The following is a 225,697-nucleotide window of genomic DNA, read 5'->3' as shown; positions in this document are numbered from 1 at the left end:
CTTCTGATTTCAAATCATCCACAATGCTTTCATCATCTACGTGTAGTCCTTCTTCTTCCTGCACTTGTGGTAGGGGCGGCGGATTTCCTGAAGGCTTCCCCAATGCCTTGATGTAAGGAATTGTAAACTGCATTGCGTCTGAAAAATAGTGGACACACAATTTTGTATTCCTAAAATTAGAATAAAGAAAATACTGGAAACTCAAATTACTAGGACTCAAAGAGAAGTGACAAAGTAAACTGGTAATTCGCATCACTGATCAGTTCCTTTTCACTAACTCCGTGTGCCAACGACCTTAGACTCTATTTTATTCAAAGCAGGAATTTCTTGATTGGTAGTATATGTATAGTTTAATGTTATTATGTTTTATTTTTAAAGTCCAAGTGATTGATATAAATGTTATTAAAATCATAGATTTATGGTTTAATCCTATTTTGTATTCTATGTGTTTGAAACACCTGTATTGTATGCTTTTAAGAAAATTAGTTATTTTTTGCTAATAATCTAAAGACTAGGGTAAACGTGTCATTATTTTAGCATCCGCTTCTAAAGAATCGGTGAAAGAACGGTATAATTTAGGTGGAACGACGCGTCGTCGCCGACGCCGCCGGTGCTATAACCAATTTCAAGAGGAATTTAATTTTTTTATTCGTCGGCTTTGGAAGTCCGGACGACCGATTAGGAGGGCTTAGCCTGGTCGCTTTGTATTTTCCCCGTGTACACGGAATCTCCCTCCAAAGCGACCGTCCATCCGCTCGATTTTTTTTTACTTTTTACCTCGTTTTAATTAAGTTTTTTAGGTAAGTCTTCCATAACGAGTAGTCAGGTCGATCGTACAAGTTTTTAAAACATTTTTGTCTTATTACTTAAATCCAGCGTTATATTTTCAAAAGAAAATAAAATTTATTCAGCCAACTCGTGTTACATAATATGTTACCCTACATTTTCACTTCGTCATGTAAAATTGCTTCCATATTTCAGGTTGTCAACGACTTATGAAATAGTAACGGTGTGTGGTGTTAACTTTTCACTTTTTATTTTTCCACTAAATTTGTTTTTGTTGATTTAAATAATTTAATCAGGATACCGACAAAAAGTTCGGTGCAAAAATTGTTTTTATGTATAAAATTAAAATGATTTTTGCTATCAAAACTGATTAGATGTCCTTGGCGAGAATGATAAATGGACATCAACAAGGAATTTTTTGGTTCCGTCGACCTAGAATCGGCTTTATTCTATTAATTCATTACGCTGTCAGGTGGTATCAGCGACGTCCTCTAAACTGTCTACCCTGTCTACACTAACACCCGCCGTTCACTGAAACTGACGTCGATGTTTGACTGAAATCCTGTAGCCACGAGTGCGAACGTTCCTAAATTGAATCTCCGCTCTCCGATAAAAAATTTTATCCCATCGCAAAACGGACAATGAATCTGTCATTTACAGTTAGCCACTAAAAGGTAGTATTAACACACAACAAGAAATTGTTTTGAAATTTTTTATTAAAAACAGACAGAAATGAACATGAAACATTTTTCTCTTTGAATTGAATCTGTCACAAAACCTCTTATTAGATCTTGTTTATTAGTTTCCTCTTAATATGTAATCCTTAAATACATCAATATTTATACATCATAAAAACGGCCACGTTCGTTTTTTTTTCTCGCTTAAATGCAACTTTCTTGTATTCGGTTTGATGTTGTGACAACTTCAGGACCTCTGTACTTGTGCGTGAGGGTGTGCGATCCTGGAATCGTTGCCACTACAGGGACCCTCGTCGTCCTTTGCAGACTTCGGTACACCTAAACAAGCAAGAGGGTGGGATTTCAAGGCTATTGAAACAACACACTTAAGGGTTTAGGCCGCAGGGGAGCAAAAACAACGTTAAATTGTAGTTTTTTAAACTTGCCGTTTGATTAGGTATATGAGATTCTTTGGTTACATGTCGAAAATCGTATTCATCCGCTTCATCTTCGTTGTCTTCATCTAATCTTGTGTGAGCGGGTTCGTATGTTTTCATATATCCTCCTTGGATTGTTCTTCTTTCTGTAAATATATAACAAAGTTTCAATCTTGTAGGAAAAATTAATGTTTTGGTTATGTTTACCATATTGATTTTTTATAATATCGGGATCAGATGGTTCTTGTGAAGGGCCATTCCTCAAGGGTTGTGTTAATGTTGCATCGCAAATCGAAGGACTTCTAAGCCCTGTAACGGAACCATCCCGAATCAAATCATCCGCTGGAATTACCTCCAAGGGGACGTGTTTGTTTCCATTATCGGGGCGGTGACACGGTCTTTGGTAATGGCGTCTGCAAAGGGCTGCTAACACTAAACAGACAGTTGCACCCAAGACACCCGCAGTTCCCAAAAGACCAAGAATTAGTGGGCTAACAGGCATACTGGCAGTTGTACCTAAAAAGAGCGTTACAACATTAGTTATATTTACTAAAATAAAATTAACGATTAAAGCATAACACTTGAGCTAATACAAACAAGAAATTTTGGTGCTATTAAGATTATATCTAAAATTCGTGAGTTCTATAGGCATAGATGTTAGATTCGGAGATAAATGCAAATAAGCACATCAAACGTTTATACAATTTCGATACGTACTATCTGAGCTCTGCCAATTGTGAACTGGAAAATATAAGAATGAATTACTACCATATCACTAACACCTATGCGAAGTTAGCCCCCAATTTATCTAGTCCCTATTAGAGAGTATTGCGCCATGTCTAGTATTTTGATTATAACAAAATAACCTTTCAAACGATTTTCATGAACAACACCTTATTCGAAAGCTTAATCTTTGGCCAATACAAAAGTAGAAATGTCCGATTCGAATTGGCGAAATAAAACGTCAAAATATTGCCAAAGTACACAAAATGACCGTTTTAGGTGGTCATAACTCGTAAACCAGCATGTACTCGATTATCAACATCTATACGTAATTCCATTCGTCATAGTTACTTCTATCGAAGTTATAAAATACTCGATCTCAACTCTTTTCCGTTATATTTGTGTCAGCCATCAAAATGGGAAATTCATCTAATTTTGACCTATTTGAAGTTTTCTCGATATTTATGCAACTGAGGGCTAAAATGTAAAAGAGCAATATTGTTAGGAATAAAATTTATTACGTTATTATTATGTATAATAATTACGTATTATTAAGTAAATTAAGTTGAGCGTATAAACACCGAACACGGTGTCATTTTGAGGGTTGTACAAGGTTTAGGGGAAAGAATGGAGACCGTACATTTAATCATTTCGATAGACGAAACTATTTCGATATAGATCTTGATAGTGGAGTACATAATTTACGAGTTATGACCACCTAAAGAACGTAATTTTTGTGTCACTTTCGTGTATTCTCATAATATTTTGGCATTTTAGCGGAAATTAAAAGAGATTTCGAATCCCACTTTCGTATACGCCAAGGATTAAGCTTTCGAATGAGATATTGTTAGTCAAAATCGGGTGAGAGTTTCTATTGTTACAATCAAAATACTGTACATGTAAAATCCTATCTAATTGGGGGCTAACTTCGTATAGGTATGTTTTTTGACACAAAACAAACTTCAATCAATCAATAAATTCATTAATTTTAATTAGTAGTGTATTGTTTTATAAACATAAACGTAAAATATTGACATAATCTAATTAAAATTTATTGGATATGATGTTCGACGATAGACGAAGAAGTAGCGTTTATGATCGTAGAAAAACAGAGCCGATGATAACGTTTCACCCAGACAATTCAGAACCAACAGACGGCGAATTCAATGATATCTTCGACTACAACAATAAGTCAACTCCGTGGTTCATCCTAATGCTTTTCTTAAGCTCGTTGCCCACGTTTTGTTTGGAAGCAGAAAGAGCAGCCCAGTTGATTTCAAAAAACATCGAAGGAAATTGTATGTTTCCCAAACTATTGGCGAATAATTGGACCATGCAAATGATCGCGAACTTTACCTTACCACGGAACGCAAAGTTTTGTATGTATCTTGATTTTGATTATGATAATATCAGCGAACAGAGCTATATTGAAGCGATGGAAATGAAAAAGAAACTGAAGAAATTGCCACAAATTAAATATTGTGCTCTGAATTTAACTCATGATTTGGGTTGGAAGAGAACTAATTTTTTGAGAACTTGTGCCAGCCTGAAGTTTAAGACTTCTGCAATGACATATCGTATAATTGGAGAAATAATTAGTTTTTTTATTGGAGCTATTGTTAGCGATTTGTGGGGTCGCAAAACTGGGTTATATCTTTTTTATCCTGCATTAATAATCGGGTTAATTTTGGTATTAATTGCAAAGCATTACTACGTTTTATGCATAGGATATTTTTTGGAAGGATGTGGTTATGCATCTTGGTCATTATTAACTTATATTTTATTCGTCGAATTGTGTAATCCCGCCGTTAGAGGAATTTGTTTGTTATATTTATCAAGTTTTGGAATACTAGGAAAAGTGTATGGATATTATATAAAATATTATACGACCAGCTACTTTAGCGCCAATCTATTTTGTTCCCTTCCAAGCATCAGTTTGATTTTTTATTTATATTATGTCCCCGAATCACCACGATGGTTACTGAGCTACGGTAGAAAGAGGAAAGCGTGGAAATTTCTGGAGAATTTACACGTTGATATATCAGAATATTCGTTTTTACAACGTATATCATTGTCGAAAATGACGATTATTATTGATAATATGCAATTATTATTTCAAACAAAAAAGTATCTTCGTGCTATTCTTGGTATTGGGTTATTATTTTGTATTGAAACCGTGCTGTTAGAGGAGAAAACGTCGTACATTCGCGTAAAGCAACTGCGAATACCTTCCTATCGAATGATGATCCTATTGGGTGATATATTTAGCTTTTTCAACACGTTACCACCGTTTATATTATTTGGACGATACGTCGCAATTTTCGCAATGCATTGCACTGCGATTATATACTTGTTAACCAGTATTTTAATTAGTGAAGTTGAAACTTGGTTTGTTCTGAACCTTTTAACCGTTGTTGCATTATCATCTATACATTTTGTAATTCATCTTTATTGTTGCGAACTCATGCCTACATGCGCTAGAGCCACTGCTGTAGGATTAACATGGATTATTGGGGGTATAACACGTTATCTGCTGCGATTTATTTTTGAAGCTATTGTTGGCGATGAGTTACTATCAGCGAATAATATGAATGCACATAATTATACCCTTTTTGCTATAGGTCTTTTGGGTCTCGCGGTCATTTTCATCGTGCCATATTATCGGGTGTATCATTTACCTGACTTTAAACGATACAGAAATATTGTCGAAACTTAGATATTTTTAATATATTTTAGCTCAATCAATAATTTGTATATTAGAAAAATAAAATGTAATAGCAACAGCAATACTTATTATAAATGAGGTTGTAAATTCTAAAGCACTTAAATAAAGACAACTTAAATAATCTAAACAGTAAAGCTTTATTATAATCGTTTTCAATAATAATCGATTTGATTTCATGGTTTTCTTCTTAAAAAAACAGCAGATATGTAAAATTTCGCATTTTTGATTTATAAATTTGAGAATTTTTTACTTAACAACTTTTTCCTGAAAATTTCAATATCTGATAGTTTTTATATCACATGAGAAACTAGGATCTTTAAGCTTCAACTTAACATACATATCACATTCTTAAAAGTACAATCAACGTGATGTGTTGAATATTTCGTATTACTTTTGATTTATAAATTTGAGAATTACTTCTTCAATAATTTTTTTCTGGAAATTTTAATAATATTACCTTATAGTTTTTATATCGTTCATTACCTATACATCATGGTGGCGCTTTTTGTTTTAGAAAAGCCCGGTTTCCTGAATTAAATGAGTACTTTAATGAAATCGAACTCATCAGAACTCGCTGAAACGTCGCTGTTCCAATTTTTTATAACTATGTACTGCTATACGTGAATTTGTAACTTTAAAACGCAAAGCTATCAAGGGTTTTCCTACTTGGTTTTCATATAATACCATTAAGGTAATTCGAGAGAAAAGGAAGGCGCACTGTAAATGTAAACGTTTTGGCAACCGACTTTCAGTGATACAATAAAGTCTACATACAGCCCGGAAAATGATAATATCTCAGCTCCCCGAAACGTAATTCAATGAAATTTTTTAACAAAACATGTAAGAAGTCCATATTATTTCCATATTTTACATAAAAACTGTATAAGTTATTATTAATCAAGGGGAACACAAAACATAATCATATCTTTAACTCAAAAAAGTCTACATACAGTCCTAAAAAAAGTGGCCGTTATAGCTCAATAAAAATATACAACTATCTAGCGCTGAATATCAAATAAAACTAGACTAACACTAGCGCTAGACTTAGAACTAAAAACATTCCGTTTAGCCGTGCGTCTCGTAAAACGGCTAAATCTGAATGTTCTTATTTTTAGGTGTAATGTTAGATCTAGAGACAGTGGTAAGTAGCGTAGTTAGCATAAGATATTATTATGTTGCATATTTTTATTGAACTAAAACTAGAACTAACACTAGACTTTCTAGATTTAACTAGATACTTTCTAGTTCTAGGGTTAGTTCTAGTTTTACACTATCACTAGAACTAACACAAGACCTAGAACTAGAATAATTCGGGTTTAGCAGTCTTGAGAGACGTGCGGCTAAGCCCGAATGTTTCTAGTTCTCGGTCTAGTGTTAGTTCTAGTTTTGCACTAGTACTATCACTAGAACTAACACAAGGCCTAGAACTAGAATAATTCGGGTTTAGCAGTCTTGAGAGGCGTGCGGCTAAGCCCGTATGTTTCTAGTTCTAGGTCTAATGTTAGTTCTAGTTTTGCACTAGCACTATCACCAGAACTAACACAAGGCCTAGAACTAGAATAATTCGGGTTTAGCAGTCTTGAGAGACGTGCGGCTAAACCCGAATGTTTCTAGTTCTAGGTCTAGTGTTAGTTCTAGTTTTACACTAGCACTATCACTAGAGCTAACACAAGACCTAGAACTAGAATAATTCGGGTTTAGCCGTCTTGAGAGACGTGCAGCTAAACCCGAATGTTTCTAGTTCTCGGTCTAGTGTTAGTTCTAGTTTTGCACTAACACTATCACTAGAACTAATAATAATTCGGGTTTAGCCGTCTTGAGAGACGTGCGGCTAAACCCGAATGTTTCTAGTTCTAGGTCTAATGTTAGTTCTAGAGACAGTGGTAAGTAGCGCTAGTTAGCATAAGATATCACTATGTTGTATATTTTTATTGAATTAAAACTAGAACTATCACTACAGCTAACACAAGACCTAGAACTAGAATAATTTGGGTTTAGCCGTCTTAAGAGACGTGCGGCTAAACCCGAATGTTTCTAGTTCTAGATTTAGTGTTAGTTCTAGTTTTGCACTGTCACTAGAACTAACACAAGACCTAGAACTAGAATAATTCGGGTTTAGCCGTCTTGAGAGACGTGCGACTAAATCTACTGCTGTAGCCTTCACTTCGTAGCTCAAGTCGAACTGTTTCGACTTTGTATTAAAGTAATATAGATTTCTAATATCCTTCGTTTAAAAAATTCATTGAATTACATTTCAGGAGGTGAGATATTATCATTTTCTGGGGTGTATGTAGACTTTATTGTATCACTGTAACTACCTCACCATCGTAATTACATGGAGTATGTTAGAAGAGCTGACCTAAGGTATTTTGGGCTTTTACTGAGTCTAAGAAGCGTGAGGATGTTATTCCTTCTACGATGTGATGGAATGGAATTGTTGTCGGTGACGGTGTCGGAGTATGCTCATTGTTCGCTGTTTCGCAGTTTGACAGAATTGAGGTTGAGGAGGCCCTGCTGGGCATCAGGGTTACAGATAGTATTGGTACTGATGGTATTCCATCAATTTTAATCAAGGAATGTTCACGCTCTCTGTTCCTTCCTTTAACTATTTTATTTAATGCTTCATTAATAATGGGTGTCTTTAATTGTGTCTTTAATAATAGAAGTGGGCTTTTATTCTTCCCATTTGTAAATCTGGGTGTTATATCTGATTACCGCCCCATATCTATTTTGATAGTATTTGGGAGTGTTTGAGAAAGTACTTCATGCAAGTCAATTCTTTACCCTTAAGTCTAAACTCAATGGTAAACAACATGGTTGTTATGGCTAACTTGCTTGAATATACCCAGTATATTTTATCTTCTCCGGATGATTCTTGTCAAGTTGATTCAGTTTATACGGATTTTAGTAAAGCTTTCGACCGGGTGGATCACAACTTACTTATGTTTAAACTAATGAAGTTTGGTGTTTAGGGGAAACTTCTGCAATGGCTTGCTTCCTATCTGAAGGAGAGATGCCAGATTGTTTCGGTTAATGGTTTCTTTTTCTAATCTTGTGTCAGTTCCTTCTGCTGTTCCCCAGGGTAGCCATCTGGGTCCTTTACTGTTAATAATAATATTTATGTTAACGACATATTTGATGTCGTTAATTATGCCCCATGTTTATTTCTTGATTGTTTTAGACTGCATCTGACTTAAATAATCTACATGTTTTTTGATTAAATAATCGCCTTTCATAAAACTTATCAAAATGTAATATTATTTTCTTTTCTAGGAGGGTGAACACAATCCATTAACCGAAACAATCTGGCATCTCTCCTTCAGAGATATTCACGGTAGCTTTTTCTAACATTGATGCACACTTAACTTTTGCAGCGTCGTTTGGAATCCTCAGTATCACTCGTATAAATCTAGGATTGAGCGTATACAAACTAAATGTCTAAAATACCTTTGTTTTAATTTTTCGTTTAATACATTGATTACGAATCAACTTGCACTTCTTTTCGTATGTTAACCCTCAGCCAGCGTCGCTTTTGTGGGGATACGTTATATTTTTATAAACTTTTGAACAAGTGTTCAATGTTCATGTTCCTCCGAGATTACTTCGCTTTGACTTTCAATTTATGACACCTACTCCTAGAACCAATGCCCGTCAACTATCCTTTATTGAGAATGGCAAGATCCGTAAGTCGTGTTAACATAGATCTGTTTCAGTATTCTTTCTATGCATTTAAAAAACTGCTTTTTGCTGCAGTTGGTGTGTTGCCTCGAGCGTTCATTTGATATGTGATATATTTATAGGACCTACACTTAGTTTTAAGTTTTTCCTTTCCACATTTGTAGCATTAATTATTGTTATTGCAATTTGTTTGATTGTTTGTGGTACAGTGTTATTGGGTTCTACCTGTTTCTGTACCCACATGAGATAAATAAAAGTAAAAAAAAGAAAAATTAAATCAAATATCATAACATAAACTGCAATCTTTAGGCTTCCATTTAACATACATATCATATCATGATTCATAAAAACACAGTCGATATGATTTTATCATCATATACATACATATCAGTTTTTCAGTGGTATATTGTCAAACATCCGACGAACAAAAACTGTTCGTCGGATGACGAACTGATTTTTTTAATTTACTAAATGTTGAAGGAGCTTCGTAGTGCCATTTAAGTAATTCAATGTTACTCCTTTAACACTCTCCTTATTGATACTACTGCAGTTGACATTGCAGCTGCTCACTTTTCATACAACACCAAGCTTGTTTCTGTACTGAAGTCTGTAATCAGATGATTTTCGTTTCCGTTTTCATCGAATGATTTCCTAAAAGTATGCGGTTTTGTCCAGTTAATAAAACAGTTCTGTAGATTCGCGCTTTTTAAAAATTTCATGAAAAATTCATAAAGAGGTCTTACAGAAATTAATTCATAGAGCAAGATATAAGAAAGTTTATAATGATATCTAATAATCGTTGGAATGTAATCAGTTTTAATTAAATTTTGATTAGCCGTACATATTAAATTATACATTTCCTAATATGAAGCTTTTAAATGATTTTAGAATGTTGGTTAAACTAACTATAAAATAAGTCGAGTTTTGTTTAATTCAGTAAATTTTAATATCATCCATTATGAACGTATATAAAAAAAGTGGCGTGTACCCCCCAACTGGATTACCATATATTCCGATTGGCTCTTCATGTAAAATTCATCTTTGAAAATGGAAAAGCTCGCTTCTAAAGCTAGCGTCGGAACAGTAATTTTTTGTCGAGCTTCCAGAAATGGCGATTGGGTTAATAATAAGCGGCGAAATCGGGTAGGTAAAAAGGAAAAAGGAACAAAGACTTGCAATCAGCACGTCGGTAACCGGCTCGTCGCCCGTTCACGGAAAATAGTGGAAAATTTCCATTGAACGATTCTCGGAATTGACCATAGGCGATTGCGTATTGTCGACTGTGAATTTGGTCGACAAAATCGGGTAACTTTTACCGTTTCGGTATTTCGAACTCATCAATAAAAAAAAAGTGTTGTAAACGCGATTTCGGAAAATCCAAATATTAAATAATCTATAAGATAAAGTTTCTTTAATATCTTTAATTTCTGAAATTTCCTGTAGGGTACACGGTGGGTTTATAGTTTACGATGACGCATAAAAGATTCATCTCACAGGGGAGCTTAGGGACTAATTCATTACGGCAGTAAAAGGTCTTTATCATATCCTTACCTGTATACTTGGCGACACCCTTGAAAGTTACGGCATCTAAGATGGCGGGATCACTCCTGCCTTTTGCGTTTACGGAATATAGCATTATCCTGTAGCTTGCTCCAGGTTCTAACCCATCTGCGTAAAAGTGCGGTGGTGTTCTATCTGTAGTCACGTTCAAACTGGAACGTAGCGAGGGTAATTCCAGAACTTCCATCAAGAATCCCTGGGGAAGACCTCCATCGAAGTTTTCTGTGCATTCTACTTGAAGGGAATCGGAGGTTTGGTTCATCATAGAGCAGTTTAACAGTGGAAATGGTTTTCCTTAAAAAAAAGGTAAACGTAAGTTTTCTCGGCGTGTAAATGTAATGCTGCTATAGGTTAAAATGTCATTAAAAGTCAGAATGAGCTATGAAGTTTCTTTTAAGTATTTGTGCTTGCTTCCGTCGGTGCTATCATTACGGGTCTATTGTCGGATTCCGCAACCGCTGGCGCAGTAAAATTATTCGTATTCTCCTACAGCTTCGGTTCCTCGTTCCTGAAACCGCAGAGAGAATTGCAGCGGTTTTGTGTTCCCAATGGATTCAAGATGGTAGAACGTTATCATATTAGATTAAGGCATTTGACAGAAATTTTAAAACTGAATTCGTATTTTATTACACTTTATTGTGTAGATTCTACACAATGCTCTACACTGTAGAGCATGTAGTTTCATATGTCGTAAGAGCAATTTTGCGTGGAAAAAAGCAGTCACATATGGTTGGTGGCCCACTAAAGTGGGGTTGAAGTCATCGAACTTTCAGTTTACCACAACTGATGATAAATGTGGCGCACGTGAGCAAAGCGTTCGATACTTTAATAAGAAAAATAGAACAAGTCGTTGCCGCAATGTCACACGTCGTTTCGAAATTTGCAGTTACCTGCAATAATTACGTCCTAGTACTGTATTTAGAACATCGTTCTATTGCACCAATTTTATTTAACTTATGTGAAATCGATTACAAAATTACGTATACCTAAATTTCTCACGCTATATCAGGAATCCCGCATGAATAATGTACTTTGGACGACCACGTCACACACGGTCGAAAGCGATTAAAATTTAAACTGCAAACGACGGCACCATTAGTCTAACGTACTATAATAAACAACCCTCAGTAAAACATCGAACACTTAACGTTAAATTTTCCGCACGATCTCGTTAAATGATGCGCTTATCGGCACAGTTTCTATACACTCCTTGTTTGCTTCACTTTTCGGCCAATTTCCTCCAAACCTAACCGAAGGCGTGGGCGTTATTTGTCAATAAGTGAGCAAACTCTCAAACATTTCGAAGCTATTTTATATTATATCGATCGATATACCCAAATGTAGTTAAGGGTAATAAAGCGTCATCCAAAGTTTTATATTGAACTTTTGCACGAAAAGACAGAGTGCCCATTATGTATGGAATATAGTATACATCTCGATAACTAATCGATTTTATAAACAGCATTCAATTGTTTTTATTTTAGAAAACAAATGAGCAACGAATAAAACTTGAATTTTTTAAATAGCGATCGTCAAGTACTTCGAATTATTACAGTAAATTAAATCTAAATTCTGAGTGATCTGGAAGAAATTGATGCAGCTTTTATTTTGTATGTAGATTTAATGTATGGTAATACTTCGAGTTAATTAACGATCTCGGATATCTAGATTAATGTTATTTGTGCAAATACACAAAAGAGATTTACGTCATACTAAGATTTTACGTTATCGAAATGACAAAAAAAGTCTCTATCAAATGAGCATAGCGAAATGGTACATTGCTAATTAAAAAAATTCAAGTGTTATTCGTTACTCATTTGTTTTCTGAAATAAAAACAATTGAATGCTGTCTTCTTATGACAAATAAAATGTTAAACAACTTTTATATAAAAAGTTTTTTTATAAAGTCGATAGTTATCGAAATGTGTACTATATTCCATACATAACGGGCACCTGTATTATAATGTTTGGAAGTACATTTCATGTCTATATTTTAATATTCAAAGTGTTTTTTTCTTCAAACGTCATTAAATGACAACTTTGTTGTCGTGTTTACTCGCGGTAGAAGTAAGTCATTGTTGCATAACGACGGTTGGTAAGATCAACATAGCAAAAAAGTACTTCAGCGTTATGGCGCTAAAGTAAATTTCACTTTAGCGCCATAGCGCTGAAGCACATGTCACTTTAGCGCCGTATTGGAAACTATTTTCTATTACCTTCTTCGCGATATCGTTAATTTCGGACGACATTTTGTACAAAATAAATTTAACTAACAGTTAAAAGTTAAAATTCGCGCAAAACTGTTTACTTTTTTTTATTGGTTGTCAAATTTACGTCGTCGTTGCTAACGTTATTTTGTCATGACGTCCTTCGATTTCTCATTAATACATAATAAGTTAATTGTCATTTTATTAAATTTATTAAAATTTATATTGCAATTATTTGCAACGTTTGAAGAAAAAATACTATGTTTTATTCGGAAGAGAAGCAGATTCGTTTGTGGCTGGTCCGTCATTGCCGGACGAACGAAGTGAGTCCGGCAAACTGTCGGACACGCCACAATTTTAACGGCTCATCTGTCATTAGCGACTCACTGCGTTCGTCGCTAAAGGCGCGTTTTCCTCCACGGTCGCTAGTCGCTGGCGACTACGACTGAGTAGCTACGACTCATTCGCTATTACTCATACAATGCTTATCAATATGTTTGTTTTCCTAGCGACGACTCGGTCGCTAGTCGCCGGCGACTGCCGCCGACGGTTGAGTAGCTACGACTTATTCGCTGACGAATTTCTGTTTATTGTGTGTTTTCCTAGACTCACGACAAGACGTGTAAAAATGAACGTATGTCAAAGAAATTTAATAAAAATGTTGTTAAATTATCAAGAAGAAGAGGAAAATTTACTCCTTTCTTTAGTTTTCGAAAGTGAAAAGAAAAGGAAAAAGATATTACCCATGTTTAAAAACCGAAGATTAGAAGGATATCAATCAATATTAGTGAAAAATCATTTAATAGACAACGAACTAAAGTTTAAAGAATTTTTTCGTATAACTCGTAATCAATTTAGTTATATATTGGAGCTCATCCAAGACGATATTACAATGAAACCTTACAACCGCGTCAAGCATCCAATATCACCAGGGGAAAAATTGGCATTAACACTAAGGTAAAATAAATTTTCTTTATTCCAGAACAAAATATTTTATTAACTATGTGAAAAAGAATTAAACAAATTTGCTATGTCAGCATTGGGCTGCGTATCCTGACACTGGTCCACATTATGTACATTTTGCTGCTCCCAATTTGAAGGAGACGGCAACGGTGTTGTACTGGTGCTAGAGTACTCATATGGGCTATCACAGCTCAGCTGTGGTGGTAGTGACCGCAGTAAATCCACTTCTGCGTCCGATACTATTTGATATAGTTTTCTTTTTATTTGTGCTCTTAGCAGAGGCGGAAATTGTTTTACAGTCAAGGCCAAGCTTTTAAAGAAGGTGTCAGTTTCATCGTCAGGTGTAGCTTGAGCCATATTCATCTGCGATATTATTGCAGCTCTTTCCAACCGGTTTTTTTTTAATGCTGATAACACCTCGCCTGCAAAAGTTGGCTTTCTTTTTTTTTGCTTAGGCTCACTGCATCCTGACGATATTGTTTCGTTTAAAGCTGGCGTAGGCCTTTCGTCACACAAATTTTCTATATCTACTTCATCATTATCATTATCATCATTCTTATCATTTTCTGTTGTATTTAATACCATAACAGTTTCTTCGGTGCCACCACTTTGCATGTCGTTATTTGATGTTTGCACACTGTTATTTGTTAACCCCCTACAACAGTAAAGATTAATTATTTTGTTTTCATAATCTATATCAGTCAAAAGTAAAAGCTATACAATATAAAAGTGTGTAATGTAAGTGTACGTGATGCACAGTATGTGAGAGTTTAGTATTGATCTTTTTGAATATTTGTTCAGTACGACGTATGGTTACCTTCTTTGGCGTTTGACACTATCTAAAAATGATAGTTGTTCCAAAATGGGATTTCGTTTCTTGCTTTTAGAAGCAGCACTGCCTGTTGGCATTTTTGTATTTTTTTTGTGTTTGAAATAATTATCTCGAAGATTCTTCCATCTCTTCTTACAAGATGCAACTTAAAAAAAAGTTAATATTTCATTACAATTTAACAATTTTGTTTTTTACAGGTTTCTTGCAACAGGGGAATCTTACAGATCCTTATCATTTGCATATCGAATATCCCACAGCTACATTAGCGTGTTTATACCAATCGTCTTACAAACTTTATGTAAGAAACTAATGCCAATTTTACTTCCACCACCTTCAGAAATGGATTTGAAACAAAAGGCAGAAGAGTTTTGGAATCGTTGGAACTTTCCCAACGTTATAGCTGGCATTGACGGAAAACATGTGCGAGTTATGGCTCCAGATAACAGCGGCTCACTTTTTTTTAATTATAAAAACTATTTTTCCATAGTGCTGTTGGCTCTTGTTGATGCTAATTACAAGTTCCTATACGTAGACATTGGATCATATGGAAAAGAAGGTGACGCAGGAATTTTTGCCAAATCTAAGATTGGGAAACAAATTTACGGCGATAAGTTCAATTTCCCCTTACCTGCGTTACTTCCCCGTTCCAAAAACACTATTCTACCGTATGTGATTCTTGGAGATGATGCATTTAAGTTAGACAAACATGTAATGAAACCTTACCCAAAAAAGCAAATTTTCGAGGATCCAAAGAAAACAATTTTTAATTACCGACTGTCTCGGGCTAGAAGGGTCACAGAAAATGCTTTTGGTATACTTTGTCATGTATTTAGAATATTCTTTTCTCCTATAAATGTGAAACCCAATACTGTTGATCTGATTGTTCTTACCTGTTGTTGTCTACATAACATGTTGCGTACCGAATACATACTAAATAATCCAAAAAAAACAAATTTAGAAGAAAACCTTTTTTCTCTTCCGACTGACAATATGATTCCTCTGAAAGGAACAGGGGGATTTGCTTGTGCAGAGGGGTTTCAAGTACGAAGTAGATTTACAGATTACTTTACAGGAGAAGGTGCTGTAAGCTGGCAGGACAGATAATTTTTATAATTTGTAATAGTCGACATTTCAATAGCAAAAAATATATTACTTTTAAAATACTTACCACTTTTATTTAATTGTTTCGCAATTTCCTGCCAAATAAATTCTTTTTTAGTCGTGTTAATATAATTTTTATTCTTCGCATCAAATATCTCAGCATGCTGAGATACTAAATGAACAAATTGTTCGTCTTCAACACTTGAAAAATCGTCCATGTTTTAAATTTTTCAAAAAAACACTACAGTAATTTTTTTTAATTCGCTGCGAAAGGGTCGCTTGTCTGCTCTCGAAGCAGTCACGCTACTGGTCGTCAATTCGCTTGCGAATGAGTTTTGGTAGTTACGACCGAGTCGTCGCTAGGAAAACAAATCATCATGATTCATAGCATCATGAGTCGTAGCTACTCGGTCGTAGTCGCCGGCGACTAGTGACCGTGGAGGAAAACGCGCCTTTAGCGAATGAGTCGTAGCTACTCGGTCGTAGTCGCCGGCGACTAGCGACCGTGGAGGAAAACGCGCCTTAAGCGACAGACCACGCCATAAAAAGCACTGCTTCTCTTCCATATAAAACAATATACTATTGTCAATAGCGAAGTCAAGCGACTTCGGCTCAATTGGAAAAAATCCATATAATTATAATTAATTAGACGAAATCTTCGATACTTCGCTCACAATGTAGCTGTGTTCGGTTGCAGGGAATCGTAATCACAAGCGACTCAGTTACACTCTCTTCATCGGTGTAGATTTAGCGTCTCGGCCGAAAGTCACCTCGGCAACTATCTCTTTAACGAAGTTAATTGTAGTATCTCGGCTACTTTTTCGATCAAAATCTAAAATATAATGGCTGGCCAAGAGATATCGGTTTATTTAGACAAAATGCTTGGCTGTGTTCGATTGCAGCCGAGGTGCTGCAATGTGTATTGTAGTATATTGTACTGCGATTGTAGTGCCTCGGCCGTAAATGACCTCGGTTCAACTCTCTTTAACGGTGTAGATGCAGACTTAACCCTTAACTGGTCCGGCTAAGTCAGGCGTAGTCTCAAGAACTATTTAATTTAATAGGTCAACAAAAATATACCTATGCAAATAAACCTAATATGTTATTCAGCACATACTATACACATTATGAATCCAAAAATATTATGGAAATGAACGTAATTAAAACACAACATAAAAAATGCTGTAAAAAAATTAACAATTTTCGCTTATATTATTAGTTATGTTCGTCTGGTGTAAGGTATGATTAATTGTATGTAGAAATAAATGTTATCGTGTTATCAGCAGGGTACGAGTAAGAAGGCTATTTAATAAGGTTACCATAACAAACAAACGAAGGGTTGTTGTTGCTAGGTTAGCATTAAGGTTACTATAAGAATAGCGTAACTAATTGTAATAAGAGACGCTGTAACGTCTTCATGACGTTATAGTAAATATAATCGTTAATTATTAAAACTTTTCTTTAGGATATCTTCCTAAAAAATTCAATAATAACATAAGTTATTATACAGGTATTAAACGAAGAGCAAATTAAAGGTAAATTAAAATTTGACGAAAATATCGTATTCCACCATTAGTCAAAATTGCTTACTTTTGACCGCAGTTATTGCAGACTGGCTTTGTGCACTGTAGACAAGTGGGCTTCTTGCAGGAAAGACACAAGTATTTCGTTATTCTTTTCTTTTTTGAAGGACATAAGTGGAGAATTTTTCGTTTTTGCAAAATTAGACTATCTCTGTTGGCTTCTTTTTATGTGTCTGTAACTCTAAGTATTCTCTGAATAACAGTGCGTAAGTCACATGGAATAACAGTTATCATCAAACGCCATCTCATATGATCTTCCACTAATTGCTTAACTAACTGCATTCTAAAAAGACTTTTCTCTGTTATTTTTGGATAGTTTTTATAACATTGATGTATTTTACATATAAATTTACCACGGAGATATCCAGTAAGCAAAAAAAGGAGGACCACCTTGAAGTGGGGCAACTCGAGGTGCTTTTGGAACATTTTTCATCGGGGGAGTCTACTCCGCCTTTATTTTCATTATAGTAGGAAATGATTTCTGGTTTTCCTATATTGGGATCATTGAAACGTCTGTTATGCATGGATGGTTCTAGTATTGTAGCTTTTCCAACTTTTCCACCATAAGATATTAGAGTGCAATGTTCCCTAAATCCATAGAGTGTTGAGTTTTCAGCTCTTTGCTTATTAGGTTGAAAAGTTGGTGGTATATCTGCTTCTTTTTTACTGTACCAACATACGTCAAATTATTTTTCCGCAAGACACCCACTAGTTGTATTGAAGAATACCAGTTATGAGCTGTAATATTGGGATTGCTGTTAAACAGCGGTTTAGCTAAACGCAAAACAGCATGAGTAGGCTTTAGCAACGTTTTCTCGTCATCATTGAGACCAAAACTATCAGAGTCTTTTCCAGTGTAGATGTATGCGTTATATAGATAAGTATTTCGTGCATCCGTAAGGCACTGTATTTTGAGGCCGTATTTTGCCGGTTTGTTGGGCATATACATTTTAAATCGGCATTTTCCTCGGAAACTCACAAGCGTTTCATCTATCGAAGCGGATTGACGAAGTCCATAAACACTTTGACAACTTTCTATGAAATTGTTGACAATAATCGAAATTGCTGCAGCTGGATTGTATGGCGACCAAAAGAACAGCAAATCTCTTCTTGCTTATAACTGCTTTAAATATTTCTCTACCAGTTCCGTCAGTTGCGAATAAACAATCTAAATGTTGATGACTGGAATTAAATATTGCCGTATATACCAGACGGCCTAGATATGCTTTCAGCTCAGTGATGTTAGTGTTCTGACTCGATGTTGTGGACTTCCCGCACGTCGTCGATATCACTATCGTCACTGTCCATTGCCTCTTCGTACCATTTTAAAAGAGTTGTATAAAAATCAGAATCGCCAAAAAGCACTTGTTTTAACGGTCCGGCCATATTTTTTAAAATCTGTCACGCGCTAAAATGTTACAAAAAGGGTCCTGCGAAGTCTGGGAGACTACCGCTGCAGTTTCTTCCATATAACTATATGATAACTTTTAAATCTATATGACAATCAGGCTACAATTTCTTCTCTGGGCGGTACCAGTAACCAATAGGAAGCAACTAAGAAACAAACGTAGTCTGCTAGACGACACCGGACCAGTTAAAAGTTAATTAAGCACAAACATATATTTCCAACATAATCATACGAAATCGTTGAAATCGAAATCGATCCATAGTTTAAGTGTAGATTGAATGCATATAAGCTTTTTAAATACATTATACATTCTTCTTTAAATTCGTTCAAACAGCTCTCAATTAATAATGTTTGTAAGTACATTTTATGTGTACATTTTAATATTCAAAGCGTTTTTCGTCAATAGATTAGTAAAGCAAGCGATATAATGAAATTTAAACAACAATTAAAAAGTCCCTGAATGATTGTATGCAACGTTTCCGAAAAAGTGTTGCTTTCATTAATCAACTAGTACCACCCGTTGAACAGACCATGCAATTTGAATGCGAAGCTGCTTCCCACTTCCAAAACGAACAAACTGTTTTGCTCTATTAAGTGGAAATTCTCTGTGGAGAGGCGAGGGTATCCTTCAGTCAACGTTGTAATTAACCAAACTCGTTTATCTCCCAATTTCTCATTGTAACGCTAATGATTACTGCGGACGGTAAGTGCATTACGAAAACTTCTGGGTGTAACGAGAAATTAAGTTTCTTCGGATATTAGCAGTCTCGAGAAGTGAAAACACTTTGTAAGGTAGCGAAAAAATTCCTGCTCATAGATTTCTATTTCTTCTATTTTAAGCACCATTTCTTGAATCGTAATTCAAACCGAAACCTATAGTTGTACATTCAAAAGCGGGCCATAAATTTAGATAACACTCCGCTATCGGCGATTTTATAGAATTGGTGCGATCGTCGTCGTTCGAATAAAAATTCAAAATAAGCGGTTTTTCTCGAAGCCAACTGAGCACGCCGTCGTCTACAGGACGGGCTTTAGACATAAATAAACCGTCAAATTACCCCCGCCGAAACGCTTTACTGCCTGAAGGGAGTTTTATTAGTTTCAGGGTATTCTCTCCTACTGCGGTTGATATATGCGGGTGACCGTTGTCACTTGCACACTGTCTCTTGCTTGCGTAGCCAGCAGGGAAGCTCTGTTCCCAGGAAGTAAGTGGAAATGTAATGCTATCGCAAAGCCCCATCCTATTCCCTTGTAGATACATCATAATTAGAAGTTAAATTGGTGGTAGAAATATTATTTTCATTTAGTTGAATATGTTAAAGACTAATATCATTATTATGGGATACTACTCACTCATTTTTAAATCATGTACACATCAATTTAGAAAATATAAATAGCTAGAGAAGTTTTTAAGAAATTCAAAGTTAAGAAGCTCTCTTTCTATAACAGAAAAATGCATACTCTATCTAAATACGTAGCAAGAATTATAACAATAATAAATCTCCTTAGCTGAAACCAATATTGAAAAGTCAATTGTGTCCATGATCCGAGTTATCCTGAAAATTGTTACTGTTATTGTTCTATGATATAGATAAAAATTGGGGCCGAAAGGAGAAAGCGACTGGTCAGAGGTGTGGATACTGGAAAGGGTTGATGGGATGACTGATAATTGAAGAATAAGACTGAAGATGGCGCGGAAAAAAATAGATTTGGCAGAAGGAAGGTAAACTGGCAGAAGACTGGCAGAAATAAACAAAACTGTTACTGTACAGAACATAATAGAATATAGGGATCAAATAAAGACTGCAAAATGACAAAAGTAATGCGCAGATTGAAGAATGTTTGCACAAGTAGACTAGAAACAGATTGATTACAGAAGAAAGGTACAGAGAATTAGAAGACAGGATAGGAATTAGGCAAACAGTGGAAAGAGAATCTATACGCAAAGAACAGACTAGAGAGAGAACTAGTACAGAGATTGACTGGAAAATCGAGACTGAGTTTGGAAAGAGAAGTATCTAATTGAGCGGAGACTGGAAAAACAAGAAGGATACTAGTAATAGAAAAAAAAACGCTGAAAAGAGTCTGGAAAGTATAAAAGTGTAGACAGGGAGAAGGAAGACTAGCAAGAGACTGCAAATAGAAGAAAGAGATTGAACAGAGATTGGAAATGGAAAATGGAGACTGTCGATAGAAGAAAGGCATTCTATAGAAGTTGAAAAGAGAAGAAAGAGATTGATAATGGAAGAAATAGATTGCATAATTGATTGGTAATAGATACTGGAAGAAACTGAGTCAACAAACACTGAAAAAGCAAAAAGAAAACTAGTAATAGAAGACTACAGACAGAACAGAAATTGAGAAATAGAAGAAAGAAACTGTACAGATATTTTAAAAGTAAGCAGGAGACCAGTAATAGAAGAAGGAAACTGGACATAGACTCGATAGGGAGAAAGAGTCTAAACAGACACTGAAACGATAAGGAGACTGGTAATCAAAGAAACAGACTGAGCAGAGACTTAAAGCAAAATACAAAATTGGACAGAGATTATTGAGACTGGAAAAGGAGGGATAATAAAAGAATTTGAAAAGAAAGAAAGAAACTGAAAAGATAAAGACAAGAACGAGCTCTCTCTTTTAGCACTACACATTTCGCAATATTGCAACTATTTTGCACAATTTCTTGAAGAAGTTGCCTTTAACCAGCAATATGTATGATGTAATAAGAACGTTCTAGGCTTCTAAGCTGTTAAAATGTAAACGTGTTCTGTACTTAATTTATTTTATTTTATAACTTCAACAGTTTATAATTATGTAAAGTTTATATACATATACAACAAAATTTGATATCTTAATCTACTTCACGACTTTATAAAATTAGTCTCTGAAGATGGCACATAGCCAAAACTAGTAAGATTCATATTTTTGTTTAATTAAAGACCAGTTTAAAAATAGCTACCACCACATATTGCGAGATGTTTTCTATGTTAACGGTGGGCATAAAGTCGCACATAGCAGTAAGTTGCAGTGAAGTCGGTTGTAATCACTGATTGTTTCTACATAATATACTTTGTTCGTAAAGTCATGGTGCACTATTGACCGTATGATGTACAATGGTGATCGTAAGTCGAAATGCTGTCAATCCGCCGGATAGGCCCAAACAAAACCAGTGGAGTATTCCTTTTACTTGGTAAAGATTTAACATTTTTGCTTTGTTGTTTTGCTCTGACCGGTCAAAATTGCAACATAACTTTACGAACACATTGTACATCTGAACAGCGTCATTTTCGGCATGTTTCTTGTATGTTTTTTTATGCCCAAGCGGCAATTTTTAATTGTTCTTCTACAAGATTTATAGCGAAATTGTAGTAATAGCAATCAATTTGTTATTTGTCAGTAAATTCAAGGTCGGTGTTTGAATTCGTTTCTCGACTTTTGTACTCTATACTAAGAGTCTGATTTCAATGATTCCTCATTTTGATAAAGTAATATTTTTTCATTAATGCTCTTACTATTTCGGTTGCTATTTCCTTATGGGAGTAATACAGCAATTAATGTCATATGAATCTAGAAGTAGTTATCACATTGGCCACATTACACCTCACTGTCAATTGATCTCGGGAAATTTCTCTTCAATACTGTAGATTGTAACGCCTCGATTTTGGCTTACTTGGACTAAATCATATATTTCCAACATAATCAGGCGAAATCATAGATTATCCGCCCACTTTTAGTCCATGTTCAGTTGCGGCCGAAGCGCTGCAATGTGTTCATTACTTCTGGGTTGATATAATATTAATTATAGAGCCTCTGCCGCAAGCGACCTCGGCTAAACTCTCTTCAACAGTGTAAATATAGCACCTCGGCCGCAAGTGACCTCGGCTAATCTCTCTCCAACGATGTAGATGTTGCGCTTGGGCTGCAAGCGCCCTCGGCTTTATTAAGCAAAATCACATATTTCCAACATAATCAAAGGAAGTCGTAGATTCTCCGCCCACGGCTCAGCAGTGTTCGGTTGTGGAGAGAAATTATAGAAAAGTAGGCGTTTTCTCAATGCTTTATTTTGCTCTTTCAAGAGCAACTTTTCATGATCTATGTGTCTTTAGCCATCAATTATTTGCAATTTGAGCTTAGTTTGTATACCTAGAACTATTCTTCTTTAAGTTAGCTCAAGCAATTTCAATAGTGATGCACGTCTTCATGCCGAAATGTTTGGTTCTGCTTACAGTTTTCCAGAACATGCTTGCATTTTTATTTGCAGAACTACAACAAGCTTTTTCAGGCTTTACATCACCTTATGCACCATTTTATAAAAATGCGTTGGGTAAACATCACGTTATTTCTGAATAAAGACTCTAAAGGTAAGAGAAAAATACATAGTGGAAGATTGGAAGAAGAATAGGACTGAGCAAAGTCTGGAAAGGCTAGAGGGAGATTGGTGATAAAGACATTCAACATACACAAGAAACACCTTAAAAGGAATAGAGATGGGAATGATAAAACGGGATTGGGTGGAAGATATATTGGAAAGGCGATGAAGTTATTACACAAAGAAGAATGATTGAATAAAAAATGAGATTTTTTTTTGTATTTAGCAAGTGTAATTAATTAACATTAATAAAATTGTAATTCATAAACTATTATCATAAAAAGATTAACGAAGTTAAGGATATAAACTACTTTGTTTATAATTCCTATTGGGTGTGGAGGGCCTTGGATGTATCCTTAACTTAATTCCACCGTGATTTGATAAAATGAAAGTCGCTAATTTAAACTTTTATTTCGCTTTTATTAGCGTCTCTATTTTCTCTCTCATGGACGTAAATGTTCGTTTCAACAACAATACCTATTCCTTCAAAAATAAGTTGTTTTTAGTAAAGACACCAATTACTTAGAACTACTTATGTATCAGCACGACCAAAATATTTTTTGTGTAACATCTGTCACGCGTAACTGACATTCATGCGTGGATCCCTTCACTTAAGTGATCGCCACAATTCAATTCCTGCGTCTGCCACTTCGCGGGATGGATGTGGGATTGATCCCTCTCCGTCGAAATTAATCAATGTCTACCCATTTCTCCCGCAAGCTAGGCGATATTTCAACGGGAGTTATTAACATATTCATAATCTGCGGAAATCGAACGCCATCACAACCGAGACGGTATTTATCGTCTTGGCAGTGATGTTCTTTGAAACCCTTGTTATTTGACGATCACGGTCGTTAATCTGACATCGGGTGATAGTAATAAATGAGAAAGTTGACCTACCTGCCGCCACCACTTGGAAGACACAGGGAGCTTTCTGCTGACCGACTTCGTTGCGACCCCAGCAGGACAGCGTCCCATAATCCATTTCCGAAACGGGGGTGTAATTGAGCCTCGACGTGGAAAGTTCGTTGGTAAATCTGGACACCGGAACCTCGGTTAGGTCACCAGAATTATTGAAGGTCCAGTGGAAGGTGACCAAAGCAGGATTAGCATCTACCTGGCACTTTAAGGTAACCGTTTCTTGTTTCAGGGCTCCGTAGAGTTCATCTTTCTCTTGAATACAAACTGGCGCGTCTAAAAAATTATGTTTTTATTATACTTTGTACTTAATTAACCAAGAAGATAAAAATGTATTTTTTTTTAATATAGATCCCGCTTCATTTCTTTTTGTAGTATTAAAGTCTGTTATCCAAGGCATAATTAGTTATTGATTAAATAGAATCGTGAAGTAAAAATGGTTTTAATTAACGGATTTTGAGCAAGAAGGAGGAAACTGTTCAGAGTTGCGGAAGCAGAAAATGTTTTAAAATGACGTTGAATTTTAATGCGACCCGGTAGAATACCCCTTTGTCCAGGCGCCGAAGTTTTGTATGAATTAAAACAAACACGGAACGAAAAAGTTTTCAATTAAAACGAAAACGCCGTAACGTCAACACTTTGTTGCAATTTCGTTTACTGTCCGTGTTCCGAGCAGTGCGGTTGAAATAACAGCAGAATGTTTTCTCAGGCGGCGGTGCGATGTTATCAATCGCTAAATAAATATTCATACAGCGAGCACATTCGATCCTATTGCGACGATATGGTGTCCACATCGCGATGTCGGTTTCGTATTGTCGAATAATTCGATTAATGTTTATACGCGAATACCATTCCAGACATTTTATTCACGTTTCATCCTGGGAAACTTCCACGCTTCAATTCGAAGCCCAAAAATGATCGGCCAATGTCCAACCATAATTGTTCGATTGTTCATTTATTAGGGTGCATCAATCAATACGTCCGCCGACTACTCACTAAATACAAAGCCCCGTGGAAAATAAGTGATTCAATTTATTAACCCAGCAAAAACGGGGAACGTGCAAAAAATTTGAACAGCGCTCGATCGATCATTGTATTGTGGATCAGCCCTATATTTAATTATCGAATCAGATGACCCTATCGTAATTTTCACGAATAAAAAAAAAGGAATCTTTTGTTCTCGGATTATCTGCTTTGAAATTTAGAAATTCGTAGTACTGACAAAGCAAAAACCATTATATGTAAATTACTACAGTGATACTACTCCTAAATCCAATGTTATAAGCTTTTTAAATTGAACTAAAACAAAGTCACGTATGTAAAGACGTACAGTGTGTTAATAAATTATCGTACTCGACGTCAGCATTGCAAATATGCAACCAATATCACAGTATGTATGTCACACTATGCGTATTACAATACCAATGAACACATGATACAAAAATACTAAGGTGAAGTTTAAAATACGAAATTCAATAAACGACATGACCTTTCTTGCATTAGCGTTGCCTATTTCATTTATTCCACTTCAGGTCGAGACCGAAACCACGATGTTGGGCGCTGAACGGGAGTTTTAAATTTAGTTTTGCAAGTTAATTTGATTTTAAATGAAGTACACTGAGAACCCTTCGCCCGGATCAGCGCTATTTGTTAAGCGCTTTAATTACGCTTATGCAGCCTTGTCCGCTGAAATATTTATAACCGGATTATATCGGGAATGGGGTTTAGGGAAATTTATGTTTTATGCTCAGGCGTACGCGGTGACCCCTTCCGACCCATTGTGTATCCAGATTGACCCCAGCCCAATAATTTAATGATATAGTATTCTATAAATGCCTGTTGAATTATTTCGAATTATTTCGCAATTCAACTCTCGTAATATCGGTTGAAATCCCGGGGAAGAATCTCATTTCCTCACTTTTATTTTCTTAGTTCGATACGGTTAACAAAAAAACTTTTCCGATTTAATCTAAATCTAAAGTATTCGAAACTACGTCGATGCGAACAGATACTAGTTCGAATTTGAAATCTTTTAAGGAAAATATAATATAAATCGACAACTTTATATTTCATTAATTAGGGTACACGTAAATGTAATGTAGTCACCAATACAAAAAGTGATTTTGACATAATTATATTGGGTAAGAATTAAGAAGTAAAGAAAATAAGAAATTAAGTCTGAACAGAATGATGAATAAATTCAAAAACTTCTTGTGAAATAATTCAATAAGCCACGTCTTTACGTTTATGATAAGATATAGAAATGGAGAACAGCTTCTTATTTTTAAGTAAAAGGTGTAACAATGGGGCCATTACCCTCAATCGAATAGAAAGACCATCTCTCAAAAAAATCGATAAACTATGTAAAAATAGAAGGATTGGTAACATTTTCAGATCCTGAAATTGTTTAATTTTTGCAATAATTAATATTAAAATTCAAAACGAAAAAGCTTTGCTGACGTTTACGAATTTTTGGCGTAAGATCAAGAAGACACAAACGTGCATTGTTCGGATCTCTTCTTCTAGCGCATAAGATTCTCGTGGCATCTCGCTCATGCACCTTTTATTGATTTTTATTTCAACCAATCGCGCGCGAAACGATGGTGAGGTCTCCAAAGTTTTTTCAAACTTTCATTATTTTATTTGGAAAAACTAAAGTCCAGTTTGAAAAATAAAAAATTATGGAAGTCTTCAATTTTGCTTAACTATCGAATATGCCAATAAAACAAAGTGTAACGGCCCCATTATAAAAGGACTAACAATAATCTTGGGACTATATAGCCGTAATATATAAATTGTTATTAAAATTTTAAATTAAAAATTGTTGAGCAGCAATGAATATACGAATAAAGCGCATAAGGAAGAGTTCAACTTTTGATTGTAAGATTGCCAAATTTGGAGCAACAGAAGTAAAGACCCTTTCTGAATTGTCACAAAGTTGCTATTTTGGCCATTAAGAAATAGGCACACAAAAATCAACTTCGAATTTTAAAATCTTTCTTGTATTTAAGTATCAAGACAGAATTATGTGCAAAACTTGTTGATCAATTAACTTGCTGAAAGCAACTTCCATAGGAATAAAAACATCAAGCACAAAGGCTCATGTTGATGGACGGAACTTTGAACATCAGCTTTCCATACGGTACATTTTTTAATTATTTCGTCCATGAATATAATGAAAAGTGTTGGGGTTAGAGTATTCTCTTGTCTTATTACTTCTATTGTTTTAAATGGCTCCGATTTCATGTTATTGGTAATTTCAGTGTTTACGTTGTTTTCATTTATCATTTGAATTAAACGTATGAGATTACTACTAATTTTTCTTTCTTCTATTTGCCACAGCTATTCTTTTGGTGTTCTATCGAAAACTTTCTCTAATCCCATTTTAGATACAACAATGTACTGATCGTTGCCGATTTCTCGTATTTTACCCTTGTATCTCTCTGAGACCCTTGTACACCCTTGTATCTTTGACATTTATCATATTTTCTTTTTACATTAGCACATAATTACTGACTTTTCGCTTACCATTTCTCTTGTGTGGTTTTAACGTAAAGTCTTTCTTTACCGAACACATATCGGTAAATATCCACCTTTCCGAGTATAATAATTAGAGTTTTAAGATTAGAATTTTTTGGTGGAGGAGCCTGCACGTGATTTGAGCTCTCCTTTGAGCTTAAAGTGTAGTTGTTTCTCTCCAATCGTCTTACCTTATTTAACTTTTATTTAGCATGCTTTAATTTAGCTGATTGCAAACATTCAAAATCTCACTAGTTTAGCACTGCCACAAATGAAAGAGTTGCGCCCGATATAAATGTTAATTGAATTAAATTAGAAGGAAAATGTCTGATTTTATTTTTAGAAGAACTATTCAACTTATTATTAGGGGATTCTTCCATCAGTTTTATGCAAGGTAAGACGTTCCAGGCCCTTCAGTACAACCTCCTGATGTGGACCATGATAAAAGGGATCAAAGGGACTCAAAGATTATTGATATCAAGAGCTGTCGGAGCGTCTCTGCTGGAGAGTAAAATTGCATTTTACTGTGAATATTTTATCTAATTCAACAAACTGTGTACCTTTTACCATTTAAAAGTTTCCCTCATGATTCTGACTTTTAGCGGTTCATATTTAATTTAATTTTAATTTCAGCCGTCAGCGAGTACTATCGGTAATAAATTTCTTACGATAAAGGTTAAGGTATGGTGAGAGTATAAGGTCTTAACTTAAAGTCGCAGCCACAAACGTCTTCCACCACTATTGTTTATGGTTTATCTTTAATAAGCGAAATATATAGTAACCAAGATCGTTTGTGGCCACGTTGCTTCAATGGAGACTCTCAACCATAAAACGCTATTAAACTACTATTTAGTTTTGGAATAAAAGTGTATCTAATGATTAATATCATCAAGAGAAACCGAGTGTAGTAGGTCATAAATATCGGATTGGTGTGATAACAGCTTGAACTTGAACTAAAATATACAATGTCCACCAAAAGTCTGTAATACGCTATTTGTTCAGTTCTTTTTCATCAACATTTCTGAAATTTTGATATTCATAATACAGTTTCGGTGCTTCGGGAGTAGATCGCAAAATCGTAATTTTAAAAGTAATGCCTTGGAGCCGTAAATTCCGTAATGCCGCAAATTCTTGTGCGGCCTTTATAAAAAGCTAACTCGAACGCTTGAAAATTAATAAAGAACGATACGATTATAAGTTTCAATAAATAAATTTCAAATGTTGTACTATTTTGTGTAACATACTTGCAGGCTTAGTCAATGGGGGCGCTACATTTTTTTTTATTGGCTTATTCCATTGTTTATCAAAATTGAAGACTGCTATAATTTTTTAGTATCCATACTGGTCAAAAAAAAAAAATAATGTAAATTTGAAAAAACTTTGGAGACGCCACCGTCGCGTCGTGTCGCACGCTGTTGGTTGAAATAAAAATCAATGAAAGGTGCATGAGCGAAATGCTACGAGAATCTTATGCGCTAGAAGAAGAGATGCGAACGTTGCACGCTTGTGTCTTCTTGATCTTACGCAAAAGCATCGTAAACGTCACCAAAGCTTTTATAGAGGGGATTTTGAATTTTAATATTAATTATTGCAAAAGTTAAACAATTTGAGGATATGAAAATGTCGAAAATACCTATTTTTACATAGTCGATTTCTTGAAAGACGGGCTTTCTATTCGATTGAGGGTAACGGCCTCATTCTGCAATATACTGGTTGATTTTTATTTCTTATATTGTAACAAATTTGATTGAAGGTCTTTGGTAATCTGAAGTTTAAGTATTGTCGTGGACAGAAAAACTAGAGCAGTATTCTCTTTCTGCTATTGAGAAAATGCAATACGTTATCGCGAATTTGGGAGAAGCTAACTCTAGACGAGGAAACGTACAGTGTTGATAAAAGTTTTAGCTTTACGACGACAAATATTAAAGATTAAAGATTATTAAACATTGCATTTTTGTCTGATATCATGACAAAGCAAAACAATTTAAATATTTACCTGCAATATACAACGAAACATATATATGAAATATGGCAAAAGATGCAAGCATTTGGAAAAAATATTACAGCTCAACATTGCTTTCTCGCTTCGATATATCTGCAGAACATTCTTCAAAATTAGCAAAAGTGGTGAACGAGCAGAGATGTGAACATAAAATATTTGTTTTATATGTAGCTGTTCTAGATTCTTTAACCCTCCGTCTACGAGATGGGGTATCATGCACCCCAACGATTAAAAACTAAAAATAATTCAAAAACAAAAAGGCGTGTGAGATCGTTTTCTATGTAGTATTTTATAGAAGTAGCATTTTATTTTCGGGTATATCGAACTCCAACTAGTATGGAAGAAGAATATAATACGTCTATTTGTAAAAGTGGTTACAGCCATATTTTATCAAAATTCTACTAACAGTAGCAAAGTACACTGTAAAGTATGCTTCGTGATATGGTAAAGTCAGTTCGTTCAAAAACTGCTACATCCCATTTGGAAGTGCATTTGAATATGCTAGTATGTTGGAAAAACAACCACATCCATAATTTGGTTTTGCGAATGCTCTCTACTGCGTGATATCTTGATTTTCGGCAGGGACAGCTGTTGTGGCAGTTAAAAGCAAGTGTTGCTATTGTTTATTGAAAACAGCATTAAAAATGGAGAAGTTCCGAAGAAGTTCCCTGAGGCAAAGCACGGAAAAAAGATAGTAATCCTAGCGAATGGAAAAAAAGACAGGAAAAAAAGACAAGAAAAAAAGCGTAGGTGCGTGCTTAGTTATAAGTTAATTAGTATTATTCTTAGTTTATCTTGAATAGTAACTTAATATTATTTTGTTTCGCCATAGATATATGTCGATTTTGGGGCCTGTAATACTTAAATGTAGATATAGCACAAAGAATGAGTCATACAAATATTCGGAGCTGATTGACATCGAAGTAAAATAATTTTTATGCCATACAACAAAACCTGAGCAGGACGGATATATTTTAAAATGTATTTCGAATGTTGCTGTAAAAAGATGTACTTCTATTAGCGCTGTTCGTGAAAATCCTATAACTACTTTAAAATATTTTGTCAAAGTGCACTCCAAATCAGTTCGCGTTTGTAGAAATGCATTTTTAGAAATATAAAATCTGAAATAGCATCGTGTACAAGGTATTGCCTAAAGGTTTCTTTCTATAGGAGTTCTTCCAAAAGAACATCGTAGTGGGGATCATCGTACGAAATTATATGACGATAAAAGGACCTCCATTATAAACTTCATTAAAATATTTTAGTGCATCGAATCACACTATTGTCGATCGAAGTCCTCTGTACGCGTTTATTTAAATTATTTTATTATGTTTATTTAAAAAAGTAGTGATTTAAATATTCAGATAATGCACTGTTTGTATAACAATTCTTGTGGTAAGTCATTGAAAGTCAAATCTGCTTATTTTAGAAAAAGATTGAACACAAGATTCAACATAGATTTTGGTATACCTCGTACTGATGTATGCCCAAAATGCTTTGAATTAACAGAAAAAAAGCTATATTATACTGAAAGATTTTCAGATTTTGACGAACACACTCCTGCTATGAAACTAGTATTTGAACCACATTTAATGGATATAATCGAAGCTCCTAAGAAACTGCAAATGGAATTATTTGAGTTGCGGGAAGATAGTATACTCAAATCCCCTTTTGACGCTAAAGAGAATCTCATAGAAATCTAGAAAAATGCTGTTGAATATCTATACCTATGAGGTCATGCACGATATTTACTCCAATAACAGATGCACATTTAGAGGATCAATTAAAGCTGCGCGTTACGAAGCTTGAGCCTTCGCTTAAATATTCAATTACTTGCAAGTTAGAAAGAACTGCAAATATCTCACTAATGCGGCCTCCCTTATTACTGCCTAATTTAAAAGTGGTCTGTAATGGTAAAAAGGTTCCTCACCTCTGTTATAGATCTTCTGATAGATTAAGCCGAGGTCGTTTACTGCCGATGCTTAACGATAAATACGATATCAATCTGAAACTGGTCTTAATATTGTGGCGCCTCGGCAGCAAACAGCCTCGGCTTTATCAGGTGAGGTTGTAGATCTTTTGATTAATAAATCGAGGTTTTTAATTGAGATTATATCAATCGAAATATGGTCATCGACTTATGACGACTAGGCTGCAAGCGATCTCGGCTTCATCAGGTAAAGTTGTACATCTTTTGACTGATTAAGCCCAGGTCGCTTGCGGCTGATACTAAGTGATGTTAAATAACATTAAAATTGTTATTTAATCTATTAATTTAATGTTAAAGTGTTTATTGTAAATTAAATACAATATAAAAAAATCAAAAATGTAAATGTTTGCGTATAAAACTAATATTAGTTTGCAACACTGAACAGATCTTTATGTCAATTTTTTTGAGCGGTGGAATTTTCAGGATACACGATAGCATAAATTTACTCGGCTCTAATATTTTAGCTAGAAATTACAGCCAGCGGGCAAAGCGATGACAGCGTATGCTATTCAGCAGCCCGGAGCAAAAATATCAGCCGGTCAGTTTATTCGCGTTTTCGTTTCCAACTGTGTAATTAAACTGAGGAGTCGTTTTTCATTGTCTGGGCGAGTTATGAACTGCACGCTTCTAACTGCGGACGGTCGCGCCAAAAACCGACCAAGTTTCTACGGGAATTATTTCTAATTAGAACGAGTTTAATATTGCGAATACGTAATTGCAATTTGAATAATTGCTGTTTGCGAATCGTACAATGAAAACGAAAATTTGTTATGCCTGGCTTCCGACTCTATTAATTAAGAACTGCATAATTGTTTATCCAACTCGTAACTATTACGACATTTTATGTCTTCTCAAATATTTCTCGAAGCTCAGATCAATAATTTTAATCATAATTTGACTGAAATAAAATTTTATTATTACGTAATTGACCATGATCTTTGCGTTATATATATATTTATTAATCATCAGTGTTATAAAGGTTACTATAATTAGTGTTATAAAAGTTTGTAAAATACATAAAATCTATTAATATGCTTTTAATATGATTATTATTATTAGTTTTATAGTGTTAATAGTAATTGAAGAATTTTATGAATGGAAATATATTTCAATTAATCACATTGAACAAACATTATCAACGCAAATTATCCTCATAACAAGTTAAAACACTGAATTGGGGCATGTGTGATTCACGTCAACGTTTTCCATTAGAACTGTTTGCAGTTACACGTAACACTAATGATATTTCGGTGGGGCCGGTCATCACAAGTTTTCCCCCAAATGGCCGAGCCCGAAAATCAAATAACGGTACGTGAAAAAGTAATGGACGGTCCATTAAAAGTTAAACGCGTCGACGTTAGTCCGCCAACGCCGGCTATGCATAGTGCGATTTTTTACACCATTCCCCCTTCTTTTTTTTTCAAAAACCGCATGCAACTTTGCACTTACACCTCACTGTAAGGGTCACGGGGTTGCTGCTGCCTTTTCCTTCCACGTTCGTCGCAATGCAAGTGAAGTCGCCAGCTGTTGCTCTCGTAACGCTCTGCAGAACTAAACTTTGGTCGCTGAGGATAACTCCAACTGACACGTTGTGGTGAATCTCATTACCCTATTATCAGAGCGAATCGTGGCCATTATGATTACGCTAATTATCAGGGAGAAGGGGTGTACTTACGTTATGGTACCAAGAAAGCTTGTAGGCCTTGGGATTCGCTCTGATATTGCATTCGAAGTAAACGTCGTCTCCTTCCTTAATATCTTCCGGATTAAGACTAGATCCCATTTTCAAAGTTACAATTGGCACATCTGAAACAACGATTAAGGCGATAATTAGAACTGGTCGGGAAAAGTGCGACACATTTCACGTTAAATCCGATTTCGTTAAATTTAAACTAATCATTTCTTATTTCCGTTACCGAACAAGGACACTTCCATCAAGTTTTTCTAAACGGTTCCTTTTTCTCATTGCACTCCAGATAAATCGCTTAGACACAGGTGTGACATCCTTCTTTTTGTTAAAGGAAAACGAGCATCCCCACCTGCTCCATTCTCTTCGACCCCTAGCAGAAACCACACTCTGCAACGTCAGAAGATTATTCAAGCGCTGGGGCATTAACTGAGGCTCACTCCGCAAATGCGGTTTTGCGGCCTTCTCGCCGTATCTCGTCTACGCTGATTCGCTAATGCTACAGTTCAGTGACTTAATAACTTATCGCAATTTATCATCAACTTCTAATCTAAGTTGGTAGGTCATCATACGAATGAATCGATCTCATAAATTACATATATCTATAAATGAGCCTTACACTTTAAATGTCGTGTAAAGAAATAGCTATTTATATTACAAGTGGGCTAGAAACATAATTACTGTACGAGTGTGGAGAATTGCACGACGAGGTCGTAGACCGAGTCATGTAATCACACGAGTATTGTAACTATGCTCTAGCCCACGTGTGATATACAGCATTTTATCTACGACTGTTAAAAATTACTAAAAAATCAATTTCTTTAAAAAAGTCTATTTGACATTTATAAAAATATTTTGAAATGATTGTTGACAATTTTGAATTGTCAGTTTCAACAACATGTTTACTCATCTGGAATAAGTGTTTCGAAATGTAAAAACATAACAATTAATGTTTATAATAAATAGTATTGTTTCTCTGTAAGTAGATAGCACTTTTTCTTCTGTATTGTTGCTCGTTTTAATAAATTAAGTCTGTTCTGATTAGGCTAAAAATGCGTTACGTAATGAAACCAGTGCGGTAATGAACTTCATTACGTAACTCAAATCACCTCAAATGAGTGCGGTAATGATGACTTATCAAAGCAGTCGTAGATAAAGTTTATTACTTTATTTGTTTTTTCCCACATTAAATATTTCTGTTACTGCGTCAAGTAATATCGAAAGATATGCGTATCATCTTAAAACTTTGTTTAACAAATTATAGTTACTGGAGTAATTTTCATGCATATCAATGTACAAACCCGATAAAATCGTAATGAAAGTTTATAGATACCTAAAAATCGGAAATTGATGTTTCTATTGGAAAAAATTTTCTGGTTAAGAGACAAATTATAAAATCGAACTTACAGTGGACATTGAGTCTCCACTTATCCTCTAGGGCACTATCAGGAATGGACGGGTTCTCTGCTCTGCAGGTCAAGTACTTGCCGTCGTCCTCCACCACCGGCTCGAACGTCAAGATGCTCAAGCTCTGGTTGTTCTGTTCCGAGAACTGCAATAAATAAAGTGCACTCGTTAGTCTCTTAACCTGTGTAACACAATTTTCGTTGACGTTGGCAAATCTAGCAACGAACATGAATTGGAATTTAAAAAGACATCAAGTACAAATTAATACTAGAATTTAAGCACCAATAAAAAATCAAAAAGAGAACACTTAATGTTAACAAGTTTATGGCTACCTCCTTTCACGTATTTTAAGTAAATGAAGGCCGCAAACTTAAATTTAACCGTTTAAAACCACGGCTGAACGAGGTGATAAAATTTCATTTAACAAATGCTCGAGCACGACTTGGCGGTAAAATATCTTTTCAATAAAACGCGAACATAACTCTCACGTAGATCGTCCTAATGTCTGCTGGAACTACATTTAAACTGCTCAGGTCTTCATTTGAATGCGAACGGTTCAATCGATACAGTATTTGCTGAACAGATTTGCCGCGCATGGAAACTCTAATAAATATTAAGGTCAAATGAAAGAAAACTAAGTTTCAAGACAATTTAAAAATAAGTAGAAAAAATAATTTTTTCACTCCAGAACTTAATTGGAAAATCTACAAAGATCTATAAAGTTGGTGTGGTCATGTTTTGTGACCATTTGAATGAAAAATCGTGTTCTTTCATATATCAACCTGAAGTTGGTCATCATATTGTGGCGTTTCTACCGCAAGTGGCTTCGACTTTATCAGGTGAAGTTGGAGATCTTTTGATTAACTAAGCCGAGGTCGCTTGCGTTCGTTTCTGTGATTAACATTATATCAACCTTAACAATTTAGAGGCCAAGTTATGAAAATGTTTTTATTGCTTAAATTTTCACAAATCGTTTTATACACCTATCTAAGCAATTATCCACTAAAAAGAGAAAAAAATCGATTAAGATTTTCAAAATACCATATTCGCATTTTGAGAACGTTGGTAGCTTTAGTAGACCAGTACGGAATAATTGGTTACTAGAAAGCAATGAAAGTAGTGCAAATATATATTAGTTGTTTGTAGGTTAATTATTCATTGTACAGATTTTTGTACAATCTACTGCAACCCTACAATCTACTAAACAATGTATCGTATATAGTTATACGAAAACTCTGATCTACGAGCATAAATGTTGATTCAACCATTGCTTCATCAATGCTCCAGTGTTTGTGAACAATTCGAAACTGTAGTACATTCTTGGTCAACATATTATATATAGGTATCACTTTAGCAACTGTATAAATTTCTAAGTTATTGTTATCCGCTACGCTTTATTCGTCTGAGCGATCCTCTACTCATCGTTTTGGAAGAATATGGTCCGTTCAGCTCATTTGGTGTTGCTTAATAATCAAAAACAATCCAAGAAATTGAGAAATAATAATAATTGAGCCAAATAGACAACAAAATAAGAATAAATCAAGAAATATACAATTCACAATTCAAGCTCAATGGGTGCAAGAGCAGAAAAGGCAAAAGTGCCACTGATTTAACTTGCACCCTATAAGGTCGGCAAATATCGAAAGACCGCAGTAATAACCGTTATAAAAATAACTAAAGTAAATAATATATAAACTGTTATAATGAAAAAAAAAATAATTAAACAAAATAAAATAAAAAGAAACATTCCAATTAAATAGAACAAAAATAAAATTGCGCATTACAAAAATATATCAAACACCCTCTCGCGTAAAACAATGAGTTTGAACGCACGAGCCGAGCCAGCACACCTCACATAACCAGCAATCAAATTCCAAAAACGAGCAACTTGGCACGAAAATGAACACTTGAATTTTGAAGACCTATGCGAAGGAATGTTTAAACAAAATCTGTGCAGGAGATTCAGGTTATGAACATCCGTCCTGAACGTAATTTTACGACTCAGATAAGGCGGCTTGCCGGATGTAATAAGACCATAGATGAAAGACAAGTAGTGAACCACAACCCTCTGTCGCATATTCAGCCAATCACTAGATAACAAAACTTGCGATACATGATCATCTCTTCGAAGATTATACATAAAACGAAGACACGAATTCTGCACAACCTGAACCCTCCTTAAACTCTCCTGGGATAAACATGAACCAAATACAATATCACAATAATTAAAGTGAGACAATACAAGAGAATCACAAAGGAGTCGTTTCACACCCTGCGATAAAAACATCTTACTACAGTAGAGCCTTCTTAGGGAACCATAAGCACGCCTACATAATAAATTAATAAGCTCACCAAACGCAAGTTGATCATCAATAATAAGACCTAAACTCTTAACCGAATTGGTCAGTTCTAACTGCACTCCAAGCATCCTAATATTAATATCATCCTTATTAACAAATAAACTACCCTTTTTAGTAAATAAAATGCATTGAGTCTTGTCAGGGTTGATCAAAAGAGCATGTCTCTTAATTTCCATACATAAGTGATTTAAATCCTCCGTTACTTTATCACAAGCTTCCGATCGCTCACCAGGCAGGAAATCTAGATACAGTTGGGAATCATCAGCATAAAGATGATAAGAACAATACTTTAACTTTGAGAATAAATTGCTGGTATAAATTGTAAATAAGATAGGACCAAGGATAGATCCTTGCGGAACACCAGCAACCAATTCAATAGAGTCAGAACACTGTGACCCCACCCTAACCGCCTGCGTTCTATCAAACAGATAACTCTTAAACAAAGAAACAGCACACTCAGACAAACCAACAAATTTAAGAATAGCCAACAAAAGGTCGTGATTCAAGATATCAAATGCCTTACTAAAGTCAAGCAACACAAGCACAGTAGATCTATCAGCATCAAGAGCTCTATATATATCATCAGTCAAATCAAGAAGCGCTGTGGCACAGCTATACTGACTCCTAAAACCAGATTGTTTATCTGGTAGTATATTATAAGTATCTAAAAAGGATCTTAGTTGCTCCGCCATAATTTTCTCTAATACTTTAGACAAAACCGGAAGGATAGTAATAGGCCTCAAATCTTTAAGCTGTTTAACTGGTTTCATTTTAGGAACAGGAGTCACCAGACCACATTTCCATGCCTTAGGATAAACCGACATTATCAGACAAAAGTTGAAAATATGACAGAGAACATTCAAAATACGAGGACAACACAACCTAACCATATCCAGAGAAATATCATCCGAGCCAACACTAGTAGACATCAACAAAAGCAAATACCGCTCAATAGAATCCACAGACACTTTCTTGAAGGTAAAAGGAGTACAGTCAGGACTTAATTGGCTGGTTGATAGAAAGTTAATAACTCCGAGTCAGGCTTAATAACAACATCAGCAACAGATTTAGAAAAAAAGAAATCTCTTCTTCAGAGACTTTGAAATTGTGTTGATTTTGATCCCTTGTTGCGTCAAGATTCGTATGATTTGTTATGTGAAAAAGAATCTCTTCTGTGCAAAACAATCTAAAAATTTATATTTTGATTGTCCAGCGTGCTCAATTCTGAGCTTTTCCGGTTCAACTGCATTAGTAGGGATAGCTACATCTTCATTTTTTCTCCACTGTAATTGTCTTTTTTCTTCCTCACTAGTATTACTTACATGTAACTCGAACTACGGCTACTTCTTGTGGTAAACTCTCTATCTCGAAATTTTCATCGTCAATTTCTTCCCCATCGCTTTGAATTCGTTGATCAGCTGAATCAGGTGGAAGTAGCACAAAATCTCGCAAATTATTGGATGTAGACCCATCCACTACATTCTAGGCATCTTTCAAAAAACGAAACGATGTAATTGTACACCCTTTACATAAAAATCGAAAAAACTATTATAGATTCAGAGAACAATAAAAATCATACCCAGAAAGTTTCCTAGTATCCATAATGCATGATAAAAAACACGGTAAATAAAAAAAAACAACCGAGAGGCCACCGTTCCCGAAAGTTGTTTGAAAGGGTTGGTGAGTACTAAGTAGGTAATATCTCTAAATGATTACTTATACTTTTAGTAACATGTAAAAGGCAAACCACGCAAAAGTCGACAGAAAAAACCAAGTAATAAAAAAAATAATGTGCAATCAAAGGCAACAAAAATCTCAAAAACGATTACCTTTACAATGTTACAAATAGAGTATTGTTTTAATAGAATTGTGCTATAAATGAATTTCTATAAGGTTCTCTTACAAAAACATTAGCGATTGAAAAAAATTGGCTAAGTGTTACATTACATAGATTACATATCGGGTAGGAGGACCAACCAACCTTGCACCGCGACCCTAAGAATCTATTATACCCCGATAGATAACGTTATCAAAGTTCACCGTGCAGTCCAATGCTCTTAACGAACATTAATACCTTGCTCGGTGAAAAGTCATTCAAATCTTTTGGGGAGATAAACTGCGACCCAAAAATCAACAATCAGATACGATTAACAGCAGGGCAGTGGCATAAAACATTCTCAACCGTCTCCTCGTCGTCCGCACATAGTCGGCATTCAACATCATCGGCTAGACCCAACAAGTTGAAGTGTCAAAAGGACACCTCAACCTTAATCAGCAGTACCGAGTAAAGACACCCATTAGAACTTTAATACTGCTACGAGCAAATCCTAAAATTCTCGGGTATGACAGTAGCGATGTTAATAAACACCATAGCATGTCTCATTCCAGAGGACTGGTCCACTGTAGGCGACGTCTCTCTCTTGGCCCTCTTGTGCTACCTCATCCGAGCATTAATCACTGATAGCGATCCCGTCAAATCTGACTGGCTAAGTGTTAAATTGGAACTAAAAAACAATTTAAATAATGTTTCCATCATATTGTAGCTCATGAGTGACTCCACCGCTAGTTAATAGAGGTACACAGTAAGAATCTGAGTCATGTCTGCGTGACAGTCCATAAAAAGTATCACCATTATTTTTATCCGTAATTGTTAAACTAAATTACATTTAACGCAGAAACATTTTTCTCTTGATTCGAATCCATTTTGCAAACCTCAGTAATTAACCTAATTATTACCACTTAATCAATATTTTCACTCCATTCACACTTCTCTTTTCATTTTAATTATAACAATAATAATAAGCTTCTCGAGTTTATAAGTTGGATAAAACTTAAATCTTTGATAAACATTCGATTATTAAAATATATATCGTGTCTTATATTTCATGAAGTAAAGCTGATAAGAAATCTATTTTAAGAAGGGTTTATAGTTCCAAGAACGCAAAATAACGAACCCTTTAGCAATTGCCACGGAGAAAATTTACCAAGAAAAACGAACACACATGCTCAAACGTGCAATGTTCGAGTTGAAACTTCGAGAACAGTTAAACAGTAGTCAAATAGCGAGGATAATTTACGACTGTGTCCGGTTCTTTCAAAGTTAACGACTTTTGGAGTTTCATTCACAGTCACAGAAAGTCGCAAAAGCGGAAGGTTATCGCGATAGGAGGGATCCTTGGAGGTAAGGTGCAGAGCTTGAAGGATCCTTTTCAGACGTGCCATTTATGCTTATTGTAGAGAATTCTACTTGTTTTAGATCGTCTTTTTGTTTGTCAAAGGATTTGCAGTTTTGGTCTAAGATGTGCATGAGTTATTTTTATGCTTACTCCTACAAGTACCGTATATGTGTATTTTACCGTTTCCATTTAAAGTTTTCTTGTGGACCGGTAGAGTGGCGTACGGGTCAGGAATAAGAGGGTAAAAGTTCCAGGAAAAGCTCGCTTTCCGTAGGGCGCTGAGGCAAGCTGCCGAACATATTTTGTTTATGTTAACGGGCAACTTGTGCTCGCCATTCTTCCCTCAAAATAAAGCTGAAGTGTGCTTGTCTGTTTTGCTCGCTTAGGGGTGGATTGCAGCGTCGAACTTTTTCCACGGAACGTGTAATATAAATGAATTTCCAACTTCTAGCAACTTTTGTACGGCTTGCTTCAAGTAGCGAGAGGTTTTTAGGTACGCAAACAATCCCCGAAGTCTACAACATTTCATTATTATACTGGCTATGGTATAAATTAAGATCATTACTCCAACGTAATTCTATTACTCGTATTTCCCCAAAAATTAAGTTGGAAACTTTAATACACCATCGATATCAAAAATAAATAACGTAATAATACTATAATGGAATTTATTATGTATTCTAAAAATTCTTTATACGCATAAAATACAACAATATCAACAATTATATATCCTTGTTGAGAATAAATTAAATTTCTACCGACTATTAATAATTCGTTTTCCATTAAACAGAAATGATAATTGCGCAAGTTATATACGTGTTCATATTATTTATTAAAAATCAATATTGGCGTGGAATTTTGTAACCGCAAATGTAGCAATTATTAAAAATGCACAAACTGGCCTAATAATTTTCATTAAAATGACAAGCATCCGTTCCATTTGGACGCTTATGAAACTGATAAATTACACGTAAAATTTAATTTCCACGATTTTTAATTAAGCGCAACAAATGCGCCAGCTAAAACATGACGCGCTTCCGTACGCACAGCATGTTATGTGAACTTTATGTAAATCCTGTAGTGCACCTAATTAAAGTTGCAACTGTTTGAAAGTAAATTACGCAAACCGATTAATATGCAAAATTTAAGTTGGCTTTATAATCTATATGAAGTTTTAAGGTGATAAACAAAATAAAATTACTTACATTTTTTGCTAGTTTTTTTACTGGCCGGCTTCCCTTCCACCATGTTATGATAGCTTCCGGACGTGATCCGGATGTTCTGCATTCGACTTCATATCTTTTGTCAGCTGATACATGTTTCTCTTTGGTTAAAATGTCCACGGTTTGGGGTTTCACTAAGACATAAAAAGAAGGTCAGAATAAAACGGAGAGTAACCACAATTGGTCGTGGAAAGGAAAGATCCCTCGCTTCTCTAACGGGAAGGTAACACACCGTTGGGGTTAAACGAATCGCGGATAGAATTCACAATGTTTCAGAAACCAGCAAGGTGAAGCTGAACGAGGCCGGAAATTTAAAATAATAAATTCCAAAAGTAGCCTATCCCGAATCTTCGGTTGTTTTATTCATACCGAAATCGTCGTTTTCCAATGGTCACGATTTTGTAAACTTTCTCAAAATGAATATAACTTTTCTTATTTGCATATAAATTTAATAATTTCACGTAATTTTTTGTAATAATGATTTCGTTTTAACCCTTCATACACAAAACGTATTTATCAAGATTTGATTTATAAAGGGGTGATATAACGTTCTTATTTCGAATTCTCCGTTTCAATTTTCATAGATTATTCGTCCTCTCTTGCTGAAACTAGGAAAAAGGGGGCTCAAGCGTGCGATCACTTCCAGTTTTCAACTTTTATAACATTCGGTCCTCCCTATAATACGACGTATGTAGGACGTTGAGTGGTCAATAAGACACACGTTACGACCTCAACGCTCCATGCTGAAATGGTATATTGGATATGGCATTCCTACAGTTCTCTGATTTGTACGGGGTTACGCTTCTTTTGAATTTTTGACGAGATAACCTTTTCGAAAGATGTATGGGATATATTATGATGTGTGAAATGCCATTTTTTTCTGGAAATATATTGATTTTGAACAAACTTCTATCGTTACAATTATTACGGGTTTAAACTTAGGATACTCCTCTGTATATCAGTGAAGATAGAGATTACGTTTGATGTAGACGGAAATTAAAAAAATTAAGATATGGTGCGACAAAAATCATTTCTTAGTATCTATTAACATCGATGATATGAGTTTTTGAATACAACTTTGCATGGCAAGAAATAGGAATATACTTTTTAAAAGAATGTAAATTAAAAAAATTGTATCTTAGGAGTTACTTAGGATAATGAAGTATGAACCACTTATTAGCAAATTTAATCAAGGTATAACGTGAGGTAAATCATTTCTTGTTTCCTATCATTTCCTTTAAACTTAGTTGTTATAATTCTTTAAATAATCCTCTACAAATCAGTAAAAATAGATGTAGACAGAAATTAAAAAAATCGTATCTCATAAACCAAATTTAATGAAGATATACAGGTGTTTTTAAATTGATACGAAAGATTCAAGAGGTGATTTTTCTGCGAAAATTAAAGGGTGTGTTTCATATAGCTTTTTATTCAAAATCCCTTCTCCTCCAAGTTACAGCCCTCTAAAGTTAGGGGAAAAAATTGTTTTTATTTAATAAATCCACTATGGAGGAATTTAGAAGAATGAAATTTAGCAGATAACTACTGTTGCTCATAAAATGACAATTTTTGAAGATTTTTATAATCATAAATGTTATTATAAGGGGGTGAAAAAATCAACCTCTATAATATTTTGCATATTCCGAACTTTTTAATGCGTCTATATTTTTCTATTTAAAAACTTTAAATAGTGGGATTCAAAACGCAACTTTTGTGTCTCTTAACATTTTCTAAAATCGTTAGTTTGTCCATAAAAAATAAAATAATACTCAGACCTATTTGACATAAATTTACAGATTGGTTATTATTTATTTAAAAATGTCAAGTAGGCTGGTGTTATAATGACAAATATTTTCATTATTGTGATTTTGTCCGTGTTATTTTTTTATCTCCTGCTCTCTTGGTTTATATAGATTCAATCTGCAACTTTTTTGACTCTTAACATTTTTTCCTAAAATTGTTAATTTGATCACAAAAAAATGTCTACACAGTTTTAAACGTATGGACTGAAAACATTCTGCACAACTAAATAAGATTTTATTGAAAGAATGGCATTCTCTATTTACTTGAAGAATAGTACTTACTTATTGTAAATTAGGAAATATCACAATAACGTTCGCATTGAACAATAATGTGGGGTTGAAAAAACCATTCCCTATAATAGTTTGCAGTAGAAGTTGTGAATGTGTCTACATTCTTTTTTTTTTAAACTTGATTTAAAAAAACGGATTCAATTTCCAACTTTATTATCTTTTGACATTTTCTCATAAAATTGTTAGTTTGATCACAAAAAAGTAATATACAGATACATACATGGCATAAATTCAAACTAATTATTAAAATGTTTAGAGTTTTATACGAATGGACTGAAAACATTTTGGACAACTGAATGAAGTCTTATTGAAAGAATGGCATTTACTATTTACTTGAAAAAATATGTAAATTAAGAAATATCACAATAATAATTGTAGTACTAATAACAATTAACAAAACTACAAAAACAAATCATAAAAACGTTAACAAAATATCAATATGAAGTCATAACAAACGTTGAAAATGCCGCCCCTCAGCAGCAACGCACATTCTTCCCTTCATCTCACTGAATTTCATATTCTTTCAAACAGTCCTGGTGTATTCCTAATAGTTTCACATGATGCGATGATACGATTCCGTAAATCATTGATATTTTCAACAGGAGTTGACCAACGTTGTACCAACGTTTTAAGAAAACCCCAAATACAAAAATCTAATAGATTTTTCTAATGGATTAATCTAATGGCCAGCCAGATCTCTTCTGGAGATTCTGAAGAACTCTAAGGACCACCGCGGCCTATCCAACGATTTTTATAAACTTCGTCTAAGTAGCGAGGAGCGTTAATACCAAAAATTCTCTCCTGATTTGTATCGAAACATCATCGAGAAGCTGGGACAACTCCTTTTCGAAGAAATGACAATATGCGTCTCCATTTAATCTCATTGGAAGAAAATATGATCCAATTAAATCATTGTCAATGACACCAAGCCACATATTTAATGAAAATTGGTGTTGAAACTTGGATTCAACAATTTTATGTAGATTTTCTTCAGCCCATATGTGATTTTTATGGAAATTTGTAATGGATTCTTTTCAAAAATTCGCCTCATCAGTAAACAAAATACGACATAACAGCTGCGGTGTTTGTGTAACCATTTGAAGAATCCATTGGCAAAAAATTAAACGAGGTAAAAATTCTGCGATAAGAGCGCTTGAACTCGTTGTAAATGATAAGGATACAACGGTTGTACTTTTAAAATCCAAAATACGCTGAAAAGCTTACGTTTAATTCATGAACAATTTTTCTTGCACTAGTTCCGGGAGAGTCTTCAATTAAATCAAGAACTTCTTCCTCTATTGCCGCAGTTCATACTTCATTTCCATTAGCACGACTATAGACAAAATGCATGTCTGCCATTTCGGCATTTATGTAGTTTGCCATTGCATTTACTTAAGTAATAATTGTTTTTAGTTCACAAGCGATAGAAAAATAACACGGACAAAATCACAACAATGAAAATATTTGTCATTATGACACCAGCTTACTTGATATTTTTAAATAAATAATCAATCTGTGAATTTATGTCAAATAGGTCGGAGTATTATTTTACCTTTTATGGACAAACTAACGATTTTAGGAAAAAATGTTAAGAGACAAAAAAGTTGCATATTGAATCCCACTTTTTAAAGTTTTTAAATAGAAAAATGTAGACGCATTAAAACGTTCTGATGCAAAGTATTATAGGGGTGGATTTTTTCTCCCCCTTGTAATAACATTTTAGGATTATAAAAATCGTCAAAAGGTGTCATTTTACTAGTAATAGTTATCTGCCAAATTTCATTCTTCTATCTATGTTCCATAGTGCATTTATTAAATAAAAACAATGTTTTCCTCTAACTTTAGAGGGCTGTAACTCGGTGGAAAAAGGGTTTTGCCGCCCCCTTAATTTTTGTTGAAAAATCATCCCTTGAAATCTTTCGCATCAATTTAGAAACAGCCTGTAGTCAAGAATCATTTTTTCCTGTCTATTAATCTCCTTGATATTATTTTTTTATACAACTCTGCTTAACAAAAAACAGAAAGGATGTTTCTGAAAAGAATGGAAATTAAAAAAATCGTATCTTAAGAATTAATTGAGATATCAAAATGAAATAGGAATCGTTTTAAAGCAAATTTAATCAAAATATAAGGTGAGATAAATCATTTCTTGATTCGTTTAAACTTAGTTCTTGTGAGTTTTTGAACACACCTCTGCATATTTATAACAATAGCGGTTTATTTTGATGACGAAAATTAAAAAAGACGTATCTCATAAACTAAATATGATATCAAAATGAAATAAACACTGTTTCGCAACAAATTTACGGTAGATACGATACAACAAGAATTATTTCTTAGTAGCTATTAACCTCTATGATATGAATACAACATTTCAACTACTCTTTTTTAATACTTTGTTGTCATTACCAAAAAACTTTGCATAATCCAACATTTCCTATTAATGTTTTTAATTCATATAAATATTCGTGTATAGGTAAACTTGAAAGTACTTAAGTCACTCAACGGCTTATAAGTGGCTCAATAGCAATCAGCGATCGTTTCTAACTGATAACAACACGAAAACTATAAATCAACTCTTATCCGGGGAGACTTAATGTCGGTAATTATGCCGAGATAGTATCGAATAATCCACAAGTTTTAACTAATTTTAATTGTTACGTGTTTGTTCTAATTAGAGTAAAACGAGACTCGAGCTGCACCCTTATAGTAGAAATTTATTCTGGTTTTCCCTGTAGGTAGGTACTCCAGTTGCTAATTTACTAACTGGATTCCATGAAAGCTTTCGGCGAACCGCATCGCCAGGTGTTTTGTTCCTTTTCAGGGGTGCGTTGTTTACATAAATATTAAACCGAATCCGATCAATGAAATCATAATATATTGAGATGATATGTATTATTATGTTTATTTTATAGACACTTTACACGTTGGTTTATTTCATCGCGGCCTAAATCTATCTAATTATATTTATAATAGTTTATGCCTCCGTGTGATTTATTATTGCCAGCTGCAATTAAATGCAATCTATCATGATAATATTTAGTGCAGGGATTCATATAGCAAACAGGCAGAATGCATCAGTCTTGTTTGTAATGCGTTCGGTTGCGTTTCGCACGGCTCGTTGCTATAGTGCAAACAAACAGATGTTACTTATCTGTTTAGATTCAACCAGCATACCGGAAATTACGTAGGCGTATACATTAATTTGGGCAACTATCACGTACTGATAAATTTCAACCTAAAAAATGATAGTCATCCGACGATCGCTATAAATAAGGTCCGGCTGATCCGGTTTAAAAGGCATATCTGTGTTGGCCAAACCAAGTCCCTTTCCTGGCCCTTGTCGGCGGTAATGCTGAGATTCGCATTGTCACAGATTCTCTCACTTTGATTTATGCGGTCTGGAAGGCGTTACGGGTTGCACGAAGACTTAAACCTCGGAACGTAGCATGTCTCAGACAGAGCACGCGAACTTTCAAGATTACCGACCCGATATTTTACCGTGAGCTTAAATATTACGGGACCCACCGCTCGAAAATAAATTTTGTAATTTGTGAAAGACTAATATTTGGAATTTCGAATTTATAGCTCATAAATCAATATAGAATATTCAATTTCTAGTCTAAATGTGTTTAAAATGTGTCCACCAATAATTGATTAATTTAGTATTGTAATTATTTCCAAAATTTATTGCCAAAAAATCTGTAGAAACTACTTTACTGTGTATTTCTTAAAAAAATATATATAATTCGAAGAGATCCGCTCTCGTTGGAAGTTCCAATTCAACTAACTCTTGTTTTTTTTAACAACCTAAATTTTCTTTTGTTTTTTAATCTCATTGGAAACTGTTTTGGCAATGTATTGCACGCCATCTCTTGACAATATCTAAAAATCTAAAACTAATTATTCTGGATGGTATTTTAATTGAATTGAAACAATTCTTTTATAAGCCAAATCGCTGCATCAACAGAAAAACTAAAAGTTTTCAAGGATAAGAAGGTGTTTAGTTTTTGTAATAATGTAGCGTCTCGTTCGCAAGCGACCTCGGCTTAATTGAACCATGCATTATACCTCACTATTGTATCACAACACCAAGCCTAATTACGCCAAGGTCACTTGCAGTCGAGGCATAACATTGTTATGATATCAATACAAAACCTGACTACTTTTCAAAGTTGGGAAGTTAGTGAAGCCAGAAAGCAGACCATCACAGCGTTTCAAAATACAACTATGTTATTAAGAAGCCAAGGCTGCAATGCAGTCGAGGTAGTCGTATGTGCATGAATACAGAACGAGTATATCAAATAGTAGAAGTAGAACCGAATATCGCCGATGCAGCTACGCTGCCATGTCAATGGCTTAAGTATTTAAAATGTAGTAAGCAAAGGTTTCTTTTTGCAGCATTTGATGTCAATCAGATGCCGTGCTGCCGAGGCTGTAGAATATATTTCATTCCAAAAGCAGATACTTTTAGAATTTCCAAATACGATTATGTTACTAAGAAGACGAAGTGGTGTTTGCATTAATAGAGAACGAGACATTATCACATATTTCTAATTCCAATGTGTTACTAGTCGTCGAGGCAATGGATTATGTTTGATTTTACAATCAATATAAGCACATCATAAACGCATAAATGTTTCTAAAAAGGCTGCCATGTTGCTAAGAATCTGTTATTAAGAAACTGATGGATCAGAACTTACTGAATGCTACAAAGCAAAAATTCCCAAAATCTCCATATGACCTATATTTGTCACTTAAATTCGGAATAACTCAAGAACTAAAACAGATACAGAAAAGTGGCAAGGATCAAAATAGTTAAGAATGAACCCATAAAAACATATCACAATCAATCAATTCTAGCTGTGATAATTTTCTAGGTACTAAATAATTACTGCTAAAATATTAAGAAAGGCGATTTTTTTATAATAATTATATCAAAACAATATCCATAACCACCTCAAATCTAATTCTTACATTTTCCGCGATAGAAAGCAAAAAGCCACAAAATCTTCATATGGGATATATTTGTCACTGAAATCTAAAATAAGTCAAGAACTAAAGCAATTAAAGATAAGTGGCATGGATGAAAATGGTTCGCTGTGATAATTTTCTAGGTACTAGGTACTAAACTAAATTAAAAATTAATATCGATAGAAAAATACGGTTTATATGAAAAATATCTGTAATATATCAAATAACATAAATCATGACCACCTCAACCCTATCTCTTGCCATATTATAACAACGATACAACATACCCCAAAATCTTAAAAGGAAAATTAAATGCAATAAAGAATCTTATGTTCACGTTTGGATTTATTATACAGGGTGTCCATTATGTATGGAATATAGTATATACAGTACAAGCTCGTTAATCCGGTATTCACTAATCCGACACGTCCAGTAATCCGTTATTTTGAAACTCTTATAATCAACTCCATAATCCGGCACTCATAAAATTCTACGTACTATAATCCGGCACGTTTATTATTTCATCACAAGGTTAGAATAGTCAGTAATAGGGGATTCTCACGAGTTTCTGTTATTGTGTGTGCGTTACATGATTTTTATGCACCCATATCAATATGGAAGGTAAAACACGAAAACGAAAGCACGAAACGTTAACTCTAGTTCAAAAATTGGAAATTTTAAGAAAAAAAATTTAGCTTCAAGAGATGGTCTAATACAAACAATTTTTTTAACTCAAAATTTAAGCATTGATGAAATTAAAAAATTTATAGTGCGAGCAGCAGTGGACTTAAAAGAGGACGATGTTGAAAGCTAGGGAGGAAAATAACCTATGAAAGTGAAGTACAAAAAAACGTTAAGCAAACTAAACATTATGGAACAAAAGTTGAGTTAGAACTACTAAGATATTTAGATGATAAACGTACAAATTTAAACATTATTCATGATTACCCAACATTAAAAAAACTGTTTCCAAAATACAATACCGCATTACCGGCACCTGTCGAAAGGTTATTCTCATTGGCCAACATGGTCCTAACTCCAAGACGCCAAGCGCAATCAGACAACAACTTTGGAATGTTAACATTATTGAATGCTAACAAACATTTATTAGACTTTAATTTATTATACATAATATAATATATCACGTAAATAGTAAAATATACAATATAAGAAAATATTTTTTGAAGTATGTAGTACAACCCAATTATTATTTTTATTTACAAGTTGTTGCTCATTTTTAACACAATCGTAACTTTTTTTGAAATACCCGTACCCGAGTAACCGCTAACAGTACCCGGGTACTGTACTCGAGTACTTTAAATTGTGAAAAGTACTTGCAAAAAGTATCCGATACCCGAATAGTATTAAAGTACCCGTACCCGTTACCCGGGTACTTTCATTCAGTACACGTGCCCACCTTTGGTTTCAACCTATGGACCAGAATGTGATCTAAATGATTAAGACTAATTACAAAAAAAATCCTGTCAATGATGTTGCTAAAACGTTAAAAAATATGAATTTAAAAGATGCCGTATTCACCGTGACTGAGGCTTGGAATAGTGTACCTGACAGAATAATACAGTCATCTTTGAAGAAGTTGTGACCATCATTAAATAACAATGAAGTAGAAGGTGAATGCGATTTAGAAGACTTACATTAATAAATGAAGTGATCAGTAATGAAGCAGACGACAATGGTAATGTAGATGAGGTTGCCTCCAAACTTCAAGTGAACTCTGTGAAATCTGAGGACGCATTAAAGGCAATTGATCTCAATATCCTTTGAGCCGAAGACAATAAACAATCTGCAGATATTTTACTAACACTGAGGAAATTGAGAGAAAATATACACAATAAAATCTATTATTGTAAAAAACAGTCAACAATTGACAAATTCCTTAATACGTCATTAACAAATAACATGTGAATAACATAATCATTTTTTTTATAAGTATTTTACGTTTACTTTCCAATAATAAACGATTTAATACAGTATTGATCATTATTTTGTTTGTTTTCTCTTATAGTAAAACTTATTTCTCGATAATATGCAGTAGTCCGGCACATTCAGTAATCCGTCAGTGTGAAAAATTTTATTTTGCCGGATTATCGAGCTTGTACTGTATCTTGGTAAATGTTGACTTTATAAAAAAAGATTTTATACAAAAGTTGTTTAATATTTTATTTGAATTTAATAATATTTGAAATAAATTTATTTGATTTAACACTTGAATTTTTTTAAATGGTAGTGTAACCTTTCGTTAGGCTCATTTGATAGAGATTACTATATACATTACTATATTACTATATTGACTTTTCTCTTGACGATGACGTAAAATTTTTGAGCCCTTACATCAGAACATTTCTGAAAAAAATGTATAAAACTATTTATTAATAAAAATTAATCAATAACATTAATCTAGATATCCGAGATCATCGAATTATTACCGTAAATTAAATTTACATACAAAATAATACAAATAAACGAAAAATTAGTGTACATCTCCAATAATTCGAGGTACTTCAAGGTCTCTTCACGATCTCGAATATCTAGATTAATGTTATTAGTTAACTTTTCTTAATAAATAATTTCAAAATTTTTTTCAAAAATTTTCAGATCTTAGGGTACTAAAATTTTACGTCATCGTAAATAAAAAAAATCTCTATCAAATGAGCCTTACGAAAGGGTACATTGCCATTTAAAAAACTTTAAGTGTTATTCGTTGCTAATTTGTTTTTTGAAATAAAAGCAATTGAATGCTGTCCTATTGTGGCATATAAAATATTAAACAACTTTTGTTTAAAATGGCTTTTTATAAAGTTGATACCTACCTAGATATATACTATATTCCATACATAATGGGCATCCTGTATTAAATTTGTGAAGAAAGAAGTTTCATCAGCAAAATTAATTAATTATGCTGATGAAACTATAACATCTCAGTTGATAAATCAAAATTTCAACAGCATCCTAAATCTTTAACAGCAATACTAAAGTTGCTTATTTAAAAGCATTTTCGTGAGTGATTCATTTACCACAATTCACATCATAAAACGATAAGAATCGCTCCAGTAAAATAATAGCGTAGCGAATAATGAGTATTCAGTTGATCCTAGATACTATTTAAACTCTAAATGAAGTACTAGAAATTATTTATGAAAATATGAAACTCAACGTTGAAAAGAATGAATCGGTTAAAAGGTTGTTGGATATTTAGAGACACGCATAAGGATTACAGTTACACCTGTTGTGACATCAACAGTACTTGTGTTACACGCAATAATCCGGTATTACCGACAGAAATTACATGGACGCAGTTTAAACTGTTAATTTACGATGTTTTGAAGATCAGATCGTTTACAAACGCGCTTGCGTATAAAGTATCGGGCGAAAAGTTTACTGTCAACTTCAGTAAAGGTCGTGGGCGATTTTGTAATAATCCCAAGATTTAGTAGAGCATTGGGACGGCTTGTTATTAGTAATCTGCCACGGATTAAAGGTGGTCGGGCAATAACTCTTTGTTCCAAATCCAAATGCAACGATGACGCCCCGAAGCTTATAAAATCAATACCTCTTTCGGTCGGTATTTCAAATCAGTATCTGACCCCGGAAAATTCTGGGTGCTCTCACTGGTCGCTGTCTGTTACACGCGCGAGAAGGTTGGGACACGTTAAGAATGCATAGTAGCATAGCCCATCTGTTTACCCGAAGGAACTTTATCGAAGCATGTTTCCTTTTCTGAGTGGAAAGGGTCCATTGTCACGCGACGGACCGCCGACCGACACTTACTCTGTCACGGCGGAAAAAGCGTTAGGGACCCCTTTACCCAAACAAGACACGTCTAGAACATTTGTATTTTCTGGCCAGGTTCCTCACTGATTTCCCACCCGTTAGAGTAGATAAGAAAGTGTCAAAACCTATCCCTAGGTTTTTTACTTACGGTTTATGTTAAGTACTACTAGTTTTGTCGCTGGGGGAACCAGGTTTGTGTTACTGGCCTGGCAAATCAGTCTTTCATTTAGATGCTGCCTTCCTACGTTTGGGAACGTTAGATGGTTAACCACAACCCCATCTGGCCTCATCTCATACGAATCATCTATAACACGATTTTCTAAGAACCAGAGTACTCTCGGTCGGGGACGTCCTAAAAAATTGAAAAAGAAATTTTATTACACATAGTTTGAAGGGGAACACTTTTATTTGATGGACTGAGGAATTTAAAGGATGTCGAATACTGTAGTCCTAAGGGAAAGAACGAGGGGAAACCGATCGGCGTTCATTGGGTAAAGAGAAGATGGACAGACGGGCGCACCTTATTAAAACTTTCTTACCTCCGCTAACTTCGCAAATTAAGTTGACGTCACTGCCTTCATTATAAGGTTCTAATAATGTAGTCCTGTCTCTTCTCTTGCCGTCGTAAATTACTGGCCTTTCCGGAGGTACTGCAACACGAAACAGGCATTAAAGGCTGCGTTGCATTAAGGCGTAATTACTCTCTCTTTCTCGCCATAATCAGGTGTTTAAAAAATAACAGAGTAAGTAAAAGAGTTTTAAGTTAATTATATTTTAATTAGGTAGTACCATTTCACCGCAAAACAATCTTATCCTTAGTATTCTTTAAAAGGATTTGTAGGAGGTAAAGTGAAACTGAAATGTGAACTTTAATCCGACATGAACTTTAAGATATAAATAAGGATATCTTCCGTCGCCTAAAGTCTAAAGTTTGTAAAACATAAAATGGAATGAACTCTAAAACTAATTCAAGAACTTTCAATATCTCCTCCATATATTTTTTTCATCCGACAACCAGGTTACAGTGTTCAATTTCCCTTCGCTTGCTCAGGAACAAAAGTAGAAGAAAGTCGAGTCCGCGTTTGGCAGGACGAATGATGACACTGGAAATTGCGGTTAAAGGGAACGGTATTGCGACCGAAGCCGCAAGGGAAAACGGGCCGATAAAGAAGTAGATTGGCCTGCGCGAGTTCCGACAAAGTTTGGTTTTAAACTCCCGATCCTCTCCGTTCATCTTCAACGGTTCTACGATGAATTGTGGTAGCAATTCTTATCGTAGCTCCACGGGGAAGCAGCTGTTGATTTTTCGAACGTATTAAATCTGTTCGAGATGTGTAATGGGTTTTGTCGGTGACGCGGCTGTTGTTGCTTTGAGATATTTTATTGCCCGTTTAATCTAAATGCTAATATCAAGGGCACCATTCGCGGTGGTCCCATTTAAAATTCGGGGGGATGTGTTAGATTTCGCAATAATTAAACGTCTTTCAACCTCCTGTGTTACTTTTGGGCGCTCCGTTTTTCCAGGACCGGTTCTTTGCATAATCACCAGGGATTCATTGTTTACCCTGTATAATACAATCAAATCGTCTAAATTTATTTTCTAGTTTACTCTGCCGAATAAAGCATGCGCCAAGTTTTTATTCGCCGGCGAGGAAAGCTCGGAGAGAATATTTAATAAACGACGTCGATTATAATGTAATTTTTCATTGAAAATTGTTCTCATCCTGATGCGCCAACTGGGCCAAAATTTGTTATGCAAAGTGTTCTATAAAATTAATTAATTACTGGTGTCAGCCATCCAACGCTAACACAACTGAATGTGTTACAGCAGTTTTTGTATAAATACTAGTTATTACTCTATATATAAACACATCTCTAAAAAACTTTACTTGTACTAATTAATTACGGAACATTTATATGATGTCGACAATATTCTATAGCGTAATAATGTATTTTATACATGTCAATCATTTCGAAAAATTGTAATATTTTGAAGAACAACACTAATCAGGCAAAGACTAAAAAACAAAGTTCTAGACGGGGTAGCTATAATTACCCACTTCAAAGGACTTACGGCATAAAGGAATTGAAAAGCTCGTGCTGCGCCTTCTCTTCCGCTAATTGGACGCCGCAAGTCCTTAATGATATTTTAACGACGATGAAAAATTACTCCTACCTTCTCCATTAATTACATCGTGAACGGTTTTTGTTGAAAATCATACCTTCCCGTATATTTGCCAAATCCGCGCTGAAGTGTTTATCTAGAAAGTATTACCTGACCAAGCGTTAATAAACTCGGGCTCCCGGAGATAAGACCTGCATTGCGGCTGTTCCCGAAACATGTAACAGAGAGCTCGCCTTCAGGGCTACCGGGATACGGGGGAAACCTCCCGGGATACATAGCAGTGCAACAGAAACCGCGTCAGATTAGCTGCTGTAATAGCCACGTTGACAAGCGTGTCTTCATCGCGCCCCACTCTATTATGTAAACTGGTAGATATGGCCCTTTGGGCGGTTTATTTCGGATTAACAACGACTTAGATACCCTACACTAACGCCAGGATATTAAATTCTTCGCTATTGACCTATAGCACGGTAGTGATATTTGGTGTTGGCAATTTAATTGAGTAATAAAAGATGAAACAATTCATTACCAAGTTAATATTAATTAATTAATCGAAATAAATAAAAGATAAGTTTTTGCAAAACTATATGCTTGTTTTGCTTGAAAAATTGATAATATCACATAATGTTGTTTATGATAGATGAGCGATTTTATTCTTACTCAGTTTCAAAATGTAATAAATATGACATTGATGTCATAGTCATAGAAGAGAAAGATGTTTGTTGTGCAGGGTGAGAAACATTGAGCAGGAATCAAAATCATAACATAAAACTTCAACAAGTACAATCACTGAATATATTTTAGTAGATAGGTGGATCGAGAGAAAAAACTTTACTTTTCAAATATCCCCTGAAAAAGAAGTCGGGATGAGCCTCTGGTCACTGAGCCTCGGCCAAAAGGCTAAATAAAACCCCATAAAGTCGACGCCACTTGCGGCAGAAGCGCTACAATATGATGACCAGTTTCAGCTTTTTGACGCATTCCTAGATATAAGCTTCATGGAGACATGACTTGGCACATAGTTGACTTACTAGAAACTTGACGAAGGTTTGGTGCAGAATTGATTGAACAGACTTTATACGAAGCTGCTTCGATGCAGAATTGATTAAGACTTGATGCTGTCATGGTAGGGGTTTGAAGTAGAGTAATAGAGATTTACTGCAGCTACCAAGTCATGAGACATAACGAAGATTTGACGCCAATATCTGAATATATCTCCACTTATATCTCTAAGTAGAATATTTAATCTAGATGAATGCCGTTTTTATAGGTGCCAAGGTAATACCTTCTATTTAACAAAAAAAAAGTGGAGTACAATTTTATTATGAGCATCTAGTGAAATCGCGTCTTCTTGACTATTTGTACAAGGAAGATGTTTTCAGTAAGCATCAATATGGCTATGTAAGGAAATCTTCCACAATTAAAGCTCTAATTGATCTACATCAGCAAATCATTGATGATTTTAATGGGTCAAAAAAAATGTCGGCACTAATGTTGAACCTTCCAAAGGCATTTGGTTGTGTGAATCATAAGATATTGTTAGAGAAACTGGAATATTATGCCATCAGGCATTCAAGTAAGTGTTTCAATCGTACCTAGAAAATCGAAGACAGGTGGTCCAAGTTGGTAATAATAGATAGACCATAAGAAGGGTGGAAATCGCAGGGATCCATCTTGGGTCCAATTTTATTCCTTTTATATGTGAACGATCTTCCGGAAACTTTGAACACGTGTAAGACGATAATGTATGCAGATGACACAAAATTGTTAAATACATCTAGTACAATTGACGAGCTACACGAAAATAAAGGTCTCAGACAAAAGGTTGCATCAGATTGGTTTAAAACGAATAAACTTAAACTGAATGAAAATAAGACACAAAAAATTGATTTTAGTACTAAAACAAATAATAACGCCCGGCAGTTAAGTTACTGGGGCTGCAGTTTGAAAACTTTTTGAAATAGAATCTACAGGTGAACGTAATAGGAAAGAAACTTAGCTCAGTAGTTTACTTAGAACACTTATAAGCCTAACAGATCTGCAAACAGTGATGGTGGTATATTACTAGAATTTCCAGAGTGTGACGTCATATAGCATTCTGTTTTGCGGAAGTTCACCAGGAATCGAGCGGATACTCTTAATTCAGAAAAAAGCAGTAAGAATGCTATTCAAAGCTAATGAACTAAAAATTTGTAGGCCACTTTTTATAAAATCAAAAATAATGTCCGTTTACTCGTTGTACATTTATAAATGATTGATGTTCGTAAAAGAAAATCTGAATGGTATATTATGCCGAGAGGAGTTACATAACTACAGTACGTGAAATCAAAGATTATTACAAATCCCTTACCATAGGGTGTCGACATGCCAACAATCTGTTAACTACCAAGGAATAAGATTTTATAATAAATTGCGGGACGACACAAAATCCCTTTCACCAGAACAATTTAAACATGTCCTAAAATTACATTTTAGCAGCAACCCGTACTATTCCATACATGAATAATTCACGGATACGCCATACATTTTGTAATTGTCATTTATTGAAATTGTAAACATATTCTTGACGACCTGTAACTTTATGTTTTTTTGGGAATAAAATTTGTTTGACAAATTAATGATTTTTCTACTGTCTTATTCTACCAGTATTCGTAGAATATCTTATACAACGGGAATTCCTGAAACCAACATATGGAGAATTCTGCACTATGATGGACTTTATCACTATCATTTACAAAAAGTCTAGCATTTACTTCCTCAAGATTTAGAAAATCGAGTCCGGTATTGCCAGTGGTTACAAAATAATTGAGAAGTTATTTCACACACACTTTTTACGGACGAGGCCCAGTTTACAAGGAATGGTATTAACAACACACGTAAGTCTCACATCTGGACGGATCAAAACCCACACAAAACAATCGTTGTTAACCATTATAATCTTTTTTCCGTCAACGTGTGTTAAATAATCATCTTATTGAGCCTCATTTTTTTGAAGGACGTCTTAATGCAGAAACTTACATTCATTTTTTGGAAAAAGAATTGTCGAATTACATGGAAGATATTCCTCTAGAAGCTCGCTGTGGCATGTGGTTCCAGCAAGATGGGGTACCACCAGATTTTGGGAGACAGGTGACGGTATTTCTTAATGAAAATCTTAAGAAAAGGTAGATAGGACGAGGTGGAAATGTACATTGGCCAGCTCGGTCACCTAACTTGTCACCTCTAGATTTTTTTTCTGTGGCATAGCCTCAAATCTCGTGTGTATAGTAGTAATCGTAAACGAGATACACGTGAAGAGTTGATTACTAAATAGTTGAAGCTACTAATTCGCTAAAGAATTAATTGGCGGTAATTAATTGGCAACATTCTATGACACGAAGGATAACTGCATGTTTAGAAAATGGCGGTTCTCATTTTGAACAGCTGCTGTAATTTTGTGTTAATTAGCTACCCATTTGTAAATAAATAAGTGAATAAATTTTCTTTTATCATCTTTATTTTTTTTTTTTGTTTTCTTTTAGTTTTATTTCGATATCTCCGAAACAAAAAGGAATTCACCTATAGGTGATATACCATTTTTTGATCGTAATGACCCCCGGAATATATGGTATAAGTTTGTCGGTCGAGTCACGGAACACCCTGTAGGATTTACTGTACTATGATCATGTTCAGTTCCAAGAGAATATTCCTTTGGTGTCTAGTTTAATTTAGGATTCTGCGTGGACAAATAAGAACCTGGATTCTGTCATCCAAAAAACGTTTTTTTAAAACAAACCTTACGAGAAGCAACACAAAATTTCTTAGCTATTGTTGGAAAGAACTGATCTTTCCACAGAAAAAAAAACATATAACTTATAGTCCTTTTATCAAAATCAAATCTTTTTGTAGTCCATACTTAGAAACAAGAAAATTGAGAAGACAGCTTTACTAACTTCTGTAGGCAATGGCCTTATATAAAGGACCATTGGTTACATAAGATATATCTACCCAGACAATTATGGAATATATTTGTTAAAAATACTCATCACCAGAAGTTTTGCTAACATACAAGAAACGACCAAAACGGAAAATGTCTTATCTTAATCATATCAAACCAGAAAATTGCACTTGTGATGATACCATTTTTTGACCTTAAACTATTTCTATTACATATACTAAAGTTGGACTATGTCAGATACGAAATATAACCAGGCGGTTATAAGTTAGTCAATAATGTTTCAAAGCAATGATTCTAGTTGAGAAAACTAAATGAAGTCCATGTTAATCTTGCCATCGTATTTCAGCGACTATTTCATTCATAACGTTAACAGCCAATAAGAATTCGTGGTTTTCCGTCAATTGCGAGTATTTCAGCGGTTATTTGGCCGTAACCATGGAGAACGATAATACGAACCTTTGTATTATCGCTGTAATACGAACCTTTGTATTATCACTTGTTTGACATTTAATTAATTTCGTGACATCCATGAATGTTTCCATAATAATTAATGTGATTTTTTTAAAAAATATTAAAATTCTAAAAATATGTATATTTTTTATTCATGAAATAGTCTAGCCATATACAACACGACAATCGAAAATACTCGAATCTCGACGTATTGCCTTAAAAAACACCACTCGACCTTCGGTCTCGTGGTGTTTCAGGCAATACGTCTCGTATTATCGAGTATTTTTGATCGTCTTGTTGTATAATATATGATAATTTCACTCCACGAAATTATATTCAGTGATCCCTCGACCTTATGGACGTAATTGTTGCAGAAAGCTTAACTGAAGAAATTTAATCGATAAATGAGATCAAGATCTTTAAGAATTGTTCAATAATAATCGAAATATTTAAAAGTAAAAAATAGTTACAAATGGAGCTGAGGTTAATGTAGTAGCAGAAGTGAACAATAATTTATGTAAAATTGTAGTAATTAAGAATATTGGCATATTTACAGTAATTAAATGAATATTTTATTTTAAAATATGTATTTTATAAATATAATTATATGAGTCAGCTGATAAATTAACGAAATTTATTACGAAAAACCAAACACCAGTAAATAATCAGACAAAATCTGATATCATTAACGGAAACTTTACAATAATATTAAATATCATTCCAACAACACTTCTGCTATTAAATTATTAAAAATAAATGCGTAATATTGTCTAGGGCAATCACTTTTGCGTGAATAAAAAGATTATTCATCGTGTTTATTGATTAAAATTTGATACTGAAAACCCAATAAATCGTAGTGATCCTAACACAATCGATAGATTTGATGACTTCCGTAACAAAATGGATTTTATAAATCTAATAAAAGGGATTTATATCCCATCTACATCTTGCAAAGAGTAGCAAGAGAAACAAGGCATAATTCGCTAATATCTGCGCTATATTAGATAGATAATCAATTAGAAGTAGAATTGAGGACCAAATCTCTTACATTAGAATATTCTCTACAAATGTAATTAAATTTGTGCTTACAAAAGTATCAAAAGTTTAGCTCAACCTATTTAATTTAATGAAATGGTCCAAACTATATTGATTAGTTGTAAGTAAAAGTTCGTACGTGCACAGTTAATCTTCTAAGATCGTAACGAGAACCCTTTTAGTAAAATCGGAAAATCCTCTCTGAAGGGAAATCGGAATCGACAGTGATCTTTTTCCACGTAGAAAATGCGGCAAAATGTAAATACTTGGAGAAGATGCGTCCGCAAATTCCGCCTGAAAGTACTCGTCTCCCGTGGAGCTTTGATACGCTTGCGATAAATAACGAGCTTTCGTTACGGCGATTACTTCATCAAGTTTATTGTGCACCTAGATGCGGAGTACCTTCGGAAACATAATGCAAAGCACGTTAACGCGATTACTACGAGAAGAGACGATTGCGGCAAAAGGAGGGTGGAAAATGGCGTTCGCGCCCTTAATTCGATTTGCGACGTGGCGTCGGTAGAAGAGCGACAACGTCGCACAGTTTACAATAAATTGCAGGTTAAACATCTTGAATTCTAGGAGGGAGCGGCGAGGTAAAGGGTATCTTATTTGCATATCTAATTTACATGATTGCCGACCTAGGTCGCCATCAGACGAATGAATTGAGGTCTTGAGGAGAGGCTCCAAATAAAGTTGTCCGTTTTCTTTTATTTATTTTATACAGCTTTATATATTAATTTTTAAATAAATAAATGAATGTATTATGCATGTTAAAACGTTTGCTCTAAGCTTTCATCTGCTTTAATGTATTCTTTCGAGACTTGCTAATATTTGCTTTGTGTGTTTGCTACAAGGAATACGAAGAGAGAAAATGTGAATACAGCACTCAAATTCACGGTCTATCACGCTTACTTTAACCTAGGTTGGATAACATTTAAGTAAATATGTTAAGCCGACTATGTATACAATCAAATAACGGAAAATGAATCTTCCTTCAAGGTAATTAATAGTAAATTTCGTCAAAATAATCAACTGTAATATCAACCAAAGTTGGTTTTATGATTCAAGGCATAAAAACAGGATTTAAAGGTCGCATTCATTTAATAGTCGTGCGCTTTGTTAAGCGCACTCATCGTGGTTAGTAGCAAAGAACAATATAATGACCTCGGTTAAAACCAGGATGAGATCACAAAAGAATGAAATTAGAAGTTTGGAAAGCTTCTACAGTGCCTTCCGAACAAGGCACATCGCCTGCAAGTGATCATCTTGTTAAAAATACAAAGTTTCTGATAACAAGATATTTACCCTCAAATCGCCGAGGTCACTTATGAGCAAGGCAATGAATTTGATACATCAATACGAAATCGTCAACTTTGAAGACTTCTAGCGCCTACCCCGCAAGCGACTTCAGCAATTTGACTCGAGTCTTATATATTTTGGTAAAGATACAAAGTCTCTTATAAGAAAACACTTACCCTCAAACCGCCGAGGTCACTTGCGAACGAGGGATTTGATACATCGATATAAAATCATCAGGTTTAGAGGAACATAGCGCTTCGCCCGCTAACGACCTCGGCGATTTGAGGCGAAATCGTCCCTTATATACCTTTGCACAAAGTTTCTTATAAGAAAAAATATACTTTATACATTAATTTTTTGGTAGAAACGTGTACATCATTAAATGTGTTATGAATCTTAAAACGTTTCATTTACTTTAATGTATTCTTTGAAAACTTGCTAATATTTATTTTGTGTGTTTACTATGGGAATACGAAGAGAGAAAATGTGAATATAGAACTTACATACACGGTCTATTGTGCTTAGTTTTACCTAGGTTTGTTAACATTAAAGTAAATATTTTAAGCCGACTGTGTATATAATCAAATACCGGAAAATGAATCTTCCTTCCCGGTAAGTAGTAGTAAATTTCGTCGAAATAGTCAACTGTAATATCAACCGGAGTTGGTTTTATGATTCGGAGCACAAAAACCGGAGTTAAAGGATGCATTTATTTAATAGTCTTGCGCTTTGTTCCTTCCAAGGTTTATTTGTCTTTTCGCTTTATTGTTCGTCGTTTTATTTCGGATGTTGTTTCGTGGCTAAATAGTGTTTAATGAAACGCGCTTTTTGGGTGACGATGAAATGGGTGACTTTTCCCTTATCTTTATTTCTTATAGAGGACCCCTGTCTCGACGATAACCATCCGTCAAGTTTGGAGGTCCAATGTCCTAAAATAAAGTAGGGCTCGAAATTGGAGTGCAGCCATATTTTTCGAGGTAGCATCTAGCTTTTGGGCTCTTGGGATGGCTGAATTTTACGGGAGTTACTGTAATACGGTGTAACAACGCTTCGAACTCCGAAGGGGATTGAAAATCGGTTGGTAAGATCTCCAGAAAATGTCGCCGTTTTGGACGGTAAAAAAACTTTCGAAGAAGTTTTATTCGACATAGCAAACTCGCTCGTCCTAACTTTGGATTGTTATAAAATTATTGTGATTTCGGTACTTGAAAAATTTTAAATTTCACGCATCAAAAAGTTAACTTAATTAATAAAATTAATTAAGTAAAAATGTAGTCTTACCGATTACTGTAAAGTTCACTTTGCTATTCCTTGTTGGCGAGTTCTTAAAATCCACTCGACACCTATAGATTCCTTCATCTGTGAGTTGAATGTTATCAATAGCCAGGGAAGCAGGACTCGTTGTTGCACGGAAGAACGCTCGATTACCAAAAATATTAGGTGCTGACCATAATTTGGCTTGATTGAATTGACGACCTCGAACATCGAAACTAAAAATAATTATAAAAAAATTAATTTAAACTAATATATATTTATATAAGTATTAGATTTCTTATAATTTATAATAACAGAATAACCTTGAAACAGGTCGATATTAAAGCAGCTTGACACCGGAAGTTCGTAATCAAAGGGTCTTTATTAAAAGTGAAGGGCTGTCATTCCAAAGCTGGCTCGACGTTCTTGCCATGCTCTAGCTCCGAGAGCTCGACTTTTAATAAGTTGTTACAAGTTTTAATTAAAGCCGTCCAGTACGATCTGGCGCTCCGCCGGTCCGTTCTTCAGTCTGGCACGACGAAGTAAACTCGGAACTACACGGAGAAATTCAAACAACGCGGTAATTCCTTTATCCTGGTGGAGAAGAAGGAGGTCGGCCAATTCGGAATTAAACAGTTCTTGATTAAGGACGCGCGTTACCTCTTCTTTCCACGTTAATTTATACGCCCCGTTCACACACTGGCGATAATTAAATAGTACTTTGTGAAAATTCATTACCAAAATTGCTAGGAGGCAAGGAACAAGTTGTAAGGACACCACGTAGGCGTGTACCCTCCGGCCTCCCATACTTCATCGTTCCATAATTCATAGCCGCCAACGCCGCTGAAGAAGCGTTCCTCCAATGAATCGCACGACGGAGCCGGTGGGAGATTAACGATGGGATGGTAGTCAAACTTAACAGTTAAATCTCTTGTCTCCTAACTTGATTTAAGTCCTAGTTCGCCATTACAGTCACTACCTGAGGCTCCCCTACTACGCCCGATCCACCATCTCGTTGAAAATTCAAGATCGGCTTTTATAACGAAGATGAATATTCATTACTTTAAGCGTCTTATGAGACCAATAGAATGGGTTAGTAGGTTAGCATCTACGGTTTCAAAATAGATAAGAGTTACGCCATTTTCACTTTACACGAATAAATAAATAAGTAGATTTTAGAGAACAATAACTGACTTAACCGTACTATACCAAATTACAGTATAAAATTTTTTAGATCCGGCGCCTCCACCACAATTATATTAATAATAATATATCTCTTTAGTATCCAATAGGAAGACCCAATTACAGGATAATGCATAACAAAGAAAAGGTGTAGTAAGATGTGAATCGCACAAAACAAAAATTAAGTGAAGGTGAGTCGGTCCAATTGACGATGTTCAATAAAAATTTTCTACTAGCTTGTTCTCTACGATTGCACAAAGATGAAAAGTTAAATCCTTCCAATAACGCAACGTAGTCAACACCTCGCTCCGGATACTCACCAAGTGTTTTAAAACATAAGTGTTTTAAGAACCTCTTCTGCACTCTCTCGAGCATGAGCTGGTGAGAAGTATAACAACTGGTCATCGAATAAGACACCCAGATCTCGAATAGCGCATTCTCCGCGTATTGCTTCAATTCCCACACAGTAGTTAAACGTTATTGGATTATTACACATAGTGTATGACACGACAACGAATTTTGCTATATTAAGATCAGTTCCATTCTGTACAGACCAGGAACTGATAATGTTCAGATTGCGCTGTAAGATAACACAGTCTTCAGGGGATTTTACACGAGGGAATATCTTTAAGTCATCGGCGTAACCAAGCACATTACAATCAAGTCGTCGTAATAGATCATTCAGATAAACATTGAAAAGAAAGGGTCCCAGGATGGAACCCTGTGGAACACCAGACCCTGCAGTGAACGTATCAGATTTAAAACCGTTGGAACTCACATGGCAAAGTCTATTGAAGAGATAAGATGAAATCAAATCCACGAAATCATTGGTAAATCCAAGAGTGCAGAGTTTAGAAAGAAGTATTCCATGATCTAATCTACCAAATGCCTTTGTAAAACCTGTGTAAACTATATCAACTTGCCGTTTATCCATGTGCTCGCTGATGAACTGCGTAACCTCTGCTAAATTAGTCATAGTTGAACGACCAGTCATAAATCCGTGCTGATGATCAGATATATATGGGCGAACACAGTAGGTCATTCTGGAGTATAGCAACATCTCGGAGACCTTTGAGCAATTGTTCAAACTGCTAATAGTCGGTAATTTTCAATACTAAATCTGTCTCCCTTTTTAAAAACCGGTATTGTCCGAGTTTTTGTTGACATATTGCAGGAAAAGTTTTAGTTTTTAAGCATAAATTAAATATAAAGGTTAACGGTCTGCTGAGGAAGGGTGCACAATCTTTAATAATAAATAAAACTTAGGAGACCGTCGTCGCTAGCGGTAAAGTCATTTTTCTATCGTTTCATACAGATTTCTACCTCCTCGACAGAAAATGGAGTAATGTAGAAGGACCCAGGACAGTTGATATGCTGGTTACAGTTATTGATTGTTGTAGGTCCAGGATTGAAGGCTTCGGAAAAGAAGACAGAGAAGGCCTACACTATTCCCAGGGGATCAGCGATCTCAAAGCCAACAAAGATCACACAGCCTGGAATACGCGACTTGTTTCTGATTCACGTAACGCCAGAAATGTTTGGGGTCGGTGGATATATAATTTTCGGTATTCACGAGATAAAACTGATAATCATTACATCCTTGCATAAACGGCGCAACCTAACATATTCATCGTAGTATGATAGTTGTTTGGATCTCTTTCACTTCTTAATGTAGTGCCCCTTGACTTTCAATAGACGTTTAGTACTTCCAGTAAACCATAGAGGAAATTTCGACAGCAATAAAGAATATTTGGGTACATGTTTTTCAATAACGTTAGAGATATTATAGTAAAATTTTTCCACTGCAATATTAACATCCGAGCACATCAATATATCAAACCAAACAACGTGACCAATATCGTCATACAATCCACGAAAGTCCGCTTTACGGAAGTTAAAACAAAGGTTATTTGATGGAAACACTAGAGGTTCATCAATATTCTGAGATTTATACAAGATGTTCAGTGCAGGATGACTAAAGTTTTCTGTAAGTAAGGGTGAAACGTCACGTTCTGCAGTCACTTCGCACTTAAAGTTAGTAAAGATTAAGGCGACTATCGTATCTCTAGAGTTGTAGATATGGTTATGTTGACACCATATATACTAGATTAAGTACCAACAAAGTTCTTGAAAAGGAAAGATTTGCGATCGAGGCTATTCTCGGACATCACAAAGCGGAAGCAGTTAAAGTCGCCACAAATTATAATATTTTTCCCAATCAAGCTGATACTAAGCGAATCAAGAAACAGTTCCAAATCATCCAGCGGAGCATCAGGAGGTATGTATAGTGTAATAATAAATAAGCTGATCGAGAAATAAAAATATTTACCAACAACTACATCAATCAGCGGGGCAAGATTTAAAATCTCGGACACATCACAGTTGAACAATTTGATTTGCTGACTGCAGGCAATAAGCATTTCTAATTACATTAAATATAGTAGGCAGCAACTCAGAGTTGGTGATGTCCGGAAAAAGCCATGTTTCGGTAAGCAAAATTATATAAAAATCGGCAGAATTTGTAGCGGTATAATTGGTGAGTTTTTGTTCGAAGTCCTTGCACATTTTGATAAAATAAACGAAGTGTGTGGGTCTTCCTGTTGGATCCTAATAGTTTTCCCGTTGGATAGTTCGGTCATTGGCAGTTGATACTATGATAGGTGCCCATTCACACGGGTATCAAGCTGTGTTTTGAGAGATTTGTAGAGAGAATTTTGCAGCGGTGTTTTGTCTGTTGTTAGAATAACAGCTTTGAACTTATCAGATTTTAGTAATGTCTTAATGTTCCTAAGAACATTGTGAACTACATCATAGGAGTAAAAAGGGATTTTCAATGGGCGCTTACGATTCAAGATCGACGGATTTACCCAATTGCTTTACAGTAAAATCAGGTGCTTGGATTATCGAATAGTTAAGTATCTTATTTATAGATCTAACATCATCATTTTGCTAGTCAACTTTACTACCATCCGGAAGCTCAGGCAAGTTGAATGCTACTAGATTATTCTTACGTTTTTCCCGGTCTGAAATCTCTTGAACTATGTTTTCAACATTTGACTGGTCCAGAGCCGGCCCCGTAGTAACGGTGGAGCCGGTAGAAGAACGTTCAGTTCTAAGGATTTCCAGGTCCTTCTGCACAGTTACAACAAGGCTTGTTACTTCGTGTTGGACAATAAAAAGTCAGTTTACGATTTTTAGATTTTAGTAGCTGAGATTCGTTTCTCGACAGACCAAATAAACCAATGTATGAACTGTGATTAAAAGTACGACATAGGTCGCAAGAAATCTTCAACTCGAAATCGTCAACTTTGAAGGATTACTAAGTGGAAGTTACTAAGAATAAAGGTTGAATAAGGCGTGTTAAACTTTTAAGTGTTGAGTGTTACTCCTATTGTGAATAAAGATAAAACGTTATGGACTCCTTATATTTTACAAGCGGTATAAATGAATTAACACACCATATCTTTTTATGATTCAGAACAAAATAGTGTGATAAACCTTCGTTAAAACTCCAGAATAAATTTGTAAACGTTAATAAACCGTACGAGAAAGTTTTAAAACGCAATAACATAGTTTGGCTAGTTACGGAATTGTATTAACGATCAAAAAGCGAGATGCGACGTGAAATTGCAAAAGGTAAATTGTAACGTTCTGGCTATTGTAACGAAAGAGTTTCCATTTCGTAGGCAAACGGGATTGAAACCGAGCCTCTGGATCTGAATAATATTAGAAAAGTTGAAATCCCCGCTGGATTATAGCTGACACCGAGTACTTTTGGTTCCCATTAAACACACACAGGACTCTCATTTTACAAGTTATAATGTTCCACTTTAACGGGAACTCCCGCTTGGTGCCATCTCCTTCTAAATCATTGTCTTCATAAAGTATAGTGTTTCACTTAATATTAACAGATAATTAGATAATCGTGCATTAATTACCTGTACAACGGTTCCAATATCGTTTCCTTAAACCATAAAACCATGGCAACTGCATCATCTCTGTCCCTGGGGGTTATGTCACATGGTAATCCTTTCTTCTTCCCCAATACTCCTTGAACATCTTCCATGGGTACTGAAACAAAATTTTGCTGTGTTATTGATCCTAAAAAATTATGTATACAACTATAAAATTATAAGATAATTAATCTTTCTTAATGTAGACATTAATATTGAGCGAATATTAAACTGACGAGGATTTAATTGAAGTCGATTGAAGTTTTACGATCCAAAGCTAAAAATAAGCGCCTATCTGTAAAAGTGCTTGAATATTAATGCGATGGTTTCATGGTGGACCGCTTTCAGTTATCGATCTACTTAGCGCCATAAAGTTAGCTTAAATGTAAGCCAGTTATACGGTGAACGTTCCGGAAGAGTATGGAGTCATAAACCGCGTATACGTTAGGTTAAAATGGGCTTTGGAATTATTAATTGAAACGACCCGATTGGCCGAAAAGCTCTGAATTTGAATTTAGTAATTATTAAATTTAATACGAGGAAAGAGGAATGCCGGCAACACCTAACCTTTATATCGATCGGCAAACAGATTATCTAAATTGCTTACTTTGTAAACATTGTAATTGGAAAAGTTTATCCTTCCTCTTTCACAATGGCGACGGTACTCGAGACGGAGACGATCGTTCGACTCAAACCTTTCCATTCGGTAGAGCCAGCGGCTATTCAGATAATGGAGATTATGGAAATAATGAACGGTGGTCTACTAGACGATAAGAATATTACTCCTCTTCTGAGACGAATAAGAACTAATGGGTTCACCAACAAAGAACTCTTCTCCTCCCATTATGTCTTGTAATGAGTAATCAGTAATTAGCGATAAAAACAGCTTAAAGACTATATAGATATTCAACAACATTTCCATTCCACGAAGTACTTCTATAACGCAAACCTTTCCGTTCTAACTCATTCGGACTTCAGCGGAACGGTTATCTTATTGCCATCTACGATATTATCCCCTTTTATTTCCAACTCTTCGGACTGGTTGGAGAAAGCATTACGTTTTAATGGAGACACATCCTTGACATACTGAACTATCTCCACAGGGATCTTTAAAACACCCCGGCTGGATGAAATGAGAGGACGGATAGACTTCCGTTGCATCTAGCGAGTTTTATAGGAACAATCGGTCGCGAAAGTCTGAAAACTCAATTGTTTCCTAGGAAAAGTTTCTACTCTGCAGGATGCAAAAATAACGGAATTTATTCTTGAAAACTGTTTCCTGCTAGTTAAACAAAATTCAGACTATAAGGTAAACTATAACGTATTGAATTTAATTCAATTAGAAAAAAAAAAGTTCAATAATATACAAAAATTCTAAATTCAATCTAGACACAGCAAACGATTGGAAATGAATAAGCGAATTTGAAGTGAGTGACAATTTTCAAACTAGCATTGATACACATTAAAGCAAAAATCGGCCTCCAACAAACGGTTAATTGACACATGCCAATCTGCCTGCATAATATCGCCTCTACTATTTGAACGATAGTAATTGTGTCGTCGTAATATAATTGCTTTAACAAGGTAAATCACCGCAGTTTATAACAAATGTGAATAATAAATGTGATAAATATGGCGTGATAATTGATTTATATCATTATTAATTCGAAACATCAACGTATTATTGGTCGTTATTTGAAATAATAATTCTACTTTTACACAGATATACAAACGAATTTCTTTTTAAAACACATATTCTGTGTATTCTTAAATCTATTAATGTGTTTAAAACGAGGTTTTTCAATGTGAATCTTGTCAATGTGGTTATTTCTAAATCATCTAATGTTTGGTTATTTAGTATATCAATTAATTTTATTCATTTCATATTATTGACAGAAGATTGGTTGCGCTCATAGACTTCGGTACTGCTTATGGAAGACTATGTACTGCTTGCAAGAGAATGATTGTAGAAGACTACATAATAATGTTATTAGTTATGTTAGATATAATGTTGTGTAGAAGACTGTCATAGAAGCAGTCATAGACGTAGGTACTGCTATGGAAGACTATGTATTGCTTGCAAGAGAATGCTGGCAGAAGACCAAATACTGCTGACAGGAGATTAGAACCTACTGGCAGAACAATAGATATTGCTGACAGAGGACTAGATACTGCCAATTAAAGATTAGATCATGCTAATGGAAGTTGGTGAAGTAATGTTGTATACTACAGCAAGAATGCTGTAATATATATATATATATATTCATATGAAAATATGAGGTAATTTTCTTTAGGGCAAACAGAAAAAGTTATGCAACTTTGATCAAATGCTGCTGGAGAAATCCCACCCTAATACTTTAACCACCGTTCTCGGATAACAAGAAACATATTTGATATGTGGTTTAAAAATAAATTTATTCCTCACGTAAAAACGTATAGGATAGCAAAAGCCTTCTTCAAAAAAGCAATATTGCTTCTTGATAACGTACCACCTCAAAAGCGTGTCAACTGAGAACGGAATCACTGATTTGTATCTTCCGCCTAATACTACTCTCCTGATACAACCCAAGGATCATCTAAATATTGACTCAAAGGTTTTGGTTTATGGACACATAACCAATTATTATCTAGTTGTGCAGCCAATGCTTTTCAAATCGATCAACTCACATTTCAAAGTTAAATGGTTTTCTGCCATGACTAAATCGCTTTTGCTTGTCGGCGGTGTTCAAGTCGAAGTTTGCACTTACCCCTACAAAAAGCACTGTTTCCGAGGTCGCTTGCAGCTGAGACACTTCAATCGAGAGTCCTAAAGGTAACACGAGCGAGGATATAACTCGGCCGCAAGCAACCTCGGCTTCGTCCTCTCAATGGATGAAAATAGAACATGGGGATATTGCCATACAACTAACTGGTGTGTATAAGACAGCTAAGACACAGTTTTGCTCTTCATCAAGCACTTAGCCTAGCTTGCTTGCTGCAAAGACGTTTAATCCAAACTCTTAAAGGCAAGGTGATTGAGGAAATGCCTCAATCAAAACGCGCAAGTCACCTCAGCTTTATTCTCTCAATTTTTGACTTTCTGCTGGTCATTAAACCATTTACCGAGGTCACTTGCAGCTGAGGCGCTATAATCTTGACTTGTAAAGGCAACACAATCGAAGAAAAAGCCTCGTCAACAAGCTTTATTCTCTCAATTAACAAACCTTTAACGTGAAAAAATATTGACGAAATTAAAAAGAAATTATTAATATTTCTTTCACCAACTAATTTTTTAATACAATGTTATGTTATAATCAAACAAATAAAATAAAATAGTCTACAAACACCAAAACTAATTATTGAAACGCAAATTGAATCAGATGCGATTTAATCTTTCTACCACGAAGTTTATTAAAAATTCAATTAAAACACTGTTACATAAAATTACTACTTTCTTAAGCTAAATGTGAGAACAAAGCGCAATATAATTGAAAACAAATTCAACTTCATATTGTAGAAAATATAATTTCATCGAAATCCGTATGTATAAACTTATGCCGTTGAAATTAAATGATAAATCGTACCGTAAATTTAATTATTAAGTTTTTTACAAAGCAGGTTTTAAAATAACCATGTTACATCCAATAGTATATAAATATATTCCACTCATTTCCTTGTATTTAACTTGAATTCATACTCTTTATTTCATACCAACGACACGACTTTGGTTTTACACGATGCAGATAACGCATCTTCAATGTGAAAGCTTCAAGCTTTGCTTACACCGCCAGATTTTTTACTTTTAATTCGGAAACAGTTACTATTCTTTATATTTCAGGCTTTTTAAATGAGACAATATAAGTGCACGAAACAGAAGGAGGATATTGCAATAACGTTTCCAACTCGTTATTGAAAGGAATGCTTCACATGGACGTAACCTGAATATTGGATCGAACTTACAGGTGTCGTGAAAAGGAATTACGTGATTTGGAACGTGATTTTGGCGGACCAGCTCAGCGCAGCTAGACACCCACGCTGCCGTCAGCCGTAGTGCAAACTGTCCGGAAAAGCTCACGGAGTGATCGATTGCAATTTAAACTGAGCCGCACCACTTGCCTGGATGAATTAGGAGAGGTTTGCCCGTTTACAAAGCCGGCACCGGGGATCGTAACTTTAACCAGTAATGGCTTATGAAAAGGCTGGAAGGCCGATCCCAACCACGCATACGCTTCAAATTTAACTTCCTCATAAAAGGTGATCACCCTCTTCAGGAATTTGCTTCCGGAAGGAAAGATGAATAATAAAATAACTGTGTCGCCGAAAGTGCAACATTATGTAGATGAAATTTCTGGTTGTTCGTCACGGGAACGTGTGTTCGTCGGAGTTGAAAAGTAAGACCCGTTCCATGGGGTTTTACGAAACCCCCACTGGATAACTTCAGTTTCATTACCTCCGACCTAGACGAGCCAACTAAATCGGCGAAGACAAATTCTGCCGTCCCTGAGGCAAGATTAAATCGTCTCCCTCAAGAAATTCGGATCTACGATGATGCCGTCCGCGAAGGTACTTTTCACGTAGTTAAGACGGAGTTAATTGTTGAATTTCACCTGAAGGGACGACTAATTAAGTCGATCCACTTGGCACTTCATTTGTTTCGTTAATTATATTCTACCAAACTATTAATCTCAATTTAAGTGGCACTTAAAAAATATAAGATTTAAATTTAAGGTATAATATTGTATGATTGTATTAAAAGAACTGAAGGTATCTTTTGAATTGGTACGATATCGAGCCAACGGGCGGATTTATTGTTGAGATACCGTCATCATTTACTTTCCCCTAAGGTATATATTTTTCGGCCCCTTATCTTAATTTGGCCATTTCCCAGTATTGTGTTTTATTATAAAAGGAAACGAAAGAGAGGGTTCGTGTCCCTTCCCTCATTTAAGTGATTAAAATTTCTCACCATTCAAGTGAACGCTTCTTCGAAACGTATCTTTAAAGTAATACGTCGTACACGTTAAGCGCAAGCACGAAAACAGGAAAAGTTTGCGATAAAATGCATTACAGCAATCGAACCTACGCGGCTTCGCTTGGGGAGGCGACTTTGCCCAGCCGCGAAATTGGTTTTCTTCTGTTTCATTACGACCAAACAAATATTCCCTTAGCCAATATGAACACGGCAGTTTCAGCTGCCGAGCCTCAGAAACTCCGCGGAAAACTACCAAGGGAGTTTATTGTACATCTAATAAGATGTGGAAATTCAGAAACTTTTTGAAAAAAAATTGTATTGTACCCGACCACGTCGTTGTTAACGAATCGAATTCTCAAGTTCTTTGATGTGCCCCAAGAGACCACAAAATCAAAAATCTCTCCAAAAGGGACATTGCCGTTTAAGTTAATTTGGAGTTAACGAAGTTAAGTCGTTATGTGACGTGTCCCCCTTTTCCCCATTTCGGTTCCCAACGGATTACAGTCATTCGTTTTGTGCCACAGGCAAATTCGAACAACCAGATAAAGGAATAATTGGTTAATGAGATTCAGTTGATGTTGGGCGAGCGTCGAAAATAAAGGCCTCTCCAGAGACTTCTCACAGAAATATCAAGTTTTTGTCTTTTCGCAATTCAAACAGTGTTATTCGAGAGTCCAAAGAACTGACAGGTATATTTTCTCGTTTATGATTGATCACTATATACGCTATCTAACCCAAACATCGCTCCTCTTCTCTATGCATCCTATATCATGGTAGATGAAGTAATAAGTTTTACATTGAATCTCGGTCTATCGATTTACCTATGACCGAAGCAAACGAGTCAATATATTGAGATGTCAAAGACAATCGAACCGTCCCCAGAAATTTAGTGCTTCCAATCATGCAATACCATACGTATTTCTGCGTTCGAACTCACGCAGTACATCTACAAATACTAACATAACTGTCTTTGTCACTCCAGTATCAAAGGTGAGGTCATAGCCTCTCTTCGGTAATTAATACACAATTCCATACATCTCCCATTTCAATTATAATATCTGCTGATACGCACACTTACATAAATTTCTAATTGTCCTGCTTTTGTTGGTGTAACCCATACACCCGAAATATTTAACCATTCTTTTCGTCTTGACAGACCTCCTTCACCTTTGTTCCGTTCGTGAGTTGGAAAAAAATTTTCGAGAGCACTTTGACACATCAAAGCTAAAGTAAAAGCCTGCAAAAGCAATGGGGACCTTTATGTGTTTTTTCTCTAGTAGAAACCGCAAAAGTGAAACAACCCAGCTACTTCAAACTTCCAAATAAAATCATCGTCCAGCTGCTTGCTACTTCAACAGTCTACTTTTAGATTCTGGGATTTTTGCGTACTTCAATCGAAAATCATATTAACGTTTCTATATGAACTGTTAACTTAAATAAATTTAGGTGATGGCGAATCACATTATAATAACATTTAAATACATTAAAAGGCTTATATTCTCAATTTTGTTTTTGGACTGTAAATATTTCTTTCGATTATTACGGGGAAGGGACTGTCCGTTATAGCAAAAAGGTTATATAAAAATTTTTAATTTGCACTTCAAACTGTTTGCTGCATCACGGGAACAGGTGCACACTTCGAAGGCCCGTTCGTGGCGTCACGCATAGATAAGCAACTACTATTTCACACCTTGAATTAGCAAATATTTAATTTATTCTATTCGTGTTTTGTAATGTTGTTAGTTTGAGACTTAAGGATCATAATATAAAATAAAGATCTTGATGGAGTTTAGCCGTGCGCCTCTTAAGACTGCTAAACCCGAATGTTTCTTGTTCTATGTTTAACGTTAGTTCTACTTTTAGTTCAATAAAAATATACAACAATCTAATGCTGAATAACAACTAAAACTAGAACTACCGTCCTTGATTTATATATCGTATAGACAACTCGGGGAATACCCCCAGTATATCTATGAACATGGAATATTGCAACTTGATTAGTTCAAAATCCTTTACCTTAAAGAATTCTGTTGTGCTGAGACAAACATAGGTGCGATATATTGTCCAGCAAGTCACAAAATGACGCAACAACTACACAAAGACTTGTTCGCAAAATTAGGCTCAAGGTTCATCATTGGAGGAGACACCAAATACACAGCGTGTTTCATGTTGCTTACATGTTGCTATTAATATCGCAAACTAGCAACATGTATTATTAGCAGCAATTATAGCAGCATGTAAGCAGCATGAAAGCCCTGTAAATTAACATCTAATCACATGTCAATTTTATTAATCGTTAGTCATAACAAAAGCAAGCTGATTTAAAATAAAAATGATTTTGAAGCTCAGGCTTAAAATCTTATTGAATAAATTGGAGCAGCTGCAACTGGTAATTGAAATGAAAAACAGTGCCAAAAACTAAACATTACTGAAAAAGAAAAAACAAAAGGTCGTGGAATAGTTGTCATAAACAACTATTCCTAAACAAAATATTTGATAAGGTCAACCCGCTGCCGTCACCTGCCAAGCCATCAAGTGCTCCTTAAGTTTAGGCCTGAAACGCTGCTCACTCCCTTACTTAAATTCATTGAATTATATACACTAGACACAACATAAGAGTACGTTCTTTTAAAAATTTCTAGACGATGTTTAGGTATTGTTAAAGTATGCCTGTGTTTAATGTTAAGGTTATGGACATCGGTTCTAAACGTAATTTTATTATAAAGATAAGGAGGAGATTTATCCATAATAATTCTATGAAATAAGCATGCAGAATGTAACTCCCTACGTCGCCACATACTCAACCAACCATGCCACCCCAAATGCGATATCCTCTTATACCTTCTGATGCCAAATATGAAACGAAGACACGCATTTTGAACCCGCTGAATTCGGCGAATATCATCAGCATCAATGCATGAATTATAAAGAACATCGCCAAAAGTGAAACCAGAGAGCACAAGTGGGCTTCACATACGTCGGCTTTAAGTCGGCAGTGTAGCATATGTCGATTGTTATAAACTAGCTTCAGAGTGCAATGTGCCGAGTTAACAAAGCTACTAATATGTTTTTTAAAACTCAGACGAGAGTCCATAATAACACCAAGATTGCAAGTTTCAGAGGAAGTCGGTAGTCCAGCGTCTTGCAGAACCAGATGAAAATTGTCTGACAAATGTAAGTCATCTATCAATCTGCCACCACAGGGCCTAAAAATAACCACTGAGGATTTGGAATGATTAACCGTTAGATATACCTGAGAAGCATATACTACTAAATTGTCCAAGTCAGTATTTGTCCTATTCACTGCCATATTTAGTTCATCAGATTTAAAGCTATAATATATTTGAGTATCGTCAGCGTACATATGATAATCACAATATTTTAAGCAGGCGCAAAGCTGAAATGTATAAATCAGGTACAATAAAGGCCCGAGGACAGAACCCTGAGGTACACCCAACACAACACTAAAAAATCTGAGTATTATTCGATTTCAGTGGGTTATCCGTACTGAAATAGATTACAAAGGTAACATTTGAGCAAAGGGATGGCTGAATCAGATAACCCTATATAATCTAAGATCAAAAATAAAGTTTTGTAATGCAACGTGTCGAATGCTTTAGTCCAATGAGACAAATACAGTGAGACATCCATCGTCTACTCTCCTCAATATGTCGTCAGTGACATCCAGAAGTGCAGTGGTGCAAGTGTAACCAGGGCGGAACCAAGACTGTTTAGGTGGGAAAGTATTATTTTCGGTGACAAAAGCTCTTAACCTCTCGGCAATAAGCTTTTCTAAGATTTTTAATAGAATGGGTAAGATACTGATGGGCCTAATATATTTCAGACCTGAAGGGTTTTTAGTTTTTGGGATAGGCATTATCAAAGCAATCTTCGATTGGTCAGAAAATTATTAACTAAGCAATCTCCTCTTGTAATATCAAGGTAAAATTTAGAGATGTAGTGACAGACAACATTGGATGATTATTATAAAAATCTTGCAAATCACGATCACCCGAGAAATTAACCTGTGTCGATTGACCATAACAATTCGTTTGATTAGGTCTACCCAAAGTGTCCGAAATGTTTTGACGTCTGATAGGAGTAGCACCCAGGGATTTAATAGGACTCCATAGTGTAAGAAATGCGTGCTTTTCGCGAAGCACGGACGAGTTGGTAATATTTCTCAGAGATTTATAATAATCGAAATGATGTGGATTTTTAGTTTTTTTTTTAATTTAAGTACGCTTTATCTCGAAGTCTTATTAACATTCTGACATTATCATTTGAATCCGCAATGAATGAATTCATACAGAGTAGACGTGTGGCATCGCTCTCCCTGATATAATTTACAAATCTCTTTAAAATGTACGGTACCAGAGGTAAAACCGGTGGTTCTATAGTGGATGAAGAAAGTATTGTGGACAAGATAATTAACAAATTATTTTTATCGGACGAATTTTTCGAAAAAATTTCGCAAGAAGTAAGTGAAAAAGTTGTCCATAAGCTACAAAGTCAACTCAATGAAGCAAATCGGGAAATAAAATGCCTTAAAAAGCAGAGGTTAATTCTAAAGTCGAGGAGCTTGAACAATATACAAGAAAGGATAATCTTCGTATTTATGGTTTAACTGAAATGGAGGCGGAGAAAACCGATGAGTTGATTATCAACTTGTTTCGTTAAAAGAAGCCACAAAAACGTTGGGTACCAAAGTTGCCTGGACAAGTAATTGTCGTATTTTTACAAAATTCAAAAATAGGAAGACTGAGATCTGTTCTCTGGATGACATAGCAAGGATCAAGGGAGCGGATGGCGTTTAGTCACAGAAGAGAGTACGCATAGTGGTGAATTTTGTTTAGTTTTCATTATTATTATTACTTTTATTTTGTTACATTTTACTTTGTTTTTATTTTTTTTTTGATTTGTAGTTATTCTTTTTTTCTGTATATTAGTATTATTCTATTTTAATTGATTATTACTTCATTAATTTAATTTGAGGGTCTATGTAAATTGCTTCGCATTGTTGTGATGTCAGGACTGCTTATCGGGCATTTAAATATTCGTTCACTACTTACAAAATTAAATAGTGTATCTCAAATTTAATATGATATGAAATATGATATATTTTGTGTTTTTGAAACTTGGTTATCTTCAACTACATCTGATGACATGATAAACATTGATGGTTTTAAATCTTTCAGGAGGGATACAGTTGGGCGTGGAGGTGGCGTGGCTATGAACATACGCCAGCATTTGCAGAGTGATCTCATGAATTCTATAGCTGATTATGAGCAGGTATGGGTCTCTGTCAGGACCAAATTGAGTATAATAGCGATTGGTTGTGTTTACAATTCCCCTGGTTTAAATAATGTTCTTTTTAACATTCAACTGGAATGCCAGTTGGTTGATCTTAAAATGTCTTATGAGTATGTGTTGTGTCTTGGTGATCTAAACATAGATTTATTGAATTTGCATAGTGCGGACACCATGAGATTAATGTCTGTTTTTGAATCACTGGACTTAGTACAATTGATTCAGAGTGTAGTGGTAAAATAAGTTAATATTAAGTATTGATAGTGTAAGATATTGCAATTAATGCAAACTCAGGTGTTTTCGACGCTTCGTATTGCGAATTGAACGTCGTTGCACCGAAGGTTAATAAACGTTTGAATTGCAGAATAAATAATTAATTGTCGTCCGAACGTTAAACGAACATCATGTAATTAACCACAATAAATTCGTTGTTCACACTGTCAAAAGGAACTTTATTTTAAATCCCGACATTACAAGAGTCCTACAAGGATCACTGCTATTCTTCTACGTTGCTGGATATAGTTGCTGTGTCTGCTGCGCTTGTTGTTCTGGATCATGGTGTTCAGGACAATGAAGCATCTAACCATGAAATTGTATATTGTCACATTGTGTCCACCCATCCACCGGTTAAGCCATTTTGTTATACATATAGAGATATATTCTTCTTCTTTCCCATAAGATTTTACAAATGATTTAAATAACGCTCCGTTCGACTGTATTTTTAATATGGATGTTGAACATAACGTAAGCTTTTTTAACCAAACAGTCTTAGATTTGTTTAATTTACATGCACCGGTAAAGACGGCACTGATTAGATATAGGCCGAGGATGCCGTGGTTGACAGATAATATCAGATTATTACAGAATTTGAGGAATAAAGCTAAGGCGAGGTTTAGAAGAACTAAAATTGCTGCTCATAGGGATTATTACAAACAATTAAGGAATTATACAACACTTGCGTTACGTAATGAAAAGAAGGCCTATTTTGAATATCTGCACTCTCAGACCAGTGGTGGTAAATTGTGGAGTGCCATTCGATCTATTAATGCTGTGCGAAATAATAAAATTCAAATACCAATCACATTAATGAATGCTTTTGAAATTAATGACGCTTTTCTTGACGGTGTCCCCGTCATAAATAATGATGAGTAATACCGTATTTGACAATATAGGTATGAACTTTCGGCTGGCATTCGTTGATGAAGACACGGTACGAAAAATAATACTAGGTATAAAAGCAAATCTGTTGGGTCGGATGGCATTTCCATTGACATGATTGGGACGATGATTTCTCGTATACTTCCTTACATCACACATATAACGAACAGTTGCATAGAGTTTAATTACTATGCTGAATAGTGTAGATCGGCTATCGTGCTTCCACTACTAAAAAATTCTTCACCAAGAGCTTATAAAGACCTGCTCTCAGTAAAATATTGGAAATGATTATATGTGGTCAGTTGAGAGAACATTTGAACCTTAATAATATTCTGCCTGATTGTCAATCAGGGTTCGTCCCTGGCCGAAGCTGTACAACTGCTTTATTACATGTTACGGATGACCTTATAAGAGCAAAAGATGACAATGATCTCAGCATATTGGTTCTTTTGGACTTTAGCAAAGCGTTTGATACTGTCAACCATCGTATATTGTTGGCAGTTCTTCGACATGTTGGTTGTGATGAGTCGTTTATTCATCTCAATATATATTGTTACTTAACCAATCGTAGACAATGTGTGAAGTTGAATGGTGAGTATTGTATTAGGACCATTACTTTTTTGTCTCTATACGTTCTTGCTACCAAAATATTTGAAATTTTCTGATGTTCACCAATACGCCGATGATACTAAAGTATACCTTAGTTTTCCTAAAGGCCACTTAGGCACAGCAATAGCTAGTATTAACGAGGATCTGCTTCGTCTGTCAGATTACGCAACAAAGCATTCATTAATTTTGAATCCAGAAAAAAAGTTTGCTTGGTAAAGATAGTGTAGTAGAATCTGTGAGTCGCAATGTTGATATTACACTTGGTGGTATGAGTATCCCGATTGCGTCGCAGGCCAAAAACTTGGGTTTAATTATTGACAATTCCTTCAGATACCACAATTATATTTCTAAAATAATTGCTATAGCTTATCAAAATTTAAAATTGTTGTACTGTTTTAAAGACATTTTTAGTGTTAAATTGAAAACAACTCTATGTGAGACTGTGGTACTTTCGTTGTTTAACTACTGTAATCCGGTTTACGGGTCATGTCTTGATGCGGTTGATATTGGTAGGGTGCAAAGGGTGCAGAACGCTTGCATGCGATTTATTTTTAATATACGAAAATTTGACCATATTTCCCATAAATTGAAGGAATTGAAATGGTTTAGCATGCGTGATCGGGTCGTTTTGCAGTCCTTAACATTGTTTCACAGAGTAGTAGTTACCGGCAATCCTCCATATTTGTCCCGTAAGGTGACATTTAGAAGCGACATTTATAATATTAACATTCGTAGAAAAAATCTCATCACATTGCCCATAATACGCTTTATAGCTTTATTTAGGAGATCGTTTACATATAATATATATATTCCATGTGCAACTCTCTCCCTCAAGATGTTAAGAATGAAAATAGTGAAAGATTTAAGGGTATCTTATACAGATATATTTTTAACAACAATGCGATTGTTGGGATAGGTAGAAAAGGCATTCAAATTTGTTTGTATTCTAACATGATTTATGGGTTCGGTTTAAAAGCAGGGAATGTCTTACGGGATATTCATCTGAACCGCCCCTTGAGGTTCTCCAAATACATAACTGTACTGTAACTAGTATTAATATTCTAGTAAATCCATAATCACTGAGGTGTATGATTTAAAATGAGGTAAAAATTAAAAGAGCTCTTTCTCAGTTTTCTAATAAATATACTTAGTACCGATTTCGATAATTACTTATCATCATCAGCTAAATCTACAAGCGAAATTATAACAAAGGCATATAGAAATAAATAAAATAAATAAATAAAATAAGTGAACTTACAGTCAAATAAAAATAAAAGTCACAATATAAAATGATTTAAAAACTAAAATAACGAGAAATAAAGATGTAAAGTGGACGACACTGAACAACACTACAGGTTAAAATGGAGTAATCACAAAGGAATAAAACAAGTTTCGCGGATATATTAAAAACTAGAATTTTAAGTGTGAGTATAGAGGTTTGTAAATGGAACAAAGCTGATCATTCATTAATTTCAGACTTTTATGCTTGTGTTTATCTATCTCGAGTTGTTCTAAAAGGTCTAATTTTTTACCCTTCTTACAGTTGTGTAGGAGAGACACATTGTTATAATCGATGTCATGATTAAATTCCATTTTATGTTGGTAGACATTTGAAGAAGAAGTATTTTTATGTTCCTTAATTCTTTTTGCGAGTTTTCTACCTGTTTGGCCAATGTATAATGCCTCACAATCGTTACATTTAATAGAATAAACACCATTTTTATTTAACATATGTTCTTTGCTTTTGAAGTTAGACAATATATCTATAAGTTTGTAGTTATTTTTAAAACCAATATTGATATTGTTTTAGAATACTTTTAATTTTATAATTTATTGTCATTATAAGGTAAAGAAATAATGGGTCTAATTTTATTATGACATTATATAGTATTTTATTAATTATATTTCGGGGATAGTTATTTTCTATGGCAAGTTTATTTATGAAATTAAATTCGTTTTGTATAGAAGTTGCATTAATAGAATATCTTAGCATTCTGTAGATGTACGATTGGAATACAGAAAATTTATGATTGTTAGGATGGTAAGAGTCATAAGGTATAATTGTGTTTAAGTTTGTTGATTTCCTATATATGTCATAATTTAGATCTAAGTCATTTCTATTTATAGTTAAGTCAAGAAAGTTAATTTTTCTATCTTTTTCAATTTCTAAAGTGAATTTCAACTTCTCATGAATATTATCTATATAACTTAACATTGCTATAAGTTCATCGTTGGTACCTTCCCATAGACAGAAAACATCATCCACATATCTAATCCATTTTTTTTGATGTTGTTAGAATAAGGATTAAGTTTGTTTATAATATAATTATTCTCTGTATAGTCTAGATATAAGTCGGCGATAAATCCAGATATAGATAGACCCATACGTAAACCGTTCTCAAGTTTATAAAACTTTTCGTTAAATTTGCAATAATTCTGCTGAATAATAAATTTGACAAGTGATGTGATATCAGAAGCTATATTTGTGTCTTTATAATGTTCCTCAAATAATTTATAAATAATGTCAATAGTAAAATCAGTATCAACATTTGTGTAAAGATTAGTTACATCAAATGAGATCATAATATTGTTGTTAGGGTTTATGTGTTTTATTTTATTAATAAAGTCTAGTGAATTTTTTATTGTGAATTGAGGATTAAAATTTAATTTTGTAAAAATATCATAAATAATATCAGTAATTTTTGATGTAGGTGATTCGTAACAAGCAGTAATGGGTCTTATAGGTAAATCGGACTTGTGAAGTTTTATCGTGGAGTATAATTGTGGGATAAATGAATTCATTGAGACTAAATTATAAGTGTTTATTCCAAGTTTAACTAGCGTATCTTTGAGTTCTTTGATTATATTTTTAGTTTTAGTAAGGATTGAATTTAAAGGGTCTTTGGGTATTTCAATATATAAGTTGTGTTTTAGAAATTCCAGCGTTTTTGAGGTATAATCATTTTTGTATATTATAACACAACCAGCATTCTTGTCAGTTTTAACGAAAAGAGCATTACTATTTTCAAGTTTTTGTTTTATAGATTTTATAGTTTTTATTTGTGGTGAGGGATGTTTAGGATAATTATTATTAAGTTTTTCACACTTTTTTAAAATAGGAATTATTTCATTTTTGATATCATTTTAAGTAGGTAATTTATTGATAATACAATCTATTTCTATGGCGTTTAGATGTAAATTCGTTGGTGGTTTTAAGGCAAATTTATGACCTTTGTTTAGTAAGTTGATTTCGTTATTATTGAAATGTATATTGGTTAAATTAGCAACATATTTTAATTTAACCGGTACTAAGTATATTTATTAGAAAACTGAGAAAGAGCTCTTTTAATTTTTACCTTATTTTATATAGTATTAATATGTTATTTGTTGTGTAATACGTTATGTTGGGGTATAAAGACATTTATTATTATTATTATTATCAGTAACACCAGGACAGTAATGTTTACGGATAGTAGCTGTACGAAAGGGGGCATGTATATTAAAGATATTGAGAATCTGATTATTAAAAAATTCTACTTTGGCATTGATTTTTTCAAGGTAAACAAGTTCCGACCACGGTATTGCTTTACCGCGTAAAGTTCTTGTAATCCCGATATGTAATTATTATACGTTGTGTAGCTTGAGGAGTAAAGTCAAGAATAAGATATATTAGACACTGATCAGAAATGTCATGTATGGTAACCTGAGTCAATCACCGGGGCATTAATATTTGTAACAATATAATCGATTAGCATAGCGGATGTTGCCGTAATTCTTGTAGGAGTTGTTATAACTCGTTGCAAGTCAAATTGCTCAAAAATGCGGACAAACCGATTACCGTATGTACCATTAATGTCAAGACAGGGACCTAACATTTAAATCGCCAAATTTCATGTCACTTTATACCGTCGGCCGGTCCGTCGCGCTGTTCATAACTCGTTTCTCACGTGTACTCACCAATAGATTCGACACGGAAAGAGAAATAAACTTTTCTGTAAATCGCTATTGAACGACTTTAAACTTAAACAGTTCCCGTACGGTTACTACAAACATTTCGAAATATTTTTATTAGAAAAATCACACATTTAATTAAATGCAAATACAGTTACTGCCAATCTAAAAATAACAATATATTTCAACGAAAATCTTAAATTTAGCAATAAAAGAAAACACAAAAAAAGGAAGATTTATTTACTTAAACTACTGAATCACAATTAGACAAGAACTTACACTGATAAGCATCCATAAAGGCATCCATTGGGGTCTTTTTCAAATGTTTCAGACTAAGATAATCTTATCTTAATCTTTCGTGTGGAAAACAATTTGATCGGGTTGAACCATACATAAATTGCTGATGATTTTGAAATATAAAGCTCTTGGGTTAATACAACGAAGTGCGGTTAGAATAATTTTATTCAATTAGGAGACAAATTTGAGTCCGTATTAAATAATAAATTTCACTCCTTTGTTTGTAATAATACTTAAGTTAGTTTGATTTTACAACGAAGTAAGACTATATTACATCGTAACAGGTTTAAATTATAAACCACAATATGTACTCATCCTTGTGGGTATATTAAACTGCGAAACAGTTCTCTGTGCAGAGAGTGTTGTAGTAACATTTCAAGATAACACCCTGGGGATGTATAATTTGAGCCAACCATGACGGCTAATTCGATACTTACGTGTTTAATAAGAAAAAGTGTGTTTATTGTTAAATTCTTAATGCTTATCGAACGTTTGTGTTACACAGACGTGTTCGAATCGTCCTTAACAATAAATCTGCCACGCGGAACGCGGGCGTTTACAAATTAAAACCACTGGTCGATCTATTTACTGGCGCACGGTCGAACAGACGGTTGGTTTGAAAAAGAAATAAACTCTAAGTGGACGTCGTTTTGTGCCGTTCGCGTATATGTGTGCGCGAGCACTGGAGCGTAAAAAGCAATTACCATGAAATATTCACACGGATTCGCAATTAACGAGTCGGGTGGGCCGTAAACCGTCCTGCAATATTCAGGCGCGGCGCAGGGGCAGTTTATTAGTGGTGTCGAGAGCGGCACGGAGCGTAAAACTTCGGAAATGTGTATTTTTGTCGCGATGCCGACGTCGCCGCCGCAAATAGTACCCATTGTTTCGACGAGAAACTTTTCTCCGGAACAGGGAGAATCGAGTTACGGTTGCCCTCTGTTAAGGAAGTAAGTTAATTCGATTACGTCTTGATTTCTGGGCGAAGAGTACCAGGTATAAACTTTTTAAAAGTTCTTGTTTTATTCGAACTGTTTCTGTTGCCAATAATTGAAATAATTACAATCTATACAGTTCTTAATAATTTTAATTTAAAAGCACTGTTATTGAACTAAACCATAATTATAACCACCACTTGAATAACGAGATTACGTCGACAAGAGCAAATGAGAATTTTCTGCATAATATTTATTGCCCTACTTATCTCAACACATCTCCGACGTTCTCGTGGAACAAATCCCTCTGCACAAGACAGGACCGGTCTTGTCGCGTCGCCGCCAACGCGGTACGCCAGGATAAATTCCCCAACTTTTCGAGATTTATGCCCGTTGCAACATTTCGCTCTTGCCGGTAGTATCAACGTCCGGAATAGACACTTTAAGATGTTAGAGTATCAAAATTATGTATCAGGAAGTTTTCCGTATGTGTTTCAGGAATTTTTCAAAACTAGCAATTCAACAAGATAAATAGAATAAAGAAGCATAAAACTTCCAAATTGTATGTTTCTTCTAATATTCTAAATCGCCTATATATCATAAGCAAACAATATGAAACCTGCGCATTAGCTAATTAATCGATTTAATACCCAATAATGCTATTAATTATGCTATAGTACGCTTATGTTGATTCCTTAATTGGCACAAACCTTGCGATACCAATTACATATCGATTCAGAATAAACCTGTTACTACCACCAATAAGCAATGTCCTATATTGCACGAATATTAATCACAAAGATTAGTTCTGAAACGACATTGTAAACTTCGATATTGTCTTAAAAGCGATTCTAAATTATTCATCCGGAATAAAGAGGGTTTGATTTTTTTTGCAAGTAAAGAACAAATAGGGTAAAAAGATTTATCAGCATAAATACAATGCTTTGAAAAGATAATAAAAGACAAGCTATAAATATTTTTTGTGGTAAATGGTGCAGGAAATTGATATGGTCTGGTTTAAAAGGCATCGTTAGAGGAAACGGCACCCTGTAGATCACATGATTGAAACCATCTCCGTCTCCGGGATATTTATATACGATATTACATCGCTACTAAAAATCTTCAATAATCCGAAAGAAATGAGAAAAAATAAGCGGTACGGAAAAAATGATCACCGTTTTTGGTTTACTATTGATCTCTATTCGCTCTACATATTTGACAAACGTTTCGACTATAAAACGAGATGAGATTCGTATCAAACACTGTGTTCTATTTCCAATTAATATTCAATTACTAGTTGGTGACTCATTGTCTGTTGGTCATTGCTGCAAGCGATGCTACCACCAAAATTGCCTGTAATGGTTTTGCATTTAGAGGGGTATTATTCATTTTATGTAAAACATTAGATTACGAACTACAATTATTCGATATTGATTTATTATATTGTTGTATATGGTATTGGATATTATTTTATAAATAATTTAAAAAAAAAATTTGTTAATGCAAGATAAATATAGGTACTAATGATGGAACGGATAGTGATTTTGCGAAAAGCCGGATACCGGATATTCGGCATCCTCTTTGGCCAGATATCCGATGATCCGGCATATATATCCGGCCATTATGGTTATAATTTCTGGTGCATTTCTGAAGTGATTGCCACATTATTGTGATATATGAACAAAAATGAAGTTAATAAGAAAGCTGATAAGATACGTCAACTTATTTGGATCCAAGATACAAAATGATTTTTGATGCAGATTTAATAAACGATAAAGAATAATTAAAACAAGATTAAATTATCATGCCAATATTTTGCGCTAATGCATGCGTATAAAAATAACCTTTATTTGAACTTTTACTTAAAATCTAAATTTACCCATAACACATCGAACTAAAGAGTAAAACGCGAAACAGTGGGAATTACAAAAAAAAACTAACAAAACTACTAAATAATAAATCTAGGAAAACGGAGCTAGTTACATTTATGTTTCTTATACATTGCAAAAATTAAGGAGTAAATGCTACTCAACGACTGAATATCTGTTTTAAACCTTTTTCGGTAATCAGTTTCTTTTTCAAGAATTCTTACATCATTGAAAGCACAACCCCTCGTGTTGGTTTTTATATCACATTTGTGTTTCCTAAGACGTTTCTTGAGCCATTGGTTAGTCTGTCCCTCATAACACCCTTCACATACTCGACATGGCACACAATAAATGACACTAGATTGATAATCCTTATTTATTTTGTCTTTCAACAATGTAGAGTAAGATTCCAGCTTAAAAGGGCAGTGTTCTACTATCTTTATATTGGCTAAAATATCATACTCCTGAAAAATCGTGATTAATTTTTCTGTAACCACAGGAACAAAGATAAGTTTTCTATACTTAAAAGAGGCAGTAGATTGATCGAGATTGTCATTCACTTGAGGGGAGACATTGAAAATTAATTTACTGAGTAACTTGCTAGGGTAATTGTTTTCCAGAAAAAGGATGCAATTATGGAAGGATGCAAAGTGAATACCAGTCAAATGTAACCATATTTTCAACATTTCTGATGACTTTAGTGTCCAGAAAAGGCACATAACCATCTTTTTCAATTTTTATGGTAAATTGTATGTTTGTTGAACGAATTAAACACTTTTAGGCACCTTTCTGTAGAATCACATTAAATATATTCGAAATATTGGCATGATAAATTAATCTTGTTTTAATTAATCGATCCTATTCCTGGAAGTAAAAGACTACATTTGTGATTTAATAAACGAACCAACTGAAACTGATAACAGCGACACTTCTGTGAGTAATGCATGTGATGATGAATTACAAACGAAGAGAAGAAACTAGACGAAACTGCAACAAGAGATTTTATATATCATGTTGTGGGATTGTTGCCATGAGATTGTTAATGACAAACCTGATATAAATAAATTTGTATTAAGTGAAGAAAGTCCTATTGGGTTTAACTTGATTATTATCTGCAGTGTCCAACACCTAAAAGTGATACTACTCCCTGTGAATGGTGGAGTACTAAATAATAGGTTTTTAATATCCGGCCAAAGCCGATATTTAAGTATCCGGTACCAGGAGTTCAAAATTCTCAATATTTACATGATGATGAAGTTACTCTTCACTAGTACCACTTCAGCAAAATTTTATAACGTAGAGAGAGTGTGGAAGTACTACCAATCAGTCAGTACATTTTCTGTATTTTATGTTCAGCTCGCTTATGTTGAAGCTATTGTCCTGATAGATGATAGTTCTACGTCAGGGGTTCACCGCTGCTTACGCGAGCCTTGGGTTATTTCCCATCCTTATGGCAGAAACCATTGTCCTATCCTTAGCTTTCTTGTCCAAACCTATAATTTCTTTGCCAATATGCCTTACCCATTTCCAACCCGCATGGCCATCGTGGAAGAATATGGCCAAATACTCCACAAGTGGAGAATTTTGAAAACTAAGGATATGGTCCTCATGTAGGCCACTCCCAACCCTCCACAAACAGCTGCTAATTGGACGTGTGGGATTCAAAATTCGCTACTTAGACCACAACACAACTTATATATAGCTTCCTATAATACCAGAACTCTACTAGCGGATCGAAAACTACTAGGAAATAAATAAGAGCTCCGAAACATAAAATGGGACATCGTGGATCTCAGCCTGAGCGAGGTGCAATGCAAGTCAATTAACGCCAAAGTCAGGACACTTATGCCTTCTACCGGATATTGCGGCTAAATTCCAGATATAATCTAAAGGTTATACAGACTTACGCTCGTATGATACATCATCTTTCAATCTCTAAAAACTCTAATCTGGAAATCGATCGAATACAAAAAAACCGTTAGAGTAGTTGTTCGTCGAATACGAAAAGGCAATCGATAACATCAACAAGCAGGAAATGTTGAAATTCCTAGTTGACTCTAGTATAGATTATCCATCATACACTTACATGAGAACACTACAGCTCGTGCTAGGCTTCATGAAGATACTAACAACTTCAACATAGAAAAAGGTATTCGTTAAGGCAAAATTATTTAACAATTTGCTTCAGTGGGACAACTTCAGTAGGTATAAACATAAATAACGAAAATCTGAACCAATTCCGAATTACAAACGACATTGTTTTCACGCTGCATGAAAAAGCCCAGGCAAAGAGTTGTTGCAAAGCTTAAACATGGCCTCTGAACGAATGGGATTGAAAAGCGACATCTCAAAAACTCAAGTGATGACAAACCTTTCAGTAGTAATCGGCGGTGAAATATATAAGTACCTTTGTCGCGAAATACGTATAAGCCGCGACAACCGAGTCGCATATAGAAGACTTAAATGCGTTTTCAAAAGTGCACTTCCGATATGTTTGAAAAGAAAAACATTCAATCACCGTGTACTTGTTTTGACGTATGGTGGAGAGACCATTTAATATTGATGAAGAATACAGCGAACAAAATTAGAATCTCATAAAGAGTAATAGAAAGATCAATGTTGGGGTTATCTCGGAGAGACAAAGTGCTGAATGCCGAAGTACGAGACAGAAGAAAAGTCACGGATGCCATAGAAAGAATAACTACTTTGAAGTGGAAGGCTAAACGATGATCGATGGATCAAGGAAATTATGGAATGGAGACTATGAAAAGAATTTGCTTATAGGAACAGAGACCACCTTCTAACCGAAGAGCATGGCGATTTAAGACGTATTCACACTAACTGTATGTAAATTTTTCAGGATAGGGAGTTATGGAAGCAACCAAGAAAGGTCTACGACCTGCAGTGGACTTTAGAGCAGTGGTGCCCAACCTTTTTTTGTACGCGGGCCACATTGGTTCAAGGTATATATTGCGCGGGCCAAAATCTATATTCTACTAGTACATGAGCTACAGGTCCCGCGGGTCACATAAGATGTTCTCGCGGGCCGTAGGTTGGACAACCCTGCTTTAAAGGCTTCGTGATGTTCAGCTCTTCTCTAGATAAGGGAAATAATATAAGTATAACAGCGTAGATTCGAAAAGAAATTGGGTTAAGAGTCTCTAACCCAATTTCTGAGAGATGATAAAGTGAGAGAAGACTAGTATAATATGACTTAATTTGGAGTGATACTAAAATATATATAAATATGAAACAATGTTTGATTACCTTCTCTCTGTTTTATCTTAAAATTTATCTGCGTTACTAAAAATAATAAAATAATAAGCAGAAATAACAGAAAAGTAGTTCGATTACTATTTTCTTCTAGTTTCTACTAGAATAGAAATTATTCATACAATTCGAAATTGTAATATACACGAACAATGTTTGCAAACTAATTTGTTATTTAAGTTTTCAGGTGGTGGATAGAGTTCGTTAATCTATTACGTTTCACAAACGGGCAATTGTAGAACAAATACTTCGTAAATTGTAATCCAGGTCTTTGTGGTTGTTAGATGTACCGCATGTGGGTCACCGTGTAATAAAATTTTAGTCCGTGCATCTGAGAATTTCAATGGCCCGCAATAGCTCACGTGTCGGTATGCCAACGAAGTATCCCATTCCACGTTCTTGTCCACTAAAGCTTCGTCTGCGAGATCTCTCGTCCAGAATACAAAGCACCTGCACCAGGCCACCCTCTTCCTCACGTTCACTTCTCAGTCTATTCCAAGCTAACTACAAATCTAATTGCGTCGAGTTAATAAGATGAAAATCTTTTTGTGTACATTAGTTTACTTTATTTAGAGAACAAATTTGAATAAAAAGTTTTAGTTGCAAATTTCCGATATGTACAATATCTCGGCATGGATCCAGATTCAATATCTTGAATTTCGTGCGCAAGCAAAAATGTTACTTCCTCGTATAGGGTATACAACCGGATGGGCAATAAGAGAGTCGTAACATTGTATTGGAGTTCAATTTTTATTTGTTAGTCCCAATACTATTTAAAGTTAGATTTTATAAAATCTCAATATTCCGATGAAAATAATGGATTAAATGTCTATACCTTAAAGGTCGTATTATACTAATCATTCAGATCAAACTCAGCCCATCTTAATTACGGTGACACTTGAATCTTGCAAAGTAACTGATTTGGTCGTTCGTTTCAATCCGTTGAGAATCAATCAAGTGGTCCAAATAAATGGAAGTCCGTGAGGAAACGGAACTTCGCCTGATTAAAGCACCCCTCGGTAATTAAAATAAAAGACACTGGGAGGCACAATAGGTGGGCAATTTATCGGGAGTTGCGAGGGACCGTTGATCACCCCTTTTCAACTTCGGGGTCTTAGCGCCTGTCGCTTTTATCTCCTGACATGAAATTTTGAAATCTTTGGAGACTATAATGGTGTATAACGAATCTGAACAGCACCGTAATTGGATAATTGTTTGTGAAACAAACGCCCTGCGGTTCTTCACACGTTATAACTGCGTTCTTGTCACAGTGATTGAACATGTATAGTCTATTCAGTACACCGTGAGTAATAAAATACCATTGTAATGGTTGTTTGTAGCGTTGTGTATCGTGGAATATCGTTGAAAATTAATTAAGCATCGAATCGGCTAGTAACGTCACAAACTCTGCCGCCTCCTACGTCATTACTAGCGACGATTGCTTTCATCAATTAAACGCTTATTAATTACAGGGTTCGGTCGACCCTGTAACGTACGAACCGTACAGCTCTCGCTATATCTGTTTGTAAAATCGGACATTCTGCGTGGTTTCGATCGTGTAAATTGCTGCTACGCTGCGGCCGCAAATTGCAGACGGTCACTTGTCAGCAACTATCGTAATGGAGGACACAATTGCCGGCGTATTGGGGTGCTCATCCATAAGTGTTTTGTATCAACTGTCACTGATAAATTGATTCTATCAATTCGGCGTAACAAGAGAACAATTTTAAGCAAAGTACTCCACTTTTAATTTAAGTTTAGGTCATTTCCAATGAAAGGGCTGAAAACGAGATGGGTATAACATGCCGTGAAGTCGTTAATATTGGTTATTTAGCCCATCCCTCTCCTATGTGCCTCTCATTTGCCTGGTTGATGTCGAGAGGTGACGCCACACGGCAAAGCCAACGGATGGCGACAATAAACGTGCCCATATATCAGGCGGCGCGTGTGAGATACGGTTCCACATTCGACTCCATATGGTCCTCGTGCAGCCCTCGCTTACTAAGTCGGAAGTGGACCCAGCGGTTTAATGTGTCCTGTCAACTGTATTCCTACTCATCCTCTACTACCAGTAACTAAGGAGGTTTCATCTTATAAAAGATGCCATGATAAATTTGTTAATACAGTTTATTTAATTCATATACAGATGCACGAATTCAACATGTTTGATTCATATAGATATGAAATATACACTGTGTTAATTAATTATCGTAACCCACGTGACCTGTGTAATATTGGCTGCCTATCTCAATATGTAGTTGGATAATTTTAAATTAGTAACCAAATGTTGACAGCTGATCGAACGTTATTGTTGTGATTGTCGTACACTTTGTAAGTTAATATATTTTCTTTGTTTTTTCACCGTTTTTTGCTACCTTTATATTCTTCGAAACAGTTCTTTTTAAAACTCTCGTTGTTTCTAGCGCTTGCTTTAAGCGGTAGGTTAATAAGCAAATCAAAATATCGAAAACGTTCAGTGAGAATTTCTTTTAGATTGGCCACCGAAAACAAAAATCATTTTGTGGAAACGAATCTGCATCTAATAAAGGTTGGCATTCGTATACAATGTCAAGACCACGAATTATTGGACCAATCTTTTTCTATGATTCTATTAACGGGGCATGATACCGAGAATTTTTTCACCAAAACCATACAGTATTTATCGGAGTACCATAAGGACAAATCTATGGCCACCGTGGTCACCAGATCTAACTCAGCTTGATTTCTACTTGTTTGGAAATTTAAAAAATAAAGTTTATAAAAATAGACCTCAGAATCTGCACCATTTAGAAGCAACTCTACATGTTTGATTGTTATAAAAATAAAATATAAATTTTAGAAAATCGTATCTTAAAAAGGAATGGAGATATCATCATGAAATAAACAACAATTTAAAACTTAAAACAAATTTACTTAGTATTTAATATTTTGAATATGGTTGAATAATTAAGACTAACTTGATAATGATATTTTAAAGCCTTTGATCAAACAGTATCTTTCAACACAAACAAATTACATTTTCTCAGAAGGTTAACGTAAATTTCAATTGTAAGAAACGGTCTATTTCGGGTGTAGACTATACATGGTTGATTTTCACGAAATAAACACGTTGTCCGTCGTGTGGTAACCCTCAAATTGTTGTTTTAAGTCTGAAATGAAACCGAAACCGCGTAAACCGCCTTTATTCTCTCGAAAAGCTGAGTAAACCTCGTTTCGTAAACAATTTCGTATAACACAGATGTTCTCTGTAATCAACAATAAACAATATCAAATATAACCACCGCAAGTTCCTTGTTTTAGGAAGTGTTATAGTGCAATTCGTATACAGATAGTTATTCGAATTCTTACTTTTAGCGTAACGATTTGTCGGTAGTAATTGACATAAATGTTATTTACTCAAGCGATAATGTATATTTAAGTGTAGTTAAGGGTCTGTTTTATCGAGGAAAACGTCGATTATAAGATATATACGCGTTTAATGTGACCTGAGGTCGTTACTCAAACTACGAGTCTTAAAATTAGGGCAAACTAGGCAAAACCATATGGAAGAGCAATATCGTGGGCAGTTTACGCGTAGAACCGTTTGGATATTACAAAAGTTGTAGCCGACGGCATTCCCTTCTTGTTGGCAAGTTTCATCCCTGAGGGCTTACCGCCCCGTGCACAAAACATCGAACATTAGTGGTCCCCAGAGTTTCTGCTGGCTTTAGAAAGCTCCGTTGTATTCTGTCCAACTAATGACAATTCGACCAAAGATGCTTTATACTTCAACAAGACAAAAGCGGTATTGTTGAAATTATTTTTTTTGTATTATATATTTAATTTATTGTAATAATAAAAAATTCCATCAAAAGTTTTCGTTATGAATTTATTAAACGCGAAGTCTTCAAATTCATTCCGTGTCATTTGACCCATAAATATCTGCCGAATCTATCACAAAAGCACCGATGAAACTTAGGAAAGTTCCCGCGCATGAATATATATTGAGGCTAAAGAAGCGTTTGGGGCGTGAATCTCTCATACCTGCTTATGACAGATTTAAAATTAGCATAAAACTTCATGCCCTGACGACAACAGCAAAAAGAAGATAAATGGGTGTAGCTCCCGCCAGGGAAAAGGGGACAAAGAGAAACGTTTTTATTGCGTTGATTGAATTGGGGACGACGGAAAAACCGAGAGTAGTTTTTATATTATGTCTGGCGCCTATGGAAGTGACGTTTCTCTACGTACACAAGTCTTTTTTAATTCAGCAGAGTTGAAATTCAATTTTAAATTTAAGCCTTCAATTAAAAATCACATGGATAAAATGATTTCTCTAACTTAACAACTCACATAACCCGTAATTGCCGAATTCTCATCAAAAAGTCGCTTCTAATTCGGTTTTAGTGCACCTCGTTCGTCCATTTCTTCTCAGGCAGAAGTAGTTTTATTGTTGGACCTGTAAAAACCTTAGGTTCGAAAACTACCCGTTGGGGCCGTGGATACCGGAAGTGGCTCGTTAATTTATCTATCGCAGCACCATCTTCGGTTTACGAGTTCGTCGGGAATGCGAAAAAGAAAACCTAAACCTTGAGTCTTGAGGGGTTAATATTTCAATCCCGGCGGTTTTCTGAATCTGTGAGTTACTTTAACAGTTTTGTACCTATGTTATCGATCGGGGTGCGGTTCGATCAAATCTCAAAACTAACTAGTAAATTGCAAATGTAAATTGGAATGTGTACTCTGCACGGAGCACACGTATATGTAAATGTGGTACATCAAGAAATAAGACCATGCCGACCGGTCTGCGGTGTTCTTAGAGGGAGAATATTCCTAACTCCCATCGCCCTACTCAAGGAACGAGCGTTCCATTGCCTTTATTACGGCATCGCGTAAATACATGAAATGAATGTTGCAGTAAATCTCGTTTGCAGCTAAAATGCCACCCCATAAATTATTCAATTTCATATTGCGGATCTATGCAGTTTTCGAAGATCGCGGCTTCTCTCATGTTCTCTTTTAACCGTTGTCCGTTTCTTGTCCGTTGCTTTTCCGCGCTACCGTCTTTTTGCCGCGCCAGGATTCACTTTTACGATTCCGTAAATAAAATTACACGAGTTCCGAGCGCAATATAAAATGCATTTTGAAGTCTGTCGTAAGAGGGAGTAAAATTAAACGTCCACTCGTTCGCTTTCTTTACCAATTTGTATCCGTCGTCTTGCCATGGAGTACACAAAAGTGAAGCTTTAGACCTGTGATTACTTACTCTCCCTTCTTGAGTTGCCGAGATTTCATTAAAACAGATAATAAAGTATAATATTAATTTTATACTAAAAAAAGTACGAGAAAACTCTGTATGATCGTATATATTTATATTATTGAGCTTTGTATCAATTCTGAAGAATCCTTGTTATTTGCGTGTCCTATTTGTACTATATATAACTCAGAATGTGGATATTGTATATCGTAACTCGCTGTTACTACACTGAAAATCAATAAAAGTATCAGAAATATGTATTATATTTCCTGAGAAACTTCACCCTTAGGAAATTATTGTGTTACTGCTTGAGCAGCGTGCCAACATGACGACATATATAGAGGATCCCACAAATGTATACCAAAGCTGTACCAATTATTGTTCATCTGTTTGATGAATGCTCCACATGTCTCCAGAGGAGTATGGTGGAAAACGAATTCCCCAGAGGACTAATTGCAGTAATCCGAAACTCGACGATTTTGCATTCGATGGAAAAAATAGGAGAACCGCATTTCGTGAAACGACAATTATTTAACAGTAAAATTAATTAATTTTAATATTATTTAAAAATATTATTTAATTTAAATATTTTCTTGTAATGAAATTGATTTAAGTGAAATTAAATATTGGATCTTAAAGTATTGGTTTGCAAGTTTCGATTGCTTCCGAAACTTCCGATCAATATTAAATTCACACTGATAGTTTAATGTTGTAGGTGTTAGAATTGAGTTTGTATCAGCGAGGATTATTTCGTTTTTCACCTGTCTGACAGGTTTTGGTTGTCCTAGAAATTTGTTGTTAACCGTATGGAGATTTCGCACGTATATAATATGCAGTTTCTTTTCATCCACAAACTTCAATATAAATGGTTCTCCAATATAAATATAACGTCAAAGCATCAGTAACGGTTAACTATAGTGGATAAATTCGAGTCGAAGCATTCACTATTGGGTGTTACTGTGCTAGTAAGACAACGCATCGGTTCAAGTACCGAAAATATCGTAGCTGTAGGTGTTTCAGTTCAAAATGAGCCAAATCACTCGATTTTACGTCGTTTACACGAAATGGAAACCTCTCAAACCACATTAAAGGAAATTTTGTCTAAAGATTGTGGGATAAAACTGAGTATTGTTTAATACATTCCAAAGCCTCGGCCGGAAGCGACCTCTGCTAAGTTAATGGATGATATCGGCTCATCCATTATCAATGGAAGAATACGGGACGACCAAGGGTTAGTGAAGAAAGTGTTGAGCGAGTGAGAGCGTCTTTAACGCGTAGTCCGACGAAATCCGTTCGAAAGTCTAGTCGTGAATTAACAATTTCCGTGACGACTGTTTGGAAAGTTTTACGGAAACGCTTACAACTACGTCCGTATCGTTTTCACTTATTACAGGCTGTAAAGCTTACAGATCATGATTTACGTGCCAACTTTGCACATGAAATGTTGTTGCATGATGATTTTCTGGATCAAGTTGGTTTCAGTGATGAATCCACATTTCATATCAGTGGACATGTGAACACGCATAATGTGATTGTCGAATTGCAACGAGACTCCCCTAAATTGAATGCTTTTTGTGCCATATCTCGGCGGAATGTATATGGGTCTTTTTTCTTTAAATGGATAAGCATTAACTTCACCACATAAAGCTTCATATTTGTAAGTCTCTTAGAAAAATATAAAAATGTAGACCTAAATCAAATCAAGATTGTATAGCAACAGGGTGCCAGCAATAAAACATTAGCGAACTCGTTTAGTGTCACTTCAAAGTTTTTTTAATGGGTGCACAGATTTACAGGTACCACAAACAAATCTTTTCAAACGAAATGATATATTATTACGGATTATTTTGAACGATTCACACAAAACCAGATTAAATGAATACTATATATTATATACAGATGAATAGAGGACAAAATATACACAATTTCCACGAAAGCATAACAGTTGAATTTTGTCTTTGCTGCCATCGTGTACAACATCGCTGTTCTCACGAAATAATCCACTTAATACCCTCACTAAATGCACTTGCTAGCAGCAGATTATGGTTTACGTTTAGCTTTTCTTGTATCCATCCCAGTAATTCTTGTCAGAGAATTATTTGACCGCACCTTTAATTATTACAAAGTATTAACGTAGTACGGCAAAAGGTATACCACACGATTACGTATAAATTCCTTTCTATAACGAAAAATATCGGAGGAACTGTTAGAAACGCTTGACTTGATCGATTGACATCAAAAGCTTATTTAGAAGTGGGAGTTCAAAGCTCAGCGACATTTCAAGTCGGGTAGCCGTGAACCCGTGAACCGTTTCCGTCGATGTCAAAGTAACAAGCTCGTCTCGGTCTTCGGACGAAACTGTGAAACGTCTGGTAATTACCTAAGGGAAGTGAAGCGAACCAATGACCTGGACGTGTCCTTCAGAAAGTTTATTCGCACCTCTATCCAAAAAGGTTCTCTTGGTCGACTTGTGACGTTTGGAATGCCAAACCTCCTTCTAGCAATGACAAATAAGCCCCGCAAGAGAGAAAACGCAAAGGGCATTTAGGACACTCCCGCGCATAAATTAGTCGTAAACGAATTGCCCGGGCAGCAGTTTAAACTTCAAACTCGCCTCGAGGGCTGTCGTAACTGTCGCAATTCCCCCGTTTTGTAAGATGGTTCTCGATTAGGGCGACTGCTGTGTTTCAAGTAGCGGAACGCGGGCTGATCCATTTTAATAATGGAGCCATCGTAAAGCGCAATTGCGATGGCGAAACATAGACACCGTGCACACATCGAAAATTCTCTTACGGCTCAGGAACTGTTATTTCCCTTTACAAAGACCTTTGTCCCAGCTCGAATGGGCGGGATACCAAAGCGTTATTTGAATTTTATCCCTGACAAGACAAGTGGAAAAATCTAGTAGCCTTCGATATCCATGATACTTCTCCGAGAATGTTCTTGATATATACTTACACCTTACATATTATAGTAAAAGAGGGAAAGTTAATGAAAGGAATATAATTGAGAATGAAAATTTCCTTGGTATTGCCTTTCATTGATGAGAAATATTATACAAAGTAAACGAAATAAATTAGAAAGGTTAAACAAACAAATCTTCCGCAACGACAGAACGGAAAAATATTTTCCTTTGTATGATACATTCGCTACCGGATGTTCACGCGGTCTGATCGATCCAATCGGGCGTGTGAACACGTGCGCTGCCTCTTCGCCCGTGGCTTTTGTTCGCCGGGTTTCGCAAAAGTACAATTTACATTTTTATCTTCGAAAACTGAGGGGTGCACGCCCTGTTCACTGACGTCTGGGTTTTGATTTATTCTTCGAAAACAATCGCAATGAGGTCAAAATGTCGGTGCCGTTTCGCACTGTTTTTTTACGTCACCCTCGTATAACGTATTCTCATCTCGTAGATAAAGCAATATTTTTTTGCAAATATCCCAAACATTAAAAATCTAGTGAAAGGTTACTACGACTTCATCTCGTACTCTCCAATTATATGGCAGAGACGACTGGAACAAAATAGACACAATAACTATGAAGATGGACGAACGTGAATTCCAAAGAAGTCGTGACAAACACGAAATACTGTTCCTAAGAACGTGCCAACTCATAACCTTGGAGTAGGGCTACAGGTTAAATAAAACCTGACTAATCTAGGTCCAACAAAACTTTCATATCACCCTTTAAGTTGGAGACGCAAACACGTTTACATTTATTTTACTTACCACATCATCAGTTGTTCTAGGGATGAGTGAATGGGGAGTAGGATAAGACAAATAACTCTTGCGTTGCAGGACTGATTGTGAGTTGAAAAAAACGTAATCCATAAGAACGGCTATATACTAAGGGATATCCAGCGAGCCACCAAATAAGTAAGCAGATGGAAGACTTGGTAACTACTGCATCAGACGGATTTATCTTTATTTATTCATTTATTTAATGTATACAGTTGAGCACGGAAACGGGACGAACCCAAGGCACCGTGCCTCAAAGATAACAACAGAATAAAATATATCGATCAAAAGATATAGATTTTACTTACATAAACTAATTATTAAGATCAGCTTTACACGCCGTAATGATTCTCAACATGGCAGAGTTCTGAAAGATATTCGTACGTGGGGTAGGCATCTAAAATAAATAATCAAGTCGAAGACACCGAGGAGGAACACGAAAATTAACGACCTGAAGAAGGCTAGGAGAATCAATACTACCATTAATGATTTTATGGAATGTTAAAGCATCACCACATGAACGACGCTGACGGAGCGATAAGAAGTTGAAGGAGGCACAGGCAGATACGTAATCAATGTAAGCGATGTTGCTAAAACATAAATACTTTAGGAATTTCTTTTAATCCTTTCGATTCTGGATATATATGTTTGATATTGGGGATTCCAAACGGAGCTGCAGAAGCTTAAAACGCTATGCACATACGCAAAATACAATGTTCTTATAGCATAAGTATTTGGAAAATTTTGTGTGACTCTCATAACGAAGCCAAGCATGCGACAAGCCTTAGCAACAGCTCCATCAACGTGGCCCTCAAACGTTAGTTTGACATCAAATGTGATGCCTAAATCCCTGATCTGAGTCACCCTAGGTTTGGTATCATCACCTAGGCTATAATCGTATCTGATCGTGCCTGCCTTCCTTGTAAAAGAAATAACATTACATTTTTTTGGGTTCAGTGTCAAGAAATTTGAGCTGCAATAAATACGTAGCGCATCAATGTCGCGCTGTAGGCTCGAACAATGCAAAGGTGAAGAAACTCGTGTAAACATTTTTAAATCGTCAGCATACAGCAAGGAACGAGTGTGTTTAATTATTGAAAAAATATCATTGATATAAATATTAAATAGAAGAGGTACTAAGTGACTCCCTTGCGGTACACTGGAGGTAACAATCATGCTGTCCGAAAAATGACCATTGATATTCACCTTCCACGTGTATAAAGAAGCAAATCATGATCGACTCGATCTAAAGCCTTACTAAAATCAATATAAATGGAGTCAACTTGAAAGGAATCATCCATAGAGTTTAAAATCATCCAACAAGTTGCTGTCGCACGAGCGGACTGCAAAAAAGCCGTGCTATCTATAGTCGATTTTACTTTTCGCAATAAAAATAAGTCTTCTATAAATAATCTTTTCAAGTATTTTACTAAATACTTGCAATAACGAAATAGGTCTATAATTAGATACCTCACCTGCAGATCGAATCGACCGGTTATATATAACAGTTAAAGGAAAAGAAAGTGACTCACAACAACTTTTAATTATGATGGCAGGAATACCGTCCGCTCCTGGTCCCTTCGATGGATCAATTCCTCTCAAAGCCTCCTCAACCTCCTAACGTTCAAAGCATATCGCGCAATCTCGATCTAGATTAAGGTGGTTGATAGATACAACACCAGTCTGAGTAGGCATAAAGGCAAAGTAAAAGTAAGAGGCAAATAGCGAACAAACAGACCGAGCATCGGTGGCAACAACACCGTTGTGAGTGACAGTGGCAGGAATATCATTCCCCCTTTTCGATGCTTAACGAATGACCAAAAAAACCTTGGATTTGAAACCATCTTTGTCCCAGCGTTCAGAGTATAATTCTTGTAATCTCGATCAATAAGAAATTTTGCCCGACCTCTTAGATGGGAAAAGGTGAGATAATCAATGCGGTCGGCCTAGCGCTTCCACCTCCTATGCGCCTTCTTTTTCTGTTCAATCATCTGCCTAGTTCCAGATGAAAACTACATTGGACAACCTCACATCTGTTTTTGAACTTTTGGAACGAATTTATCAATAGCTTCATGTACATGGATATAATATAACTCTAAATAACTGTCCACATCATCAACACCCAACAGCGCCTCCCAATCAATCACCGCAAGTTGAGTATTACGAGAATCAAAATCACCCCTGCGGTAATTGTAAGAGACAGAAGAGTTATATTCGAAACTAGGCGACGTGGCAACCGCACAGGAGAACTCAAGTGTAGTATGAGCAATATCTTCACAAACCAACGGGTTATCGCTTAAAGTCACGTTACTTATATAATAGAAATTAGTAATTATTAAATACATGGTATTCTGAGAGGCACCAATGTGGTGATTGAATTGAATCAGGCTACACAGAGACAGAGCGTCAAGAAAATCAAAAGTTCTACTAGTATTAATAACCATTAACTACACGCGCTGGTGTACTTTATACACCACGCGCAGCAAAACACGTATAGAAACCTGTTAAGTTGACAACAGTGACATCATGCGCCCTCTATCCTCTTACTATAGTATCTAGATTAGCCAACAATAGTTACAGTCAGATACATGCGAGGTAGGTGAACAGGTTGATCGTATTTTCGTGGAAAAACCTCGTGGTGAACAAAATACACCGCGCGTGTAGCCATGTGAGTATATCTTCGAAAATTATTTTATTATCAAATATAACATTTCACTGGTTTTTTTTTCAATGTATTTTCAAATTCAATGCATTTTTTTAAAAGTTGTTAGGTACTTGTTTTTTTAGGGATCGAGTCAAAATTAAGGACCCAAAACGCCTCACACAAGAAGAGCTAGAGACTCTAGCACAAGTTATTTGGGATGATGTTTCGGAAGAAGAAGTGGGAGGCAATGAAGAGACATCAGAAGAGGAAGTTATAAGCGAAAGCGATTACAGCTCTGATTCAGAGCAGGAATCTGACGATCAAATTGCCGCCTTCACAGACAGTGTGGTGAGGGACATTGAAGAAGAAGAGGAAGAGAAATACTTTTTAGGAAAGGATAAAGTGACACAATGGAGCAAACGCTCACTTGCATCTAAATTTAATAAAATTGGTAAGAAAAATATAATTAGAATCTTTCCTGGGCCAAAGCAATGCTCTCGAGACATAACTTCTGAAAAAAGCGCGTTTGAAAAAATTTTTACCGACGATATTATTGAAAAAATTCTTGTGTACACCAATATAGAAATAGAAAAAAAGCGAGCAAATTTCGAAAGAGCTCGAGATGCAAAAAAAATTTCAAAAAACGAATTCTTGGCGTTTATAGGATTGTTATATTTGACTGTATAAGAAAGGAAAATCATACTCACTTTCTGGAGTTGTGGGCGAAAGATGGGACCGGATGTGAAATATTAATACGTGAAGCGACACAATGACGAGAATTGACATCGAGAGACCATCTCAGCTCCGGTAGGTTAATCCAGCTCGATAAACCAATCGAAACGTCCAATGACTAAGTACGCCGAAGATACGCCGATCAACACGGCCCCACCCAACATATTATTAAATGCGTTATTAGGTCTGTCGGAGCTAAATACATTGTACGAACCCAGAAAAACCTCTGCCGAATGTATCCCAGGATGCAGCCAAGTCTTCGTCAGACAAATAACGTCGAGATCAGAGTTTAACACGTTATTGAATAATGTATCTAACTTAATTCTAAGGTCGCGTACATTTTGGTAATAAAATGTAATGGCAGACATTGTAAATTATACAACATGGTAAATAATACTTGCATGACAATAGACCTATCTACATCGTGCCCACATCGGCATCACTTTGAATGTGGATAGGGCGTCCTGGTCCAAACATACTTATAAAATTTTTCTTTGGCGACACTTCTTGCTTTATCAAAAAGGATTTTGTTGGCTGGCGTAAAATGTTCATTAATAAAGCAACAATCAGTAACACCCTAGATCGACAGTCCTGGTGAAGACCCAGCAACCGCCGATTTCCTCTTTAATTTCACAGCAGCAAGAATTTTATCACGCACAAGACGACTGCAGAAACGCACAACAACAACCTTTGAAGCACTTCGACGACATTTCGACCCATGACCATTACCGGTTAGGTCGTGAGGAACGCGATGGACAGTATCCACATCAGCAGCCGAAATCGAACATCAAGTAAAAGTACCCACAGTCTCGACCATCACAACCAAGTTCTGATTGTCCCTCTCAGGAACTCCTCGGATCTCAAGGTTGCTAAGGCGGGAATATTGCTCTAAATCCGCCACGCGCCCCGATAGCTCACTAACCTGCTTCTTCAGAAAAGCATTCTCGGCATTCAGTCTATCGATCATCTTCAGCTGCTCCTGCACTTCCTTCATGGATGCCTCGAAATCAGAGACCCTTTGGCTGCAAAACTGGACCGAGTCTACCAAAGTATCGTAGCTTGCGCTCATATTACGCATCTCCGATCGCAGCTCCCTCACAATATTGAAAACAGCCTCAAGAGTAATAGGGCTGCGCTTGGCCGCAGAAGAGGTTGATGGAACGGGGAAAATGCGCTACATACGGCGGTTGGACGGCGAGCGACATCTAAAACATCTCCACGACGCCCCCGCCACCTTGAGGGCAGCAATTAACGTCTCGGTGACCTAGACATATTTGGCATGAAACCACTCGACACACGATTCGCACTGAATTCATATAGTCTTCCTCCACACCTCACGCTTGCACCACCCACACGACTTGTTTTCCGGCATCACGACCAGATCGCGAGAGAGTAGAACAAAAAGTCGAATCCACACCGCCGAGTAAAATAAAACTTAAACAACGATTTATAGCGAAACCAATTAAGAAAATTGAAAACCCTTTATGCACCAGTATCAATCATCGAACGCACTGAACTATTAGCGAAAAACGTTTCCAAAAATGACGAGAATTTTCAACAAAATCTTAGAAAAAAAGGACCGCGTTGCGAACACGTACATCGATCATGAACCTACTTTCTTATCTTTCAGTTGTGAAACTGTCCTTTTCTATATCCCTAAACATCATCCCATCAATATCGTCCTTGGCATTTTTAACATAATAACAAACATCTTTTAAATTGTGTTGACCTCAATCCACATCATCTTCATCAATATCGTTCTTGATATCTCCAAATAACATTCCCGTCATCTATAAACATCATCATTAATGTTAATAACATTGTCCCTGAGTACAACATCCCAAATCAACACTGGATGAGTCTTTTTCAAAAAGGACCCAACAGTCGTTAGTTCTAGGTCTAGTGATAGATAATAAGTAGATAAAGTTAAAGATGATTAAATGTTATGTTGGTTTTTATTGATATATAGATAGATTATTTTTTTATATATGTATTATAGCGAGATATGAAGGAACATAAACTACGGTGAATAAATTTGCGGAAATCTATACTTCCGTTCGAGGTTCAATATCAATTTCCATGTATATGTACATGCGGGGTCCTGCGGCGTATAGAATCCAATCTCGTAAAATTTAGAGGAGGCAAGGCGAGGAGCGCACTCGTGTTAAGATAACCGGATATAATTTTTCACAGCGCCCCTTTGTTCCTTCCACCGGCAATGTCCGAGATTTGTGTGAGGTTTTGTTAAGAAATTTTTACAACTACACCGGTGTACCTCTTTTGGAGGCGGAGTTGCGGAACAAATTGTGGCAAGACCGTGGGCCTAGCTGAAAGCGAGTTTTTAAAATTTGCATAAACCACCAAAGCCGGCCGCAGCGTGCTCTTTATTTTGCACTTCCCGTTCTTTACTTTCTTAAGAAAGTATCTGCAACGCTTTGTTGCGACTACCTGAACAGAGTTCGTAAAGTGTTTATAGTGCGCATCGACTTTATCTTTTCAATTCAATTAAATCACTTCCGGGATTGTACATACGAACACAAAACGAATGGAAATAAAAGATAGGGAGCGAATATTTGCGCCCTTTTTTACTTTTGTGTCGCCGAATTGTTTCCGCTTGCGTTGTTCGCGAAAACATTTCTGCTCTTTCATGTATGCATTATCGTCGGCGACCCAGATACGGCGCATCGCACCAAGCATTCCGTTTCCAAGTATCCGGAAATTCCGTTTCCGGTCTCATTAAACCTCGTAAGGTCATACGGCGAATAGGGCGTATAGAGATAACAATCGCTTACTTAGAACTCGTTTACACTTGAAGAAAGAAGATACTCGTTGAACATCTATTTTTGTGGGTTGCGGATTTTTGAATAAAACCAAGATTGATAGTGCGGCATGTCGGGGTGCGCGATATTTACACTTCCGACCTCCCACCAAAGGATAATAAATTTCCTGTATGTACCTAATAACATCTTAAAAAGACGAGGTCGAATTTGATTTATTCTACATTTTTCAAACGTCGTTTTCAAACCGACCTAGTTTTCTTTAACCAGTTTTCTATAGGAAACCACTTAGTATCTCATCACGATATCTATCAAAAGCAACGCGAACGGCAGCGTCGCACGCTACCATGAACTCGGTACACTTGAATAGGAATCACAATATTATTTAGTATCAAGAATCGAATCACAATAGTTATAAAAATAATAATAACATCATTTTTCAGTTAAGAGTGATAACAGATATAACCAATTGTAGCAGTGTAACTGCGCACGATTTGATCAGATTATCGTAGGGAACATGGTAATGTTCTGTATTTAAAGTACCGCGTTGTAAAATCGGGATGCAGGCGAGTGTAAATGATGACGCCATTTCCGAAGTTAATTCGTTCATGTTCGGCATTGTGTGTCTAGTTGATTTCCCCGGTAATGATTTAACGTGCACATCGAGCTCGCTGTAACCGAATCAAATACGGATTAAATTGTAATAATGCCCACCGATCGAACACGAGATATCAATGTTCAACCGACTTTACGTTCGCCAATACATTCATTTAAGACTTTGATGACAGCATAAGCAAACGATTAAAGTCATTATTGATGTTGTTATACGAACGTTCGAGACTTCGATTAACATTAGCAAATATTCCGAACTGCAGGAAGCTCAAACGTGCTCAGAGATTTGCTCATAGTTTTGAAACGAGACAAAGTAAGCCAGTTTCATGCTTACTAATCGCGGTCTATTATCTGCAGGAAGTTAATACATTTCTAACTGCAAATTCCCCCGCTACCAGATATCTTTTGTTAAACAATTCGACAATCCGGCTCAGGCATACCCCACTTTATCCTTGTCTGCCCCTCTCTATTCAGATAGCTTTATCGGCGGTTTCTAGATGTCCCCTGAAATTGTGGTACGACATCTAGAACGGGCTTATGAAGGCGCATGCCCTAGAGACCTGAAAACAAACCTCGCTTGATTGCCTGCAGGCGGACAACGGTCGACGTGAAACACGGCTTATTGGAGTTATTAAACTTGGCGGTACAAGCTTAACAAGTTATATCAATATCTCTTAGCCCATTGTGAAACAAAAGATTCTTACATAACATTGAAAAATACTCATTTAATATTTTACAAATGTTAAACTGGATTATACATATAATAATTCAGGAATACAATTTAAATGAAAATAATATTTAAAGTTATTTTTAATTTTTTGTTTAGCTAAAAATGTAAATTTTAACATAATTAGGGTAGACTCTTTCTATCATCGGTACACAGCGTTGAACCACATTCACACCAATTCACAGCTACTTTTTCGGCCAAGAAGGGGCCTCTTTTTTAAAAAGCACATAGCCAATTACTCACACAGAGTATCGGTGATTCAGAGGTTTTACGGAAACCTGAAACAAGGATGGAATGAAAAGGCGATAAAAAGGTTAAGAATTGGAATGTGAATAATTATGGAGATGAAAAATAGCGAATAGGAATACTTGGTATCAGCAAGACCAAGAAGAGAAAGTAGGGCTATAAAAATCTACATAAAAGTTATACGTTAAGATACGCAGGTATTCTGTAAGGCCAAAGAAGAAGTAGTAGGAATAATAACGAATGCGGAGACAAAAAGCAAAATAGTAACCTGGACAACTATAGATTCCAGAATTATTACCATAAACCTAGATTTGGAGGCAAAAGTAGGGCTAATACAGATATGTGCTCCAATAGAAGACGCAGATGTGAGAGATAAAGGCAGAGTTTACTAGTAATGACAAAAAGGAACAAAATTGAACGAACAAGAAATGATGCAAACAGTACATAGATATGAAGACAAAAAGGATGATGCAGAGAAGGAAACACAAAATGTGAAAGTTTAGCAGAAAACGAAATAAAAGTAGAAGAAATAGAACAAGCTCTAAAGACGATGAGAAATGGAAACAGAATGGACAGCAGGAGTAGATAATATAGCACCGGAACTACAGAACAAAGGAGGGATAAGTTAAAGTTGGAAAATAGAAAAATTTAAAACAAAAACAAGACCCCCCACAATAGGCTATTACAGACTAATACAGTTGAAGAGTTGCGATTTAGTCTTTACAGATAATATAATGTTGATCATAGGTACAAAAACAGAACTACAAAGAACAATTAACATCTGGAAAGCCTGCTTAAAACTATTTTCTGCTAAACAAAACAGAATCCAAAATGTAAATAATCAAATCAACAACATCTAATTAGAATACAAGATGAGAGAATTCCCAGAAAACTTAGGCAGGACTAAGATAACATGGGTTGTTAGTGTAGAAGTGATACCGCACAAGAGACGAAGAAATATACAAGAAGAAAGAAACATGGCTAGGTACAGAAACTATTTTAGAAGATGGATAGAGAATCTAAACAACACTCCAACCCAATAAAAAACGAAGACGTAAAGTTGTGTTTAGAACAGCTGCAGTTTCAAATTGGTAAAATTTAGTCAAGAAGAAGAACATCCTAAGAGGAAAAAATAGATTTCATCCAAAGAGATACAAAATAGCATGGTGATTGCAAAATTTCATTGTCTTTCAGAGAATCTATCGAAATTGAAGAGGAGTTCAAAGTCGTTCAGAAGAAAAGGAGCAGACGTAGTGCAACTTTCTCATAACATTGCACTCTCTACATTGGTTGAAAGGCCAATTTTGGTTTTAACGATCCTTTAGCATTAGTTTTAATGCTTGAAGTACGACAATGTTGTTGAAATTGTTGAAAAAATCTTCAGCAATTTCTCGTCTTTATCAAGGTGGAGCAATTTCTTTAAAAATTGAAAAAAAGACAACATTGTAACCGTTTTCCATATTCTATTTTTATGTTTTTAAATTGGGAGTTCGTAGGATTCCTTATCTCTGTCAACGAAACTTTAATTAAGATTATGTCGAATCCTCAAATTCAATTTAATTAATTCATCTTGATTAAGGCACACGTTATTGGGCGCATTCGTGCAAATACAATAACCATTTTTAGGGAATCTATTATTGTATAATTTAGTTATTTTGATATACTGCGGCGAAGAAATTAACTGATAATATTACAGTAGTATAGGAATTTACGCCTCAGAAACAGTCTGAAATATATTCGTCCTAGGTTCCATCAGGTAGGTACCTGTACGTGTATAGGCGCTCGTTCGAATTCAATTTGCGAAATACCATCAATTTCTATCCCCTCCGAAAAGGAACCACTAAGGGAAAGGGATCTCTATATCCTACAATCCAAGTATTTGCATACTCGTTCCACGGTCGAGCTAAAGACGAGGACGGTTCTCGTGAGATTCTTATAGAAATCGTATCGTCTCATCCTCGACTTATGTCCCTCGACAAAACCTTCGATCTTTTTCTGTTAATTACATAGTATTGTATTTCGAAATGCATGCCGCTTATACAATAACGCATGTAAATGAGAACAAGATGTAGATAGTAGCACGGTAACTAATTTCAAGAGCTCTTTGTAGCTGTCATTCGTAATTAACGCTGGTGAACCAGATTAACATGCGCTTTGAAACTCACAAAGCGTGTTATGCACGGTGAAATATAAAAATTGCCCATCGTTCCGCGTGAAAATAAAGAGCTCTCTTCGTCGCCTATACCGACGCCTCTACAAAATCCATATCGCGTGCCAATTAAAAGGCCCGCTGGAACGTTGTTAAAACAATATATCGAATTTCATAGTCATTACGACCCTTTTAATAATCGACGATGCGTTATAAAATTGCTATATATTGCAACGCGCCGTCGGCGCATGCTCTAGGGTACGTGGTTACACGTTATCATTTTTATCAGTGCAATATCTACACCGTTTTGCGTGTAATTAATATGGCAGGTGTGCATTAAAAACACCATTTAATCATTTGTACGGAAAATACGTGTCAAAAAGATGAAATACGGGAAGCTATATCGATTTGGTGTAAACAACTCGCCCGTCGTAACGACCTGTCTTCCATTAAGCTACCATAACTCATCCGTACGCGGACGCACATAAGTCTATAATACACTCCTGTCAGTGATCTGGGTAAGCCACGTGTACACGGACGTCGCGTAAGCTGATGTAAATCCTATTCTCTCCTTCAACTATCCATCGTGTTTATGGTGCTCAGTGCGGTTACAATTTCCAAATATCCCCTTAATCACAGCACGGTATAGCATTTAAACCTATATATTTCCTTAAGGGAAGAGCTCTTCTTATTTCCAAGAATTGTTAAACCCAACCAAAAAGTTTTAATAACGTAGTTTTACTTGAAGGGTGTTAAAAGCATTTGTAAATAATTTTCCAGGATTTTATATTAGAGTATATTCGTATTACGAGAAAATGTCTTATTGTGTTTAAAAATTAATGTCGTAACTAACACGTATTTGGAAAATTTACCAAAAAGATGAGTAAGACTATAATGTTTAAAAATGAACATCTCAAAATTTATTTTGAAAATCCGTTTCATTCACTGGAAAGCTTATAATTTGTATAACAAATGCTAATAATTTCGTAATGGAACTAACGCTAGAGCTAACACTTGTACAAACAAGAGGAACTGACACTAGAACTAGCAGTAGAACTGGTTAGGTTTTGTGTTGATATTTTATCGATAGTACATCAGCCGCAAACGACTTCGGCTTAATTAGTCTTAATATCGTTGTGAATTGGTTAATTTTTGCATGCAATATAGTATCAATTTAGTGCTTCGGCCGCAAGCGCTCTCGGCTTAGTTAGTCCTGATATCTTGTGAACTGATCAGTTTCTGCTTGTGATATGGTATCAATAGCGTAACTCGGCCGCAAGCGACCTCGGCTTAATTACTCTTGATATCGTTGTAAACTGGTTAGTTTTTGGATGTTAGAATTCATGTTGCGAGTTTATTTGAAATATTAGAAAAAATTAAAATAGATCAACTTCTCTCACTCGCTTGTTTTTATTTGCTCGGAACTAGTTTCGGTTTATAAAGCCATCATCAGCCGAATAGTCAAGTTAAAATCTTGTTAAAACGTAAAATGTCATATAAATGTTTATAAAACTAGTATAAGTTATAACTTATAACATATATACAGTATCACTAAATTATAAAAACAGTTAAACGAACATATAGATAATGCACTGTTAAAAATTTTAGGAGTGATTTAACTATTTCGGTATAAGGTGAAATATTACCGCGAAAAAGTGGTAAAATTAACTAAATTCTAGTAGATAGCAACACTTTTCAGAGTCAAAATAACTTTGTTAAGAGATGTTAAAAATACAGTGTTAATCTGTTTATTCGTCACAGTGTAACTTTACAACTCTGTATTATGATTAAAAGTAGAATACAAATAATTCGGTGTAAACTAACTAAATTTAAAATTCTATTTATCCCGCTATGTAGATTTCGTTGTGATCACATGATCTATCACGTGATTCTTCTACAGTATTGGCAAGTTTTAGTCGAAGCAAGTCGCAGTGTGCACAAATGTTATTAAATCGTGTAATTTTTATATATATATTTTTTCTATATTTTTATTAAAATGTATGATTGGTGCATTTGCATAAAATACGACCGAAAGCAGAGGGTTAAGTTAAGTGGGCAAGAATTGGCTAAACAATTGATTAATGAAGCGGATTTTGTTTATTTGTACAAATTATTATTTTATAAATACTCTACCTATTAGATAGAATTGCTCGATAAATTCATACTATTTGCATTATTACTGTAAGTTTTACATAATATAATTAAATATATATTTTATTTAATTAAATGTTGGTGCCTAAACATCGCTCCACTGGCCCGTAATTCGTTGGCGCCACCTCTGGTTTGAATATTAAGCACATGTGGCTTGAGAGTTGGTGGTTCAAGAATTGATCTTACATAGATCTTACGCATTTGACGTACCGACGCGCTAAAAAAGAGTTAGCTACTAATTATTTTGTGAAATGGATTGACGAAATTCTTACTTTTCTGTTAAAGTATTTATCGAGGTTGCTTTCGAAAAATAATAATTATTGTTCTAAATTCACTCACCACAAAATTAACCGGACATTTGAATTTTTCAAATCATTTTTTTTATATTGCTTCAAAAAGAACCATCGAAAGGACTAATAACAAATGAACTATTTATGTGTTCTGTAAATGTTATTTTTCAGGTTCAGATAAGGGTATAAATACGATTTTAACATTATTTCACTTATTACCACCTAGCGCAAGGGGAAGAAGATGGGCGAAAAAGGTATCAATTACTGAGGCTCAAAAATTAATGTTTTCATAATGTAAGTTTTTACTATACAAATTTGGTTTCTTATTAACACAACTGCCTAATTTATTATTGAATTTTTAATTATTTAAAACCTTAGATGAAGCTATTCATGGAAAGAAGACTGATCAACCGTTTCTTGTAGCTGTTGGTAAATCAAAATTAAATATACAAGACTATTATCAATTATATATTAGCAATCGATGGTATTATGTTACCAGTGGAAGCTAAATGTTCTTTAGGGTGAAACTTCAAATTTACAGTAAGTTGCAGTTAAGTATAACTTTGGGTTTTTATAATTATCCCATTGTGTTTTCAGGTAGAATTCAACATGTATAAATGTTTTAAGCGCAGAAAAAAATTCCAAATTATTGTTGTTAAGCACATTATATTTCTACAAAATATGAATTAAGTTCTTATGTTTATTAATAGATTATTAAAACACAAACAAATCTGTTCTGATTTTGATGCCGCCCTGTTCAAGAATCCTTAAAACCTAAGTGTGATACTGAAATAAAACTCCCCTAAGAGTTTTTTAACAAAAAATTTAACTAAAAAATAATAGTTGAAGTTATCCGGTTAGGTGTTACATTTATCTCCTTCAAGGATACCTTTAACTAGAAAAAAGATTAATTTAACTACAAAGAAACAGATAATTTATCCGGTAGTGTTATATTTACCTCCTTCGAGGATATTTTTAACTAAAACAAGATTAGTTTAACTATGTATAAAGAGTTCAGAATATCCGTAAAGGTGTCATTTCAACAATATAGAATCAGTTAATTAACAATTATCATTAGTTGCATTCCTTCACCTTATGTATAACCTATAACTACTTTTTAGGGAGAATTTAACTACTCTTGGCAATTTATATTTGTTAAATGTCTAACTCCGTAAAATTTGTCTCCGAAACGGATGGTCGCGAGGGATCTTCCAGATTTAGTTGAAAACGAGTTAAATTTAGGTCCGTATTTTTAACAGTGTGGAAACGTAAAATTAACACGTGTGGTTAGTTTTTGTTTGTAATATGGTATCAACATTATGCCTCGGCCGCTAGCAACCTCGGTTAAATTAATCTTGATATCGTTTTCAACTGGTTAGTTTTTGCATGTGATATGGTATTAACATAGTGCCTCGACCGCAAGCGACCTCGGCTACATTAATCTTGATATCGCTGTGAACTGGTTAGTTTTTGTGTCGGTATGGTATCGATGCTATGCCTCGGCCGCTAGCGACCTCGGTTAAATTAATCTTGATATTGTTTTGAACTGGTCAGTTTTTGCATGTGATATGGTATCAACATAGTGCCTCGACCGCAAGCGACCTTGGCTAAATTAATTTTGATATTGTTGTAAACTGGTTAGATTTTGTGTGGATATGATATCCATGTTATGCCTCGGTGGCAAGCGACCTCGGCTAAAGTAATTTTGATATCGTTGTGAACTAGTTAGTTTTTGTGTTGATATGATATCGATGATATACTTCGGCCGCAAACGACGTCGGTTAAATTAATCTTGATATCGTTGTGAACTAGTTAGTTTTTGCATGTGACATAGTATTAACATAGTGCTTCGGCCACAAGCACCCTCGGCTTAGTTAGTCTTGATATCTTGTCGACTGGTTAGTTTTTGTTTGTAATGTGGTATCAATATTGTGCCTCTGCCGCAAGCAACCTCGGCTTAATTACTCTTGATATCGTTGTAAACTGGTTAGTTTTTGTTTGTAATATGGTATCAACATTGTGCCTCTACCGCAAGCGACCTCGGCTAAATTAATCTTGATATGGTTGTGAACTGGTTAGATTTTGTGTGAATATACTATCGATGCTATGCGTCGGCCGCAAGCGACCTCGGCTTAATTACTCTTGATATCGTTGTAAATTTGTTGTATAAGGTGCTTTGGGGTCAACTGTCAAACTGTCGATTTGTAGCTTTCATTCGCATTCCGGGTATGGCTCCGAAACATCTGATTAGTAAGTTGTTTTCAGATAGATATTCATAAATTCGCAATGCATGTTTCAATATATCTAGAGAGGAGGGATGCTTCATTAAATGATCTAATCCAGTTGATTTTGCGAAATACGCGCACCATAGAAAGCGATTGTTACACCATACGTATTTACAATTTCATTTTAATATTTTACCATTACATTCTTAAAACGGTTAAAAACATTTTTATGAAAAAAAATTATTTTCAATTATTTGATAGTTCTAAATGTATTTTCCCCCTTAATTAAATCATAATTAAACCCATATAAAGTAAATCATTCTATATGCGAATGCATAAAAGAATACTTTTTAGAAACAGCCGCATAATTTATATAAATTATGACTGCTTATCGCCAGTTCCTTTGCGTTTCTGATTTAACAAAAACTAGAATACTGAACAATGACAGTGGCACGCGAAGAAAAGTGCAAAAGAGCAAATATTTGCATTTTGCTTCTTTGAGGGGGGAGCGGTATGGAACGGAGCGACCTGTATTGCAAACAGAATTAATTCAAATTTATACCTCATACCGCTACGGCCTCCCAAACAAGAGCAACGGGCGCTTCCGCAAGAAGAATTCGTGGTGGACGTATTTTCGCATATGATGAATTGATATTAATGATCCCGCCGGAAATAAAACATTAATGTGTTCCAGATATAAACTCGCGATCGATCGTTTCATTCGAAATTATAACCGTCTCCTTGACAGCATTTGACGTCTGCTTCGAACCCATGCAGAAAGAAAACTGCTAAAACGAACCGTCGAAGAATACAACTGGCGCGCACACGTTTTCGCTTGATCGCTCTCGCCATAATTGAGTTACGAAGGCGAAACTGTAAGGTACCGACCTCATCTATCAATGCCAATCAAGGCCCTCGGCTGAATTTTAATTTTCGAGAGAACCGAACGTTTTGCGCAACATCGCTACAACGAAAACATTTGACGTTAGTAATCGATTATGTTTTTTTTTCTTTCTCTACCTATATTGAAATTTCTTGTATACCATGAATTTAAAATTAATCATTTACTTTCATACCACGAAAGTTATATTTCATCTTCTTACTTTCTTATAATATTCACAAGACGTTTCTTTAATTTACATTGTCAATTCTCAGAACAAAGACGACTATAATTTCACCAGAGTTGTTTGAGGAACGAAACTTTCTCGGCAGAAACTTCTCTCATAAATTAAGATAAGGCCAGCTGGAAACGATCAAATCAAAACGTGAGCGCATAACCTGCCTTGAATTTATTTGGTTCTAACGTTTCATTTATCTAATTGTTCATTCGCTGTCCGTCGGGGTACCTAAAACAAAATTTAATTTGTTTCTTACTAAGCAAGTAATATTTATGCTCGAGCGCATTCCTCTCTTCACAGCAGCATCTCGTGGATCATCCGATTGCATTACTCGACTTCCACAGCGATGAAACGATAAGCTTCTGCCTTTTCATTGTTACAAATTAATTAAATTATTTTTGTTGAAAAATTCAACTAAGAATTACAAATTTGCACGATTTTAATGCCAACAGTAACAATTTACTACCGCTAACGACGCAAGCTTGGAGTGGACGTAAAATATTTCGCACGACTGCGGATACTGCAACACAATCGATGCAGGACGGCTTCGTGAAAAGCGGAAAAGTGGTGCGGCGCGTATGCGACATTCAAACGCAAAAAGAAGACGTTTCTTGACACACACATCCGGCTACGGAAATCGCGGCAAGTTCGACTCTAGGGATCGGGCAACCACAGCTTCCGTAATGAAAAATAGGTCAGAGGGCATACGTTACTCGGACGTTCTTCCTAACTTAAATTTTACGTTATTAATGATGCATTGCGAAATGAGATTGCATGTTACAACGTTGTTCTTTTAAAAATTATTTTCGCTTCAGAGGTGAGAAATTTCAAAATGATTTTTTTTTGTTTATTGATCGAATGAGTTGTAATAATTAAATGAAGAGTTAATTATTTCACGATAATGTGTTTTTATTACATTAAAATGTGAAAACGAGATGCCAGAGGGAAATAATATATATTGCTATAGTAAACCCATTAATAAAATAAAGGGTAGTATAAATTATTGAATTAAAGATTTATTATTTGTGGCTCAGTTGTGCATGTATTACATAAATTAAACCGTTATTTTGCCTCGTTGCACATTGGGAAATATTGAATTATATGTGATAAAAATTCGATGTTATTTGGGTTAATACCGTTATTCGACCACACTATTTATACCACCCAAAAATCATATAATGCAATATTATTATGAATTTGTGGTATAAAACGCATAATTAATTCAAAACAACAGATACGATAAATTTATGTACTTCATTTGATATTCTCGATAGATCACCAAAGCTTAACATTATTAGTGGAACTGATTAGCAACAGTTTGGTGCTGAAGGCCAACTTTGTTAATCAAGTTAGTACTTGTTATCTCATTTTCAAAACAAATCATGTAAAACGAACCTATGCAAAGTTAGCCCCCAATTAGATAGGATTTTACATGTATAGTATTTTGATTATAACAAGAGAACCAGTCAACCGATTTCGATAAACAATGTCTCACTCGAAAGCTTAATCCATGGTCAATACGGAACTGGAAATGCCCGACTCGAAATCTCTTTCAAATTCCGCTAAAACGCCAAAATAATGCGAAGATACACGAAAATAACACAAAAATGACTTTTTTTAAGTGTCGATACAATATGCGCATCTCACACCATTGGAAACGCCCATCATCGCAAAAGCAGAATTCACATAAATCAATACATCCCATCCCGAAGACTCATCTATATCCTACCCACTTGGAATGTGGGCAGCTGATGCATCACCGTTTCTTCCTGGCAATGGTATGGTAGTTTTTCATCCAAGTGTATGTATGTATGTAGTTTCACGTGGGGATGTGTTTCTTCACAGCACTTAGGTTCCAGCAGACCCTTTGTACATCCCCACAAGTAACAGTTCATTCAAGGGTCAGAAAACCAGCCCAATGTTTTCATGAACGTTAATATAAAACAGAAATGGTCCTTTCATCCGAAATTTGGGGCCATGGTACTTCAAGAGGGGATTCCCTTAAGTACGCGAGGTTGGGACAGTAACTAACAATATGACTTACCGTCTGATTTTCCATTTCACACCCTCTATAGAGTATGTATTCGCCAGCATCATGTAGAACAAATCCTTACGTAACCTGCAATGCCCGGTCAGGAAGTGGGTGAGGAACTTCAAGTCACGTTTTGATTTTCCTAGGCAGGAAAAGAAGATGCACTCAGTGATCTCTTTCGGTCAGGGTAGAGCAGAGTTTCCTTTGCAAAGATACCTACTGCTGTGTCATCCCATCTATTGCAAAAAAGTGGGTGGGAAGTGGAGTTTATCAGCTTTGATGCTGTATTTACAGCTAGTGGTACAAGCGGTTTAAGGGAGATCATGTCCCTTAATTTGGCTTGAGCAGTCGTGCAATACGACCCTAGCGAAGTGGAAAGGTGCAGCTGGAGATTTCGCGAGAAAATTCCCGCTCAGGAGTCTCCAGCCTTCTTTGATCCAGGAGTGTAGATGGTCAGCGTTTTGCCCGAGCTTAGGTTGCTCTGGGGTATCGTTTCAATGCCAAAGTGTGCCTTGCCTAAGAAAGTAGGTATGATGTAGTCTATGCGATCTTTAAGGAGGGGTTGTTTACGAACAGCCTCACTCCAGAACTCGCTCCGGATTATTCCCATTTTAACAACCTGCTTATCATTTACTGATCGCAATCGTAGCAGCGTCATCACGGCCACCTCACTGATAAAAGTATCTAGGGGCAGCACGTTCAGCATAGTCTCCATCGCGATCGTAGGTGCAGATCTCATGGCGCCCGTGATTAACAGGTAGGCCAGTCGTTGCAATTGATGCAGCAATTTAGCTTTATATGCATGTTTTAGTGCTAAGCACTAAACTGTGACTCCGTAAGCTACCATGAGTCTTATCACAGAAGTGTAGATCCACATTGTAACTCTCGGATTTAATCCCCAAGTATTCCTAATAGCCCTTCGACACTGTGTCAGTACAATCGTTGCTTTTTTGGTTTTGCAACTAATGTGTGATTTTCAAGTTAGTCGTTTGTCCAAGATAACACCAAGATATTTCATTTCACCTCTGGAGCAAAGGTTAATGGATTATTGCAGAAATTGGGTGGTGTTAAGTGTCCCAGTTTTTTCTGTTTAGTGAAGAGAACAATCTCAGTCTTTTTAGGATTAACAGAATTACATCTCTAACTTTACGAAATAGAGTATTGTTAACCGGTGTTTGGTTACTATTAGAAGTCTATCATGGTTAAGATTGTTGCAGATGGGCAGAACAATTGATTGCCCTTAATGCCTTTCAATACACGAACTTTTGGATCGTGAGGAACGCGATGAACAGTTTCTTTCTCAAGATTACTCTGATCTTAACATTACCGTAATTAGATTATATCCACCAAATACAGCTTCAAATTGACATCGTTATTCAGAGTATTCATAACAAATTTTTATGTATACTCGAAGTTGGAGAACTAAATCGAGTCAAGACATGATAATTCGCACTCATCAAACCCATCTCAAACTCTAACTTTTCCATCGTATCAAAGATAATTTCAAGTGTGATAGGATTGCGATCACATTTGGAGGAAGAACAATACCGGAATATGGAAATCGGGAGTTGAACGACATCCAAAATATCACCTTTTCTGGCAACGCAATAACAAATCAATCATCAAAAACGTGAAAAGAACATATTTTAGTCATCACCGAGCTTGAAATATATTATAACGATTTAATCCAATGTCCAATGTATTCATTAATAATCACATTATTATAATCACATTTATCCTCATAATTTTAATTACAAACAAAATAATAATAATTTGTAAACTCGACATGACAACGACTATAGTTGAAGTGAATATTTTGGCTGTATAACTACATATACGCGATACAATAAAATTCGACGCAAATGGAAGGTTTTTGTGGATCTATTTTTGGTGTACAAAAGCTTAAATTTTAACAATTTAAAATTTTAGTTCAAATTCGTGCTTTCTATTGTCCTTTTTCATCCGACAGTCGGATTTGCATTGTAGCGTTCTCGCTTTTCGTCCTGTTTAATTAAATTCTTACGGAACAAATAATAAAATGACGATACGTGCAACGTCCGCGTGCAATTTTGTTTTGTTATCGCTCGTGGAGAGCGGGCCGGTCGCTAAAACCCGGCGGATTGCGCGTGTTGCTCTGGAACTGCTGCATCCACAAATGGAAAATATTCATGCCCCACCCTTCGTGTCCAGCATCTGTCGTTAAACGCCCTGCACGGTTTAGTAATTTTTCTGTAGTACAGAGAGAGCGCTTTGAATAATTGTACGTAGGGCCGAGATTGCTTTCAGCAATGTGTTTGATTGCTTCCATACGAATGGGCTTGACTGCTAAAAAATCCTTCCATATCGCTTGCCATTGGAACTTTATGATGTTCAGCGATTTTTTTTTATCGAAAGAAAAGATAAACCAAAACATCATTAAGTAATGAATCGCAAAACCATAAATTTCAAACGTATAAAAATTATTGGTTTGTTTCGCGAAGGTTAAGTACACATAAAAGGAACGTTGTCTTGATGTACTCAAGCTAATTAATAATAATAAGTGTTTTATTGTTTTTTTAATTTACAAATTTTCTCTTTACAGCACAGTACAATAAAATATATATTTATATACCTCGAGACCCTCTACCCTTCTCCCCCATCTCCACGCATTCGGCTCCTCGCCCCAATCACCTCCCTTATCCATCTTTTGCCCTCGCCCCCCTCTCACAAAATCTGCTTCCTGTCCATCGCCTCCTCCCTTAGCTCACTACACCTTCTCAGCATGTATTCCAGCGTCTCCCAATTCTCTCCACACAGCTAACATCACCTCTCCACATCGTCTGCCCAGTACCTATTGCGTTTCTCCTCATTGTCATAGCGGAATCTGGCCATCAATCTCTTCCCTTCATCATCCCCCTCCATCAACAAATGCTTTGGCAGTTCCTCTGTCACTATCTCTACATACCTTTCATTATATCTCCCTTCTCGTAACTGTGATGTTCTTTCCTGCCTCTGTATGTCCCTGTCCCGATCTGTCAGTGCTCCACTCTTCTGTTTTCGATCCCAGTTAGTGAATATCCCACTCTCCTGCAATATCCTTCCCTATCTCTCTGCCCATATATCAGCCACCTCTCCTTAATTTCCCTCCAGTACTTTCCCAGGATCCTGCAATGCGGTCTTCCTTTTATCATTTCCTCGTACTTCACTGCTCTTCTCCCAGCCTCCACCCTTACTGCATCCACCTTAACCTCCTCCCCATACCTTGGAGTCTCCCTTGCCAACCCTGGTACCCATCACCAATACCTTGTTTGTACATCCTCCAGCAATCCCTGTTCTCTCCATCCCCATATTTCTGCGTCGTACATCATTATGCTCCTCACCACATAACCTTTCTTTTTCCCACATCCCTCCCAAAAGTTCTTTACCCCCATCCCAAAACCTGAGATTGCTTTAAGCAATGTGTTTGATTGCTTCCATACGAATGGGCTTGAATGCTAAAAAAATCCTTCAATATCGATTGCCATCGGAACTTTATGATGTTCAGCGATTTTGTTTTTATCGAAAGGATATACATATAAACCGAAACATCATTAAGTAATGAATCGCAAAACCATAAATTTCAAACGTATAAAAATTATTGGCTTGTTTCGCGAAGGTTAAGTACACATAAAAGGAACATTGTCTTGATGTACTCAAGCTAATTACGGCATAGTATCACGTACACCACTACAGCAAACTCCAATGCGTTCATGGAGTGTAATTACTTTGGAAGTAATTACATTATACACATACCGGCCAATTTCGCACTCGATTTCAAAATTCATGCGGTCACGTTTCTTTTGAAAGGCGCTCTTGTTAGCTTTAGTAAATTTGGTTGGGTATCTCAAAGACGCTAAAGCCAACAAATACTCCGATATAGTTCCAATGCCAAACGGACCCGTTCCCTTTATTTTGCTGACCTCCGAACTGGAAAATTACCACGAGCAACGGGAGGTAATTATAAAACAAGCGAGCATGTCATTTAAACCGGCGATGGGGTTTACTCTGAACTCACATATTTGACCCAAATCGACGAGTTTCAAAGGGTTCGTATCAAATGAGCGAGACATTTGAAATTTACTTCGATCCGTTGTCTCGTTTTGCTTCGGTTGTAGTTTTAAGCGCACGAACATTATAAATCAGAATCAGTCCGTTTCTTATAAGAACACCGACACCCGTGCCACTACAAAATCTTGTTAGTGATACCACCTGATTACTGTAACGATCGCGAAACATGCGAAAATGCAATCCTGAATATACGGACCGCTTACTAAAATAACTATTCAAATACAGCTCTTCACTTCCATACTAGGTGCAATTAATTAATCTTTGTGCTATGAAATCCCCACACAATCATTATTATATACGTTTCTACATTATAAACATTGCATGAATAATGCTATTGACATCATTATCGAAATAATAACCCGCTTCATTTCCAATTTACAGCCTTACTAAGCTAATTAACCCAACAGCTCTTGTATAATAATTGGGCTCAATTAATTTTTCGGTAATAGTTGAAATTATAATCGTATCTAATTATCCACGTTCACATGACATCACAACTAAATTTTGCTGCAATTAAGGGTTTATTATAGATAAAATATTTTTAATTTGATAATATTGTAACATACTGCAACAAAGGAAACACGTATTATTATAAATTATATGGTAGTATTTTCATAGTGAACACAATGGACATACTACCTTTAAGAAGGTGAAGATGGTAAAAAGGAATACCCTTTATAGCTTTTCAAAAACCAGCAATTTTGCGATTGTAGCAACTGAACTTTATAGCGTTCCAAGCAGTCTGGTATTCTAAGATGTATCAAGGTAAAAACACAAAAATTTGTACAATATTGCCCGATGAGGACTACGTCCACAACATTTTGTTAATTAAGACACTACATCGAGTAAATACACTATCTGAATATACATTGTGCGGAAAGCAGAGAGGTCTTAGCACCTTCTTACTCACACGCAATCTTAACACACAATTCCAAACAATCAAAAGTAAGATAGACTGTCATATCATAAACAAATCTTCATAGGTGAAATTATAAATTTGCAGGTTTTGATTTAGAGTACATCAGAATCATTTAGGATTCGTGTATTTCATAAAGAACATTGCCATGTTGGTTTAGAAAAATTAACTGGATGGTTGCAAACCAAAATCTCTACCAAGTCGTGGTTGAATTTATTTGCAAACCAAAATCTATGTGAGAAAATTAGAGAAGACGTCTACACGGAAAGGAAAACTTATAATTGATATATAATTGATAATTTGCAATGAGAGTAATCGATAATGGTACGAAACGCACTCCGAATTAAAAAAAATCCAATATCTTTTTACCCTAAATTAACATTTTCAAGTAAGACATTCATCAACATTTCTCTATGTCTAGGGCAGTGTTCAGAAATGTGCAATGTTGTTCGTGATAACTATGCATGTAATATAGTTGAACTCTATAATAATAATGAATAAAATCTCAGTATATACATAGGAAGCATGAAAGAAACTCTTTCCATAAAAATCGCCTTAGAGATTTAATCTACAAGAGAATGGTCGCAGATATCTTTATATTTCCATAGAAATTGTTTTACAGACGTAAAGTTTTTACTTTTAAACTTGTTTCTGAAGATAGTTGTAACATTTTTAGTTTTGGTTTTATTTGTAATAATACCAGCCGTGAAATCCTATGTACATATACTGCATAATCATTTTTTGGCATGATGTCAGAAAGCAGTATTTTCATGATTTCTTCTGAATCTTATTGGAAATACTTCACAATCCTATTTCATTACAATTGCAGAAAGCAGTATTTCAACAGGAAGCTCCTGCCTTCATTGGATTTCTAATAATTACAAATCCGTATTTCTAAAATATTGTACGTTGTCTAAATGGATTCGAAGGATTGGATGAAGGTAATGGTTAAAAGATTATTGAAAACCAGTTACTCCGTCATATTACTAGGATGCTTGATGCCAAGTCGCTACATTGATACAAAAATTAAACAGTTTTCCAGGAAACCATACAATTTAGGTTGATTAACACATCGATACAAAAACTGAATCCAAGAATGCACAGCAAAATGTATAGCTTTTTTTGTACAGCAAATACACAATCTAATCTGATTAAGCCGAGGTTGCTTGCGGCCGAGGCGCTTCTTTGATACTACATCTATGTAGTATAGAACAATATTGCTCGCAATGCCGAAACATTTTTATTATCCTTAATTGAGCCAATGTCGCTTGCGGCCGAAGCTCTACGATTAAACCGGCCCCTTACACGATCAATAGTATTGACAATATCAGTAGTGACAATATAACCATCAATCCTCGTAGTAATTAGTCTCAATACTTCACTACTTTACACGATCAATATTATTGTCAATAAGTTTGCTCAATAACTTACCTCGAACAGGGTGAATCTACGTAATTTTACTCGGTTATTTACAGGTTTTCCCTTCCAAATACGGTTATCCATCCGAACAAAAGCTTGCGTAGGCGAGACAGGATAGCAAACAGCAAAATGAGAGAATGCATAAGTGTTAGGGGGGAAAGATTAGCCTTAACCCTAAGGTATTTGGCCACAGGAAGAAATTTTGAAGACTTGAAGTTTTCTGTCATAATGTTCCCAGCAACTACTAGCAAAGCTGTAATAGAAATCTGTGAAACTTTTATATACAATGAAATTCCCCTAACTCGAATCACTAAGGGATCGGAAGAAAACTTCGTGTTATGGAGAATTCGTGTTAGAGAAAAATTAGTAGAATTTCAGAAAAAAAAATGAAATGTACTTTTCTAATACGTATATTTAAAACAGAAACCTTAATACTATCGTAAGTAGAAAATTAATCAAGTTTTTTAAAGTAATCCGTAATTTTCTTTTGGCTTAAAGTAGACAACCGCTCTTTGTCGAAAAAATCTTCTATGAAATGCAAAGAATTATGAATATTATGTGGAACATTCTGTATTGATAATGCAAGCTTTCTAAGAGAGGATTAAGCGATAAGTATTTCATTTTCAAGATTATCATCACCCTCATCTGATTCTGAAACAATAAGAACATTAGGTTTGTTTTGGTTCAAGAGTCTGTAGTTTCTGAGCCTGAGTCTATGTGGTTTGATTCTGTAGTTAAAATTACTTACAGAACTGATTCGAATATTTTATTCTTTGGTAAATTCGACTTATAAAAGTAAAAGTTGAAGACATTCCATAATAGTTCAGTTCGAGTTACAGAAAATTTCGAGTTAGTGAAATTCGACTTAGAGAGATAAAAACACATTTGAAACCTAGTCAAACGCTTGAGCTTACGAAAATTATTCGACTTAGAGGATAATTCGAGATATAGAAGTTCGAGTTAGGGAAATTTCACTGTATGTCTGAACTGAACTGAGTGTACTGTAGAAAATAAGCATTAAACCTGTTTTCAAATCATCTGGGTTAAAATAATATATGTTTTTTCAGTGTGTTGATAGACATGTTTTGTTATTGTTACAATTAAATAAAAGCATTTAATTTTGAATGTTGAGTTTATTACCCGGAGTATTGATGGAAATATTGGCGCGAAGCCTACACGGCCAATAGTATTATCAATAACCCCTCCAATTTTCAGTATTGATGCCCAAAAATCAGATAATCCGGATTTTTATCAATACTCCATTAATATGTACCGTCAATAAAATTTTTCACCTTACACAGTCAATATTATTGTCAATATGCTGAGGTATTGTCAATATTGCTGATCGTGTAAAAGCAATAATAATAAGGGCCGCTTAATACTATACTGATATAATAATTGATAACGAAAGTTATAACACTTCGGCCGCTTCACTCAAAACGAAATACATGTGACTTTTTCAGATTATGCCGAGATCGCATATTGCGGCCGAGGATAGAATATTTGATAACAGAAATTGAAATACCTCGGCCGCAAGCGACCTCGGTTTTACTTGAAACGAAGAACATGTGATTTTTTCAGATTTAGCCGAGGTCGCTTGCTGCCAAAGCGCTACAATTGATACTATATCGATACAAAAAGTGAGTCGTTTCAAAAAATATTTTACTAAGTATTTGACTGCATTGCAATAAAAATGATATGACCTTTAATTTAAGTTTTAAATTAACGATTAAGTCGAAACCGCTTGTAAGGTGCTACATTGATAACAACAGCTGTAAATATTAACAATAAATTTGATATCTTTGTCAATTATGAATATGTAATTTCTGACTTACTGACTTCTTTACTCTAACTTCTTGACTTACTGATTGGAAAAAGTTATATGATTATATGGAACGAAACTATTGCGTCCAGGAGGTAGGCTCATGCTTAATACAATTTATTCAAAGTCTTCTTCAAAATTTGTTTACCTTATTGGATCCCATTCCGCCGTTTAATCATAACTTTTATAAAAGTATAAAGAGAATCCCCGACGAGATGATGCTATTGTTTGATAGTGTCAGTGGAACGACTTCCCAACTCGTTATGATCATCATAATGGCATCTCTAACTACAAATATAATTAAAGGTATGTAAATAAAAATTATAATAGTATATTAAAAAACAAGTTTCGTAAGACACGTTTGAAATGCACGAATTCAAGTTGAAATGTTTTAATGAATGAGTGCTTTAAGTCTTATGAAACGTGTTTTTTATGCTATTTTTTGTAATTCGCGTTTTTATTCTTTTTTTTTCTCAAAAATAAAATAAATTTTGACAATGTAGGGAAATAGGTATGTACTAGTTGGTAATACCGTAACACTTGAAAATAGAAATTTGAATTACAATTAGAAACTGTCAAAACACAAAATGTATTCACCTGACAAAAATGTTTCATGTACATCTCCCAAAATAAGAGAAATTGCTCAGAGTTCAATGTCCTCATCATTGTGGTGTATTCGATGCTAAGAACGTGTTTAAAAATCCATAGACAAATATTGTCACATTGACAACTAGAAAAATTAATGACCCAATGTCACCAACTTGAACTGGTTCCATAAAATGTTACTAAAATCTCATTACAGCATCGGATGCTGTAAGGAGTCTCATTACAGCACCCGTTTGAGTACTGTTATAGCTTTCATTACCGTCGCGAATTACAAAAAAATCGTTATTGAATTATTCATCCATTGTCCGTTTCAATTACGTTGCGTGCTATATAATTACAAACAAATTTCCAAGCATATATCAACAAATCATTTCAAGTATATCGTAATTGCAAATGATTCATTCCTCGTGTCATGTCATTATTCATTTGTCAAGTGAATAACAATGAGTTTTATCACCCTCAATCTAAGAATGCTGTACAAATTCTCAATCTTTTGTCGGAATCAACTCAATCGAAATAACGAGTTGATACAGTGATCAAGGTTATGTACGGCGACAGAGGTATTATCGATTTCTTTGTCCATGTTACACCAATGTAGGAAATTGCTCAATCGTGAAAGTAGAGCTTACACTAGAACTCATGCATTCGCTTGAACCACGTAGTTTTGATCTTTACGTTTGATGTAAGCTTAGGTAACGTGTACAAACGACTGTTTAGTAACGTTCAGTACTTCGCAATCAAACGCTAAAGTCCATATAATTCGTATACACCGTCGTTATTATGCAGTTTGTGCTCTGACTAATATCCAACCTTTTGTCATTTTAACGTCTACATTTATTGCATTCGATAACACGGAATAAAACGAAAATAAAACGCCCCGAGTACATGTAACGGTATTATCGCGTGAATTATAGTATGAAACTTACTGTGAAGTAGGTGAAGTTTGTATCATAAAGTCAAACTTTACTATAACTCTTTACCACTGTAGTCGTTTAAAATAAACGCTAGTTTCGTGTTTAAAAAAGACAGTAAAGACGAACAGTATTAATAAATAAATGATGAGTTCTTCCAGTTAAACGCACTAATTAATTCACAATTCAATTAGGATGATGAATTACGGTGAATGGGTTATTGTTATATAATAGTTAACAGCTTATATAGTGCGCATATAATTGTAAGACGTGTAAACATTTACACTTAAATGAATGATTATTCTTGCAATCGAGTCTTTCCTGGATGTAGAAACATTTTAATGCGGTAACGCAGAGTTTCGTAACTTTGTATACAGATGCGTGTTAAGATGGATGTATCTTAATGGCATTCCTCTAAAATCCTGTTAAGAATTGATAGCAGATGCAAAGAATTAAGTAGAACGAAACCCACCTCTTGTAGTTTTACGATTTGTTTATCTTGAGTTGGTGTAAGTTTTGTTTGCGGTATCTATAGAAGCCGATAAGAATGTTCCTAGTAAATAAAGTCTTCGAAGGTTAGAGCACGTGTAGCCCTCAAAAAAAGTGCAGGTTCGTTTATTTACCTGACTCTCATTTATGGGAACGAGCGGCACCTTTGTTGATTATGCGGTTTCATCACGAGTTTGACCCAAATATCGTAACTATGTCGATTGTTCGATTTTAATCTATGAAGTTAGGATTGGTATTTCGTTTTAAAATGATGGTGATGATCAATCATCGAATAATGCTCGGCGAGGAGCATTTATACCGAATATTTACGACGACATTTTTGTAATCAAAACTTCGTAGTGTTTAAAGCTCATTTAATAGTATTTTTATAGCTGAACTTCCTGCCCATAAAGCTACTTAGTCATAAATATGTGGTTGGTTGGTTGGTTGGCGCGTTGAAGAGTTAATGGAAAGAAACTAAAGAGCATCATTTTATATACTTAATACGTTTTAATTACATGATTTAGTATTTACACAGCTATAAACGGCATTATCGATTTGTTCCATCGAATGCTCATTAGCTGTACTACATAGTACAAAAATAGCGTTAGAGAAGCGGTATCTGAAAAATCTCAACCGATTGGTGTGTAATATAAACATTTGTCCTGGTTAACCGAACCGGTTCACAATAGGTTCGAACGACCAAATCCTATGGGATTACTCGATAAATTCCCGAAGGAAACGCTGTGAGCGAATGAGATTTTTCACTGGAGGCTTTGCACACCAACACATACGAAAACGACGCAGAACCGTTTAATTCTTGCAATGAGTTGATATCGAAAATCGGTTTAAACCACGACAATGAGAAAGTTTAAACCTGATGAAAATAATTTACGTCTATACAGTGGCCGACCTGGTCGATAAATTAATATATTCTCCACGTCATGGAATAAATTAGGCTGACGGGGATTAAATGTATGGATATAAATATAGCCGTTATTAAAATGCAATATGTATTACGGCTTTGCTTGGATCAAGATTTGAAAAGCTTCGACTTTACAAAGAACGATTTAATTTGATTTTCAATACCCTGGCTTAACTTTATATTAACGCATATATCCGGTATTAGGTTTTTCTGTTTGATATAGTATCCAATATCCATCATATACAGCCGGTAAGTACCATAAATGACGAAATTTGTGATATAAATACACCCTCGTTGAACCACTTATAAAACAACCTAGTTTAAGTAAGTATAATTTGCATGCAATATAGGATAAAAACTTTAATAACACAAATTAAAGAGGCAAAAGAAAAAATTATAGTTAAGCCCACGGTGGTTCTGAAAGAAACAGATGGGAATTTTATTGACATTTTACTCGGGCTTTCCCATTGCCACTACTAGCCAAGAGGGTGGTTGGACAGCTGAATTTTATTTTTATTGCCACTAATAACGAACACTCGCTGAGTCTGTTAAATCAACCGACCGAAGACATATTGGGAACGTTCGAAAACAATCCATTATTTGAGGTGGCGGCGCTCCGCACCGGAACCCCAATATTTACTGCTCTGCCATGCACCCTTCTTTTAGATTTAGTGGGCCATTAAGAGAAATTAATAATCTAGGTGGTCCTCAACATCATCAATTTTTTATATGAGTTTGTTAATAATACAAAATTTAAATTTCATTTCAGTCATCAATTTTAGATCGCATTTTAAAACTAATCTACACGTAGGGAAATAGCTGTGAAATATTCTGGAATTCTCTTTGCTTGCGAACGGGAAGCTGCTATACACCCAACTCCCTGTATGCAAAATTTGCGGGCTTTGCCAAGGGCTTCCCGAAACTATCGTAACGCTTGAATTCAATTACCGCCTTCGGTGAAGATGGGGATGGGGAAGAAGAGCGAGATGTTCTCGAAGAGGGTACCCGAGAAGGGGAACTTTTTGACTTGTCCTTCGATGCAGGAGCTGTTGGGTTCGGTTAATTGAATGCAACGTCGCCGGCGGACTAATCCGTAGTGCTCTTAAGGTGACCACGGCTCTGTCGAGTGGCTTTAGTAAAGTCCACCGTTCCGCCTCCGCGAGTAATCTTAAGTACCTCCCCCAATAGTGTTTGCGCGGGATAAGCCGGGAACTGTACACTTGTAACTCGAGGGGGCCGTTAGTTATTAATTGTATTAGTGGGAAGGCAAATTGAGCACAAATCGCTGGCTATCCACGCGCCAACTTCGAGGAGTATTAAATGGATGTTGTAAACTAAGAAAATGACCTCACATCCTTCCTAACTTTGAATACTCAATAAGATTGTCTGTTTACCTCAAAACACCATTATGACGCAAATGGTTCTTAAATCAAAGCTGCCGTTTCTAGTTTTTGAATTCTCAGTAGCTTGTAGCTTACAAGTTTCTTTAAACACCTGGATTGAAAATTTCTTTCTCTGATTTGTCACAACAAATTTCGTATTGGCATATGATATGTTACAAACGCTTTTGTAATTGTTTGTGCTTCGTTATTTTCCTCTAGAAAATAAGGATCGATATACATTTACTAATTTACGGGACGCAGAGGCAACAGTAATTTTAGCATAATTAAAAGACTTGGTGAAATCAGGGTAATGCTGGGCAAATTTGCAATGTGTTGGCACAGTAATTGAGTTTTTTAAGCAGACCTAATTGGCAGCGCCCAGCAGTGATCGGTTTCCCAATTCGGTTGTGGAATTTAACGAATTTGAATTTTGATTCTGGGTATTAACGACAAAGTGCTGACTATTTAAATTGTTCGCATTCCATCGCTCGTTGTTGTAACGTCTTTTGCAATACTCATCTTATTGTATGATCTTGTTTATAGCAATACCGACATTGCAACAGATATATTTCTAAAGCTAAGTTCTTGCTTAACGTGGGTAATATTATTATTATTATTCAAACTTAAATAACACAGAAAACATTTGTTGTTATTTCCATAATAAGTAATAAAAAACCTTGGCTTTATCAGGTGAAGTTGTACATCTTTTGATTAATTAAGCCGAGGTTACTTGCGACAGAGGCTCGCTCAGTGATTAATATTGTATAAACCTGCAATTGGTCTTTATATTCCAACGCCTCGGTTTTATCAAGTGTAGTTAAAGATCTTTTGACTGCATATGCCAAAGTGGCTTCCGGAGAGGATTATAAATTATGATTGTATCAAACTGACTTTAGGCATCATATTGTAACCCCTTGGTCGCGAACAGCTTTCACTTGATATACACGAATCATTGAGATCGACATTTTCCTTTGTTGGACTTGGATTTTCTTGAAATGGCTCTGGTTTTTGAAATGGACTTTTCTGACTTTAGTTTGAACGGAATTGAGTCTTGATTGATTTGCTGGTTTATGTGTTCTCCTAATTTTCATCGAACATTGTATACAGCTTCCTAAATAATGTTGGTATTTTCTTTCTATTTGCTCTGATGAATACAGTAAGCTTTTAGCTGGTAAAGAAACTGGATTTCCTTGCCACCCATAGATTTTTGGTAATCACTATAGTGTTTACGGAGAATTTGGAATAAATTCTCTGAACCTAAACGCTGGAAGCACTGATCAGTTTATGCAGAAGATTTTTCAAACGGGATCCTCTTTCAATTCTATCATCAAACAAAGTTACAGGTGTTTTGAAATATTCCTATTACGTAAGGAAAGCAGCAACCGAATCCTGTAACAGACAACAATCCAAAAATCTAACCCATCTGCTTTGATGCACTTATTAAACAGCAACATGTCATACAACAAACAAAAGTAAACCTTACGATCACATTCATGGCCATAGAAATAGGAAGCAAATCGCAAAATGTACCTCAATGTCATAATTGTCAAGGATGACATCTAGAGGAGGACATGGAGAACATGTGGAGGTAATCACAATCATATTAACTGCAAAAACACAAAAACTTGAATCTCTAAAAAGTCTAAAATGTAATAGAGGTCCTGATTATCCAACTATTTATTGATACTGCAAAATACAGAACAAACATCCATTATCACTCGAAACCCCAAATCTCAATTTTAAACTGAAAACCAATCACATTATTACTGGAATCTTTTACTTCCTTATGCACCTATGATGTCACTATTATGTCATTATGTGATCACAAAGAAGAAGGGCACTAGATGATGAGTGACGATGTTCACAGGTAATATGTTGATTGAGAACCACCAAGAGGAGTGTTAAACTTGTAGGAACAAGTGCTACTTCTGCAGATAGTCCTCTGCTTAGTGTATGACAAGTACAATTTATCTGGGCACTTCAAAACCATTAATTTAGCAATTTAGTAAATTCAAAAGCAATCCAATAAGCAACAAAATATCGAAAGAATAAAATGAATACTTAATTATATTTTAGTTCGACTATTTGCCAACCAGATAATCGAGGTTATAGTGTATTATTTGATTAATTATTAGTTTATTTTCATTTCACTTTATTTTACTTTGAATTTATGTTATAAGAAAAGTTGTACATTATGTTTGAGTGCTTTCCCTCAGTGCTAAAAAATCATTGAAATAAATTATGAACGTCGAAGAGCTTTATTATATCTTGATGGCGTTTGCAGCATCACTACAACAGCTTAATGCATCCCGTAACGATGCATTAACCCGGTGGTTATGGGCTGATAGCTTGCATATTGGTCATGTGGTACATTATCGATTAACGACCTAGGGAAATTTTGAGCGTGATTTATAAAAAAAATTGTATAAAAAAATTCCCAAATTTGTTCTTGCAAAGCAATTACTTCGTCTTGAAATTAACACTGGCTTCAACCAGGTAATAATTCGAAAGTAGAGGGTTTCGTCGTTGCCCTAAAATTTGGGACACCCAAGTGGGTTACAGAGAAAAGGACAGCGGCATAATGAATGTACTTACACGGGGAGCAGTTTTAATCAAGTGCTTTTCACTTCGGCGCGCCGCCGTCGCGGCTTCCTAAATACTTCTCCAAGATTGGGGACACGCTAATGGCTGGATCTCGTGTTGGGGGCCCCCAACGTACACCGTCAATTTCCACCGCGCACACGAAAGTCTAAATTGCGTCATATATCCACCGTTGGTGATATAGCATCAACCCCCAGACCCAGTTTTAACGGAATCTTCCTTAATTTGTTGGGATGGAATTTAATTGGCATAGACCTATGTCTCTCTGTGACCAAAACCATGAATAAAAATAAAATTATATCACATAATTTGTTAATATTAATTTAGACTTTGTCTTATTTGATCATTGACCTTAATTATTGAATAGCATGTTCTTTTATTATTCTACTCACTTTATTTACGAGCCTCATTTAAGGTGATAGAGATTAAATAAGTAGGTAGGTTTGCATAACGCCAAAGAAATTATTGTACTTTTATTACCAAAAATTGTTAAATGCCCAAAATGCACCTGGGATTTTTAAATTTTGTATAACCTCTCATGTGCACCATCAAGCGAACGACCCAGAAACAAATTACCAAACCCGTACAACCAATAAATTTCAGGCGGTCGGATATTGCTGGGCCAAGTTCGTTGTGTGAAATGAATGCTCTAGAGCATTCACGTGCCTGTACATGGAAACCTGATTTTTGATTACCATTTGTTGTTCTTCCTCTCAGGCTGTGTTTCAGCGTCCCAGATAGGTTGTTTACCCCTTTAATTACCGTTGTAATTTATGATATTGGGCCGGACTTTTCCCTCCGGTGATATTCTACACGAAAGGGTTGGCCGCATTTTTAAACTTTATTGTATGCTCTCCTATACAAGTATCCATCAGTGTGATTAAAACAGAAAAATTATATGAAATAAGGGCACGTAAAAAATAAAAAGATAAAAAGTTGTCTTGTTTTCTGATATCCTCGTTAACGCACAATAAAACTGTTGACAATAATGTGCTCAAACTCGAGTGCTGAACATATATCGTCCGTACGCTTTCCAACAACCCTTTAGTTGCGATTCGCAAAGTATGCCAACGCGTAGCTTAAAACAAGCAGGTGAAGTAGTTACTCTTCAGCGGTTCAACGTTTTGTTTGTTCATGCTTCAAAAAAAGTAATGGCGTAATTAGTGATTTGCCAAATACGATAAAATGCTACTTTAAAAATGACTTTGTTAGAGAAAAAACCTTTCTTTTTCCCTTTCGATTTATCCCCTAGTCCTGATAAATGACAACTTTCGTTTCGGGGCCAAGTGTACATTTGTCCGACGTATCCCTTCGATTTCCAATCCTTAAATATTCCTTAGTGCCCTGTAAATATATCAACCGGTTTTCGAATCGTGTGTTTTGACTGAAGGGAATAAAGTGATCGATTGGATGAACAATTGACGACTACACTTTAGTCTGGTCGAATTTACGAGGAAAGACACTACTACCCTATAACAAAGGTAAACAAAGCCGTGTATACGTTGCAGGAATACGCACTGGAGAAATGGTGTTTGACCACATGCATTAGAGTGCTGCATAGAGGTCGAAATGGTGCCAGCTACCTTAATTGTTTGCCTTACGTTCGGCACCAGCTGTCTAAAGTCAACACCGTCTGCCTAATATACAGCGGAAGCTCCGGCGAGATTATACCGAATTGGCAACAGTGTATACCGTATGATGTTCGGTTGTTATCCTACGTTGGCACTACTGCAGATTGAACGTGCTATGATAATATATGCACTTCACGTACAAAGTTTAACGAATTGTCTAGGTACACTTATTAAGTTAAATCAAAAAAATATTAATTTAATTCAATTATTTCAGTGAAGTGTAAACATCAAAATGAAAAAAATAAAATTAAATTATTATATTGAATAATATAATAATAATAATTGGTAGTGAAATTCTAACCAGCTTGAAATGATATAAAACAATTACTTCAATTTTTTCTCATACAGTAAGTGATGATACTTTTTTAAGATCATTGAGAATTGTAAAGGAGCAAATCGCCATTAATTCTTTTTGTAAAGCCTTAAGAAATCTCGATGTTCGAATGATCGTTAAAGCTCGCCATTGTGCTAGTTTAAAAGAGGCAAAAGATGAAAGCTCTCAAGATCAAACGTATTTTATTATAATAATCGTGGATATTCATCTAATAAATTCCAGCAGATATCTGACTTTTTTATATAACCTCAATATGTCTTGTTATATTTTATATTAACAAGACAAATAATCAATTTACATCTAATAATTCGTATTCGCTTCCATTCTTTGCATGGTCGTCTAAATGGATAATCTGGTATACATGGCATCGCGCAACCTTGACGTGCGTTGTCACGTGAAGTGTGTCTCTAATATCAAGAAAATGTCATTTTTTTTAGTTTTAGGAAGATTTCAACTTATCCATTCTATTTATCACCTGGCGCATCATGTGCATGACTGACACTTCATTATATTGCAGTAGAGCAATTTGTTGATTGGTGTCAGTGCATTATGTCTGTCTATATTTTAACAAAGAATCTAATTCTTCATAACAGCCCCCAAAATTCTTCACACTATTTTCATTCAAAAGGGTTTAGTTTCTCTTTGTTTCTTTATATCAAAGTCTCAGACTCGCATCCGAACAAGACAATTGGGGAGATAGTTGTCCTGTAGGTTTTCATTTTGAATACTTTTAGATTTAAAAATATATCTCAGCTAGAAACATGCTCTGTTTAGTTTTATTCACGTTGATGTCAACACAGACTATTTTCGCGATCTTTTCAGTTTGGCATATATGTCTTCTGCCGCTCGTTTCGTTCTTCTGATGATATTAATGTCATTGGCCTTGTTTCAGGCTTTGTGCTATTTTAAATGAGTCGGTTACTTGTCGCTGTATTTGTACGCAAGCTTCCGAGTTGGTAATACTGTTGCTTTGTTAATCTAATGAGTTTATCAAAAATTTCCATTTTATACATGATCTTATAAAGCTGCTCTCTGTGTATGTTTGTTGTATGCCTGACAAAAATCAACAAAGATGTTGTGAACACCTATATTGTATTCCCAGGCTTTTCTTGGTATTTGTTCCATCGTAAAGATTGGGGCCAATCAAGGTCTCTATGAAGGGTTTTAGGTTGTTGTTGAGGATCCATGTTAGGACCATGTATCCCGCACACAATAGTGATATCGCGCGATAGTTAGAACACCTCAAGTGTGCAATTGTATTTGGCATATTACGCTTTTTTTCATTCGTCTGAAATCATCTCTTGCTTCTACAGGGTGGGAGCATCTACAGCCAGATCGTTTTCTGTTTGCTGTCTTCCAATTCTCAGATCTTGGTGTTCATAAGTCTTTAAAAAAATTTGCAGATGCTCTTCATTTCTTCTTGATCGCTTAAAATTTGTCCCGATTCGTTTCTACACAGGTTTCTGTTTGGTTTGTATTCCTGCCTCAGTTGCTTCAGATATTTATACGCTATCTTCCCATAGTACCTTTCAAAATCCTCTTCCATTTCGAAGAGTAGGTTATTTTTGTAGTATCTTAAGAGCATGTTAAAAGGGTAAATCTGTGGATAGCGGCCTACACATGGTAGTGGGGCGCATCGAGCAAGCACTTCATTCGAAAGAGTCTATTCTGGGAACTTGTCTTGACATAAAGGGAGCATTTGACAAAACCACCTTTAGTAGCATTAACCTGGCACTGGAATCTCGAAGAGTGCCATTGGTCATCGTGGGGTGGATAAAAACAATGGTAGCAAGCAGAGTTGTTCAGGCTTTACTAAACAAAAGAAACTTAACGCCACCCAATTTCTGTAATATTTCATTAACCTTTGCTCCAGAGGTGGAATGAAATATCTTGGTGTTATGTTGGACAAAGGACTGGAAATCACACATTAGTTGCAAAACCAAAAAAGCAACAATTGTACTGACCCAGTGTCGAAGGGCTATTGGGAATACTTGGGGATTAAATCCGAGGGTTACAATCTGGATCTACACTTCTGTGATAAGACCCATGGTAGCTCACGGAGCCATAGTTTGGTGCTCAGCACTAAAACATGCATATAAAGCTAAATTGCTGCATCAATTGCAACGACTGGCCTGCCTGCTAATCACAGGCGCTATGAGATCTACACCTACGATTACGATGGTGACTATGCTGAACGTGCTGCCCCTAGATATTTTTATCAGGGACGTGGCCGTGATGGCGTTGCTTCGATTGCGTTCAGTAAATAATAAGCAGGTTGTTAAAATGAGAATAGTCCGGAGCAAGTTCTGGAGCGAGGCTGTTCGTAAACAACCCCTCCTTAAAGCTCGCACAGACTACATTACACCTACTTTCTTAGGCAAGCCACACTTTAGCATGGAAACGATACCCCAGAGCAATTCAAACTCGGGCAAAACGTTGATCATCTACACTGATGGATTAAAGAAGGCTAGAGGTTCCGGAGCGGGAATTTTCTCGCGAAATTTCCAGCTGCACCTTTCCACTTCGTTAGGATCGTATTGCACGACAGCTCAAGCCGAATTAACTGCTATAAACGTAGCAGCCGATGCGATCATCGACTCCAAAAAAGAAACGTTGTAATCTGCACTGATAGCAGACAGGCTAACGTCACGATAAAGGGGCGAAAAGGACACATCGGAATTAAAGGACATGATCATGTGGACAGGCTAGCGAAACGGACGGCTAACAAGGCACCGATTTCCCCTAAACAGTTTGTACCACTAGCTGTAAATACAGCATCAAAGCTGATAAACTCCATTTCCCATCGAGCTTTTTGCGACAGATGGGATGGGACAGCAGCAGGTGTCTTTGCTAAGAAAACTCTGCTCTACCCTGACCGGAAGAGATCTACTCAGTTTCTGGGAAAATCAAAAAGTGACTTGAGGCTTCTCACCCACTTCCTGACCAGACACTGCAAGTTACGTAAGCTCATGTTTTACATGAAGCTGGTGAGTACACCCCTCTGTAGAGGGTGTGAAATGGAAGACGAGATGGTAAGTCATATTGTTTGTGACTGTCCCAACCTTGCGTACTTAAGGGAATCCATTTTTGGAGTACCATGGCTCCAAATTTCGGATATAAGGAACATATCTTTCTGTTCTATATTAACGTTCATGAAAAGATTGGCTGGTTTTCTGACCTTTGAATGAACAGTAATTGTGGTGACGTACAAAAGGCCCGTGGGGGTGTGAAGAAACTCACCCCCACCTGAAACTACATACATACGAGACCCTTATGACAATCTCAGGAACGATGAGATGGAACAAAATTAAGAAGTCCGACATCAGAGATTAATATTCAATATATTGTGATATTTTAGAACAAACACATCAGCTCAGATTATTAGTTCAGGAATAATATCGGCAGAGGTCAGAACGTTCAATTGCATTATATAAAAGTTTTCAGTGAAGGGTAAAGGTGGGTAAAATAGTAAAATTCGACGACGTTTACGAAGTGGAAGGCTAACTATGATTATTACCGCCAAATGAATTTCAAAGAATAAGAGCAAATTTGTGTAAAATATTGGTGAACTTTCTTGAACAATTTAGTACAACTCATCTTGCCACATTGAATGCAATACAATTTTGAAATTAAATTTTTCATCTTCTTCTACAGCTCTAAAAAGTGTCTCATCGCCGAAACCCTATTGCAGATCTCTTTAATATCGGCAGGTAATAATATTTGACCGTTCTTATTCTTTTTAAATTTGGGTTGATCCAACAAAATTATACATTTCTTTATTAATTATATAATTACAAAAATATATATTGGATAGATAATCCTTGAAATAATTATTAAAGAAATAAACAAGTGTAAAGCAAAGAATAGGACCGCCATTTGCTTCAATACATCGATAACTCCATTATATTATGGTGTATGCAATAATGATTAATTATCCCAGCGGACTTCCTGTGTTCAACGGACTTGTGGTAGGGCCGGTTATTAATGACAAACTTGGGAAATTGTCCTCCATTCATCTATTATTTTACAACGGACAATAGAATTACTATGAACATTAGGATTACAATCGTGGAGATTTAGAATGTTATAGAGTGAATTATTTTTAATTGGGATTAATTCTTTCATAAATATGAAATAAAAGTGTTTGTTGGAGCATTTTTTGTTTTTAATTGCAGCTTGATATCGTGGTGAAATTATCCAGTATGCGTGACGACCGCACTAAAATTTTAATTACAGAAATTAATATTCATCACCGGGTGTGTGCTCGTGACATTATTTGTTCGTTTGTTTTACTACGCAACAAGAACGGTATGCCTTCGTGTTGGAAAACTCGGCGCCTCCACCATATCTCGTTGACGCGAGAAAAATATTTGAGGCCATAAACAACAGTGAGGATGTATACATACCTTGAAAGTAGAACACCGCAGGACTTTAAACCATCCTTGAACGTTCGAAACTTCGATAAACGCGAAATTTATCGGCACATTTGCAACTATAATTGCGTCGTAACTCGATTGGGGCGTTTCTCAAGTTATTGGGAACCTCTCGACAAAAGAAAGCGAATATCTCGTAATAGATAAGAAGGGGCGGAGGTCGTCGACGTTCAATGGTTTGCCTCAGGATCCCATGTAAATATTGCCGTAGGTTCGCCCGGGGTAATTCTTATCGGTCGCGCTAAATGAAATTCCTGCGAGCTCTCACACACACACACACATACACTCTGTCGCCCTTCTCTGGATGAAATACGGTTGTTGAATTTATAGCGGTAGGCGGAAACCGTCGCCCGATCAAATAAACACTGTCCGGAGAATCGAGGACACCAAAGCGGCTTCTTGCGTCCATTGTTGATGGAAAAGATGGCGACGGTTTTCTCTTGCCATATTACATCGAGAGACACACGAAAAGTCACTCCGTGCCGTAATAAGTTTAACGGTTATTGTTGGCCGTAAGAGCGTCCTTGTTGTTTGGTTCGCAACGCGTTGGAATGTTTCATATCTGTCAAATTGGGCTCTTATACCGCCTTCTCTATCGCACTCTGAAGTATTATCCTAGTTTGTCGCTATGCAATAAACTACACTGCAATGCGGATAAAAGTTCAAATTATATCATTAACAGATAGTAATCGTAGAAAATTTAGTAAAATGTATTCTAAAACTTTTACCATTGCTTGGTTCGCAGTTTATATTTTTTTTATAGTCCCAAGTTTTACATGAAAAAGGCGAACTTTATGCATTTGAAGGGTAAATCTCCGAAAATCATTTACATAAGCAATAAACGTTATCAGAACGATTCTTTCTTTCGCTTTCTCAAAACGACGCGTTTACCCCCACAACTCACTCGAGTTTGAAAGAATTTATAAACGTACATTTATTTTAACCATCAATTCTAACAAAAGAAATCGTTTTTATATTATTTTAGAAGTATTGAAAAACTTTTTCATTATAGAAGTATTTAAATAAATTTCCCTGATGGCAATTTCGTATCGATCCATGGAAAGCAGGAACACGGAGTAGGATTAATCATTGACAAGGATGTAAGACTGTAAGAGACGGCAATCCTGCAATTGAATAAGTTTCCAGTAACCACTAATCTAATATCACTCACTAATATTCACTCTCAGATTGAAAATCTAACAAAGAATCTTCCTAAAGAGGAACTCGTTATCTTGATAACTTCAGTAGCAAGATAGGCAAGAGAAGTGCTCTTTGGGCCTCATGGATTGGGTGTTAGAAATGAAAGGGGGGAACTCTTAGTATGTTTGCAGCCAAGCTTGACTAGGTGAAAATACTATAACAGAAGATAGTCCATAAGTTTACGTTTAAACCAAGGGAAAGCGGATTCAGCGATAAGGATGGAAAGCTACTCACAGTATTGAGTGCCGGATGAGTGGCAAAAAGAACTGATCATACATATACATAAAAAAGGTGATAAGCTAAATAGCGACAAGTACCGAAGCATTACGAGAAATGCTGCGAGCTCAACATAGACACACATACACTTTTTATAGACATTAAGCAGACGTTCAACAAGGTTAACATAAACAACTTTTTCGCAAGTTTGGTATTGATGGGTGTTCCAGCAAAGCCCATTAACCTCGTTAAGATGACGTTAGAAGGAACTAAATCCGCAGTAGTAATACATGGTCGCCAGACCAAATACGTCCAGATCAATGAAAACGTACAACAAGGAGATGCTATCTCCTCTATCCTGTTCAATCTGGTCCTACAGGCAGCCGTCAGCAAAGCGAATATTAAAGGGGCCATAAACACTAAAACAAAGTAGGAATTGCTGTGCACAGAATTGAACCAAAAGACAACGGGATCAACAACTACTAAAACAACAGGAGCGCAGTTACATGACGGTTAACCTACTTGGCGACACTATTAAACGACAGAAGCCAAACGCTGGAGGAAGATGGTAGCTTGAGAATCAAGATGAACCACGTGCTGGTTGGGGCGCGAGGATATAGTTCATTTTACAAAGGTACAGCGCCTACGATAGCTGGGGCATGCACACACTGAATGGAAATCAACAAAGAAGAGAAGACGAGGGAGATCATGAAGATCATGGAAGATGGCAGCAAAGATGAAATTACTCTCGTAATACTAATTTAAGTTGGCACAAAACTGGTCATGATTGACCAAAAATATATTATTTTAGAAAATCGAGAAATTGTTACATTAAATTATACATTTCGATATAAAGATTTATTTCTTTGTGCTTGAAGGACAAATTACCCGTTATAACAAATCGCTGTCCGCAAGTGGTTCGGTAACAGCCGTCCTCAATCATCCCTCCACCTCTGCTTTAATTAATACCTCTGATTTTTTTTAATTGCTGTGTCGTTACGAGAACGGAGCAGATTTTCCCGGGTACGACATTTTCCTGGTCGTTTAGATAATTTACTTCGATATTTCCGCCGCTAGGCTCTGCGAGTCGTTACTCGCCACCACAAAATCTCCGAGTAAACATATTTCTGATAAGAGCGAACTGAAGTCGGTTGGCCTGTATTTGAACTCAGGTGGAAGAGATATTTTTTCCCGTGTCGCAGCGTTACACTCTATCTATGTAAATTTTTCCGTCGTTTATTCAACAGACATCTGACGGCTACCAAAGCAATAAGAATATTTAATAACACGAACTTGGTGCTTTTAATACAAGGAAGTAATTTATATTGACAATCAACCTTTTTTATCTATTGATTTTTCAATTAAGTAACATCTGGTTAAAACAGCAAAAAGAATTTTTTAATAATATTCTCCAAACCTTGCTTTTCTCTTACTTTAAGATTGAGGTGTTTTCAACCTCAATTTGAAAACGAAGCGTTGAATTATTAACATCTTTTAGGGTTTTACCCTCTCTCGTTGCCGATAAATGTGTTAGTGAAAACTTTTTTGAAATAATTTGATATAAAACCGAAATGAAAGTAATGTAATTTAAAATTTACATTAAAAATATACACTATGAATATATACTATAAATCATGAAATAAATTCTGCAACAAAAGCTGAACGAAACAAAAAATTGTTTCATTTCGTTCGACATGAAGTTAAATATAGTATATATAGGGTTTTAATAATTTATAGATTCCACTATTTACTTGTCTTTTCAATTTCAAATAACTCTACGTAATTTATACAGTTACCGTTTTTGAAAAAAATTCAAAACTTTCTTCGTTCTCCGCAAACTCCTCTGAAGCTATCTCTAGAGATTGTAATTTCCATGAAAACCTTCAAAAGAAAATCTTGGTCTAAAAAATCAGCTTCGTACTTCTAATTGTCTATCCTATTGCTTGACCCTATTCATTTTCGATTTGACTGTCGTTTTTCGCTAGTAATCTATTTCAGTTTCTGAAAATCGTGATCATAAACAATTAAAGATCCTAATTTTAAACCTGAAAAATGAAATAAATCATGAAAACAAAGAAAATGATATAAATGAAAGTGTAGAGACAAGAAAAACAGTCCAACCCAAAGAATGGAAAAAGAACTTCTATGCGAAAAAAGTCTGTTCATGTAAAAGAAATGAAACCAAAGAATAACAAAAAAATGTCTTCTGAAATGTAGCTTGAACATCAAGAAAGAAGAAAAGAAACGTATTTTTAAATCTTTTAGGAAAGCTAAGATCGCGAAATACAAATCCAGTACAAGACAATAAAAGCAAGTAAGCGCACTACATTTAAAGATTTTCAAAGATTAAAAATAAAGGTAGTTTTTAATGATAGAAAATAGAAGGAGTCAACTATGCGAAAGATTCTTTTTGACTACATTGTGTGTATCAGAGCATTAGTTGAGAGGTGAAGTAAGCAAGAAAAATATTCTAAAAATACATATTATGAAAATATGTATGCCCCTTTTCCTGTGGCGACAAATTTATTCCTAGTGTAAGATGAGGATTATTGATTTATGACAATATCCAGATAATTCAGAGATGACGAATTATATGAAGCAAGCAATCGCATTAAAATGGGAAGAGGTATACGATAGGGGGATATTATGTCGCTCAAAATATTTATAACCGTTTTGGAATAGGCCTTTAACAAACTTAACTGGGATGCAAAAGGAATATAGATGGCCATAGACTAAGCCACCTCCGTTTTGGAGATATCATCTTAATAGCTGATAATCCAGGTGAGTTAAAAGATATACTCCAGGAATTAGCGGACGTATGCAGCGTGGAATTAAAAGTGAAACTTAAGCAGGAGATTTTGTTCAATCCTGTTAATAACTCGAACGTTAAATTTAATTTCCAGGATAGGATTGAGCACTATTGAAACAGCAATTCTTTTTTTACATGCCAATACAAATATCCTGAGATAATCAGACTTGTGAGTTACACAGAAGGATCAATCTTTTATAGAAAGCTGAAATATGTCTTCAAAAAGCGATTTTCCAGTTTGTCATAAAAGAAAAGTGTTTAACCAATGCATACCAAGTACGTGTACGCAGAAATGGAGTAGAAACCCTGATTTTAAGAACGACATCTGCAAAAAGACCGAAAGTCAATCGACTTAAAATAGAGAGGTGCGATCAATGCTGTGATTGAGTTTAAAAGACCATGTTACAAATCAGGATCTAAGGCAAAAAAGCGGAGTGGCTGATATTAGCCATCAAATAAACATATTGAAATGGAGTTGAGTCGGACATGCGGCTAAAATGATAGGGGGACAAAAAAATTTACCACAAAAAACCATGCACTGATAAGCGTCTGATAAGGTCGACGGCTTAAAAAGAGTGGCTTCAATTTGGATTCAGGAAGCTCAAAATATTGAAAAGTGGAAGGCCTATGATCAATAATGGACGAAAAACATTTAGGGAGAGAGAATACGGTTAAATGAACTCGTCGTTTCAATAAAAAAATACAACAATTGTCGTTTTAATAACAATACTTTGTGTATCTAATATTGAAGTAGTCGCTACAACACACAAATTAATATTTAAATACGTATTGGTAATAAAATAGACGTTGCCGACTGCGAAATATTATTTTTTCATTACAATCCCAATCATGTGTCGATATTAATGTTAGAGAAGGTATGACCCAATTTAACAAAAAATATTCGAGTCTGCACCACACATTTCACAATTTATCATTGACGTAAATTGGTTACGCACATTAAACATTGAATAATGTACACATTGTACGTTGCCGGGCCGCAGTTACAATTATAATGTTATATTTGCGAATTTTAAAACGGCTCCACCGTTAATTACGAGAATTTATTAGTAGTTGGTCCATAACCAATCATGCATACCGTTGTCTAGTTTTACATGCAGAATCTTTCGATGTTCGCAACGCCCTATTAATTCATGCCCTGTTGTTGATGATAAGCAGATTCAATTTCGGTAAATAAAGCTCGCAATTAATTCGGTCCGCATTACATTAAATCGCCAGTCAACCCAGTTACTGATTATAATACTTGTATGTACAATTATTCATTTTGATTGGATTACACTTGAAATAAACAAGCCTATTTATTACATTTTTTTAATCATTTTTACGTTAGATAAAATAAGTAGAGTTTTAAATCTCACATTTCACGGTTAACATCCTCGTAACCGTTATTAGTAAAAACCCTATATTTCATCATAGTGAATGTAATCCAAGCGCGTTATAAAACACGCTAATTACGCTTAATCTGGGCGAAGTTTTTCGCAGGGCGAGAACTACGAGGTTCGGCGTTAGATGGCGCAGGCCTCGTTTTAACTCGAGCGGGATGGTAATTAACAACTCGGACAGTAAATTTTTATATAATTGTAATTGGATTGTGAGGGTCTCGGACCAGGCGGTATTAATCAGCTACGAATCGAACTGGCGCTGCCCTCTGCGAGGATTAGGTTAGGTTTTTCGGCACCAGCGGGGATTACGCAAGATTTACGCACGGGATTTTGTTGAAATTAATTAACTGCTCTCATCGAATTTATGGTTGAGTGCGTTTTTAGTAGCTTGTATACTGAGGGGGTTTTTCGATATGCAAATACACCCAGAAGAAGGATTAAATACTAATCTAAGTACGCCGTACTTAGTTCTTTTTTTGAAAAATGATCATATTGAAGATAATCTTTTCCCGCATGAGAAGTAATATTTTTAATTAATAAATAACACTAGTTTACAAATTTTAATCAATTTTCAGCATATTTTTTATTTTGAATAATGTGCTTCTGTAGCTATATGGACATGAAAGTAGAGATCCAGACGAACATTTTGAGATATTGATGGCATAAATCTCTCCGTTATTTTGCTACAGCCCAAAACAACGCAACAACATCAAATTTTTTGAACAATTTATGAACAAAAAGGTTAGCTATTCTATCCAGTAGAACATTTAATTCTCTAAATATTGAAGCATTACATCGGAACATATTTTACCGAAGATATCGTTAATTTACGAGAATCGTGCAAAATTTAATTTTTTTTCCGTTTTAACTGCATTGTGGAAACATTATTAACAATTTTTATTAATAAACTGATTTTTTCTGCAAACGAGATTCTCATTGTTAAAAAACAATCACTTTCTGGGAAAAAGTGTTTTTTAATAATTTCACTTATTTTTTTTACGTATTAGAACCTTGTTCTGCTAAACAGTCTTTTTTTTAATATTTTGTGGTATAAAAGGAGAATATATTGTCATAATGTCCTGTTCTTCTTGAGACACCTCGGTGATCTTTCGTTTAAGAAAATAACAAAGTGTTGTAATTGTTTTATTGATAATGGCTAGCAGCAGCAGATGTTTTGGATGCAAGAACAGTCCTGATTTGTTCTGTTTTATTTGCAGACAATACATTATCGGGATGATGGGACGACTAATTATAACTGTTATAAAACAGACGTATTCTCATTATTTTGGGTTTGCTTTGACGAATTTAGATAAGCCATGGACTTTGAATAGATGGATGGCAAGCGAATCTACTCATTTAGAGTTTGGTATTCCAATGTTACGGTCCAGATATCGACTGCTGTTTCGGTAATATAAATCTAAACGGCATAAACAAAAAACAAAGAAAAGTTTTGTTTATCCTAATGTAAGGTTATCCAAAAAGCCGATTCCGCACAGCGAAACGTTGCCAAGACCAAATCCTCGTGACCGTATGATGTAATAAAAATGTAATCCAGTGAAAGTGATCAGAGTAAAGGGGAGAGTAAGGATATGTCATCTAGCAGCGACTATGATGCCAAAATAAACCATAAAATGTCACTGAAAGAACTAAGTGACTTAGCAAGAGACCTGAAGTTGTCAAAGATTGATAGTGAGGCATTGGCATCCCGCTTACAGCAATGGAATAATTTATACCCTACAACCCGTGTAACTGTTTATCGAAACAGAGGCAAAACATTTGCACAATTTTTCACGAAAGAGCAAGGTATTTGTTATTGTAATAACGTACACGCACTTTTTGATGAATTGAAAATAGATCATAGACCAAGTGAATGGCGTTTTTTATCGATAGCTCTAAAAACAGTCTTAAAGCAGCTTTACTTCATAATGGAAACACACTACCAACTATTCCACTTGCTCATGCCGTCAATGTTAAAGAAACATTTGTGCGTATATAAGAGGTTTTGAGTCTAATTCAGTATAACGCATTTCAATGGAAAGTTTGTGCAGATTTAAAGGTAATTGTGCAGTAAAGAAATTTACTAACTTCTACTTTTTAAGTATATATTTGGTTTACTTACTATGATTTTCAGGTAGTTGCTGTGGTTACAGGCTTACAAGGCCGTTTTACAAAATATTGTTGTTTTCGTTGCTTGTGGGATACCCGAGCGAGAGAGCATCATTATGTGCGCAAAGACTGGCCTTCTAGAGAAAATTGCGATACTGGTACTTTCATTGTCTTAAACAAAGCTCTGCTGAGACCAGAATCTGTAATATTGCCTCCACTACACATAAAACTGGGTTTGATGAACAACTTTGTGAAAACGTTAAGTCCAGAAGGCCCAGCATTTAAATATCTTACCGAGCTCTTTCAAGGCATATTTGTTGGCCCTCAAATAAGAAAATTAAGAACGAATTCGTTTCAACATTAACAACAAAAGAAGCAACGGCGTGGATTAGCTTCAAACAAATCGTCAATGGACTTTTAGGAAACCATAAGAATGAGAATTGTGGCGAAATAATTTCCAACTTATTGCACAATTACCATGCTATAATCCTCAAAATCCTCAAATTTTCTCCATTCGCACTTATATGTTTTCTAAGCAATCTTGGAGCGGAAAGTGACCAACATTTTATCAAGGTTTAATGACATTGGAAAGACGTTATCCCGGCTCCTGAAGCGTCTGCCTCTCCAGCACTATCTGGGGTGCTCGACGAATCCATGCTGGACTCGCCGACCATAGTTATAGAAGCTGGTATCCACACCTCGACGCCGAAATAACGCAGCAACAACATAAAAGTGATGTAATCGGCGTGGATGACGCTCTGAGGGTAGTACAGTGCAACGTGAATCATAGCAGGACTGCAACTGCTACCCTCTGTCACCACCTTGATATGATGAATAATGTTAGAACCCTGGGTTATTAAATCCAGGGTTTGTAGATTCAGTGGTTTAAGCGGTTCTATTTTCAGCTGTCCTAGTGCAGAGAAGATTCGGACTGCCATTTACGTACCAAAACATGTGGAGTGCCATTTGCTGCCCCATCCTTCGGGCAATGACGTCACTACCATTAGGATACGGTCAACTGTAAACCGAAAGGAAACAGATATTCTGCTGGCATCCGCTTACCTGCCATTGAGCACCTGCCTCCATCAGGTGGAATGGTCGAAGCCGCCAGGCCAGGTAAATGGAATCTTGTTAAATGGACCTTGTTAGAGCATAATGTTCCTCCGACCCTTTGTGATTGGATTGAGAGCACTCTAAGGCATAGAGTCGTCAAATTAAAGGCTGGTCACCCACAAGGGGCTGTTACCAGTGGCTGTCCGCAAGGAGGGGTACTTTCATCACTTTTGTGAAATCTCGCACCCTGGATAGACTGATAGACTGTATGTGTTTTACTATTTACCGAGGCAATCTGTTTTAGCGTTAAGATAACGTCTGCACTAAATGGACTGTCACCTAGCACTGGAGGAGGGCACGAAATATAATCGTGTCACTATCCGATGGATTAAGGGGCATTCCGGCTGTACGGGTAACAAATACGACAGACTGGCAAAGCGTGCTGCCAGCAGAGATCCCTGTGCACCCGAGCCGATAATTACTCCTTCTTTAGCTACTCATATCAACATGATTAAGCACATTACCCACAAAAAGTTTCTAAATGTGTGGGACCCAACCCCGCGCTGCTATCTTGCTAGGAATTTGTTAAAATGTCATTCAAAAATCACAGCTCAGTTTTTCGTAGGGCTTGGAAAAAACGCTCTCCGGTTAGCCACAGGTTTCCTCACGGGACACTGTAAGGTAAATAAGCATCTGCATAATTTGAAGCTTGCTAACTTTCCTCTCTGTAGAGCCTGTCAACGGGACGACGAAACCGCTAGACACATCTTGTGTTATTGCCCATCTCTGACAGATCTCAGAATGAGGGCTTTCGGGTAGCCATGGCCGACCACCGATGATATCAGGAACGTACCTCTGAGTGATGTCCTGACTTTTGGTAAATCCTTAGGCTGGTTGATGTGACAAAAGGTTATGTTGGGAGTATGCACAAGGGGTCCAATGGGGCCTAAGTGCGGTGTGCGGGAACGCATGCACTTCCGTTTCCTTACATACATACAAGACGTTATCAAGGTTACTGGGACGCAGGAATGGTGGGAGATTATCTCTGGAGTGTTATCAGAGAAACCGACCCAAAGACATACAAAAAACTGTCGAAAACTAATCATATCCCACATATACTAACAATAAGTAAAGTACTATATATTAAACATAAAATTTTGTTCCATAAAAGTTCCAGAATACTCCGTCATATAAACCTGTAATACAAACTACTACTATAATATAAACCTAGACGGTATAAATAAAAAGACAAAGAAAAGTTTGGTATCGTTTGTAAAATCAGCCAAAAATCCGAGTCCGCATAGTGAAACTCTGCCAAAACCAAATCCCCCTGACCAATTAATATAATCCAGTGAAAAAGTAAAAAAAAGTTATGAGTAAAAGTGACAGCGGATAAATGTCATCTAACAACGATTGCCAGTAAATGTTTATTACTTGATGGTTCATGTACAACATTTAGAACAGGTAAAATAATATTGATTTCAGTGAATTTAATGTTTATACTTAGTGCCTGAAAGACTTAAAACACCTCTTTATTAAAACAAATTGTTTGTAATCATATTTCAACAATGCAGTTAAAAGCTCTGTGAACCTGGAACCCGAGTTTACGATATTTTGGTTTTATTAGTACCATTCTATAGAGAATCGTTTGTACCCGTTTGTGCCACTTTTGTTTTAGTTTTTACCTTAACCGATTCCAAAATACAGCGATTTCTTGATTCTTCAGAATATCGCTGAAAGTGTGTATCTCCATAATTAATACAGATATCGCAAAAGGGTCGATGTGGTTCGAAAGTGAATCGTTTGTACTTCTTTGCACCTCTTTCGTTTTTGGCATTTTTTTTTTTCTCCTGCACTTTGCGTAACCCACAACTAACGACGAGGACGTGGCAGGATTCTAGTTCCATGTTTCTTTATTTATATTGTGTCACACAATACATTGCAAAAAATTTATCGTAGCCAATCTCCCGAATAGTACCTGTAAATTCAGGAGGATGTTTCAATTCATGCACTGATTGAAAAAAGTCGATGCCTCTACAAGCATAGGTTGACTGAGCAGTAACCTCTTTTATTACTCGTTTTCTGAGTACACCTCGTAATTGACGCTTTTTTTATACTTAATACTTTTTGTATCACTTGTTGAAATTTGCAGCGTGATATGGTCATCTGTTGGTTTGTCTGGCGCGTACAAATTAATTCCTACACCACATTCGATACATAAACTTTTAATCCATAACCATGGTTGTCCTGGATTTAGGTTAACTTTTGGATTTTTGAAAGCATAGCAACATGGAAGCCGATGTTCTTACCACAATTGTTTCTGCATTACATCGGTCCAGCCTTGTCTTAATACATTATACGCCCTACCCTTATAAATTCTACTAACAGGTCGAATACTGCTCCAATCCTCACCTGAACTAGTAATTGTCGCTCTAAGAAGCACTAATGCGTCTCGGGACATATTCATCGACCAATTTGAACTACCGGTACTATTCATTTCGGAATTTGCTATATCGGGAGTTGATGTATTGGCTTTTTGATTAACATTATGAAATTTTCGTAGAATGTTTTGTGTTTAGCTGACATTTTGTTATCTATTTTTATAACTGCCTCATTCCAAACATTATATGCTAATGATTTTAATTTTCCGGCCTAATCGAAAAATATTAACTCTTTTATCGAATTAAAAATCATTTCAACAGAGCAGCGGCATTTTTAAACTTCTTCCGACACCCAAAATTAATCAACAAAGCGTTTAATCAAACGGTATAATAAAAAAGACGAGTGGAATAAAAAATACGAGAAGAGAATAAAAAAGAATAATATCCAGATAAACAGACTTGTTTGCAATTAAGTATATACCTTAATATCACAGTGAAGATTATCGACGGAGGTGATATAATGACGAATGTGACAAAAAGCGAAAATATCTGGTAGTATGTTGTCTTGTGTACAAACACGTGTTTGTGTGGATAAGTCTAGTTGATATACATCATCAAAACATTAACCTGTGCATAACATGCCACACCGGCTAGAGTTGAGAACGGTTACGACCCAAACGTCAATTTAGTCTTATGTACTTGAAAAGAATGGGAACCAGCGAGACTACACCCGGGGCTCCCCTAATATTAGAAAAAAAAATTTATTTTGGAAACTGTTAGGGCATAAACGAAATCGAAGGCGGTACAAACGATTCTCTATCGAATTCCATCGACCGTTTTGCGACATCTGTATTAATAACGGAGATACACACTTTCAGCGATATTCTGAAGAATTAAAAAATCGTTGTATTTTGGTATCGGTTGAGGTACAAACGAAAACAAAGGTGGTACAAACGGGTACAAACGATTATCTATCGAATTCCATCGACCGTTTTGCAATATTTGTATTAATAACGGAGATACACACTTTCAGCGATATTCTGAAAAATCAAAAAATCGCTGTATTTTGGAACCGGTTGAGGTATAAACGAAATGGAAAGTGGTACAAACGGGTACAAACGATTCTCTATCGAATTCCATCGACCGTTTTGCGATATCTCTATTAATAACGGAGATACACACTTTCAGCGATGTTCTGAAGAATCAAAAAATCGCTGAATTTTGGAATCGGTTGAGGTACAAACAAAAACAAAAGTGGTACAAACGGGTACAAGTGATCCTCTATCGAATTCCATCGACCGTTTTGCGATATCTCTATTAATAACGGAGATACACACTTTCAGCGGTATATTGAAAAATCAAAAAATCTCTGTATTTTGGAATCGGTTGAGGTACAAACGAAATCGAAACTGTTACAAATGATTCTCTATCGAATTCCATCGACCGTTTTGCGATATCTCTATTAATAGCGGAGATACACACTTTCAGCGGTATTCTGAAAAATCAAAAAATGGCTGTATTTTGGAACCGGTTGAGGTATAAACGAAATCGAAAGTGGTACAAACGGGTACAAACGATTCTCTACCGAATGGTAAATATCGTAAACTCGGGTTCCAGGTTCACAGAGCTGCAGTTAAAATGGCGAAAAATAAAATTTTGCACGATTCTCGTAAATTAACGACATCTCCGGGAATTAAATGTTCTACAGGATAGAATAGCTAACTTTTTTATTCATATATATTTTTTTTGATACGGTGCGATGAAGTGTAAAAAACTGGGAAAAATTTCATTTGATTTTGTTGAGCTGTTTTAGGATGTATCAAAATAACGGAGGATTCGATTAATACCATTAACACCTCAAAATGTTCGTCTGGATCGCTACTTTCATGTCCATATAGCTACAGAACCACACTATGCAAAATAAAAAATATACTGAACATGAACCGTTACTATGTTTTTTAATTTACGTTTTTCCACATTTTTGGGGATATTTTGAAAACTGGACGTAATGGAGAAAAATTGAAAATAGTTTCAGAATCAGCTTAAGTTATATTTTTCTTGTAAACTAGTGTAATCAATTCAATTTAAAATTTTATCTCTACTAAAATAAAATTTATTTTGTGTGATTGTGCCCAACGAGCTGATCGAACCATTCGAAGTCACATCAATCCAGTAAAAGAATCTAATATCAGCGCCGCATTCATGGGAAATGTACGTGCCCATGGTGCACGAGAATCGTACCTCCCACGAATTTAAAAATACTAACGCCTATATACATGGGGATTAGAGGCGAGGGTGGGCTGAGCGGGATCGTCGCGGCGCCGACGTTCAAATGCGCCCGTGATTATTCGTTGTTTGCTCGCTCCGGTCGCTGGCGTTTTCACGTCACGTCCCGGTTGGCACGCCGTTGTCATTAGCGGAAATGGAGGCGTTAATTCGTCAGTTAGCGTCACGACGCCTCTTTTTGAATCCTCTTTTTCGGCGTCCGGCATCCTATTTGAAATGAGTAACACCATGTGCGTTCTGACGCAATTGTATTTGTCGGGCGTTATCGTGTTCGAATTAGCTTCAACTATGCGTACACCTGTCTCATTTTCGACCCAAAACTTACACGCACCAATTCAAACTTCACCATGATGAACCATGTTAACGTTAAAACTATGCCGGAGTAACATTCCATTTTCTCAGCGCAAATACCTCTCTCACATTGAGCCAATATATGCTTTTAATCACCAATGCGGAAATTTCTTATTCCAATGATTGTGGTTTACATTACTGATACATGCGCATTCTGTACGTAATATCAATCGATTTAGAACGTGATTTTTTCAACAATGTTAACAACTCGAAATGTAACGAGTCTACATCTGCAAGTTTCTTGCATAAAACCGAGCATATTTCAGCTAGTTGTAGCTAAGCTTCGTTTGTTGTGATTTTTACGGTGTACGTAACTGGTCCGAATTTTTGCACTAAAACCCCGTACAAAGCGGTGACCGTAACATTTAACGAGCCCTCCGACGTTGCATAAAATGCCAAAAGTTTGCGGCACTCCGATCGATATGAGTTTATGAAAGCAACTATCGATTCTCTACCTATTCCAACGTAGGTACACACCCGTTCCGTGAGAGTTCCTTTATCTAACCTACAATCGATTTGCCTTGCTTGGTATAGGGTGGACGTAATAACTATATCGCGGCGACGAAATGTGAAAAATCCAATAGAGTAATTGCCGATATATTCGCCGATACCGACTAAACATATGGTTGGTATAGCTTAAAAAGTAGACTTCCGCCGTTGTGTTATATTAGTTCAATTCGAATGAGAAAAAAAGTTTCTAGAAATATATTATTGTTTGAAATGAAGTGGTACTTACAATCAACAATACAAGTGGTAAAAGAAAGTGTGTTTCAAATCTATTTTGCCTCGATGACCTGTTTAAAATGTTCTTAATAATTAGGTTACGGACCTACAGTGTAACATGTTTTTTTATAGACGAGCGAGTCTCTTAATAGATAAGGAGTGATACGGCGAAGAATTACTTCTCCAATCAATATGTTATCTTCACGTTGATACTGAACGGTACTAGCGCCATCCAGGGGACGGTGTAACCCACTTAGGGAGCAACTGCATTAGATCTCCCCATAATTTCTGTACAGAGCAAACAGGAAGACACGATCTGTGTGGGTACATTATTTGCAAACTCAGGTATATACCTGCTGACTTCAGCTCGATATTCGCTGTCTATAAACTATTCCCATAGGAAATTACGTACGTTCAAAAGAAAAGTTAGCAAAAATAAATTCAAGAGGTATAAGAGACGTATTTAAGACCATATTTGTCGTTGGTGTTCTTGGTAAAGTTGTGTCATAAATTGTATAAAATTAATAACATAATTATTAAATAAACTTTTCATGATTTACCTGAGGTTGCTTGCGGTCGAGGCACTACACCTGAGACTGTCCAACATAAACTCCTATTTGTATGTTCGGTCACAACATTTTATGGTTGAGCTGACGTTGCTTGTGGCTGAGGCGCTGCTTCGACACCACAATAGCTATACAAGAAACTAAATGGCCAAGATATACGTCATACAAAAGCTTATGTGATATTACAGAGCGGATAAGAAAAACGAAGTAAAAAAACTTGATGCAGCACTTATAGTGGAGAACAAAATAAAATGAAGCATTCTATATTTAGAAACAATTAATGAAAGAACATGCAATCTAAGAATCTGCACAAAATTCTTTAATTTAATTATAATTGCAAAGTGCACTGCCCTATAGAGAGTCAAGACAGAAATGAAATGGTATCAGGCTCATAATGGGCGATATGAATGTCAAGATCGACAAGAAAGAGCACTTCATGGGCACCATTGCAGTACACTCACTTCATAAAGAGAGCTTAATGGCAACTTTGCAAATAGTAAGTAGTTCCACATAGGGATGTAGATAACGTTATGTGGATTTCACTCGTTGAAAATACAGTTAATCAAATAGATCCCGTTCTCATAGACTAACGAGAAGATTTTGCGATCAGTAACAAAACAAATAAGGACACTCAACAAATACAGAACATCATCATGGAAGAGTACATTGGAAATCTATCCTTAGAATTTCTTGTGTAGTGTTGTTTTTCAAAGCTCGTTGCGTTTAGAATCAATTTGCAAAAACCCTAGCCTTCAAATCTCCCCATAAGAAGAAACTCTTATTGCTTCTGAATTTGTTTCGGTTGCTCGGCATCCCAGTATCATATCTTTTGTATAACACACATTATTAAATTATTTAAAACATTTAGGTTGAGTATGTTAAGAAATATTCTGCAAAGTTGAGTACTGCTATATCTTACGGTAAAATTTTATGAACCATTTGAAAGTAAATTATTTAGGGATGAAATCGTAAGACTTTGTGTAAAATTCTACCCAAATTACTTCGTACAATGTTCAATGCTAATGCTTGCTCCTAGCTGAATGAGTTGGACTAGTCACTCGCACTCGTTCTACGTTCTCTGGTGTACGCACAGTTATGCAAAACCGATATATTCATTTTGCACACTTCCGTGATAATGAAACCTTGCACCTCACAACAAAATTGTGATGCATAAGCAATTCTATTACATCTAGGAACATTAAATTCATGCTGAAATAGTCGTTGCATTTCAAAAACAGACCCCGATCGGTCATATGCTTTAACGCAATTTAAAGTTGCGTTGATTCACGGGTCACATATTCATACGAAATGTTTGAAGCCATAGATTCTGCCCTGCAGTTTAGTCATATTTGCTAGGTGGTGTCTTAAAAATTATCAATACGCCTCCGTGTGTTAAAGAATCATCAATCAAAAATGTATGCATAGTGATCATATGACGGTTTGGTGTGCTGTAGCACGAACTGGGACCATTAAGTTTAACTTTTTTAAAAAATCTAACGATTTTCATGAACAATATAGAATATTTTGGCTTAGTCGTTGAGCTTTGAGAACATAGAGGATGGAATATGGACTAATAGTTATTGATGTATCAAGTACTCAAGCAAAGTGATTTTTATCGAACGAGTCTGAGTTTGTGAGTCGAGCGAGCGAAGCGAGCAAGGTGATTAATAGGCGAGTTCGATAAAGACACTTTGCTGACGTGATGCATACGACATTTTGTCGCCAACCGCAAAATTTAAAGATATGAAGATTCTGTAAGTTACCAGTTATATGACATATGTGACAAACGATTTGTTTTGTTAATATACCTCGGCAAAGTATTAAACGTCGGTAATACAGTGCTATTTCAAGTAGAGATATCGGGTTCAAATCCAGCACCGTGCAAAAAAAAAAGTAAGCTCTTTTTAATGCGTTTATCAAAATTTGCGGCAGGTAAAGCATTTTTTCTTCAAACGTCATTAAATGACAACTTTGTTGTCGTGTTTACTCGCGGTAGAAGTAAGTCATTGTTGCATAACGACGGTTGCTAAGATCAACATAGCAAAAAAGTACTTCAGCGTTATGGCGCTAAAGTAAATTTCACTTTAGCGCCATAACGTTGAAGAACATTTCACTTTAGCGCCGTATTATTTGCAACGTTTGAAGAAAAAATACTATGTTTTATTCGGAAGAGAAGCAGATTCGTTTGTGGCTGGTCCGTCATTGCCGGACTCACTTCGTTCGTCCGGCAAACTGTCGGACACGCCACAATTTTAACGGCTCATCTGTCATTAGCGACTCACTGCGTTCGTCGCTAAGCGACAGACCACGCCATAAAAAGCACTGCTTCTCTTCCATATAAAACAATATACTATTACCTGCCGCAAGTAGAGGATTTACTCGCCTGTTACTCGCCTCGCTCGCTTCGCTCGCTCGACTCGCAAACTCAGACTCGTTCGATAAAAAATCACTTTGCTGACTTGCTACATAAATATCTTTTATACCAAAATTAACTAAAATGGCAGGAAAAAAGTATTTCTGACATACTGTGTTTGTAATGAACCCAGAAAACAGAATCCATAATCATTTCCATGACAGCTGTGTTCATTTTATTATTAGATACAAAACAAATATTTGCATAACATCAAATGGATAATTTTCGGTAATATTTAAGATCATAAAAAAAATCTACAACCCATGGTGGAATACGTTTTGTATAAAAATTGTGCATAATAACCCATAAAAGAGTAATCCATAATTAATTCAATGTCTATACTAATTTATTGGTAACAATTCATGCATATAATACGTATTGTATTATTCACACGTTTGAAAATAACATTAACATAATGGTAATAAGAAAATTGTCTATTTTAATTATCTGTCGACCTTGTTTTCTTTCAGTTTGTTTTTTAAACAGCTATGTTGCAAACTTTTATTCTATTCTATTTATTCCTCAATATTCTCAGAACCGTACACCTCATAAGTCACGTGAAATTCCCCCCGTGATTCATCTCGAAATAATTGTACTCTTGAGAAGAAATGTACAAGAAATTGTACGGATAATATCTAACATTCCCTTGACGAATTATCATGATTTATGCATTATGACCATGAGGTTTATTTATAAAACATCCCCCTTTCCAAACAATGTCCTGCTTTGTTATTACACAGGACTCCAAAGAAAGGAATATAATTAAGCAGATGGAATCTTTCACCGAAAGCAAAAGATCACTTCCCCTTCCTGTAATACCGGAAGAGAAAAGATGGTTTAAAGGAAAACAGAAACGAAGTCAAACGAAGAGCGCATTACAAGAAAAACGGAGAGGTAATCAGACTTGGCAGACAGTTGTCGATGTCGACCCCTCCTAATTGTACTAATTACCATGGATGAAAAAACAGGAAATGCTATTTTTCTTTGTTTTCTTACAATCCTCACATCAATACAATTTAATTTGCTTCCCTCTTTATTGTTCTTTAATAATAAATCAAACATGCTAAAACAAAGTTATCCAACACCCGTAGATGTAAAGTTGAAGGAATAGCGGTTGGCGATTGTCCTAACAAAACCTCATGACCCCAGTAGTTTATTAAATCAGGTAAACTACAAACCACGAAAGAGAATACTCCCTATTCCCTATTCTCTTTCGTAAAATTATAAAGTTTATGAATAGCAAACATGTTAATAAACTGAAAAGCGAAGATGTACCTAATTACCTCGCCACATTTTATTAAAGACTCGCTATCATATAAAGAGAAATGATACAACTAAAAGCCCAACCGTCGCCGTGTTATTCAATTAAGTTAATTACATAGGTTCTTATCTACTTAAAAGATAGAGTTTTACTTATTCACAGCTGGAAATCTTCCCATAGTTTGTCAAGGTAAATGTAAAAGTCGTGTTGAGTCCCTAATGAATTAATAATATTAATAAGTTTAAATAAAATATAGATGTGTCAATTCCATAAACGTTTTTAAGTTTTTGACATTTTTATTGTAAACTCCAAGCGGTTGTTGTTACTTCAGGCTGAAGATAAATACACAAGGTTGTTTAAAGTTCCTTTTACTTCCAGTTTTAATTGACTGTTTATGTTCGATTGGATTGGCATTGTGCTAGTATACGAAACACTTACCTTCGTTTACGGCGTAGTACGTATTGATTCCGACATCGTGCCGTCAGAAGTTTCGTTACGTTTGCTACAAACTGTAAACTTTGCCTGCCCTGTCAAGCAAAGACAATGTATCAAAGCAGAACCAATTAAGGCTCCCACTGAAATATTTAGTCGCAAAGTATTTGCCACTTTGGTTCAAATTTACATTTTATACAAAGTTTTCAGTGGAGGGCATCGACATCGAAGAACTATAAATAGGTATAGCTGGTGATATTCTATTCCTTATACGTTCGTCTTTCACATTTGGCCCTTTTTCGATCCGTTTGAAGTGCCCTTTCGTGTACACTCATACCATATCACTCAGAAATAGTATAATTCTATCTATAATATGCATGTTTCAAATCGAGAACCGAAATTCCCTATTTTCCGATTTAATACATTTAATACAGTGGTCTTTACGGAACACAAAGTTGATAATCCAACATTTTAAAGTATTTATCCGAATCGCGTTTCGTGCTACTATACAAAGGGAATTGTTGAGCGTGACCCATACATAATATATAATATTACTAGCTGTATATGTTTGAAATTTAATAATGTCCACCTCTGTGGCGACATTATCAGATTGGAAATAAATACTTTAAAAGAGATTTTTAAAAATGTTTCAACGAAATCAACTAAAATATTTAAATTTATGAATTAAACTTTAAAGTTCTCGTAAAATCATTATTACTATTTCATATTAGCCGAATGGTTTCTAAACACAAGGGTCGCTAAAATATATATACAGGTAATTAATGCGTTGTGTGTAAATATTGATTTAGCGAAATTAGGTGAGTGTAAATCAGCGATGTTTATCTCAAACAGAGCGGTCTTACCGTTTAATCATCACGAGTGGGAATAGCAGTTAGTGAACGTAACCTTGTTGGGTATGCGATAATTGCTTGGGTTTTCTTTTATTCGACACGCACTTTCCTCACGCACGTCAAAAGTAATTTCTGCCTTTGTAAAAAAAGCTCTTTCTCACGGAATCACGTCGTAATTGTGATGATTCGAGCAAATTAGACCATCAGGAGTCGGTAAAGCCAGCGATTAACCATCTACATTTTGATCGGCCGTATGCGCATGCTAGAAGGAGAAATAGAAATTCCAAACGCGATGTTTGTCGAAAAACGACATTACTTACGGAGTGCACGTAAAATGAAAATTACCACTCCCATTCGCTGTCCGATAGTGCGACTGCATTTAGCGAAGAAGCACGCACGGGGGTAATTTCATTTTCGCGTTGCTTTTTTGCCTCTTTCCACATCGACGTTCATTAAGCACGTAGCGTTCTCTCGTTCGCCTCCATTTCCGTGATTAATAACGATTCAGTATCATGTTACAATGTGAATGTAGTGACAAATTACCGAAGGTACGATAAGACATGTCCCGGTATTGTTGGACGTCTAAATAGGGCAACCCCTTAAGGGTATTCCCTACCGTGGCCTAATTGCGACCGCTTGATCCCCACCCGTAGACCGCTTGACGCTTGAATAAATAATTTTAAAGGGAATATTGGCAATTTTAATAATCCATTGACAATAATTAATCTTGAATAACAAATGTCCCTATATTATGTACTTGATCTGTTTTGAAACATTACTTCTACAATTATTCCTTTAGGATATGTATTTAATGGACATAAGGTGTAAAGTTGAAAATCGAAAAATCAATATTCCATCGTTATCCGGGTGATTACAAATAGATTTTCGTTGTTTGGATGCTGAGTTTAAGAGCTTACGGAATTCCCGATAAGATTACGCCATAATCACTAGTGATCGTAGGAAATATTCACTTTCTCCATACAAATCGCTTCATGATGCGATTCATAATCTCTCTGGCTTTAAAATAAATTAACTAACTTTGTAAATTTTATCACTATGAAGACACATTATACATATCGACACTAAATAGTCAAATCCTACAAAGTCTCAAAACCAACCCAACCCAACCCAGCCCAACTCAACTCGACATCCTAAAGATAAAGATACCGTTGGTCAGCAATTGATATCACTTTAAAACAAAGCTTGTCAGCACATTGCATCGTTTTAGCAGGAATTAGCCTCATAAAACTAAGACCACAGAGAACGATGAATTTTACTTAAGCCGAGGTTACTTGTAGTCGAGGCTCAGCAAATAATATCGTGTTAAAACAAAGCTTACTAGCGCTTTACATCATTCAACCAAGAATTAACCTCGTCAAAACAAAAACCACCGAAAACGATGCATTTTACTTAAACCGAGGTCGCTTGCTGCCGAGGTTCAGCAATTGATATCGCGTTAAAATAATGCTTGCCAGCGCTTTGTATCGCTCCATGCAGGAATTAACCTCGATAAAACCAAGACCACCGAGAATAATGGATTTTACTTAATGCGAAGTTGCTTGCGGGCGAGGGCTCTGTAATTGATATTGTGTTAAAAAAATCTTCCGTCGTTTTGTATCGTTCCATCAGGAATTAATCTCCAGAGAACGATAGATTTTACTTAAGCCGAGGTCTCTCGTGGCTTAGCAATTGATATCGCGTTGAAGCAATGCTTGCCAGCGTTTTCTATCGTCTTAGCATGAATTAACCTCGGCGAAACCAAGACCAGAGAACGATGGATTTTACATAAGCCGAGGTCATTTGTGGCCGAAGCTCAGCAATTGATATCACGTTAAAACAAAGCTTACCAGTGCTTTGTATCGTTGCAACTGGACTTCACCTCGGCAAAATCAAAACCATAGAGAACGATGGATTTTACATAAGCCAAGGTTGCTTGCGGCCGAGAATCATCGATTGATATCGCGTTGAGACAAAGCTTGCCAACGCTTTGTATCGTTCCAGCAGGAACTAACCTCGGCAAAACCAAGACCAGAAAACGTTAGTTTAGCAACTGACATTATGTTAAAACAAAGCTGTGCTGAATAACTTGGCAGTATAAATCCTTGAAAATTGTGTAGTTTTGTAGTGATATGATGTTAACGCCTCAGCCACTAAGTGGCTCTCGCTTAGATCAAAGAAAATTTATTAGATTCGTGTATTTTCTTCCGTATTTTCTTGTAAACTGCATAGTTTTTATCACTATGGCATTTATGCAGCATCTCGGACGCAAGCGAACATTATTGTTGGTTTCATTAAATAAAAGTCAGTGTACATGATAAAGAAAATTGGGAAAGATTTTATGTGATTTATGACTAAAATCTTTGCATTTTCTGGTATCTTACAGCCTGGTGGATGACGAGTTTTGATATCAGTTGCTACAAAATGATGACTTTGCATCTCAACTAATCTTCTGATCATCATATTTAAAAATACGTTTCCTTTCTTCTTCGCTGATGGAATATCAGCAACACTTTCGGAGACATAGAGTATAGTGAATATAGAGTATGCATTAGGAGAAAGAAACTGTACTTTTCTTTATTTAACCAGCGTAGATATGGCTATGTTTGCATACGAATATTCAAGTAACCATATCTCAACTTACAAGAGACTTAGCACAATTTTATCAACATCAATCACGAAGTTGGCCGGACCTGAAGTATCAACATCTCGGAGTATTATGCAACATAAAGCTTCATAGTCAGATTCTTTTGAAACATGCGGTAATAACATGTATTTAAAAGATTGAAGACACTGATTCTGCACTAAAAGAGAAACCAACAAGGTGATAGAGAAGTGTTAATACTTCACAGAATATCGAAGCTGTATGCATTTGATTGTTACGGTGTTTACCATTTTAATTTAAAAATTCATCCATAAAGTCGCAGATCATGCACCAAGTCACTTTCAGTGAACTATTATTGCAAAGTGAGATAGAAAAAAAGAGTTATGCCACATTGTTTTCTTAGTTATCAGAGATATAGAAACATACACAAACCCTCTGAATCAATAGAAAAATTGCTTCTGCACTAAAAGAGAAACCAACACGGCGATACAGAAGTATTAGTACTTCAGAGAATATCGAAGCTGTATGTATTTGACTGTTACGCTGTTTACCATTTCAATTTAAAAACTCAACCATAAAGTAGCAGATCGTGCATCAAGTCACATTCAGTGAATTGTTATTGCAAAGTGAGATGGAAAAGAAACGGGTTGTATCACACTGTTTCCTGAAAAACTTAGATTCGAATGTACTCTTTCGTTGTATTAAAAATTGATAAGATCACTTGGCAGAAAAAAGTGACTATATTGCTTTCGTTGGTTTTTGACTATCAAATGGAAGTCGTTTAATCTTGAACCTTTTAACTTCACGGACGGAGGCATTAACATGATGGAGATTAAAATTCTCGTGAAACGCTGTGGCGTTAATTTTTCCGACGGGACATCACGGGAGCCGGAACAAAACGCCTTTTCAGTATACCTTCCGTGTGATACAATCTGGAACGGCCCGGAGACGTCACGGCAGGGCGAAAAAGAAATCCATAATTACGGACGGCCAAGAGGGTGCGGCTCGACCTGCACGACACAAGTTCTAGTCTAGGAGATGCCTTGGCGATAGTTAAAAGATAAAGGAGAAACGGTACACGCGATCGCAAAGGGTTTAATAACGGTGGTCCCGACGAACGTGTGAAGACTTTGACTAAAATTTATCCCCTTTTGTGTGCACTAATTGAACGGCGCCCATGGTGAATACGCTGGGGATTTTGTACCGTCCGGACGTACTTTAACCGAGAATTTAATTTTGTTGAATAAATAGTGAATATTCCCGTACCGATAGTCCCGTTCTTCTCATCTAGTCTGTAGTGCTTCGTTTCAGAATTTCTTTGTGCACAAAGTTCCTGCATTTTCCAGCATCATGCCGCAGTTCGTTAAGGTTAATTACTAATATGTCCTTAACAGACATGGGTGAAATTAAATTGGAAATAATAAAGTCATATAAAGATTGCCATACTTATAATCTACTAGAAATTATTAAGAACTAAGTATTCCAAGATTCGAAAGTTCTCATTCCCACTTGAAAACTTTTCGTATTTGAACGCTGCAAAACTTTCACGACGGGATTATGCAGAGGATCGTTTATTAATTACAACTAACAACTGGAGATAGAGTTTGCTCAACGTCCGACTAAAACTTAAGATGGAGGATGTTGGGAGTTTGTTAAAATATCGCGGGGTGTTAAAATCGATTTAAGTTCTCTTTTCAACGTTTGTAGAGTTTAATCTCTACACAAACTTTATTTCGGCCTATATTGTTATAAACCCACCAATTCATTCAAAGCTTTTTATCGGCACTAATTTATGCTAATTCGATTAGCATTTATGTTAATTGTGTAATTGGATGTAGGATGGAAGGTTGTTTCGTTAACATTCTAATAAATTCCTACTGTTGGGCGCCTATTTGCATAACGTGGAAATCGAAGGGAAATTCAACTTAGCAAGAGGTATTTATTATAATATGATTAAAGTAAAAAATTTTGCATGTAAACAAAGGCTTACACCAACAGTTCTCTGTACTTAGTTGACAGGCTCTACATGTGTAAGTTGGGAATACTCATTTATCTGTGTTAGTACACAACCCTCCTTCTAAAGGATTTATAGGCGTAGATGTAACATTTCAGCATTTATTATACATTCAAGTTACGTGACAAAGAGGAATTTGCCTCACGACAACCTTGATGAATATCTTTTTTAACTATGTTATGTGATGATTACGCATTTTAACGACATTCCATTATATCATCGCATCCTGTAACCAATTAGGATTCGATGATTGGATCTATCTCTTAAAACCGAACATTTCGTCGCCATAAACTTTTAATTGGAACTCCCGCAACGATAGTACTCGACCGTTTGAAGTGGAAGGACTTGATGCTATTGATAGAATAGGCAATCAGGGAAGAGAGAGAAAAGATGTAATTTTTGTAGATCGAACCGTAAGTCCGGGTCACTAGTTCTCCGATATCCAGGCTTTACAAAGGTCCAGGACTATGGGTGAAGAACCAATAGCGGTGGTAGTCCGTGACGGCTTCCTTTGATTCGGAATTTAAAAGGCTGTAAAGATTCTAGTGCTTGGTGTAGTCTCAAAGTGGGTTTCCAATAGGAAAATGAGGTCCGTTTCACAGAGAACTGTTCGCAAACAATTGGAGGCGACGAACGATTTTAACTGCCAGCTTACTCTCCTTCATTAGAGTTGAATAGATTGAATAAAGCGTACTTTCCATTATGTCCTGAAAACGTTTAACCATGATAATACCCATGCATTTTAACTTCAACTCAAATCGCTTATATTACAAGAATTTATTATACATATAAATTATTTTAATATTAATCTACAGTTTTCCAATTACTAACTTAATTAAATTTTTGAATGTATTATTAACAATACGGTTTGCCCTATGAATTATAGATGATTTCAAAAATTCATAACCATGTCCACAGTTGGAACAAATCAATTATTTAGTTATTAGAAGTCCCCGACATGCTACAATACTTTATTACCCCTACTCATTTTTTTTGTTGCGATTTGTGGGTAATACATTGTGTGTATTCCACGATGCGTAGTAGGGATCGTGTGGAATGATAAATGGATGGTAAAAGTACGGAGATTGCTTGAGTGGCGGGCCATTCAGAGCTGCATATTTCCTCCTGACAATCGGAATTAAAAGATAAACACGAAGGCACTAGGTCGGTTGGCCATAAAAATGATATATGCGTTGGATTTATTACTTGCCCGTTTGTCGGTCGACGCACGAGGCTTGCGATAGTTGGGATTGTCGAGTGTTTTTCCACTAGCACGAGAGGTAATCGAGTGACATATTATCGGACGTCACTAGCCTATGAACTTTTTCGGTTGAGCCGAAATCCGTTTTGTTTCGCCGGGTGGGTTTAACTGGAAAAGCTGGTGGCAATGTGACATCCCATTATTTATATGTTTACTGTCTGCGAAATTCCGCATATCATTCGGTTAACTACATCCTGTATGTAAAATAACAACCATTTAAAAATAAAATATTACATTAAGACGTTAACTCCAAATAATTAATAAATTGATGTAACTACATTATAAATTTCTCAACCTCAAACGACCTAGTCTGGAGAAGAAAATAGTTCAATCAAAAATTAATTCTTTTAAAAATAAAATCTTAAAAAGGATCAAAAACGATGAAATTTCATACCAAACTCGAGATATTTCTGGTTAAAAATAAAAAAAGGTTATGTCAAAAATTAACAAAAAGCGGCTAATTTGATTTTTTTAAATTAACGTTAATTAATGTTTTTGGAAGTACAAATCATAAAAATGACGTGTTTGGTATCATTTTAAAGGAAATTTCGTCATTGAAACAATTTTAATCAAAAATTAAAAAGGTAAGATTTTGTCAAATAAATTAGCGGCCATCTTGAATTTTTTTGAAATAAAATATTTACAAAAAATTAAAATTTTTATATTAAACTCAAAAACTTCCAGTAAAACCAGAAAATCAACCAAACGTAATTTGAGAATGGAGTCTTAAAAACGATTAATGCACTCCAATAATATACAACCAATCAGAGTAACGATCGTTTAAAATTTCGACCAATAACGTAAATTTCTAAGTGGATAAAAGTTACCTAGGTTTTTCAACTGAATAAATCACACATGATATTTTATAACTGATTAAAACGCGACTACCATATATATACTTTTGTTTAAGTCACATTTTTGACAACTATAATTAACTCAAAAATAGTTAATAAATAATTAAAAATTGTTGATAAATTGTGCAATTGTCGTGTATTAATCTCCCTAAAATACGCTCGAGCTTGATTTTAAATCAGGATAATTTTATTTTTAATAAAATTATCCGACTAAAAGTCAAGCTCTTGTGTATTTACTCCCGATTAAAAATACAAAAAGTTGTCATATGTCAAAAAATTTTGATTTTTAAAATATCTCTGGAGTACCAAATCATTAATATGTCGTGTTTGATACCATTTTTAAGGAAATTTTGTGGCAGAAACAAAATTTTAATCAAAAAAGTTAGATTATGTCAACTGAGCTATTTTGAAATTTTTTGAAAGTATAATTATTTTATCTTTGGAACAACAAATCATAAAAAAGTTGTGTTTGGTATCATTTCAAAGCAAATTTTGAGAAATTTAGAGAAAGCGAAATTTTAATTAACAATTGAAAACACGTAACTTTTTTATACTATTGCTAAATTTAAATTGAGTGTGCATATCGTGTTTTAGGGTGCGTTTACGTTGGAGCTGCGATAAACGATACTATAGCAAAATAACGAAATTGTTGTCATAGTTTTATATGCAAGTGTTTATATTGGAGCGACGAATTGGCACAAGCTTGACAGCCGACTAACGATAAGAGCGACGCTAATTGTATTCCCTATTTTCTTTGCTATTATCAGGTGTGGTGGGCATGGATATCGACTGTTTAATTAGTGAAATTTTTGTTAGATCCCCCTTGTGGGACCAAAAAGATAAAAATTACCACAACAGATTTGTTCTGACAAATCGTTTTCAATTCATTTTGCGCAGCTCTCATTGTTGTTCTTATCGTTTATCGCAGCTCTCGTTCCAATATAAACACCTGCATATAAAACTATGACAACAATTTCGTTGTTTTGGTAGTATCGTCGCTATTATCGTTTATCGCAGCTCCAACGGAAACACACCGAAGAGACCATTGTAATGTATTCAATAACTTATTATTTGTTAAAACTTTCATAAACGAGAGATTCATATTATATTATGTAATCTAAGTAACGAATTGGTAAATATTAGGTTGTCGCCCGTCCAATCACTTATCCGTCGTAGCATTGGTGCTAAAATCGTTTGAATTGACAATATTACAGAAACAGACGTGTTTCAAGTAACCACATTGACATGCAGTTAAGGAACTCAGTCTTTCATTCCCTTTCGACAAATATCACACCATAATAGTTTCTGTGCAGATACTCGCCGGAAACCTCAACATTTGGAAAACTACTCCGTAGAATCTAAACATTTTAGAGGAAAGCGGATGGTCAATTTATATGTCCACATACACAAAATATTAAGCATGCCACAAAGATCCATAAATCTAGGATTTCAAAAAAATATATTTACCAAAATATAACAAATATATTACTGCTTCTCATTTTAATGTCGTGAAATCTTAACGACAGATTTATAAACACTCCCCGATCCTGAATTTGAAAAATCATATGCCAAAGAGAAAGTATTTAGATAAAGCAAACAAGACGATACTTCAAATGTTGTATAAAAAACATGAAAGGTGTCATCAGATTAAGAAAAACTTAACATTGGCCGATCCCGAAATTGACAAATCATGTGCCAAAGAGAAAGTATTTAGATAAAGCAAACATGAAATGTGTCATCAGATTAAGAAAAACTTTGTTTCTTTTCTGCTAAAATAAGCGATTCCCAACCATTCTCAGTGATGATGGTATTCTTGATATGAAGGCATTGAGATGGCAGAATCCTCAATAATCCATCCGATGGTAGGGAAGTAATTTAGTTTGCAGAAGTCTCCAAAATACATTAATGTCGGTTGGGACAATAATTGCCATGACTCAATAATCCAAAACCTTTCTACCACGTAGAAACCTGAAACTTAAGTTTCTTTTTAGTTTTTGCCCAAAATGAATGGTGTGGCAAGGATCCGTCAAAAAACTTATCCTCATACTTTCCTTTATGGTTTATGACATCTTTCTATTCCTAAGACGATTAGCTGCTTGTGGAGACTTGTACTTAACGCCCATGCGCAATTGCTGTCGAGTCACAACGTCCAACTACATCATAGAGACACATCATAGATGTCCATTCTACATCGCTAAGTATTTTTGCCAATATCCCTTTGTAATGGAAATAGAAAACAGCCGAACCCTTAACTTCTTAAACTTACAAATACATAGGAATATTAGTTCAAACACACTACAATTCAACATTTTCCGTAAACCCACTACGTCTGATATTGTCATTCACAAAAATTCCTTCACGAGCGAGCAACATAAATACGCAGCTTTTAGATTCTTTTTTAATCGTTTATACGGCCCCCCTTAACTATAACGATTTAATTACTGAAGTGAAAACGATTTTAACGATTGGTTTCAACAACGGATTCTCTTTAACAGACCTCCAAAACATCATTTTCAGAGTACATAATTCACAATTAACTAACATTATATATCCCCACCACAAATCTACCAGCAGATTCATAACCTTACCTTATGCCCCCTCAATTACCCTCTATCTCGCGTATCCTCCGTAAGTATGATATTACCCTCACCTTTACATCAAAAAACACCATATTCAAACATTTATATAACAAACACAATTTCAAAAATGAAGAACTTTCAACCACTATAACTCGGCTCAGGGGCTTTTACCGCACCTATAAAAAAATATGTAAACCTTATTTTGGTCTATTCTATGGCTGTCCCAAATTTCATCAAAATCGGCGTGCCACAGTTGTGTTACTTCCCTTGTTAGTGGCATTTATAACATTGACTGTCCTGTATGTGAAAAAAATTATATAGGTCAGACAGGAAGAAACATTTCTGTAAGATTTCAGGAGTATTTATCAAAACAAACTTCAGCCGGCCACAAACATATCATTGACTTTAAACACACTCAAATTATGTAAAATTGTAAACTTAGGTATTAAAAACTTGAAAAGTCCAAACTAATGGACCTCTACGAGGAGTTTTACATCAGATCTTTTAACATCGGCGACAACCTCATTAACGAAACTTTAGGTCGTAACATCGCTAGATTTTAAAAAAATTTATTTATCTCTACGTTTTTTAAATTGTCTAACAATTTCATTTTCCTCTCTCCCTTGTTGTAGTGTCGATCCATTTGTAATCTCGTAGCATTTTTTGTTTGATTTTATATTTGTATTTTAATTTTTGTATCCGATTTTGTGCCTTTCAGTTGTGCCTGAAGAAGAGGAAAGTTTTCCTCGAAACATTGTAGCACTGATTTAAATTAAAATTATTTTTCATCGTTTGCCATCCTTTTATTTAGCGCCTCGACAACCTCGCTTTAACTTTGTATAGAAATCGTATGATGTCACCTTATTAAGCCAAAACCACTTCGCAGTCCAAACCCAAACACCAAAGCGATTTACGAAAACTCTTTTCAACATTTCTTTGATTACACCATATATTGTTTCTTGCTGCGACACGATTAATTTATTTTTTGTCGGTTTTATTTTACTTCTTCAATCGATTTTCTTCTGCCTACTTCAATTAGTGTTAGTCAATTATCGGTATAAGCCAATGAAGTGTTACCAGTTTCATCAATAATCTTAATAAATAATCAGCTTTTTTAGAGATGGAAGATTCCTTCTCGGACTTTTAGGAAGACTACTTTTGACGAATTATTATTATTGCTACAACTTGTTGCTACCCACTTTAAAGAACAGCTAACCTTTTTGTTGATGTAGTGATATAATAATTAGTTATAATGATTTTGATAGATAGCGGAAGATCTAAATTTAAAATCTACGGCAAAATATATCATGTATTTTTTTTAGAGTGCAGTAAAGTTTTTTTTGAGTTATTTTGATTTAAAGTTTCCGACAAAAATAAGATAAACGCCGCTAATTGCAGCCTGATTTAAGGGAAACGCTGGACCTTGACTACCAGTTTTACATGGACAAAAACTTGTCCAAAGCCGGATTGTTAGCGTCGGCCTCATCGAAATTTATGCAAATATACAAGCGGCCGCAGGAGTCATTAGGCTAGAGGAGAGTTATGCCGGTAAACAGGATTAATAGGACCCAGCGGGGCTCCGTGCCGTTACGGGACCAGCTCCGGAAGCTCTAAAGCTCTTGGCGTGATCACAAGTGGCGATTAGACGTCTGCCGCATTCGGACTATCGTATATTACTTTCGCCCCATCAAGATAGAACTCGTTCGCCAACAAAAACTAACAGCTCAAGTGAAAATTATCACTCTATCATCAAATTAGATCTAACTTGGCACAGTTTATATGCCTTTGATATGGTATTTAAAATTTATCCCACCGAGAAAAAGAGTAACATCAAAGAATAATAAAGCGGGGAAAACGTGATCAATCTAAGAATCAAGGTTTGGATAGCTTGTTAAAGTCTCTCTAAAGTCTGATCCTTTGTGCTGCGTCGGTGTTATTGCAGAGGTGGGAGAAAGTTATTTTTAAGTGGAATATCTTGAAAAATAAACAACGAGGTGGTTTAAAATAAAAGAAGTAATTTCCCGAGATTCGCAGGATTGATATTCCGACGTTACATACCTTAATCACTTTGAATGGAACACTAACGGTGCTGTAACGTTTATGGAAATTGTTCCTGTCAGCCCAACTCCGCCCTGTGGCGACTTTCCTCGGACTTGCATATATTTTTAAGGGTTTTTTTTCGGAACGGGAAAATGTTCCAAACGGCAGCCAATTTAAGCGGCCGCTCCCTTTTATTTCCATGGCTAAGCGTTTGCAAAACAAATTTTACCTTCCAACAGAAAACACTAGCGCTAAACTGCATTATTCACAATGTCTGGTCTATCTACAAACTTTGTGTGTTGAAACGAAATGTCAAATTTGCTTAAATAACCTTTGTTTTTACGTTTAAAAAATAAATCGTATGAAAATTTAACAGTAAAAGGTTTTATTTTGGTTTTTAATATATTTTAATCCGGTTGAAAAATTTGTCTGTGAGCGATTTTTGGGCCTTCAATGCATTTCGGCGAACAATAAAGCCAGCGTATCGGAGCACGTAAATCATGGCGATATCAATTTTATTATCATAATTGAATCTAAAACATATAAATTATGTGCGGCGGTCGCCCAAAGTAAATTTTGCCTGAAATCCGACCAGATAGCCGATTCAAAAATCCTATAAAACCGCCTAAATCGGCCCCGTAAATCATTTTACCGCGCGGCACCAAAATAATTTACAATTTTCACGTTTGCGCGTCGCGCATTTCGCCGTAGGCAGTGAGTCGAGCTGAAAACGCACCGATAATGTGGGAACGCATGTAAATATGCGAGCTTTTTTTATGCCGACGGATACACAGGCATGAATAGGTTTTAAATTGCTGATGATCCGCCACCATTGAAGTTATGTTATAGCGATGAAAACAACTGATGGCTGAAATTATTTCATACCGCCCAAAGTTGTTTTTTTTTTCGTTGTGGAATTAATGACGTGTAACCGCAAAAAGGACCAAAAGTGAATTCCCGCTTTCAAATCCTTAGGTATACGAGTATCGATTCTGTAGAATGAAGCCTCACGCTGAACTTACCTGCAACAAAGAGAATAAAGAATAAACATTATAAAATAGTAAAAAACACTAAGTTAATGTACATTGTATCAAAATGGGAAAATATATTTACATTCCTCTTTCCGTCAGCTTCTCTATCTATTTATAACCCCACCAAGTGGCTTTTTTCGCGTGAGAGTTTTCAATAACACTTACAAGAATTTCCAGGGGGCTTTTATTTTCCAGTTCTCGTCAGACAGAAAAAGTGCGACATAAAAGAACCCTTACAAATTATACAAATGTAAAAGTTGATCAGATAACATAGGGCAGGGTCACCCTAATATATTCACTTTCGCCGCCTGCTCGCTCGATAAATTTCGATTCTTGTAGTTGCTGAACACGCTCAGAGGCGCCTTACCGCAGAAAGAGCCCATTTCCATATTCATTTCGCGCCGAATTCGCTCGAATAAGAACGTACGATTTCCCAGGAGGCAATAGCGGGAAAATAACCGTCGAATCGGTAGGTAGATGTGCAAAATATGTCTGGGAACGTCCTCGCTTAATAGACGTTATAAAATCGAAGCGAGATAATATGAAACAAAATGAAATTCATGTTATCGATTCTATTGTAACAGACTGTTGATAATGTAATGCAAAGTGGTAACGTAAAAAATGATTTCCCTTAAATATTAATACAAGACCTTTTCATTCAATGGTTTAATCTTGGTGATTGATGTTTAAAATAAAATCAACTTCATAAATTAAAATAAGTGGGCTTTTTCGATACTTTACGTTTACGACCTGCTGAAACATTAACGCCCACCGTTCGAAACTTGAACAATGATTTAAACAAAGATATTTAATATAGTTGTGTGTAAAATAACACAAATATTTTTTTTACTCTTTCATTCCTATCATATATCAAAATGCTTCTAAATGTATTTTCGTTGTCATATATTTGTTATCATGTTTGCATGTCATATTTTACAAAAAAGATTTTTTAAACCCAACATTTTAAACATTACAGCTTTAAAAATAGTTCATTAAAAAATTCACGGAATTAGTTGTAACGATGAAATAAAAAATATTTTAAAGTAATTTTAATGAAGATTAATTTATTGAGCCAAACAAAAATTGTTATTTTCCATAAACGCCATAATAATAATTTTTTAATCCCAACACTGCATTTTTTTTATAGATTTGCTGAATGGAAGTTTAAGAAATCGTATCTCAAGAATAAATTGAGATGAAATGATGGGGTAACAAACAGTTTAAAGCAAATTTAACACAGATTTAATGCGTCATAAATAATCTCTTCGTTTTCATAAACATTGTTATTATGAATATTTAAACCAAACTCTGCAAATTTGATTGTTATAGATGTGAAGAATACTAGTTTAATAAATCGCATCTCAAGAACGAATTGAGATAACATGATGAGGTAACGAAAATTTTAAATCAAATTTAACGCGATTGAATGTGAAGCGAATAATTTCTTAGCTTTTATAAACATAAATGTTATGCATTTGTAAACCAAACTCTGCATATTTGATTGCTGGAGATTTGGGGAATATACGTTTAATAAATCATATCTCAAGAACGAATTGAGATAATATAATGAAGTAATGAACATTTTAAAGCAAATTTAACAGAGATTTAATGTGCCATGAATCATTTCTTATTTTCTATAAACATAGTTGTCATGAATTTTTAAACCAAATTCTGCATATTTATTACTATACGATTAATAAATCGTATAGTATCAAAAATGAATTGAGATAACATGATGAAGTAAGAATCACTTTTATACACGATATCTTAACAAAGAACGTGTCCACAACGTCAAATTACTAAGCAGCCGTTTTCAAACTCTGCTGCAATACCAAATTGACGCTGGAACGTTGCAACTCGTTTGGACAAACTCTGAAAGAAAATTTAATTTTTGGATTTGAAAAGGGGCCAACAATGTATGGATTAATGGAAGAACATAGAGTAGTACTTTTTGAGAGTAGGATCCCTTAACGGTATCCAAAATGGTAACCAATTAAATCCACCGCATGAGGGAAAATTTCGAATTTAGAGTGGACAATGAGGCAGCGTTATACTATTAACAGCGTATGACGTGAAAATGAACTGCATTTGTTTCGTAAAAAGGATATTATAAATAAATATACAGGGTGATTTATTAGCTCACCATCAAACTTTGACATATGAGAGCTAATCCAATTACCAAAAAAAAAATGTTAATGAACATATGTCCTATTTCAATTATTTACGAAATTATAACACTTTAAGGCTTTCATCAGCGAATTTATTAATTCAGAATTAAAGAACATAAAGTCAGCCCAAAATCCAACTTCCGTAAACATTTAACCTTCAATAACCATGTGTTTCAAGAAGATAAAAATGTTAAACTTCTACACCAATTAGAAAAGTACAACTTAATGAAAATTATCGAATCTTACCAAATTAATAGCTTCATCACTAACAATCAAAATATTATCAGTTTGAACGAACAAATTATTCCCAATACCAAACCGCTATATACTCATGCCTGAAGAATCCATTTCCTAAACTAAATAAATACAATTCAATTAAAAATTAATAATATGCGCAAGTGGACGAGAGATATGAGCTTGGTTTTTCTTCATTTTCTGCACCACTTGCACCCCACGCCCCAACGTCCCTTAAACTAAACTTATTTTTAATATTTGAAGATTTTAAGTTTTGAATTCGTGATTTTGACTTCTATAATTTTTGGATTTTATTACTAATTACTTTTTGTCTTGTTTTTCTTTTGTTCATTTAAATTCAAATTTATACTGTGTTTCTAACTGTAACAATAGTTATCTACTTTACGTACAATTCATCTTGTCACTGTGAACTTGAATTTAACCTCTAATATTGAGACTTGATATCTAATTTCAATGTTTAACAACAGTTTTCTTTTAATAATATCAAGTTCATTCCAATTAACTAGTTAAGAACCTTTGTTTGCTGATATCTTAATGTAAATATTGTATATGTTTTGCAAAGTTTTAATGTTGACGTGAGTTTAGTTTTTAGGTTTTTTTATATACATTATTTTCAATGCTACTTTAACTTTAATTTTTTCTAATGTTACTATCTTATATTTTTGTACATTGTAGGGTCTACTGATGAAGGGCTGGGCCCGAAACCAGGTCTAGACGATAAATTAATAAATTATCACCAAAGTATCATTACATAATTTTTCGTTTAAAATAATTTATTAATACAGAAATTCTTGTTTTACTGAGGTTTGACTTATTCATATATAAAAAACACTTATTCTCAGTATCGAAATGTTTTATTATTTATATAACTAAAACATTACTTTTTCTCTTAAGAGAATAAATAAAATATGAGAGAAATAAATGATTTTGATACTGAGAATAAGTGTTTTTTATATATGAATGAATAATTTATTAATACTCAGTAAAAACAAAAACAAAGTTGTCATTGTAATACGTCAGTTTGCTGTAAGGCTTAAGTATTACATACAAGAAGAAACTCAAAATGTACGCTTATAGCACTGAAAAGTATGCTGATATAATTTTCGTATATGCTTTTGCACTGGAAATGCTCGACAATTACTACGAGAATATCAAGAAAGATTTCCACAGCGTCATTTGCATGTTCATATTATTCAGCTTTTAGCGATTCTTTCAGAAGACTTCGAGAAACAGGTAGTCCTGCTCCAGCAAAATCTATTCAACCGCATGTAGTTAATGTAGAGGACGAAGAAGCTGTAATTAATGCTGTCATTGATAATTCTTCCATCTGCACTCGAAGAATAGCACACAACATACATGTAAGTCAAAATTTTGCATGGCTTGTATTGAACCGCGAAGTCCTTCATCCGTATCGTAAACAGAATGTTCAAGCTCTACAGCCAGGAGATAATCAGCAACGGTTAGCATTTTGTGAATGGTTATTACAGCAACATGCCCAAAATAATGACATCATTTCAAATGTTCTCTGGTCAGATGAATCATGTTTTACACGATATGGTATAAATAATTACCATAATAAACATATTTGGGATGCGGACAACATCCGCATGCGATTAGACTAAGGAAATATCAACAACTTTTCAGTATCATCGTTTGGGGTGGAATATTTAACACCAATTTCCTAGGTTTGCATGTGCTTGATGGACGTTTTAACGCTATAAATTACAGATTTTTTTTGAACAATACACTTTTTGATTTACTTGAAGATATACCTCTTAATGGATTGGTAGTAATGGTTCATTTGCTTGGCCACCTAGATCCCCCGACCTTAATCCATTGGATTTCTACTTATGGGGTCAAATAAAACAAATTGTGTATCAAGTGAAAATTAACACACGAGAACAGTTATTAAACAGAATAGAAATGGCTGCTACTGAAATAAAAAATCAAGCAGACATTTTAATTCGGCTGAAGACTCTTTAATTCGTCGTTGTAAAGCATGTATTCTAGCAGAAGGAGGCTATTTTGAACAATATTTGTAATATGATATAAAAATTAAAACTTTAAAGTGTTATAATTTCGTAAATAATTGAAATAGGACATATACATATGTTCATTATCATTTTTTTTTGTAATTGAATTAGCTATCATATGCCAAAGTTTGATGGTGAGCTAATAAATCATCCTGTATATACATATTATAAATTAAAAAAGAACTAAGAATTATTGATGGACAATAAAAGATTGGCTACGATGTATTCAGTCTTGTTGTATGTTTACGTTCAGTTATAAAAATCAATATAGCTAAAGAGTCGCTTCTTATTTAAAGTTGCCCGATAGTAACGCCGCAAATTGAAAAGATGGGTTCAAAGATGGGTATAGTTATAAGAAAGGTTGTATCGCCACATGAAAGGTTCAACTCTACGCTTTTTAGTAACAGAAAGAAGCTTTGCAGATATATCGAATATATGCAGAGCGATAAAGTTCTAAATGGTGTTCTACTTTCCTGATATTCATAGCAAAATATTGTCCTCTTTATTCCATTAAATGTTGCTGTCAAAATATGTTAAATGAACAATATTTAAGTTGCATACAGTTAGTAAACCGCAGGTGTTTTCCCTCTGCGATACAGCCTTCTCATTAACAACAAGTTGTACAGCATTCTTTATATTATAGACATATTTCATATCATTTATGAAATAATTTCTGTACACAAAATAACATCGATTTACATTACTTACCTTTTCTTGAAAATCTCGTTGCATTCCTTGATAATTTAAATATAGAAAATAGGATATTGACAATTAACACTTGCATCATAGCACAGGTATGACAGCTTTCAAGGTTACTTTTACGATTAAGATACTAAAAATGATTTGAAATTAATTAACATAAATCGTAATTAAACAATTTCCGCCGACATGAAGGCTGTAGTAACCAAGTGTGGTTAAACGATTATTTTCAATTAAACGTAAATTAACACGATCTGAACTTGACACGTACTCAAATATTAGATAGAATGATAAAATTAAATCGAACTAATAATTGCAGGAATTTGGAGTTGTATGTAACATGTACGGGTCCTGTATCTGGAATTTAGGACTGGTTAATAATATGATACCGTAAATGCATAGGCACACATCAACCCCAAACTAGGGTGTATGGGCTAATTGGCGATTACAAATGACAATGGGAAACCATTGGAGCACGTATGTTCTCTATTCCCAAGCACATAGCTAAAATTCCATAATTAAGTACGTTAATTTACTAACACGTAATTATGAGTTTGATTTGGCTACTTGTTTACCTCGTGATTAGTTATTTATATCTCTTCAAGGACGAGGTTACTACTTTGCATATTAATTGAAGATTTAAATACGATATATTCTCAATAAGCTTATCGATAAATATCATCGAAAAACTTGAGTACGGTTAATTTAAGGGGAAGCCAATTTGAAAAATAGAATTAAAAAAATTTTCACATGGAATGCGAAGTAACTTCGCATAATCTTTTGTTCAAACTCTGAATATTTGATTCTTGGAGATTTTCTTGAAAGAATACCACTTTAAATAAATCGTATCTCAAGAACGAATTGAGGTAACATCATGAAGAAAGAATGATTATAAAGCAAATTTAACAAAGATTTAATGTGCCACGAATAATTTCTTATTTTTTGTAAACATAGTGCTTATGAATTTTTAAACCAAGTTCTGCATATTTGGTTGTTGGCGATTTGATATTACGAGATTAATAGATCGTATCTCAAGAATGAATTGAGATAACATATTGAAGTAACAAATATTTTAAAAGAAATTTAACAGAGATTTAATATCACACAAATAAATTCTTACTTTTCATAAACATAGTTGTTATGAATTTTTAAACCATACTCTGCATACTTGATTGTTGGAGACTTGAAGCATACAAGTTTAATAAATCGTATCTCTAGAACGAATCGAAACAACGTAATGAAGAAATGAACATTTTAAAGCAAATATAACAAAGATTTAATGTGCCACAAATAATTTCTAATTTTTCATAAACATAGTTGTTATGAATTTTTAACCCAAATTCTGCAATTTGGTTGTTGGAGACCACAGTCTGCATATTTGATTGAAATACTTCAGTACGGTTAATTTAACTGGGAAGCTAATTTTAAAAAAAGAATTAAAAAAATTATTCACATGAAATGCGGAGTTTTTTCGCATCATCTTTTGTTTATTGTTTTTTGTAATCCTTTAATACATGGTATTAAAGTACCATTACAATAATAACATTCCTTCTGTTTTTCTTGATTACTGCGAGACCGTGACTAATACAAATTACTTACGTAACACAAGTATTGCGTAGGACGTTTAGATCTTTTAAAGTTTTTGTGTGAATTAAGTATCCTTGAACTTTTTGGAATACGTTCTAAGGTATGTGGAATGTATCGTCCAATAGTCGCTGGTAAATTGGTGACAAAACCTGCCTCAAGCACTACGTGTACATACAATATGCGTTATTACACAACATTTACTATAATAAATACGACTGCATTTATCTTTCAAGATTTATACAAAAAATTTATTATTTATTATAATTATAGCTTATATGTAGTAAATAAAATATTATTTCACAGAACAAGCGTTTACTTCATGAACAACTGACCTACTACAATTATAATGCCAGATTTCTATTTAATACGAAGTTTGCAACATAGGTTAGCGCTAAAGCTTTAGTTAGTAAAATACACATAAATAAATCATACTTCCCTCGGACATAGCCAGTACCCGTAATACTGGTAAAGCACAGATAGTGTCGTGTTACCAATAATTTATTGACACACTTTGGACCTATACATCATCATGCGCTCTTGCAGGCTGCTAACAGTGGTGCGTAGTGGAACGCGTTTTGTTTCGGTAGATATTTACAACGTTGGTGGCAACAGCTGTTAAAAACTGACACCTTTTCATTTAACACACCATTTTGATTTCGCGATTTAACACAAACATGCATCGCTTCGTTATCTTTGGCAGTTCTAAATCGCTTGTAAGACAATCTGTGAACAAGATGTAGTACATTAAAGTTGAATTATTCATCACCACGAAGCTTGCAGATATAATCTATGGGGGATGTTATGGCATTTCGGGGGTACTTTGCGAGCGTCGGTTACTGTGACCTTCCTATCTTTTTGTATCAGATAAAACAATGTTGCCTCAGTCATAAATTACCAAACGGTGTACGGCATATTGCGTCTAATAACGAGTATTAGAGCATAGTTAACAACTAATTAGACTTCCTGTGCTTGAACCTTTCGACACGTACTGTACGAGCGGTATTTCGTAACGCCAATGTTAGTTATGCATGCACATAGTATAAATTTACCATTTATGAGCATAATATCCAGCGAGAGTTACAAGGGTCGTGCAAATTTAGGAAATTCCTTCATCTATATATATCACGGTAACGTGATATTTGTTCTCAAATTGCAATTATTATGATCTCGACGTAGTCTTATTTGGATACAGATCATCCAAGTTATTAAATTAAAAGATTATTAAAAGGTTTCATAGAGAAAAATTATTTTTATTGATTTTTTTTTGTAAATCTACTAAAAGCCCTTAGTGGTGGAATTACACAGTCGATACTTTAACTCTGTAACGTCAACAGGTCTTTGTAATCAATGACGGGACTGTATGACGATAATCGATATGCACTTACATCGGGTTAACTTGAAAAGAGAGAATGAGGAATTTAATTGGACACTCTAAGCCAAAGAGTCTTTTAATCATGATGATCGTTTAATATTATTGGTAAATGTTCAAAAGGGTTAAGTATAGCGTAATGCAGAAGTTCAAATGTTTACAACTATTTAGACTTTTATCTATAGTACCGGCATAGATGATCATAGAGCATAGAGGATTATGACGTTTAGAAGAGAAACCGATTTTCTTAACGTCATAATACTCTACTGAGGTCGTGTCTGATGAATGTCATCTGATTGAATAATTTTACTTTATCGTTTTTCTGATTTTTTTGTATTCTCAGTTACTAACGAACCTTGGCTTAATCACAACAAATAAATCACAAAATAATTTGGAAAATAACGGGAAGAGTTGAAAAAAAAAGGAAAAGTTAAGATCGTATGGATAGAAGACTCTGAGGTGATATCCGGGCTAGATGTGAAGAAAAGAGATAGCAATAGAAGATGCCAAAAGATATAGTAACAAAGGGAATTGTACTGAATGACCACGAAATTACAAAGCAAATACTCAAAATTTAAGAGAAGGTTAAAAAAATTGGAAAGATTGACTAAATGTCGAATAGAAGCTAAAATATTGACTCCAAATAGTATCGTATTAATCCAAATTTAGACAACATCATGCAGCGCTTCGACCGCAAGGAACCTTGGATAAATTTGGAGTGAAGAATGTATTGCTACTCCTGATTAAGCCGCGGTCGCTTGGGCGGCCGAGGCTCTATAATTACTATCGTATCAACTCAAATCTGGACAACATAATGCAGCGCTTGAACCAGCTAAACCCTGGCTAACCTTGGAATGAAGAATGGATTACTACTCCTGATTAAGCCAAGATTGCTTGCGGCTGGGTCTCTACAACTACTATCGTATCAACGCAAAACTGGACAATATAATGCAGTGCTTGATCTGTAAGGAACCCTGGTTAAACTTGGCGTGAAGAATTTATTACTATTCCTGATTAAGCCAAGATTGCTTGCAGCCGGGTCTCTACAATTACTATCGTATCAATCCAAAACTGGACAACATAATGCAGTACATCAGCTATCGACTGATCATGGCCTTTTGCGATTGGATGGCTTAGCGAACGTAGGTTCACTTTCACTTCCTCGTTTATTGTTTGGTAGGACGTTTGGTGGCTTATTTTGACGGCCATATTGAGAACTCGCAAACAATTGCTGTGAGTCTTATTTAATATACCTATAATCTTCAGATAGACCAATCTCTAGAGCAGCGGTTCCCAACCGGCGGGTCGCGATCCACAAGGGGGTTGCTTGGACGTTTTTGGGGGGTCGCCGTTTGACATTTTCGCTGCTTATGCTGAAGATATAACGATTGCTATGAGAAATTTCTATAATTTCGAAAAATTAATGAAAAGTTTTATTTTATGTTTTTCTTAAATAAGGAAACCACAGATTTATTCTTAAATAGGGGATCCACAGCATTATAAGTTACGTTCTTATCGAACGTTCTTGCGAGTTTGACTCAACGAAACTGTTACTTATTATTTTTCTAAGAAATGAGCAAACGAACCTAGCTTCGAATCTAGTTTTATAATATACCACATAAGTTTAAGTGCTTGTTTAGTTCTTAGATTGTGTGTAAAACTGTCTGTTCTATTAGTTACTGTTTTGGTAAGTAAAAAATATAAAATTGTATTAATTCCAAATATTTAATACTCTTTTAAATTTTCATTGAAGATTTTATTTTAAAATTAAAATCATGAAGAAAAAAGAAAACATTCTGAGAATTATTCAAAGTTTGGATTTACGGTCGTTATTAATAAAGGAATAGAAGCACCACAATGTGTTTTATGCAATGCTGTTGTTGAGATCTGAGTCTACAAAACATTCAAAAGTTAAACGCCATTTAGAAACAAAACATTCCGAATATATTACTAAATACTTGGACTTTTTTAAACGGCATGAGTGTGTCTTAAAACGGAAAAAATGTGATTGTACTGGGACGTTCAACAACAAAACCAAGCTGTAGTTCAAGCATCATATGAAATTGCTGTAGAAGTTGCAAAAAATAAAAAACACCATACAATTGCAGAAACCCTTATCAAACCCTGCTTATTAAAGTCCGTTAAGCTAATTCTTGCTGATGTGAGTGAGACTAAAATGCCTAATATATCCTCATTCAACAACACAATTCTAAGGCGCATTACAGACATGTTCAAAGACGTGTTGGAACAAGTTTTATCTGCAATAAAGACGTCTCCTGTCTTTTCAATTCAAGTTGACGAGTCCACCGAAGTTAGTTCATGTTCCCAATTATTAGTTTTCGTAAGATATATTCACTCGGACCATATCAAAGAAGAGTTTCTGTTTTGCAAACCCCTAAAAACAACTACGAAAGGTTAAGATGTCATGTATATGATAAGTTTGTTTTTTGAAAGTAATGATACAGACGGAGCACCAGCTATGCTTGGATGTAGGTCATGTTTGTCAGAGATTCACCGACAGCGTTATTTTCCAGAGTTTTCTGAGCAAGAAGCTGCATTTGTGCGTAACCCTTTTCATGCTTTCATTGATATAACCGACATTGCTGATGAAGTGTAAGATGAATTTTTGGAGCTACGAAATGATTCGTCGGCACGCGACATTTTCCAAGAAAAGCAGTTACGATGGTAGCGTTTGGAACATTAATTTCATTTGGATCTACACACCTGTGTGAAAGTGGATTTTCGTCCTTGTTACAAATAAAATCAAAATCCAGAAATAAACTTCAAGTTGAAGATGATATGAGACTGGCCTTAACGACAACAAAGCTAAGATTTTAAAACTTGTTGGACAAAAGCAGGCGCAATCATCGCACCAGTTTACCCTAGGTTTTAGTTAACATCTACTTGTATGTACTTCCAAAATTCTGTTTTGTTAAATAATAGGTACAAAATACAGGTGTCTCACGTAACTGGTTCGTTAGAACTTTTTCAGGTTCCACTATTCGTAGAGATTCGAAATTTTGGTAGCATGGGTTGTTCATTCTGAACTTTCGATCTAAAATATTTTTAAGATGCCACCACTTCCGGTCTATCGGAAGTAGACCATAACTTCGTTATTTTAAATGGAATGCTACACTTTTTATGGCACCTTTTAGTAGTACGTATAAAAATATGTTGACTTTGATAAAACTTATTGGTACCTATCGTTTTTCGTTTTTGAGTTATTTTGGTTTTAATCTATTCTTGGCAAATTTCACCACACTCTTTAAAACCCCATATCTCAGCCAACGTTAATTTAAAAACGCTCTAAATTGGCACGATTACTGTTGAGATGCTGTGAAATAGACTGTCATTTGTTGTAACTGAGTATCTTATACAGAATAAACATTTTCTTAGTTGTGGACATATCGATGCCAAAAGGAACCATATATTTTCGGTCACCAGTGATGAAGACAACGAAATAAATATTTTACCGTATTTTATTGCGTTTCGAAATTAAATTTAATAAAAAAATTATATTATAAATTTATATTTTTTATCCAAATCTAATTTTTGTCATTAATTTGTTGTTTCCATTAGGAAAACATTGTTATTCGCAGGGAATTTCGTTATGGGCTGTATCTCCAGATCTTTTATTTTATACCTATTTAGAGAATTTCAGATTTCCAATTCTCTATCCGGAATAATTCATTTAATCGAAAGCTAACGTGAAAGCTTATCTTTTTCTAGTAACTTTTTTTTGTTTTTTGAAAATATAATATTTACTTCGCTATTCAATCATTTTAATTAATAAATAAAAGCAAAATAAACCATCACAGAATCCGATACGTTGATATTATCACGTTTTGTTGGAAAAGAAACTCTCACTGGCGTATAATGAAAATAAAGTAAATTTTGACTGTAACTGAGTAGAAGGGGAAAAAAGTTTGATTATACTTTTAATATAATTCTTTAAAAAGTTATATGAAGTGTTCGAATCGCAATAATCATGACTAAACTTATAATGAAGCATATGTAAATTAAAAGAGGTCACTAAGTGATTTGATGAAAACATTTTTCCTCATCCATTAGGTTTCGTAACCGTTTGGTCTATTCATTAACGAGGAAGGACAAAAGAGGCGCAAATAACGGTGCATACATTTTCAGCTTTTGACCATTGACATCGACCGTTCAGGAAAAAACTATGATACCATCGCAAAAGCTACCGTCGCGTCAGTACGATTTTTAATGGTAGTCGGCCGAAATGTCAGTTTTGAAATGTCAGCGGTCGTTTCCTCTCCACTACCTATTTCACGTGTCTTCGTAGCATTAGAATTGTGAATGGCAGTTGGATTTTCTGCATCCTATTCAGTGCTTTAATTTTCTATTTTTAAACCTGTAAGTATTGGGAAACACATTACTAAATGAATAATGAATCTGAAAGATGTTTGGTATAGTTTCCTAAATAAGTTAGAAGTAATGATTTAATCTAATACAATATGAAAACTGAAACTCCCCATAGAATAACGGCCCAATTCGTTTGGTAGCAGCAAGCGGTAATTGAATTTACATCGGACCGTATTTTAAGGAACGCAGTCTGAGTTGGTCTCGAAGAATTAACACGGTTCGAGGGAATTTTAATGTGCAGCCGACCGGCACGAAGAAGCTCTTGACAATCGGTCGTCCGGAACCGTCGGAATTTTTAATCTAATTCCCTTTCAAGGACTCGAAAATGGCCGCCTCGAAAATCGGACTGCGCCGTCGATTATTCAAATGCAGGACGAACCGTCAACGTTGTGCATTAACACGTACTTTGGTTCGTCTCCGATAATGGAGACGCAATTGAATTTTATCGTGGTGATGAATAGCAACCAGCAGAAGTGACCTTTTAAACAGCCGCAAACCGTGAGCTTTTGCAATCGATATTAAACCTGTCGGTATTAGGTGTTCGTAATGGTGGATAACGAAGTCATCACGCGATTACCAAACAACTTCCACTCAAACGCCACCAACCGTCGTGCTTTACGACGAATTTATCGGTGTTGAACCATGAAAAACGGATGGCAGAACAGCAATAAAAAAGTTATTGTAACGAATCGATCGATATTGGATAGATTGGAACGGCGAGTGCAACCTCTGGTGGACCGGGTCGTTATGTCGACTTTACAGCTACTGTTTATCCTTAAATTTCTTCTTAAATCGCCGGCGATTTTATTTGCTTTATATCCTAATCAATTTCTCACCATCTTAAATAAGAATACCTTCGTATAGAATACGACTTTTAAACGTGCACATTTCCGATAATTGGTTCGTTAAATTTATACTTAATTGGCAAGCACGGAAACCTCTGCATTGGAGATTGCAGATAGTCCGGCTACCAATAATTACACCGCCCTCCGGATACAAAAATCTAGGCCCGTATAGCTTTGGTGTTACACAAATAACATGTTACCATGATCACAAATGGAATCAGAAAATGAACGTACACCATGGAGAATCTATTGGGTTATTTATTTATACAAACAACCTGATGGCCTTTAACAATTTCCTGTGATGATCATCAAACAACTTCAACATTCCATATCATTAATACGGACATATTACATAACTTGTAAAACATTACAAATTCAAGAAAAGTAACTTAAGAATTTTGTTACAAAATACCTTCCAGAGACGATCTTAATTAAAAGTGGAATTTACTGTAAATTAAGGGATATCGTTAAGGTAAATGAAAAACGAATTAATAAAGCGGTTATGATATGTGCGATCATAAAGATGAATCAAAGCGGCTTAGCGGTATTGTAAAAGTTTCATTTTATTTGGTGTCAATTGAGGACTTGCACCTGCTCATTCAGGTTCTCCTGTTTAATTATGCATGAAGCGAAACCAGAAATGGGCACCTGGATATTAAAGGAAGCAATCGATTGCCGAAGAATTGTCAACTTTTATTCAATAGTGACCAAGTTTTCGCAAAGTTTAAGCAACTTCCGCCTTTTATATTGAGAAACTACCAATCGCGTTGAACTACAACATTAATTGGTCAAGTTCGTGTTCATAAAATTCGTCGGTGTGATTCAAGTATTATTTTACGACATCCGGATGACTCGATAAATAATATGAAATTACGAGAAATATTACGGGAGATTTTCAAGTCACGTTGAAATTGTTTTACAGTTGTAAAAAGTTTATGGGATCGCTCTCCTTGATGTCTAGACATTCTTAAATGATTTTAACAGATATTTAGATATAGGACGTTTAAATATTTGGTTGAGTTTAAGAGCGGTTAATGTTTACACGGTAGAAAGGAATTTATGTGGTGAAAATGCCGTTTTATCTCAAACTTCTTTACATTTCTTCGTTTATAATTCTGAATTGTGAGTGTTAGTTGTGATCGTTTATTACTGGGTATTACTAATTTACATTTTTGCATATGAAAAAATTTTTTTAATCACCTTATTCAAAATATTATACGATAAGAAACGTTTGAATCTCACATTGAAATAAATATACTGAGAGCACATTTACATATGAGACATTGTATGCAATTTTTCTCAGACGTTAATCTGCTGCAATGTGAATTACTTTTTACGTTAACGCAATCCCGTGTCATATATAAATTACTTCAAATAATGTCGGTTATATTTGTACCGTTATTAAAGAGATTGTGACGGTGATTATCCAGCACGATGTGACGGTTAACAAAAAGCTGGATATAAGCTTAAAGTATTATCATCTTGATGTCCTGGCGTTTCTTATATTGCTCATCCTTAATTTGTTTAGTTGTGGACAATAGCTATATGCAACGACTTCGAATTATTAAACTGAGATATGACATTGAGATATTGGTATCAAGGACCAAGTAACAAGTCTCGTAGGAGGTTCAACGAATTATAAACTATGTTGCAGGTTCCATCTTGTTGAAATTATACATTTTTCTCCAATTATAACATCGGGACTTAGGACAGGAAGAAATTGTTGATTAAAGTAAATAATGACTTAGGGTCGAACAGTTCCAATAGCACTGGAGCTACTCTGTTTGTTAATTACGTTTAAAGTGCTGTTTTTGTTCCTTTCATAAAACAACAGATGAGATGACGTTCCAACAAATATTCCGGAAAGTTTATATCGGGAAAACTAGTCAAGCCATCCCACGACAATAGTTGTTGTCATACACCCTCCACCGCTCATGACAGACTTTGTTCAAGCTGGCATATGTTTCACTTATTCTGGCTGCAAACACCGCTCTTTGAAGTACAATGCATATACATTATGGTAATAATAGGTTACATACTGTTTACAGAAGACTAGATAGTGCTTTCAAAAGCTAAATAGTGCTAAATATATATTAGATTCTGCTGGCAGAAGCTGGATAATCCCAATAAAAGAATAGATATTATTGGCAGATGACTATATATTGCAAATTGAAGACTGAATACTGTTTGCAAATGATTAATACTAGTAATGGAATACTAGATTCTGCTTCCAGAAGTTATATAGTGCTAATAATAGACTAGATATTGCTTTCAGAAGACTAAATACCACTTTCATAAGCTGGATTATACTAATAAATGACTAAATACTGTTGGCAAAATGCTATACAGTGCGCGTCATATGTAACCCCCCCCCCCCCTGTCTAACTTGAACAAGAATGGAGATATCGACATGAGCCGAAACACGTCGATTTTTATTTTTTGCTAACCCAAATAATTTAGCATAAAAAATTGTTTATCAGTTCTAGTTTTTCCGGAAAATGGGTCAACTTTGTTTTTTTAAATGGAAAGCCCTATATATTATAAAATTTTCTGATAGAGTTAGAAAATAGGAATACGGGTAATGGGATATTCGGGAAATCGTTCATTAAACCATCTCACTGCGTCGTGTAGGTTTCTCTCACTCTGGGCGAATATCATAATTGCCTCTGTTCTTTGTTGTAAGCACCTTCTTATCATCTTAAGAATTTCTCGGTCTTGCTTCGATGAAAGTAGAAGATAGAAATGAACAAAATACTGTTGGAAAAAGATTATATACTGCAAATTGTAGACTGAATACTATTTGCAAATGATTAATACTAGAATAATAATATACTGAGAATTAATAATAGAATATTAGTGTGTTATTAGAAGCTAAATAGTGCTAATAATACACTAAATATTGCTGGCTATCTTGCAATTAATCATTTTGAAACTCATCAATAGTTACTGAACCAAATTTTTTGAACCCATTTTGTTTTGTTTTGTCATAAAATATTCAATTTATATGATCTGTCCAATCTATGCATCGTCAAACTCATCACCTCTTCCTTTTTCAAAAGACAGATTAGGAAATGTCAAAATTAGATACATTTCTTGTTGTTGACAAAACTTTTACAAATTGTCAATCCATCTCAACCCAACCCAACTCAGTTCTATATGTAGAAAGCGTTTTTCTTTGTTCATAAATCACATGGTAGATCACTAGGTACGAAATTAGATTTTGCTGTCCTTTTTTATTTTAATTTATTTGTTTTTCTTGATTATCCTGACATCTTCACTTTACAAAGGTAGTAGTTACTTGAATGATTTAAAGACTTTTTCCAAATCGTTTGTTAGACCTAATAATAGTTTACAATCCGTTTATAGCTTGTGAGAGGCCCAAGTTTTATGTTAATCTTTTAAGTGTTTTGTCACCCGTTGACAAAGAATGATTAAATAGTTACAACTCGAAATAAGAAAAAATGGGCGAAATTAAAGGAAAGGGAATAAGTACAAATATGGATATGAAGTCGGGTTCTATTTCGAATTACAAAAATGATCAACACGCATCATCTTACTACAGTATCTGAGATGTAGCTAAATAGTTTAGAAAATGAGGAATCTCTCGGTAATCTCCTACATCATTCAACCTTTCTTAATGCAGGGAGGTTGGATACAACTATGTGATGGTAAAAGATGACAATCGAATCTGGAATGGGAAGAACAATCTCGAAAGGATGAATCTTGAAAGGATACATAAATATCGAGGAACGTTTCAAAAGGTGAAAATTAGATGAAATCGTGGTTTTACATCTTGTTGTTAATAGAGCACGGGATTCGGAACGTTTTAGAAAAAAAGTTTAAAGATGAAAGTTATAAAAAATTAAATTTAACAATACACCGCTGAAAATATTATTATTATGTTATTATATACATTTGTTGTTGTTGACATAACTTTTACAAATTGCCAACCCATCTCAACCCAATCCAACTCAGTTCTATATGTAGAAACGAGAGTTTTTTCACCATTTTTTAGCTTTTGAGAGGCCCAAATTTTATGTTAAACTTTCGAGCATTTTGTCACCCTTTGGCAAAGATTGGCGATCTAAAGGAGATAGAATAACTACATATACAGGGTAAGACAGAAAGAATGAGAAAGCGGAATACCGGATATAACATCCCTTACACACACGACATCTGTCTTCTTCTATTCTTGATAATTTGGAAGCTTTTTGCAAATCATCATCTTTACCAACAATAAAGTTATTACCAATTTGAAAACATTCATTATGCTACGATATAATGAGTTTTCTAATAGTGATATGCGAGATATGATTTATTGTTTTGCTCAAATCAATTTTAATGGTTTAGCAGCAGCCAGAAGATATTTAGAGTTATATCCAAATCAAAGCAAACTAATCGTGTTTCGATCATAACTTATTTAAGAATCTGTACAATTGCCTTTTCGAGTTTTAAAGATAGAAAAAATAAGGCCATATCATTATACATTATGCAGCACGTCTACATTATGCCCACTTTTCACTGATTCTGTTGACAAGATTCTATTCACTGATGAGCGACGTTTATAAGACGGGGCGTTTTCAACTGGAAACGCAATCACTTATGGGATTCCGTGAATCCACATGCTGTGAGGGAAAGACATTTTCAACACGAGTTTAAAGTAAATATTGTGGTGTAATAATATCCATTTTTTTTCATTGGTTCATTTGAATTCCCTCTCAAATTAAATTGACGTGTACTTAAGTTTTCTTGAAGATCATCTACACGAGCTTTTACATGACTTACCAGACGCTCTAAAAGAAGACATGTGGTTTATGAAGGACGGATCGCCACCACATTATAGACTTCCTGTGCGCAATTATTTAAATGAACATTTTCCGCATAGTTGGATTGGATCGTGGAAGAGAATATGCACGGCCACCGAGAGGTCCAGATTTAAATCCACTGGATTTTTTGTCACAAATGAAAGATATGGTGTACAAAAACAAAATTAATTCGATCGAGAAACTGACGCGAAAAATGCCGCGACTCCAATTGGAAATAATGATCAAATATTATTTAATATTCAAAGGTCTTTAAAAAAGAGAATTGTAAAATGTGTTGAGGTTAATGGTGCACGCTTCGAAAATTTACACACTTGATTGCTATTGTTGCTGTGTGTTATTGATTTTAAAAGTTAATTTTCAGAAAAAAATTACGCAATTAAAATTTAAGCAAGACTACCTTGTTTGTGGTTTTTGTGGTTCTAATTCACCATTCATTTATCAAACGAGCAGTGTTTTAACAAGTTTCAAATTCGTATTTCTCATGCTCGAAAACATAAAACTACCGACATTTGTATAAGAGATATAAGAGATGTCGTCTTTCTGACTCACCCTATATAGATTAGACAAGAACTTCTATTAAGGTTCTATTATTCGAAGGTTCTATTTCGAATTACAAAAATGATCAACACACATCATCTTATTACAATATCCGAGATGTCAATAAACCTTTCTTTATGCAGCGAGGTTAGATACAACTATTTGATGGTAGAAGATAAAAAATGGATCTGGAATGAGGAGAACAATCTCGAAAGGATGAATACAAAAAAATTATTGGGGTAAGCAAAACACGGAAAACGAGACGCTGATTTGGCGACAACTCTAGAATGATACAGATTTATTAACAAGAACAAAAAAGAGATTGTTGAAATAAAAAAGTGAATTGAAATGGGAATGACGGAAAAAATGATTAAAAGGGAACCAGATTTTGAGTTTAATAAAATTAAGTAATGTTTTTAAGATTTGTTTAGCAGAAATTGTATTAGTACAAGTACTCGCTATGATAGTTAAAATTAAGAAATTATTATTATACGGAGATTCCAGTTTAGATATGATTAAGCCATTATAGTCCCAAATTATTTATGTAATTTACGTGTGCGTGAGGCGCACGCAGTAACGCCTCGGCAGCGATAGCATCTGGCAGCATAATTTATGTAAACTATACCTTCGCCTCTTACGTACAAGCCCTTGCACCAGATAAATTCTTTTCACCTGTCAGACACAATGGCCACAACTTAACCGTAACGAGTTTCGGTTGACTTTTACTCCAGCTCTTCTCTCTGCGAAGGTGGATCCTAGATTCGGACATTTATATAACAAACTGATTATTCCATTAAAAGACAAAATAAACTTTTCGAATGACATTTTTAAAAACGAAAATTAAAATTAAAAATAAAGTAATTATAATAGGTTATTACAAAATGAGGTGGTAGTTTTAAACGAGGAAATTAGGAACTGTTCCTCGACGACGTACTGCGATAAAATCAAATTAAAATCTCGCTTAGCAGTGCGCACGTTGGCTTGATAGGGACACCTCACTTTGATACGTGTCCTGTAGGGTCTTCATTGTGAAACCTTTATTGTGTGGAGAGACCCTTTTTGGCGTGGGTGCAAATTTTCTCGGAGAATAACAGTTTAGATAGACGATTTGTAAAAGAGGGGTTCGAGATCAGCTTTAAAAATAATATTATTCGTGATTCACAAGGATAATCGATCATAAAATTATCAAACATTTTCTGATTTATAGAGAAAAACTTGGATGTAAGATAAATGTTTTTACACTTATATCGTTTTCTTGAAAAGTAAGAACTGTAACTGGACCATCTCCAATTTACTGTTTCCTTCCTTGGCTGTTCGATTTTTCTAGTCGAATACGAACGTCGAACTTTGTAATTCGTAGCAGCACCACAACCGAATTGCCGCAATCTTCTCTTGCCACGCGGTTGAAAGGGAACGAAATTAGATCGAAACTGAGGCCCCCAAACGACACCAAACATTTCCGTCGGTTTAATTCGCGTGGTCAATTCTGCAACAAGCTGCCGATTGGACGCGCAATGTTAACGATCGACAAGTACGGTCGTTAACGCGGCTATAATAATTGCCTTCGTTAGTTTAAAAAACACCACCGTATCCGTAATTAAATTTTGCTTTACTTATTAATGTCGGTCGTCATTAAATGACGACGAATAATTATTACACTCGTCATATACATATATGTGCGTGCGGTTTCTGCACGAAATGCCTTCGGGGAGAACGTAATTACTTGGCACAATGAGGGTTACTTTAAAGGTTTCTCCGTTAAAGTCGTACAAAAGGGGTGAAATTCCTAGTGGAAACAATAAAAATGTTTGTGGTTTGTTCAGGTTGGTATACGACACATTCCAATTTATGACATGTCGACTAATATTAGTTGAACTAGATTTGAAATTATTTTTAAGGTTTCCTAGAAATTCCTATTTTTTTAATTTAATTTTTAGTTAAACGTTTAATTTCATAATCGCATTTGATATAAACTCAATTGCTTTTTAATCTATCTCCAACTGAATATGCACATATAATGACGTTTAATTTAAGTTTAAATGCACGTTGTAGCGCCGCCTTTATGACCCACGATAACGCTTAATGAGGAAAGCTAGATAGCCGCGGCCTAAAGCTCGTTTTCATTTAAGAATCATTGTCCGTTGACGCGATCTCCTAATTGCACCGCCGCTTTTTGTACCATGTTCAGATTAAAAGCGCGTTCCGGACAAATGAAACAAAAAATAAACTTTTGATCTTCGAAAAAAATGGATCAGAGAAGATTATTTGCTTATACGTTATGTAGACTAAACAATTTACTTATCTACTGGGATCAACGGTTGCTTACAGCCTGTAACAACATAATATATAAAATAAACTAAAGAAGACGATGGAATTTTTCTTATAACTAAACCATATGTCACTGAATGTAACAATAATTAGATAGGATTTTACTTGTATAGTATTTTGATTGTAACAAGAGAACCTCTCAACCGATTTTGATGAACAATACCACATTCGAAACCTTTATAATTGGCCAATGGGAAAGTAAACGTCCGATTCAAAATTTTTTTCCAATTCCGCTAAAACCGAATGCGCAAGTTCGCGGAATTAACACAAAAATGAGCTTTTTTAGGTGGCCATAACTTGTAAGCGATGTATTCGATTATCGCGATCTATCCGCTGTTCGATTCGCCATGGTTTCTTCTATCGAAATCACAAAATATCCGATATCAATTATTTCCCGTTAACTTTGTACATCCCTTAGAATACCGTGTTCGGCTCGTTGTTTTAGCCCACAGTAAGAAGAAATAAATTTAATTAATGCAAACATAAGACTCAGACCATTACAAGAAAGTTTTAGTATTAAAGTTATAGCAAATTTAATTCTAAACAATATTGCTCTTTTACACTTTTGCTCTGGGATGCATAAATATCGAGAAAAGTTTGAGAAAGTGAAAATTAGATAAAATCGTGGTTTTACATCTTTTCAGTATAAAAGTTGTAACAAACTTTATTTTTAACAATATTGCTGTTTAAACTAAAACTAGAACAAACATATAGTTCTACATATACGTATAGTTCTACTACACACAGTTCTAGATCTAGTGTTACTTCTAGTGATAGTGTTAGTTCTAGTTTTAGTTTAATTAACACCTACCGTGAAAACCTTCGTACTTACAATATTGCTGTTATCTACATTTGCTCTCAGATGCATAAATATTGAGAAAATCTCGAAAAAGTGAAAATTAGATGAAATCGTGATGTTACATCTTGTTGTTAGTAGAGCACAGGATTCGCAACATTTTAGAAAAAAAACTTTCATTATAAAAGTTGTTACAAATTTAATTTTTATTTTTATTAAGATTTCGAATTGTTCATCAAAATCGATTGAAAGGTTCTCTTGTTATAATCAAAATAATATCCTACGTAATTGTAATTAACAACTGGATCTATAAAATCTACAGGAAGAACACTGCTACAGACAACATCATACAAAAAAATTCCTTTAATTGTATACAATACAAGATGGCTTCCTTCAGATTCCTCTTTAACAGACTCATCACCTTACCCTTCAGCCTCAACAATTATAACAACGAACTGAAGAGAATACTAAAAACGGGATTCAACAATGATTACAGCTTGGAAAACATGCAGAACGCATACAACCGAACCTACAACAGCTACATAAATAAATTAATATACCCTCACTCCAGCACACCGAAAACCCACATCGTCGCACCTTTTCATCCTTCCTAACAGTTCGACTTGAAGTGGAACCTGAAGATGTATATAACATAATACCTGTCTTCAAAGCCGGAACTAAACTTGGACAAATCCTTATTAATAACAAGCACAAATTCCAACATTCAGAGCTCAGTGGTATTTATAAGATGAATTGTGACAACTGCGAAAAATTTTACATTGGGACGGGTCGTTCTTTGCATACTAGAGCTAAAGAACATCTATCAAAAAGTGGCTTATCCTTTTTCAAACACCTTGGAGAAGAAACCATCCAATGTTCTTCAAAGTTAGACTTCAAAGTCCAATGTTGATAAGATTAGACTTGTCAAAGTCATGAACAAATCCAGGGAGATGGACTTATACGAAGAATATAGTAATATTATTACTCAATAAAAAATTAACGAATATCTACTATTGAACGACATTACCAATATTAATGAACACTGTTTATACAAAACATTTTTATCATATACTTGTTTGCTTTCTTGTCATTTTAACTTTTATAACTTTTTTTTAACTTATTTATAAATTTTAAACTGTGGTTTTACGTTTCGAATGGTGGAAAAGAAATGTGTAACAACTCACCGCTGATCTAGGGAACTTTAATTGACGGTATTTATTATTTTATTTCACTTATCTCATTTTTATTGATTTTCTAATAATCTTTACAAAGTTATATTAGTATTCTTTTCTCATTTGTTCATTATAGTCGTCCTGAAGAAGAGCAATAATTGCTCAAACCATTTGCCGTACTGATTTAACTCAATAAAGTACTTTCATCGTTTCATCAGTTTTTCAATTTTAATTTTTTCTAGCTAGTAAAATTGAGAGCTAACTTCGTATAGGTTGATTTTTAAATTTAAGTTGAAAATACTCGATGTTTTCTTCGAACAGAAATAAGAAAGTTCTGGAAAACTGTGCCTCAAAGCCGAAAAGATAATAAAACATCGTCTTTAGTGCAAGTGTAAATTACATGTGCGGTCGTCCATAAGCTTACTGTGATGTGGCAACTAGGCTTCGGTACAAATACAAAGTTGAGTTAAAAATAGCGAGTAAGGCGTTATAAAATTTCGTCGAACGGGTTTTATGTAAACTTAATGCTCGTATAGACGACCAAAGAACAATAAAGGGATGCCCCTTGAATCCTGATATACTAGCAGTCTCCTACATTTTGTGGACTTAAGCGAATATAAAACGAGGGTTAATAAAAATAAAGTTAAAAATTGTTACATGAAACATGTTTTTCAATGAGTATTTCAATTTATTTTAACAATTTGATTTCAACTAAAATTAAATTCTCGTTAAAAAATAACGATTAGCATTTTATTAAAAAGTCTTAGTCTATCTAAACTCATTGAAAATTTCAGGCGCGCTATTTCCGTGAAGGGGACGAAGTGTTCGGTGCGCACTGAATTAAATATCACAGCGAAAGGTGAAACAAAGGGTCCTTGGAAGCAGGCTGTAATTAAAAATACTACCGTTTTCCAAGTACTGCGATACCCTTTTTATTGGCTCGTTGAAATGTCGACACGCGTATTCCCTACATACAAAACCCGTCAGAGTTCTTTTTACTTCAAAAATGGAAAGAGTAGACGAACTAGTTCGTCACAACTGGCCAATATATTTCAATAGATTTAATAAGGCAATACCAATTTATGTGGCAAATATCCGACAACGGTATGTCTAATTAATATTGTAAAGGATCGCAGGATATTACGAATTGAGGTTTATAGTCGACAATCGATTCTAGCGAAACCGCTACCAATTGTGAGTTGAACTCGAGTAATGCAATAACACGTTATCGGATTGCATATATACTTAAAGCAACTGTGCCTGAATAAATCAAATTCTAGGGTCATGAAACACTACGGTTTATAAATGCCATTGTTGTAATAGTTAAATGATTAATATGATGTAGAACAGGTAAATTTATACTAATAAAAATTCCTGCGGTAAGAACAAATTAAATTTTGCATAACTTACTAGCGAGTTATCGACCTTGGTTAAACACTTATACCGCTATGAAGTTTATATCTGCGTCGTCTTAGTACATAATAATTGTTTGTATGCCAAGGTTGTGATGCATCTGCACCGATTAAAAGAATCAATCCAATGTTGTTAGCGGCCGAGGCGTTACAATTGAGACTCTTGAACGGCTCAGGTAAGTGAAGTAGCGTCTCGGTCTGTGGCAAGCGCCTTAGTTATTCTCTTCCATAGCTTTGAAAAATATATCTTAGTATACAATAATTATTTGTATATATTGTTGTCATACACAACCGGATTATCTTTTTTTTAAGAAACTGTTGATTGATTAAAAGGAGAAGAGATACGAAAAAAGTAAGTGGTACGTCTCGGTCTCTTTTTCCGAGACTAATCAAGTTTCCTAAAGACCAACCCTCTATGATGTTTCAGGGGCCAAATATTTCAGGGGAGGTGCATCAAAATGTGGTTTTGCCTGAGTAAGAAAACTCTCATGTTACTGTACACGATTCACAAAACTTTGTCAAAAACATAATTTTTTTTCGAAGAGGGAACATTTACATTGAGTGAACAAGTAAGTGGAAACAAAATTAATCGGTATTGGGCTACCCAAAATCCATATTGGGCAAGAAAGTCGCACACCCAATATCCACTATAGATCAATGTGTGGAGCGAAGTAGCACGGGGTACTGTCCTGGGTCCTTACTTTTTTGAGGAAACCTTAACTGAAGAGAGAGGTTTAGATTTTTTCAAAACGATATCATAATATTGACCCAACACAATTCCAACGGCAGTTATTCCAACAAGATGGCGCGCTACCACACTTCAACAAGCTTTACTAAATCAATTTTTGTCAACTACTAAATCAAAGTTGTTTAAAATAATTGGTTACCATAGTTATTCATGGCTATAGCTATTTTTATCATGTCAACAAATTTGATATCAACTTTAAAATAATTTTTCTCGAAAATTTTGTTATGTAACTAATATTAATATTGACTGTACTAGATTCAGAATAAAATCCTCTTTCTTATTCCGTAATAAAAATGGGGGATTTGAAAAAAATATCGATGACATCATAACTCGTTTAAAAATGGCGGAAAAATTTTAATATCTATACCAAAGAATTGCAAACAATCCCGTCTCAGGGATTTCTCCATAAACCGTTTATAATGATTTTATTGCCTACATCCGTTACTTTACAGACACACTGAACCATTGATTGACAACAGGTAACGTGTGACCTCCAATTCCGAACTAACCTTATATAACATTCTTGTCCTGTAAACAAATCTAACCTTACACAATATTCCGTACCCCGGTAAACAAAACTAACCATATGCAACAATCATTTCCCCGGTTAACAAAACTAACCTTACCCAAGATTCTTTAGCTGTAAACTAAACCAACTTTACCTTCAGCTTCCAAATCTCTATAGCTGATTGAGGTGATATAGTTATTAATCTCCTTAAGCTGTGCGAAAATAGGATGAAGACAGAAATATCTTTATACTATTATCTTTATACTAACTTTGTGTGTGTAAGGGAGTTTGGAAATGAAGAAGAAGACTATACGTACGCAGGTTTCCACGGCCGGTGTCATTGAACTAAAACCTTGTTGATTGCCTCTCCGTGAGGCAATTGGAGTTATACATTAATTATGCAGATCCTCTGGCTGCTTACGAGAAACTACTGGTTTTGTCTCCTTGAGAGTCTTGAGAAAATTTTGAGAGAATTTGAATTGACTCTCAATTAAGAGACAGAATTCTGAAAGTTGCAAAGGTTGAGGTGGGTCGGGCATGTCGTAAGGATGGAAGAATTCTTTTGAATTTATTCTCAACATTAAGAGGATTAAGAGCAAAAATCAGATAGACTCAATAATATGGAAGTTACAGATCAATTGTTGCTAAGTTCAAAATAAAGTAAAAGCTCTGGATCTTACATTTGAGCATAATTTTTAATATTAATATATGTTTAAGGTCTTGATGCTTCAGATATCGTGTAATTTCGCACGTAAACATGATTTATAGACACCATTTTCTACTTTGGGAGAGGCAAATAATATAACAAATCTATTGTTTATGGCTGATAAATCGTCATATACGTACGACGCAGAAGTAATCATCAGTTACAGTTTCTATCTGCTTACAGGATAATTTAAACACTCGTTCACGAAGACGTATAATCGTTGTGACAATTATAATTACGTTTAGATCCTTGATAATATCCTGGCTCAAACTTCTTAGAAGTTTGCTAACCACTGTATTCATAACCACTATTCAAACATTTTTTTTAATCAGAAATACCACTGTTATTTTCACGTTTCTTCTCTTTTAGAAATCTTCTGGTCAAGTTTGGAGGTTCTTACAACTGAATAGTCAGCAACAATGATTTTGAGGTTTTGATTTTGAAATGATGCCTCTCAGTTTTTTGTTTCAAATGTCTTTACTCATTTGGCAAAAGATGTAAAACTGAAATATCGTTCAACTAATGGCTGTCACAAAATGGTTATTAAATGTAATTTTCAAAATTTTGTATGGGCATTTGTAATATAATATGTTTATAGAGTTAATTCAATTTGATTGTGTAATATTTTCCGTAGATTAATCAAGTATTTAACAGGACTTAACATTGTGCAATAGATTCCGCAGATGAATAGATTGTCAAGTAAAGCTATAGTTACGGATACGACCTGCACAATAGAATTGTGCGTTAGGGTTTAACTCTCGGTCACTAATTGCACGAGGGTCAGTCTACAAACCTTGATAGGTAATTACGTTGGACATCAAGTTCACAACCGTATAAAACATTACACACTAACAACGCAAACACGTTACCATTACCTTTGATAATGATTTTATGATTGATGCACATCTTCAATAAACAGCAACATATTATCGAACTTGTGCACATCGTAAAAGGTTTCCTGCTGATTTAGTAAGTAGATAACAAGCCGTGATGGTAATTGTTTGTTCACGACTCTCTCAATCGGCAGTGTTTTCACAAACAAGACAAGGTAAAACCATTTATTTTCGTAAGAGGATATAAACGGATGTTGACCCCGACATTGACATTTTGTATGTATGTCAGAGGTGAAAGTGTTCCACACCTGTAATAGAATTTAAGTAAAGAACAAATAAAAGTGCGCGTTTAACAGTAAATGTAGAGGATGGCCTATTTAAATGTACAGACAGCGAACGGATCAATTCGAGAACTTAACGTCTTCCTCGTCCACGAATCTAAATGGCCATTGTAAATCAAATTGCTCGCCTGCACTGTGATCGCATGCTCCTACTCGACGTGTAGGTGTAAATAATCTGGACGCTAAACTCTTTCTAGGCGCGTTAGCGTTATGTCTAGAGACTGGAGAAATTTATAGCCATCCGCATGTTTTCACAATTGCGAAATGCTGTTAGAGCGTTGAGATTTATTGCTTGGGCCTGCAGTGTTGGACGCGTAAGGTTTACGATACACAATCAGACTGCATACGAACAATCGTTTTAATTATCCAAGATATTTTTTTAAATCTATCGAAATGAACAAAATTATCGATTAGTTTATAGAACGTGTTCGGTTCTATGTCGGATCAAGAACGTACAGTCTTGCAACCCGTTCCTTCGGACGAGCGACATATTGATTTCCCGGGAGAGTAATTTGTTTCGATTCCTCAACTGGCAAGTATGAATCGCAGCAATCCGCCCGATTGCTCTACGGACGTCCTGTAAATATTTAACCGGAACGCGGTAAACCAACTCCACGTAAATAATGTGTGATCCATTAAAAGAGATGCGTCTGCTAACTTGCACCTGGTTCGTATGGACCACGTTACATCGTTTTACTAAAATTGCAGCTAAAGTTTAATAATGAAAAAACATCATAAACTTTAATTTCAACTTAACATGAATACAAAAATTGTTTCATAATGTTCCATTTAAAATTTTCATCAGGACTAAATGACTTCCAAGGGAAGCTTTACTGGTGAATCATCGGATTCGAAGTGTTTTATATCCGATTCCCCATTCGTATTAATTTGTGCTACATTTCTGTATCCAACATCTAAGCGGGGTTTAATTCAAATTCAACGTTTTCACTCAAAATTTGAATAAATTTCCATTTTTATTTTTAACCTTTAACCTTTTTGCTTATGATTGCAAATATTTAAACGTAGTTGTGAAATTCTTGGAATATGTTGTATTGCATAATTGCTTTCAGTGAAACTAGCTTTATTTTATACTATGAAGTTCGTAAAGTTATAATTATATTAAATAATATATTTATACATAATTAGATAATCAAACCAACATAATAAAGTACAAAGTGTTCTAAAATTTATTACCTTTCTTCGTCCTTTATGTCATGTCAATTTCTAACTCACACAAAAGCGAGCAATTTTCCGCTTCTCTATTAATAATAAATGCTGTCCTTTAGGTACTTGTTAATTCCTGTAATTTTTCGACATATTATTTTATACAATTTTATATTTTATAGTGAGTTGGGATAACTTTAAGGATTAAGTTAAAGATAAAACATCCCGTACAAAATAAAGCTCTATTTTACCACTTTCATAGTGTATTCGATCATCAATCACGAGACTACTGTATATAAACTAGGTGGCTTCTGCCAATTCTTCACCAATACGAAAGGTGAAAAATAAACCGGCTATATTTGAATTTTTTCATCATAAATCACTTGACGTTCACTGGTTTGTGTCCCCCGTGGTCCAAGAAGATGCGGTCCGGAACGTGTGAATGCCGTAGTAATGCTCGCCACGGTGATAAATAGCTTCCGAATAAAGAGTTCAGATGAAGATATGAAAGTATGAATAAAGATATTGATTATGGTTGTGTTGGCGAAGAGTTAAAAATTATTATCTCAAAAACGAACATAAGAATGTTATAAAAAGCTGTTTCTTTCCTTGAAAAGCTTATAAATCGTATTATAAATGCTGATAATTTCACAATGATTTAGCCTCAACACCTTCAATACAAATTTTGTTGACCTTTTTCATAGGTCTAAACGTATTTCCCGTATTAATAGAACGCGTGGGAAACTCGATTCGTTGACATAAAAATATCGAGCAAAATGAAGGGTTGGAGACGTTAACATGTGATGGCATCTTTCTTTCGGCGTGGTTATTATTCGAAGATGTCGGATATCACGTTCGTAAATAAACAGTAATATCCATATGTACGCAAGAGTATTTCAGAGGATACCCAACTGTCGATGTAGAAGCTTATTTGTGTATGATGGTCTATATACAGAATCATTTTGTGTAGAATATAGGAAACAGAAGCCTGGTCTCGAATAAATAGTCCATCGATAAATCTGTTCAGGAGTCATCGGCACTTACGAAAATCGAGAGCCGACTCAACTTCAAATTGGAATTTAGTGATTTCATCCGTATCCAATTAGTCAGACCTTTTTTCTGTCAACTTCGTTCCGGATATTGCCTCTTTCCTCCGATTAAAACTTGCGGTTACTAAATTTAGGAAATTTGGGTGGCCCATTTGAAAGTTAGAAATCATCGTATTTCTGGAACATTCCCACTGTCAATTGTATATTTTCATTGGACTATTACAACTAAACATTTAACACACGTCAACATATCTCGTTTGTATATTTGCGTTATCCATATTGAAACATCTATTACTGTTTGCGCCACTATTAATGAATACGTATAGTGTACTTACCTGTTTTAACTATTGTGCGTGGTGTTTTTATTATAATCGGTCTTATTTGCTTACAACGCAGCGCAATATTCAATAAACGATTGTTTATTCAAACCGTTCATTGGACAAATATTTGTTTTGTAATATTTACCAATATCTATTTTTTTTTGGTGAGGTAAATGAAAATTTATTTTGGTCGAAAATAAAGTAAATATTTTATTTGTTTTAATTGCTAGTTGAAATTGGGTTGGTGAGAAATGCAATTCGAAACTTAGTCATCCAAACTTTAATCCAAAATTTATTCAGTTTATCCATGTACAGAAAATAAAATTTATCATAATTTACATAAACTAAATTTAATATAAATGTTAAGAAATTTTTAAACATTTTCGTAAGTGTTTTCAATTTGGTTTGTATTAGAAAGATAAAATTTAGCAAACAGTGCAATGTTATCACGACAAATCGTTTAAGATCACTTTTGAAAATATGTAACCGCAGGATCAATGTTATAGAGAGTTCACAAAGTTTATTTCCTTAAAACTTTTTTATTATGTCGTAAACCGTTACATTTTCCAACTGATTCTAAAAATTTATATTTTTTAAGAATTATTTTCACTCTTATAAATTTCTGATCAGACACATCGTTTTCGAGTTATTCTCAAAAAGATTTAAGCTCATTTTTGACATATTTTTTCATTCACAACGTAGGCGCAAAGCTGTTCAGTCCAGTTCAAAAAACGCTACATCATAGTATAGCAAAACTATACTCGCAACCGATGATCAGCAATTTTTAATTCTTGTTCTGTCGACAACTGGTATGGATGTAATTGCTGTTCGTGTAGGATACCCCAAGCTATTGTTTTGGATATTCCGAAATGTCCGAACTATTGATATTAACAGTACTAGCAGTACTAGGATCTGCTACAAAATCCAAAATGTTTTTCTAGTTCGGGTGTACGAATTGACCTCTGATTCACTTTATTTACATACTTTTAGAAATGTTTTTTTATCAGTTTGTGCGCAGTTCGGAAACTTTTTGCAATATCGTTTCGCCGCTGCGTTAGCATTGCCTAACTCTCCCAACGTTACGACGTTAAAATAAACGTTAAAAGCAGTTTGCTCGCGAAAACTGTAATTATTTGCCATTTTAAACAACTATTAGCGACTAACGTATGTTGGGTAATAATGACAGTTGCTTTACTGTTTTACTTACAATCGATTTTCATAGGCACCTACGAAATTAATGAAAATATTTCAAAATCGAAGTTGTATCTTTTTGCAAATAACTCGAAAACGATGCGTCTAATCAAAAATTTCTTATGATAACATTGCACTATTTGCAAGTTTAATCTTTCTAAGACAAACCATATTGAAAATATTTAAGAATATGTTTAAAAATTACTTAGCTTTGGAGGCACATATCTTAGCCATTTATAGGTACATTAGAACAAACATTTTTACACGAATCGCCATCATTCTTACTGTAGTATTTATGCCATTATAATGAATAAATTATAATATATTCGCGAAATATCAGAGAAAAACAAACATCATCGCTGTTCTAGCAGATGAAGGGAATGACAACGTGGATATGAAGCTGAAAGAATACAACAAGACGATGAACCTTTTGGATTCAGCCACCTATAAGAAAATCAAGAAGATGAAATCTGCAGAAATTCCAACAGAACAATAGAGAAGTTTGTTTGTACAGGCCACACTACCACCAAGAATTTACGGATATATACCTATATATCCGTATATAAATACCTATAGAGATATTTACCTATATAGTGCCAGAAATTCTCCAAATTACCAGTTGATGAAGCTACTTATCACGATTCTGTCTCCTTTTACAAGTAAACCTAATCATATGTAAGAGATTTTACGAATTTTGTGGAATCAATTAAAAGTATGAAGTCAGATACAAGTCTACAAAAATAGTCTAGCTTTGTGCAAAACTCCTTGCAAATGTCCATTCCATGACAGGGTTTTGTCTAGGATTACTCCTAGATATCTGACATCCTTTGAGAAAGGAATTTCTTCATCTTGGATAGTTGGGCGGATTAGTCCATCCAACTTTCGTTTCCTGATGAAAGGCACAACAATTGTCTTTTGCGGGAAAACTAAAACTAACGCTAGACCTAAAACTAAAAACATTAATAGCCCAAATAATTCTAATTTCAGTTCTAGTGCTAGTGTCAGCTCAACATTTAGTTGTTATTTAGCTCTCTTTTAGTACATTTATTCTTTATTAGTACATTTCTATTGACCTAAAATTTGGTCAATGGATGGTTCTAGTACTAGTGTTAGTTTCAGTTTTGGTTGTTATTCAACGTTAGATTGTTGTATATTTTTATTAAACTAAAATTAGAACTAACACTAGACTTTTAACCGTGCATCTTGAGACGCGGTGAGAATGACTAGGAAAAATCGGCGCATATCTGAGCTTATAATGCAAATGAGTTGATATTAATTACAGTTTTGAGACATGATATCGATTTCTCTCATGTAACTGTCAGTTTGATTTATGACAAAAGGTTTCATCAAAGCACCAATAAAACTCGATGAACTTAATGGGACAGTGTTCGTTACAAAAATTGACATTGATTAGTTTATTTGTACACTTTGTTGTTCTTTTATTTGGCCCTAAGTATCAGGTCTAAACCGACATGGAATAGCGTCATTAGTTCAGGGTAATTAAACAAGACACCACCACGTTCGCGCGTGTCGTGTTCAGGCAGTTTCCACTAAAACCGCTCGTAAGAAAATCTTGTTGCTACACTAATGAGCCTTTAGATTAAAACTTCACAAAAGATGATTTTATAATATTAACAATTAGAGATATAAAAAAACGTGATCTGTATAATTTGAATTATGACAATAAAACAGAATGAAGTTGCACAATACAACCGAACGAACAGGTTCCTTTTTGTTTGTAACCAATAAAGCAATAAAACCATAAAGATTCTTTCACAATCACACCAGTAACATCCGCTTCGTCATTCTTTTTTCTTATATAAATCACAGGGTCGTTAGTTCAAAGTGAAATTATTATTGTATGTGTGAATTCAGCAACCTAATAAAATTTAATGAGGATTTAAATCAAAGAAAATTGATTTCAAACCGGTATGATGTAATGATATGTTTCTTTAGTGAACGCAATAAGATCAAAACATAAAGTAAAATTGATGAGAACAACCGTTGAAAAATACACAGCAGTTCGTACCGTTTTGTGGTTTATTTCGCTTTGAAGTTCTCTGAATTGCTTGGAATAGATACAAACACAATCCGTTGTATATCTTTGGAGAATAAAACAGTATTGTCTCGGTCTTACCGTTTTAAATATCTTTACAAATATATTTCGACACGACCATTGTACTTGTGTAAATAATAGAGAACGTTGTTAAGCCCAAGTATGTATCATGTATCGTGTGTATTGAGAAACGTCCATCTAAATGTAAATGCGACTTTTACGTCAACTTTTCTATTATCAATTTCCAAACAATATACGTAATTTATATTCTAAAGTCTAAATTGTTATGATAATTTCTATTCATAACATATTTAAAATTTATCTTCAACTCAAGAGAAAACGAAGCACTCAACGAGAATACATACATATTTGTCGTTGTTAGTACAAACATTTTTACATAACTATATTTTTATACTCATATTTTAGCATTGATATTTGTAAATATACGGAAACAAATTTTTATCCGGATCGGCTCGGGATTTAGTTTAATGTGCTGGATTTTGCACTGCAAATATTTCACAACAAAAAAATGTTACAGCCATTATAGATATTAAATTGAAAATTTTGCATGTATCGAAATAAGTTTTATAAACATTTTTGTACCTTTTAGTCAAACGTTTATTTTAAAATGAAACTTCAATTTTTCAATTTCAATGATTGGGTCAATATTTTTTTAAATGTAATTCTGTAAAAAAAATTCTTCATAATCTAAATCAATTGCGTCTATTACTTGAGTGTTTCCATAAGTTATTTCTAATGGAATTCGGAGGTGTACTGTAGTATACTGTTCACACGACATACAAAAACAAGAGCGTGTTACTATAAAAAATATTACTATTAGGATTAATATAATTCATCAATCAAGTAAAGTTGTTGTACGGTCCTTCATTAATTAATTCAGTAAAATACAATCTTGGATAAGATGCCACAATTTGGTGGTTGATTTCTTATTCGTATATCTAGACCATATTATATCCTTCTATTCATTTGCAAAAATAGCTCTTACAACATAAATATTCAACCTTCAAAATGTGTTTTTGGTGTTACTGCCCTTCAACCTAGGTTTAATGCCATAACAGAATTCCCAAAACCTACAGCACTTAAACAATTACAGCGATTCTTAGGGATGATAAATTTATATCACAGGTTTTTACCAAATATCTCTAACATTCTAGCTACTTTACATCATCTCTGAAAAACACTTTATTCACCAAAACTTAAGTCAATTACTACCTGGACAAATCGTCGCGGCATTTCTTTCATTACAGTCAAAGAACTTTTATCTAAATCCGTCGTTCTTGCCCAACCCATCTCCACAAGCTGCTCTTTCACTGACGACAGCCGGTTCTAGTTTTGCTATGTTGGCGTTTTATCACAAAACTATAAACAATAAGACTTAACCTTTAGCATTTTTTTCTCAAAAATTTTGTTCAAGCAATTGAATTGCAATTGTTGGTAATTTATAACAGTATTAAATTTTTCTGAAATTTCTTGCTTGAAAATGAATTTGTGATTTATACTGACCACAAACCATTAATCACCACAATTTTTTCCACCACAGAAAAACCCACGTCAGACACGATATTTGAGTTACATAACTCAATTCACATCAGATAGCAGGTACATTAAGGCTCCTTAACCGAGTCTGTCATCGTAGATTTCGAATTACTTCCTTATTTATTAATGGATTGGATTAATTTATCATTTGTCATGTTTCTACAATAGTTATGAACCCGGGACAAGAACAGAAAATGAAATTTGAAGAAAAATATTGCTTTATTTTTGAAAATAATAAGATTTTTACAATTTTTCTTCTTGACCCGGATGTAAAACAATAAAATAGAAACATTATTCCTGTAGCACTTTTACGAAATATTAATAATAAACCCGTAATTAGTAATTTACGGTTTTACATTAAATTTTAATATTTTGGAATATATTTTACTTCCCGGATCTCACGAGCGATGATTGGTTAATGAAAAAAACATGTGGGCTGGCTATGTGAATCTCTGGCGAGTGGTTTGTAACGTAAAAAAACCGCAGACATAGATAAAAAACAAGTTTGTAGACATAGTTCTTGTCTACCGACTGCATACTATGAAAGGGGAGGAAGCTTACTTTTTCTGATATCGTGCTATAGAATGTTCTGATTCTCGATTTGCGCGTAAATACGAACCAAAAGTGTATTTTTATATTATTATTATTTTATATAAATACAGGGTGATTCTCAACCTATACGCATAAACTTGGAGATTTACTACTCACGACGAATAATTACTAATAGGCGAAAAAATTCGTAGTAAAAAATTTTTTGTTTCATAGATATCCGTGATATTAACTATCAAGAATACATAGAACATTTTAAAATAACATCACAGCAAGTGTTAGAAGTGATTTCCCATATTTTCTATCAATTGGCCTCCCGGAATCCACGATCTCCCATTAGCGCGGTCTAAACCAGGGTATTGGCGAATTGTCTGGGCAGCAGCATGTAAATGATTTTGCAATATTGGCTCAGTATTAACTTTCGTTACGTACACTTTGCTTTTTAAGTGACCCGACAAGTAAAAATCAAGAGGGTTGAGGCTGGGCGATCACGGTAGCCAGGTCATTGGACCATCTCGACCTATTCATTTTCCAGGAAACACATTTAGATTTAGAGAAACTAAAAAACTTTTACTAATAATGAATAAATCCTCGAGTTTATGTGTATAGGTTGAGAATCGCCCTGTATACTTTCAAGTAACACTAGGGACGTGCCATACGGCGATTTTCTTGAACCTTGACATACAAGTAGGGTATGGAAAAATATTCGACACGTGTATTGTCATTTCTGCCCGATCGCCGTTTTAAGGGTAGAAATCACCCTTTCCGATTTTAGAGATATGTTCGATTATTTTACGAATTATTTTTACGATTGTTGAGAAATTAGGTCACTAGGGATTTTTCTTCTATTTTCTTATGGTTTACTTCTGTTTCAAAAACTGCAATAACTTGTGTGTACTCTGCAATGATATTGCAATAATTAAATATGCTTGGTGTTTGACATCAATGTACATGCAGCACTTCTTTGCGGTAACAAACGGCAACCCTTCACATTACTGTCTGTGCTAATTTTAAAGTATAGGTCAAAAAGCTCCCCGACTGCAAGCAACTATTTACTAATTTTGGGTTTCACCGATATTTAATTTATTATTTTTATTCAATATAAATTTAGTTTAATAAATTTTAGGTACCCACAGTTCTTAATTGTTTCAGGTTGTAAATACATTATTCATAAATCTATTCATTCCTTCATTGATAAAATGCATATTACCCAATAGGAAAACAGTGGGAATGTCTTGCCAGTACATGCTATCCTTTTTTGAACTTTCGTTTCTCTGTCGTCAAACATATTCTCATCAAGCGGTTAAGGAGCCTTAAAGGAGACTAAAACATTGTAGTGGACATGTTGTGCACAATAAATATTGAATCTCTAAATCCACAGTACTTTGACGCACAAACTTTAAGGAAGCTGACACACTTGCTAAACAAACAATACTCTACAAGCTACTACACACAAGTGTGTTAATTACACACAAGCTATTAACTATAACTTATCGCAACAAACAACATCACAATCAGATGTAAAGCTTTGGTGCGAACTATCAATAAACAGTCCTCGTATATATCACACAAATTTTGTAAAATCATTTTCAAAAAAATTCACAAGTTAACACATCCTGGTATCGCAACTACACACATCATCAAAACACGATTCTTTTGGTTTCACATGACAAAACACATTCACTTATGGACACATACCTGCTTACAATGTCAACAAGCAAAAGCATACAAAATTACCTGTTAGCAAAATTCCGATACCGAAATTAAGATTTAACCATATTCACATTGATTTGATCGGTCGTTTCACTCCGCCGCTGGCGGCTCATTACGATGAGCACTCATAATAGACCGTTTCGTGCACATCGAAAAGAAAGGTCCAATTATGCCCAATTTTTGGACTATGTAATGGTCGTTCATGTTTCTATCTTGTATTTTTGTAGGCCTAGTAGCGGCCAGTAGTCTATTTACGTGACCATCTAAATGAAAGTTTGCTTCATCACTAAACTGAATGTTTTCGAACGTTGGCTGATGTTGAAGCACGCATTGGCGAGAAGAATTCCCTCTCAACTCCTTGTAGTACCATTGCGGACACATCTTTCGGGATTATTTCAATCGATTTTGCATTCCATGCACTATCACCCATGATCAGGGACGGTAATTCGAATCAGAACTCTTTTCAAAATTGCACACTCTTCTAGAAACGCGTCAAACTCACACATCCACCTTCCGTCTCCAAAGCAATGAAATTTTAAAAAGTTTTCACCGTTCCTTGAAAACAGCCATCACTGTCAGAGGATGGGTTCGGTCTTCCCTTGGTTTTACTAAGTCTCAGATCATCTCTTAACGAAGACCTAGGGTTGTTCATCTGACGAACTGGAACCACTTCCCAGACAATTTTTTATTAATAACCAACATTCTTTAGAATATGATCCATTGCTGTCTAGCTTACGTGAAACATCCTCTTGTTTAAAACCAGTCAACACAGTTTTTCATTCAAACCAAAAACCATTCATTTATAAAGATTTATTTTATTCAAAATTTTTTTTTCTAAAAATTAACGGGATTCAACCCCATTTTAGTTATAAAAAGCTTTCAAATTTTTTGTAATTTTCAAAAATAACCAGGAATTAACGCTTAAGATCAACCATTTTAAACCTGCATTCCTGTTAAAGGAAAACACAGCTTGTCACCACAGCAAGGTTATCAAACAAGATAAAAGTCACAAAAAAGTTTGTTTCTATTTTTAAATATAAATTTTTTTGACCACTATGTTCCTCTTTTTATTAATCATAGAAGGGGAAGTGGCTGTAACGTGTTGTGCACACGATATACAAACAAAAGAGCGTGTTGCAATAAAAAATAATATTATTATTATTAATATAATTCATCAATCAATCAAAGTTTATTATTATAATTTTAATATATTCTGTTCAAGATACCACATGTACCATAGGAGTGTATGTAAGCTTTCCACGGGTTCTGTAGAACTCGTGTACCATTATCCATAACTACAAGGGTCCACAACAAGTCAGAAAAATGTTCATTTTTGATCTTCAGACATCGTTTTAGAAAATTAAGTGTCAACGATTAGGTTGTCCAAATATTGACCCACAGCTGGTATTTCTCTAACCGAACGCATAAATTAGCCATCACTCGCCTACACATCTCTCTGGTAACGGCGGTCATTTTAGTGCGGATATTGTGCTTCAATGGCAGTAGAGTTCGTAAATTTACCTACATGCACTTTCACGATATCCCTATAACAAATAATTATGGGGTGTTGAATTAGGGCATCTGAAAACTTCAAATACCTGCAAAGTTGTGGAACCAAAAAGTTTCTTAGTATGTTACAATACCCTTAATACCGCAATACTGTTTACCCTAAGTGCTCAGCTTCGTCGATCTTAAAAAAAGGCCCAGTTCTGCACAATTTTTGGACTATGTAATAGTCGTTCATGTTTCTGTCTTGCATTTTCGTAGGCCCAGTAGCGGCCAGTAGTCTATTTACGTGATCATTTAAATGAAAGTTTGCTTGATCACTCAACAGAATGTTTTCGAACGTTGGCTGATGAAGTATTTCTTTTGCAAAATTCACATTCGATAGGTAACGTTCAAATGTTGAACAAATTGGATTTTGTATGTTATAAGATGTTAGTCTGCATGATTCTTCAGAGTCTTATGACGATTTTTTTAATGTTTAGTTCTTGACTGAGTTTCCGAACTGATTGTGAGTTTGATTGCGAATTTTCATAGTTGAACCGATATTTTCAAACATTCCAATCCATTTTCTTATAGAATCGACCTTCGGTGCATTCCATACGTTAAATTCTGCACGAGTGAACGTTGAGCTGTCACTAAGGAATCACCATGGCGGTAACAGACGTGTACGCAAAAAGCGCGATGGTCTTCCGGTATATTCCAAAATACGAGGATTTATACGATAATTAATTTGTTAGGTATTTGAATGATCATGCTCTTTTCTACATCGCTACAACATAGCCTGTGTACTACTAAAACTAACCTAATGAAAAGAGATGAGTTCAAAATTCCCGATTATACTATTTGCAGAACTGATAGAGAATCGAATAGATTATTTGTTGTTAATTAAGAAACGAAGTGTGTAAGTAACTTTAATAACAAATATAACATTATTATTCGCAAGAATTTAATAATATAATTTATTTTATTATTCATATTTAGAGAGAAATTGTTTTATTGTAGTAATTTCCGCGCATAAATTTATTCTGCAATAAATATTATAGAGCTACGTGAAGGTCTATTAAAAGTCCAATAAATTGTAGCCCGATAATTACCCAACTCGCAAACTAATGCAAACATGAAAATCAATAGATTCGTGTTATTTAGTTTCCCAACAGTTCAAAATTTTCCATCAAAAAAATTGATGCATACGAAACAAATAGTTTCGTATAGTTTCTATGGAAGTTGAAATTGTGAATTTTAATTTGAACCCGGTCAATCCTGTTTATTACAAATTTCCATTAACATTTAAATAAATCAACATTAGTAATTAATTAATGGTAAAATGAAACGTACAATTTTTTTGATATTTTTAATACATTTTAAATATATTTTATACCTATTTATTAAAATGTGAATTGTAGCAGTGTGAATGAAACATATTTACTACTCAACACATTAATCTGTTTTGTGGGTTATTTATAGCTTCGCATAAGAACAGTTATGAAAGGTAAGAGGAAACGTGTGGTTTTGAATTGAGTATTACATTGAAACTAAAATCCCTTTCTCATAATAGAGAATTAAAGTTGAAGAACTAACATCACTAACTTCACTAACATCGAACTTCTCTTCTAGCTTTAAATACGTCGTCCTGGAATTTGTCTCCACAACCTGTTCAATATCATCGTTGTTAATGATCTTAATATCGGTTAAGTTGAGAACTCCCGAAGAAAATGTCTTCAACCAATTCTGTACTGTTTGAATTTATTTGATTACCTGATGCTGTGTTCGAAGAAAGATGAGTTGATAGTAACACACAGTTTGCAAATTTCTTCTTGAATTAATTTAACCAAAATTGCCATAAATTATTATTAAAAACTACAATACTTTGCTGTAACCGCATTAAGTCACGTAAACACCCACTGTTTATTTTATAGCGGCTTTTATCTTGAAGTTCTTAATATTGTGCAAAAACAACAAAGAACGTTATTTTTATAAATGACCTTCTACTATGTTTCCATTGTCATGTAGTAAGTTAAGCCGACGATACAATCACGAAAAAATTTAATTATACCTTGAGTAATCGGGATAACTCATTTTCAAGAAATCATATCAAATAGTCATATCGAATTTATCACTATTTCTAATATGAATTTTAAGCTTTTCAAGGAAAGAAACGGTTTTTAATACATTTTTTAGTTTAGACGATACCATAACGGACAAATTTGTGCGCAGAATTCCTACGAAATCTAAAGTGTTACAATGAAGTACTTTTAAGAAAAAAAAGTTAATTATATTATATTTTAGTTTTTTATTAGGCAGATAATTTAGATCTTTTCAATAACGTTGGGTTCAATCACTATTATTATTACTATTCCGGAATACACAGATTCTACATCAAATTAGAAATGGATACTAGGAAATCGATTTACGATTGTTCAGTAATCCGAAACAATCCGAATCATTCATATCCACTGCGTAATATTACGGAAATGTTGTACCAGAAATTCCGAACTGTTTTTTGTCATAGGCAGTGAAACAGATTGTACAACATTTTTTATATCTATGTACCTATTTCGGCGGTTATAATCAAAATTTCTTTCGCAACGTTTGAAAGGTAAATAAACATAATAATTGTACAAACCCATAATGATTCAATAATAACAGGTATGCTTTTCGATTAACATACCACAACCTAAAACTATCATCAAATATATGCGATAAAAGCATAGTGAAAAAATAGTGAAATTTGGAATTTTGAAGAAATGACCTTGAAAATGTTGAATTCTGAATAAATTTGCTTTAAAATGTTTTTTATTTCATGATGATATCTGAATTCTTTGTTGAGATACAATATTTTAAAATTTACATTTCCTATCTATAACAAACATGCAGAATTGGATTTAAAAAATCATAACAACGATGTTTATGAAAAATAAGAAATTATTTATGCCACATTAAATTTTCATCAAATTCGCTTTGAAATGTTTTTTATTTCATGACGATATCTCCATTCATTTTTCAGGTACGATTTTTTAAAATTCTATATTTCAAACCTAAAACAATCAAACATGCACAGTTGAATTTACAAAATCATAACAACGATGGAAAGTAAGAAATTATTTATGGTTCTTGAGATACGTAAAGATTAAATACCCTAACATTTATGTTTATGGTTGTGTTAGGTTGCGTACAAAAATTAAATCTGCAGATTCGAGAAAAATATTAAATACTAAATAAATTTGCTTTAAATTGCTTATTATTTCATGACGATATATCCATTCGTTATTCAGATACGATTTTCAGATCGATCTTCAGTATCATTTGGACTTGCTTCAGGCGTGGCTGGTAACATTGAGGATAAATATTAATAGTATGAAATCATTTACTCTTAGGAGTTGTTAAAGTCCAGCAATAAATCTCAACGACATATGCACTTCGATATGCGATAGACGTAGAAGATAACACTAGTACTTTAACATATTAAATTTTTTATGCATTTCAAAGTTTGTATGTCTCGTGTGATGTCACTTCAATATTGGAGTTCAGGTGGACGCAAAGAAACTTTAGTTTGAAATATTGATGGAATGTGCAACTCGGTTTAGCCACATTACCATCATTGCTAATAGTGATGATCCGATATTTTCAATATTTAAAGCTTTAAATTGACTCTTTGTAGGTTTTCTCCGGGTGAGGTACCGGATATAATTTATCAAAGCAATCATCTGAATCTCGTATGGTAAGATTTAAAGAAAAATCGATCTAGAAGAGAGATATTCTGGGTTGTTAAATTTAATGGGCATAAGACCCAAAATTGCAATACTTCTCTCAGCACGTCAAGATAATCGAGGGAAGATATCGTAGATCGACGAAATCGCTATATGATTGCAAATTAGTGTTGGGCAACATAAATCTTTCAAAATCATTGTTTAATCCTTTTTAGTTACGTAACTTTTGGATGACATCGCTTTGATTTTTGGTGAATTTATTCACCAAAATAGAAACACAACCAAAAAGTAGCTTACCTTGAATATCTTTTAGCGTTAATTCAATGACCTTACATATTTACGTGAATCGTAGTAACGCTATAACATATTAATTTAAGTGAGATTACTTTATTATTGTCATCCCACTCACTTTTTGTATTGATTCGTAGGAAAAGTTTTTGAAACATTAAACCAGATCGATATTATTGTAAGATATTGGTTTTGAGTAAATTTACAGTTGATTTAAAGTTTTGATGTGTTAAAGTTCAAATCTAATTCTTTTTTGTTATTATTTTGTGTCATAAGCTAAATATATAATAAATTTTAAAATAGAAACAAAATAACATTATTTGCATTGAAATTGTTAATTTCCTGATAATAAAAATCAACACATACCAGTTTTAATTAAATTCTACGTTCTGATAAAAGATTTATTGCGCACAAATTTAAATTATATAAACGAATTACTACAAAATAACACGATTTAACATTGGAATTGTCTCTATTATTTTTGTTAATTTTGTTTATACCAAATTTATGCCGATACAAATAGATATAAAACTTCTTTTGATTCATTAACAATACATATTTGGTGGATTAAACAAATTTTCAAGTTCCATCCATAGTTTATTCCCATCATTTAGTTAATAAACGATGCGGTTTTCATTTAAAATATTATTCGCGTTTAAATTTGGCGTGCGCATTATGGGAACGCATCAATTGCGCTGTCCAATAAGAATGTGAAGTTTTGGAGTGCAATTTAAATAACAAAAGGTATGGTATAAAATTTAACCAGCTAAGTAAGTATAGTTTGACTCACTTGGTCTATCCAGTTCATTAGCTCCTGAAGACTCCTCGATACCGTTGTAAGCAGCCGTAAATTTAATGATAACCAGCAAGATAGTGGCTGTTTCCAGCCAATAGTTTCGTATGGCCCTCATTGCGAAACACACCGAAAACACTTTTTATAACATACTTTTTCCATTATGTCACTCATCTAACCACAACATCAACAATATCACTATTTAATAAAACATTTTAAATTTAATAATAAACATGTTCTGTTATTTTCGTTACTAATCAACACACAAATTCAATGATATTATTAATAAGTAGCACTAATAATAGATTTGTAACACTGAGGGGATATATTTTTAACTATTTCTTTTAAATATCTTAATAACTTGAGATCATAACTTGAGCCAGCCACTAATATGAATTATTATGTACAGATTATTGATTTAATGTTATTTATTAATGTGTCACTAAATATCACTGAAACTTTATTTTAGGATTTCTTTAAGTACATGTTTTATAACATTAGTCTTGAGACTCCTAAGTGTTAGCTCCGATGGTTAACAACGTCCAATTAGCGATGACGTTCGTCCTTCTTTTCGTATAAATTCCTCGTAAAACAACAAATTTCGTTTAATTGATCTTTTCACTGAAGAACCGTACACTTCTTTGCGAACAGGTCACAAGAGGCGCGAGTGCGGACTGACGCGAACACGTCGATACGCACGCGTTGGCGTCCATGACGACACTGAGATCCTTCCTATCACGGACCTAGAGCCTGGCTACCTTCGCGACCTGCTAGCGCCAGCGTAGCCAGCTCTTCTACTAGAATGCGCCGTGTTATTACGGTAAGAAGAGCGATGCGCTGTAATCTGGTGCTGATCTCGTTGAATCTTTTCAAAAATTAAGATGATACTAGTTATCGCAAAGAATCCTTACAATCCAAAAATCATTCCATTTGGTTATTTACAAAAGATTATATTTAATAAATTCTCAAATATGATGTTTCTGACAAAGCAAATCCACCTTCATATCTTCGTCTTTTAAACACAAAGAAATTCAAAACGATAATAGAAAGATATAAGAAAGATAGTTGTGGTTGTTGACTTCGAAGTTGATTTTAATTGTCTGCCTCAACTGAAACTTGAGTCAATAACAAAAAATTTTTTAACGTGGAAGTTAACTGCAAAAAGTAAATGTTTTGCAAAACTTCTCGTAAGTTTTAATTAATTACAGGTAATAACTTGCAAGTTGCTGAAACACAAGTTGCTTGCAAACTGTTTTAGTGAAAGACTTGAAATGTCGAAAATGAACCCGAGCTATTATCGCTTAACCTTAAGAAAAGCTGTACGAAAAGCATTTGTGCAAAGACTGGATAACAAAAAAAATAGGCTTCTTCGGTTTTCTCAAGGTAACTTGCATTAGAAAATATACAAGAGCACAGATTGTATTTGCAAATGACTCCAAACATTTTGAGACACTGCTAGAGATGGTAGCTTAAAAAATTTAGAAATGTGACGAAAAGAGACGTTTTGAATATTGACGATCTGTGTGTAATGATCAAGTATCTGATGTCTCCTCATGTTCATAAATCAGTGACTGATTTGATAAGGGATTTGTATACATAAACTGTGCCTAAGACGTCGTAGAAAAATAAGTATGAAACCGTTTGTGGGCACGACTTTTGACGATCTTTAGTCAAAATGCCTTGCGTTTCACTTTTTGCCATGATGCTCTGTTGCAGTGGTAATTTATTTAATGTCATACCTTGATTTCATTAAGAACAATGTGTTTGGGATTTTTGAAACAGTTGCGTTGATACATTCGTAATGGGGTCTCAATTTGAAAAGCAGTAATTACCATCTATAGAGGTTTATTTTTAGCTATAGTTTTGTATGGGGGGAAGGACTTACCAACGTCTGTTTCCGTAGAGTATTTTGAACGATCCCGCGAACAATATTGTTAGCCACCTTGCCATTTGGAAAACACCTTCAACAACAACGATGGAGATGTTGGCAGCTATACTGCAGGTCACCACGGAAGTATACTTCTGTAACGAAGTGACGGATAGCAAATTCGGAACAGATATAGCTAAACAGAGTTCTGTACAGTCAGAGTATTTATGAGGCATTAAATAGATTTGTCGATGAATTGTTTGCAATAGAGAGAAATAGAAAAATAGGAGAAGTGGAAAAGAGAAATAAAAGTATTCTCTTTAATTACTTACCACACTCACCGGCTATTATGTGCCTCTTATGATATTCCTGGTCCTTAGCTTTGTCTCGTTGAGAAATTCGAAATTCTATGTTATGTTAAATGTGTAAGAATATTTAAGGTTACTGTGCGGAGCTTTGGGCCATAGTGGCAAAGCTACTAACCAGGATGGATCCTAAGAAGGTAATAACAAGGGGGTTATATGCGTCCGATTGCATAAGGTTGCGACGTATAGGCTTTTTGATATTGCCTTTACTTCTGATATCGGTAATCTTCTAACCATTTGTGCCCAGAACAACGTTGTGCAGGGATAAAGATGGGAAACTTGTGTCGTGATCTTCTAGGAGACTACCAAAGTGGATTGTTGCTCGGTAGATCAACGACGGACCAAATAATTGTTCTACATCAGATCATGGAAAACAGCTAAAGCACAACATAGACACATTCCATATCTTCGTCGACTTCAAGTTTGCTTAAGATAGCATCATACGAGTCAAACTACATGACGCCCTCAACATCCCAAGAGTTACTGGTAGCATTCGTAAGAACGACATACACGAAGCATTAAAGCTATCACGCTACAGAAGTTGCATATTCTTTCCAGACGTGGCCACAGTACTCATTCAATGTTCCTTTATAACTCCATATATTCTCCCTTTCCTTTGTCCGATTCCATCCATCACCTCCTATACGTTTCTCTTATTTTGTTAACCACCTCCTTCCTACACACACATTTCTTTTTATATACCTTCCTAACTTCTACTTAACCACTCACCCGCATTGTATTATCATTCAACAATATATAGGTATCATCCCTTCCCTTTCCACCCAACTCATTCCATTCCAAACCTCATAGCTTGCAGCTCTACTTGTGTCTTCGTAGCTATGTCCTCTGTCTGGATTACTCTCTTACCACACTCTTATCCGCGATTGCCAGCATTCCAGCGAAGACTTTTTCTCTTCCTTTCAATCCATCCGTGCACACTACCACTTCTCCCTGCAGTCCTTCCTCTTCATTACTTACCTCGCATCAGGTGGATAGTGAAGTCCACTGACTCCCCATGCATCTCCTTTCCCCTTATGCCTCCTTCAGCTTAAACCAATTCCTGTGCATCAAATACGAACGACCAAACACATAACCACTGTACTGTCCAATGCAGAAGGCTGAAATAAGGAAAGGCTAAACTCAAGTGGGCGAACAAGATAACAGAAGACATGCTGAAGGTTGGAGTTAGAAGCTGGAGAACAAAAGAACGGAATAAGGATGAATGGAGCAATGGACAACTGCAGGAGGCCAGGACCCGCATAGGGTTAGGGTTAGAAATTAAGCTTCCAATCAAAAAAAGTTTCGGATAAAACTTATAGCACTAGAAGCGATCTAAACATGATAAATTTGTATGAACTGTTGTATTTGTTGTGTAAGCATTCATTTTTAGGTAATTTCGCAAAAGGAAATCGGGCGAGGTTCAATGGGGCGATCTGATTGACCAGCTCAACGTATAACCTCTGCATTAAATTTTACTATGTGTTTTAAGTCCTAAAAACGTTGATTTTATGTTTAAATCAAGTTTTACTTTATAAACTTGGTTTAAATATATCAATAAAAACATATAAAAATAAACATAGGATGTTTATGATCAATAATATATTGATCCTATGATAACAACTAAAACTTAAACTTAAAACTTTATAAATAATCGATTTTATTTACTTCATAAAAACAAAAAAAGGGGGTATATAAAAAATAACCACCGCGGGACGTTTTAGTTCTTAAAGATAAACAATTTGAAGGGAGACGTTAACTGCACCTTTTATACATTGGAGTCACCCAAATGTGTTTACACTGTTTAGTAAATCAAAGTTTACGACGTTTATCTTTAGGCCACGTTTAGGACCACTGAAACTATAGGACATGACCCGTGAGATCGTTGCGGCCTGTCTCACGTGTTTTGTGGCTTTCAACTGGTTGCTTTGTTGATTTAGTTCCCTATTATGTTAATAGTAGAACCTATAAATAATAAATTTCGATTTTACTTTTTTAATCTTGCTAAAAAAGCATACATAATTAAAGTATACGAAACAACAATAAAGTGTTTCTGTGGTGCTTTTACTTCCATCTTCCATCTAATTACGTACGGAACGTAGTTTACCCTAAAGGTGGAGAAGTTGAATGAACAGATGACGGTAAACGTGAAAAATTGCAAGCGCGGTAACCGTGAAATTAGTTTTTTAACTTGTTTGCGATATTTTCCTCAACTCCTAGTTAGCTGGAGAAGCTCGTCTAATCGAAGACGTTTTCAACTAGGGTAGATATAGAAATAAAAGTTGCGAACTCCATTGTACGTGAACAGAAATTGAAATTGTGATCGCGGGATGCGGCAAAGCTGAAACTTGGATCCCCAACTTGAATGAATTCATACAAAAGCGAAGGAGCAATGACTTACTCTATTTAGTCGATTTACGTCTTTTCTATTATTCAAATGAAAAGTATTTTATTTGTTATTCACAAACGATAACATTTCAATTCCTCTTTTTAGATTTTATCAATGTCGAGCATAAAAGCTTTTCATTAAACTTCCGCTTCTGTATAGAGATAGCATTGCTAACTATTACGATTGCAGTTTGCTGTTAACGAGACCGTTTAGATTCGCATATCTCATTATTCAAATGAATGTCGATGTACAATTATTGCGTCGTTACATTACTTTATAAATAGCTTGGTATATCGTTTAATAATCTCATTTTATAGAGTTAATGATGCTAAAGATTAATCTGAACGATAAAGCTTTATTTATATTTATTCTTTTTAGAGTGTTTATGTTGCAACTTCTAGATGTAACTGACATTTTAAACAAGATTTCTAAACAAGACGGTTTAATACTTAATACTTATTACCAAGAAAATCTCCATATATGCAAACCTAATTACAAAAAATATCATAAGGCTTTACGTAGAAACCTGGTTTGCATTCTAATCAAATTTTTGTTTTAGTTGCAAGAATGAATTTCACGCGACCTTTAGTGGTTAACTACTAGATGAAGAGCAAATAATTTAACATTACAATATGAATCAATAATTACAAAGTAGGATTGTGAATAGGTGCCCAAACCATTTTAAGCCCCTTTTCTCTATTCTTTGTATAACAGTTTCTGAATGTAACTTCAAAGATTACAACCATATATTCCGTCTTTTCGAAACTTACTTGCAATCACCACTTTTTGTACTCTGTTGTCATTAACGGGGATCTCCATGCTTTTAGAAAGTACGTTTCCACCTCTTTAAGACAACGTCGATATACATGTATATAATAAATAATAGTAGTGACAGGCAACATCCTTGTCGCAAACCTTTTGTATTGTTTGAACCTCGATTGACGCACCCTACGTACACTTGAAATACTTGCACGCAATCTAAATGGGCTCAAAAATATCAGCAAAAACATCAAGTAATGAAGAAAACGGAGAACACCACAAAAGAAAAAGTATACAAATAATTGCACACAACTTAGAAGAAGAATCAAATATCTAATTAAAGAGCCGATAAGAGTACCAGCTATCTGAAATGAAAATGTTATCTAGGCCAGAAATCTTGGACAACTCTATGTTTCAATTCACAAGAATTAGTTACAACGTTCCACACTTCTTGCCTTCAGAGTTGTGAAATCAATACAAAGGATTCCAAGAAAAGAAAATTCTTCTGTATAGTTTTCGTTGACGTAACAGAGGCGTTCAATTGCGTATGAACGACCTCATCGAAATTGTACGAGACTATAAAGTAATCTACGATACGAAATGTAAAGAATATAGGAATCAGTCTATTAGAGCGGTTGTTTGGGAGGAGATAGGAGAGAAAATAAAACAACCTGGTAAGTAATTTACTGCTGTATTTAATTATATTTGGTACTACCTTTTCTAATAGATTGCATTTGCCATAGAACTTGTCCCTCTGGACTTATGAAATATCTTTTATATGCCTCACGAACTTGAATAACTTCTTGAGATGAATTTCTATTTAACGGTCCAATGTCTACTAAGCCGATACTATTGGTAAGCCGCGATTTCATCAATCAAAATTGCTTTTACTTGCTGGGCATTTTTGGTCAAAAGATTGTAAAGGCAGCAAGTAGCAAGTACGATCTTTTCTGCCATGTTTGGTTGTACAAGCAATGGTCCTTGAAACACCCTAAGTTTAGCTCGTAATATTCCAAATGCATATTCTACAGCGCGGCGAGCGCATGATAAACGATAATTAAATATTTTATTTGGATCATTATTAACTAATGTACCTTTACCGTACGGTTTTAATAAATAAATTTTCAATGGGAACGCCGCGTCTGCCACAATAGTGTAGGGTAAAGGCCCTGTATTTTGGTTTAATGGTTTGTTCTCTCAAACATTTCTTCCATTAAAGATATTTGGTATATACCACCATCACTATTTCTACCATACGCTCTTACATCTATCATAATAAATCTGTAAAGAGCATCAACAAGTGCAAGCAGTACAATAGAATGCTCGCTTTTGTAATTATAAAATGACGAGCCTGCATTTATTGGACATATTACAGATACATGTTACCGTCCAATGTCGCTCCAATGCTCCAATACAATTCGGAAAATGCCATATATTTTCGAATTCTTTTGCAATCTATCTCCATATTTATTCTGTAGGTTGAGGCATTACAATCGGAGACAAATTCTTCCAAATTGCATCACATACTTCTTCTGCTATGATCTTTACTGTAGCAAACCCCATGCGGTAATTGAAAAATCGAAAAGAGTTGCCAGTTGCCAAATATCTGTAATATAAAAACACATATAATTTATGTTTATTTCAGCGGAAACATGCAAAGAAGACTGGATTACGACATTCCTACATCAACGCATTGAAACGCCGTAAAAATAAAAAAAGTGGGCAAGCTGTTACATGTGTTACGCCATGGAAATATGAAGAACAAATGAGCTTTTTACGACCATGTATGGAATCTAGGCCAACGGTTACAAATATTATATCACGTCCAGAGTCACCAGAGCATCACTCACAAACTATGCAATCTGAAAATTCTGAAACAGAAAGCCGCCCAACAACACCATGTTCTGGTAGTTCCTCCCAAGGTTATTTCCAAAGGCCTATGCGAAATAGAACAAACCTTTAAGATCTATATGATTTAATGAAGTCCTTTCATGACTTGAGAATACAAAAAGAACGGTCAAAATGTCAACTAGTCGGGCAGAGTATGGATGGAACGGACTTATTCTAAGCAAAGCAGTTAAACAACTGCCAAAACTCGACCAAACTAAAATCAAGTTAGATTTGCATACTGCTGTGTTACATGCGGAATTGCGGAAACTTGAGTCACAAGCTCAATCTGTTGGACCAACTCCAATTAATGGGGCTCACCACATTGTTTGGCAGCCTCAGCAACAACTCCAGTTATCTGTTCAACCATCCACATCTATGCCGGTATTCCCACCCACATCAACTCTCACAACGATAAATAATATTTCAGCATATTACGACAGTTATATCAATACAGACTTTTCTGATGATAATTGAAGATTCGAATGGATAAAAAATTCATCTACTCGACTCTTCAATTAAGTAATCTTTTTTCTATCTTTACTTACAATGTTACTTATAATCTTGTATTAAACGAATAAATTCTTACCTTAAACATACAGCAAGCCTTTCTTTTGTCCCTATAGGTTTACTAAGCTTCGTATGTACAATTTTTATATCTTTCGCAATCAAGGAATGAATCTTATCACATAATGTTGCATGACGTTGTTTATGGTTGTGTCAAAATGCAGAACTAGTTTTAATGTTTAGTATTACGAACAGAAATCATTTGACCTTCTTTGAAGAAGGATATCGCAACATGACCCAGATGTTTTTTGCTCCAAATCTTCAATTTGGAATCTATTTGGAGAATGTATTGTTTTAACATACAGATTTTATGTGGTTTTGAGGGAAATGTTCGCTGGGTTATTATGGACTGCGGACTAGATGGACGTTGCAACGTTTTTCTATGAAGTTATCTCAAACCCAAAGTTTCTAAACATCATCTTAAGAACTTGAAAACCCAATACGAAGAGTGTGGAAGAGAGATGAAAATTAATTTTGTTTAATACCGACAAAGAAACTATTTAGTGTGCTTTGTTAAAACGAATATAAAAACACATGTCACGCACGTTTATAAAAAGTTTAATTGTAATAGAATTATTGTTACATTGTTAGAATTAACTTAAATTAAAAACATTGAATGTCGTTTTAGAATGAGAATTTTTATTATTATAAAGTGATCAATTTATTAAAAAAACACTTCTGGGTTTCTCTATAAATAAGAGAAACGACATTGACTGTTTTTAATTTAAATTAATTCTAACAATTTATCAATGATTCTATTACTACTAAACTTTTTATAAACGTGCGTGACGTATTTTTTACATTCGTCTTTTTACTTATCTTGTTATATGTCATACTGTTGTTTTACAATATTTTAACAAAGCACACTAAATAGTTTTTTACATGCCTATAACAAAACGTAATATTTCCACGAATAGCAAAAATTTACGGACATCCATTAAAGTTGGTGTGGTGTTAGAGTTAATGTTCTAAATCCTAAATGCTGTTCTTGTCGAGATTAGCGTTCAAACATTGATTACTTATTGACTTGACATTAGCCACCTTCAATTTTCTAAAATATTGATTACTTACAAGTAACACTAGGCTGCACTTCCCTAGTACGGCGATTTTCTTGAAACTTAGCATACAAATAGTGTATGGAAAAATATTCGACACGTATATCATCATATCTGCCCGATCGCCGTTTTTAGGGTAGAAATCAACCTTTCCAATTTTGGAGACAAGTTCGATTATTTTACGAATTATTTTTAATCTGATGTCTGTTTTCACAACAACACAAATTTTAAAAAGTGTAAGAAATGAGGATAATTGTAAGGTGGATTTCTAGAAAAACGGTTCATATCAAAAACTACCCTTAACAGTAACGAATCATGGAAACTCATCACTACAAGTTGTGATGTACAGGATGTCCAAATTTCGATGGGTTTGCAGGGTATCTCAGTTATTATGAAAGATAGAAAGTTGCGGCTTTCGCGAACCTGAGCTACTTTTTTGTGAAACTTACACTGGCGCAAACCAAATTTTCATAGACCTCTTCGTTTTTGATATACAGGGAGTGTTTGAAACCTCCTGTATCTCGGCGATGTTGTTCCATAACATCCTCAAAATACAGTCTTTAATACACAACCAGTTTTCCTCTCCGAGATTTAAGAATATACACTCACTTCCCCATGAAATACACCACCCATTAAGAATTAGACTACAATTTTGAAACTTCGGTAAAATAATGCTTTATTATCAACTAAGAAACGATGAAAGTTTAGTTGAAAAAAACAAAATAAAAAGTAACATTTTTCAAGAAAAAGCTAGCAGTGAGTTGTATTCCCACGCGCAACTATGCATGCATTAACTCTTCTAAACATACTCTTTATTAAGTGGTAGATGTCCTCCTAGGCTATCTCGTTCCATGCAACCTCTAGGTGGTATAGTCCGGTGACCGTGTAGGCCCGGGCAAAATATGCAATCCAACCTGCTCCGGGAACCTTTTTGTAACCACAGTAGTATGGGGTCTTGCATTATCCTGTTGGAAAGTGGCATTCTGCAACGTCTGCATAATGTGCCTGGAATGAACGTAAGGGGTGAAGCACATATCGCCCCCCAAACCATAACCAGAGGTGTTAAGGCTGTGTGTCGTCTTTGGACGAACTCCAAATTCCGTCTTTCCCCTCGACGTCGCTGCACCCTTCTGCGACCATCATTCACCCATAAACAAAACCTTCACACATCACTGAGGACGATGTCATTGCATTGATGAACCCACCCTTGCCGTTCTTGACACCATGAAAGTGTGGCTGCTTTATGGGGAAGTGTTAGTGGAATAAAGACCATATCCCAGCAACTGTAGTGTGGTCCCGATTCAGCCTTCTCCCAATCTCTAGGAATGAGAGACCCGCTTCTGTTACACCGATAATTTGGCCCCTATCAAAGTCATTGATATGGACAAAATTCTTCTTCAAAACTCATTAATTGCTAGGAAGAAAATATTGAAAGTTGGAGATAACAATGGTACAGGAAACATATCAGTTGAGTTTTTCGGCGGAAACTGTCATCGTTTCTTAGTTGATAATAAAGCATTATTTTACCGAAGTTTCAAAATTATAGTTTGAATTTTAGTGGGTGGTGGATTTCATATGAAAGTGAGCATATTTCGATACGCTTGGTGGAAATGTAGGTATATTGCAGAAAAAGTCGACAAATGCGAAACCCCTGCAGACTTCTGTTTCAAAAACTGCAATAACTTGTGGGAACTCTGCAATGATATTACATTAATTAAATGTGCTTGGTGTTTGACATCATTGCGCATGCAGCACTTCTTTGCAGTAACAAACGACAACTCTCAACATTACTGTACTAATGAGAACCTTATCACGTCTACGTCGTTCATCCTGGGTAGCGCTTACAATAAGAAAAGTTTGATTGTTACATGCATCACTACTTGCAGTGATGAGTTTCCATGATTCATTACTGTTAGGGGTAGTTTTTGATAACATATTTTTTTTTAAATCCACCTTAAAATTATCCTCATTTCTTATTTTTTTTTAATTTTTAACAAGGGTGTACAGTATTAAAAAAAATGCGCCCGCCATTCTGTGTCCTCCATTTTGAATTCTCGAAAACGGACATCAGATTCGTCACCAGCGACCCAAAAAACCTTTGAAGTGACATGATTTCGCAACAATCGTAAAAATAATTCGTAAAATAATCGAACTTATCTCCAAAATCGGAAAGTCGAATATATTTCGATACACTAATTGTATGCGAAGTTATGGCATATAATTATATGAATGGCACTTCCCTAGTGTTACTTGTTACCTGTTTATCTGCAGATATCGCTCAACGACGAATATAAATACAAAGTTCGTTCTTTAAAATAATTGTGCGATGTGGATTTAAAATTCTTCTTCTTTAATGTCTCCAAAGATCGTTATTGGTTCCTGGCTTTCCTCAATTTTTGCATCCAAGTCTCTTTATCTATGGCCTCTTCCTCCAGTTTCTGGATCTAAGCATATCCCTGGCATTTCTGTCCGCCTCGTCGTCCCATCATGCTTTCTGTATTCCCCTAGGTCTCCTTTTTTGCTGCCCCTATTAAGTAGTTGCTTCGGCATCTCTTCTTCCATCATCTCGTCCATTACAATCTCTGGATCTTGATGTACTCTGACGGCTTTAGCTCCTTGTAGCACTATTTTTCTTATTATTTCTCTTAGCCTGGTTATCATCCTTCACCAATTCTATTTTAAGATACACAAATTGCGAAACCACCTCTATATCACTCTCCATGTCATCCTCCGTGTCTACATCATTATCGTCGTTTATATTTCTTCACAGCTACATTGGTTACACTACGTTCTTTATTTGTTTGTTGTTCGGCTTAAAATGTTAATGTCTTCCGCTCCTCGTCTTAAATATATTGCAGCATTAAGTTTTGACCTATCAATGCGGTGATACTAAATGCAAAAGAAAATGATAGAGTAGCAATATATAGATATA

At 35.1% G+C, this 225,697-nt stretch overlaps 3 protein-coding genes across 4 annotated transcripts; 1 reads left to right on the top strand and 2 right to left on the bottom strand.

Annotated features, from left to right (window-relative positions):
* Window positions 1–1,484: 1,484 nt before the first annotated feature.
* LOC111415940 (sidestep IV) lies at window positions 1,485–214,607 on the bottom strand. Of its 2 annotated transcripts, XM_023047842.2 has the most exons (15): window positions 213,877–214,607; window positions 67,414–67,546; window positions 62,321–62,529; window positions 52,730–52,840; window positions 52,339–52,542; window positions 41,314–41,465; window positions 34,573–34,717; window positions 33,154–33,284; window positions 32,928–33,087; window positions 23,950–24,243; window positions 10,578–10,880; window positions 2,618–2,641; window positions 2,108–2,416; window positions 1,910–2,046; window positions 1,485–1,802 (listed from the first exon to the last, which is right to left on the bottom strand). In XM_023047842.2, the coding sequence occupies exons 1-15, from the start codon at window positions 213,995–213,997 to the stop codon at window positions 1,668–1,670; spliced, it is 2,568 nt and encodes an 855-aa protein (XP_022903610.1). In that variant the 5' UTR covers window positions 213,998–214,607; the 3' UTR covers window positions 1,485–1,667. The 2 variants fall into 2 exon arrangements, with proteins under 2 accessions (XP_022903610.1, XP_022903611.1); XM_023047843.2 differs by lacking the exon at window positions 2,618–2,641.
* On the top strand, window positions 13,196–15,751 carry LOC111419893 (uncharacterized). The gene is made up of 2 exons (XM_071197214.1): window positions 13,196–13,750; window positions 14,786–15,751. The coding sequence occupies exons 1-2, from the start codon at window positions 13,275–13,277 to the stop codon at window positions 15,690–15,692; spliced, it is 1,383 nt and encodes a 460-aa protein (XP_071053315.1). The 5' UTR covers window positions 13,196–13,274; the 3' UTR covers window positions 15,693–15,751.
* LOC111419894 (uncharacterized) lies at window positions 13,752–16,213 on the bottom strand. The gene is made up of 3 exons (XM_071197215.1): window positions 15,757–16,213; window positions 14,574–14,733; window positions 13,752–14,411 (listed from the first exon to the last, which is right to left on the bottom strand). The coding sequence occupies exons 1-3, from the start codon at window positions 15,905–15,907 to the stop codon at window positions 13,790–13,792; spliced, it is 933 nt and encodes a 310-aa protein (XP_071053316.1). The 5' UTR covers window positions 15,908–16,213; the 3' UTR covers window positions 13,752–13,789.
* Window positions 214,608–225,697: the final 11,090 nt, after the last annotated feature.

The sequence above is a fragment of the Onthophagus taurus genome, chromosome 7, assembly GCF_036711975.1.
Source record: "Onthophagus taurus isolate NC chromosome 7, IU_Otau_3.0, whole genome shotgun sequence".
Lineage (NCBI taxonomy): Eukaryota > Metazoa > Arthropoda > Insecta > Coleoptera > Scarabaeidae > Onthophagus > Onthophagus taurus.
Note: the sequence above shows the minus strand (reverse complement) of the source record. Positions and strands in the feature narration are given on the sequence as shown.

Bases quoted from the DNA above. Each gene is read 5' to 3' on its own strand.
- LOC111419894 (XM_071197215.1), bottom strand. From the start codon at position 15,907: ATGGACGATTTTTCAAGTGTTGAAGACGAACAATTTGTTCATTTAGTA. The intron at 14,734-15,756 runs GTAAGTATTTTA...CTTTTTTTTAAG, and splicing joins GAAACAATTAAATAAAAGTG to TTGCATCTTGTAAGAAGAGA. The intron at 14,412-14,573 runs GTAACCATACGT...TTACTGTTGTAG, and splicing joins AGTGTCAAACGCCAAAGAAG to GGGGTTAACAAATAACAGTG.
- LOC111419893 (XM_071197214.1), top strand. From the start codon at position 13,275: ATGCTTATCAATATGTTTGTTTTCCTAGCGACGACTCGGTCGCTAGTC. The intron at 13,751-14,785 runs GTAAAATAAATT...TGTTTTTTACAG, and splicing joins AAATTGGCATTAACACTAAG to GTTTCTTGCAACAGGGGAAT.
- LOC111415940 (XM_023047842.2), bottom strand. From the start codon at position 213,997: ATGAGGGCCATACGAAACTATTGGCTGGAAACAGCCACTATCTTGCTG. The intron at 33,285-34,572 runs GTAAGTTCGATT...TCGTTGTTTCAG, and splicing joins GTGGAGACTCAATGTCCACT to ATGTGCCAATTGTAACTTTG. The intron at 24,244-32,927 runs GTAAGTGCAAAG...ATAATTTTTTAG, and splicing joins CGTGACCCTTACAGTGAGGT to ACGCGCCAGTTTGTATTCAA.